Source organism: Cyprinus carpio, chromosome B7 (assembly GCF_018340385.1).
Source record: "Cyprinus carpio isolate SPL01 chromosome B7, ASM1834038v1, whole genome shotgun sequence".
Classification (NCBI taxonomy): Eukaryota; Metazoa; Chordata; class Actinopteri; order Cypriniformes; family Cyprinidae; genus Cyprinus; species Cyprinus carpio.
In genome coordinates this window covers 38755577-39038032 of record NC_056603.1, presented here as the reverse complement: position 1 = coordinate 39038032, position 282456 = coordinate 38755577, and the positions used below count along the sequence as shown (strand labels likewise).

The following is a 282456-nucleotide window of genomic DNA, read 5'->3' as shown; positions in this document are numbered from 1 at the left end:
TACTACTACTACTAATAATAATAATAATAAATCTACACAATAATCTAAACAGTTCAAGTACAAGTAAATGTCACTGAAAAATATACAATTTTCTAACCTATTATTGGCAGGTAAGAAGTAATGGTTATTATGTCTAATTACTTTTATTTAATGTTGGATAGGCTATATGAGTAATTATCATTTTATTATCATTTTATACTGTTGCACATAACGTTTGTTTTACAGCAGCACAAACAAGCACTTACACGTGTTAACCACTGGAGGGCGTTAAAACATAACAATGGCATTTTGGTGCCTCTATGGGGCCACCGTAAAGGCTGTGAGGCCACTGGGGATTCAGTTTGTAGTAATTTAGTTGGGAAAGGCAAGGAAAACTATATTTTTAAATACGGCCATTGTGTAAGTAAATAATTATTGGTTTTGAGTTTGTCCTGAGATGGTGGCTGTTATACAAGTTATGGCTGTGCAAACAGTGAAAGCCACAGAGACCTCAGCAGGAACAAAGCTTCTCAACAAGTGTTCATTAAATTGACTTTCAGTCGGATTAGTGTCACAGGGTGACTGTACAGTATGACACATACAAAGATGTGTTCAGGATTACTGAGGAAACTCAGCGTTGACAGCAAAGACAGCGTAACACATCTAATTAATTTACACTTTTAAATCTAAATGAAGGTATAATGATAGCATAAGAAAATGACCTGATCCCACCATTCTATAGGCTACTTTAGATTATAAATATTATAGTAGGATAATTGGAAGATGTTAATATTGCAGAGGGTTTTTGTTCACCTTCATGACCAACGCTTGTGTGACATTTCAAATGTGTTTAGGGGGCAGACTGAACCATTAGGATGGCTCCTCTTGGGATTTCTGTTTTCCCAGTGGACATTCAGTATATAAGGCTGTTGCCTAGGGGTCAGCTGCATAAAATGCTAGTCTTACAAGTTTCAGCTACATTTAAAAATGTAAATTGGTATATTATTTTGAATACTTAAAGACTTATTAATTCTTTGCTAGTTGGCCAGACTAGATTTTAAGACATAGTTTTAACATTGTAAAGCCTGACATATGAAATAGCTTTGACTGCAAAATCAGCTTTCTTTCTTTCTTTCTTTCTTTCTTTCTTTCTTTATGCAGATGCTGGTATTTTGTAAGGTGAATCAATTAGAAGAGAGTCGATTTCTCACTATTAACCCACTATTAATTACTGCTTTGCCTCTGTGAACTCCTAATTACTGCTTATTTATAGTTAGCAAGGTAGTTGTTAGGTTTAGGCAGGCACGTGCACAGGTAGGGCTCAACCTGTGCAGAGCACATGCCCTTTTGGCCCTTACACTCCGAAGTGCCCTTTTTTTGGTGGTGTTTTTTTTTTTTAAATCAATGCTATTGGTCACCCTTTACGTCTGTCTCTCTGTTTTACGAATATTTAGCAAATGAAAGTTCTTAAAACGAGCTTGTGTAAATCTTATTCGATCCTCAAGCTGTCAGTAAGCTGATAACTCCGCCCCCCTCTATATTCATTGAATCAACTGAAGTTCCACAGCAGCCGCACAGTAGACAACAGCTGAGCTGAACAAAGTTTTGTGAAGGGTAAATAAATATCTTGTTGTTTGAATAAGTACTACTTAACACTATGTCTATAAAGGCTTATATTTTATTTATTTGATGTCTGACTGACTCACTGACTGAGACATGTGGGACGTCGCCTGAGAGAGAGGGCCATAATTTGCCATCTAGTCATAGCCAATACATAGCCAACACTTAAATAGCCTGTGCATACAGTAGCATTTCATCTTTTATAAAATGCGATTTTGGCCAAATGCATTTTACCACAGGAAAAACTGAGCTATATAGCTCTATATAGCTACAAAAACTAGTTTGTAACCTGTAGATGAAAATGTAATGTGAGGCGCCGTGGCCGTTTTAATAATGAAAAAAAAAAAAAATTCACATTTGCACACATTCGCTGGTCAAAAACTATATATTGATAAGTAATACAACAACATATAATTTGTTTTTACCATTGGAAAATCATAACAGGTGCGCCCCCGCGCTGTTTCGTACTGGAACTTACACAAAGCGACGAGTGATCCTCGTCACCTAGATAACATATAAGAAATTTCTTCTTTGATTTATGATTGCTGATACACTTAATTTATTAACATTTAGGCTAATCATGTTATGGTATACTCTCCGCTCGTCCTCACATGTATAAAATGTAGTAAAACATGGTTTTACTACAGTAATGTAGTAGTAACTAAAAAATTTTTACAGAAGATCACTGTGAAATCTTTATATTTTATCATGCAGAATGTAATTCATGATTCATTCCAAGGCTTCATTTATTTGATCCAAAAATACAGCAAAAAACAGTAATATTGTGTAATATTTTTACAATTTTAAATAACTGTTTTCTATTTTGAATATATTTTTAATGTAATTTATTTTTGTGATCAAAGCTGAATTTTCAGCATCATTACTCCAGTTCAGTACTCTTCAGTGTCACGTGATCCTTCAGAAATGCTTTTCACTGCAACTGTACTTTTCACACTATTTTTATTTATTTTTTCATTGCTGGCATATTTTAGGGAAAGTGTAGTGAATAAGAAATCTTCAAGAGACCAACATCCCTGGTCCACCACAGTATCAAATTTTTGCCAGGTAGGCGGATACATGTTGGATATGTTATAGTAACGGTATGGCTATAGTTTCTTATAATCTGGAATTGAGTTGGACATAATTACTTAAATTATATTTCAAAAAAGTTTGTCAAAAATACTTGACTCATTGCTCACCTTCCCCTCTTCTCAATGTCATTCATAATCATGTTAACCAAATAATACAAATTAGCTTATAAAACCAAACAGAATAGCAAAAAAAAGAGAATATATATAATTTTTTTCTTTGCAAAGTTCATAAAAAAAGTGCATAAAGTTAAATAAAAAAAGATTTTGGTTTCTGTTTGGTTTTATAAGCTAATTTGTATTATTTGGTTAACATGTTTATGTATGAGTCAAGTATTTTTTTTCTATAAATGCAATTTAAAAAAAAAAGGAGTACACAAGAGCAATTCACAAACACAGGACCCTACAAATAATACTGACAAAAAAACTTTTTTTGCACTTACATAAATTTTGATTACTTGGTGGTTGCAGTGCAATGCCCCGTAAAGAGAGAAATAAGAAAAAGAAGGAGCGGGAGCGACAGCAGGCAGCCAAGGGTAGCAGCTCACTTACTTCATGGATCAGGCCAGTTTGTAGCAGGGAAGAAGAAAAGGAAGGAAGTAGTAATTCAGATGTAGAGAGAGAAGCGATAGATGATGTACAAGAATTTGCTGGTGAACAAGATACAGGAGCCTCTGCAGGAGAGTTACCAGAAGGAGATGCAAGAGAAGAAAGCCAGTATGGAACTGCTAGTGTAGATCAAGAGAATGTGATTCATACCGGTGCGGGGGAATTACCTCCAGACGAAACAAGAGAAGAAAGCCAGTATGGAACTGCTGCAAATAAAGAGGATGTAATTGCAAAACTAGTGGCTTTGAATTGCCCTACAGATCCTGCCCACATGCAGACATTTAATATTAATTATAGTGAAAGATATATTCAAATGTGTGAGAAAGTCGGACCTTGCCAGCCTGTTATGACATTCCCAAAAAACACAGATGGACGTTCTTTCCAGAGAAGATGGTACACGGATCGCCCATGGTTGGAGTATTCACCCAAAAGTACTGTTTTAGCTGTCACATTTTTCTAAGAGAAGAAAAATTCAAGAACAAAACAGCCTGGAAGACAGTAGGCATAGATACATGGAGGAGTGCCACTGGAAAAATTAAAGAGCATGCCAGCACAGAGGCCCATATGATGAGTATGGTGAGATGGAACATATACTCCAAAAAAGCTCTACAAGCTGCTTTTGATACATCGGATATTCAGGGGAGAGCAACACGAGAGAGAGAAAGACAAAGGAACAGGGAAATCCTAACACGTTTGATTGATATTACCTTATATCTGGCATGACAGGTGCAAGCTTTTAAAGGAGATGATGAGTCGAACTCAAGTGCAAACCAAGTCAACTTTCTTGAACTTGTGAAAACATTGGCCCTGTATGATAGCGTAATGAAGCTGCATTTGGATGCCATCCATGAAAAACAAGCCTCCATGAAAAGACCCCAAGTGTCCCTTCTCTCAAACAGGAGCCAGAATGACATTATAGCGTCCTTAGGTACCTTCATTAGGAGGGAAATACAGAATGAAATCAAAGATGCTCAAATCTTCTCCATCCTTCTAGATGAGACCACAGATGTCTCAAACAAAGAGCAAGTTTCCTTTGTAGTTTGCTACGTAAGTGACATGGAAATTAAGGAGCGTTTTCTGCAGGTCTGCACTGTTGAGTCCACAACAGGAAAAGAGTTGGAAAAAGTTGTCATATCTCTCCTTCAGGAAAATGGACTTGACTTGAAGAACATCAGGGGCCAAGGATATGATGGGGCTGCAAACATGAGTGGAATGTACAAAGGTCTACAATCCCGGATACGTACACTCAATGAAAAGGCTCTTTATGTTCATTGCCAGGCACACTGCTTGAATCTGGTCCTGGTTGAGAGTGCAAAGTCAAATGTTCACTTTGTGACATTTTTCTCCTTGGTGGAAAAACTATGTTTTCTGCACCGGCTCCACAAAGAGGCATGCAGCATTTTTAAAATGCCAGCAGTCCTTGTATCCTGGTCAGCGTGTTGTTGAGCTGCAGAAGTTGCCTGACACTCGGTGGGCCTGCCGAGAAAGATCCCTGACAGCCCTCAGTAAAGTTCTGAAAGCTTTAATCAAGCTGTTGACAGACATCATTGAGTCAGACCCACCTGACACAGCTGCTGGAGATGCAAAGATGTACCTGAAGGCTATCGACTTTGAATTCCTTGTTTGCTTAGAAATCACCACCCCAGTGTTCCAGGTAACTGGAGTGGCCTCTGATGCTCTGCAACAAAAAGATCTGGATCTCTCCACTGCCTACACAGTAACTGATGGTGTGCTGGACACAGTTAAGAATCTGAGGTCTGAGGAGGAATTTAAAACCATATTCCAGCAAGCCATTGAAAAGGCAGAAGATGCAGGTATCGACATTCCCACAGTACCTCCTGGCCAGGAAAGGAAAAGGAAAGTGCCAGCACGATACCTGCATAGTACCACAGCTGCTCAAGACAGCCATACTTTCCAAACTGTTGAGGAGTTCTACCGGGCCAAGGTGTTCTTCACTTTCCTGGATACAATCACAGAGGAACTCAGAAGAAGATTTAAAGTAGATGGGACGATGCCAACAGGGAAAATACTGCAGTCATTCCACAGCCTTGACAGTTCATGACAACTGGGTGGGCACACCAAACCCAGAGGCTGTCCAAGCCATACACACACTGTGTGACTTTTATGGTGTTGAGGAGAAGCAGCAACTGAAGACAGAGCTGAAGGTTTACCATACCACCTTCAAGTCAAGTGGCATGAAGAGTATGCTTTCCACTCTAAAAGAAACCAGTGGCCAGCACGTTTTCCCTACACTGGTAGAAATGCTTAAAGTATATGCCACCCTACCTGTATCAACTGCAACTGTGGAGAGATCCTTTTCAAAAATGAGGTTAATTAAGAACAAACTCCGAAGCCTCTGCTCAGAGGAGAGACTCTCAGATCTTCTCCTCATAGCCATAGAGAGGGACATCCCAGTGGATCACAGTGAAGTCATAAACATCTTCAAGCACATGGCTCACAGAAGGTTGCTGTTGTAATTAGGTTTAAAGAAGCCCTTAAAACCCTGTTTATCTATATTATCTAATTATCTAATATTATTATTATGGTTGTAATTAATCGTGAATAAATCTAAAGCTTTTGAGACTATTATTTTGTGTTATTGAATTTGTCATGAAGATGTGACCATTTCTTCCTTTTATGCAGGCTTACTAAATAATCTTGATATTAAAAAAAAGGGAGGGGGGTGCCCTTTTTCAGTTTCAGCACATGCCCCTCAAAAGGTCTGTGCACGGCCCTGGGTTTAGGTATGGGGTGGAATTAAGAAATCTAAAATAGGGTCATGCAGAATACGGCATTAATATACTACAAACAGCCAATATGATAGTAATACGCATGCTAATAAACAACTAGTTAATAGTGAAAATCGGTCCCCAAACTAAAGTGTCACGATGCATGTAAACATCAGATATTATCTCCCCATTCTTTGTCTTAGAAAGATGGTACTTCAATGCTTAGTTTTATGCTCAAGCTCTTTTGAAATAATATAAAAGGTATGCTTGACATGAACCACAACCTAGAATGAGACTAAAAGGCCTTTTACTTGCTACAAAAGCATAAACTATCAATCAAGAGACAGAAGGTTGTGAACAACAGGTTTTCAGAATTGTTTTGTTCATGTTCATAATTCTTACAATTTTTTTTTTTTTTTTTTTTTTTTTTTTTTTGGCTTTGTATGGTGTGTAGCAACTGTCCCCTGGCATGATTCACGTAATGAATTACAAGACTCTGGGCATCACATTCTGGTGCTTTGAGATGAATAAAGAAATTTTTAAATAAAGAAACATCTATGCACACTGCTATGCTGACTTCAAATAAATATTTGAATAAAGTGTTACAGACATATATACAGACATACAAAGCCAACAAATTACTTACAGTTTAAGGTTCAGGTTCAGAACAGAGAAAAACAAAACTGACATATTGTACAGCTGCAACCTGTACAAGGCATTTCGCGAAACGCGTCAAGATTACACAAACTAAAATGTTGCACTGCTTTAATTGACAAAGTCACGGCTGAAGGAAAACAATTGAAATGGCTCTCTTGTTTCAGTCACTTTCTGGCCGTTCTGTGTGGTTTTGTTTGCTTGGCATGGCGTGTGATGGGTTGGTGACAGCTCCTTTTCAAGAGACAGAAAAGAAAAGTGATTGGTGAGCAAACATGGCCTTTCTTGCCAGGCATGAAGTCGGTATAAAGAGAGGGAGGACATCCACTCACATAGCTATATGAATGAACACTTTTCCCTGAAAAATGTGTGACATGACAAACACGTGAAGTTCAAATGGATCACACCTATCACATGCGAACAGTAAAATGCAGAGTTACTAAACTGCAGTAAAACAAAGCAATTGTTGGCTAATAAGTCGAGGTTTCTTGTGTAAATGCTTCTCTTGTATGTTAAAGTCAAAGCTCACTGCTGACAGTACTTCGATGCAGACAAACAAACATGCAGGCAAGTGGATGAGAAATGAGCCAGAGGTATGTACTCTAGATGGCAAACATCCCAGCCTTGTTGAATTTAAGCTTTTCTCAGAGAAAACCCTCTTGATATGACTCATAGAGTGTTTCACCTCTTCTGTGAGTGAAACTGCATGGCTGAGCAAATAAGTCCAAGAAGCTATAAATGTCAGAATCCAGCATGAACATTTCCAAACAATTTGAATGATAAAGTTTGATTGAGATTTTTCATCAAGATTAATATAGCTAAAAGTGGTCACAATTTATTTTAAATTCCTTTATTTTAACAAACCATTAACTACGACTTTTGCCTCAATCAACTCCTAATTTGGTGCTTATTAATCGTTCGCAAGATAGTTGTTAAGTTTAGGTACTGGGTAGGATTAGAGGTGTACAATATGGTCTAAAGAATATGTACTTTATAAGTGCTAATAAACAGCAAATATGTTAATAATAGGCAGGCTAATAAGCAACTAGTTAATAGTGAGCATTAGTCCCTAACATACTGTACAAGTGTTACCCTGTATGTTAAATACAGAAGGTTTGCATTCATTTAATTTTTATTTTATTTTATTTTATTTTATTCTGCTAGGACATCTGTGTAATATAGTATATACAGTATACTATAAACAACTGACACCAGAAGTTTAATTTTTATTGCAAAAATGACACTGAAAAAGTGACAAAAGTTTAGAGAAAATCTCTAGCATTTATGTATGTATGTATTTATTTATTTATTTATTTAATGCAATGATGTTCAGGCAATTTAAATGTGAGATTAGTGTATAAACATCTATTTGTTTGTGTGTTCCTGCCAAAGCATATAAATATTTTTAATAAAACTTAAATGTCATTGAAATAAAGAAGAAAGAAAATAAACATTAGTATGTTACCAACAAGGCTCAATAAAGCTTTAATATGAAGACATTTTAATACTGTGGTACTTTCCGGTAAACATATTCTGCGAGATCTGACATCAATTCCTGACTAAATTCCTGAAGATACACCGCATTCAATTATCTTCTATTGCAAAAAAAAAAAAAAAAAAAAAAAAAAAATCTGTATTATAATATTTTCACTGGATGTAATATTTCCCTGTTTTTTGACTACTTTGTCATCTCCCCACAGGCATCTGTTTAACAAAAGCAAGCTGCACATCCTGTATTGCAAAAGTATGTGAAGATGAAAGTTTGTTACTGCTGTATGTAACTGACATATAATAGATAAAGATCTCATGACATCTTATTTTCAAACACACTTCAGAAGAAACACAATCCTTACAAATTGGGATATAATAGGAATTACTGAAACCAATATAATTTCTGCTGAGGAGGAAGAAGAGTATCACATTCTGTGACCTTGTTAGGAGATACATGCATAAAGTGTTTCTACCGGCACATTTTAAACAAAGCAGATAGAATAAAGAAACTAGCTGAGAACTAGCTTTGAGAAACCAGCTCTGAGAAAAAGAAACAATAAAGCAAAACTGGGTGTAACACACACACACACACACACACACACATACATTTGGTGCTGTGGTTTGTCATTTAGCTATTTTATACCTCTTCTATACCAACTTTCCCATGCACGTAAGGCAATTTGTACTCCAGATGAAGCTGTTGTGTTCTCCATGCAATTTCTTTAGCCATTCTCGTCCGTGAATCAGTGAGATCAGCTGGAATCTCGAGGGCCCTCTCTGAGGAATTCCCCATTGGTTTCTTTAATGAGTGCGTCTCTAGGCAGTAATGAGAGAGGCACATACATACCATCTGAGAAGGTTACCAAGTAATTATTTCCTTACCACCAGCCCTGTGGAAAAAAATAAAACAGTATATGTAATCTGAGTTCAGTGCTGTGAGTTTAATTGAGTGGCTGTGTTAAGTTAACTCTGATACTACATGTCTATTACAGCTGAATTAACACTGCCAAGCCTGCTGAGTACTACAATAGGTTTTTGAGCATGGTATTGTTTAAAAAAAAAAATCTCAAAGTTAATAAAACAAAGATGACTGGAGTATGTTTTACAAGAAAAAAATTTATCACATTTAATTCAGTGTGTTACTTGCCATTTCTTTGTAATTATTATTTTTTTTAAATGTATACTAGCAATTTCCGAGTGAAAATTGTTTTAAAGTAAATAATACAACATTTTGTTTATGTGCAATGCAGTGCCATCAGTTTTACCCTTTAATACCAGCCAGGTAATTTCCCATTGGGCACAGCACAATTTTAAGATGATATATAAGTTTGAGTGTCTGTGAGTTTAAAACTAAATTAAAATCTTATTTTCTTGGCTTTTTAAACCATGTTTGTTAAATTATTTGTTGATTTTAATTATGTTATTCTTTCTCCTGGTTTTTATTTTATTTGTACAGCACTATGGTCAACAGCTGTTGTGTATATTGGTGCTTGATAAAAACATGAGTAGCAGTGTGATATGGCTGTATATCAGCATGACTGTGATTCAGCCGTAAATATTCACAGCGTGCTGATATACAGAAATATATCACAGCTATGAGGGTGATATTGCTTTTATACAACAGTTCTACGGCACGAGTGTGTAAATAAACATGAGACGACAACAGAGTGTTGAGTCATATATTATGAGAGAGATGGACTGAGCAAGTGTGATTACCTGCATCTGATAAAGCATTCATTTTTAGATCAATCTTATATTCACAATAAAACATTAGTTTGAATGTCCGCTGTGGAAACCCATATCTTTGTCGTACTATACTTTCATTTGGCTGCATCTTACCACTTTTTTTTTTTTTTTTTTTTTGTCTTGTCTTGTCTTACAAGGTGTTCTTTAAAGTATAAATAACTTCCTTGTTTACTACCATGTTTCAGTCTCTTTCAACATAAAATCTTTACTGCAAAAACACTCTCTTGTCCCCATCTAATGTAACTATATAACAATGTAACTAAAATCACTTTTACCAACACACACACACCGTTTCTCAATACGAAATACTGTTATTAAACACTACTGTTATTTATATAAAATATTGTTTACTGAATAATATTTGATAACAACAGCCATTATAAAAGTTGCTAGGCAATTCAGTCAAAAGTACAAAGGCAGCGCTCAGATATACAGCAGTAAAGTTACATAAAATATAACATGATGAGATTTTGCTCTCAGCCAAAACTATTTGCTCTGGAAAAAAGATATTATAGAGATTGCTTAGATGTAAAGTGTAAATGGAAAATTCACACACAGACAAAAAAAACATCTAGAAGTGAATGGAATATAGAGCCTTGAGACATTTTGGTCCTGGAAGGCCAACATCCTGCAGAGTTTAGCTCCATTTTGTCCCAATATACCTATCTGAAAGATTCTAGTAATCCTGAAGACATTGATTACCTTCATGAATGTTTATTTGGGGTTGGAGCTAAACTCTGGGGGACAGTGGCCTTCCAGGAACAGAACTGGACACCTCTGCCCTAAAAGAGACACGGTAATGGAAAAATAAATAAATGAATAAATAGATAGATAGATATATATATAGATAGATAGATAGATAGATAGATAGATAGATAGATAGATAGATAGATAGATAGATAGATACACTGCAGTGTAACATTTAAGCATTTTAAAGCTTTTAACATTTACTACATACTGCAGAACATAAAACTGCACTTTTCACTGTTGTAATACTGCAACAGTGAAGCTTCTGTAGCATGAACGGGTCTCTGATATAAAAAATGCATTTTTGCTTGTAGTTAGTGACTCATATTTAATGCAATTTTGTTCTCCTTGCTTGTCAAGTAACATCAGTCCATTCCTGACCATATAATAGCCTTTGCTAATTTGTGGAATGTGTCACTTTTCTGTGTCGTCTTGCTAAACTGCTGCTGTGTCACTAATACAGCTGGGCACAGAAGAGAGCTGCTTTTCATTAACACCATACCAAACCACCAGAGTCCTACAGGGGGCCAATCAGCAATGGCAATGGGCTGATCTGCTCAAGCACACTTCACCCGAATCAGTGACTGTTACGGGGCCCTTAGAGCTGGAGGCAGGAGGCTTTCCGGATGCTTTGTTTCTAAGAGCAGAAAGATCAGAGGCCCATTATGGAGACACAGTAAAGTGTCTTCAGGAATTACGCTGGGCTCCACCTCATTAGATGTTGCTGTATGAGAGTAATGACAGGTGTACTGGGTCTGTGGGGCCCTGCTGTGGACTTTGACCCCATTCACAGTGTGGGACAGCAGAGTCTCGACCATGGTAGATTTCCACCTTTGTAAAATGACAATTTGTGGATGGGACAGGGCCATGGAAAGAAAAGTTACTACAAGGCACTAAAATTCAACTAAAAAAAAAGAGCAAACGACAAATTTGACATTAAACAGCTTCTATGGTAACATAGAAGTTTACAATTGATTAAAGTGCATCAGACAGGGGCTGGTCAAATTGTAGCACTATAAGAAAAACACTCAAAAGTTTGGGATCGCTTTACTTAAAGCCTTTATATATAATGCATTATAAAAGTAGTTTTAATGCATTAATTATGTCTTGTAATGAATCTTATAATGCATTGTATGATCTCATGGATACAACAGACATATCTAATATTACAACTCGCACCTGCTAAACCTGATGAGGGCAAATTTTGAGTAAACCAAAGTTTAATACTTAGGGTTAAGGATTTGTTCAAATCTTTAACCCAATGTATGAATAATAATTCTTGCCTGAACAAGCAGTAATAATTACTGTAATGCAGTCCAAAGTTCCTGAGTAGTATTATCATATCCTTTGTGTCAGATTGGTGATTTATTACCCTGATTTATGGCCTGAGTTATGGAGGGTCCAGCCAGCATTGATTGACAGGTTGTGATATGTCCAATGTGTACATGGTCAGATTTATGTGTTGATTTATCGCTATATGGCCTGTCTGTCACAGTGGTTGCCATGTCACTGGGTGCTGTCACCCTTGATTGACATGACAGAGGTGTGTGTAAAATCAAAAGATCAAAACAGATCTCAGATTTGACTTGTGTTGCATTTATTACTGGATATATGATGGTTGTATCTGTAACCAGAGCTGTGGGGGTTTCTGTGGACTTCCTTCCTGAGCTGTTACTCACTTCCAGTCAGGAGGAGGTGTTTGGGTTCTTCCTGGAATAAAATGGCTGAGCAAAAGTCAGTGTATTTACACCTTGACAGGATCAATGTTTGTTTGATCTATATGGTATATGGTATGTTGGTATATGGTATGCTAATACCAGTGTGGCTACCGACTGGTCTACATCTAGCCCTAAGCAAGGAGGGTTGTCTGGGCCTCTGGCTTCCGTGTTTGTGTTTTAGGTCAACCACCTTTGGTGGATTGGTTCCTAGACACCAGAACCCAAAGCTTCTCCCCTGTCTGTTTTCCTCCTGTGATGAAGTCTGTGTCCGATATAATGTTTTAGTATGTTTGTTAACAGGAATGTGGTTTGTTTGGGGTTGGAGGATATTCAGACACGTGACCATCTCAAACCTCTAAACGGTTCAGTTCTGCTTGATCTATAGGCTCAATATTGATAGCTAAGCCATCACTGTTTTGATTGTTTGCAACAATACTGGAATGCTCTGGCAATACGAATGTACAACATATTTTCCATGTCAATAAAGCACCAGAAAAACTGAAACATAGAATTAAAGAGCTCACCAAGAACATTACCCATCACACTTTTTATATGCTTCTGAAAAGGTGTTATGTTTGAGCATGTTCTTTCTACCTCATCTGTATGTGTGTATGCTAACACCTCTGTAGGATCAGTACAACCTAATCTGTAGGTTGAATAGATAAACTTATGAGGAGTCTTAAGTTAAAAATGATTCAACATCCTTGCTCACCGACTCTATCCACCAAATCCACCTCACCTAACTATTTACTCCTAACTGTGAAGGTGTCTAACAGACAGTGGGTAATAGTATCTTCTACGTGCTTGTGTTAATGGCTTTACAACATCCACCTCATATTATGCACACAGAATCATGCTTTAGTTCAGTTCATTTTATTTATAAAGCACAATAAAACAACAATTGTTGACCATGGTGCTGAACAATATTGTTAAAAGAAATCAAAGTACATAACATGATATGACAAGACAAAACAAATTTTAAATAAACCGTGGTTTAAACAACGAATCAACACTTCAGCTAATTCTTTGGGCTCTCTCTCTCTCTCTCTCACACACACACACACACACACACACACACACACATTGGGTTTCTATGTTTTATGGGACATCCCATAGACGTAATGGTTTTTTATACTGTATAAATTGTATTTTCAATCACCAAACACCAACCTTACACATAAACCTACCCCTAACAGAAAACTTTGTTCATTTTAAGATTTTCAAAAATACTTAATTCTGTATGATTTATAAGCTTGTTTCTTCACGGGGGCAAAAAAAAAAAAATCCACAAGGACAAGGATTTTGGATATTGCCATCATTGTCCATATAACGTAGGATATACCTGAACCACACACACAGACACACACACACACATCTGAGTATACTGAATTTAAAGTATGACCAAAATCATATTTGTTGTTTTTACTTTTTTTTTGTTATTTAAGAAATGTTTTCATTTTAATCTAATTGCTTAAACTCAGTAAAATAATTACACCTATAATTTTAAACATATTTAAAAGGTTAAACACGTTGTGTGTCACTAAAGCAAGGCACACTGTCTATTGTCTTTTTTTTTTTTTTTAAATAACCTGATGACCAGCATTGTTTCTTTAGATCATTTATGCACCCAAGTGCTTTTCTCACACGAGTAGAAAACTCTTTGGATGTGTTTGTGAAACAAATAATTTTTACTTCAGAAAACTTTTTAAATGTATGATTGAACTTTTCTCATTCGACAGAACTACTTTTTTCAAATTATTTACCTGGCCTATAACACTTGGTGTAAATGTTCTTACCTAGAAAGAGAAAACACTATTTTGTAGGCATCATTGTTATTTTTAAATTATTTCGCTAAAAGATTAAACACACTATAATCTGTGATTTTCAGAATGAAAGAAATGTACAAGCTAAGTATGTTTCAACTGTTATCATCATTTCCTTTTGACCCTGATAAACTGGTAATGAATTTTCTATGCAAGTGACACGATATACAGTTATGTGTGTAAATAGCTGTGCTAAAACATTTATGACTATTTTTGTATGCCAACAGATTGTGTCAAGGATGTGTCACATCTAAGGATCACAATGTTTTGTAAATGACAATTTTCTTGCACCACTAGTTTTAGCCATATCAAGATTTTGGATGGCCGTTCACAATTTGTTTGTTGGACTTTGTAAGTTTTTAGGTGAAGACATCTCTTTGTGAGCTGTCATCATAATAAGAATAATAAAAATTCCACAAAGTCCACAAAGCGCGATCACATGAAGCAGCAACACAAAAATGAAGCCTAGCTGTTTTACCCTTAACTACTATTACAACTGAAACAAATCAAATGGTTCCACTGAAAGCTGCACACCTCGTTTAAGTTTGAGCATGTTAAAGTTTTCCACACTCTTGTGTAGATTCATTTTATCCATAACCTTTCGTGTATTCAAGCGACCAAATCACTAAGAAAGAGAGCATAGCAAGAAAACAAATGTCTAAAATGCATATAGAATTCAGAATACAATTGTTATTTTATTTTATTTTTTTAAAATGTGGATTTGTGAATGATATTTTTATTACTCCACTAAATTTAGTCATCTTGTTCAGATAGCGGATGGCACAATTCACATTTTGTTTGTTTGGCTGTTTTTGTTTTAAGACTTCTCTGTAAGTTCATGCTAATCCTTGCATGGGATAGAGAGCATGATGAGCACACACCTATTCATTTAAGAAAAATGATTAAACATTTGACTGAACTTTTTTATTATTTTGACAAACCTCCATTACAAATTATTTCCCCTGATGTGTTTATCCACAGAATCTTTTCCAATACAATGACATTAAACATTAAAGAATGTTATCAGTTCCTATCATCATCATCTTCGTTGACTCAAATAAAACAACATCTCTGGTGTACGTAAGCATCTACAATGTGTGCATGTGCTAAACATCTTTGTTTCTCCACTTCTCCCATATATTTAGATGTAATGCAAACACATTTAAGGACTATGGTGTTCCACACTTTTGTTAAGGTTATAGAAAACAAAAATCAAACAATCTTTACATAGGAATTATCTTTGCACAAAACAAAACTGACTAAAAATCATTGAATTACAAAATGCAGAAGTGTGTGTGGGATTTGGCAAAAGAGTGTTTTAGCTATAATGAGCACATGAGACAGAAATCCTTTCTTATGTTCTATTGTGAATGTGTAAATTGTAAACACTATTTTTCCACCAGAGATAATCTGTTTACATTTTGTTTTTGCATAGTTTTCAGGTGTTGAGTTTTTTCTGATTGTGCTCAAACATGCAGTTCATGTTCATAGTAATTTATTGAAACAACTACAGCATAAAAAATAATTTATCACTACATCTAGTGCTCTTGTTCATATAGCTGATGACGATGTTCACATTTTATTTGTCGTACTCGTTTGTTTCAACATTTCCGCTTGACATTAAAGAGCAGACCTATGTGTACTCCCCTTCGGTCATAAGCATAAGCATCTACCTAAGTGTGCTAAGATTTTTCTGTTTGTCCACTTTTGGCAGATTTGCTAGAGGGACTATGTCACCTTGTTGTAATGTGATTACGTTTAAGATCCATAAGTTTGCACTACACACCCTTGAATAGGTTATAGACATACTCTTTTATACAGGAAATATGGTTGCACAACAGAAAGATGTGTCAGAATAACACATACCTAATAGTGAAATCCTCTCTTCTAAACTATTGTGAACACTTTTAATGTTGGTTTTTGATGTCTGCTCCACCAACACACAGACACATGTTTTAGGTATTCATCAGACCAAAAGGTTTGATCCGGGAAACACACACGACTGCAACGGCGTGTTGTCATGACGGTCTTCATAATTGATCTACTTTTATAAAAACAATATAGTGTGAAGTTACTGTCTTCAACAGCACGGACTCCCAACTGAAAACATTGTAGTATATATTTATTTTTTTCACTACTAATATCTAAACATTTATCTGGGCTTAAAATATTAGTTGTTACGTGTTTACAAAGTTGTCATGTCTGACGTTTATATTTTTTAAGAACATTTGATATAGTTTATCGTTTTTAATTTTATAACATATATTTCACCAAACCTTAAGGCCTGAAAAATAGGTTTAGCATCAGTCCAAATTTCAGCTGTGAGGCGAGGCGAGAATTCATTACTGAGATAATCTACAGAATGTGAAACTAGCTCACAGTTACATTAGAGTTTTTGAATTCTAGTTTATGTTGAATAGTGTTTGTTACTGTTCCACATGTTTAACACCGCATTACTCCATTGTGAAGACACGTACGGTATATATCACACAATTTTTTTTCACACTGTAGTAGGCCTGAAGGTTAACTCTGAATCATTGTTATCTATCCTTCCAATATACAATTATAAATATCATAACTAAAAACATTGTGTTTTATCTTTCCATGATTTGTTTCATGTTGTTCTGAACCACTGTTTCATTTTTACCATACAGTTCGTATTGTATTGTCATGTGTGATTGGAAAAAGTTTTGTATGTGAGTGTCTGTTTTTTTGTTTGTTTGTTTGTTTGCAAACAGTACTGGTGTAATGTTAGCGAGCTCTTTGTGTTCTCGGCTTCGCTTTGTTCATATACATCATTATTCCTTGAATTTGCTCGATTAAATTAAGTATTTAACACAATTTTGGGTAATGTGTGTATGAATATAGAATGCAGCACAAGGATCTTTGAAAATATTTTATCCTGAAAAATATCCCATGTGCAACTCGGAATCGAGACTGCTTCTTTTAAAATAATAATATAACACATTTTTTTCATGAGCTCAGACCCATCGTTTCATAAACCACAAAAGATTAAAAAGTGATTCAACATTTTATTTCAACAATAAATTTTTGAATATTCATTCATACATTGAAGTAGTGAAGAAAATGGTCAAATTGGCATTACAAACAAACAGTAGTAATGACATTACAGGTGGTCTAGCCAGAAAAGAAAATCTCTACAGGCCGGCATGTTTTGTTCTAATATGTAGTTGACATAAGTTTGAACAATCTCACATGTCATGGAACCATAATTTTTTGAAACGAGCAATGTACATAAATCTGTTACACATGTACATAGACAGAGAACCTCGTTAATGTCCATCTCATCGTCCACATTCAGACATCACACTCCAGAATTTTTCATAGTAGTTACAGAGGGACTGATTCTTTATTGGTAATAAACATACTAGTTCAAATCAGGCCATGGGTTATTTTTCAGGCTTCTTAACAATGTCCATTTCGATCTTAAGATTTTTTACACACTTGGTATCCACGGTTACAATCATGATTTGGATTGCCTACGCTGTATGACTCGATGACCGTATGCATCAGTTATTTGAACATTTGTCCTCGGTAATGCGGTTTTAAACATAGTGTCTATGTAGTTCTATCTCTAACATGACATGCTTTCCCGGGGAGCGTCGCACTTCAGCTGATCATCCGTATAGCGGCGCCAGAACTCCAGTTGCACTCCATCAGCTTTAGTGCAGCATCAGACATCCTTTTCCTAGAATTTGAGTTCAGAGAGGATAAACTTCTGTCACCTAAACCGATATAGAATGTTGTCATCATTTCCTAGAATCTGGACTGACTGTATTAATCCACGACGGTCCAGGCCTTGTGCAATTTCAGTTTCAATTTCTAGTTTATGGTTCAGATCCTTCAAAGCCTTATTAACTGAAAAATTAGAGAGTGCATCAGGCTCAGTAGACCATGCTGTCAAACCCTTGTTCACAGATCAAGGAACGCCTGTGTTAACTACAGAGTTTATGAGGTCAGCCGCTCATAGGGGATGTAGACTAGCCATAGTCACGAGGAAGTAGTGGCAGATCTTCTGTACATTCGAACAAAAAACAAAAAAAATGGGTGGTCTTGTTTCTACGTTTCAGATGTTGCTTGGTTGGTTGCTGAGATGGGGGTGCTGCACTCAGTATGGAGGAGGGTGAAGGGGGCCTAATAAGGGATGTGTTTTTGACAACTTAGTTCACCAAAGGAATTCTGTTTTTTTTGTTTTTTTTGTTTCACGGATTGGAAGGATATTTTGATTAAAGATTACAAAGTTAAGACGCTTGTCATTTTTTTCAAAGTAATGGTAATTTTTATTGACAGCTTTGGAAAACTTAATCCAATAGCCATTTATTAAACATTCAGGCAAGGAACACATTAGAGATGGGTGAGTAAACGCTGAAAAAGAAACATTACAATATTATTGTTCAGGTGTTATACACTGAATACACTATTATCAGGCACAGATCCTTCGGTTTTTAAAATACATTTAAATTGACTGAAATGGCTTGTTATCATTGAAAAAAATAATGTGTTAAACATGGGTATGTCACATTGCTCGAAATATAGACTCGTTTTGCAGCATTCAAAAGGGTTGACCTCAGGAAGAGGCCAGTCACGATCATACTCATCAGAGGTCAAAAGTTTGTTTCAAAGTCCTCCTGCGGTTTATTTACCAGCATTAGATAATTCTGGTCATGAAGCGTTTTGTTCCAACAGGATGCTATGGATAAGTAGTCTGGTGGCTTGCTCGCATGGTACCGGCATACCAGGCGTTGTACCAATCCCCATTGGAAAAATGTACAAATGTGTTCATCCATATTAAAGTTTATCTCCAAAATTTGATTGTAGAAGTATGCCCCAGTATACGGCGGTCAAAAGCAGGTAGGTTGCATTCAGATGTTATATTCTTTCGTAAGATTCCAAAATGTAGAGTTTCACAATCTGCAACTCTTTGGTCAAACACAAATCTCCCCACACGATTCATAAGACACAGTGAAATCTTGTTCTCACACCTACTTCATCTTCACTGAGAACCTTTCTTAGGCTTCTTCCCTTGATTTTTCCTTGGGCAGAAAGTCAGGCTCCTCTCTTATTTCAACAGAACTTCTTGGCGGTGTTACACACATCATTCTTCTAGATGTTTCAGGACTGTTTGGAGCAGCGGCAGCCATTGTAGGCAAAAAGGAGAAGGATGCAGAATGTCTTCTGTGGTTAACTATATGCCCGTAAACCTTATTTAAATATCACACTGGATGATGGTAGGGTAGGACTCCCCGCAGGTGATGAAACGACACAAGGATGTGGACCCACCTCAGTAGTCATAAAACATTATTGTATGCTTGGCACCATTCAGTGAGAACTATTTTCTCTTAAACAACTTACGTTTTTCTTGCAAAAAGGCAATAAGCAAAATTATCTTGCTAGTAAATCTAAAGTACACTGTAAAAGTACACAGTATTTTTGTTACACCCTAAGTTTCGTTGGACGACCATCTAATATAATTTTGTTATTTAAATAATGTACAAAATGTAGCGAGAAACCTCACATTACATTCTCCTTTCTGTAGAATTTAATGTGCGTTAATTATTATTATTATTTTAAAAGAAAGCAGTTCTCGATTCCGAGGGATACATGGCTATTTCAGGATAAAAATATTTTCAAAGATCCTTGTGCTGCATTCTATATTCATACACACATTACCCAAAATTGTGTTAAATACCTTAATTTAATCGAGCAATATTAAATTCAAGGAATATGATGTATATTATGAACAAACGCGGAAGCGGAGAACACAACGAGCTCGCTTAACATTACACAAGTACTGTTTGCAAATAAACAAACAAACAACAAAAAAAAACAGACACTCCCATAACAAAACTTTTTCCAAAGCACAGCATGACAATTACAATACGAACTCGTATGGTAAAAAATGAGAACAGTGGTTCAGAACAACATGAACAAATCATGGAACGATAAAACACAATGATTTTCATACTGCTTTACAACTATAAGGCATCAAAGCCTAATTTATGTTTGAGCTGGTTTCAGAGTTACCTTCAGGCCTTACTACCAGTTGAAAAAATTTGATGTATTATACCGTACGTGGCTTCCAAAAGGGGTAATGACGGTGTTGTTAAAACATGTGGAACGAGTCAACAAACACTAGTCAACAACATAAACTAGAATTCAAAAAAATCTATAATGAAACTGTGACGCTAGTTTCACATTCTGTAGATTATTCTCCACGTAATGAAGTCTCGCCTCGCCTCATCAGCTGAATGATTGGGACTGAAGGCTAAACTATGTTTTCAGGCCTTAAGGTGGTCGTGAACTGTATTGTTATAAAAATTAAAACCGTAGTAAACTATATCGAAAAGTTCTTAAAAATAATAAACGTCAAGACATGGCAAATTTGTAAACACGTAAAAACTAATATTTTAAGCCAGATAAAGGTTTAGCATATTTAGTGAAAAAAAATAAATTAATACTACACTGTTTCAGTTGTGGGACCGTTGCTGTTGAAGACAGTAACTTCACAACTTATATGTGTTTTTATAACAACGTAGATCAATTATGAAGACCTTCCATGACAAACCGCCGTTTGCAGTCGTGTGGGTTTCCCGGATCAAACCTTTTGGTCTGATTGAACTACCTAAAACATCGTGTTGTTCTGTGTGTTGGTGGAGCAAGACATCAAAAACAACATTTTAAAAGTTAGTTCACATAGTTTAGATTTAGAAAGAGAGGATTTAACCATTAAGGTTCTGTGTTATTCTGACCACATATTTCTGTGGTGCCAACATATTGTCCTGTATAATAAAAAGCGTATGTCTATAACCTATGCAAGTGGTGTTTGTTCGTGCAACATTATGGATCCTACACGGTAATCACATTACAACAAGGTGACATAGTACCTCTAGCAAATCTGCCAAAAGTGGACAACAGAAAAATATTAGCACCACTTAGGTAAGCTGCTTATGCTATGACACGAAATGGGGAGGACACATATGTTGTGTTTGCTGCCTCTTAATGTCAAGCGGAGGAAATGTTTGAAACAAACGAGAGTTACGACAAATAAACACTGTGAACCATCGTCATCAGCTATACTGAACGAGGAGGCAATAGATGTAGTGAGATGAATGAAATTTTTTTTATGCTGTAGTTGTCATGTAAATTATCATGAACATGAACTGCATGTTGAGCACTAATCAGAAAAAAAACTCAAACACCTGAAAAATAGGCAAACAACACAAAATTAAACAGAATCTCTGGTGAAAAATAGTGTTACATTTACACCATTCACAATGGAACATAGAAAGGTTCTGTCTCATGTGCCCTCACTTATAGCTTAAACATCTTTTGCCAACTCCCCCAAACACTTCTGGCCTTTTGTTAATTCAAGATTAGTTCGTCATGTTTTGTTTGTGTCAAAAGATAATTTCTAGGTGTAAAGCTGTTTGATTTCTTGTGTTCTATAACCTTAAACCAAAAGTGTGGCATTCCCATAGTCCTTAAATGTGTTTGCATCATACTAAAATATATGGGAGAAGTGGAAAGAAGAAGTGAAACAAAGATGTTTAGCACCATGCAACACACTGTAGTGCTACGTACACCAGAGATGTTGTTTTATTTGAGTCAACGGAAAAGATGATGATGATAGGAACTGATAACATCGTAATGTTTAATGTTATTGTATTGGAAAAGATTCTGTGGATAAACACATCCAGGGGACCTAATTGGTTAATGGAGTTTGTCAAATAATAAAAAAAGTTCAGTCAAATGTGTAATCATTTTTCTTAAATGAAATAGGTGTTGTGCTCTCATGCCTCTATCCATGCAGGATAGCATGAATTACAGAGAGTCTTCTAAAACAAAAAAAACAGTGTGGAATGTGATTCTTACCGTAATCCCTTACAAAGTGTGACCATTCCCTCTACGCAAATCTGCCAAAAGTGGCACCAGAAAATCTTATGCACACTAGGTAGATGCTTATGCTTATGACCGAAGGGGAGTACACATAGGTCTGCTCTTTAAATTTCAAGCGGAAAGTTGTTGAAACAAACCGAGTACGACAAATAAAATGTGAACATCGTCAATCCGTCTATATGAACGAGAGCACTACGATGTAGTGATAAATTATTTTTTATGCTGTAGTTGTTCATAAATTACTATGAACATGAACTGCATGTTTGAGCCAATCAGAAAAAACCTCAACACCTTGAAACTATGCAAAAACAAAATGTAAACAGATTTATCTGGTGGAAAATAGTGTTTACAATTTACACATTCACAATAGAACATAAAGAAAGGATTTCTGTCTCATGTGCTCATTATAGCTAAAACACTCTTTTGCCAAACCCACACACACTTCTGCATTTTGTAATTCAAATGATTTTTAGTCAGTTTTGTTTTGTGCAAAAGATAATTCCTATGTAAAGATTGTTTGATTTTTGTTTTCTATAACCTTAACAAAAGTGTGGAACACCCATAGTCTTAATTGTGTTTGCATTACATCTAAAATATATGGGAGAAGTGGAGAAACAAAGATGTTTTAGCACATGCCACAGTGTAGATGCTTACGTACACAGAGATGTTGTTTTATTTGAGTCAACGAAGATGATTGATGATAGGAACTGATAACATCTTACGTTTAAGGTCATTGTATTGGAAAAGATTCTGTGGATAAAACACATCAGGGGAAATAATTTGTAATGGAGGTTTGTCAAAATAATAAAAAAAGTTCAGTCAAATGTTTAATCATTTTTTCTTAAATGAATAGGTGTGTGCTCATCATGCTCTCTATCCTATGCAAGCATTAGCATGAACTTACAGAGAAGTCTTAAAACAAAAACAGCCAAACAAACAAAATGTGAATTGTGCCATCCGCTAACGAACAAGATGACTAAATTTAGTGGAGTAATAAAAAATATCATTCACCAAATCCACATTTTAAAAAAATAAAATAAAATAACAATTGTATTCTGAATTCTATATGCATTTTAGACATTTTGTTTTCTTGCTATGCTCTCTTTCTTAGTGATTGGTCGCTTGAATACACGAAAGGTTATGGATAAAATGAATCTACACAAGAGTGTGGAAAACTTTAACATGCTCAACCTTAAACGAGGTGTGCAGCTTTCAGTGGAACCATTTGATTTGTTTCAGTTGTAAATAGTTTTAAGGGTAAAACAGCTAGGCTTCATTTTTGTGTTGCTGCTGCATGTGATCGCGCTTTGTGGACTTTGTGGAATTTTTATTATTCTTATTATGATGACAGCTCACAAAGAGATGTCTTAACTAAAAACTTACAAAGTCCAACAAACAAATTGTGAACGGCCATCCAAAATCTTGATATGGCTAAAACTAGTGGTGCAAGAAAATTGTCATTTACAAAACATTGTGATTCTTAGATGTGACACATCCTTGACACAATCTGTTGGCATACAAAAATAGTCATAAATGTTTTAGCACAACTATTTGCACACATAGTATGAGAACTGTATATCGTGTCACTTGCATAGAAAATCCATTACCAGTTTTATCAGGGTCAAAAGGAAATGATGATAACAGTTGAAACATCCTTAGCTTGTACATCTTCTTTCATTCTGAAAATCACAGATTCTAGTGTGTTTAATCTTTTAGCGAATAATTTAAAAATAACATGATGCCTACAAAATAGTGTTTTCTGTTCTAGGTAAGAACATTTACACCAAGTGTTATAGGCCAGGTAAATAATTTGAAAAAAGTAGTTCTGTCGAATGAGAAAAGTTCAGTCATACATTTAAAAAGTTTTCTGAAGTAAAAATTATTTGTTTCACAAACACACATCCAAAGAGTTTCTACTCGTGTGAGAAAAAGCACTTGGGTGCATAAATGATCTAAAGAAACAATGCTGGTCATCAGGTTATTTAAAAAAAAAAAAAAAAGACAATAGACAGTGTGCCTTGCTTTAGTGACACACAATGTGTTTAACCTTTTAAATATGTTTAAAATTATAGGTGTAATTATTTTACTGAGTTTAAGCAATTAGATTAAAATGAAAAACATTTCTTAAATAACAAAAAAAAAAGTAAAAAACAACAAATATGATTTTGGTCATACTTTAAATTCAGTATACTCAGATGTGTGTGTGTGTGTGTCTGTGTGTGTGGTTCAGGTATATCCTACGTTATATGGACAATGATGGCAATATCCAAAATCCTTGTCCTTGTGGATTTTTTTTTTTTTTTGTCCCCGTGAAGAAACAAGCTTATAAATCATACAGAATTAAGTATTTTTGAAAATCTTAAAATGAACAAAGTTTTCTGTTAGGGGTAGGTTTTATGTGTAAGGTTGGTGTTTGGTGATTGAAAATACAATTTATACAGTATAAAAAACCATTACGTCTATGGGATGTCCCCATAAAGAAACCCAACGTGTGTGTGTGTGTGTGTGTGTGAGAGAGAGAGAGAGAGAGCCCAAGAGAGCCCAAAGAATTAGCTAAAGTGTTGATTCGTTGTTTAAAACCACGGTTTATTTAAAATTTGTTTTTGTCTTGTCATATCATGTTATGTACTTTGATTTCTTTTAACAATATTGTTCAGCACCATGGTCAACAATTGTTGTTTTATTGTGCTTTATAATAAAATGAACTGAACTAAAGCATGATTCTGTGTGCATAATATGAGGTGGATGTTGTAAAAGCCATTAACACAAGCACGTAGAAGATACTATTACCCACTGTCAGTTAGACACCTTCACAGTTAGGAGTAAAATAGTTAGGTGAGGTGGATTTGGTGGATAGAGTCGGTGAGCAATGATGTTGAATCATTTTTTAACTTAAGACTCCTCATAAGTTTATCTATTCAACCTACAGATTAGGTTGTACTGATCCTACAGAGGTGTTAGCATACACACATACAGATGAGGTAGAAAGAACATGCTCAAACATAACACCTTTTCAGAAGCATATAAAAAATGTGATGGGTAATGTTCTTGGTGAGCTCTTTAATTCTATGTTTCAGTTTTCTGGTGCTTTATTGACATGGAAAATATGTTGTACATTCGTATTGCCAGAGCATTCCAGTATTGTTGCAAACAATCAAAACAGTGATGGCTTAGCTATCAATATTGAGCCTATAGATCAAGCAGAACTGAACCATTTAGAGGTTTGAGATGGTCACGTGTCTGAATATCCTCCAACCCCAAACAAACCACATTCCCGTTAACAAACATACTAAAACATTATATCGGACACAGACTTCATCACAGGAGGAAAACAGACAGGGGAGAAGCTTTGGGTTCTGGTGTCTAGGAACCAATCCACCAAAGGTGTTGACCTAAAACACAAACACGGAAGCCAGAGGCCCAGACAACCTCCTTGCTTAGGGCTAGATGTAGACCAGTCGGTAGCCACACTGGTATTAGCATACCATACCAACATACCATATACCATATAGATCAAACAAACATTGATCCTGTCAAGGTGTAAAATACACTGACTTTTGCTCAGCCATTTTATTCCAGGAAGAACCCAAACACCTCCTCCTGACTGGAAGTGAGTAACAGCTCAGGAAGGAAGTCCACAGAAACCCCCACAGCTCTGGTTACAGATACAACCATCATATATCCAGTAATAAATGCAACACAAGTCAAATCTGAGATCTGTTTTGATCTTTTGATTTTACACACACCTCTGTCATGTCAATCAAGGGTGACAGCACCCAGTGACATGGCAACCACTGTGACAGACAGGCCATATAGCGATAAATCAACACATAAATCTGACCATGTACACATTGGACATATCACAACCTGTCAATCAATGCTGGCTGGACCCTCCATAACTCAGGCCATAAATCAGGGTAATAAATCACCAATCTGACACAAAGGATATGATAATACTACTTTCCTGTGCTATTGTTACTAACATTGTCCTATCTTGGGGATTATGCATTCAGTGTTTATTGGCTTAACAGACTCTTACCTGAGGCTAATGAGGGAACTCGGTATTAAAATGCATTATCCATGAACTTTGCAGGTTGTCAAAGAGAAAAATGATGCCTGAACATACTGTCCCCTCTTTAAGTCAGTGCCCAACTTTGAGTTTACCTTGTATTACTTCAGTTCCAACATTTCATCCTGTCATCCTCAGCTCGCCTCTATCTCAAGAAAGCCAATAGTCTTGCAAGTCACAACATGGACAGGCCCCAGTCAAAACAAACAATGCTCATTGTGAGAAATGACTGGTTTCATACCTGTATTAAGGAGCAGTATTCAGTCCCAAGGTGAGATTTCAGAGCCACAATTTGTTTTAACATTAACCATCCAGGTAATCGAAATCATCGCAGACCCAATACATTTTATATTGGTTTTATCGAAAATCATGGTTTCCTTTTTGTTCAATGTGTCAAAGCAAATAACAATTCCCATATTGTGTTCATTTATAGTAAGTGAACTAAATTAAACATTTAGTAACAAAATGTTTTAGTTCAATTTTGTGAATCTCGTTTTATATTGTAGCTAATTTTGCTTTTGTTTATGGTGAAATTAAGTTGTAAACAGTCTAAATATATATCTTTATCTATATATCTATAGTCAATATATAGAGAATTCGGGTAAATTTGGACATATTTTGCCATTGAGATCACTGGGGAACAAAAAGGCCCAATTAACCCCTATATATTTTGATCTAAATTACATAAAATTAGCTTGTGATTACAGAAAATATATTGATTACATATAATATTTTTGTCATTGGGAAAATAAGTATTTTTGATTATTATTTAAAAAAACAATTAGTGTATTGATACATAAAGTGCTCTGGTTTCATAGATAGTAGACAGTATGTGATAACAGAGACACACATAGGGCACAGAAAGGCATATGATTTTTGCTGAACAATTATTTTTATACAATATCCTCTAGATTTCAGGCAGTCTGGATATTTTATTTGCTTTGTTTTATTTATTTATTTTTTATAATTAAGATGATAATATATTCAGACCTTTAAAAAAAAAAAAAAAAAAGAGTCTTGATCCAGTGCAAAACCTATGCATATTTCTCAGCAATCTGATTCAGTTCCATTCTGTTACATATGATGAGACAGAGAAGAAAAGGTCACTGTGGATACTGGCAACGGGTTGATTTCTTCTGTTCTGAAAGGCAAACATGAGTTTAAACCCTGACATTGAATAAAGATCTCAACCTTTATTTTGCCAAACTTGTGCTGATTTGGAATAATCCTCTCGATGACCCTCGGTGACCCAGTTCTCAGTGTCAGCAAATCATGCGTTGACATGGGAACAGAGAGGAATGCCAGGTATGAACACGTTTCGGAAGTTGCTCGGTGTGGGTGTTTTGTCTGTGTCCACAGATGTGTGGCTGAAGGAGTGCTGGAGACGTTGACCTCAGAGGAAACAGATTAAGCCTAACCTTACTCGATAAAAGATATAAAACAAAGGAATGCATGCAGGAAGGATGTAAGAGTATGCAAAAAATGTTTACAAGCATAAAAGCGCCTTTTCACTGCTACTTTCAGTTTTTAAAATGATTTGTCATGATTGTTTAACATATAATATTTCCAAAGCATTTAAATAAATAAATAAATAAATAAATAAATAAATAAAAAAGCAATACACTGAAAAACAACCTGTAAAAATGGTGCACAATGTATTGTATTAGTATGAAGGAATGATCTGTTTTTAATTTTCACCGGTGTTTTACCTGTATTTGGAATTTTGCACTTCATTGCAGTGTTTTTATGGTTAACAGAAATGTTTGTAAAATTGCTGGATGATGTCCTAGCAAAAAAATAAATAAAAAATCAGTACTTTTTTTGTTTTGTTTTACAGTTTAATTGATTTTTTTTTTTTTTTTTTTTTTTTTTTTTTAACATGGGGTTGCACAGCCTGAGCTATGAAGTATATTTATATAACTATATTACTTATACATGTGTAAGAGTGTAAAACCAGATCCAAGTCTGTGGAATGAAATTGCATCAGAAGAATTGCTTCAAAAACAGTTTAAAAATGTAATTAAATCACAAATAGCACTAAGGCTGTGCCATAAACATCATGATCCAAACTGCTGTCATTCTCCTTCAAAAAGTGCAGGTACTCAAATAAATGTCATAATTCATAATTTATAGTTGATTTTAAGAACACAACAGTGAATTTAACTAGCTTACTTCATGGGAACTTGCCATCGGCTGTCATCTGCCTTAAAAGCACTTTGAGTGTTATTGTGCCTCACTACTCCTTGTTTGCTTTGACACATGACGCCAGTAGGAGAAAGGTTAAATGGGGAAACCATTCACGACTGAAAAAGACCGAAAAGGAAACATGTATACATTTCCAACGGTTTATCAACAACTGCATAATCCACCACCTCAAGGGTTTTACTGTCATTTTTCGTCATTTTGTTGGGTAACAAATACACGTGGAATAGTTCTGTTTAAACTTTTCCTGCCCGGTGTGGTGCAGTCACATTGTTTGCCAAAAGAATTTGTTCTACAAAAATGGTGAAATTTAATACAAACCTTTTGTGACAGGAAACAAACTTACCGTCCTGAACTGATAAAGCACAGGACTGCAGCAATTGTTTGGATGTGAGATACTATGGGATAGGCCTCAGGGACTATCCATTCACTTTTATGGAGGCACAGATAATTCAAGGAGTTCCAGCAACACCCAGACATTCTCATGTTGTTCTTTTACAACTGACACCGAAATCATGAGTGGAGCGCACGATAAGAAACAGGCTATAGGCAGAGATGATTGCTCCTATACGCTCATGAGTAAAAGCTCATCTTCTTTCAGACGGTGGGTGTGGCAGTGATTCTAATCTGTCCTTGTGAGCATGTCTAACACTATCTCATCTTCAAATTGTTTTAAGGGTTATCTTGTACTCGGCATTATCTCATCGAAGATAAGATAGATGCACAGATGTTTACATTAATATACTACAAATACATTTCACTAGAAATACATTTTGTGTTTAGTTGTAAATATCACTGCTTTGTTGTGTGGTTGTGTAAAAGCATCCTATCCTTTGCACTGTGGAGATATCTTTAGCAATAAATCACCAATCACCATTCACTGTTCTGTTTAGCTATGGAAGTGTAGTATTATATCTATAGATATAGTAATGTTATATCAATAGACCTACAGAAGAATATTCATTCATTCTGTTTTTAATTTCATGGTGAATGGTTTATTAACAACCATTATTGATTGCTGGTTTTGTTTAATTTAATATTTTACTTAAAACTAGATAATTACTTTTTTTATTATTATTATTTTATTATTATTTATTTATTTTGATTCTTTAGAAATATTTGTCTACATAAAAATCTAAAGATGCTATTAATACTTTATATTAAATTATATATTATTAATCATATATAATATTTACTATTTTATATACTATTTTATGTATTATTCATTTAATTTCATATAATTTAATTTCATTTCATTTTTTTATTTTATTAAATGTCCTCAAAAATCCTTGACAAAACCTCTCTGTTCATTTTTGTCTGGCTGTGAATCACTGTTTTGCTTTTGATCAGTGTGCTACGCATCAGGTACAGGTATGTTTCCATTACTTTAACAAAATAATTTAACTAACATTTCCATAATTTTAACAATATTTTTTATAACGTTCAACAAGCTAATTAAAAAAAAAAATTAAAAAATAAGTTGAAAAGTGAAGTTGTAAATAAAATAAAATAAAATAAAATAAAATATTCATCTCCTCTGTCTTGCTTAAGCTCATTTTATCTAACATTTTATCTACAGCAATTAAATAATAATTTCAGCTAATTACAGATTACATTTAATAAAGCTTTTATTACAATTTTGAATTAGTTTTTATTTTTATATTTTCCATTTTATTTATTTATTTATTATTTTTAAAGATTTAGTAATTTTGTTGTGTGTTTTTGTCATTTTAGTAGTTTTTGTTGAAAAAATTCAGTTCATGTTTATTTGATTTAAAGCTTTAATTTTAGTTTTAGATTTAGTATTAAATAAATATTACCCTGGAAATGATGCACAATAAAAAATATCCTGCTCACTTGAATTTATTTATTTATTTATTTATTTATTTATTTATTTATTTATTTATTTATTTATTTATTTTAGTTTGTTTTCTTTAAACATTACATTACATGAAACATTACATATAATAACATTACATTACATTACATTACATTACATTGACATCTTCACTGATGCTGTTATCTACTTTAATTAAATTACATTAATAAACAACTTATAATGGCACAATTGTTGGTTATTATGCACTGGACAGTTAAAATGGATGAACAATATAAATGGATCATTGTTAATAATAAATAAATATTGTACAATAAATATTGTTAGAGTTTTTGGTTGTTTGTTTATTTAAAATTTAGTTTGAATAATCATAGACTTTAAAATGCTATAAATATTTATTCAGTAGATTTTCTATTTCTAAGATTTAAAGGATAAAGCAACCAAAAAAATAGACATTAAAGGCATTTGCATAGTCGCAGAAATAAAAATAGAAATCTATTTTTAATACAAATCAATTCCTGCTTCTGATTTGAACAAATACCTATACAAACTATCATTTAAGTGTCCAATACACAAATGTACATACTCTGCACTGACATCATGCACATTTGCTCTAGACAAAAGGAATTTCACACTGGCTACGTCATGTAACACAATTAGTCTCAAAATACTTCACATTGTGTGCATGGTCTTCAGCTTTGTTCTTGGCTCGCTCTCAAGTGAAGTATAAATGGTTCTTTGTGGTCGTCATTTAGGGGTGATGCCAAAATGTAAAGAGTGAACTTAGTTTTACCTTCCTGACGACATGCCTGACCTCGAGACCATCTCCAACCTTTGACATCTGACCGTCCCATGGGGCACTAATGATGACTAAATCATGTGCTAAAAAGCACACCTGGTGACTATATGCTTCATAAAAGACCAGTTAAGCATTTAAATGTAAAAAAATGCAAAAAAAGGGATCAATTTGTATCACTCATTTGTGACTCTGGAGCACAAAACCAGACCAAAAAGTAGCACGGGTATATTTGCAGCAAGAGCCAACAACTGTATAGATCAAAATTAAAGATTTTTTTTTTTTATGGCAAAAAATCATTAGGATATTAAGACCATGTTCTGAAGATATTTTGTAAATTTCCTACCATGAATATATCAAAACTTAATTTTTTATTAGCAATATGCAATGCTAAGGACTTCATTTGGACAACTTTAAAGGTGATTTACTCAATATATATATATATATATATATATATATATATATATATATATAATATATATATTTTTTTTTTTTTTTTTTTTTTTTTTTTTTTGCAACCTCAGGTTCCAGATTTTCAAATACTGTAGTTGTATCTCAGCCAAATGATGTATAAATTTTAATTTAAAAAAATGTACCCTTCTGACTGGTTTTGTGGTCCAAGGTCACGTTTGGTTTTTCAGATCTTTGGTTACCACTTTCTAAATATATAGAAAATATATTTCTAAATATATTTGTAGACTGCAAGATAAAATTAACAATGCACTTGACAACAATATAATTGTAAATTTCATCATAATTGCATGTAGCCCTTGTTAATTTTATCTTGCAGTCTACAAATATATTTAGAAATATATTTTCTATATATTTATAAAGTGGTAACTGAAGATCTGAAAAACCAAATGTGACTATAATAAGGTTCTCATTTAATTCCAACCATATAAAATCAGAAGGAAAGCCCGCTCAATGAGGAATTCCCACGCTTGACTTAACCCACCACGTCCTCAGAGTAACAAAAGAGCTAAATCATGTCGTACTGCTTCCCACAGATGGGCTGCCTTCTCTGTTGACAAAGGCATGCAAAATAGTATTTACAGATGGCAGAGCGGGATCTGGTTTTCCAGCATAAAGGCCTTTTGACAGCCGTTTTAGGTCCATGAGAAAACATCTGAGCTGAAGTGTGTGGCGCTTGTACTGCGCTCCACATCCCTCTCTCCCTCCAGGACCACATTGCTGGAGTCTTTCACAGCAGTCTGTGGATTTAGGAAGCAGATGCTCGCAGAGACGCCACTGCTGTGAGGTCACATAGAGGATGGGACATGCATGTTATGTTCAGTCCCCTGCCGCTCATATTCTCTGAAAGGACAGTCCAATGAGTGTATGAGGCATTTGTTTGCACTGTCAGACTTCTGGAGGCCCTGTGGTAAATATGCACTAAACTCTCACATCTCTGAGACTAGGGTACGCTGTGCATCTGATCTTGTGGGATTGACCCTTGCCCTTTTGCATGCATTTGTTTTGTTTCCCAAACTGTAGCTTGATCTGAGAATGTTTGCAATCTTACTCAATATGTCGATAAGGTCTAAGGTCATGTAAAAGCTTTAAACTGTGTTCTTTTATTAAAGGACATAAACAATTAAGATTTTATTATGTCCTTGTTACATACTGTATATATGCTCTTACTGTAGTAAATTATGCATAATTACATGCAACTAACCCTAATCCTAACCTTGTGGTACATGTTGGAAAAATATTGCACTGTGCTAAAAATGTATAGTAACACTGTAATAAAGACATCATATAATAAAATGTATTCCTGTTTTGCTCTCCATGTAAACACCTTTAATGTTGTTCTGCACTCTCAAAAAAACATTGTTCTGCAACACTTTTGCACTTTTGTACCTTATTTTCCTCATAGGGTGATTATTAATACCTTACAGACACATGTATGCTAAAATGTATAAAAAATGTTATGTATAAAAATGTATGTTAAATCTATTTTTGTTCAGCTTTATAATGAACCAATGATTATAAGTGATTTTTCTATAGTTTTGAGAGCTTTTTGTTTGTTTGTTTTTTTTAACATGTAAACACTCAACATTGGAGTCAACACAGAGTCCCTACACAGAGAGTGTTTGGCATAATTTTCAGATAAAAAATACAATTCCACATCATTGCACAACTTCTCAGTTGTTCTCCATCTGTGGTCTGATGTTATAAAGCTATTCCCTTCAGGAGAGTTAAGTTTGGGTCACTGGATGGGCGTCAGTCGAATTATAGTTTAGCATTTTTAGTTTAAAATTTGTTTTATGTGTTGTAATAATGTCATATGAAGCTGCAGTCTTCAGTGAATAATTGGAGATGTTTGGTCTGTTCCTCACATAAACTGGCTTTAGAAGTACTTATGGTGCGTGTGTGTGTACCTGGTATTCCCTGCATTATGGGGACCAAATGTCCCTACAATGATAGTAATACAAGTCATTTTATTTTATTTTATTTTATTTTATTTATTTATTTATTTTAAATTTTTTTTTTTTGGTTCCCATGAGGAAAACAACTGATAAATCATGCAGAAAGTTTTTTTTTTTTTTTGGAAAATGTAAAAATGCAGAAAGTTTTGTGTGGGTAGATTTAAAACAAATCTGCCTTTTGGTTTTGAACAACAGTTCATTAATGACTGATTTTAAAATTTTGTGTGAACTGGTATTTTCATGAATTTAAACATAAACAAAAAAATATGCATAAAATATTCCAGATGCTTATGGCCAAAGGCAGTTGCTATCCAACATATGTCTCCATGAGTGTTCATAGCTTGTTTAGTTTCTTTTTTTGATTTAAAAAAAAAGAAAAAGAAAAAAAAGATCCACGCTGAGATTTTGATATAGACAGCGGAATATCCAGCTTGGAAAATGTCACTCATCTGGCTCCTCTGTGTCAGCTATTACTGAAGCACAGTAGGACCCCGCAGACAGTGACACCACACAGGAAGAGCTCCAAAACATCCACTGAGAACAGAGGAAGTGGAGAAGAAAGAACAGATGCTGTGAGGGCTTCAACCATGGTGCCAAAAGCACTCAGTCATAAGAAATCACAGATGATTTTAACTGCGATATCGAGGGTATGTGAAACAGTCACGGGTTGATCATGAGGAAGATTTATTTCTGTACAAAGAACCCTTTTGAATGGTGCATTGAGCTTCATGACATGGTTTTGGATGACATATGTGAGATTCCAGATGTTAAAAATCTGAGAATAATAACTTTACTGTAATGTAAAACACTTCTTGTCAACAACTAAAATGAGCTGGTTGTCAACTGGCAATCTGTCACCATGAGAACAGCCCCATAATACTATGCAACTTTAAGAATGTCAAGCAAACATACATAGAGAGGTGAAAAATCTACATCTAGACAATCTACATCAGCACTGTGTTAACTGGGCTTTTTCAGCTTTCAAGGGGATATCTGGCAAAATAGGGTCAATGTGGAATCATACTATTAAAACCCTACAGTCTCAGTAAAACCCACTGGAATGTGTACATGAAAGAAAAGGGCTATACGGAGCATAAGATCATGCTCATTTCAATCCAAAGTTATGAGTTAAACTTGTGAAAAACATTGGGATGTCGCAATAAACATTGTCAGGTTTTCATGCTATGCTTTTAGGAGAACAATATGAAATTGACGTAACATACAGTCAAGTATGGTGAGCCATACTCAGAATTCGTGCTCTGCATTTAACCCATCCAAAGTGCACACACACAGCAGTGAACACACCCACATACACTGTGTACGCACACCAGGAGCAGTGGGCAGCCATTTATTCTGTGGTGCCCGGGGAGCAGTTGGGGGTTCGGTGCCTTGCTCAAGAGCATCTCAGTCGTGGAATTGCCGGCCCGAGACTCAAACCCACAACCTTAGGGTTACGAGTCAAACTCTCTAACCATTAGGCCACGACTTCCCCCGACTTTGATTTATTTAACATCTTAAATCAATAAATAATAATACAAAACAAAAAAAAAGTTACTGCATCTGGGAAAGCCTGTGAATCGTTTTATTAAAAACACACTGATGAAGTGCAGTAACAAACGCTGTCATGTTATCTTGTGTTCAGAGGCAGATGTCTCATATTTGGAAATGTTATCGTATGAGACAGTTCTGGGAAGTAATTATACCAAATCATTTTGGATCACAGAAGCTCAGACATTCTATAAATTAAATAGAAATCTGTTTTTTTTCTTTTTTTTTTTTTTTTTTATTAAACAAATATCAGGCTCAGTTGTTTATACATGGATGTTAAAATTTCATGCACATCTTGGTGTTTCTTTTCAACGTTTTTATGCACATAATTTTTATATCACATAATCTGCATAAAAATAAGTGGATGGTAGCAAAGTTTCCTTACCAAGGTCACGTGAGTTTTTTGATGTGCTCCAGGGATTTATTCAGTAAATGTGTTTTCGTAAGAGTTTATTTCTTATAAAATTCAAAATAATAAAAATCTGCCTTGAATAAGCGCTACATTTTTATGCACATTTTACTGTATGTGCATCTTGGCATTTCCATCCATCTTTTTTTTTTCCATTATTGCAAAATGTGCATAAAAATATGTGGATGCTAACTATAAGCCATTGTTACATATCAAAACAAAATACATCTTACATTAGTCATTACTAGATGATAACTGCTTGGATCATAATTAACGTAATATGTGTAACCGATTTTCAGAGAAGCCTTTATTTTATATCTGTTGCGTTAATACTGTGAGGAATAAATCTGTTCTCCACCTTGAGTTTTACAAGGTAACACCCATTAAGTGCAAACAAAGGCTGGAGCATTAAGAATGTCAACCAACAGCCCCAAACTCATTTTTCTAGTTTCTGATATCAAATTGCAGCTATAAATCACTCAAAAGTAAATAAAAGAGAAAACTTCAGCCTTGCACAATTCATCAGTGCACTGAGGTTGCTTAAGTTGACAGTTGGAAAGCTTATGGATCTTACAGTGCACCTGTAGACATGCGCAAATCAGAGCTAAGAGTCATGTAAGAAAAGAGCAAAAAAAAAAAAACTTAGTATTTTTGTCCGGTTTTCTAGTACAAATACATATTTAAAGAAAAATACATATTTACTTGTGAAGTAAAATAACTGAAGGCAAAAGGATAAAAAAAAAATAGCTGTATTTTCTGTATTGCTGTCTTCGAGTTTTGTTTGAGTTTAAGAGCGGACTTACATGATAACACACACATAAATGCTGCTGCAGTCTCTAATTCTGACAGGATCATCTGATAGTGTTCCCCTGATCAAAGGCCTGTGCTCTTATCACACAGCAGTCAGACTTCAGCTAAAGGCTGGATATAGTGAGAAGGATCTTTCAGAGAGACAGCAATAGATTGGCTGTAGGGCATGTCTTGCGCTCTCTTTGAAATTCTAAAGAGCAATGTGGTTTTGGTCCAGTGCTCTTAGGCATGACATGCATGACTCCTGCAGATTTTTTTTTTACTATATATTATTTTAAAGGGCCCCAAAATCAGCTGTTATTTACAGTGTGACAAATCATTAATCATCTGGTACATTTTCTTTGTAAAGTAGTAAAGCAGAAGTTTGGATTAATTTTGGTCAGTCAGTTTGTTTGAACAGTAAGTTCAAAAATAATTCACTGATTCATTTGATTCACTGCATAAAAATGTAGTTTTTTTGCCACATAGCTTGTTTACTGCTCTGATTGTGAAAAGAAATGATATCCTTTAATATTTAATTGATTTTAGTACATTTTAGTATGTTTAAATTATATTGGATAGTACAATTAAAATTTGGAGTCAGTGTCACATGTTCCTTGTTTTGTGTCCTGTGGTGAACTTTAATGCCGAAACTCTTTTATTAACTCTTTGATTGTTCTCACCTGTGTCTTGTTTCCCTGTTTGGATTGTGTGTATTTAAGCCTGTGTGTGTTCAGCATTCTTTGTTTGGTCTTATTACATGGTTGTTTTGTTGGACTTACTATATGAAAGTCAGTAAGATTATTATTATTTTTTTAAGTAATACTTTTATTTATATTGATCAAAAGTGACAAAAAAACTATAGTATGTATAGTTTTGTTGACATTTATATGCTAGTATACAGATTTATTTACTCATTTAAAACTAATTTAAAGTCTTTCTCTCACACACACACACACACACAAGTCTGATTTTCATATGCAATTTGTTTCTTCCGACTAATGCTTAAAGGGAGGCTAAATAAAAATGCAAATTAACTCCATGACAGTAGATAGTGCTAACAGAAAATCAGAATTGTAGCATAATCCTGGCACACAAATCATCTTTCCAAATTGCCTTTCCAAAATCTGCTTTTTACGGAGAAGACAGTTAAAACAGTTTTTTTTTTTTTATGTTTATTATTATTATATATTTTTTTTAATTAAATAACATCAAACAAATGAGTAAAGCGACAAGAAAGCCAGTTCCAGATTCTTTCTCTGCTGTTCACTATTGCTTAGCAAAATGCTCTTGTTTGTGAACACCACCAAGTCATAATTTGCATAACATCAGTGGCTCTGGGCATGTGACCAAAAGCACGAATTCTATTTGTTGGCCTACTTTATTCACAGTGCTGTGTAAAACACCTAAAAAAAAAGTTTGGACAGACTTTGACACCACAGCTCCACCTTACGATCACTATACCACACAGAAAGTAGTGATCGTAAGAAAACTTTCATCACACTATTTCATGGGGTCTTTCACACTCTGCAGTGGCTCCAGAGCACATCCATGATCAGTGCAGGTCTGCGGGGAGAATTTCTTTATTCAGTCTAGGTTGCTGTGATCATTACCTAACCCTGCAGAGTGTGTTCACTGAGCAAACTAACCTGTTAACTAGGCAAGTAAGTGCAGTTCATGAGTGTTTCATGAACGTACAGCCCTACGGGTGCTGGCAGTCAGCCACAGCCTTTCAAACATTCAGAAGTCTTTACCTGCACTTGAGTGCTCTTAGAGAAAATATTTCTGACAGCAGTAAGGTCTGGATATTGACATTCTTAACAAAGGATACAGAAATTTGAAATTTTACACTTATTTTACACTTATCTGATCACACTTTATTTTTCAAACAATTTTTTACAGCACTTTTTGATTTAGGTTAATGTCATTTATAAATACACTACTGTTCACGGCTAATTCTTGCTAACTCTTTATTGCGTTTGCAGACCTTAACAAATGAATGTCAAGGCCCAGTCTTATCTTTGTTCCTGATCCTTTTTGGTTTATTACAGAGGGCAAGGTCAATTCCAGCATTGGCTAAAGTGTTGGGGAGTAAAAGTGTCAATGTTTCTAACTTAACTACATTTTTCTGCAGTGTGACAGTATCTTATCTGTAACAAGATACTTTTCTAAGTAGGGGTGCAGCGTGACAAATCGCTAAAAGACTCTCATTTTCTTTCATGTCACATTGAGTTGCACACACAGCTTTACTGCTGAACACGATGACGCAATGATCAAATGCAATATATTAACTGCCCTCTTTCTTTCATATATGTATGGTTTTGATAAATCTGATTCACTTTAGTTGGTTGCTGCATTTGGACTGTTGTTTAAATGAACCAGTTTGAAAACAATTCAACCAATATCCACCCGCATCCGAAGCTGGTTATGCTCCAGTGATGTAGGTATGTTCCTGGTTACTTTTGCCCCTTCATGGACAAAGATGGATTGCAGGGAGTCACTTGCTGGTGGTAAAGAATTGGTGACGATATGTTTTTCTTTAAGGGTGGAGGCCAGGCTCTTAAGGACTTTAGTTAGTGTTGGAAGGATGACATTTCTTGATGTAGCTGTTGTACCTGTTGTTTGCATGATACCACCTACCAAGGCTTTTCACAGGCTGCTCAGATACTGATTTCATATGAACAACTCAAAATAACAAATCACTCCCACACAAAAACCAATTGACAATAGAGGTGCTGCGTGATTTGAAAGGTTTTATCTTCATTCAGGCTGAGCTGATATTCTCCTCTAGTTTTCTGAGAAGTCTTCTAGTACATGGCACAGTGGTGGTCAGAGTAGTAATGTCCATATAGGCTCTGAGGGGAGTTAAGCCGCTGTCCATCTTGAGACAGCATTTCTCAAGTCAAGTCAAAATTGATTTCTATAACACATTTAAAAGCAACAGATTCGTGCCAAAGTGCAGTACAACAAAACACAGTACATAAAAAGCATATAAGGAAACACGCATCATATGAGAAAATAAACAAATCAAAATAGAATCAGAGCAAACTTAAACTGGCATTAATCAAAAGCCAGAGGAAACGAATAAGATTTGAGAACAGACTTAAAACTGGCTAGTGAAGGAGCAATCATTTTTCTGCTTAAAATATTTTGTGCTATATACATACTGCTCTGACTGTGATCATTATTATTAGAATGATTTCTGAAGGATCATGTGACACTGAAGACTGGAGTAATGATGCTGGAAAGCTTTGCCATCACAGGAATACAGTGCTTTGGTTAGAAATAATAGACTTTTCTTTCAAAAACGTTCAATAAAATCTTACTGATCCCCAAAATATGAACGGTAGTGTATATATCTGCCCCATTACTGCCCATTTTGAATGAGTAGTTTGACTGTATTTTACTTACTTTAAATCACTGGCATGTAGCTCAGGAAGATACAGTTTCAAAGTGCTGTAGTTTTCCAAACACTGTCTCTCTGCATGACACAGAACTCAACCCCTGTGGCACAACTGTCACAGAGGAATTTCACACGCATCAAACGTCCATAACTCTCTCTCTCTCTCTCTCTCTCTCTCTCTCTCTGTGTGTGTGTGTGTGTGTGTGTGTGTGTCCTTGTAAATTAATGTACAAACTTCATGGCAAATCTACTGTCAGTTTCAAATTACTGTGTATGGTCTGAATGTTCATGCAAAATATTTTCTTTTTTTTTTTTTTGAAATGTTTGTAATCCCTAAGCATTTAATGTTATATTTTTGTTCAACACTTTGAATTAAATCTTAAAGTCTGCACTTGAATCATATCTTGATTGTTTTATTTCAAATCCACTGTAGTGGTGTATAAAGACGAAAGCACAAAAACTCAGTCAGTGTGCGAATACTTCCGGATCTGACTGTATTTCTTCTTTCTATCCTGCACTGTGTGAATCTGTTATTTTATCATATTTTATCATTCATACACTTTCATGACATATACACAGTTTAACGTTAAAGTACATTTTAAATCTTTCTTTTAATATTCCTTTGTAAAGAAGGCACCTGTAAAGTACTTGATTATAACTTTATTTGTGTTGTGTTATTCACTATTACATTTAAAAATATTATATCTTATAATATAGAGCACAATAAAAAGGTCCTGGATCTACAAAAAAAAACATGCTAAAGTTCAGCTGATTGAAATTGATATAAATTTAAAATGTTACATTTTTATTTCTTTGCAATTAACATATTAATGTATATAAAAAAAGTTTTTGAAAACATTGCATTCAGTAAGTTAACACTTATAGTCCAAGACCAAGAACCTTAAAAATGGCATTATAACCTTTCCAACATCTTTTTTTCTGCAGTTATGGCGTTTCCTTTAATTGTGACATTATCTAGAAGTTTTGAATTGAGCAGCTGGATATAAAGCTTCCATATACAGTATGCCCGGTTTAAACTCAACTGAACATCCCCTTTTTTGTGAACATTTTACAATTTGTGAACAGAACAGTAATGGGATTTTCCCAACCTCTTCTCAATAGTCTCTTAATTTGTTTTTAAACCAATTTCATTTACTAGCCAAACCAGGCACCCAGAGCTAAATGACAGTCTGTTGAGTCCACAGCCTTTTCTGAGACACAAGAGGCCAGTATTGTCTCTAGGGCACCACATACTTCAGTTGCAGCTATTAGACTTCACTTTTCAGTATTAGGCATTGGTCCATGACCTACCTGACACTATCCTTTGTTATAGCATCTCTATTCATCCTCCCAGTTTGAGTGGGATTAGCTCTAATGAAGGTCCTCTGCCATTGGCCACAGGTCAAAGCAGCAGCCTGTTGTCCTACAGCCTCCAGACACCTTAAAAACAGTATAAGGTCTCTTTGTCATGTTTACTTTTCATTATAGTTATAATTAATGATAAGATACTTCAAAGGATGATTACTTGAAATGAGATTCCAGGGTAGGCCTATATTAAGTATATATAGATATTCAATGAGCTAATTCAACAAACTCAGAGAAAAAAAAAGAAACAAAAAAAAGTGCAACAGCATTTAAGATTTTGAAAGGTAACACTTTACAAAAAAAAGAAGCTTTACAAAAAAAGGTCTCATTACAGTTAATACATTAATGAACATAGTGAACAATATATTTTTACTGCATTTTCAACCTTAGTTAATAAAAAAGTTCATGTTAGTTCACTGTGCATTAACTAATGTCAACAGATACAACTTTTGATTTTAATATTTTGATTTTAACATATATTAATAAAGAATAATACAGTAAATGCTGTATAAGTATTGTTCGTGTTAACAAATATAGTAAACTAGTTTTAACAAATGAAACTTTACCTTATAGTGTTACCCAATAAAATGATCATAATTTATTAATCCACATTTTACTAAACATTTTCCTACCCTTTTTATGAGTTTCTTCTTAAAAACACAAACATTTTGAAGAATTCTGAAGCTTTTTTCTTAAGAAGTAACAATGGATTTAAGGCATAAAATCTAAAGATATATATCTGAAAGCTGTAAAACCATGAATTCATGAATTTATGAACTACATCAACCAATGAAAGAATGTTCAAAAAATGCCGCCCTACATTATATAGGGCAGATACATTTTTGGCTTTAAAAGACTCTGGTTGTTTTTTTTTTATTTTTTTATTTTTTTTGCTTGTAAAGCTTGAAATGTTCACTACTTGTCCATTGAAACTGCAAGGAAAACATTAACAAGTGCAATCTTCACAATTTCTTCTTTTGCATTTCACAAAAGAAAAAAGTCATACCATTTTGGACCGAGATTGACTAAATGCAGACAGAATTCTTTTAGGGTAAATAAATACTAAACTCATTAGGTTAGTTTTAAATTAAGGTTGTTTAAGATCTAACATCTTAAAAGAATTGCTGCATCACTGTAGACAAAACAGCAAAAACTGTGGGGAAAAACAGTGAAATGTTATTGTTCCTCCCCTTGCCAGAATAAACCTCTTCATATGCTATCTAGTTTTATATTTATCTTAAGGGCAGCATATCTTGAATCAGGCTGGGTCTGAGTAGGAGGCATGTTCGTTTTGTTCCTGAATGGCTCTCCATGCCCTCCAGATACAAACACACAGACACTACTGAGGCTGACTCACTGTGTGCTTTGAGCCAATCTGATAAGAATGCTTTCTTTGGAGGTTTTCTTCACTGTGGGTCCCACATACTCCTAACACATTGTGTCAAGCCTCAGTGTGATTATTATCATTTCAGAGATGTGATGCACAGACGGTGTGTGTGTGTGTGTGTGTGTGTGTGTGTATGGGTGTGTGCTTAACAATTAAGTGACTGTGTAAGTGAGAGAGTCTATTCAATAACAGAGCAGTCGTGAATTATCTACAGGGAAAACAGAGATAGTCTAGACAGATAAAGATGAATTCATACCACAAATCATAACACAAACTTTGTTATACACAAATAATGTATTATATGATGTATTACTGTACACAAATGTCTTAATTTCAACACCATTTAGCATTACTTTGAAAGTGAACTACTTGCAGTATACTTTCATGACTGCTTCTTAACACACTTAATTACACTTTTAAAAGTGCACTTTTGTTCTGATACTCTTTTGTCGTGCTTTAAAGAAGTTTACTTATTTGAATGTGTTAACTAACGTATTAAAGCACACGTAAATACTTAATTTTACTTATTGGGCCCTATTTTAATGATCTAAGCGCACGGCGCAGGTGCACTCAGGGTGTGTCTGAATCCACTTTTGCTAGTTTAACGACAGAAAAACGGTCTGCGCGGCCGGCGCTTGGTATAAACAGGTTGTCCCTATTCTCTTAATGAGTAATGGGTGTTTTTTGGGGCGTAACATGCAATAAACCAATCAGAGTCTCTTCTCCCATCCCCTTTAAAAGCCAGTTGCGCTCGCGCCATGGCGGGTTCGCTATTTACATGGCAGAATGTAATTTTTCATTCTTAAAAATGTTTGTGTGCTGCTGCATGTCCCTGTGTGTGTAATAAGCAAAGTGTATGCACGTTGTTCACCCGCATTTTACTAACACGCTGTTTAAATAGCAAAGAAAAAATATTGCGCCAGACTTTAGACGAGGTTTGAGCTGGTCTATGGCGCAGTCTATTTTCAGCTCCTCAAAATAGCAATGCGCCAGCAATGCGCCTGAACACACCACTTTTTTAGACCAGCACGCCCATGGGTGCACAAATGGGTGCGAATGCATTTGCTAATTAAACAACATGGCGCAGGACAGAAAAATGAGAACTGCATCAGGTTGAAACTAGTAAAAACACTTGTGCCAGGCCTTGCGCCGCATTGCACCTGATGTATGATAAAATAAAATAAAATAAAAAAAAATAAATAAAATAAAATAAAATAAAATAAAATAAAATAAAATAAAAAAATAAAATAAAATGTATTTATTTATTTTAATTTAGCCTTTTTCTCATAATCATGAGTTTATATCTCACAATTTGGACATCTTTCTGGCATTTCTGAGTTTATCTCACAATGTGGACCTTTCTCTCAAAGTTATAAAGTCAGTTATAACATTTATTATTTAAGTTTGTATACAGTATGAAGAAGAAAATGACAGAGTTCTATGTTTATGTATTATAATTTATATCTCAAAAGTCAGAATTGTGAGAAAAAGAGTCAAACTTACATTGCTTATTTTTTATGGTGGAAACACGCTTCCATAGTTTTGTCTCTCTCCATTTTTTTTTCTTTTTTTTTTTTTCTTGCCAACATTTAAAAGCATATCCCATGGAAGCAGAACAATGTCTGAGCACTGATGCTATCTGAGTAACAGAAGGATGCGGCTCTAGGCAGATGAAAGGCAGTATTGTGCGTGTTGTCCACAGGTCTGCTGCAGTGAAAAGCAGCTCTCAGAGGTTGAGAAAGTGAGCAGGCACTCGAGGCAGCCAAAGCCACCATGATTCCAGCACTGCAAGCACTGCCTTTCAACACTCAAGTTTCTCATGGAGGTAAAGTTGGAAAAAAAAAGTGGAAGAAAATTCAAAACATCAAGACCATTATGTCAAGTGCAGAAATCTATGAGAGCTGTAGATGACCTGTATTATGTTGATAAAACATCTAAGAAAACTGTGTGGACTGTGTAATAGATCTCGTATATGCATACATCATTCTCAAAATATATCAAAACAATCTCATTTCCTTGAACTTGTGCTTTGAGCTTTTTGCATGCAAATGCAAACATAGAGGCAGCTTTGTGCATCCCTCCCGTGAGAGCATGTCCAAAAGGACTTGACAACTCTCTAAGAGAATTCAGCCATCTAAAGCACTGAATAGAGTTTATTGAATGTCCAGCTTGACTCTGTGGACATCTGCTAAAGGATGAGGCGTGGACGACAGACAACGTCTCCCCTTACACATGTCAGACATTAACACTTGACCCTCAATCTGCTACACATGGATCTGGTTTCACTCACTGTGGTGTTTGTGTGTGCAACACAACCTGCTGTGAGCGTACAGAGGAATACAGGCCTCAGATAACTACTACCTGAGCAGATTAACTTACCCTCCGTTCACCGTGACACCGGATAGCGTTCACACATACAAAGTATGTGGCTGCATGCAGTTTGCATGAAAATTCTGCAATTGGTGTTTGAGCAATGCAAGGAGTGCAATATATGTGCCAACATTAATTACATCTTTAAAGTAGTTCTGCTCTAGAAATAGTTAAAAAAAAAAATCTAAAATTGAGTTCTAGTTTAATCAAAGGTCCGCTTGTACAACAGGTGAAATAAAAGGTTCAAATCATTAAGAAGTTTCTTTTTTTAATCTTTTGAAATGCATTTAATTCAAATAAGGTCCTTTATTCCTTCAGTCTGACCTTTAACATCTGATTAGTGCATTTAAAGTCAGCATAAAGTAAAAAGTCACTCTGTTTGTTTTCCAAAAATATGCTATAGATTTTATTGTGAATGTTTCAACCTTGCATATGTTTGATTTCACTCACAGCCTTATTCTCATTTATGGCTAATTAAATAATGTCAGTTACAGCTGAAAAATGGGGCAGAACCAAAAATGCTGGATATATCCAAACCTGCAACACGTAAGCACTGACACTCGTAAGCTTAGCTTAGCCAGTTATACTACGGGGACATAAAGGTATTACATACATAAAAGTTTTAAAGATAACACAGAGTAAATACATATAGAAATAAATGGCCTTGTACAACTTAAAGGGGTCATATAATGTGATTTCAAGTTTTCCTTTCTCTTTGGAGCATTACAAGTTGTTTGTGAAAAGATAAGATCCCTAAAGTTGCAAAGAATAAAGTCTCAAACCAAAAGAGATATTCTTTATAAAAGTTACGATTTGTCCACGCCCTCCTAAAACACCTCATTTAAACACACCCCCACATGTCTACGTCACTGTATGGGAAGATTTGCATAACACTGCCCAAATGTTTATGCAAAGAAAGAAGGCTTAAAAAAAATAACATAACCAGAAATTTTGCTGCCACCCCCACCATACAATGTACAGCATAACAATATGGTAAGTTGCGTAACATTTCCGTCACACGCTTGAGGTATTTGGCAAATCATGATGCACTGGATAGCTAGCCAATCAGAGCACACCTCGCTTTTCAGAACGATGACCTTTGTAAAAATCGACGCGTTTCAGAAAGGCAGGGCATAGAGGAGAAACAATAATGTACAGTATGTGGAAAATAATGTGTTTTTTTACCATAAACCATATAAACACATTTCATTACACCAAATACACAAAATAATGTTATTTTTAAGCAATGTCATATGACCCTTTTAACACATCCGCACATACACAACATTTTCGCACCATTATATGTGGAGTTCAGAAATAAGACACTGTTTTGTTACTGTTCCTGTTCTGATATGATAGTAAAGATTATTTTGTGCTTCTCTACTGTATATAATCAAAAGGGGCTTGTACAGTATGTAATGGTAAGGACCAGGATCAAACTGTATTTCATGGATATGAAAATGTGTATGCATTTGGTCTTGGCAACTGCTGCAGCGCAAGTATGGACTTTTTATTGCCAATAGATACACAGATGTGTTGCTGAATGTACATACATAAATCCCATAGCATATCTAGACAAGTGGTGCTGGGGAGGTGGAGGGTCTCAGAGGAAGTCTGAACAATGAACAAGGCTATTTAAATGTTGAGAAAGCAATATTTAGGCTCATTTTAATATATCCTGTTGTCAGAAATCCTGATTCTTAAAAAATAAATTTATCACTAGAGACACTGACAAATTTAGTAATATTAAAACTTCTCTGTGGATGGCTTTTATACTGAGTTAAACCAAGTCGATATAATTAGCATTGTAGGATACATTTTAATTTTGCCTAATATGACTGGAAACTACATTTTGAGACATTTGAGCATATGGACAACAGTCTTTTGATCCACTTTAATTTTTGTGCCTTAGCCTGACTGAATAAGACAATAAGTGATGGCACACTAGTGAAATACAAGCTCATCATCTGCTGCGAATATGGCATCTGAATTTAACAAACTTTTCCACTTCAAATCCCTATGAACTCCCTGACCTGATTCCATACAAAAAGTTTCTGCTTAATCCCAGCTATCATCTTTTCAGATCCAGTATGGCTATATTTATTAGTTTTATGCTCTGGTTGCCATTAGAAACATCAGTCAAGAAAGAGATTCCCTCTGTGTGTGGGTGTTGGAAGAGAGATATGACCACTTTAGCTCACAGGTTTGAAATTGAATCCCGTGTTTTAAAAGGAGAATCCATTTAGCCATCATATTTCTGACTGCTATTTCTCTGAAGCACTGCCAGAATTCCCATTCCTAGTCACTGCTGTATGTCGTATCCACAGAAGTACCCTTCAAGGTGACATACATGGGCATTCCATCCAAACAACCTGAAGGAAGTTATAAATGATTTACACAGTGTTATGAAAACCCACGGAACTCTGTACTGCTGTAAGATGAACTAATTCAGAAACACTAAGAGCTCATATAGCAAATGGTTCAAATGAAGTGATATATCAACAAGAACATGGATAATAGTCATTTTGCATGACTAAGTACTTTCCGGAAAAGAGATAAAGTTGGCAACCTGCTATTTATTCACACTAATTTGAAAATATCCTTTTGCATAATTGGAATATTATCTAAAGTAAAAAAAAAAAAAAAAAAAAAAAAAAAACTACTACTACTATTTATTATTATTATTATTATTATTAAATTGAAATGGGAATCATCATACTGTACATACATGTATATGTGATTGCTTATATAATTGGACATTTTACTCAAAACCTATGGGTCTTGTTATTGAGATTTAGTCCTTGTGACAACTTTCCCATGTAACCACAAACTCTGCTCCTTAAACCAAAAGCTGAAATTATATGTCCCTAGAGATCTAAACATAAGACATAAAACCCACAGCTTTACACATGACATGTGCTGTAATTATGCAGAGACAGGTACACATTAAATAAACATGATTCTCGGTTTACTACCGTTGTACTCTGTGACAGAGATAAGTACTGCTATAATTTCACTCAGGTTTTCCAAAACAGGAAACAAACAAGTTAATGAATGATGCATAACATTGCATTTGCAACGGTAAACATTTAGTTTGTGGTCTGATCCCAAACCTGGAACCCAACATGAACATCTGCAGTAGAAAATGCAGAAACAATCTAAGTGCGTTTGTGAGGGTGAAGACCACTAACTTTGTTAGAGACCCATCCCTTAGGAAGTAAACAGATGCTTAATAGGAACTAAGAAATACTTATGTTAGCGTTTAGTTCAATGAAGCATGACTGACATGCTTGGTTGTACAGCCTTTGTTCTAAATCAATTTAAGGTGGCTCAGTGGCTTTCAGCTGGGGGGTGACCAAATTAGCTGCCTGAGACACATTAGCAGTACACAGCATGCTTGTCAATTTCTTTTCAGCATAGGCCATGTTTGAGATGTCATTAAAATATGTGAAAGAAGAATCAAGTTAGAAAATGCAGCATTAATTATTAAACTAGTTTTTGTTACATTTTCTGAAATTAACTTTGAATGGTGCTCGTCTGTGCAAAATTCACCACTATGCTGCTAAGTTGGATGGTTGCTAAGATATTTACAAAAGGCTATGCAGCTGCTTGGGTGTTCTTGGTATTAGCCAGGGTGTTGCTAGGGTGTTTAAGGGGTGTTACTTGCTGGTTCAAATCAAATAATGATACAGTGGCCCCTGACTATGGCTCAGGTTGTACTTAGAAAAGAATAGCATTCATAGATAGATACTTCCTAACACAAAATTTGTTCTAAGACATGTTTAGCTAACATTCCAATTAAATTATGAAAATGTTATTTCTGATTGTCCTCTGAGATTACCTGCACAGATAATCTCAACTCATTTTTATTTTTTATTTTTTTTTGAGAATTTTAAATGAACTAAGATGTGATTCTAAAAAATGACATTCTGTTAATGTTACTGGACATGGGAAAATGTTGAGAGAACCTTCCCAAAACAGCAAAAGTTCTGAGAATGTTCCCATGATTATGCACACGATATGATCTATCATCATGTTTAGAGCAGGATTGGTTATGACAAGTGCACGCCAAGGTTTAATACTAAGTGTAAGGAGTGTTGCGGGATGAAAAATTACTTTGGGTGTGGCGTCAGACCTGGGAGAGGTTTTTAAACATATTAAACATAAAACAATCATAAACTGTCCAAATAAAAGTGATCATGGAGATGAAGGTGTATAGAAGAACAGGGTATCTGATGCCTTTGCCATTACAGGAAATAATGAAGGCAAGGAGTGTCAAAGGGATTTAGGCCAAGTAAAAGGGGCAAGGTCCTGGCAGCTGCAAAAGCTTCAGTCCGTGGTCCGTGGGGTGGTGTCTTCTTTGTACTGGTTGTGCTTCTCTGGGACTGTCAATTCCAGCCCAAAGGTGGCAATGCATGCTGCACAGGACCATAGGTTCGGCAACTTGTGGACTGCCTCCTCCTGGATCTATGAGGACATTAGCATTCATGAATGGGGGAAAGAGGCACATTCTGCATTTACCAGCAGGGTGAGGAGTTCTAACTCCCGCACCGGGCCAGAACAGGGACAGAGAACCATGGTTTTAGTTGACAGCCTCAACAAAACCACAGGATAATTGAAAATATAAGAACATCGCTTCCCCCCATTGTGGTCGGGAGGCCATTTCCATTGATTTTCAATCCAAGTTCATGTTTTTACAAATATCCACGTGCAAACATCCTACGAACTTTCACTAAATTAGCTGGTGCCCAACTACACTGCCCGCATTCTCCACCACTGTGGTGGGCTGAGCAATGATGGACACAGTGTGTGTGGCATCTGGTCTCAGAGAGTTGCAAACGTAGGTTCGGGAGTAGCCTAACCATTAAGTTCTGTCATTCATCATTACGAGGCTATATAAACATCAGTCATTGCGCTGTCATATCCACAATTCTTCTGGCATCCCTCCATCTCCTCATCTATTTCTGTTATTCTCCCTCTATGTAGTACTGCAATGTGGGTGCTAAACTGGGAGCCGAGCCTCAGGTTTAAGCCTCCATTGTGCACAGCAAGCCAAGTACATTTGCCATTAACCATCAGGACTGGATGGGCAGGCGAACTAGTAAAATGTCCAAATAAGGTAAAATAAGTGTTCATGGGAATAAAAGTGTCCAAATAAACATGGTACCTCTGGTGTCCTAGATGTGACAGGAAATCATGAAGGCAGGGAGACACAAGGCACATGCTCCCCTCTTCAGACCAGGGTGCGAGGGGTGGCGGCTTCTTTGTACTGGAACTGCTGCGTTTGAGAGGCACCCTGATGGTGATGACATGTGCTTCCTGCACTGGGCTACAGATCCAGTGACTTAGCAGCATGGGGCAATCCTTCCTTGCTCCCCTCTTGGACCTACGAAGACACCACCATGCATGCATAAGGGGAAAGAGATCAGTCTCTCAAGGAGAGGCATGCTCAGGATTTAACAGCGATTGTGACAAGGTTTTATTCACTTCAGGTGTGCCTCATAACACCCCTCCTCTCTCACACATGCTACCATTGGGAACCTGGCAAAGGGGGCAATCTAAGGAACAGGGTGGCCCTGATAATAGGGGTTGGTGTCACAGGAGTTGTTCTATCCCTAAGTACACAATGAGAAATATAGCAACAGTGATGCTTGCCTTAGCAAACACCACTAATAAGGGTGCTGTGGGCAAGAGTAAAATTTAATGAGATGATAAAGCACAGCCACATAAATTAATCTCAAGAATATGATTGTTGATAAATAAGAAATGTCTCATTTCACTTCTGCTTCATCATGAGGTTCTTATTTCTTGACAAGACAGAACTTGTCGTTTAGCTCAGCATCAGTGGAGATACTGGATATACTGCACAATGGGAGTGGAAGCTAATTTGCAAACAGTCTTATCTCTGCCTCATTGACCAGGAAAATAAAGGTCTGCCATTTTCATTTGAGCAGCATACCATCTCAACATTCATAATCCTCCATTATGATTTGTTTATCTAATGTGCTTAGAGATCTCACCGAATGGAACCAGGTATGCAGCAGGCTCACATTTAGTGTGTTTGTGTGTGTATGTGTGTGTGTTTGTAACCCACTCTGTGTACCACAGCTGGCTCCCACTCTCCTCTTCCGCTCCACTTCCTCCCCTTCATCCATACAATACGGCCCACCTCAAATACCCTCCCCGTACACACACACTCCGACACAAGGCACAATGAATGACAGCTTGACCTGCCGTCTCCTCTGCATGCTTCCCTTGAAGCACCTTTACAGCCTGACCCATGAAATTTCATTTGAATGCTGCTCTCCCCCTCACTGCTCACCATTAATAACAATCCATCAATTCAGTATTGCCTGCATATCAATGTTTCCCAAACTGCTATTCACCACCACTGCTGACATCCAAAGAAATAATTTTACTTATGTTTTTCAGTTGTGAGGATTGAATGTGATGAGATAAAAAAGAGCTGAAGTCTAAACTGAATGTGATGATAAGGAAAGAAATTATCTTTGCTGGCACAGACAGCATGACCACTATGTCTGATTTTCAAACTAATGACTCTTTACAAGCCTTTATGTTCTTTAAATGAAACTCATGAGTCAACAGACTGAATCAGTCTAGCAAATTCTTCACTGAATAAATCATTGAATCTCTCTGACTGGTTGCTGAATTAGCACCTGACTCATTTGAACGTGAACTGAAAGTGTTGTCATTTCAGTTATGTCTGCCTCAGAATAAATTAAGATGTGTTTTGTCTGGTTGTTCATATAAGATTGTGCAGTTGTAAGAAACAGAAATTAAAGAGAGCACTTTTAGTGATTTTTCTTTCCTACGGGTATTTAGCACTAGCTTGTAAATATGCAAATGATGATGTTCAGGCTCACACACTTGCACCACCAAAAAGGTTATATTCCCTTCCACTTCATTACACTCAAGACTCACAGAACCTGTGTGGGCATCTTTAAATCTGGCACCCCTTACTTGTGTCAGCTGAAAGCAAGAGTACTAAAAAGTGAAAAGAGCACAAGTGTTTATGCATTTGCAAAAAAAAAAAAAAAAAAAAAAAAATTTAACACCTAGTATCCATCAAATTATTTGTAAAGTGGAACGTAACAACAATGGACACACACAAAAACAGACTTTTCAAAAAACTATTTCTTATATAAAGATGTGTTTCATATAATCTGACTGAATATTAATTTGGTGGGGAAAACACTAAGCTGTCGGTAAGGGCTGTAACCTTAAAAAAGATACTATGATGTGTACCATTAGGTATTATAGGTACAAATATGTACCTTTAAAATACTAAAATGCAGCATTTAGAGGTGAATGAGGTACAACAATGTACCTTTTGAAAAAATATTGTCCAAATGACAGCTTTTATGCATAGTGTTTGTAACTTAGTTTCTGAGAGTGCATGTACTGTAAGTATTGCTCAATGTGTCAAACTTTGTAGTGACAGATATTCAGCTGGCACAAACACTATATGCAATTATGTCAACTGTAATCAAGTAATTAAAGTGTACTGTGAAATTAGAACGTACTGTATACAGTACATGGGAAACTGAAATTGAACATTTACACCATTGTCCAGGCAAAAAGATACAGTATAGTTAAAGGGATAATTCACTGAAAAATGAAAATTCTGTCATCATTTACTCATGTCATTCCAAACCTGTATGATTTTTCTTTCTTCATTCTCATTAAAAAATACATATAATATTTTGAGAATTACCTAAGCTTTTGTCCATAAACTAGAAGCCAAAACTCTCTGGTTACCAGCATTCTTCAAAAAACTTTTGCATTCTGCATAAGAAAGAAAGCCATACAATTTTGGAAATACATGAGGATAGAATTATCACTTTTGGGTGAACTAGCCCTACACATTTTATTAAAACCATTACTGTCTCTCATATGACACTATATTATTATTCACAAAATAGCCACAAAAACTTGTTTGTAAATTTTCTTTGGTTATGTCACCAAGCAGTTTTATTACAACCTAATCGTATTGCATAATGGTGAAGCACAAAGACCTGCAGCATCACAGAGTGAATCAATGTGCCCTCAGGCTTATGTTTCAGGGAGAAAACCACAGGCACTTGAAGCTGTGGGAACACACAACTGGTCGAACGGTGTGTGCTCAAGTGTATGTTGGCGCACAGGTGTTTGTACACAACTCATGACACGTCTCTACCCTCACGCACCATGGGATGGATCAACAATATGTTTCGCAATTTGCCTCAGCAAATACAAAGGTATCTAGCCAGATGAGGCCTGTGTGCCAGTTCCTCTATGACATAAGTGCTTGATGGTTTTATCTTTAACTGCACTCCTCCCTGCTGCAGTTTAACAGCACTTGTCTTTAGAACGCTCACACCAATGATTCCCTCACAGACATTAATGAGGAATTAACAGCCTGTACCATCTTCTGTCTGGGCCATACATGTTACAAATACCTGTTTGGTTGAGTTTGATTGGTTGTGATGGATGGATGCATCTAATTCAACATTTATGAGTATTTTTGTGAAACCCTTTCCAGAAACCCTGGTGAAAAAAAAGAAGAAAAAAAAGTACACTGTAGCATGCTTTTAAAAAGAAGACATATGGCATAAGTGCAAAATGAATGTAGTTTTTAGACACTTAAATGCATTTTATTAACAAATAAAAGAACATTTATTATAGTTTGAATTTATAGTAAATGCAGTTTTTTCATCTTTATATATTGACATTATTGATTTAAAATGTACTAAAGTCATTTAGTTGACTCTGACCCTGCCAAAACTGAACCCTGGGGTCTTGCCTGTTTCTGGGGTCTTTTGTGTCCTGGAATGCCTGAGATGTGAGCATGTGAGAGGAGGTTATCTGGGTGCATTATGTAAATGTCCTGCTTACATAATGGCTGGCGCTCTGTGAAAACCTGTGTAAAATATGTAGCTCACCTCTCCAATTGTGCTCTGCCTGCTTCTCCTCTGGGACGGAGGATTGCGTAATGCTTTATGCCACCAGCAACTCGCCTCCCCAGTTCACACAACACAATTATTTAACAACACACGTTTCTTTACCTTGTAGTCAAGATACAATTGTAATTATACAAGCAGTGAAACATCTGTGTTCTGCAACATTTCTCTATTAAACATCAGGAAAAAAGACTTACATTTACATGATGTGTCAGGGTGCAGAAGTAATTGTTTTATAATGCCTAATACTCCTATTAAAATCCCCCCCTAAGCTCATAAACACAGATTTTACATTTTTCGCTAAACACAGACAACTAATGAGAATTATTTTCACTCTACAACTCTGCTGGAAAAGTTGTGATTTATCGTGGAATGTTGCCATTTGTGTTGTATGAATTTATATTGTTAACACTGTGGTGAATCTCACAAATCAATAATAATAACAACAAAAAGTAGGACCATTGTTATTATTATGACAATTAAAGGGATACTCCACCCCAAAATGAAAATTTTGTCATTAATCACTTACCCCCAAGTCGTTCCAAACCCGTAAAAGCTTCATTCGTCTTCAGAACACAATTTAAGATATTTTGGATGAAAACCTGGAGGCCTGTGACTGTCCCATAGACTGGCAAATAAATAACAGTGTCACGGCAGTCTATGGGACAGTCACAGGCCTCCAGGTGTTTCATCCAAAATATCTTAAATATTTTGGCAGTACAGACGAACAAAGCTTTTACGGGTTTGGAACGACATGGGGGTAAGTGATTAATAACAAAATTTTCATTTTGGGGTGGAGTATCCCTTTAAGCCCATTTCTCTCAGCATTAGAGTAAAACAATGATTATAAAAATCTCTATTATGATTATTTAAATCAGCATATAATAAAAACTCCATTAAAACAGCATTATACTATATATTGTATTATAGTTTTGTTCATGAATTTCTTAATGTTTTGTGAGATCATGTGTTTCAAAATCAATAAATGAAGCATTCTTTAGTATTTCAGTTTATAAGACAACATTGTGCTATGATAGATTCTCATATTACACAAATTTTACATTTGTACATTTCTAAATACATGGATTCTCTATTAAAAAAAAAAAAAATTAAAATCAAATTAGTTTTTCCACATACATAACTATACTGCACCTTTCTTGAGCTCAAGCAATACCATAATGCAACTTAAAGCTGAAGTGTGCTTCTTTTATGTTAAAACGCTTTCTCTCAAGGAAGTATATACAGAAATGAATATTCCTAATCATCTCAAAACAACTATTGTTTGGCTTGCCACCATTTCCCCAGAAGTGCATAATTTAGTATCAATTCTGCCATCAGATCTGCAAGCAGATTTGAGTCGTAAAAACCATGTGACAAACCACTCTGGAGCTCCATGAAAATATCACAACAGTGCAGATTCACAGCAGACAGGGAGAGTTTATTTCATGTTTATTTCATGCTTTTGCACTGCCAAAACATCTATTAAAATATCATTAAATATTTGCAACACTGAAATCTGTGTGAAAACTTTATACATTATTTTAAAAATTCTGTTTGGGTGATGCACAGAAATCACACACTTCAGCTTTAAATAGCTAATCGTAATGCATAAACCATACTGTAATTTAAAATTGATCTGCAAAGCACAGCCTTCATAATGTTGGATTTGATGCCTCGTGTAGAAAAAAATCCAACAACCTAGATTTTGATCCTGAATGTTTTTCTCAAAATAACAGTGCTGTGATCACAGATATGTATGAAGTTAACACTGATTATTGGAAGCTTATTTCTGCCACGGAACAAAAATATAAAAAAGACGACTGTGACTTTTTATCTCACAATTCTTACTATCTTCTCACAATTGCAAGTTTGCATCTCTGCAATTTTGACATCAGAGTTCACATCAAGAACTCTGACTTTTTTTCTCAGAATTGAGTTTACATCAAGAAATTCAGATTTTTTATATAATAATTTTGAATTTTAATCTCACCAATGAGACTTTTTCTCTGAATTTTCATCTTTCATCATTTTCTCTGAGTTTTCATCTCACAATTAATGACATTTTCTCGAAATTCTGAGTTTACATCAAGAAAATTTGACTTTTGACTCTTCTAAGAATTCTTAGAACTTAGTTTTTTGTTTTCAGTTTCCATACTTTGCCATTTTTATTCTTTTTATTAAATGGCAGAAAAAAACTACCATATACCTACCTGAAAAAAAGACTAAGAATGCTTGGTAAGTGCATAGTTATGTTCTTAATGTGATTTGATCATGTAATTTAATTTTGATTTGCATGAAAGTTCCTTTTTTTTTTACTTTCCAAGCACTCCTGTTTGCCTCCTCTTTATGCTTGTTTACTGTATGCAAATGTAAAATGTGTTAAATTAAGACATACATTGTTCATTTGAACTATCCAGCAAGGGATAATATGAAAGTAGGTTGTGTGTTTTACACTAAAGATTCGCAGATGGGTGTGATATCTGAGTCTTGACTATGCATTGAGCTGAGTCCTGTATCTGAGTCGTCATCATTCACGTCACATGTTTTTAAGCCCTCTTGCCTGCTCCACCCACACACTGTCCCCCTGGAGCGGCATCAATCTGTCTGTTTCTATTGTGTTTTCCTCTTTCAGCTCCTCCTCAAAATCCAAAGAGTTGACTTTCTCCATTAAATCCCTCAGTTCTTTCTCTTTCGCTCCCCATATCTCCTGGGTCAAGTCCAAATCATTCCTTATGGCCTCCAAATCGGTGTTCAGCCGCAGACCGATGTACAAACTGGTGTCAAGTTGGGTTCTGATCCTCTCTTCTTCCAGAAGCAACTCGTTGTCAGAAGACACATCCACCGCTGAAGGTCCATCATCTTTTTCTCGAGTTGTGACTCTGAGAGATGTCTCGCCAGAAGTGGTTTCAGACTCTTTATTCGCGAGTTCCTCGTGTCTTCTTTTCATCCACCTCTGGTTGAGTTCCTCTTGAATCTCAGTTGTAATGCTCTCCATGAGGGCCTCGTGTTTAGACAGCTCTTCCTGCAGTTTGATGACCTCCTCGCATCTCTGAGCATATTCCTCAAACTGGGCGAGAGCTGCTTCTGGGCTCGTTTTGTCCCCCTCATTGACTTTATCAGGGTTGTTGTCCACTAAATACGTATCCTGGACGTAGTTGATCCCATGCATCTTCATTCTATCAAAATGAACTTTGGCCTCATACCTTTCTATTTCCCTGTCGAGCTCTTTAATCCTGTGAATCTGCTGGCGGATGGTGTGATCTTGAGAAACGACCAGGTGCACAAGGGTCTCCATCCTCTCCATGGATGAGGCATCTTTAGGTGCAGCCTGCGCCCGTTTCTTGTTGATTTTATCCAACTTTCTGAACGCTTTCCTGACTATCCGTCTCTGTTTCTCCTGTGACAGAGCCATGGTCACTCTGGCGGTCCCCTTGTAGACACACGGGCTCTCTTTGCTGAGAACGACGCGCGCCTCTGCGCTCCGCGGCCCGTTGCTGGGTAAAGACGCCTCGTTTTTCACCAACACGAACCGGACGTTTTCTTGTTCCTCTCCCCACGCGCTCCACAGTCGCAGTATCTTGGTTTTGTTCGGTAAAATCCGTTCAAATCCTCTCCATTTCTCCACGATGCAGTAGGACTGAGGAGAGCCCGAGAGGGACACGCGCTGCTCCAGGTTCTGCTCCTCCAGTAACACCCGGATCACATCCGCGCAGCTCGTGCGCTTCGACAAGCCCGACACGAGCTTCTCCTCGCGACAAACCCACACTGAAATTTTATTCTCCTCTGCCTCCATCTCTCAGACTAATTCCAGCAAGTCTGTAAAAGTTTCCTGGTGCAGGGAATTATTCAGGTGACGTGACAAATATGATTTTAAAAAAAAAAGAAAGAAAAGAAATAGGAAAAAGAAAAGAAATAGTCTAAATGTTATGGGTTAATCCTCAGTAATAAGGATAAATCAGATTCGGCCCGTATGAGAATAGAAGAGTTCGTCATATCCCAGTGTTGGCAGGTTTGGCGTGTGTGCCTCGGTCTCTGTGAGTGAGTGAATGAGCGCAGACGGGACAGCGCTGCTGCTGCGAGCGTGCTACACTGATCACGTGACCTACAACACTCTCCATAGATCACAACTTGGAGGATACCTGTTGTGTGCACTTCTATTTAGAAATAATTATTGATTCTTATTTCCAAATAAAATCTATTTAAAGTGTTTGGTATAAACAAACCAAACCAAACCAAAAAAAAAATTAAAAAAAAAAAAAGAAATAAAAAATTCTAATGTTGTTTTGTTTGTCTGCTAAATATATATAAATATATATAATCATCATAAACAAGACCAAGGACCTGATACGTTGTTTTGGTTGTCTACCCCAAAAAAAATGACAATGATAATTAAAGTCACTGAATTCATGACAGATAATCATATTCATTTATTACATACATAATATTGTATTTTTTGGGTTTAATTTAGTGCTGTCAACCGATTAATCGCAATTAATCGCATCCTATAAAAGTTTCTGTTTACACAATATATGTGTGTGTACCGTGTATATTTATTATGTATATATAAAGACACACACATACAGTATATATTTACATAATATAATACATGTATTTACATGTTTATATTTATAATCATATAATTGATATTATATATAAATATATTTAATATATAAATATAACATATTTTTCTGAAATAAATACAAGCATGTGTGTTTATTTATATATACATAATAAATATACACAGTACACACACATATATTGTGTAAACAAAAACTTTTATTTTGGATGTGATTAATTGCGATTAATCATTTGACAGCACTAGTTTGATTTCAATTGTATTTATTTATTTATTTATTTATTTATTATATTTTTTTAAAAATAAAGGAACAAACAAATGTCATGATAAGCTTTTTACACAAACTTTCTTATGACATGTTTTTATTTGTGTGTTTATTTACAATGCTTCAAACAAACAAACAAACAAGGTATACAGTTAAATCATTAATGACAAATCCTCTTCCTCTGGTTGAGCATATATATATATATATATGGCTGGCGCTCTGTGAAAACCTGTGTAAAATATGTAGCTCACCTCTCCAATTGTGCTCTGCCTGCTTCTCCTCTGGGACGGAGGATTGCGTAATGCTTTATGCCACCAGCAACTCGCCTCCCCAGTTCACACAACACAATTATTTAACAACACACGTTTCTTTACCTTGTAGTCAAGATACAATTGTAATTATACAAGCAGTGAAACATCTGTGTTCTGCAACATTTCTCTATTAAACATCAGGAAAAAAGACTTACATTTACATGATGTGTCAGGTGCAGAAGTAATTGTTTTATAATGCCTAATACTCCTATTAAAATCCCCCCCTAAGCTCATAAACACAGATTTTACATTTTTCGCTAAACACAGACAACTAATGAGAATTATTTTCACTCTACAACTCTGCTGGAAAAGTTGTGATTTATCGTGGAATGTTGCCATTTGTGTTGTATGAATTTATATTGTTAACACTGTGGTGAATCTCACAAATCAATAATAATAACAACAAAAAGTAGGACCATTGTTATTATTATGAAAATTAAAGGGATACTCCACCCCAAAATGAAAATTTAGTCATTAATCACTTACCCCCATGTCGTTCCAAACACGTAAAAGCATCATTCGTCTTCAGAACACAATTTAAGATATTTTGGATGAAAACCTGGAGGCCTGTAACTGTCCCATAGACTGGCAAATAAATAACAGTGTCACGGCAGTCTATGGGACAGTCACAGGCCTCCAGGTTTTCATCCAAAATATCTTAAATATTTTGGCAGTACAGACGAACAAAGCTTTTACGGGTTTGGAACGACATGGGGGTAAGTGATTAATGACAAAATTTTCATTTTGGGGTGGAGTATCCCTTTAAGCCCATTTCTCTCAGCATTAGAGTAAAACAATGATTATAAAAATCTCTATTATGATTATTTAAATCAGCATATAATAAAAACTCCATTAAAACAGCATTATACTATATATTGTATTATAGTTTTGTTCATGAATTTCTTAATGTTTTGTGAGATCATGTGTTTCAAAATCAATAAATGAAGCATTCTTTTAGTATTTCAGTTTATAAGACAACATTGTGCTATGATAGATTCTCATATTACACAAATTTTACATTTGTACATTTCTAAATACATGGATTCTCTATTTAAAAAAAAAAAAAAATTAAAATCAAATTAGTTTTTCCACATACATAACTATACTGCACCTTTCTTGAGCTCAAGCAATACCATAATGCAACTTAAAGCTGAAGTGTGCTTCTTTTATGTTAAAACGCTTTCTCTCAAGGAAGTATATACAGAAATGAATATTCCTAATCATCTCAAAACAACTATTGTTTTTGGCTTGCCACCATTTCCCCAGAAGTGCATAATTTAGTATCAATTCTGCCATCAGATCTGCAAGCAGATTTGAGTCGTAAAAACCATGTGACAAACCACTCTGGAGCTCCATGAAAATATCACAACAGTGCAGATTCACAGCAGACAGGGAGATTTTATTTCATGTTTATTTCATGCTTTTGCACTGCCAAAACATCTATTAAAATATCATTAAATATTTGCAACACTGAAATCTGTGTGAAAACTTTTACATTATTTTAAAAATTCTGTTTGGGTGATGCACAGAAATCACACACTTCAGCTTTAAATAGCTAATCGTAATGCATAAACCATACTGTAATGTAAAATTGATCTGCAAAGCACAGCCTTCATAATGTTGGATTTGATGCCTCGTGTAGAAAAAATCCAACAACCTAGATTTTGATCCTGAATGTTTTTCTCAAAATAACAGTGCTGTGATCACAGATATGTATGAAGTTAACACTGATTATTGGAAGCTTATTTCTGCCACGGAACAAAAATATAAAAAAGACGACTGTGACTTTTTATCTCACAATTCTTACTATCTTCTCACAATTGCAAGTTTGCATCTCTGCAATTTTGACATCAGAGTTCACATCAAGAACTCTGACTTTTTTTCTCAGAATTGAGTTTACATCAAGAAATTCAGATTTTTTATATATAATTTTGAATTTTAATCTCACCAATGAGACTTTTTCTCTGAATTTTCATCTTTCATCATTTTCTCTGAGTTTTCATCTCACAATTAATGACATTTTCTCGAAATTCTGAGTTTACATCAAGAAAATTTGACTTTTGACTCTTCTAAGAATTCTTAGAACTTAGTTTTTGTGTTTTCAGTTTCCATACTTTGCCATTTTTATTCTTTTTATTAAATGGCAGAAAAAAAACTACCATATACCTACCTGAAAAAAAGACTAAGAATGCTTGGTAAGTGCATAGTTATGTTCTTAATGTGATTTGATCATGTAATTTAATTTGATTTGCATGAAAGTTCCTTTTTTTTTTTACTTTCCAAGCACTCCTGTTTGCCTCCTCTTTATGCTTGTTTACTGTATGCAAATGTAAAATGTGTTAAATTAAGACATACATTGTTCATTTGAACTATCCAGCAAGGGATAATATGAAAGTAGGTTGTGTGTTTTTACACTAAAGATTCGCAGATGGGTGTGATATCTGAGTCTTGACTATGCATTGAGCTGAGTCCTGTATCTGAGTCGTCATCATTCACGTCACATGTTTTTGAAAGCCCTCTTGCCTGCTCCACCCACACACTGTCCCCCTGGAGCGGCATCAATCTGTCTGTTTCTATTGTGTTTTCCTCTTTCAGCTCCTCCTCAAAATCCAAAGAGTTGACTTTCTCCATTAAATCCCTCAGTTCTTTCTCTTTCGCTCCCCATATCTCCTGGGTCAAGTCCAAATCATTCCTTATGGCCTCCAAATCGGTGTTCAGCCGCAGACCGATGTACAAACTGGTGTCAATTTTGGTTCTGATCCTCTCTTTCTTCCAGAAGCAACTCGTTGTCAGAAGACACATCCACCGCTGAAGGTCCATCATCTTTTTCTCGAGTTGTGACTCTGAGAGATGTCTCGCCAGAAGTGGTTTCAGACTCTTTATTCGCGAGTTCCTCGTGTCTTCTTTTCATCCACCTCTGGTTGAGTTCCTCTTGAATCTCAGTTGTAATGCTCTCCATGAGGGCCTCGTGTTTAGACAGCTCTTCCTGCAGTTTGATGACCTCCTCGCATCTCTGAGCATATTCCTCAAACTGGGCGAGAGCTGCTTCTGGGCTCGTTTTGTCCCCCTCATTGACTTTATCAGGGTTGTTGTCCACTAAATACGTATCCTGGACGTAGTTGATCCCATGCATCTTCATTCTATCAAAATGAACTTTGGCCTCATACCTTTCTATTTCCCTGTCGAGCTCTTTAATCCTGTGAATCTGCTGGCGGATGGTGTGATCTTGAGAAACGACCAGGTGCACAAGGGTCTCCATCCTCTCCATGGATGAGGCATCTTTAGGTGCAGCCTGCGCCCGTTTCTTGTTGATTTTATCCAACTTTCTGAACGCTTTCCTGACTATCCGTCTCTGTTTCTCCTGTGACAGAGCCATGGTCACTCTGGCGGTCCCCTTGTAGACACACGGGCTCTCTTTGCTGAGAACGACGCGCGCCTCTGCGCTCCGCGGCCCGTTGCTGGGTAAAGACGCCTCGTTTTTCACCAACACGAACCGGACGTTTTCTTGTTCCTCTCCCCACGCGCTCCACAGTCGCAGTATCTTGGTTTTGTTCGGTAAAATCCGTTCAAATCCTCTCCATTTCTCCACGATGCAGTAGGACTGAGGAGAGCCCGAGAGGGACACGCGCTGCTCCAGGTTCTGCTCCTCCAGTAACACCCGGATCACATCCGCGCAGCTCGTGCGCTTCGACAAGCCCGACACGAGCTTCTCCTCGCGACAAACCCACACTGAAATTTTATTCTCCTCTGCCTCCATCTCTCAGACTAATTCCAGCAAGTCTGTAAAAGTTTCCTGGTGCAGGGAATTATTCAGGTGACGTGACAAATATGATTTTAAAAAAAAAAGAAAGAAAGAAAGAAAAGAAATAGTCTAAATGTTATGGGTTAATCCTCAGTAATAAGGATAAATCAGATTCGGCCCGTATGAGAATAGAAGAGTTCGTCATATCCCAGTGTTGGCAGGTTTGGCGTGTGTGCCTCGGTCTCTGTGAGTGAGTGAATGAGCGCAGACGGGACAGCGCTGCTGCTGCGAGCGTGCTACACTGATCACGTGACCTACAACACTCTCCATAGATCACAACTTGGAGGATACCTGTTGTGTGCACTTCTATTTAGAAATAATTATTGATTCTTATTTCCAAATAAAATCTATTTAAAGTGTTTGGTATAAACAAACCAAACCAAACCAAAAAATGAAAAAAAAAAAAAAAAAAAAAAATAAAAAAATTCTAATGTTGTTTTGTTTGTCTGCTAAATATATATAAATATATATATATATATATAATCATCATAAACAAGACCAAGGACCTGATACGTTGTTTTGGTTGTCTACCCCAAAAAAAAATGACAATGATAATTAAAGTCACTGAATTCATGACAGATAATCATATTCATTTATTACATACATAATATTGTCTTTTTTGGGTTTAATTTAGTGCTGTCAACCGATTAATCGCAATTAATCGCATCCTATAAAAGTTTTTGTTTACACAATATATGTGTGTGTACCGTGTATATTTATTATGTATATATAAAGACACACACATACAGTATATATTTACATAATATAATACATGTATTAACATGTTTATATTTATAATCATATAATTGATATTATATATAAATATATTTAATATATAAATATAACATATTTTTCTGAAATAAATACAAGCATGTGTGTTTATTTATATATACATAATAAATATACACAGTACACACACATATATTGTGTAAACAAAAACTTTTATTTTGGATGTGATTAATTGCGATTAATCATTTGACAGCACTAGTTTGATTTCAATTGTATTTATTTATTTATTTATTATATTTTTTAAAAAATAAAGGAACAAACAAATGCCATGATAAGCTTTTTACACAAACTTTCTTATGACATGTTTTTATTTGTGTGTTTATTTACAATGCTTCAAACAAACAAACAAACAAGGTATACAGTTAAATCATTAATGACAAATCCTCTTCCTCTGGTTGAGCATATATATATATATATATATATATATATATATATATATATATATATATTTATAATATAATACACAGGAAAACAAATTAATGAATAAAATATAAATAATTAGTTAAATAAAAATACATTTACATATTTTTATATTAATGTTGCAATGACCAATATTGTCTTGCACTAAATTATGTTTTATTAACAAGGTTCGGGAGGAGCACGTCAGATACTTAGCCTAATTAGCACAGGTGGAGCTCACTTAAGATAATCAACACTAGGGAATAAATACAGCTGACTTACCCCTATCCATCTATGGTTTATCAGCATCCCCCCTCCACCCCATCTCCTCCACTTAGAGTTCATTTTACACTTTTATTTTGGGGGGGGGGGGTACTCTAGGAGCCCTTCCCCGGACAGCACGCCAAATATGCATTATAATACTTAGCTAATTATATGTAAGTGTGAACTCGTGAAACCCTGTGGATGCAGCATTGCACAAAAGAAAAGCTTCTAAGGCTACTTATGATACTGTAGAGATGTGTTATGTACAATTCAGTTCAATTCAATTCAAGTTTATTTGTATATCGCTTTTTACGATACAAATCATTGCAAAGCAACTTTACAGAAAATTAAGTTTCTACAATATTTAGTAGAAGCTTATCAGTGGTGACTGTCAATTTATGTGCATACGGCAGAAATGTTCGGAAAAAATCAATAAAAGATGTAAACAAACAGACGATTAACACTATTAACAGCAATTATGCAATCAAACTTATAGCAAAATGTGGTAGTTCTGTATGTTGTCTCTGGGTTAGCATCATCTGAGGTCCTCTGAGGGGTTGGCAGTCAGACATGTACAGTCAGACATCATTTATTTATTTTGTCAGCAAAAGTAGAAAACAGGATGCTTACAGAGACAAAATCAGCAGTACAGTACTTTGCTGGTCATGTGATATCAAGCCCCTATAGGGAACCCCTATAATAAATCATCTTTTATCAAGCGACTGATATGACTATAGAATCATCTCACATGAGTGGATATGATTTAAAGCATGTTTTTCAAAAGCACTATTCACCTTTAACCTGAGTGCATCTTTAACCTGGTGTTTCAATAGAAAGTAGCCTCTCCCAGCCCACAGTAAAATGAACAGAGTCCACTGCTTAACACACCTTGTGATGGACACAGTATGACTGAAGGTATTTTAATAATAGCGTTTTTGTGTTGTTTTAGTTTTGAAAGCCAAAATTAGGTAGATTTATTTCTTAAAGCTTAGGGTAGTTTAAAGGTGCTTCATTAGGAGTATTGCATGTTATTAAGAAACCGTGCATCACAAATCAAACACTTATGCTTATCTGCACTAATTATTAATCTAGAGTTTATAACTCTAAGTAAGAAATTCTAATTGTGTGGTCAAAACAGATCCAATTTAGGTTAAAACACCATAATCCTTGAAATTAATAAAACTGCATTATCAGTGTAAAAGCATGGTTTCAATCAGTCACTAAATCAAAGGGATGTGAATTATATTTTTCATATATTCTGTTTTGCTTTTTAACTTCATGGTACGCCACTTTCTGAGATTAATCCTGCAGTGACCCCTGCTGTTCACCTTCATTAATGGACCGTTCACAAATAATAGCGGAACATTCCCGCCCCCTAGTGTTCAGTGCTATTACTGTACGAGAGGCTCGACATTGCCAATAAACTATAAATATTAAAGGATCAGTCCGCCTAAAAATGAAAGATTTGCTGATATTTGTATTCACCCTCAGATTGTGAGTTTGATTATTTTGTTTCATCATTTGAACAGATTTGGAGAAATTCTTGCTTGTCAGAATGAGAGTTCAAAATCTAACAATATATTTATTTAGAATAGTTTTGGTGCTTCTAAACTGTGCTTAATATGTGCATATTTCTCTTCTGGTTTGGATAAGAGAATTTTTTCACTGAAGAAAGCAATATTGTTGATATAGGATGTATATTTAGCCGTAAGCAACAGTTCGAAATTTAAAAATGCCTTAAGGATGAATTTGTTTTTTACAAACATGCAGCTTTTCACTTTACAAGACATTAATTGATGGACTGGAGTGGTGTGGATTACTTGTGGATTATTGTGATGTTTTTATCAGCTGTTTGAACACTCATTCTTACGGCACCCATTCACTGCAGAGGACCCACTGGTGAGCCAGTGATGTAAAACATGTTGTTAATGTACGTTTTTCCAAATCTGTCCTAATGAAGAAACACACTCATTTACCTCTTTAATGGCCTGAGGGTGAATACAAGACATTTGAACTGTAATTTTAAACTTGTGACGAAATCATGCATTAAAATGGTACAGTACATAAAGTATTGCATACGTACAGTTCAGAACACACTATTAAACAGCTGTACTAGAGTAAATGGTAATTGTGTGGATAAAGCATTTACTTCCAATAAGCATGCACTAAAATGTGTGCCATAAATGCTTATAAATAAAACAAAAAATACATATTTTAATTAAACTTTGTCTTCAAAGTCTGTTCCTAAAAGTGTCAACAGATGGCGCTGCAGACTTTTTTTTTCAACAATGCAAGCCTTTGGTTACTAAAACTGTTTGGTGACCATCATTCTGGTGCTCTCAAGAAGTCAGTCGGTCATACAGGTTTGGAATAAGTGAACTATCCTTTTCAATGAAACATGAAGAAAACATCACATGACCAGACAAGCTGTTTTAATTACTTATTTTATTCAATATTGTATACATACAAAGTATCTAGAAAGCTACAAAATATCTACCACTTTATCAAGAAGGCATCAAAATGTTACGGAGCAAAGACAAGACCATATGCGATAAAGAACACACACATAATAAGTTTTTTTCTTTTCTCTCTCAGCCTTGCTCCAATGCTTTTTTCCATCATCAGGGATATTAAAAGATATCACACCTTTGTACCAAGAAAAGCCAGAATATATAATTTTATACAAAGCACCTTTTTACAAAAAAAATCTCTGCACACAAACCCAATATCTTTTTTATGATACTATCTGAACTAGAGAAAAGTTCACTTTAAAGCCAATATCTTAAACGGTAATGAACATAGGAGGTACCAGTACCTACACATAGACGAAACACAAACATAGATTTAAAAAAACAAAAAAAAGCTAAACTGCTGACATACTGTAGTCCGGATTCCGCTCAAATCCTTGCTTAGTGTCCGTTACTAGCAAAATAATGTCCGTTTAACATTAATCATATTAAAGGCATTAGTTCTCAGATCCCTAGAGAAGTAAAGGGGACTGTTAAGGAGGAACCGATGTCGCAGATGCACCAGCAGTAACAGTATCACCACCCGAACGCGCTCCGAATATACTGACATCGCAACAAAACCATCCATGTAGAATAATACAGGAAGATCTCCATATGAAACGAGAACAAGAACGAAGGGCGAAGGTACGGCAAACACCAAACAATCAACATCGTCTGCCGTTTTGATATCGCGCGTACTTAACTCCACAGTTTACTTGAAGCGCTACAACACACACAGCTGGAAATCTAACTTAGTCTCTCACGCTTTGAGGGTTCGATCCACTTAAATGAACAGCATGAATAAATTATGCGGTGAAGATGATATGGTTTGGTGAAGCCAAAGGTCTGAGGAGCAACACACCTTGACGTCACTTGATATAGAGTTTCTAGATTCAAAATAAGACATTGAAATGGCTTGAAAAAAGGAAAAGCAAACAGCATTCAGCAATCAGTCTCCACAGTGCTGTGAGGTTTGCTGCTGTTACAATTCGATTATGTACTAGAAAAGTAGCTAAAGCTCTATGTCAAATAAATCTCTCACAGAATGGAACCGAAGTTCATAGTTAGAAAAAGAAAAAAGACAGTTTGCCACATCCACTAAATCAAATGCTGATATAAGTTTGTTATTAATAATAATTACATAACTTTATTTCAGAACATATCCACTCACTAGCCCATGTTGATTTTTCTATAAAATTCTTATGAAGGCAATGTGGTGAATATTTGACCTACATCCACTTTTTTTTTTTTTTTTTTTTTTTTTTTTGGTTTTTGATCATTTTAAGAACGCAAGAAAACAGTCTTTTCTAAGCTGGAAAAATCGGAACCAAAGGCACTTTCATGCTACAGTGCAGGAAATAAAGAGGTGCTTAATGCGCCTCCTTCAACTTTTTGGTCTTTTCGGATAAGAAAGGCAAGATCTGTATGTCTAAATATGTCTTCCGTCTCTGAGAGTGAAAGGTCAACCGAATGGCCAGTGCTCTTTTATAAAGATGGCATGTAGGATCTTAAGGTGCGGTCACATTTGCAAAACTGCGGCAAAATTTAGTGGTCAAAAAGTCTATTGTTCTTTATCAACAGCGTAGCGATGTGTAAAGCACAGCTCACACAGAAGTCACTTTCAAACCAAGCATCTCTCAGCTGGTCAGTGCTGCAAACTCACTTGACACAACTTAAAAATGAGCTAAATTTCTGCCTTAACACGAAACTCCCAATCACACAAATTCCTATCGGAATGACTGATTTCATCTGCACTGATTTCTCCACCTTGTAACAGTAAATGTGACCGCACCTTTAGCGTTAGGCTACTTTTTCCTAAAAAACGACTGCTCTCATCCACGTTCGCTTCATACACTAAGGCACTGTGCTGTATATTGTTACACTTTGGCAGGTTTGTACTGTACAATTCCTACAACGTGACAATAACAAGCAAGTCTTCCAGCTTAGGAAAGAGGTCACAGCTTTAGTGGCATCTTTTGGAGTTCACATAACCATTATTAAGGCTTGCAGTCGTAGAAATCGATTAGGCCACAGAGACATGTGCTGTGTGGGGATGTCAAAGGCAGCGAGGAACTCTGGGACAGATTCTTACAGAAGAAGGAGTGCTCCGTGACGTATGGGTGTACAGCACGTTCAGGGATGGGCTTCGTGAAAAGTGTGGCTTTCCCAGTGGTAAACACGCTCTAAGGCTTGTCCGACAAGTGGATCCAAGTGCTCGGGTCTGCTTCTTGTTTCTAGAGTTAGGAGGCGTTTAGCTGTACAGTCAACAGTAAGGGGTCGATTCTCTGCGTTTTCTTATTGCAGGTGATGACACATGACAACAGACACAGGTTGGTATAAACATCTCGTTGTATCACAGTGCAGTAATTCCTCAACGAAAAAGAAAAAAGTAGTGTGTACAAAGTAATTATTTTCAAGGGCTGGGCTTCAGAATTCCCTGAATTCTCGGAATGTTCGGAATGCAGGAACGTTTTGTTTTCCGATGGCCACAATAATCTTTTTTTTTTTTTAAACACCTACAGTAGCTTTCTTTATAATAAATCAATGTTACAGAATGAAATTACTCAAATACTTTTTCTTTGGGAAAAATACCTACGTATGTGAGAATGTATATACATCTGTACACCTACATCCTACACCAACACACATTTGTGACCCTGGACCACAAAACCATTCATAAGGGTCAGTTTTTAAAAAAAAATGAGATTCCTACATCATCTGAAAGCTGAATAAATAAGCTTTCCACTGATGTATGGTTTGTTAGGATAGGACAGGAGAGAAGATACAGCTATTTGAAAATCTGGAATCTGAAGGTGCAAAAAAAAAATATTGGGAAAATTGCCTTTAAAATTGTCCAAATGTATTTCTTAGCACTGCATATTACTAATCAAAAATTAAGTTTTGACATATATACAGGAGGAAATTTACAAAATATCTTCATGGAACATGATCTTTACATAATATACTAATGGTTTTTGTCATAAAAGAAAAATCAATAATTTTGACCCATACAATGTATTGTTGGCTATTGCTACAAATAAACCTGTGCTACTTATGACTGGTTTTGTGCTCAAGGGTCACATTTATGGCTGCACCCATACGCTTTCAGATGTGTACGCTTTTGAGATAAAAAAATCGAAATGAGGTCGTTTTCAGATTCATTCTATCTCAACCTAACCTTTAAGTTGAATGATACTGTCACTTTATATGTATAGTCTATGAATGAATGTTAATTTGGGATTCTTTAACATTCATTCCTGTATTAAAACATAATACAACTGTACCACGATTCACAGCTGCAGTTAAACGTCAAACACATTAATAAAGAAAAAAAAATTATATATATATATATATATATATATATATATATATATATATATATATATATGTATATATATAATTATAAGCATCACCCAAATGTGACGGAAAATCATCTTGAGTGAGTGTTGAGCTAGAGGCACTGCCACTGTACTGAGGTCCAGAGTCTTTGTGAAAGAGCTGCTTCATTCCTTCACTAGTCTGTAGATGTGATGCTGGGCTCCGTGCTCGCTGTTTGACACTTCGAACACACAGGCCATGCACAGCAGGGTCTCCTGTGTGTCTCTGTTTGTTACCACCTGAAACACACACACACACAGAGAGAGAGAGAGAGAAGGAGATCATATCCAGGATCCAGGTCATATTTTCACTAAATGTTTAGAAAAATTAAGCCTACCATCCCTCAGTTACTATATAATGCAAAAAACATCATTCATAATGATACACACTACAGCTCAAAAGATTTATTTCTTTTTGTATTTATTTATAAAGTTACAAAATGTATTTTGTAACATTAGTTATATATATTTTTTATGATATATAATTAAATAGTTATTTTAGATGTCACAGTATTACTGTACTTAACTGTAAAAAAAAAAAGAAGAAAAAAAAACTACAGACACCAAACTCTTAAATGGTAATGTACCCATACTGTCATTACCAAGGCTGACCTAAAAAAAAACATTACAATAAATGTATTCATAATTTATTTTAAAAAACACGCGCACACACAGTGCACAGAGAACAGTGATTCTGTTTCTTTCATAAATAAAAATAAATAAATAAAATGTATAATAATTATATATATATATATATATATATATATATATATATATATAACAATCTTATGAAAATCACCTGAAATACAATAAATAAATAAATACATACATAAATCAATAAATAAAATCCTTTAGCACTCTAAAATTAATATTAAAAATCTTCACATAATGAAACTTTGATGTGGGGAAATGTGCTTAACTGTCTTGAAAATTATGGGACAACGCAAACAATATTTCTGATTGATTCTAAAAAGGAAAATAAAGGGTAGATTTTAATGGGCATTCAGATTTGTTCTTTTGATTTTTGAGTTTTGGACAAGTTTTTGTGAGATCTACCTGTGCACTGATTCGATTTGTAAATGGATTTCATGCAAGAAGGTTTTTAACTTTTTGACCATACATCACTTTGAACTTTGAATGGGCGCATAATGATTTCAGGTGAAGTAAGTCTTTTGCATTTAGGTTGTTTTTATGTTTTTTGTTTTCCAATTTTTCAAAATTACAAATTTTTTTTTTTTTTTATATATTTTGGTTCAGTTGTGGCTTTTTTAGGCAAGTCTGGGTTGAATTAAGACAAACCAACATTTAAAAAGCAGTTTCACTGATAGGATCATTTTTCACATATTGGTTTAAACTTTTTTTTAAATCCAGTATTAAACATTTAGTGCTGCATGAGATCGGATCACCTGAAATGAATCTTAATACCAATTCCACCACCCTTCAATAACATATACCGTACACAAGCATTCGCTATAAACACACACACATCCTCCCTCAATCTACAATAACAACTAAAACCTCCACGGCAGGTGAGAGTCGCAACCCAGGAGAGCAGGTTCACAGATGCACAGCACCAGGATGTGAGGGATTTGAAGGAAGAGAGCAGGGAAAGTGCATTAGTAAGACCCTCACTACAGGAGAGAATAGGGCTCTAATCCTTGTGTGTATGAAGGTTAGAGAAAGGGGTTCCTCCCCCTTTGCAGGAGATTATCAGGCTTTGCACAGCACCACAGGAATGCCAGGAATGCTGGGTCGTCTCTGCTCAGAGGCCACAGGCTCCGCCCTGCACCGAAAGCTCTCACTGATTGGTTTAATCATCACTGACTCACCAATAAGATGGTGAAGTTCTCCAGGACGCTGTTCATCATGTATTTCTCAGGCAGGTGTTTGAGTTTGTGGATGAAGTTGATCATGTATTCACACATTGGAGATCGACTTATCCGGTAAACAAAGCGTCCGTTCTCAAAGCGAGCGTACTCCGTCTGAGACGACAGAAGAGAGAGAGAGATGTGAGAACGCACAACAGAAAGCATCATTACTTATACACTACCAGAAAATGTGAAATTAACTTTGTTTTTAATGTTTTTAAAAGAAATCTTTAATCTTCACCAATGCTTCTTTCATTTGAAACTGTTACAGCACAATTATGAAATATGATTACAATTTTAAATAACTGTTTTCGATTTGAATATATTTTAAAATGTAATTTATTCCCCTGATAACAAAGCTGAATTTTCAGCATCATTACGCCAGTCTTCAGTGTCACATGATCCTTCAGAAATCATTCTAATATGCTGATTTGCTGCTTAATTATTAATAATGGTATATTCTTACTTTTGAAAACAGCTTTTTAAAATTTCAGACTAACAACTAAGAACTCCATTAAGTGTCCTGAGTAATAAAAGAGCAATTACATTTTCCTCTGGGAAACTCATATTAGAGGAAGAACATTTATTGCTCCATTTAGACAATACAACTGTACTTAAAAACGAATGCTTGAAATTTACCTCCACTTTCTCCACGACCTGTTTGCCAAACGAGCAAACCTTTGTGGAGCAGGTGATGGTCATGTTCTCCGGGCTCTCGTACTGACTGCTCACTCCATAGAAAGCCCCAGTTTCGTCCTGAATGTTGCAGTTCAAGTCAGCCTATGAAGCAATGAGACAGTAGCTTTAATTCTCAATTTAATAAGCTACACGGTCAAATACTTCTATAACAGAGAAATCTACACAAGCAAAAACGGATAGATCTATCAACATATTACATCAATACAAAACTGCCATCTAGTGGAGACTGTAAGCACAGCTAAAATAACCTATGTGGAGGATTTTGAAGACTTATACTTCAGTTTGTTCCTCACATAGACACGAAACTTGCTTTTATAGTGCTTTTTTGTCATACATCCACATTATGAAAAGACCACTATGGACTTTCTGAAGTATATTGGTGTTACATGAAAGAAAAAAGTCAGTTATGGAAGACCACGAGGGTGAGTAAATGTTCATTTATGGAAACTATTCCTTTTAGCTAAAACTAAGCTGCCAACCATGGCTATTTCTACATTTTAGTCTATTCGGGTATTGAAGAAAAAGGCTGTGTCTAAGGTTAGAAAGAACAGATTAAATAACTTTGAGTAAAAAGGCACTCAAAAAAAAAAACTCTGAAAAAGAGTGGAAAAAAGAACAGCTCGCTCTCCGCTCTTTCAGTAAGCTAACACGATTTTCATTACCGAGAGAGCTCAAATATTCATTTCTGGCATACTCTCTTTTCATTAAGACAAGCCTGTTACATTTTCACATCATATTCAAGAGAGGCATTATTGTGCAGATCCAGAGTTTCATTTGAAATTCAGATCCCTGTGTCACTTCAAACGGAATTCGAGCAGCCTCGCTCCAACCACGACGAGGCCCACTTTGTTGGTTGCCGCTAGTTAGCTTTTCACAAAATGCATGCAATGTTTGAATAGCTATTAGAGGAGCATCCAGGTCATCCAATTGTTTCGCGATATTAAACGGAATAAGTGCAAGCTTTGATCATGGACACTTCAGCTATGCTGTGCCAAATATAGCGGTTTGGACGCGTAAACAGAGACGTCTGTCTATAAAACTAAAGTAGCCCAGTGTCTTTAGGGAAATGCACAATTATTTATGCATGTAATCACTCAGTGGATAAACATTTGTGTTAAATAGGCAGTTGTATGGGTGGTAAACATGAACTGTGGTAATTTCGCTCTCATTAGTGTAGAAACCTGGGCACAGGCTGGGCATGCGTTACACATCACACTGCATATGTGTTTATTTTTAAGCCTAAATAAAAAAAAATACTATGTTCTTCTTGGACTAATTGTGTGTTTCGATGTCTTCTTTTGGGGATAATTGTCCCGCGCATGTTGTGAATCGCTAAACAGATGCTCATTCTTTGCAGAGATTCACTCACCCAGAACTTTATGAGAAAGAATGAATTCTGAGGACCCTTGCCAAACAATTCCTTCAGCCCTCCTTTCTTCTCAGGAAATTTGTCGTAAATCTGACGAATGTCCACTGACTCGAGCAAGGCATCATTGTAAGAGTAATTTGTCTGACCGATGTGCACGAAAAGATGCTTGTTATACTGCACAGAAAAAAAGAGAGAAAACAAGTTAGAAACAGGAAAACTTGTCAAAATGACTGAAAGTTCTTGACTGTTTAGTTTTTAACTAGTACTATCCATCTATTCACAACTGTTAATTAATACATTTCATGATCATGAGTAATAGTGCTAATTATTCACTATTAACCACATATATCAGTATTATATTTGGTGAGAAAATTCACATTCGTACATTTTATTATTTTGGCAGACAAACAAATGACTGAATAAACATGAAAAAAGGTTAATGATCATTTATTTTAGAAATAAATTAATAATAATAATAAATAATATTGCTTAATGCTAATGTATGCATGCTATTGTTCATTGTTACTTCATGCTTGTTCATAATATAAAAAATAATGTTACGCCCCCTGACATTTTAAAAATGTATTAGCATATGTAGAAATGAACATGTCATAAAGTGTTCATTGGTAGTTCATGATATTTAAGTTAAAAAATTTAATTTTATTGTAAAAAGTGTAAAAATTCAATTTTTTAAGGTATAATTTGGAGATATTCACAAATGTACCACAGCATATAAAAGAACACATATTAGCAATGGTACTTTAATATAGTAGAGAAACAATACTTTTTATCTAATCATGATGACATCTGAATTATGTTACAAATTAAAAAAAATGAAATAAAAACAGGACACTGTATTTTGACAGTCCTCAAAGTCAACATAAAATGTTATTCACAACTCATTCTCACTGTATCACGGTTAGTGTTGCAAAAAGGTGGAAAATTTCCAGTAAATTTTGGAAATATTCCAGAAATTTTGGAAACTTTCCAGGACTTTTCGAAATATTCCAGGGATTTTTGGGAAGTTTCAAGAAATTTACCAGAATTTTCCCACCCCTTTGCAACCCTAATTACAGTATAATCATATTTCTTAAGTAAAACGTTTATCTGAGATATTCCAAGAGCCAAAAATGTAGGGCGGGTATTTTTCCCCATTGGAAAGAGATTGAATTGTGAGAAGTACATGTTGCATACTAGAATGCATACTAGAATGTGCATTTTCAGTCAGTCGTGTAGGACCTCTATCTAAAAACACTCCCCTTTGAGAGGCTTTTTGACTAGTAGGCTAAAGGTCAATGATGAATCATGTGCAATAAGACCAGGAATGTGTATAAAGAATTAAACTAGCTCCATTTTAATTTCATTTAGACTTATAGTGACATAAAGAAGTGACTCACGGAATCTGGATCTCTCTGGTGCTCCAGAAAAGCGGAGAACTCCACCAGTCTGAGTTTAGATGTGCCGACAGATCGGCCCTGCCAGGCGGGCACTGTGGGTGCCGGTGCTGTCGGGGGTTCATAACCTACACACACTGAATATTAGCCCTTCTAAACAAACAGAATGCTACATCTGAATGTGAATTGATCAACAAAAAAAACATGGCAAGTCGTGACCGACATACTTGAGATTGTAGTTGTGACTGCTGGCTGGATGGGGTACGCTTGCTGAGCAAATGGCTTGATGCTAAAACATAGACAAAGGAGAATTAAGAACAGGAAAACAAGCAGCCTGAAGTTTAGTGGCACTACATACTGAAGAGATTAAGAGGCTTCCACAGCAAAGAAGAAACAAAGCTGTACAAAGTATTTAAACTTGGATTCAACCCATCCCTGTTTCTGGAAAGGATTCCTCTATCTCTGATCCCTCTGAGGAAAAGAGAATAAGCTGGAAGGGTCGGGCAAAATACAGATATCAAGAAGAGGAGAACGACAATAAAGCAGACAAAACAGAGACAGGTGGAAAAAGAAGGAAATACCAGTGCTTGCAAGGCAGCAAAAGAACCAGATTAAAGTTTTGGGCTATGCATTTAGTTCTGTGAAAATGAAATGCTGAATCAGAGCATAGTCGTGACACTCAGTAAAAAAACTGAATTAGAAATATGATACCCCACTAGCTTTACCTCCTCCTGCTCTCACATTCTCTTCATTTAATTGGATATTGCAACTTTCTTGCTAAAGGACTGTGTCCACGCCTGACAACTGGCTGACTAAATTTCAAATAAGCTAACTAATTTACAAGTGTGCATACTAGACAGCATTGGCAGAAATTATAAATTGGCCATAATCTAGGGCTTTTTGCTGCACACTAGTTGTTGTAGAATTAAAGAATTTGTCTTGTAGTGTATACTTGTCTTAAGATGTAAGATGTAGAAGGATGTGCAGAAGAAAGTGAAGATGGTGGTGAAGAAGGTGCAGAAAATGCAAAATGAGGTGCAGAATAAGGTGAGGAAGATACAGACTGTGGTGAATAAGAAGAAGGTGCAGAAGAAGGGGAAAGTGAAGAAGAAGGTGGTGAAGATAGAGTTGCATAAGAAAGGGAGGAAGCTAAGGACTGTGGTGAAAAAGGAAGTGCAGAAAGTGGTAGAGAAGAACAAGAAGCAGGAGGTGCAGAACAAGGTGAAGATGGTGGTGAAGAAGAACGTGAAGAAGAAGGTGGTGGAAAAGAGGGTGAATACAATGATGAAGGTGCAGAAGAAGAGGAAGAAGAATGTCTGATGTGCCTTGCAAGCACTGTAGCAAGAGGACAAGCTTTAGTGGGCCAATGGGAGCAGAACTTCTAGTAGAGATACTCACTCTTGTGAGGATCCAGGCTGGCCCGTGGATATCATGCCCTGCCAAAACTAGAGAATTAGATAAATAAATAGACAACAAAACTCAGCCTATCCACAGGCACACACACGTCTGTGCACTCTTGATACATCAGTTATCACATGTTCATTGAAAAATGAGGTGGACTATGTGCCATGCAGTCTAGTTATCTTGAGTGTGGCATTAGTGGGCTTATCTGATGAAGGCAGGTGATGTGGGCACGGCTCTGAGGGTGTGTAATGGGATTGGAGCTGACACAGGAGGCACGGTGGCCAGCCGTGTGGCTGAAGTAAGTGTACTGATAGGTGGTTGCCAGAGGGAGGTCTTACCCCAGCTGCTCCGGGGAAGGCAGGACGCGGGATGCCCGGAAGACCCAGCTTGTTGTGGATGGCAGTGGCAGAGACGATCTGGGCCGAAGACATGGAGGCCATACTCTGAAGAGCTTTGTCCTTCACGCTCTGATCTTCAATAACATTTCCAAAAGAAATTAAGATCCAGAAAGGGTACAGACATAGTGAGCTAGGAGTTAAACGGTTTCTTTTAACAACACGGTTCAGGATACACGTTTGTACCACAGTTTTATCTCAATGCCAGAAGTTTGACACCACTAGTGTAAATGCTTCTTGAACTGTTCTCTAATTTATAACAAAAGTGCATTTACTTGACCAAAAATACAGCAAAATGAATAATAAAATCATTAGAATTATTTAGAGTTTTTTGGCAGCCATTACTCCAGTTTCCAGAGTCACATGATCCTTCAGGAATCATTTTAATATGCTGATTGGCTGCTCAAAAATTACAATTAATGCTGAAAACAGATTTTATGCTTAATATTTTTGTGGAAATGGTGATACACTATACTTAAATAAATAAATAAGCAATGAAGCAAGCAGGCAAACCAATCAATAAATAAAACTTTTATTCAGCAAGGACACATTAATTTGATCTCAAGTGATAGTAAATACTTTTACAGTGATATATTGGATTTCTGTTTTCAATAAACGCTTTTCATGAACCTTTTATTCGTATAAGAGTCCTGAAAAAAAGTATCACAGTTTTCCCAAAAATATTAAGCAGCAAAAATGGTTTTAAAAATGTATAATAATAAGAACCATTATCTGTTTTTTTTTATTATTATCGAACCATTACCAACTGAGACTCAATAACAACTTACAGTAATTGAGCAGAAAATCAGCATGTTAGAATTACTTCTAAATAATAAAACGACATTGAAGACTGGAGTAATGACTGGTGAAAATTCAGCCTTGCCATCACAGGGAAAAATTACATTTTAACATATTAAAATATAAATAAATGCATTTTAAACAATATTCCAAAACTCTGAATGGTAGTGAAAGTGCAAATTATCTCATCAGCTACAAAAAAAAGAACATTTATGGACATCAATACAATAATTTACAGTGTGATAACAGACGTTAACTCCACAATAGGCTATCCTGCAATAATGACCCTGATTTAGAGGATTAAATTAATAATCATCACAAACAAAAAATCTTATATTACTGAACTGAAACTGACTACAGAACCGTGATACAGACCGAACCGTGAGACATTCGAAACCGTCGCCCCCCCTGCAGTGAATACAGAACACAGTACAATAAAGCAGCCCACACCCTCACACACAAAGATCCACAGAAAGAAAGCATGTTAAAAGATTCTTCAGAGCTATAATGCCGCTGAGCATTAAAGACGAAAAGTCTGAAAGGAGTGAAAGCCTCAAGCACGGAGCACGGGAGATGATAATGATTAATATCAAGCGCAGAGCAGAAAGAGAACTAAATCCAATGAGATGTGACATTGATGTTATATATTATCCAGCCCCTACATGTCTAATAAAATGCATTGTGTCTGTCAGGAACAAGAGTTAAGTAATACTAACTTTCCTTTTCTGCAGTGTGTAATGTTCTCATTCTAAAAGCTCCTATCAAGGTCATCAAACCGAGCCGAAACAGTACAGATGAACATGTCAAAGAAAAGGGCCTGAAAGACATGATTTCTCCTTTACACAACCTCCTTGTTATTTTCACAAGAAGGCTAAAGACGATTTCTCAATATAGAGTTTTAATACCACAAGGAATGTCTGTGTATAGATGGATTTCTAAAACTGGTAATTTAATTAATCGACCTAAAGTGTGTAAGCCTGAAACGCTACAAAGGCAAACATTCCCCATGCAGACTGTATAGCGTGCACGACCATAACAGGATGGAAGTCCTGCCTCTAAACACGTGAAACAGCCAGTGAATGGAGCACAACTTCATTGAAAAGACAGTGAAAAGCGGGCTAAACATGCTGGGAGCAGCGGCTCACGTATGGCTTAGAGAGAGGCAGAGAGGCCCAGAGCTCAAGCAGGTGTTTAGCAGCTGCTATACTGCGACGGCGACACATCGATGCACGGTCAAGAGCATTGAGAACTCGTACTTACCATGCTTGTCACCTAAACGCAAACAAAGAAGGTTGTATTGTCAATGTTCAATTTGCACTTTTTGGCAAGTTTAATTCAAACAATCTACATGAATGCTGAGAGGTTTGTGGCCACACATTTATACATCAAGTCCACACATTTATACATCTGATTTACAGTTTTATTCCTGCTGAAAAGACCAGAATATGTTGTGTCTTGGATGCTGGTGTCAGAACCAGGCTAACTTTTAACTAGTTGTGGTCACACAAAAAGACCAGAAAGACCATGCTGGAAAATCCTCACCAGCTTACACAGTGTTCACACCAGCTACGTGTGACAAGTCCCGACACGCCAAAACTAGACTGCATCTATTAAAATCAATGGCGCCATCTACAGTGCAAGCACCTGAAGTGGTGTGACGCAATTCAGTCGACAGATGTCGCATTTCTAATTTTATAAAATAGTCGGTTTATGTTCCAATTCCATCTAAAATTAAATTATTTTATTTACAGATATCATGAATTGACGGCTATTAAACATCACTTAAATATTTAAATAAAAACTTTTGGGTTTTCGGCTTGTGACCACTTTTATACGCATTTGTAACATTATGAATAAATATGATTCATTGTCTCCATACGCAAATTTTTTACACTTATTTACTGATTTTCTTTCATTTGAATAGGTAAAAAAACTAATAAATTAGTTTTATTTTAATTTTAAACAAAAGTATCAAGCTGGGGTGTGTCTCTCGAACGCATCAGAAGCCAACTATGGTCGCATCTTTTATCATTACTAATGGAGGTTCCAACAAACATTTGCAAAAGGACATGCTAACATGCAGTACATTCTGTACATTTTACTAAATTTTAATTATATATACACATTTCAATTTACCGTATTTTTCGGACTATAAGTCGCACCTGAGTATAAGTCGCATCAGTCCAAAAATACGTCATGACGAGGAAAAAAACATATATAAGTCGCACCAGACTATAAGTCGCATTTATTTAGAACCAAGAAAACAAGAGAAAACATTACCGTCTACAGCCACGAGAGGGCGCTCTATGCTGCTCAGTGCTCCTGTAGTCTACCACTGAAAACAACTACAACTGCACTGTTGACAAGCCTCTCCCAGCAGCGCGTTGTTCAAGAACCCATCTGTGGACTCGTTCCTCCAGCTCTGGCCATCTTGCTTTCAGCCCGCGGTTAGCTTTTTTTGTTTTCTTCATTTGAGTTAGAGTAACCTCTGTTTTACGCCAGTCCCTCACAAGTTTCTCACTCACTCCAAACTTTCTTTCTGCTGCTCGATTACCGTTTTCGGCTGCATATTTTACTATCTGCAGTTTGTAATCTACAGAATAGGATTTTCTTTTTGGGGGCATTTTATTTGCATTCACTCTTTCTCAGTTGTCTTTAAGTTAATATTTCAGTTAACAGTTTTCAGTTGTTTTCAGTGGTAGACTACAGGAGCACTGAGCAGCATAGAGCGCCCTCTCGCGGCTGGAGACGGTAATGTTTTTCTATTGGTTCATTTCTCTCGGTTCATTTCTCTCAGTTCATTTCTCTCAGTTCATGTCAAATAAATTGATAAATAAGTCGCACCTGACTATAAGTCGCAGGACCAGCCAAACTATGAAAAAAAGTGCGACTTATAGTCCGGAAAATACGGTATATATTTTTTGCACATCAACAATCAGCACTGTTTATGTGCATAAATTAATATGGGAACCCCAGGGTATGATCACCCTGCAATGAATCAAACATCAAATAAAGCAAAGCTACAGGGATTAATATTGAAGCATCTTTAGATGACATGTTCGTTACAGAAGCATCTTGGAGAGATGACATTGTGGAGAATGCTGATGACATAATGAACCACATGTATACAGGAATAAAGGATACTCAATTTACATACTGCATGTTAACATTATTTAAAAAAATGAATTGCTTTCTTTTTTATACCAATGAATTTCGAATCGAATACAGTTTCAGGAAACGATCATGACTAGCTAGTTAAAGGCAGGGTAGGTGATTTGGTTCAAAAATATTTTGTTATGCTAGTTAAAAGTCTTTTCACATCCCAATAGCAATTACTAAGTTAAGTGGTCTGTGTAAGGCGTAAATCCATAAAATGTTCGGCCCATCATGTCCCGCGAGAGCGAGCGAGAATGAAAGGTGTTATTATTGTAATATTATGCACTCTGTACTGTAATGTTTACTCAGTGGTGAATGAGATGAGATATGATGTTGCTTTCAACCCTCCACCAACGCCGTCTCTCATCGTGTCACTGGTCAGCCTCTGGTCTGCCTCATGTGTTTTGGAGGAGGCGTGGCTTTGGAGAGTGATTATGCAGGGAGGATGGGATCTTATGCATGCAAAGATAGCTTGCTATTGCTAGCCTCACCGAAATCACCTACCCTACCTTTATTTTCCTCAACAATGCATCGTAGTATGGTAGTTAATCAGTGTGTTTTGCCATCGTACAGGAAATGTGTCTCTGATTGGTCCATGGTTTGGTCATGTGTTACTACCAGCTGGTGAACAGGGTGCTGACCAGTGCAGAACTAGTCCTAACCAGCATAAGCTAGAATTGAAATATTGGTCCATGCTGGTTTTTTCAGCAGTGATATAACACAAAGACTGAAATGTTGAGTTAGATAACACCACTTTCATGGACTTCCTGATATTACTATTTTTGAATATGACCGAATTGTGAATTCAGTAATTTTTCATTTTATAAATATGCTTTTAGTCATATCCTCCCCATGATATGCTAAGCACTCTGAAGTCACACCGCACATGCTAATAGTAAAACCAAGATTAAGGGCTCAGTGTGAGCGCTGGTCAAGCAGATGAACTGCAGAAAGCATCTTTAGGGAAGATTTATAGCTGATAATATGGCAGTTTGAGATCACTGTGGCTAGGGTTTCATTACAGACCAGCTCAAAGAGTGGCACCATAATGACAGTCATTTCAGTCAACATGTCTCAGATAAGAGCACACTGGGCAGGTTTACTATAATGCTACGCTGCAAATGGCAGGAGGGAGCTCAAATTCTTCCCCGCTCCTGATTTCTAATTTGCTTTAGATGAGAGTAGACAGAGACCCATACAAAAGCTGGCTGTTTTTACTCAGGCAGCCGCCAGTGTCCCTGAAAAACCAGCCATTCATGGCGGAAATGCACACAGACGCTCCACTAGGCACACAGACACACTCACACACACACACTTACAAGCACGCACACAAATGGAGGAGTCATTAATCTATCGGAGTAAACTGGGAACTGTGGAAAAGTGTGCTGGTCAAAAGGAGTTAGTCATCACCTCACATAAAGAAAGAGAAAGAAACAGAGAAGTCAGACCAACCTCAAGGTCCTTTCAGTACACACAGACATTAGGAAACGACCCTCGCAGATGTATCTTAAATGACAGGTCAATTTATTATCAGATTATCCCTTCCACAAAAGGCCCCTTTTTTGTAAGCCACAGCCTTTGTGGATGAGATGCATTTGATGTAAGGTGATTATATGCAGCACACTTTGCTGTTTATATGACTGAATCACACGGGGGGGGGGGGGACTGGACATAGTGGGAGAGAATTGGGGGGGGGGGGGGATTTCAGTAGTTTCATTAATGCGGCATGAGGAAAGCATTTGACGGCCAGTGGGTTATAGAAAAAAAGCCAAGAGAAAGAGCCAGGAGAGAGGGGATGCCACAAAAAGCATCTTGAGCGACGGCCCTAATGGGCCTCTTTGGTCCAGACTTCTTGTGCAGAGCGTTTGGGAAGAACAGGTGACCTCATTAAACTCCAGAAGAGATAAAGGCAAAGCAGCGCTGGTTTTACTCTAGACTGTGCTCTTCCTGCAGTCATGTGGCTGCTTGTGTTGTTTAAGCAGTGACCAGAATCCCGCTGAACTCTGACCTCTAGCTCTCAGCCACTCTCACCAGCTGAAGCATACTGCCAGCACGAGACAACACTCCACACACAACACACACATGCAAACACGACACACACGACACACACATGCAAACACAACACACAGAAAGACATTCATGTGACCAGCAAAGTGCATTGTGCTTCTGAGGCTTTGTTTCGTCATATAATGGTTTCAAATGTTTATATCACACATCTTTAAAGGACTTTTTTTCATGGTCTCATGATGCATTTGCAGAGGCAACTAGAAGCGATTTGAAGGCTGATTTACCCGAAAGGGGTGTAAACATTGTGTCTGTCACTATCAAAACATTCTTCTATTTTTAAAGCATCTTGACACAGCAAGTCTGACTCAACCAGCAGTGTTAGTTTGAGTGAGGGATATTTTCTTGCCCAACCAATGGACCAATAATTAATATTTTTACAGTTATTTTATTGCATGCATCTCTAAGTCAGATCAATTAATTTGGTGAAGATAACAACATAGAAATCACACTTTATCTTTCATATTAAACTTTTACTGTAATTAGAATCAAATTAGAAATTATAGTTAACTAAAATGAAAACTAAAATGAAAACTATAAAAATATATTGCTGTTACTTGAAATAAAATAAAATATCTATTTAAAAAAAAAAAAAAAACTTTATTTCAGCTAGCTGCCAAGAGATCATTTTAATTTAGTTTAACTTCATGTACTAAAATACATCAAATTTAAATAAGAAATTAACAAAGATATGTAGAGAGAGACTTATAACAAAAACTACTAAATAAACAACAAAATAACAATAACAAAAATTACTTAAATTTTAACAAAAATTAAAATGGAAATGTAAAAGACAAAATTAAAAATAATTCAAAATATTCATAAAAACTGGTATAGTATCTCAATAATACTAAAATTCCACTATTTCTATTTAGTCCACATACATTCTGATATGTGCCTACTGCCTATATCAGAATGTGTGTGGATTTAATCCATTAATTCATTAATTAACTTATTGTATATTTTTGTATCCCACAAAGATGGAACCTACAGATTTAGTTTGTGAACTTCTAAAAATGCCACCCCCAAAATTACAGGGATAGAAAACTGGGATTTATAAAACCTCCATTCCAAATCGCCAGTGAGCAGCAAAATTGTGCTGCATTATGGAACAAACTTAATAGTTGCCTTTGCTCTCCAGAGCTATTGAATTTCACATCCATATTAATTTCCAAAGCATATGCTGCTTTTCAGGTTTGCGGCATGTGCCGACAGTTCCTACACTCATGCTATATTTAACCAGGAGCCGCCGTGGGACCTACAGCGATAGACTCAGAGCACACGCACTTAGTGGTCAATGAGAGGCAGAGGCCAAAGCGGCCAGGAAAACAGACGTCCACTGACAAGAGTGAAAGGAGGATGCACATCGGGGATGGGGTAGAGGTGCTGAATTATGTATGCTAAACAGGTTGTCGCATGCAAGGGATCTAGGTTACAGGAATTAGAGCAACAAGGCATTCACAGGAAACAGGAAGTGAGACGCATGGCAACCACAAGCCCAAAAGCAGAAAAGCGCATACCTTTAGCTTGGAATGAAATTCGCGAGATTTCCTTCTGGCAAGAACCTGAATGTGACTAGACACCTGCGGGGTAGGGGAGGGGAGGAAAACAAAGGAACAGCCTGTAACCATGGCGATGAAAAGCCCCCCCTGCAACTGGGCAGAGCCAGACGTACCTTGATGGCAGCTTGGATTTCTCGAACTTTCTTTCTTGCTAAGACCTGTATGTGACTAGACACTCGTTTTTCAAAACGAAACAAGAAAAGCAAAAAGAAAAAGCAATAAAGAGTTACAGACATGTTACACAAGCAAAACATTCGGGGAGGGCCTCCCTAAAAAGGAAAGCGTGGCCAAGCCGACAGCCGCCCAGCGCACCGGCCCGCTCAACTCCTCACTTAAGTGAGCTGATTAAGGAGAATGCAGGCTTCTTAAGCACATTAAGAGAGCGCAGATGTGATCTTCTGTGTGCTGAATGAGAATGGCCAAGTCTAGTATTCTTCGGGGAGGAGAGCCAGAGCGGCCGCGCAGGCCCCGGGGCCCTTTAACCGCCGCTCTGCATATTCCTCCAGGTCGGAGTTGTGTTTGTGAATTATGTGCTAATGGCGCATTAATAGTGATGTGAGGTGGGAGGTTGTGTGATGTTGTAACGAGGTTCTACTCCGAGGGGTTACGTGGAGAGCGTCTCCCGTCTTAATCAGGCCAATCACGCACAAGTGGCTGTTGAGCAGGCCTCGCGCTCGACGCCGTGTGTTAATCAGGTCTCAACTCTCCAGCCTGGCAAAGTCACATTTACACATATCTCAGCAGCACAAGTGGTCCTTTGACCTTTCCAAATTAATTACAACAATCAGTTCAATGGTTCAGGCTTAGCCAAATGACATTACAATGGGATTGTTGTGATGTTTCAGCGTCTGGGTCGATTTCTGGACTTTTCGCTTTGCTGGGAGTTTGAGAGGTGTCGATCTTTTATATTAGTGTCCATGTAGGTTTATGTCGGTTAGGAAATCGTTTTACGTAAAGGCATGATCTTGGTTAAATACAATTTGAGCTCTGTGGCATGCTGCATTACAAAAGCTAATCATTAAAAATCAGGCCTCACTTTGTATATCAAATTTCATAAAGTGTTTACAGCACTTTGTACTTTTGAATTGGAAGTTCAAAGAGAGAAAAGTTTCTGCACTTACATGAATTAGTTATAGCAAATATTTATGTTCATTTCTACTGTCCTGTACAATGGTCATTATTCAAAAATATTTGACACTTTACAATAAGTCAACTTTAACATTAACTAACAATGAGCAATACATTTGTTACAGTGTTTATTAATCTTTGTTAACATTATTTAATAACAATGCAGCTGTTCATTCTTAATTCATGTTACCTCGGGTCCATTAAAATATCAACAGATACAATTTTTGATTTTAATAATGTATTAGTAAATAATGAAATTATAATTAATATTAAAGAGAAAGTTCACCCAAAAATGAAAATGTTGTCATGTTGTTCCAAACCTGTATGAGTTTCTTTCTTATGTTGAACATAAAATAAGATTTCTTTCCCTACTATGGAAGTCAATGGGGACCAACAACAGTTTGGATGAGTAAATGATGACAAAAAAAAATATTTTTTGGGTGAACTATTCCTTTAAGTACTTTTTAATGGTTATTTCATGTTAGCTCAGGTCCATTTAAAATATCAACAGATACAATTTTAATAATGTATTAGTAAATTAAATTATTAATATTGAGTACTTTTTCATTGTTAGTTCATGTAATTAATATTAACAAATGAAACTGTATTGTACAGTGTAACCAATATTCGATTGCTGAATGCCGTAATCATAATCAATTATGTTAGACAGTATCAAAATCTTATTCTAACACATAAAGTTTAATTATGTTATTTAACATGCTTAAAATAGCGTGATCATTTAGACTTTAAGTGATTTACTCTAAACCCCTTTCTTGTTTGCTTGAGGGATCAGAGAGTGGCCTGAATACTACATAACCTGGAATATTCATATAATTTGAAACAAAATGATGTCTAGTATTGTTTCCTGTCTGCTGTAGTAAATCTATCTGATAAGAGCTTTGAGACGGAGCTGTCTGAGCACAGCCCACTGCAGTGTTACAGCTGCACCGGCACATACAGGTCACCATAACAAATTACATTACAGTCAAGTGGAAAAAAACAGAATCATGGATTTAAACAGACATTTCGCTTCTGAACAGGTCATCTGTGTAATTGAATTGTTTTTAATAGTAAGCCTTTTAAAATAGCGATGCTTTGTGTTTGCTAATGTGTGAGTGAGTGTCTTGGCCATAACTGTTCATCGGCGTGTTCTCATACAGCTGAATGAAACATCTGCCGGCTGAGCCCAGCGTTCAGGGTCCGTCTCTCCTACAATCGCATTAGCGTTTTTGCACCCAGCCTGAACATGCTGCAAAGCTCCATGCTCCTGCAGTGTGTGCTATGTATGTGTGTGTGTGTGTGTGTGTGTGTGTGTGTGTGTGTGTGTGTGTGTGTGTGTGTGTGTGTGTGTGTGTCTGTGTGTGTATCTGTGTGTGTGTGTGCACTGCACCAACCTATGTGTGTATGAGCAGGGGTGGGCAATATACCAGTAAACAATAAACTGCTAAAATTTGTCAAGAGAATTGGTATTACAATCACCTTAACCACTGCACAGTAAAAGATGGAAGATGAAGGTTGTCTCAAATGCTCCATTTGCTAAAATAATGCTTGTTTCACACCGCAAGCCAAAGCAGTACATATTTTTCATAGCGTGCTGAACTTTTATCTATTTCCAACACAGGTTTTTCCATTTAGGTGCTCTATTTTAGAACAAAATACTGGAGCAAACTATTCTTTCATTGTTTGAAAAACACATCAGTCAGGCTTTACAGGGCACACATACTTTCTATTCAGTAAATCTGGCTGAATACAGACATTTTTAGCAGTTTATGATCACAATTTGGGTTCAAGTTGTCAATTTATAATATTTTTTATAATATATAATTATATATTAACTACCATACTTACAGAATTAACATATTAATTTTTATATAATATTATTAGTATATATATATAATTATATATATATATATATATATATATATATATATATATATATATATATATATATATATATTGATATATAATACTTATAAGCTTATATGTACTTACCAACAAGGGAATGAGCCTAATTTTTAAAAAACTGCTTTGAAATTGAAAAAAAGTGATTATGAGGAGATAATGGGTTTTAAAAACTGCAATTTTGATCACTGAAAATAAATAAATAAATATAAAAAAATATATATATATATATATATATATACAATATATATATATATATATTATATATATATCAAAATCTAAATCTTCAACATTCAGTAATTTTAATCATTACTCTTCAAATCTCTTTTCTGTAAAAAAAAAATATATATACATTAAGTACAGAACATCATAAAAAATTATTTTAAGAACACTGTAATAGACATTTTACTTTCTATCGCCCACCCCTAACTGTGAGTATCTTTTTATTTCTGCTGTTCATTATGTGAGCTGTATGTTTTTAATCCTGCAAAAGCACAGATAGCAGGTGCATTCAACAGTACTGGCCTTCCTGTTTAGTGGCATGCATGCGAGAGCACAGATTCTCTTACCTGTTTCCGTGTCCTTGTCTTCCCGGTTCTGAGTTTAATGTATCTGGCAATCAGCTCATTCCGACCTACGGAAAGACAATAGATGAGATGTGTTAATGTAAGAACTTTGGAAATGTAATACTTTAAATTGAATTAACCTAATCAAAGCAGGAATGCACAGCCTTGAGTTCATATGCATGAGCCAAAATTTCTATAGCCTCAATTGTTCCCACCATGTAAGCAACATGTAGCAATCTTAACCCCAGCGAATGAACAAACACGCCTAATTTAAATGAAAACTTGGCCGTGCGTGCTATTACCATGAAAATAGCCCAACAACTCTACGGCCTTTCAATTTAATCTAATTTAATCCCAATTTCTTCAAAGCCTCGCGCTATGAAAAGAAACAGATCCAGTCTTTCATATGGTTACAGCACGTAATGGCAGAGGAAACATATTCATTTAACACACTACTGTTCTCACTAAATAATAATTAAAGCATGGTTTTGTAGTGATCTCCCATTAATGGCAGCTCTACACATTCTTGCGCCCTCGGCACTGCTATAATTACTGATGCTAGGCACAATGACCCCTGCTTAGCCTTTTCATATGTTAATAACATACCGCCACCCCAAAACTATTACGCAAATTATAGGTAAGGAGCCACTCTAATTATGTGTCCAGCTGTAGCCAACGGTTGCCATAGAGCCCCTTTTTTTATCCAGGGCTGTGTAATAAAACTAGCTTTTTAAACAGGCAACTGCAGAATTGATGTAGCTACAATTTACCACGTGTCCACCAATTTTACTTTGGAACAACAATGAACTGTATTTACTTCAAAATATAATTAGCATGCTATGCATAAAATAAATAGAATATTGAATAGAAACACTAGAAACACATGTTGCTTTAGGTACATATACATACATTTGAAAAATACTGAGAGATTGATTATGTTGGTCAAAGGAGTATTATTGTATTAGAAACACCCACACAGCAGCATTATAGGAAATTAAGGAAATTAAATACATTGTATTGTCTTAAAAATGTTGTATTTGTCAAATGTTTGGAAACATTACGATTGTTAAACATTTTTAATATAGTCCCTTCTGCTCACCAAGGGTGCATTTCTGTGCTCAAAATACAGTAAAAACACTTATATTGTGAAATAGCATTAAAATTCAAAATAAATCTTTTTTTATTGCAATATATTGTGATTTATTCCTGTGATGTAGTTTCATTTTCAGCATCACTAATCTAGTCTTACGTCTCACATGATCCTTCAGAAATCATTCTAATATTCTGACTTGCTGCTCAAGAAACATTTATTATTATTATTATCAATGATGACAACAGTTGTGCTGCTTCATATTTATGCAGAAACCATGATATGCTAACATTCAAATGTTTGAAGTGTGTGTGGCAAATATCCATCATTTGATTAAAAGTGACAGTAAAAACATTTATAATGTTACACAATGTTCAATTTCAAACATATTATGTTCTTTTGAACTTTCTATTTCTCAAAGAATCCTGAAAAATGTTTCCAAAATATTAAGCAGCAAAAATGTTGTTCTATTTCACAATATTACTCTTTTTGGTGTATTTTGGAAAAAATAAAAGCAAGCTTTGTGAGCATAGGAGACCTTATTAAAAACGTTTAAAAATCAAACATTTTCCAAACCTTTGGAAAGTATTGTATATTTAAAATAAATAAATAAAAACCTCTCTTAATCAATGTGGAAACGTGTCATCACAGTCTGTAGAAAGTGTCCATAAAGAAATGACCTGAACTTTTAAACAGACATATAAACACCAGTGCTCAACATGCAACTAACTACCAAGCCATGGGTCTAATAAATCACACATTTAAAGTAAAGGTAGACCTGGCGATAAAAGAAAAAAAAAGCAGCAGATGTGTTCTGGCTGTGGAGTGGGGTGACTGGCCGTGGCGGTGGCTGGGCTGAGGTCTGTTGTTTGTGAAATGGGCACACACTGAGATAGCAAAGCCACATCATCCACCTGCTGTGCGCTGGGCTCACTGTGTTCAGGTGGGATGGGTAATCTCCTGAGCTTCTGCTATTAGGCACACCTGTCGTGTGAAAGGGAATCTCTTTCTCACTCACGTCCTCTCTGTTACGTACCAGTCATTTTCCTTTCTCTCAGTAAAATCCGCATGGGTTTTAAAACAAATGGGAATCATAAAGAATGAATTGCACCTGCTGTTATCAGTTTTACTTTGCACGTGCTATCTATGTTTTAAAACTCAATTCACTAAACAAATTATGCAAATGAGGTAAAGATGCAAACACGCCCACAAAATCAGTGCTAAACACAATTTGTATGCCACTATTCCCAATATTTCAGGGTCAGTGCTAGATTGTAGAAGACGTAGCAGACCAAAACACTCTGCCATACTTTACTGAGACTCTACAGCATGACCACACATGAATCATCTGGATATGACTGATTACAATTACTTGATCAAATTCTGCTGCCTTGATCAACAGAAAAATTTACTTTAATCTTTTTGAAATCAAATTCTATTTTTTAGCATGAAGATTTAGCTGACAAATTTACCAGAGATGTGAATATTGTGTAAATAAAGTATATGACCCACTACTTTTGGCAAGATTCTGAGGTGCAAACCCAATAGACACTTTAGTATCCCATCAGGACATGATGCTGCTAGGTCAAATGACAATGACCTATGATGGATGTAGTACTGAGATGTCTATATGAAACAGTACAAACTCCCTCTTCGAAGACCATGTCCTAACAAGTGTTTAGTGCTCCCCATCACAGCCTGAGGCTAATGGGCGGGCGATTCCAACATGCGTGCTTGATGCATGTGTGGGCTGAATGGAGGGGCAGCTCTCTTTCTTCATGTAGGCCATTCTGTTAAGGCTATAACAACGGTGGAAGATCATGTGACCTCCGGGACAAATAAATAGCATCTGGGGATTTTCAGTTCCAGCCCACCTCCCCAGCATGCCAACACTGTAATCTCTCCCAGATGAAGCCAGGGCCTCGCCACTTTCAATAATTCACACACTGTGTACACATAACATGACAATAAGGGCATTCATGCAGACGCCTGATTCCTAGATCAAAGCTCACAAACGGCCAGCTGTAAGCATGCTTACTGCTGAATAATTCATTCTTTTCACCGCCTTGAAAAAAACCCTGCTCAGTGGGACTTGGCCAGCACGCTTTCTTTCCTGTGTTTGCCGTGCAAAACAACGCTGGCAGAGAGAAACTGAGTCAAAAAAGAGGGTAAGGACACACTGGAGGTCCTGAAACCCTAGGAAACAAGCTGCCCCCCAATGACAATAAAAAAGAGAAAATACTTTTTAAAGTAATATGTGTTCCAGTTTTTATTCTAAAAGAGTGTGAACAGGTGCCATGTATGAAGCTGGACTGTAAAGCCGTAATTCTGTATCAACACATAAAAATCCACATACAGATGTTAAAATAAAGTATTAATAATTCTGGTTACTGAAACTCATATGCAGTAGGGCTGCACAAATTTGCCCAAAAATCAAATTGTGATTGTTTTGTCATATATTGCATTAATGAGTCAAGTCAATAAGACTATTTATGAATAATAATAAAAATAATAAAGTAAAAAAGGGAATCTGGCATATTTCGCTTTGTGTGAACAGGTTCATAGGAATCTCGTTTGTGTTGGATATTCATGGTGAACATATTCATTCTGCAATATGGTATACATGAGGAAGACGGCAGAGCAGTGGGTGGGAATCGGGGAGGATGTGAACTCTTGCAAGAGTTCTCCAGTTGTCAATCAAAACAGCAGGGAAAGGATTAGGTATTTATGGCCTGACTAAAAAGCAGAATACCAGGGCAAAGAAGAAATCTGTCCTCTCAAGTAGGAAAAGGCTTCCCTTAATTTCAAAGACACCAGAGTCCATATCAATAGCTCCTAAAACAGCAGAAGCCACTCAGTGGGGCCTGCCGGCACCCCCTTTCTAGGATTGTCCCCCAGCTGACTCTTCATTCAATTAGGAATGCATCTCCGCCCTTTGCACCAACTCTCTCAGAGGAAAGAGGAGTGGACTCCCTCCCTGCTCCCTACTGAGAGCTGTCAGCACTCCCACCTCAATTTAGACACTAACTCATCCTCCCCTGCTCAGACTTCACAGATATGCACCGACAGACTCTGGCCATTGAAAGCTTTCCTGAATAGGGTGTGCCTTTGATAATTTTGCAGTCTGGAGCCAAAGTGTGACTGTATCTGGACATTGGCTAAGCTGGAGAACAATTAACAGCACCGGAACAAGAGTTCACCCTCTCGTTACATCTGTCCATCCCTTGGTTTCTGCATCCCCTCCTTGAATTGAGGAGGTTTACAAAGCTGCTGCATTGGCCCCTATTCCCCCCACGACCCCCTGCTGTGGCCCACTTTACCACACATTCATTCTCACCTCACAATGCTGCATCACACTTCTTTAATTTGGATGAGGATTCATTACCTCAACTGGGCTGCTCTCAAACGGCTCGGCACAGCAAGCATTTTCTCTGTGTTTTACGGCTGTTTCTCAAAGTTGCCAAAACACCCAAGCAGGATTGGACTTTCAAATTACTAATCACCATTAATGTGTCAAGACTCAATATCTTTTCTCAGCTCACAATGACACCTTTCAACTTGAAATTTTCATAAATTATAATGTTGTTATGAAAAAGAAAACTATATCAAATATGCTTTGTACATTGTCTGCTTTGTGCAATTACCTCTTGCTTTAGAGAATCAATGCTGGCACTTGATATAAAGCTCTGCTCAACAAATTAGTTAGTCCAAGCTGATCTAGTTGATCAAGCTGATCGGTCCAGCTGGTTAGGACCATGTTAGAACACCAAAATTCAGTTACCATGTCCAAAAAAATCAGCTTGACCATCTTAAGCAGGTAAAAGCCCATTTATAGTCATTAGCTGGTTGATCATCTAGACTAGAATTGGTAGAACATCTTGGTTAAGCTGGTTAGAGCAGGTAGACCACCTTGGAACAACAAAAACCAGATGCTATGTTCAGCAGCTCCCATCTCCTCCTCTTCGCTGTTTAACTGGGATGAATCCATCATCATCAGCCTTTACATTAGCAACCTCTGAACCCTACAGAAGGCTCAAGCTGGTCAAGATTATTGATTAACTGGATTATCATTTGGTAGAACAGTTTTCAACAGGGTAGACCACCCTGGTCAAGCTGGTTAAGGCTGGTAGACCACCTTGGAAGAGCAATAAATCAGCTATGTTACAAAAACCAGCTTGACCACCTTATACCAATATGACCCGGTTTCTTTAACAGGTTAAAGCAACACACAGCAGCTCCTTTCTTCTCCTCGTCAATTTAAATGGGATGAAACCATTAATAGCAGTCCTTGCATTATCATCCTCTCAACCCTACAACAGATTCAGTCTGGTGGACCTGTTTCTGATATACTGAAAATCTTGATCAAGCTGGTTAGAGCTGGTAGAACACCAAACACCTTACCTTTTTTTAAGCAACATGTGGCAGTGTCCTTCTCCTTACAGCTCTAACCAGAATAAAACCATCATCTCCAGTCCTTCCATTTTTTTAAGCAACATGTGGCAGTGTCCTTCTCCTTACAGCTCTAACCAGAATAAAACCATCATCTCCAGTCCTTCCATTAGCATCCTCTCAGTCCTACAGCAATTTCAATGGCAATTTCAGCAATTTCAAGATGGTTAATTTAATGGACTCCCATTTGGTGGACCTGTTTTCAACCTGGTAGATCATCTTGATCAAGCTGGTTAGAGCTGGTAAAACACTTCAGAGCTGCAACTAACCAGCATTTCAAGTCCCAAAAATTAGCATGACCACCTTGCATGAGCAACATACAGCAGTGTTCTGATCTTTACAGGTCTATATAGTGTGCATAATCACCAGTCCTTCCATTAGCACCCTCCCAGTCCTGGACTATTATTTGGCGGACCTGTTTTCGACCTGGTAGATCATCTTGATCAAGCTGGTTAGAGTTTGTATAGAACACCTTAGAGCAGCAACTAACCAGCATTTCAAGTCCCAAAAATTACCACCTTAAGCTGGCATGAGCTGTTCTTTTCTAGCAACACTTGGCAGCATCCTCCTTCTTACAGGTCTAACTGGGACGAAACCATCAACACCAGCCCTTCCATTAGCATCCTCTCAGCTTCTCACAGATAGCACTCCACAGGAGCCAAAGAGCCTCTACAGCAGAAGTGTGTTATATCATTTAAAAAGACAGCATAAAATTGCCATTGATTCCACACCGAGGGGGTGAAGCAAATAAAGCCCCATCATCCTTCCTGCCAGCATGTCATAGCAAAGATGATTTAATCAAAGCAAAATCCTGCAGCTCGGCTCAGACCCCATGCCATAAACATTGTCCTCATTTATAGTTATGGGTTATAGTCATTTATGGCTTGGGTTATGTTCTTTGATTGGTAAAAACACATCACATTTTTTCTTGGAGCTTTTTAAAGGACTCATTTCCTGTTGTACCACATTTGTTTAACGCAGGCCTGACCGCACTCACATCTGGTCGGTTGGACAACTATGATGTCAGTGGATGCTGGATCGAGGCCATAGAGCCAGTAAGCAGTGAGAGATTTCTCACATAAAGGCTCACTTCGATGGCTTCACCCCGTCCAAATCTAGCATTCATCTTCAATAGGCCACAAATTGAATCTGTCGGTTGTCACAGAAGAAAGGAACTAAAATATGAAGTTTGATCATTCTTAACATTCATTCCTTTGAGATTTCGAACTTGTATTCTTGTTCGTCGTCTGTACAAATGACTTTCATGAGGCACTTCTTTTAATCAATTGGTCAAAAAAGTGCAAACCGACTGAGCAATGTTATTAAATCTATTGCTAGTTAAAATAACCAAAGATAAACTGTTAATGTTAAATGTTATGAATTGCGCATTAGCATATATAATATTTTGGGGAGTACAGTTTAAGAAAGATTGCTCGTAATTTGATGGGGGTATAATTACTGAGTAGTACTACTTCTACAGTCACTATATGGACAATCTATCACAAAAGCATGAATTCTTTGGGTTTGATATTCTCCCAGTGAGACCTGTGGAGACAGCAGCCCTTCTCCCGTGTGCAGTACAAGACACAATGTCCCTGCTTCCCTGTCACGAGTGATAGATGACTCGAGGGTCTTCGGCTTCCATTAGCATCACAATAGACTAAACCAACAATATGGAGGCATTCACTCCAAGGGTCCCTGGCTCAGTTGGGCTGGGGGAAGGGCAAGAGCGGGGCAAAGGGAGGCAGGCAGGAAGCCTTTTACTCCCAAGAACAACGGCTTTAGAGGAACACTGCTTGCTAGGAGGGGAACCCACATAGATAGGAGACAAAGAACGAGGTTTGTGCCTTGGAAGTTGAGCAGGTGACACAGAACTAGATTCAAGTGCACAAAATGAGGCACAAAAAGGTTCATGCAAAGGTTTCTCTGGCAAAACATGAAAAGACTTTCAGGATTGTGACTAACTTCAGCAACTAATTTTCAAGTACATTCACAACTAAAAATAATTGAGCATGCAAACTACAAAATCTTCTCATAACTATTCTGCTTCAAGTGAAATCAGTGTCACCATATATTTGAACCTGAACGTGCATCAGCACAAAAGAAAAATTTGACAAGAGAAAGTGCATAACCTAGCTACTGAAATCTACTTAGAAAGACTGTTTATAAACATCTGACTCATACAAACCAGCTGCCTATTTCAGGGGCTTATGTTTCCTCATTACAGGGCCCCTCGCTTTAGAAAGAAGATAAACATTTCTTTACTGGCATTAGTGTTTCATGAAGAACTTTTAACATCAATTGCACAAAAAGTCCTTTGTAAGTTCTTAAGATTATTAAAATGTTCTTCACACTAACAAAATGTTTCTAAGTACTTTTCACTGAATGGCAACCGAAAAAGTGGTTTATCTCAGCACTTTTATGTTGACCAAATTTGTCACACACTTAGCAGTATCCTGGCCTTTTTAGGGTCAAAACACTGGCCTCTCACCCACCCTTTGACTTGAACAAGCTTAGAGTTCAAGACCATGCATTTTGCCCCGTGACCTAATGAGTGTGTGAGCACGTGTCTGGGGTTAGGCCATTCGGACGGGTCCTCTGTGCCATCTGCCACCTGCTGAGAAGACCTCACTCCCACACACACACACACACACACAATCACATACATTTATGCATCACCCACTTACCACACTCAGAAAGCTCCTTCATGGGAGAATGGAACAAGAAACAAGCTTTTCAAACCACATGTCATGTCCATCTATTAGTGATGTTTGCCAAGACTATTACTATTAAACAGATATGAACAAACCACTAACCCAAATGATTAAAATTAGGCTACAGCCTGACAGACAATAAAACAAGTAAAAAATGTTCTAGACTTAGACTGAAGGTGGGACTAAAGTCAGAACCACCTAGCAACCACAGTGAACACCCCAGCAAGTGAGCCACTGAAGACCCAAGTATGCTTCATTTTCTGCGTTCAGCTCTGTCTTGAGCAAAACTGAGTGCACAAGGCTTTCAATGCATGAGCATGGATGGATGCGTTTGGCGTGTGTGCATCTAAAGAACCTCTTTTTAAATGCTCAGATCACTTGCACTTGCTCTGGTGTCCACGTGGACACAGAAATAAAGCTATACACAAATGGCATGTGTGGAAATTAGCAGACTGTGCTGCTGTTGAAAATTACATAATGTGGACTATCCACAAACCATAGCAGAAAGTGAAGAAGTGAAGTATATTTTTGTCTATACACTGTCAGAAAACGGCACAAAAGCTGTCACTAGGGCAGTATTCTTTTAAAATGTACTGATATGTGCCATTAAGGAACTAATATGCAACCTTTAAGGGTAATTGAGGCACAAAGGTTTATCTTTTGAACAGCATTTTTTTTTCCTGAGAGTGTAGCAAAGCTGATAATGTAAGTAATAGTAACTGTGAAACTAACATAAAAAGCTATAGTGAGATTCATCAAAACCTTTAAACTGTTCATACAAGGAACTTCAGTGTGAAGCTTTTACAGCTGCTGACACCACATGTTTATTAATACATATGATAGTGTTTTTTCCTCTTTTGGACACCATTCTCATCAACACAAAGGTGCCTGCTAGTCACGTTCAAGCAAAAAATTAGGCTGATTTTAGGGGTATCAGGTAAATGGAAGTACTTGTCCTAATATGCGTCCTGTGCACATTTTTCAGACCTCAAAAACAAGACTGAACAACACATTTAACTAATGTTATATAAAACTATTTATACACTAAATAAATAAATAAATAAATAAAATAAACATACTAAGAAATCCTTTGAATGCACTAGATTATACAGTTTTGGAGAAGCATTTAAACCCATCTTTTAAGGAAGCATTCATTTTGTCAATAATGCACAACATCTCTCACCAGGACACAGGTACACTGATGGTCGTCTTTAATCTTTAATCAAATCTAGTCTTCACAGGCTTTCATTTATTCCAATCCACACTTGAGCCAAGGATTTCTGGCTTTGTCTCACAGCCTTCATATCTATACGCCTATACTTCACGAGCCATTTCTCAATGCACATAAAAATCGTTAAAAGCATTTAACCTTAATGTACAAAAAGCAGCTTCTGTTTGAGCCAATTACTTATTAGAAGCTCATGGGTGACGGCGAATGAGAATAGATTAGTGCACTGTAACACACGGCCGTATTCAATAGCCACTCTTGTTTTTGTGGTCTGCAAAGGATGAAAAACAAGTCTGCAGGCCTGAAAACTTCTTTATGTTCCTAATTCAGCTATTACGTCTTACTGAAAATTCTCCTACTCCATCACTGTCATGCAGTGCTCTGCTGGTCTGAAGTGAGTGGGATTCCTGTATGTAACCAGGATCTAAAAGCAGACGTTGGTAATAGACCATCACTTCCATCCAAAGTACTGCCAGAGACTGGAGCACACCTGAGAAAATCTATAGCTAGGACAATTTATCAAGGGCCAAAGTAACATTGTTCTACTTTTTAAAAAAAGTCTCTGTGAGTAGATCTTTTGACCAGTATGGCCAATTTTTGTTGTCAGTAACACTTTATTTTAGAGGTCAATTCTTACAATTGACTAGCTGCTTATTGGCATGAATTTTACAAGAATAATGGTTATTCTGCATGACAATATTCTACATCTCTCACTAACATTACTAACTATTAATAAGGAGCAAATTAGGAGTTTATTGACTTAAAAGTCATAGTTAATAGTTAGTTAATAGTGAGAATTGGTTTCCATACTAAAGGGTGACCAAGATGTCTATAACCTGGCCAAATAACAAGTTAACATTTTGCCTTCAATATTGTCAAAAGAACAAATATCTGTTCTATTTTTTTTTTAACAGAGCAAAAAATTTTATATGGCCACCCCATCATTTATCTGCTTTTTTCAATTGATCGTTATTGTTATGTGCATTAGTGCATAAAATTAGTTCAGGTTTATCAATGTTAACATTAATTTATGTTAATTAGAAATGTGCAGTAAATTCTGTTTCAGACCACACACAAAAATCTCCTGTAATGTCTAATTCAGATACATTGGCTATAACTCTTTAAGCTTTCATTCTCTGTTTTTCAAGGACTATCGTAAACAGCATCCCAGAGGTCCCTCCTCTATTAATATGAACACACTTTTTTGCAGATTTCAGAATGAATATTTATCCATCCTTCATCCTGTATATTACAAATATGCCTAAATAACCTTTTAGCATACAATTTATGATTTCATTTAATTCATGAAATAATATAGATTTATAAAATTGACAATTTATCAGTTTATTTTATAACTTATCAGTTTCAGCAAGACAATATCATTGCATCAGCAGTTGTAAAAAAAAAATAATAATTAAATTAATTACAAAAAAAAAACATTGATAGCCCACTAGTTATCTATATGTCCAACATCCTAAATTTACTATCAAAAAGATCTCACTAAAATTGAGTAATCTAATCCAACAACCAAGTTATTACAAAGAACCAACGATTCATTTACAAAACTGAACATCACTAGGTCAAAGGCCACCAGAAATCGGTCAGTATGACTTAAGAATACACTTTGGTAATGCAGTATTTAACACTGAGTAATAGACGATCAGTCTTACCACAAGTACATCGACATGACAACCAATCAATTAATTCCTCATAATACTGTCTTTAAAAATATTAATGCCACTTTAAAAATCAATTGAAAGTGTATGAACACAAAATGGGTTCGATAGATAACTACTGATGACCTGTGGTCGGGGCTTTAGGTCAGGAAGGATTAACGGTGGGCATCCATTGTGGGAACAGACAAGCCACCGGCAGAAAGCTGTGGGTCGCAACCTCGAAGCTTCACCGAGACAGAGAGGATTACGCTAGACGACCCCTCGTAAATCCTCACGACGAGGCGGCAGGTGAGGAGGAAGAGGAGGCCTGGGCATCTTTCCTCTATCTAGTCTTCTGTGTTTCCCAGCAGGCAGACAAAACGCCCTCCCTCCCAGGGTCTGCTCGTGCTCCCATAGGACCAATTATTACAGAAAGTCCTCCACTGAATCACTCTATCAATTAAGAGGTGGTGAGTACATCATCACATATATTACTGCTGAGGCAGGCCTGGCTGTGGGGGTTAGGAGAGAGAGAGCGGTGGAAACGGATGGATGGACAGCGGACTGAAATGTTAGAGTCGGTCGCCATCATCAGGGCTCCCCAGAGGTGCGGGACAACTCCACCTCCAGCCCTGCGGATGTGTGAACACACTGTCGGCTGGCACCTCCCAGCAAGCGCACGTTCAGAGCAAGAAAGAGGGTTAAATCAATATTTTCAATCTCTCAGGATCAATCCCACATCTGAACATGAAGAGAAACCTGTTAGCAGTCACCAATATGTGTAAATGAAAAGCCAAACTTCATGACCTTGATAGTTCTCGTCTTTAAGTTCCCAGCTCCATCTCCTGCAATGCAGCTCTCTAACAAGCCCAAACTCAGCTGAAATGTTTCAAGCTTCGAATGAACTAGGCTCCTGTGTCACACCACCTTCCAGAAACTTCCATCAGAATATAAAGACACTGAATAAAGTTTATGACCAAAAGAGTTAGCAAAGCACCTTAATATTTTATATTTGCTTTTTATATAATAATACATGTATATTTCATGATTTTATTTTTAAAATGATTTATTTATTTATTTATTATTTTATTTTGTACTATAACATTTATAAGCAAGAAAATACAATGTAAGATGTGGCTAAATCTAGATTTAATTGGTTTTGATTGAGATAAAACATTATGTTATTTTCCCCACCCATGCAGTCTTCAGAACAGTCACTTCAGGGCAGAGTTATCACATTATGAAGAAAAAATGACAACTGATGCACACAACACCGGAGACATTTGATAAGACATTAAATAAGGATCATTTCATGTTGCATAACCGGAAATGAGAAATGTTTACATCACATCATGACAGGCTTGGCTCGGAATAGAATCCTACCAAACGACTCTTACTATGTCTGCACTATAAATGATACAAACTGTGAATCACAGCATTTCCTACATTTTCCAAAATGTGCCATACGCAATATAACACACTGCATGCATGCCATAATGCAAACCGCTCTTTCTTGACTAGACACTTTCAATATTATAAATAAATCTGAAATAATCACAATTTTAATTTTTCTTTAACAGTGTTTTTCTTGACCCTTTATTAGATCAGAATGCTAAAAGTTAGGTCTTTAACCACCAAATTTGACCACAACTTATCCCTTTACATTTCTGAGAAAATAACTAGATACCAGTTAAGGAATTTAATCAGTCAATGTATTAAGAACATGTGATAAAAGTATTATATTTTACTGTTTAACAGCATTTATCACTGCGTAAGTTTCAAATACTATTTTTAAAAAACAGAAAGAAGTATTCAGTATAAGCAGCACAGTAGTTTGCCATTACCACAATATGTTAACCAATGAACGCTGCTGCTTCTTTAAATGGAGCAGAATGTCCTGCTTCACTCATATAACAGCAGCCAGTTGGAGAGATGAAATACGAGACCAACCTCAGCACTGACTGATTCTGCTGGATCCGCTCTTTAGCAGTGAAGAAGACAGCTCACATAATCACCACAAATCTCTGCAGTCACGTCCAAAAAATGCAGTCAATTCTGTTGAGCCGGCACATTCATTCTTTACAGGACACTTTAAATATCTTAATTATTGGTATGATGTTAAACTTAAAATTTATGTGAAAAAGAAATGTAAACTGACCTGAATTGAAAACAAAAAGTAGACCAATGGATTTAAGTGAATTTTTGAAAATCCAGACTTCCATTCTTCTTATTCTGATATCCTTGAGAATCACAAAGTCATTTTCTTTCATACTAAAGATGATATTGTTAAAATTGACCACAACATTTTACATGCCCTCATGGTCTCTGAACTTCAAAACAAGTTCTTTGTGCAATTGGAGAAGCTGTCAATAGTATCATGTCACATTGTGGCTAACAAATAGCAAACATGAAATGCCTTGGGGGTTTGCTTTCAGACTTGGCCAGCCAAGCATGGGATAGACTAGACAACCCAAAGCACTCTGGGTCACACTTCTTTCCACCTGGCAGGCCTGGAGAATGTCTGACCAGTGGGGACATGCAGCATGGGACCCCAGGGTCATTTAAACAAGTCAGAAGGTCAACACTGGGGCACACCCTGGCCGAAAACACTAGAGATAAACGAAGGAATCTGAAACCTCCATTGAAAAACAGCCTGTGTCAATACAAACAAAATTAAATTGGTTCTCTGACTGGTCCATATGTTTACAACGTCTAGGTCCTAAAGAACGCAAAATTCCTTTTCATTCATTGTTGGCACAAAACATCAGGTGCTGACAAGCCCTAACAAGGCCATCAAGACTAAGCTTTGTTAAGTGTGACATGACCAGGAGGCGTAAAATAAAGTCCACATCCATCACTCTGAAAACATGGCTAAATAGCTTGTGGTCTGACAGATTTTGCTGCAGCTTTTGTGTTTTCGGGATCAAACAGATGCATATTTTTTATCAATGCACTGCAAAGCCCCTCTCTCTTATTTTGCAGTCAGACGGGCTACAGTAATATGAATTTTAGGGCACACAATCAATGACAATTCAATATGCTTTGTTAGAAACCACTCCAAATATTTCAGCAAAATGAAAAAAAAAAAATACAAGGCACAGAGAAAGAGGCACAGCTAGTTTGCTGGTTTGTATTATCCATACAGAAAATCAATGCAGCTGTTCCCCTCAGGACCACATTATTTAGGGCGCAGCGTTCAGCTGATTTTTACGCAAAATAAGACAGCGGTGAAAAAAGACTAATCATCATTATGCTGCAAGAAAAAGGCAGCAAGCGGTTTCATACTCTGTTTACTACATGAGAACAACCCTAGTGGTATTTCTGACTCATTTTTCTGGAGTAAAACGTAATCGTTTTGTAATCGGAAATGTGTTTCTTGCAGGTGTAAAATCACTGTAGCGTGTCAAAGCTACAATTGCGCACAAACAAAAGCGAGGGATTATATTGGAGGTGTGTGTTAGACTAAAGTTCTACAGACTCCATTCTGAGCGAATGCAGGAAGCAGGGGCCTGAGCGGATCCCAGAATTCCTCATTATCCTCACAGCGGGTAGCTAGGGTGCGCCAGCGGTGCGAGCGAGAAGCGGGCCGCCGCTGAGGCAGGTCTGGGAACAGCGCTCTGGCAGCCCCACAGGGGAGGCCAGGCTCGCTCATTAGGCCTAAATGATCCACGCCAGCCCTGCAAACCAAGTGCCACTTAGTGCCCGTCGGAGACGCCAGTCCGGCCCTGATGAGATTGCTGAGCACACTGCATATCTGTAATAACACGGCGAACAAAAACGGCCTCACAATGGCTGACGGTAACTCCGGCAAATGGGTCCAGCCAACGTCTGGGCGATAACATGGCAGCGCACTCCCTGCAAATGTCTTTCATCCTTTGGTCGGGGTTGAAATGACACAATATGATAAATGTTTGCCACCTTTAAAGCAAACAGATGCGCTGTGGGAACCGCTCTGGTGGCAAAAACCTGATATCAGCAAGTGCGACTGCCGCTAAAAGCAGCTCGTTGCTCCTGAGACAGATGGTCGTTTCACACGTAATAATTACAGCAGCCTCATGTATTCTCACGCTCCTGTCACATTGTGATATTTACACTGCTTTATGGTAATAATCTGACTGATTACACTAATAAAATGTCACGAAAACTTTCCCAACATGCATGTCTGAAATGCTATGTTGTCGTCTTTTCAAGCAAAAATATCCAAACATCCTTAAAGCAATAAGATAAATTTACTCGACATCTAAATTATGTGTGATATTAAGACTTGAGCATGTACCTTAAATTCATTTTTTTTATCCACCTTAGAAAACCAAGCAATACTACTGTTTTAGAAAATGATTTATTGCATGAAAGACAGTTGGACTGACCCGAATCTTTAAGAAAACCTTTAAAGGGATAGTACAACATTTACTCACACTCATGCTGTTCCATGACACAAAGGCTGACATTTTAAAGAATTGTTTTAACCAAAAACTAACATTTCTCATAATATCTTCTTTTATGACCCACAAAAGAAAGGTTTTAGCATATTTTTTCAATGCCATTTTTTCTCAAAAAATCTGTTGGAAACAAAGATGAAGTTTTGGAAAACGAAACTCAGAGTTTCTACATATTACACATTACAGTCAGCATCGTGCTGTGGCGCATTATTTCTAACAATTTGACTTAAGGCTCTGCTGCGTGCACAATAACACCCATTAAATGCAATTTCTGGGAACTGAATGTCCCATTGTGCGTTTCTTGCCATATTTCACATCTGGTCATGTGTTCATTTATATACTCCGGAGGGTATGTAATCACGCAGGGCATGCTGAATGGAGGCTCGCAAAGCAGGTGAATTATGTAAGTGCCGCGTCTTCGCTTCTTTCTGCTGAAGGGGACCGCCACTTTCTTCCAGCCCTTTTCATGCTCCTCTCATCACAAAGCAGCTGTTGTGATGTTTTTCACCGCGGTCACAATTAACCTCTGAGGCTGGGCAGGGAGCCAGCCCAGGCACAACTCAGGGCGCTAGAGAGCCCATCAGGTAAACAGTATGATAAGCTTTGCTGCAAAAATTAGACATTGTTTTGAAGTGAGAGGCAGTTGCTATAGTGACTGTTGCTAATTAACTGCATTCAGCCAGGGGAACAAAGGGCTTAAGGGTACTCAGGACGGCGTCTCTCGCAGAGAGCTATGCACAGTGAATATGTGCGATCCCGCGGGTCTCTCTGCACCAAAATACCTGCGCCTCTGCTTCTCTCCTCCTTGTCCAAGCCAGGAGACGCACGGCGGTCGTTTTATCAAAGGCTAAAGGCTGCTGGACACCAATTAGAGAACTGTGTGAATCTCGATGCCATCGGGTTCGAAGCTGCCCTAAAACAAAAATAATCATCCAATCCCCAGCCAATCAGGGTGCTTCATCAGCATGGAGGACCTCTCGAAGGAGATCTCATCAGCTCCTGTGGCATTCTGGAGAGTGGCCTGCCAGCCAGTGCATTTCATTAAAGCGACGGTACACAATGGAGAAGTAACACAGAAACGCAAGTCACAATGTTGTAAGGTCACTGTTCTGAATTGCTTTAAGAAAATGGTGACCTGACAGGGTAAAGAAAGGTTTACTAGATGATCATTAGATTTTAAAAAAGATTTGCAGAAAAGACTAAAAGATCAATGGGTGGTCACTACTGAAAAACGATACATTTTCAAGATTTGGTCAAACGACTAATTTACCAATAAGGAAACCTAGATTAACAGTGATAAATGTACACATGCAACTCCCTGAGAATGCTTAACTGTGATAACTTTCAACATTTAAATCTGCTTGCTACTATTGTACTGCTATAAAAATATCAAACATTTTGAGAAAATATCAAACTATTAAGAGAAGAAAAATCTACTCAGTATTGCTAATCACTAGTCTAGTTTTCAGATAACTAGATCATTGAATATTATGCGTTTTACATGGGATAGTGGTGCTTTCACCACACTGTAAAATGACACCATGTCTACACCGGACGTGACAGTTGTCGTGTCACGCAACAGCTAAAGACTCTCCACACTGGATGTGACTGTTAAAACTAATTAGAACTTTGTGTCAGTACATTATAAATAGAACGAGACAGCAGTTTACTGTCGGGGATTTGTCGTGTCATGTCACGTTGCGTTGCGCCGTATCCAGTGTAAGACAGCTTCACAGATTATAATGGGTTCTATGGTATTTTGTCGCACCGCTCGCATTCAGTGTAGACACTGTGTGATTGTAATTTTAGCTGTAAAATACTGTAAAAATGCTACAGGAAAAATCTTAATTGCTTAATGGCAGGTTTCTTGTATTCTAATTCTTTGTATTACCTAATATAGGGGAAAAACACTATAAGAGCTAACCAAATAAGTAATGTAATTTTTACAGTAAAATACAGTTAAATGTAACCTTTTTGAAAGTTCAAAGAACAAAAAATCTTATAATTTACTTTAAACTGACTTCCTTCCTTCTACAGGCTGTTTTGTAAATATGTTTTACTGTATGTTTACAGAGCTATTCTGGCAACCACAGCAGTACAGTTTTTTCCCAACATATTTTTTTTTTTACTGTGCAGTCTTCTTAACAAACTTAAGTAGCAAGGCTTCCTTGGGCCAATTAACTAACATAACTAACTAATAACCAGCTCTAACATAAACCAGCCTGGATTGGCTTTAGGTTAAAAATTTGGGTAAGATTTTTAAAATACAATTTACCAAAAGTCACACTATAAAAGAAAAATCTGGTAAAAACAGTAAACTTTTAACAACTACTACTTCACACATTGCAAAACATAAAATAAATAGATTTTTAAAAGTGTAATATAAATTTGTACATACATTCCACAACACATTAGAGTGTCAACACTTTGAGGGATGTTCAAGACCGTAAATGAAAAAGGCACAAAACATCAAGAGAAACTTCATCAAAATTCAATGCATGTCAGACTGACAAGCAACATGATGTAAGGATTAAGTTCTAGCTTAACAAAGGAGTGTTGGTAGAAAGGTCAGAAAATGATGTTAGTTTAATGCAATTAAGCATGAATGTAAAATAAGTGTAAATTATTTATAAGTTTTATTATGTATTTGCAGAATGACAACAAATTAATTTCAGCTGATCAAATTCCTTGATTCCAAGGGTAAAGCCTGTTATGCCTATTTTGTATAAAGGCCACAATAAACATGCACAACAACCCAAGAGTCAAAATAACCCTGTATAGAAAAACCCATTAACCACATTCAGTTCACCAAAAATGCCAATCAAGTCTGTTTCTCTAATTTGTTCCGGAACCCCACTGACAGACGCACCCTCTTGTTTTGACAGTTGTAACGGCCCTTGTTAAGGGTTGACTGAGTGTGCGGGTCACAGTTCACGGTGTGATGGCTTTGGCACTAGGACCCAGTGACAGCTGCAGAGCTGAAAGACGAGACTATACAACGTCTCTGCGCTCAAAGAGAGGGCAACTGCAATCTGCTGCCCTCAGTGTCCCGCCAAACTTTGTAAAAGCCCAAACACTGCCCTTCAGAGCTCTACTCTAGATACAATGCTCACATAAATTAGAAAAAAGTTTATAATGACAAAACATACATGTACCATATGTGACCCTGGACCACAAAACCAGTCTTAAGTGTCATTATTTGGTCGAGTACTTGGTCGAAATATAACTATTCTGGAATCTGGAATCTGAGGGTGCAAAAAATATTTAATATTGAGAAAATCGCCTCCGTTAGTTGTCCTAACAAAGTTCTTAGCAATGCATATTAATAATCAAAAATTATGTTTTGATATATTTACGGTAGGAAATTTAAAAAATATCTTCATGGAACATGATCTTTACTTTATATCCTAATGATTTTTGGCATAAAAGAAAAATCTATAATTTTGACCCATACAATGTATTTAAGACTACTTCTACAAAAATACCCCAGCGACTTAAGACTGGTTTTGTGGTCCAGGGTCACATATTTTCTGGAATATAGTCATGTTTTTTTCATCATCTGAAAAGAGCTGTGACATAATCCAAAGCAATGTATCTAATGCAAGTATTTAAACGCCAAGCACACACAACATGCACAAAACGCACATTTGGATTCATGCCGAAACACACAACAGAAGTTTAAGTTTTCCTTTAAATAAATTTTTTAGGTTTGTCATTTATAATGAATGTCAATATAATTTATGTTGGTTTTATACTTAAATTTTTCATTCCTGCTCTGTTCTAAATACACTGTAAAATGTTTACTATTTAGCAATTTCAACTTTTTTTTGAATTTATATGAAATTCAACGTGAATTTTTATGTCAGTTTAATGTAATTTCAGTTGAAATGACTTGTATAACCAAGTTGATTATACTCAAAAATTTAATCCAGCAACTGAACTTATTTAAGTTGAAATAAGGATTGTTTTTTTGTTTTTTTTACAGTGTACAGTTAAATTTAAAGGACTGTTGTGGAGTGAGCGATACTAAAATACATGTGTATATGTTATATAGATACCGATATATCGGCCGCTATTCTTTGTGCATATTATAGTACAGTACCAGTCAAAAGTTTTGACACTTTCCCATTCATGTGTCCAAACATTTGACTGGTACTATATATAGAATACAATATATACATAAACAGAATATATATATATAATATATATATATATATATATATATATATATATATATATATATAAACATAGTACTGATTTTGCAATGATCACTCAAATGTGGTGATCAAACACTTATAATGACGTGACAAAGATATGTAATGGAGGCAGGGCATTTAACAATTTAACAATAAACTTTATTATCCAAAATGAGTCTGACATCAGTGTACTGAACAGTAAAGTTGAAGCACTTTAAGTGCATTTTAATGCCCTTTGAATGTAACATGTATGCTCCCTTAGAACTGGAATTATGGAGGAATTTCATGTGAAGTCCACTTCGCAGGGCACTTACGGTCGAATAAGACAACGCTTGAATGCTGCTGCCTGAACAAGAGATCTCTTTACTGAAGTGAAAGTATTGATTGGTGTCACTATCTCGCGAACGCGTCGGCGGATCTCCACCAAATTCGGGGGATTTAACCTTTAAAGCTTTCATCCACATCGCCAGTAGCAAACAATGGAGTGCGCTCTACTGGACAAAGTAAGTAGTTACACCATTTCAAGCATTTTATCTGCATTATATGTTGTGTAAAAAACAATAAAAAATCATATCGGTGGCATATTCGGCATATTCGCCGAGACCAATATATCGGCGACAGTCGGGCTCTAGTTTATAGTGTCTGTGAACATTTCGTTTTATTTATTTTTGAATTAAACAATATTATGTGGTAGGGGTGGGCGATATGACCAAAATCTTATATCACGATATGAGAAATTTTATATCACGATAATGATATATATATCTTGATATAGGTTGTTTTTTTTTTTTATTCAGGTTTTTTATGATATTAAGATCTTTGATACCATAGAATTTTCATAATCCTTGTCACCAATGTCGATATCATACTAATACAAGAAAATAATAAAAAAAATAAAAATAACTCAAGATCACCAGAGATAAATAGACAGTCAGTGATGAAATAAGAACAAGATACTACTTACAAGCAATAGGACAACTACAATAAATAAGAAATACATTGTGTAAATGAGTTAGTCTTCACTGTGTAAGTTATATCCATCTATATATCCATATATATATATATATATATACGCATAATTATTAGCATTATCATTATTTATTTATTTAGTTATTTACTCCTTATTCTAGTTAAAAAGTGATTTAGTCAAGAGCAGTGAGAGATTTTCTCTTACTGTTGTTTAATTAACATGAATGGCACACAGGACGAATATTGGACAGCTTCCTCTTTAAGACCAAAGTCCAGATCCAATATACTGTTACATTATGCGCTTTCTCTCGCAACTGTTTACATTCCTTTAAGACCTAAATGACTGTGTTTATGAGAATACTTGCAAAGCCGGGCATTTGGATGCATATAAGTGTTTATGCAATCGTTCAAAGCCAATAAAGCGGCAAAAATGCTCACAAGCTCTATTAGCAGCTGATGTGCGGCTTATGCACTCCTCTCACACATATAGCTCTGTTGTTTGTGTTTCAACGGCCAAAAATCAGTTGTTCTAAACTGCAGTGCTTAAAAACGTGTGCAAACATTAAGTTTTTCGTGACCACGCGCATGCTGTTATTCACGCGTCTGCCTGCATCCCCATGTAATGCATGTAAGACTGCCGTCATTCAAATTATGAAAAAGTATTGCTGTAAACAATGTATTTTGCGGCACCATGAAATAAACGATAATATGATAATATGAAACGATAGACTTTAAATTTCGTCCATCCAATATATATCGTCATATCGCCCAGCCCTATTATGTGGCACACCGATGCAACTTATCTGTGTTTTTTCTTCTCTCAACAATGCAATTTTAACCCAGTGTGACATAGGCAGGATTTATTCTGGTTTCAAATAAATTTGTGTTCCAAAGATGAACGAAGGTCTCAAGGGTTTGGAATGATATAAGGGTGAGTAATTAATGACAGAATTTGCATTTTTGAGTGAACTATCCCTTTAAACATCATTTGTATTACTTTTCTAGGACATGGTGTAGGATGAAGGGAAGGCCTCTAATTCAGACTGTCTCTCTGGCTTAAGCAGAATTTTACATACCTTTTCTAGAGCCAGTTCCTGTCTGCAGGAACCATTTGCTATTTTATGCTGAATTAGGACATCCGGCTACAGTCTTTCTCTCTATCCTCACCCTGATTGCCAAATACAGCCTCCTATTTGCACTGTTACTTGTCTTTTCTTCAAATAACTTACTTTTCTGTAACAGATTATGAGCACAACCAAAAATCTCCCAAACAAACAATCATGGGGACTTCATTTCAGGAATAACGGAATCAATATGCTTTTATAGCAACAAGTCTAAACTTTGCTGGCAGCGATTTGTTTACATATCTGATTTGTCTACAGTACGCGATCATCTGCTTGTAATACGCATTACATGTGTAACAATGTGGCCCGTGACTGTGCTGCTTTCTTGCTGTCTCTGCCTGTGGTCTGGAGGACTGTGAAACATTATTCCTAAGGCTAAGATGGACATCGCTGTTGAGTAAACATGCAACCGGACACCCTGAACAGCTGCCAAAGCTGACCTCTGGTCAATCTCTGCACTCTCAGACAGGTCAGCAACCTCAGCGCTGCACACCAGCTCTCTACTGGTTACACTGTCAGGAGATTTTGTCAGTACAATTTCCTGTTTGATCTATATTGGCTCACATATTACCTCTTCTGTACAAATGATATACAGCAAATGGTAATAGAAATTTCAGGACGGTTTGTGCTACTGTAAAAAAATTATGTTCATGAATGCAAAAACTCTTAATCCGTATATTTTTTTTCAACTAAAAATATATACATTTAAAACAATATTAATTTATGTGAGAGGCACAATGACTCCTTTTTAAAGAAGTATCTGGAAAATTATATGTTTGAAGTTCCATTAACAGTTTCAAGCATAAACCTTGAAAAACGCTAAAAGCAGTGACAAATCTGCTAATGCAACAACAACAACAAAAATTTATATAAGATTTTAATTATTTAAATGGTAAAAAACGTAAATACTGTTTTATACTCCTAAAAATATTAAGCAGCAAAAACATTTTTAATTAATAAGAAGATAAATACTTCTTGAGAATTAAATCAGCATATTAGAATGATTTCTGAAGGGTAATACAGATTTGATATCATCACAGAAATAAATTATAATATAATATAATATAATATAATATAATATAATATAAATATAATATAATATAATATATATAATATAATATAATATAATATAATATAATATAATATAAAAACAGAAACCAGGCATTTTAAATATTCACAATATTTCACAATTACTGTTTTTACAGTTAGGGCCTTTGAGAGCAAAAGAATACATTGAAAATCTTAAAAGATTCCAAACTTTTAAATTTTTATGCAAACTATTTGTTGTAAACTGGTTACAGTTGCAGTTTCTGCATGAAATTATTAAGAAAACCAAGAAATAAACCCTCTTGATAACAGTCTGAGCACTGCTGAATCTTGCACTTGGACTTGATCATTTAAAACTGGTCAGCCAAACCTATTTTTATGCTTTAGTCCTAAACAGAGGGAGTGAATGAGAGCGAGTTTGAGGGTGTTTTGGTGGCAGTGTGGCCCGAAACACTTTTTTTAATGGCAGCTGAGAGTCTTTGCTGTTACTCCTAAACTTTACATTTCATTTGGCCGGAGGGGTCACATGACAGCTGCAAACGAATGCCCTGAGGGCCTTCTGCTTTCACTTGACACTGACAAGCTGTGAGGGACTCCAACACCGCGGAAAGAAAATATTCCCTCTTTCCATGACATCACCCAGCCAGGAATGGAGGAAAGGGGGAGGACGGCAGGAGCAGCAGAGGAGGAGGAGGGGGTGGCACAGCTGGTGACAGCCGCAGTACCATCTGCTCCTGACTAATAGTTCATGCTGCTTTACTTACACTCCCACTACCCTGCTGCAGAGGCCCGCCAAGACTTCAGAGATTCGTGATTGACAATGGCTCTCATCTTCTCCACCACTTCACTCTCATGTGATTCCTCAGAGCCCTCCGTTTCACTTCTCACCTCCAGTGATCAGCTCTGGGACGATCCAACAGCCCTGAACACTCAGGCTACATCGTAGGGGATTTGTGTTGTTACTTTGTCATGTGACATTGACGACAGGTCTTTTAAGCAGATGCAAAGTGGCAGGTAACCAGCAACAAGTAATATCTCTGTCCACAGTAAAAATGAAATATTACAACATACTTATCACAAGTGTTCACAATCCATTTTACTTTAATAATATGAAACTGGAAAAATCTAGGATCTAATTTTTTCCACCTGCAATGGATTGGTTCTTAAAAAGTGGTCAGGTGGATGAAGGAGTGAAAAATAATAGGGCTTGGTGAGGTATTACTACAATTTGATAAAAGATTACAAAGGAAGCAATGCATGCACCAATAATAATAAAAATTCCAATACTGACAATAATTATTTTATGTGTTAAAATGTGATACTATTAAATAAAATATCTAAACACTAATAGTATAAAGTCTCTTTTATTCTAACAATATACCAGTCATAAGTTCTGCAAGATACAGGCAGATTTTTTGAAAAATAAAAAATAAAAATTTCTCATAAAAATTACATTTGCATTTTAAAATGAGATTTTAAACAATTCGGGTTTGCTGTGCTTGTTTGTAGGGAACAATACCTCCAAAACTATAACAATATAACAAAATAACATAAATAATAATAATATTTTTTATTATTATTATTTATTACTTTCACTGCAAAATAAAAAATAAAAATATAATAATAATAATAATTTTACATTACAATAAAATTATAATACTAATACTTATATTTATATATTTATATAGTATTAGTATTATAATTTTATTGTAATGTAAAATTATTATTATTATATTGTTATTTTTTATTTAAAAAAAAAAAATATATATATATATATATATATGTATATATATATATATATATATATATATATATATATATATTTTTTTTTTTTTTTTTTTTTTTTTTTTTTTTTTTTTTTTTTTAATGACCTGAATTGTGGCCAACAAGGCCAGGAACATGTATTACGAAACTGGGTCAATATTGATTTCCTGTTGATTTACCCACAGCCATTGAGCAAGATTTTGGACCAACTAGATGTCACTGTGTCTGGGGGCCTGCCCAGTGCAACAAAAATTGGAAACCAAGTGATCCTAAGTGACCAGTTGTCATGATCAATGGTTGTGCTTAGGATAAAACCTCAGATGAGCATTAAAGAGATTTAGCACTTTTATTATTTGCCATATTATAATTCATCAACTGAGCTAAACCAAAATCAACACCATTCATTTTTCTCACTTCTGTTGAATGCGTTTCCAAAGAAACAGATAAACTGATTTTGGCTGTATCGTGTTTGGAAGAGCCACTGAGTTCTTACCATACATCTTGCCCTCATCCGAGAGGATAATTTTGCGGCGTCCACAGGGTGGGTAGATGGCCAGTGCCTCCTGGAAGCTCTGCTCTATGTCAGGACTCCACACCCCCTCAGCATCATTATCAATGGGCTTGTCTGCCGAGTCGCTCATCCTCTCAATATCCTCGGCAGAGCTTTCACTGCCACTCCAGCTGCTGGGATCAATGGTGGCGGTTGGGACCTCCAAGCCGAAGCCTGGAGCAGACTAGGGTGAATCCTGGAAGTGACAATAAACAAAGACAGAGTTGTGGTTACACTCTCCAGAACAGATGTCTGTCACTGAGATATCAGGTGATGCAGTTGTTCAGTTCATGCCACTGGTTGAACCAAAACATTTCCAACCATTCATAAAAATACAGCTAAGTTTTAAAAAGGTTGCCCTCTTTGGTGAATTCAGTGAATGGCTTTTTCATAGTTGTCTCTGCACATTAAACTGGCATTAGAGAAAGTATTTTAACATTGTAAAAATTACACACTGCATAGCACTGTTAAATTGAATTTGCTCATTTCGTTAAAATGACTGTCAAAGGTGGGAATACTGACATGAATGTAGTGCTCCCTAAATTACTTTCATTTTTTTCATATGGAGAATTATGACTGTATGAATTTTGAAGACATGCTTGTAAGATTATTGTAACTGAAATCCAATTGCCTGAGGAAATTAAGTTTCTGACTAGAAGGTTTAACCTTCAAACATTTCCTAAAACCACCTGGCATCTCCATAAAATTGCATAGAAACCATAAAACTCCTCTGACGAAAGGAGAACAATATCAACCCCAGCTGCCTGGTCTCGAGTTGCCCTTGCTTGTCAACATCCAGGGCAATACTGTTATCATATTCCAATGAAATTAAATAATGAACTAACATCTATTCTGTAATGTGAATAACCAGAGAAACATACAATAGTGAACTCTAATTAAAAATAAATATAATCTCAGAGGACGTTGAAAAACCAATGGGCTTCCAAATACGTATCTTTAATCTAAGTGTCCCTTTCTCAAGGGCACATTTGTGATGTGTGCACTTTTTAAAAGATCATTTACACAGTTTGCCACCATTTTACTACATTTACATTTATTCATTTAGCAGACACTTTTATCCAAAGTGACCTGACAAAAGCTTCATCTGACATTTTCAAACTGAAGCAAGATATTCAAGAAAAAAAAAAACTTAGGGTGACATTTGATGTTATGGTAGTTGGAGTTCAAAATGTTAAAGGGATTTGTGATGCGAGCTGAAAAGGAAAGGCATATGGTTCTTGATAAAACATTTGTGTTTGTTTTTTTTGGCAATAACGTGAACCATTAAGCAGGGTTATTATTATAGTTATTGTACACTGAAACCATTAGAAAATTACTTGAAATAAAATAAACATGAACAGAAATACAATAAAAACTCATTTTTATTTACTTAAAATAATTTTTCAACTAGCTGCCAAAGGAATATTTCTCATTTTAAATCTAAAATAACTAAAATAACAATCGTAAAAAAAATAAATAAATAAATAAATAAATAAATAAATTATATAGACATATTTACAAAAGAAAAGAAAAAAATATAATAATAAAAATATATTAAAGATACTAAATATCCTGCTTTTTTGTTTGTTTGTTTTTATATCATGTTGACTTTAGAAGGCTCGAACCAACTTTCTGGTTACCTGCTCTTGAGTTTTGGCAACTACTCCAAATCACCCCATAAACTGGGGTCATAAACCATAAGAATGCAATTTCCTCCTGAATTTTTTTTATTCTCTACCCAGCTTCACATGAACCGCCATGGATGTCCAACACACAACACCTCAGAGGACTTTCATTCTTAGAGACTTTCCCCGTTACTCCGTGTGCCACTCCACCCCACCCCTTCCCCCACCCTCCCGACAGCTTCCTCTCTCCGTGCCTGCTTCCATTCAGCCAGCACAAGCTGTTGTGATGTGGGACTAGCAGCATATGTTTCTTCTAGAATGTCAGTTCACGAGGGGGGAAGGGAGCAGGCTGTTGGAAAAAAGGGGGGAAAACGCTCTGGGAGAGTAGAGGGAGCTTTTACTGAATTCCGTGTTTGTGTGCTGAACGCTGACATTGCAGAACAGACTCACAGACTGATGAGAGAGGAAAAAAAGCCTCCCCTTTCTGACCACTAAATGGTTTGGGCCTTCATGCTCTCCCCTCCTCCAACCTAACTGAATAATGAACTACACTGGTAATCACTTCCAGCGCTGCTACAAACATAATGTGGTTGTTCGGTGCAGTACCTCATCTTGGAACCGCTTTCTCCCTCCACTGTCAGATATACAAACTGTTTAAAGATGGCCAGTTTGAGGGGAATGCTCAGGAGCTCAGCGTAGATAAACATGTTTACGTCGGCTATCCTGGCAGTGCTGGCTCCCATTTGCTAACAGAAAGTCTTCTTGAAAAATGGCTGCCATTGGTCCCTCGGCCACACATGGCCTACTTGAGAGAGGGAGCTAAGGCCAATGTCTCAACACGTCTGTTTCGCCTGATGGAGTTTGACTTCCCTATAGAAAAATACCAGCGACAAGAAGGTGCGGTTTCAAAGTGACATGACCTATCCAACTTCTACCTGTTGAAGTTGAATGGGAAGTTAAGCGTTAGCTAGACCAGCCTGAAAATAGTTCTGTGTGCGTGATTTGAGCTAATTTTTGATAAAACTGTTGTCGAATTTTATTCCCGATTTGAATTATCAAGGAGATATATTTGCATGACTGAAAATACATGCCTTGGGACATTGACTTTCATATGTCATTTTCCAATTTTTATGCTATCCGTCGTTTAGTATGCAAGATAAAATTTCTTAATATATTTATTGAAGTGAGTTCTTACTCTGTAAAAAAATATAATAATCAAGTTGTAGAGATGGAATGACTACCAGTTTGATGATAAATCATGATAAAATTCCCCAACATTAGTATTACCGTTTCTTATTTTAATTTTCCTTAAAACATTTTGATTACCGCAATTTGAACAATGCAGTATAAGTAAATACTAGCCAGCATAAAGCAAAGTTTAATCAACAATAACATGTTTCCATCCACCATTTTTATGCACATTTTGAATGATCGCATAAAAAAAACACTGGATGGAAACATCAATATGCGGATAAATTCAAAAATTTCGCATAAAAAATGTATGCGCACAACTGAGTAGGATAAACTTTTTATCCCATAAGAAAAATATGTGCATAAACTACGATGGAAACACATTTACCAAATAAATTCCACCATGCACATTGAGACGGAATAACTTGGCTAACCAGCAGACCAATTTCGTTCACAGCATCTATATGTTGTTTTGGCCATTCTGAAATGCCTGAGGGAAATCTGTTATCAAAGTAGTTCTGTATAATTACTGTCTTACATGACTGCGTTCCCAAAAAGAAGGCATCTACCTCTAAAAGCAATGACCGCATTTATTGTGTTACGTCTGCTCTCTCTGAAGTGCAAGTAATTTATTACATATGAAAATTATTATATTCAGTGGCTTTTCCTAGTTTTCTTAGAGACATTTAGTGCCAGTTTATCAGGAAGCGACGATTTTGTGTTTTTTTGACTCGTTGGATGGAAACAGTGCTTTATTGACAAATGTTTTGTGCGATATTCCAGTTTTGTGCATAAGTTAAATTTGCATCTTTGGATGGAAACATAGCTAGTCTCACGTACGCACAGCACACAGAGTAGTTTCATTCTGAGTGAAAACATGGCGGAAAGCTGTGAGGTCTTAATTACCGCTAAGGTAATTATACACATGAATATATGAATTCATTCATTATATGAATGTACCTCTTCGGAAAAGATTTAATGGCATTTTGGTTTCATCTTCACTCCATGTAATAGTAATTACTAAAAGTAGTGTTCTTAATTGCAGTTCTGTTTTGTCCATGGAGATTACGGGAAACAGCTGTAATTCTGCTGTTCCATAAGTGCCACCTAGTGTCAGAGAGTGGATTTACAGAGAGTTATATTTAGATTAAGCCTGTGTGCAGTTTTTGTCTGGCCAAAAATATTTTATAGTCCATGTGACATCAGTGGTTCAACCTTGCAAGAATACTTTTTTCGTGCACAAAGAAAATAAAAATAATGCATTTATTCAACAATTTCTTCTTGCAGATTCATGCAGGTGAACCACTGATGTCACATTGATGACTACTTTAACGATGTTCTTCCTATGGTTTTACTATGTTTCTTAAACGTGGTAGTTTATGGAGGGTCAGAAAGCTCTCGAATTTCATCCAAAAAAATCTTCATTTGTGTTCTGAAGATGAACAAAGGTCTTACGGGTTTGGAATGACATGAGGGTGAGTAATTAATGAGAGAATTTTTATTTTTGGGTGAACTATCCCTTTGGTTCATAATTGTAGAAACTGCCATGGCAGCTTCAGCCTTCCTCTTCAATTTTTACACGTATGACCCAAGGAGTTATGTATGACATGTAAAGAATTGTACAAGACTGATTGCAAGATTCAATTTTATGACACGGCAGTATGTCTCACTTCTGTATTACAAACCGTGTATTACTACATGTATGCCAGGTATACCTGAATAAAAGCACATACTGCACTTTTACTAAACACTAAGTAAGCAAACTGGGATTTGTGGAAACATGAGCACCTGTAACAATGCCACAAAGTCAAATACTGCAGTCAAGCATCACATATTCATTAGCGAGCAACATTACAGTACCTTGGTGAACTGTGGCAAATTGTTCTGCATTATATGCATTTTACATGACATTGGGGTGTAAAATCAAGATCATTTCAAAAACAGACAGTCAAGATTTGGAGTAAAGCATTTTTTATAATATTACAAACCCTACTGACAAAGCACAGTCATTTGTCTATTCTAAATGACATATCACATTTAGCAAATGGCCATATTTTCAAAGATTAATTTTAAGCCTTCGTAGTAAAATGTGATAACAATTAAAGCTTCATTTGCACAAGATGAATGCCAAGCTTAAACTGCAAGAGATGGCTGCTCAGAATAATACTAGACCATGGCAATTTCTAACCACTCACTGCTCTGAGTTTTATCATCAGACCAAATGGATCTACTCTGAATTTACATTTCCACTTACATTAATTGGAGGTTATTCTGCCTTTGATGGTAATGGAAAGTGTAGTAGCTGGTTCTAGATAGGCAGGCGCTCTTTAGTGAAGAGAAACAGTCGACCTGATGCAGCGGATCCCTGCCACTGGACTGGGTCATATGATTGGGTAAATGTTAGAGACGAGGCCATGGGTTGTAGGCCGGTTACTTCTAAATGTAACATTTGCATTTACAAGTAAAAACAAGCAATGTTTGCTGTTGCAGATCAAATTTGAAATAAACATGCATTTACAGAAACGAGTGTTAAAGAACAAAATCAATAGCCTAAAAACAGCCTAATCACACTACATGGCTGAAGTCCCTCGATGATCATTTAGCCTTCGATACATCAACGTAACTGATTCACCTCTGCCACTATTTCATGCAACATCTCTCATGGGAGGCCCAGATCAATGCTGTCTAAAAGATAATGATAATTTCCGCCTAGTTCGAGAGCGCAGCATTATTGGATTACTTCAACATACACAATAAATGAGAGTATGATTAAAGCAGGATTTTATCTTTTAGCCTTTTCCCCTGCAATTGATAATGAAGCAGTCATTCAACAGATAGGACCAAGAAAATCCTTTGCAAGTCTTACAGTGATGTAAAAGGGGGGTAAAAATTGCTTGCTATTTTGCAAAAGTGAACAACATAGGAAGACGACTCTATCAGGTCACTGTCTTATTGTGAGCGCTCTCAGAAAAATTTCACAGCAAACTGTCAGTTCTTACATGTCTTGTCTAAATAGAGACAAACAGTAGTTAAATGTTTGCTGGGGCCAATTCTTTACTTCTAGGAGGGAGCATATTAAATTTACACCTGAGAGAAACAGACATAAGAAGAAAAGAATTAAGAGTAACACTTTAATATTATTTAAACTAATGTTGTCACAATACTAAAATCTGAGATGTTGACACCAATATCAAGTGAAATTTCACGATAGACAACAAAGCAAAAATGAATATGCTATTAAAGATGCTCCTTCATTTAAAAAAAAAAGTAAAAAAAATCAATTAAATGAAAACAATGTCATGTAGCCTTCAAGTATTTCACTTACATTTTTGGCATCGTTTTCACTTCATGGCACGCACGATTATTTGATATACTACTTTAATACAGACTTAATGCTGTTGGAATTTGTAATTAAAATTAGTTGCACAGCTTCTTTTTTTTCTGTTTTTATTAGCATTAAGGATGTACCAGTACTGAACCTGGAAATATTGCTGATGAGGATTATTTGAATGCTTTGGCCAATAAACATTAAATATTGCAATATTTTAACCCTGTACTATTTATAAAACAAATTTTAAACTAAAATGATTTTCTCTACAAGCGAATTGAAATATATTAAAATGAATAAATATTTCTTTTAAAATGTATATGATGTATAAATACCTCAGCAAGATGGCATTTTGACCATGAAGTTCATTTAATTCCCACATGCAGCCATCACGGCGAGACCTACATATAAATATGTGACTGGTACAGTCACATTTTTAATATAGACTAGGAACTTTCACTTTCAAATACAAAAATTTTGGTCTTACCTAATGAAACATCTTGAAGTATGTAATAAACTACCACAAAGACCACAGAAAGGCAGAATAAGTAAGATTTCCTTAGGTGCAGCAGCTCACAGGCACACACAGCCAAAAAGCCTTGACAAATGCATTTTGGCAAGAGTGAAAAAGGATGTAGCTGGAAGCATCTCCATTTTGACTCATTAAAAATTACACTATAATGGAGAAACAAGTGCTGCTCTGTGCTCAAACAATGTGAGCACCTGCATGGAGCGCACACTTACACAATAACTACAGAAAAAAGAAAAGAAAAAAAAAACACATTTTCGCTTATTTTCCTTTTGAATATCTTATACCAAATTCTGTTTCCAGTTCAAAAATTAATTCTCAGAACAAATTATATAATATACATATTAAAATATTCTGAATAAAATTTAAACATTATCTTATAAAAATGTATAGTCTTTCATCTGAATGTCTTCTTTTTATATTCATCTTGCTCAAGTATGTAAAACCATTGTGAATAAACAACAGATATAAAAAAATATCTTTTGAATATTATTACTTTACCGGGAAATAGAATATCGTATTGCCTTGAACTGTATCAGGCCTGGCCTGGCTAGGTTTATGGATATGATAACACTGCTTCTTATAATCATCATATCGCTTGATTTAAGGAAGCAACCCAATAAATGTTATTTTATTCCTTTGTTTAAAATTTGCATGAGATGAATAATCATGATTGTGATCATACAAGCCCACAGTATCGTACAGAATGGACTGTTATTTTTATTTTCCTATATGGCGGCTGCCAATCAAGCTGTAATTCCCTGTATTAGCCCAAGGCACCACACCAAACACCGTTAACCTTCTGCACACATTAGAGACGTCCACACTTATTCACTTCTATACCTTTTTATGCATGCATATGTGTGTGCATACATGCAAGCTTTTGTGTTTGTGTGCTCAAGTGTGTCAGCACATTTGTGTTGCATTATACATGATAATACACCAGCAGATCTGAGCCAGGATGTGCCTGAACATGCCTTCCTCACAACTCGATGCCATTATATAGTCTCTCCCACAACAACTCCACAGCTCTGGATACGGAAGAGAGGAAATGTATGAGAGGTGACACGGAGAGCTCTGAACATGTCTGTGGGGGTGTTTCATCATTGTCATTAAAGTGAACACATGCCTGCATTGTCCGATTATTCTGATTATTTAAAACCAGGCAAAGTGAGTCACGTGTGGGAGAACAAGTTATTAGTCAAGCACTGTATAAATATTCACAGTAACTACTGTGAATACACAGATTTGATGCTTTTCTGCTGTGATATAATGAATAAATTACATTATTGGCATAATTCTTATGCTAATTCATATATTGGTTCTCAAATGAGGTTTATAAATGTGCTCTTTAAGAGGTTACTCTTTTGTGGTGGAAATTTGCATTTCAATAGCATATTTGTGTTCGTACATGTCTTGCTGCAGTGGTGTACGCGCATCACGGTTTATGTGCTACAGCCATTTGAATCATTTCACAATGTCTAATACTGAAAACACCAATTTGTATGTTCATTAACTTATGTATGGTCATTATTATATCAAACTATTCTGAATAATTATAATATACAAGCAATTGTGTAAAGGATTTTAAGTAGAGCCACGTGGATCTGGGTACTTTTTTCTATTTTCTGTGGATGAAATGTAATTATGGTAAAATGCACTGAATGAGGGTGAGAGGACTACACTATCATTGGTAGAAAAAAAGCATTATATGTTCATATAAACTATTTATCAACATGCAAGGGCATTGGACGTGTGCATTTTGTAAAATGGCCAGCTTTTGAATTCTATGGAAATCTGCAGAGCTTTTTATGTTAATTCTGTGGATACTGATTCCAAGAAAACCTAAACATAAGGGAGTTTTTTCTTGTGGAATGCTTTCTGGGAATTCCAAGCCACTAATCACTATAAAGCTGCTTTGGAATAATACATATACTGAGAAGTGCTATACAAATATGTTAAATTAAATTTAATAGACAGGAATTTAATGAATTTATAGTCTTAAATTCTGCAAATTCTTTTTTTTTTTCTCCAAAAGGTTTAATTTAATTTCAGCATTAGTAAATATTATTACTTTTTTGCTCTTTAAGACATATGGGAATTCATTCCCATATGTCATTCAAAGACATGTTTGAAGCAGTATTGTAATATTTTTATTGTTAACTTAATCTTTTCTTTTTTTTTTCTTAAATTGAAAAAGCTGAAATAAACTATAAATATTGCATGGAAAAATTACACATAAAAATACTCCAATTAAAAGTACAAATGTTGAAGTTTAGTAAAATTACTAAAACCAAAATTTAAATAATAATAAATTAAAACCAAATATATATATATATAATGCTGAAAACAAAAAAAATTGAAACAAAACATGAAAAAAAGTTAATTCATTTTTTAATAAATACTAGAACATGAATAATACTAAAATAACTCTGGTGTGAACTCAAATTGGATTTTATTTTCAGATGTTTTAGGAAACAAACTTTTAAAGAAAACGTTTAAACTTGCTGACGTATCATAAGATCTACTAAATTAAAATAAATAGCATAGCTCAAATAATATGGTCTTGAAACAATCCAAGGAGAAATATATCATTTTAAAATCTGACTTTCGACTGCTGATTAAAAAGTGAAAACATGCATTTGTTACAAACAGTAAATTTCAACAATAAACCCAGCACCAGACCAATTATACATGGCTTCTAATTAGAAGTGATTAGTCAAATAGTCATTCGGGCAATCCACGGATAAGTCGACTTTTAAGCTATGTAGTTTTGCACATCACTTTGAGCTTGAACTTGAACTAGGCAAAATCAACAGCGCCGAACATTCATAGGTGCGAGATAAGTGGCTCTCCACTAACTTTAGAGTGGTCAGCTTCTTACATCTCTGGCTCTGGTCACACGTCTGTCAAAGCCAAAGTCTAGTGAGCCACAGCCTGTTAGAACACTAATTATCACAGCTTCTAAGAGGCAGGAATGTCACCTGTGGAAACAGTTGCAGCCTTAACAAATAATTGCATGTTCCTATCTGCCCGTCTCCAGCACCATGGAAATGGTCTTATTAGCGAGATAAAGGAGGAAGCAGGCAACAAGTGAATGCCATGGTGAGAGCGGCCCGTGGCTGTGACATGGCATGATGGGAGATGACACTTATCGACAGATTACATAAACCACTCAGGTTCTAGCTAAGCAGGAATTTGGCTCCCTAAATGAAGAGAACCAATTTCAGCCATCACACAGGGCCGAGGTAATGAAATAGAAGATGAGAGGTCTGAAATGTAATTTTCCGTGCGGACTCCTTTTGTGCTGCTATCTCTGAAGGTGCAATAATGGTTTGGCGAACGACTTTCACTGACCCCATAATGACCCACCGTAGTTAAGGTCCCTGAATGAAGAACTATAATTACCATATAATTACTAAATACCTCATATTGTGCATTATTTGCTGCGGGGAATTATTTCAGTAATGTCTGAAGTATTTCAAAGTACGCTTGTTTGGAACAAGCTGCATCAAGTTATGCATATTCATAGCAGCGAGACATAACTGAGATTCCACGGGCCACATCCGTCCTCCTAACAAATTCATTATCGCTGGAATGTTTAAAACGACTTTAGTACAACGCATGAACCTTGAGAGGCAATTTTACTAATTTTTAAGTCGAAATTGAAAGAGACCATTCAAATTTCATTAACATTGTTTGCATAATAACATATTTTCATAGAAACCAAAGTCTACAATGACTGAAACGAAATCGAAATGCTTCATCAAAATGCCTTGTCAGCCAATTATCAGTTTCCTCGTCACATATAACTTTCTAGGTCTTGCGATATCCCTTTCTTTAAATATTGAAACTTTTCTTATTTGATTTCAAAATGTTTTAGAATTAAATAGGTGTGTAAACATCATTAGGAATGCTTTTCAAGTTTTTTCCCCAAGTCTATGAACACTCAAATAATCTCTGTTTGCACGGAAAGAGAAAATCAATTGATCTGTTTTGTACTGGATCTTTCTGCTGGTTTCATGAATAAATCTAAAGTCCCAGAGCGTTGATCAATCAATGATTGAGTCTCTCACGACCAATCTCCTAAAGCAGACAGCAAAGGTCCAGTGGAGTGGACGGCCACCGGCGCTCTCCTGCTGGCAAGACCCAAGCGTTTATTTCATGCCTCTTTAAACTGACAGGGTTAGATGCGGTGAAACCGTCTGATAGCATCCAACTCAAACCTGAGGCCCGAAGCTTACCGCCCGATGCTGCAACCCCGGGCCGCTTTGGGATCAATTTCTGTTGGCCGGAGTGCTGGATTGATTTACAGGGCCTGTCAAAACAACTTTCTCCACCTGCCTCCAATGCGCCACAATCATGTGCAATGTTTGGCCCATCACACCCATGGCACACGGAAGGGCAGAGGCATTAGTCCCATTTCCTGCCTGAAGCTCAAAGTAATATTTTGCACAAACATGAAAATTTTGTCATCATTTACTCACCCTCATGTCATTCCAAACCCACATGATTTTCGTTCTTCCGTTGTTTTGAAGAATGTTCATTCATGCGCTTTTCCATACAATGAAGGTGAATGGTGACCAAATGAATGACTAAAAAAAGTAATACAGTCTATACTGCTCATGCACTGGCTTTGTGTGAGGAAAATTAAGGCTATAATCTTATTTGTGTGACATGAATATGCACATGTCACGAGAAAAATGCAATTTGAATTGAGATCAATGTAATAATCAAAAATAATGTAAATTTGATTGCATGGAAATAACCTGCATGAAAATTCCGCTCTTTGTGTTCCAAAATAGAAAACAATCAAGATTGGAATCAAATGAATGTATTTCTTTAAATAACAATAAAGAATTCAATTATACTTCAATATCGTTGACCTTATCCATGCTTCTTTAGGATGCATTAGTTGACCTTATTAAAAAAGCATGTCTATCACAATACGCATCAAATTCCACTGTCCCAACTTACGCAGATGTTAAACAAGTGTGGAAATAGTGCATATAAAACAAGTACTAAATGCTGTGAGTAAATCCTAAGATTTCCAAGCCAGGACCGAGGACACGGGCCGAGCGACATGCGGTGAGGCATGAGGAATGAAATGGCAGTGATGAGCAGAGAGGCCATCTGCATTTCACAAGTCCCAGCATGTCAAAGACAGCGTCTGTTTGGAGTGCACCTCCATCTGTCATAAATCACTTCTTCCCACCACAGCACTAATGGCGGAAAGGTCACATGGAATCTTCTGACACGCTGTTTGTTTGTCATCCATCGGCAAAGGGATGCGCCTGTGTTTATTGGTGCCTCATGAGCAGCGGCGACCAGATGAGACCCATCCACCGGGCTCTGCGCTAACATGCTAGTAAAACCACCCAGCTGGTCAGGCTGAGCAATGCTATTTAAAAATATTATTTTGAAAGGGTATCAGTTCAAAACGTTCAAATTTAGAATAGTTTCCTTAAAGGGACAGTTCACACAAACATTTTGTCATTTACTCACCCTCATGTTGTTACAAACCTGCAGAAATTTCTTCTGTTGAGCACAAAACAAGATATTTTGCAGAAAGAAAAAAAATTTAAAAAGTGTTTATTCAAGCTAAAAAAATATATTTGTAGGTTAATAATTAGGTTGGAGACAGACCAACAAAAATAATTTTATGGGACCAGTCAAATAGAAAATAGATCCTTGAGGAAACATTTGCCACTTTTTCCAGTGTACTTAGACCTATACTCGACTGTTTTTAGTTTAAAGTTTAAACTATAAACCATATAGTTGGAGTGTGTAGCTTGTTCACAAGTGGTGAGCCACTAACTGTACTGCAAAAACCGATTCAGTCTGCCATTGTTCAGAAAACAGTGAGTCCTGCCCCACACTCAGATCATAGGCAGAGCCAGAAGTAGACATGTTGAGGTGCTCAAACAAACAGAGTAATGTTTAGAAAGCACCAAAGGTTCTTAACCGTAAGGTGTTTGTGTTACACAAAAAAAAAAAAAAAAAGAATTTTCCATGGAGTATCCTTTTAACATTAACAATGATTCACTTCACCTTTAAATCAATGGATGAATAACATAGTAAATGTCTGCAGCCACTGCAACCCTGTATATTATAAAAATAAAAAAAACAAGCCAAACCCCTGGAACTTAGTATTTGCATAAGGCATTGGAGAGGTTAAGCAGTGTTTACAAAGCTGAAGGCCGCACTGTAGCAAGATTTCAAACTCATTGAACATGCCCACTTTGCATACTAATGTCCAGAGGTAGCTTAAAGTCTGTATCTTCCCTCTGTAAATCCAGGCCAGCTCCAGGGCAGAGGGAATCTGCCCGGGCCCCGCCGCTCATGATAACAATACAGCAGCAATTAATGAAAGGCCTGCTAGGGATTTATTACGATGGAGGAGACCAGAATACGGTGCCAGAGATCCTGGACGCTCGACATTTGAATACAAGCCACAAATTATAAACACTTTCAGTAAATGAAGTGACTGAGTGTCTTTGTTCCACAGGCGTACATCTTCCTATTGCTAGCAAGGAAAAGGGCGCTCTAACCACTAGCGTGGCCAGCTCTGGGAAAGGAAGTTATTGAAGCCTGGATTTCCTGCTTTCAGCTGTGGCCAAGAACTTTGGAGGTTTATGGCGGTTTCAGGAACTGACTCATCTAATGATTCATGGATCAGAGATTGCTTTTCACATGTGTCTGGTCATGGAAAAACTTGCTAGAATAAGAACATACAACAGTACAACAGTATGCCATAGATGGCTGAAGGGAAGGATATTATTAAATATAAAGCACAAGTTCTTCAGAATAACTGTTTTTTTAAGAAGTTCAGACGCCATTTGTATCAACATTAATTTCTTCCTCTGAACTGACTCAGCCCTCCATCTGGTTTGAGTTACGAGGCTATAACTTTGAAGTGTTGGAACTGGTCTTGCTCGTCTTTTCAGGTTTAACAACAAGCAAAAATGCTCTTGAATTCACAGAAAATCTCTTCGATCAGGAATGTTTACTTGGAGAACACTCCAAAATCAGGCGACAATTAAACTTTAAACTAAAGTGGTCTCTGTGTTTTAAATAGTGTGCATGTAAAAAAAGCTCCAAAGCATATTAGCGCATCATAATCACTACCGCAGCTGATAAGCCAAGTCAGAATTTCTAACATTTTTAAAAAATATTACCAGTGGGGGGCCAAAAGATGAACAGCACTTGCAGAAATGGTCGTCGGGACCAAAGTGCGCTCCGAAGCTGGCAGTCATTTTATGGCAGTTGTCCTGAAGCACATTTACTTACATGACGTCAGCGGCTAAGAGCCAGCTTTTCATTTTGGTGGCAATTTACCTCAGCTTCTTTAAGGGCTTGTTGTTACAACTAAACAGCAGACCACACTCAGTTATTCCCTTGGAGAATCAATTTACCGTGCGTCGTGATCAGGCTCCAGGCTACCGGTTTCTGTTTGTAACACAAGATTAAACGACCACAAAATTTTTAAAAGAAGTGAATGAACATTTGATTTAGCCTACGTTAGATTAGTAAACATTAAATAAACATCACTCAATTTAAAATCAGAGGTAAAATCTGATATATGAAAAATGCAATGTATCATAATGAATGCTTCCTATATTCTTCCTCCTGATTCAAATCCAACCTGAAATTTTCAATGTAACGTGAAAACTGCACCTTGTCCTAGATGATACACATTTGAAAGAAATATAAGGATTTTAAAAAAGTAAGGATTTGTCTGTATATACTACACTTAAAAATGTGACAAGAAACAATTTTCACTCAGAAACTGCTAGTAAATTTTACAATTACTTACAAAAAAAAAGTGCAAGTGACACGTTGTAGTAAAATGTAACATTTTGTAGTAGAAAAGTTTTATAAACATTACATTTTAAATTAATTTAAAAATTAAAGTTATTTATAGTTTTAAACTACTGTTTACTTAAATTATTTTCATTCTTAAACAACTTATTTTGAGAACTTGAGAAATGTGTATTAATCATTTCTAAAAATGTTGGTATACCATTGTTATTAATTTATTTAACATTATTTAAAATGTGTTTATAAGCATTCATTTTTGTGCAGTATCAAATTATTAAGAAACAATAAATATTAGCATTATCAGTACAACTTACTCAAGCTGTGGTATTTGGTATATTTGGTTTTGTGGGTTCTTTTACTTTAAATCAGTTCATGTGAATTAATACAAACAATTCCAGCAAAAAAAAAAAAAAAAAACATTACAAAACAGAGTGGCAGCACTTTTCATCCCCTAAATTCATTACTTAATTTAAACATTAATTGCGTGAACAGTGAACAATACATGATGAGCGTTGATTGGTTTTAAAATGTCATTGTAGCAGCTGCGATTTTGATGCTGCATGCAGAAGAGTCCATCTTTGGTAAGTATGATGTCAATATCCAACTTTCGTCCATTATGACACATTTCTTTTTTTTTCTCCATCCAACGTATGCATTTCATTTTCTTCAAAACATCGCATTGTGTTACAAACAAAAACAGAGGCTCCATCCAAAGATCATAAATACATCTGTTGAGTTCATCAATCAGGAAAGAGTGACTAATACTTGGGTTTGTACAAAACGGCATCTGATCGGTTCAGCTCTTTATTTATAACAGCTGTTTCCATTACACGAAGAATGCTCTTGTGAGAAGAGACATGAATATTGCAGCAAAATATAACCATCCTTGTATAATACGAAATACAGTATTCCTTCTTAACCTTCGCCTGCTATTATGTCAATCATTAAAAGTAGGACCTTCAAAGCACCTCATATTTTCCATGGCTTTGATTTTTTTTACCCCTCCCGGCGATAATCTTGATTCCTTTTCGACCACAGACAGATTCTAATAGGAAATGATGCCTATGAAGAGTAAAACACACAGGACGTGGCTGTTTGTGTTGGTTTGTCTCCCAGCAGAGTTTAGTAGTTCACATTACCCCTGACCACAGAGCACAGCAAAGTGAGTTAGCTGCTTCTAGAAGTGGCAAAGGCACTTTTGTGCGGTTCATTCATATCTGTTGTAGCCTTGTTGAGGTAAACCCTATTTCATAGTGTATCGCCATTATAAACCTATTTGCTCCACGCTGCCCACCGAGTGAACATAAATCACATGCAGTCAATAAAAACATCAACATGTGAGAGAACATACGCCTAGCGATGCCGAACGCATTTCTGAATACCTATTGCTTGTTTTTAATGTGCCAGGTGTTAAAGCAAGAAAACCGCTCATTAGGACATTATTCAAAACAACTCTTTAAATGATTCACTAGAATGATGAAATGTTTCAGGCAGGGGGTACAAAAGCAGAGCGACGGCAGGTAGACTATTTTGGAAACCATACAGCAGATTGTGATTTAACAATTTATTGTAAAAATACCGAACTTGCATATGCTACATATTCCAACTCCATATGATTTCCATCAGTCACTCATACACAAATTTGTTAGCAAACATCCCACACAGGAACATAAAAAATACAAACCGAGGAAATGCTATTCAGCCGAGAATATTCTCCGATTTAAAGGGATACTCCACCCCAAAATGAAAATTTTGTTCCAAACCCGTAAAAGCTTAGTTCGTCTTCGGAACACAATTTAAGATTTTTTGGATGAAAACCAGGAGGCCTGTGACTGTCCCATTGACTGCCAAGTAAATAACAGTGTCAAGGTCCATAAAAGGTATGAAAGTCATCGACAGAATGCTCCATCTGCCATCACACATGCAATCTGGGTTATATGAAGCGACGGGAACACTTTTTGTAAGCAAAGAAAACAATTTTTCAACAATTCCTTTGTCAACAGTCTCCTCTGAGTCTCTTCATATCACTGTATGCTGCGTATGCTCTTTTGTATCATCTGCGCCACAAGGATGCTGTTTCTACGTGTATTTAGCTTTGATTTGAAATAAAACAGTGCATCCTTGTGGCGCAGACTGTTATTTACTTGGCAGTCTATGGGACAGTCACAGGCATCCCGGTTTTCATCCAAAATATCTTAAATTATGTTCCGAAGACGAACGGAGCTCTTACGGGTTTGGAACGACATGGGGGTAAGTGATTAATGACAAAATTTTTATTTTGGGGTGGAGTATCCCTTTAAGTTCGACTTTTTGATCTTTCATCCTTTCAAAAGAAACTTCTTACAAACACTTCAGTGGCAGTCAACAGAAAGTTGGCGACTCAAATATGAAGTGATTTAAAATGTCATTGATAAGCTAAGGAAACAGATATCTTATCTGACGCATACATGGGCCATATGGTGCCACGGCCGCTGCCGCCTGTTGCTGGTATAACAATAGCCCGGCATGAACACGGTATTACCTTGGATTCCCTAAGCAGTAAACGCAAGAGCGTACGTTCATATTTGCATTTTCTTTTCCCCTTACAGGTGCAGAAAGGGTCTAAACCAGATGTCTGCTTGAGCACAACACTGTGTGCCTTCTACAATTCAACAGCCTCACACACACTCCTCCCCGGCTCAGCAACAGGAAAAACAATAGGTTCTCTCTGTGCGCTCCCGTTCCCCCACAATCCTCCATTCCCAGAGGTAACCCAATCCACTATGTCTGAGCAAAGCACCTATTCTCTTCTCATTTCACAACTGAAAGACTGCTTTCTTCCTGAGCCACGCCGGAGAGCACCACTGAAACAGAAAGTATTGAAATGAATGTTTTTTCCCTCCTGATTCAAATTCATTATTTATGGTCAGTGACATGCGATTTTCCTTAACAGGGATTGTAGCTCTATTATAGTAAAAGGGCAATGCGGTACTTTTGGAAGCTGAACGCAGCTTCAAACTGCCTCATTTGAAAAGGAGGCAGTAGGAAAATCAGCTTCAAAAGTTTTCTCGGTTGTGTTCAGGGCAATAAATAACTAGCCTATTTAAAATTCCATTATATGTAATACATACTCAAAGCACATTCTATATCTACACAAATAATGAAAGTTGCAGTATGTGAAATGAAGAATGCCTTGGTATATCTATCAATGCTGTGCAAAATTATTTGAGCCACATTTAAAGTTCATAGAGAATCTATTTCTCATTCATAAATAATAATAATATATTAATAACACAGTAACGGCAGATAACGTAACAAAATCGCTCAGACTTAGCTATACCTCCAAACAGCACACTAAACTAAAAGTAAACTATTTAATCATTGCATCAAAAAATATTTATTCTCCGATTGCATGGTTTCTTTTTTATATGCCATCGGATGTAGCTAATGAGTACTTTAAGGTTCCTCTGTTTTCGAACCATCTGATCAAGAGTCAGATGTTTGACTTCAAGTGATGGGTTCAATGCGAGACCATGTTTCATTCTCTCACTTGAAAATGTCAAGCAAGCGTATATTCAACAGGTCTATGTGTGAGCACAAAGCACTTACTGCTATGCCTATTTTACACAACAAGCAGATTTGCTTCTCATCACTGTGATACTGTAGATTCTGACAGAATCAGTCAATCTGTTTACTGCAGTACATGATAATGGCCCAGTTAGAGGACACAAACAACACATTGTGTCACTCGGACCCTTCTTTATAAAAGGGCCAATGTGAAATATAAGACAATAATTAACTGCAAGAAAAGAGGTCTTTTCCCCAAAACACAAAATAGAGGAACTTGTTTCCCGTTGAGAATTAAAGTCCAGAACAGGGCAAGGGCAGCAGTGTTAAAGCTTTTGTATTAGAAAGACAAGCAATACATAATAAGACAGCTACTGTTCTTACAGTACAATGTAAAACGTGAAAAAGTGCAAAACAGCTATTTCTGCCTGCTCTGTATCAGTTTGTTTCCATCCATTCACAATCATATTTGTCATGTCTACAAAGTATGCTGTGAACTCAATTTTCATTAAAGATGACATTTAAATTGGTTCAAAAAAGTAAATGGATTGCAGACTTTGGCATTAATGATTTACTTAGTGCTATAAAATGTGCTTAACTGTTTTTAGTTTCCACAAAAAATAAGTTTCTACCACAGCTGAAACTGAAATAAATACTCAGGGCTCTAATTTAAAGAAGCTTTCTGGTGACTAATACTAAGTTACAGTTTTATTACATCAGTATAACAGTTAGGTTGTATATTGGATGAATCTTAATTAGCTTGATTATACAGAATTCATAAGCTTACAGTGAAACTCACAGCTCGTTTTATTTTGGGGGTTTTGCAGCTGGAGGTGTGAATGAGGAACAGAGGCATGTGTGATTTCATAATGAATTAATTCACAAAGGGACAGTGAAACGGTTAAAAACACTGTGGAATAGTAATCTTCACGCCATTAGCTAAAAGCCTGGATAGTTGGTGGAGTTGGTAAAGCCTAGTTCTGATGAAGTGCTAAGCTAAGCTACGCCGTCCCGCTGTTATTCTGTCGTTACGTTCATAGTTCCGTTCCTTGTGATGAAACGGCGTTTCTAAATAAGTGGTTTTAAAGCACACACGGTAACTGCCAAACTGTGTTTTTAACCTGTGTTGTCGTTTATAAAGTCCAAATACAACGCAAAGAGGCACGACGTTACTCCAGAGGAAACAGGGCGGGCAAATCCCAACAAAGGAAATGACAGAGGAATAGCAGCCAGATTCTCCCATGTAATCTTTCTGAAACAAGCTGATACATTAAAACAATGTCAACAGCTGCTACAAATGTATCTAGCAGCCTTGGACAAATAAAAGGGATACTTTTACAGTTGCACAACAACAGTGAAGTAAAGTTTCTCCAGAGTAACCAAGCCTGGGAAGTTCAGTGCGGAGTACGTTTTTAAAATAAAAGACACAAATATATTAACGCTCACGGATGTTATCAATTTTCCGTGTCGTTCTGTGTGTGTTACAGCAAATAACGAAGAGACCAATGTGATATAACTCCGTAGAGATGCCAAGAGTTTACGTAAGTCGGTTAAATAAAGAGGAGAAAAGTCAAATGCGTACTTACGGGTGAGATGTGAACCGAAGCTGGTGAATAAACGCCAAAGATACGCGAGCAACAAGTCTCCTCGCGCTATATTTGTGCTCCGCTCCGAAATGTGCGGCGTAGCCAACTATGGAGGAGAAAACAGCAACATTTGGATCCGTCATCTTGTCCAAAATTCTTTTCATGCAACAATCAACGTCCAGAAAAATGTTCCCACCAAAACGACGCGCATTGTTTCTGGGTGTAAATGTACAGGACTTACTGCAGAGCACGAGCGCGCGAGGTCAGCTTCTTTAGCAAAAAAATGTGAAAAATGTCAAAGATTTTCGTGCTATGTCAGACTGAGTCAGTGGACAAAGTGAAAGCACCCTGTTGCTGCTGCAGCGTCGAACTAAATCCCATTGAAAAAAGATACTTTCTGAGCCCGACCCCTCTTGATACATGCCTATCAATAGTCATAATCGCGCAAAACATTTTGCATTTGCTCGTCTGCTTTAACTTAATCCATAAAATCGTTTGCTCTTAAGCCGTCAAGGGCTAATTACCTTAAAACTTACCTTAACGTCCGCTTTATTTATATCAAAATTTAAGTTCGGCCCCTTTGTTTTGTTCTAGTGTGGGTTTGTATAGTTTGTTGCAAACTGTGTAAAGTTATTCTTGTGTTTTGGGGCCGGCCGGGAATGTGAACGGGAATCTCCGCCGCACCGATAGAGATGCGAAGAATGCTCGGAATGAGAGCAGGAATGAAATGAACGCGAGCCGCGTCGAGTTTGCAGCAGGGCGGAGCCAGAGGGTGGCGTCATCCCGCAGCTTCTCCCACATCCATGGGGATGACCTCACAGGACACGTCCAAGCCGTCCTCCAATGGGAGACAGCGCTGCCTTGTTTATACTTTCTTCTAACTCACTTGTTTGCAACCTATTGATTCGGATGGATGTAATAATGATTCGCTGTCTTTACTGTGCATGCCTTTATTTAGGTTAAATGAATATAAGAAAATAGTTCATCATGTTAAAATAATTAAAAATGTACAATTGTTGTAAAAATAGCCTAGCCTATATAACATTTATCACAGTGCTTTTATTAGACGTGGCACCATTCCCCAATTGGAGAGGCAGAATTTTCTATGCTTGTGGACACTGGTGCCATCTACTTACACAGCATGTTTGGAAAACCACAGACAAAAGATTAGATTAAGATATGTAAACACCTGTACATTATCAGCATAAAATCACAAACTGTAATTAAGTGTGGCATGCAAATTGCCAAAATAGTAGCTAAATTTATGAAAACTAAGAACTCACTATGCACACCGCAGATCGATCTTAATATCCTGAACTTACTTTTAGACGCAGAGAGTAGTCCAGATATATTTCCCACTTTTCTTAACACCAGCTATATGATGAATGCAAAAATATACATTACCGGTCAAAGGTTTGGAAGAATTACATGTTCTAATATATTTAAAAATAAATAAATAAATGCTTACCAAGGCTGCATTTATTTACAACATTATTATACATATAAATATAAGCATATTTAAATATATGATGTTATCATTTATTTTTGTGATAGCAAAGCTGAATTTTCAGTAGTCATTCTTCAGTGTCTAATGATGCTCAATTTGGTGAAATTGTTTTTGGTGCTGAATTATTAATAATGTTTCTTCTTATTATCATCATCGATGTTAAAAAATGCTTTTGCTGCTTAATATTTAGGGGGAAACTGTGATACTTTTTTCCCCAGAATTCTCTGATGAACAGAAAGCTCAAAAGAAGGGCATTTATTTGAAATAGAACTCTTTTGTATCCTTATAAATGTCTTTACTCTCAACTTTGATCAATTTAAAGCATGCTTTCTAAATGAAAGTATACATTTCTAATTCTTATTCTTTTAAATTTTATGTACCCCAGATTTTGAATGGTAGTGTATTGGAGCTTCCACTAAAATCTTTATAGCGCTATTGTTGTCAACATTGATAATACATTGAAATTTGTGTTGAGCACCAAATCAGCATATTAGAATGATTTCAGAAAGACTGAAGTTAAAAATAGATTTTGAAATGACATTTTAAAATATATCAAAATAGATAATAGCTACTTTAACAAAATAAAACATAAAAAAAAATATTTTGACCTGTAGTGCATTTTTTGGGATTGGGGGACGAAAATAATAATAATTGCCCTTCACAATGAATATGGATTTACTGTTTACACTGTTCATGTGATTCACAGCTTTTAAGTGTCACTGTGGATGTTGTCAGCAATGCATTAGATCCTCTCTGAGATTCGCAGCCTTTTCTTTGATCACGCCAAAGTCAACACCATAACGTACATAAAATAGCCTCCTTGAAGCCCCTAAAGTTTAATTACTAGTGAATAATGACTTTTGCTTAAGTGCAACGCTTCCCTTTCCCCGCTGTATCTGCAATATCAGCACCACGTCTGCTTTCCAAGGCTGTCTTATCTTATCTGCTGCTTCTCATCCTCGCGAATGGTGTCTGTTCTTTCAATACCAAACTATTAAGCATCAAAAGGGAAAGCTTATCTATGCAAATCCAGCTAGCCCTGGAGGAGCCAGCCTTTTCCTTCGGCGCGGCGCAGAGCTCCAGCACCTGAGTGCAGTCACAGCAGTGATTCATTCACCGTCATGGGTCATCTGCCAGAAGGGTTTCACAAGCTCCTTGTTAAACATTAGCTCCGTGTATCCAGGAAGCCTCAGCGAAGGATCCCGGCATAATAGAGGACTGTAAATGGCTTCATAGCCTTACATCAGAGCCTGTTTTCATTGCCTTATCTAAGAGCTGAGCTGCCCTAACAGATTGGATTGGTGGAAAGCAGCCATATGAAAATCCCTTCATGTCTGTGAACCCAGGTGGAAATGTCATTCGTGAAAAACAATGCCAAAGCAAATGGCTACCGTTAAACACAGAAGGCGTACTGTAGGTCTTTGAGGCGCCATGCTCAACTAGCAATATTAAAGGCCGCGTTTGGCTCTTTGAGGAACAAGTACATCAGTCAATAATGCATTTACAGATTTTTGCAAACACAAAATCCAAGTAAATCAATGCCGCTGTTGGCTAAAGTAGCTTTAAATCGTCTCGCCGTAGTGCAGAACGTGGACCTGCGGATGTCACAGACAATTTCAGAATCACACACGGCCTGTAAACCTATGGATGAGATTACATTTCTCACGATGGCACGGTCGAGGTGCACACAGATAAAATGATAAAGTGCCTCATTTAAGAAACCAATAAGCACTCCAGCTTCATGCAGCATTCTGCACTCTGATTCAATCAATTTCATACAAGGTACAATTGAGCAATATTCTCGCAATCCCTACCAATGCCCGAGGCTGATCATTCAACTGCAGTTTGATGTATTACAAACAATATGAGAACTTACGCAATTTGGAGGAGCCTTGGCCTAGTTAAGAAACTACGTTATGCATGTGATGACTTACTATAACACTGAGTTTGTAAACGCACACCTGGCATTTGATATAAAAAGACACGATTATACAGTGGCTTAACATAAGAATATTATTAGATAAACAGTTATCTAATACTGCCTTCTAATATTTAGGTAGTGGATCACACCGACAGAGACCCTGTGGAGCTGTGGACAAATAAGAGGTTGGATGATGTTTACCATAAAACACACTCTCAGGTGTCTACCTCCATGTGTCACATACACTTAACACACACACACACACGCAGGCCTCTCCATATGCTCAAACAGCCAGTGCACACAAACAGAGCTCACCTGAATTAACACTGGGTGTGGCTAGAGAACAAAGCGCCTGATGCACAGCGGAAACCTGAGAGTGCCTGTGTCAGAGAGGAGCTGCTGGTAAAGCAGGAGTAAATAACATGCTAAACTCAGGACATTCGATGCAGATTCTGCTTTCCATAAAAATTGATGTAGCTGTTCAAATACAGCAGTTAAAACGCTTCTCTGTTTAAACATGGATGCATTTCGGAAGAAGTACCTAAATTAGATTTTTATGCTTTCTGAAGTAAACATGAACTGTGCTTTCCTGTACAAAACTCTGCACCATAATTCTAGAGTGTTTTTTAGCATGCTATGCTATGTTATGCAGTTTCTACAGGGTGTTTGGGAAAGTTTCTTAGTCTCTGCACTGAAATAAATCACATTAAAAAACTACAAACTCTAATTACTCTAATTTGTTACAGCCAATGTTTTAGTTCTTTTATATTTATGTTTTGATTAAAGCTTTAAATTTTTATTTAATATTAATAAAAACTTTTCCAAAAGAAAAAAAAAACATTGATACAAAGTAAAAAAGGTTAACATAGTGCACCTTTCTTAAGGCATGATATATATTTTCTTCAGACATACACTAAAATGTTACTCAACATAAGTCAGTATAACAATTTGGGGGATTTTTACAACTTGATTTCACCATAAGTAAAAGCTAAAATGTGAAAGTAGAATTTTCACTTAAAGGTTTTGTTAATCAATGTTTCATTTAGTTTACTTACTACTACACAAAAAAAGACAATCTTGGAAGACTTTTATGTTTATTATGGTGTCCTTTGAAATATATTTTCAGTTATTTACAAAAACAAAACAGATAGAGAAAAAATGAATAAAACCACATTTTTAAAAATGCACTTTGAATAAATGACATTGTCATCTAATTTTTTGTCAGTGTAGGTTGAGTTTACATGCACATTAATAATTTCAGTCTATAATTAGTTTTTAAAATGTAATGCAAGTGCTCAAGAATGACTAAAATCCCACCAGTCCAGTTTTTGTTGGGTGCTGATATTTGTGAACTTGCTTTGTAACTCTTCCCTTTGGCTTTATATATTTACTTGAAGTACATGCAATAACTGAGATTCGAAGTTTATATTGCACATATTCATGGTTTTCCTATATCAGTTAATGGTCACAACATGGAATTAAAACAACAAATAATTTTCTAATTAATTATAACCTTTCCTCAGTAATCTGCACGGTTTGAGGTGTCATTCACAACAACAGGAAACACAAACGATGCGGGAAGAATTACCTGCCAAAAGTGGAAAGGAAAATTCTGTCATCATTTACAAACCCACATCATTCCGAACCTGCTTCTCAGAGTGAGAATGCTTTGTTCTCCACAGAAGAATGAAAATCATACGGGTTTGGAACAACACGAGGGTGACTAAACAAATGAATTCCAATTTTTAGACAAACCATAACTATACAGTTAAGGGGTTTGTTCATATAATAAAGCAATCTTATTTACAAAGATACTCTTTAGTTAATTAGACATAATGTTCAGTTGCAGGGGCTTAAAAGGACATTAACAAACACGTGAAACAAGCTGTAGCTCCTTTGCTTGATTGAGCGTCTTTTCCATGTCCATTATCAGCAGTGTAATCTGATGTGGGCAGATAAAGCCCCAAAGGCCTCGTTTGTGTGTGTGTGTGCGCACTTTGAACACTGGAGCGTGTCAGCCTTTTTGCTCCAGGGGGCTAGAGGTGGAGCAAGGTGGTATGGCTCTGGTTTGGTTTACTCCGCTGTTGCCCTGTGACCTCACATAATCAGGGGCCCCTGCGAGGCCAGGTGCAGAGCAGACCCAGCCACAGAGCTCTACTCTGCCTATTCAGAGCCTCTCTATACCAAGAGATAAGGGTATAGAGCCAGAACCATTCACTGATAACAACACAGAGCTTCATTTCAATCAAAGCATGGAGCGACGGGGGGAAAGAGGTCCTGGTTAAATCAAAGCCACCACATAGGGCTTTTTCATCAGATTTTGCTATGTGTCTTTAATGGTAATGACTTTGAAATTAAGCACCTTCAATTAAATGAAAACACAGCAGCAACTTAAAGAAGATGCCAGCGTGGAAAATTTGTTTTAAACTGCGTCCAGCTGGGAACGAATTGCACGCTGAATTAAAATGCGTTTTGATAGCATGCCTGCGTGGACAAAAGAGCTTCAGTATTACGCTGGACGCGTTCCAGGTGTGGTTCAAATTTGAGATTGAATACTGTATATATGGAGTCGCCACCTTGTGGTCAAAGCTGGGGCCTCACAGGTCACACTATAGGCCCTACTCAAAAACATTTTTTAAAAGCATACATGTTTATCACTATTTTGTAGAATAAGAAACTAAAAATAAAAAGGCAGAAGAAGCGAAAGTATGTGAAATCACTGGGGGAATGTGTTTGGCACTGGTCAACAAATAAAAGAATTAATCAGAGGGATAGGAAGCTGTGTACACATGCTGTTACTTAAACAAAGAATTCATTACTGAGAAATGTTGATTAAATGCCTGATATTGTTGATGTTGCTTTTCATCGGATTCCTCTGTTGAACGCCAGGGTAATAATTGACATGCAAAATTGCTGTGGAAATAATGTTATCAAAATTTAATTAAAATCATTTTGATGACAAACAAAAGAAGCAAATGTCTTGATGCCTGACAGCTTATTTAAATAGTGCGGTATAGGAATTCAGTGTTACATAGAATAATAGAACCTATTCATTAAAAAAAAGTCACTTTAAAAGAAACCAGATTTTTATATGTATGCTGTGTTTCCATGTTTTATGGGGACATTCCATAGGAGTAATGTTTTTATACTGTACAAACTGTATTTAATATCACCCTAAACCAACCTTAACCTACCCCTCACAGGAAACTTTCTGCATTTTTATATTCTTACATTCCTTCAATTTAGTGATTTTTATACTGTACAAACTGTATTTTATATCCTCTTACCCTAAACCTACCGCTCAAACAAAACAAGAGACATTTTTACACTTTCAAAAAATGTAATACTGTATGACTTATAAGCTTGTTCCTCATGAGGGCTATAACAATGCCCCCACAAGAACAAAATTTACTGATATTACTATCCTTGTAACATAGGGAATACCAGGTACACACACACATACACACACATTCATGTGTGCAAGGTTTTATAATGTCATTTAATGACACACAATTTTAAAAACTTACATGACATTAATTTACAATTGAAATAAATATATTTGAATATACTTATTTTTACATTATTAATTATTGTCTTTTCATTAACTCATAACCCCCAGTTTGGAAACAAAACTAGCAAATACCTGACAGCTTGTTTAAATTTTAGGGTATGGGAGTTCAGTGTTACATAGAATTATATATCTTTTTCATAAACAAACAATCACTCTAAAAGAAACCAGAATTTTTCTAAACTAAATGTGAGCAAGTCATCCTCAGTATTGTGCACTTGCTCTGAAACAGAGATTCCATAGTTTTCATTTTAATTTTTTTACACACACATATCATTCTATTATAATATAAAACCTGTTTCCTTTAGAGTGATTATTTGTTTATGAATAGGTTATATCATTCCATGTAACACTGAATTCCCTACTGTAAAATTGAAAAAAAAAAAGCTGTCAGGCATCAAGATATTTGCTTCTTTTGTTTGTCATCAAAATTATTTTAATTAATTTTGATAACATTATTTCCACAGCAATTTTGCATGTCAATTATTACCCTGGCGTTCAACAGAGGAATCCGATGAAAAGCAACATCAACAAAATCAGGCATTTAATCAACATTTGAATTCTTTGCATGAAGCTTCCTGTCCCTCTGATTAATTCTTTTATTTGTTGACCAGTGGTAAACACATTCCCTCAGTGATTTCACATACTTTCATTCCTTCTGCCGTTTTATGTTTATTATTCTCTAAAAAAGTGAATTACTTTCTTTTTATTTTAAAATAATTCATTTTAATTTACCATTTTTAGAACTGATGAATTATTAGCTTTTCATAAACCTGTAAACCCAGGTTTGAAAAAAAAAACTTAACATCACCTCACATAAATTTTACGGTATGGGAAAGTATTGTTGTATCTATTCACAAGCAACCCCTCTAGAGCTTTACATTTTCTAATGTAAATGTGGGTAGTCCTCATGCAAAACTCGCCGCCTCAATATTCGGATGCTCTGGATGGTTGCCATAGCCTTGCAATGTGGTTGCTAGGATGCACTGGTTGGTTGCTAGGGTGCGTGGTTTTTAATGTTGCTTACTGGTCCAAGTAAAAACTCCTCATCAGCCAGCGCTTGAGTCCTCAACAAGTCACTTTTTGTGGTATAATACATGTCGATAATAGAGCATTTAGTAATGCATATGCACTGTGACAGCAGAATAAGAAATCCATCTATATGTTCTGTAAGGTTTTGAATTGTCACTGTTTTACAGTAACACCACTCGCTGCCGTGTTCTGGCTGAGAACCAGGAAGAGCACTAGTCTCCAGGCAACAGCTGAGGTTTTTGATGTCCAAATGTTTGTGGACTAAATGTCTCTTTAATTCAATTCTGTAATGCAGTGTTTGAAGATATGGATCAATGGCTACTGCCTTTGATGGTCCTCCTGGTACTCAGAGGCATGTCATTGTGACAATCCCACACTGGCGGGGACGCAACAAATAAAGCTATGATCATATTCTGCTGCTGATGTTGCTCTAAGAGAGAAAGGAGGGGGGTTTAATAGCCAATCCTTGCCAGAAAAGGATTAGCCACACATGCTATACGACAGACCAGCACGCTGAAAGGGGCACATCATATTGTTCTTTTGTGTCCTCCCTATTTCTAAAAGCATGCTATTAGGTTAATGTAAGAGGAGCACAGTGAAATGTGGAAGAGAGAGGTTTCTAATGACAGTCCATTCATCATTGTCACTTTACATTTATTTAAACATTGTCGCAAGTCTCTATTAAGGCATGAATTTGGTGAGAAATGATTTAATTAAGCAACTTATTTCCATTTTATACTAGCAAGAACCCTTAATGCTGAGGCTCAACAAGACTTTTCATAAACAAACAGGACCTGTCAAAGCTATCTTAAAATTGGAAATAGCTTCTGGCATAACTTATCCATTAAATATGATTAGAACCAGATGTGAGGGCTGATTAGATCAGTGACACAGGGCTACAAAAATGGCACAAAGTGGGTTTTAGCAACTATATTAACCACAGCAGGAGCAAAATGATCAAAATGTTTCTTTACCAGTATTTCATTTACATGTTTTTAAACCAACATATTTTACATGTTTAAGCAAAAATGTTAAAGAGGTTGTGCTATCTTGTCATATATGTGACCCTGGACCACAATACCAGTCTTAAGTCGCTTGGGGTATATTTGTAGCAATAACCAAAAATACACTGTATGGGTCAAAATTATTGATTTTTATTTTATGCCAAAAATCATTAGGATATTATGTAAAGATCATGTTCCATGAAGATATTTTGTAAATGTCCTACTGTAAATATATTAAAACTTAATTTTTGATTAGTAATATGCATTGCTAAGAACTTGGACAACTTTAAATGCGATTTTCTCAATATTTGGATTTTTTTGCACCCTCAGTTTCCAGATTATTAAATAGTTGCATCTCGACCAAATACTATACTATCATAACAAACCATACATGAATGGAAAGCTTATTTATTCAGCTTTCAGATGATGTATAAATCTCAATTTAGAAAAATTTACCCTTATGACTGGTTTTGTGGTCCAGGGTCACATATAGCCATGACTATATTTACAAACAGTTATTTCATAATAAAACCAAAATCACAAAAATATTTTATCAAAGTGGTCATATGATGATAAATAATTTTTCTTTTATGTTTTTAGATAAAATGTCAAAAAAGCTTTATGTGTTATGAACATATGCTGTAGCTTTAAACTGCTTCCCCAATTCAAAACAAGCTGTAAAACTGTGTAAAATATACATAAAGCAAATATATAGCATGAAATATATATATATAAGAATGAGGTGAATAATTTTGTTTTCAACATTTGTAATGTTTATAATTCGAATTGCGAATGAATCAAGTTCATACAAAAAAAAATGCTATTTATCTAAACCTTAGTCTCAACCCCACTCTCCAGTCATCTGTTGCAAAGCCTAAATCTGATTTGTTGACTTCTATAGACCATTTCAATGCAGTGATGTCATTGACCCATGAACATCAAACTATGCCTTCAAGACAGGAGGCAAATCAGTCGTGACTATCATTAACATGGCTGTCATAACACGTTTTCATCAAAATGTGAAGTTTCTGAGAACGGCAAAGAACACTTCAGAGGTGCAAGTACAGCAAACACTAAATTTAAAAAACCTAAAAACTTTAAGCCATTTTAGAGTTAAGGCCCATTCGCACCAAGGAGGGTAACAGTAATGATAACAGTAATTCCCACTTTAAAGAGCTTTTTTTTTTTTGCAGCCAGGTGTGTATCTTTTGATATGTTTAGGTTTAGCATTTGTAGTCAATTGTTGTTTTCACTTTTATTTTTTTTTTATGTTTATTGCCCTTATGTGAGGTAATTTCTTCATTGCAATCAATTGACTACACCAGGATCACATGACTTCACCGTCACCACTAACTCTTTCATTCTTTTTCTAGTACATCATGCCTACAGAGCTTCTTCAGACAAAGGTCTTGCTACACTAGGCTACTTAAACCTTAACATCATGATTTTAGCATAGCTAAATGCTGTATTAACCAATCAGCATACATTTCATTTAAAAAAAAAAAAGGGTTTAAAAACACTAGCCCATTGCAATTTCTGTCTTAACAACACAAGCCCCTTGCTAATATAATTTAACATGAAAAAAGCTTCAAAAGCACTCTCTGGTGGGAATAAATGCCAGAGGCCTTCTAATAATCCTCTAAAGACACTGCTTAGATGCTGGAATCAATTACTCATAATGACCAGGATCTTTAGTACAAATCAATAGAAGCTCAGATCAGATGCTTGGCCACCAAGAGTCAAGCATTTAGCAGCTATTTCAGTGGCTCCTCGCCTCACCCTTTTGTATTTGTGAGTAAACAGCGGTTCTGGCTCGGTGAAGCTGAAACGAGCTTGTGGTCTTGTTTTATATTATGAAGGTAGGGATCAGAAGGAAACTCAGGGGAAGGTAATTGCAGCGGGCTGCTAATGGTGGGGACACCACTATTCAGGACACCTTCGTGCAGGACGCTCGATTGCACAGGTGTGCTTCTCTGTTATTTCTGCTCTCAAAGGCACTTCTCTGACGAAGACACACTTGCCACTTAATCCCCTACATCTAGTGATAATGGGGCGGCAGAAAATGCGTCAGAACAAAGGTTTATCGAAAAGCAATTGTTGCAGACTCTCCTAAACACATGCTTTGTATTTAACACCGGCACTTAACACCAGCCAAAGTATATGATAGGAGTACAAAAACACTTAATATGCCGGACAGGCTGCAATGCAGGTCTGCAATTGAGAAGCTTCAAGGGAGAAAAAAAAAGACTAACAGACAAACAACCTACAATTTTTAGGACTGCTCAGATACTTCTGTGCTTCTCAGTGTGATATTTGCTGTGGAATTACTAAAGAAAACAGCTTTCTATACTGGACTACATTGTGTCACAAAAAAGTAGTAACTTTAAACAGCTACCAACTCTTAAAGTAAATTTAGTTTTGGCAAAAATAGTTACTAATACAGATTTTGTGCATGTTAAAATCTGCTGTGCTGATCTCGGTTTGAAAATGACTACTGAGTGAGCCAGGATTTACATAAGCTACGCTATTGAGAATGGACCTTTTTTCCTGCAAAATTTCTCAGAAATATCGCTATAGAAATATGGTGACCTTTAGACTGAATGCTTATAGTTGAATATTCACCAAAACCTTGAAATGAGTGAAATGTGTCTAAATAAACAGAATAAGCTTCAAACATGCATTTATGAAACATGAGCAAATTCAGCTAAATGAATTTGTGTAACCCATAAAACCATTCTTGTATAATCATAGAATTCCATTTGATATGTAGGAATGTATTGATGAATGATAGTCACAGAAATTTGTTCAACTTGTGATTTATGAATGATCCCCAATGCCACAATCACCTTGTCAATTGAGGCTATATTTATAACTTATATGCTTATTATATACAACTTTTAGAAATTTGTATATTTAAACACTGATTACGGACACTGTAACCGGTGACTGACAAGTTGTTTTGCTTTGTGTGATATTCCTTTTCTTGGGATGGTTTTCCATTTATGGTAGACAGGAAATAGTGGAGATTTTACTGGGAGTTCATGCTGGCCTAAACCTCTACAGGAAAAAAACTATTTCAGCAACCTTCAAATTAAAACATTTAAGAAAATCTATTTTAATTGACATGTACATGTTACTTCTTAATACAAAAACCATCTTCTGCATCGATAGAATATCCACTTTAAGAATCGATAAGACAGCATTACATTTTTTATTAGATGAACATTTCTGCTATCATCAAAATATATAAATGTATGCATTTGGTAGATGAATCCAAAGTGACTTACATTGCATTTGGGCATACAATTTATCAGTTCATGCATTTGATGTGACTCAAACCCATGAGCTTGGCATTGCTTGTTCATTGATAAAGCTGTTCTAAGATATACAGTAGTGAACACCATTGTAGCAAAAATAGCAAAGAGTGACCAAAGCGATTTGGAAAAGTGTACATTAACACTCATATCGCAAAACACTGATATCACAATATATTCCACATATTTTTCTATTTTCCATAACCATATTCATCATAAAATAATCATTTTTTTAAATCATCTTGCAGAATTAATAAATATACATACTCAATTATATATATATATAACATACCATATATATATATATATATATATATATATATATATATATATATATATATATAGCAAGATAATACTGATAAAAATGTGATGTCTTTGTATTGAGCATTTTGGTAGTTTGATTAAATCAAAACATTTCTGTCTGGTAGAGCTTCTCTGTCACTCCACATTCCTGTACTTGGTGAAGAGGTTGTAGAGCACCCTCAGTGTGGACTTGAGGTCACAGTTGACAATGTCTGAGGAGATATACAGATATGTAATGAGGTGACTCTACAGACAGTTCACTTCAATATGAAACATTATCTTCCCTCTCTCAACATACCTGGCATCTCATACAACTGCTTATGTCAAGTGCTGCTTCTAAAACACATTAACAACTAGATATCCATTTTCTTTGAAGAAAAATGTGCACTGTCACCCTATTGGAGCAAATGTTTCAGTATTCAAATAGCTGACATTAAATACTTTTAAAAAGTGTCCTGCAATGTGACAAGGGGACCAATTCTCATTATGAACTCCTAATTACTGCTTATTACTTAGTTAGTAAGGCTGTGGTTAAGTTTAGGTATGGGATAGGATTACAGGATGTAAAATATGATCATGCAGAATAAGGCATTCATTAATATGTGCTTTATAAGTACTAATAAACAGTCAATATGCTACTAATACGCATGCTAATAAGCAACTAGTTAATAGTTAGAATTGTTGCCCTGAATCTAAAACTATTTAAACTGCACTGTTTTGCAACCAGTTTTTCTTTATTTTAGACATTAACAGCATAATTAACAGTGAAAATTGTATGGTACCAGTGTATTTTGCATTAAACCTCATTTAGTGAGAACCGCCCACGAGGATTATTCTCAGTTAGATAAAATGCGCCAAATTATCCAGATGTTGTTTAAGGCTTGTGATTACACAGAGAAACTCTGCTGCAACAAATGAAATGCAATTATAAATGCAGCATGCATTCGGGACATTTGCCAAGCCTTATGGGTAAAGCAACTACAGCACATTCACATTCATTTACGTTCAACAGCAACAGGACAGAAGGCAATGAAGAGATCAATTACACTGATACACTACTGCAATCAGGCAACATGCCATGTTCCTTAGAAATCAAGCAGTGTGAAACCTACTACACAAAACACAAGCACACTTGATCTCCAGTCGTAGTAGAGCAAGAACGTTTACCTTCTGGCCTGGGCTTTGGCTTCTCCATATTGCCATCTTGCATCAGCTCAAAGGAAAATGAAACATTGTGCACCTAATGCATACAATGCAAAACAATTAGAGAAATTAACAACAATTTTAATACAAATAGTGGTGCTAAAATGTCATTTATATAATGTATAATATATCAGTCCATGAACCCACCAGGAGTCTGTGAAGGTTCATGGACAGATAAATAAAACATTGGAGCTTCTTTAAAAAATATTTACATTAATGATTAATTAAAGTAAGTATAAAAGAAAAAAAAATAAGCATATTAGTGGTCTTAATGTGACCAATTAATCCACCTTAAAAACCTTTTCTGATTTCTGTCCTCCAAAAAGTCCATTTCACCAAAGTTTTCAAGTTTCAGAAAGTTCAATTAAAGACATTGTAAAAGTAATCCTTATAAATTGAGTCTTCCGAAGAGACATGACTGCTTTGCGTGATAAACTATTATTCACATATAAACATCAATTATCAATATGCATACATAGCGAACATAAAATATGGAAAATTAAAGAGCAAATGTGCTTGAGGTTGGTTTGTGCTTGAGGATGTCACACAAGCAAGTCTGAACATACATCTGACAAGTTTCAATAAAAATATCTTTCAAATTTGTGTTTGGAAGGCTAATGAAAGTCGTATGGGCTTGGAATGACATGAGGGTGAGTATGATGACACATCCAATTAATAATCGATTAATATGGTTCTAGACTTTTTTTCCTGTTAAAGGTTAATGTTTAAATTATTAACCACACTTTCACAATAATTTACAGTACCTTATGATCAAAATTTTCAGGGATGAGGAAGAAGTTATAGAGGGGCACAAAGTATCCTTCAAGGAGTCCCATCAGTAAGACCAGGTACACACCATCAGCAAACTACAGGAGATCACAAACACTGACAGCTCAGCTTTTGGACATCTCTCACTACTGATATTCAGCTCAACTCGAGTAATGGTCATGTTACCTGAGTTTCCAGCTCTGACACCTCCAAGTTCAATTTGTTTAAGTGCTTGTTCACAAATGTAATAAGAGTCTGATAAAAAAGACCAAGAGATCAGAGTCAAAGCGTCAAAGCTCTCCGTTTGTAAAACCTCTTAAGAAATAGAGTGAAATGTGCACTTGCCTTTTTCACCACATTCAGTTTATCTGGCGCATGGTCAAAAAGGGTATCAAAGGCATCTCGCTCTGTGAAATAAAACATGATTTCTCATATGCAAGGCAGCACTAGAGAAGGTACACCAAGTCCAATTTAATTTTTTATCACTTTACAAAGCATGTTAAGATGTGCAGTGGTTGCAAAACAGATTTGACCATTAAAGCTACATGTGTATTAACTAAAAACATGATCTACTAAGTTTGACAACCGTCTGTATAATTTGTGTCTCAGTATTGATAATATATCCATTGGTTTATTTGAACAATATTTCTGATCCAGAACCATTATTTTACAAAATAATCTTTTTTTAAATTTTGCTGCTCTGCACTACATATTTTTCCTGTCCACATTTATTTTGACATATTTGTTTCATATAATTAAATAACTCTATATTTTTATTTTTACTTAAATATTTAATTTATATATTAAATAATGATATGATTATATTATATTGCTATTATTAAAATATGATTATTATATAATATAATTATTATATGATACTATATTAAATGATTTTGCTATTGTAAAATTGCTCATGCAGACAGACAGATGGATAGATAGATCTGTCTAAATATCTAATGTATTGGCATTATTGGAGCTTAATTGTGAAAATGTTTTTCGGGCTACTGTAACTGAATTTAAGATGTGCAAATTATATATAATACATACCATATATTCCAGACAATGCCCTATGGGGAAGGAAAGGAGCATTATTATTTTAATATCAATTTGGGAAACAAAAGAGTTCAACAATCTATTTATGTCTGAATGAAAGGGTTTTACAAACAGTCTAAATGGCAAAACAATAACCAAATTCAGAGGGACATATCAAGAGCGCCAGGATGAAAGGCAAACAAAAAGATTAGGGGGGCAGGGAATGCTCCGGTCCCAAGAGCAGCCGATCAAACAGAACTGGGTTGCAGGATATTGGCCTAGTGGACGTCTGCCCAGCAGCGGCTCGTCTCCACACAGTCAGTTCTGCCCCGGCAGAGGCATGTCTCAGCAGCTGCTGCCCGAGTCCACATCAGCAGCCAAGGAGCTGCTCTCGGCCTTATCTCCCAAGCTGATTTGAGCCCGCTGGACCGCTGTTAATCAGCAGCAGAAGTGGAGAGCTGGAAGAGCAACAGCTCCGGTGCTCAACCTCTAGAACCACTGCAAAGCTGCTCAGAAGCAGGAGGATCCAGCTCACAACAGACACACACACACCCTGTACACCACTGCTGCATGACTGGCATGTCACTGCATGTTCCAGCCACTGGATCCCTGGTTACTTCATACTTCAACACATAGAAAAAACACACAGTATACTATAATATTAAACAAAACGATATCTGCTTTATACTACCGTACTCCTTCAAGCTTATTGTTCAGAATCATACATTTCCTTCAAAAGGATCTGTTTTTGTTTTGCAAAAAGTATTAGCATCATAAATATATTTATGAAATATACTGACATTAGTGCATTCCCTTGTGAAAAAGAATGTTAACTTTAACATACTTTTAAAAAGAGGAAATAATATATTATTATCATTATTATTATTAAGGAAATAATATACTTTAAAAGAATATTCTTAAGTGCAATCCTAATTGCATGTTATTTACATTTATATTAAATGCAATTAGTTGACCCTTAGGGTATTTAAAAATGAAGACAATTAAACATTTGTAATGATAAATTGAATTTATAATTTAGTACATACATATATATTACTATGTTAACTTTACATCTAATATCAAATAAGACACTACAGCTCAAATGATGATTTTACTAGTACTTTACATGTGCTTTAATATGTTAATCAACACATCCCAATAATTGTACTTCTTTCAAGTGCAACAAAAGATTAAAACATAATGATTCAAAATGAACTTTAAAGTAAAACATTTGATTTGACATTATTACAAAGCGCACTTTTTAAAAGTGCACGTATGGGTGTTAAGAAACATAATCATGAAAGTGTGCACTCTTTAAGTACTGTACATTTAAGTGACCTTTTCATTAATATCCTACTATCTGCAAATACCTGTTTTTTTTGTTGTTTTTTTTAAATATATACTTTTAAGGTTTGAAATACACTATAAGGGTTCTGCAGCATGAACTAACATTTTTTTTTAACAGAATTTATTAATCTTGGTTAATAACCAAATGTAATGTTTATTTAGAATTTACATTGTTGGTCATTGTTAGCTCCTAATAGTGCATCAACTAATGCTGTCTATTGTGTTAATGTATGCAATCATATTGTAGATGTCTATTCTTTTCTTTGCAATACTGTAATCAATAAAAACACATACCCTATGTTGCCTGTAATTTCCTCCTGAATCTGCCGAGACTGAAGTATTCCCTCACGTTTCTGTTGGGATAGAGAAACATTTTTCTAAATAATGTGAAGAGGGCAAGAAACAGTTTATAATCTTCTATAATCTTATGTTTATAATCTAATATCAGAAAATTAGCATGATAACATTTCTGCATTTGTTACTATTATACACAATCAAAATTATATTGGTGTAAATGTAAAATTGTTCTTACATTAATTGCCACATTAAAAACAAATTACATTAGAATGGATTTATGACCATTTACACAGAAATTAATTCTGCTCAAGTTTCACAATTAAAGCACACTGTGACAAAACCGTTGAATGAAACAATATTGTAACTGAGAAGCATAAGGCAAATGAATAAGCTATAAATTATGAACAGAAAATAAAAGCACCTGAACCACTACAACTTGAATGGACACATGGTCTGGCAGTCTGATAGGGGCCCGGAAATGCTGAGAAAGAGCCACCAGCAGGTGAAGAATGGCCACAATGTTCTTAGCATGAACAGCTGAGAAATACACAAAGGAATAAACAGCAGGAGCAAAAGCTGAAATGCCTTCTGAATGTATAGAAATGTTACATATTCTACATTCATTGAAAAGAAAGGTCAGCAATGAAACATGCTAAATATTACTTCCATCAGTGATTTTCAACTGGTGGATTGCAACCCAGTTATTATTGGCAGCAGGGAAAAGTATTTATAAAAGACTAAATACAGTGTTTAAAATATATCACGCGAATGAAAAAAGAGGCCAAAGCTACATACAGTCAACATTCCATTTAATGTTCCTGGAGGAAACTTTGAGAGTGTCATTGATCTTTTCCAGAACCGTCTGCAGCTTCTGTTTCTGACCGATCTCACACTGAGTCACCTCCGTCACATTCAGCTTCTCTCCCTCCAGGTTCTCTGGGAATACAAACACAATTTAAAATAGCCCACTGAGTCTTACTGTAACAACAGTATAGGCTCTTTTCCAGAACAGATTCCTCACCAAAGAGTTTCTGAAGAACCTGCCCATCATAGAGGTCCTCAGCTAGATCCTTAACAATGATTCTCTCTCCCACCAACACATCATTGACCCAGTCAATGAGCACCTGTCATTAAAGACCAGAGGAGTGGAGATGCTTGGGATCTTTGAAAAATTACTAACTGAAAATGCATGAACAAAACAATTGTACTCCAAAACTACACTTATGAGTTACAATGATGAGTTACAGCATTGCTTTCTTTTGTTACTCTATTATTAGATAGTAAAATCTCAACATTCAAATATTGTTTCATGTTATTCCAAGTATTATATATATATACACAATTATAAATATACATACTGCACTGAAAAAGTTTAGTCGAGGATTTACTCTCACTTAGAAAGTAATAAGTAAATATTAATAACACAAATAAGTTAATATTATAATACATTAAAACTGTTCTTATGAATATTCATAAGATGATATAACATATTTTAAGTTTTTTTAAGCATTATGCATTCATATAATCATATATACATAATGCCTTAAGAATACCCTTATAATGCATTATAAATATGGGCTTCATAGAAAGTGTTACCAAACATTTGAGTTACTTTTACATATATTTTATATTTTGGTTGACAGTGATCTTTTCAGTCAGTATTGTATATTTAACCTTAGATCAGGATTTAAACGTGGGTCCCTTTGCATGATAGATGACAACAGTAATGCTAGACTAACTTGTATTATACTTCAGAGTCGGAAATTGAAGCTCTCTAAGTGAACCTCTCTGAAGAAGATCGAAGAAGGTGTTGTATTACAGTCATGTTGGAGCTGATTTACCTTCAGTAGCTCTTGGAGTTTGGGATCATTCCTTGAGTTGGGGTCAACCATGGTACGGACTTCATTCTCATCTTTGGAGAGAGAAATGGGAAATACAGCAGTTTTTAATATGACAGAGTCATGCTATCATCATATATCATCATAATCATCAGTTGAGACATTTTACCAAGCATGGTGTCTTCAGGGTCCAGCTCAAAGGGACTAGGGCTAAGGGGCAAGTTAATTGCATTCATTCCCTCCTCCTGGAGCTCAGACACTATAAAAAGAAGAAATGCATCACTATATCAGTACTACTCATAGATAGATAGATAGATAGATAGATAGATAGATAGATAGATAGATGGATAGATAGATGGATAGATAGATGGATAGATCTTGTGATGTCTTTTTTAAGCTGTGCCTCTCATCGCTGGAGGTCAGTTATTCAGTATTGGCTTCAGTGGGGAGAAGGCTACTCAAAGCGTCTCATTTAATGCTATGCATTCATCCCTGAACACGTTCAGCTTAACAAAAGAACTACAACTCAGACCTTCAATCAATAACTTGTGCAATATTCATCAAAATAGAGAATGTTCAGAAACCATTTTGCACTATAAAATAACCCCATATAATCAGCTGTGCAATGCAATTAATAATGTGTTTATATCACAGTGAGTTATCGGCCTGCGCCATCTAGAGTTTCATGACAGAACTTTGTATTTGTAATTGCATTTCTAATAATGAATAAATAACTTAGTATATTTCCTTTAAACTTATGTCAAATAACAACCTACTGTACATTAAATTACATTTGCTTTAGTATGTTAGTCAACACAAAAATAAGTGTATCAAAATATCAAAATAAGTGCACTTTTTTAAAGCATGACAAAAGATTATTAAAACACAATGCTGCTTTAAAGTAAAACTGTTCATTTTACATTAAAAGTGATTACACACTTTTTTTTAAATTGTACTGTATGTATGCTAAGAAACATTTGAAAATGTATTCTCTTTAAGTACACTTAAGTGACCGTGTGTTCAATAAATATATTTGCTGCAAGTACTATCTTTAAAAATACATTTTCGAGATTTAAAGAACACTATAAGTGCACATTCAATACAATTAAGTGCGCTTCTTTTTCTCAAGGGATTGTGATTCACTTTATTGACATGAATATGCTGTCAGTGGGAAATGTGTCATTAGTTGGCTTTCTGCTGCTATAGTGGACATTGGACATGCAACTCTTAACCCTGTTAACAGATTAGTGATAGTTAATGCTTATAGATCAAGCCTCTAAATCTTGCTGTTTCATTGAATCTCTCGTTTAATTGACCCTGTGTGTTATCCTGTGAATCAGTACATGTGGCGTCTCAACCAGCCCTCATGCAGGTGATCTTCTAAACACCCTCTCTGTCTCCATCTGCCCAGTGGCCCCATCAATACTGGCCAATCACTAAAGCAATGCTGCAGCACATCCCTGTGAGAGGCAGTCCAGAAGCAGAATCAGTACAGATCCCTAGAGATATCGACATCCTGTTTTTAATCAGCACTGAATCCTGCCGTAGCTGCTTCTAACATGCTTTAAACACGGTCAGTTGAGGGCAAAGGAAGCAACTTCCCGGCTTCTGAATAAACTTGCAGGTTTGGAACACATGCGTGGCAGCTGATTTACAGCTTTTAAATGATTTTTTAACATTTTTCATTTCTCTTGGGATGCCATTTTGTATTTCCTGTTTGGAATTAGGTTCTTACTATCTTCTTTTAGTCAGTGAATGTCTAAACCCACAAATAAACACAGCAGCAAACTAAATATGTCTCTTGTCACATGGGACCAAAAAAACAAAGGCAAACAATTTCATCACTTCTGCACTAGCCTCTATGAGTGGCAAAGGATCAGCAGTGACAATCAGAATAAAGAATAAGACCGGATGTCACCCCACTCAGAAACGGGTTTTAAGAATGAAATATGCAGTTCAAAAAGTTATGTTTAGATTGCCACTTTAAAAAAAGAAAAATCCTAACCCTCATGTTGTGTCCCGATTATGTTGACCCAGACATGATATTATTTTTCCCGAAAATGGTAAATGTTATTATATTGGACTAAAACTTACTGGCTTTGCTTACACAGTGTGTAAGAAAAAAAAATTCCAAGTGAACATCGCCACAGATTATCCACATATATATATATATATATATATATATATATATATATATATATATATGGATAATCTGTGGCGATGTTCACTTGGACACTTTTTTTTTTTTGAGCAGTCATTTCCAGCTCCTGCTTATTGAAATAAAACAAATTGACAAGAAGTCTGAATCTTATTTGAGATTAACAAGCAAAGTTAAACATTTTAAATTAGGTGAAAGATTTTTAGCACAGCGCAGGGTTAAATCTTTAAATATGTGAACGTCATTACTGATAAAGAAAAACTGAATGCACTGAATCTCTGAAATATCATTATAGCCAAAAGAAATTATTCTGAATCAAGTTAATTGGTGTTGCTATGATGACATGTTTCTCACAGTATACATAGGGTAGAGAATAGAAAATACAGGAAATAATATTTTCTTATTATTTACCCAACCTTTCACAATGAGTATTTGACAGCCACTTCTCTTCCTTATATGGTCACAGGAGAGAAGTGCAGCCTTTTGTAAACACTCACATAGTTGAGTCTACTGTAGCCTATATCAACAACAGTGCAACTGTACTTACACTTTACATTGTTATAAAAAATACAAAAGAAAGAAATATTTTTTTCAGTACATCTTACAGTAATTACTATACAGTATGTTACATTTTTATTTTTATGTGTCTACGTATTTAATGAAACTGCATTTCTGTATCACGTAGCCTACTACACTGTAAAAATAAAATGAGACACAAACATACAGTAGGCTACAAGTGTTCAGAACTATATAGTAGCCTAATCTGACAGACAGATGACTAAACTTCAACGATCTTAAAAGAGCAGAGAGATTTGATTGACATGCATAGAATCAAATATAAAACAGCCTAGTATCAGCGGGAGATCGGCTATCTATGGATTTAAGCTGAATTCACACCTTCTTTTGCCTTTTTCCTTCTTGCTAAAGTTCCTCCAAGTTTTCCGAGAAAAGTCCATCTTTTTTCCTGGAGGAAGGCGACTTCGGAGTGGGAGATTTTGGAGAGGACGGTGATTTCTGCGGCGAAGAAGCCATTTGATGAGCAACACAATAAATGCGCCTCTTATCTAGACGTGCAGAGCGAATAACTGATTTAAAGTTGTGGAGACTTCTTGAATTCCACCAAACGGAAGTGGAATTCCAAACATTCGTTTAATGACTCTTGCTTCCCTTCTGCACGAGCGTTTCCCAGGCTAGTCCCGCCCTGCCTGACAGACTGAACGCTACTTTCGCTTTATTGTCTTTTCTAATCAGAGTCTGTTTTTCTTTATAATCTCATATCTCCATTATATGGCGTAATATAGGCCTACTGTAAATTTGAAATTTAAGTCATACATTATGTCAAACTTATGTCATAGCAGTTAGTTTTCTTTGATCACAAGCTCACAATATCAAATGGGAACGTGGAGAAGACGTTGCACACTAAATTATATATATATATATATATATATATATATATATATATATATATATATATATATATATATATATATATATATGTATATTAAGAGTTTATCAGTACCGTTCTCTAATCAATAAAATGCCTTTAACTACAAGAACTGACACTGTTTTGCGGGAAATGACATCATTTTGGTGGGAAAACGTAAATATTAGCAGTGAATTCCATGCATTCCATGTGATGTTGATGTTTTTAGTTTGTTTGTACCACTTTAAAAGCACTCCATCCCGTTTAATAAAATTACAATAAATTAATACGACTATATTAACAATTTAAAAGATGGTTAAAAAAGTTAAAAATTAATTTTTAAGTTGACAGCCACATGTAAATTGTCAATTCTTCACTGAGCGATGATAAGCTTAATTTCCCTCCTCCTGCTAATTTGCTCATGGAGTGTAATAATAAAAATTAAAGTCTCTCCAGATCATATTTCTAAACGTTTTATATACTTTTAGATATTTTATAGATATTTTTATAGATGTTTTATACTTATTTTATTGTTTCTTTCTGTGACATTTGTCGATAGCAGGAAAAAATAGCAATGACTATGCAAGTCTATGCATTGAAAAAACAAGATACATGTACCAGAAGAACATTAGTGACTATACAGGAACTATACATCTTAGGTTTTTCATTTAGGTTGACTTAGGTTGTCTTTATTTCTTTAACTTGATCACTACTATTGCAAATATTACTCTTCTATACGAGTACCAGGGTAACCAAGACAGCAAGTTGAAATGAAACACAAAAAAATAAAAAAATAAAAAGAAAGAAAGAAAATTCAGGACCTTCAGCAAGATTGTTTAGAAAGATGCAAAAAGCTGTTTTCAGCAACTGTCCATGACCAGTGCTGCTAATAATTAATTTACACTGATTAACCACCAGGCATGTTTATTTATTTACCATCTTACTGAAGTGCTATACTTGTTGCTGTTACTTTGTCTTATGGCATTTGTTTCTTTATAACCGTGGTTATAACTCCTTTAAGGAAGCAATCTTTACGCTTTTTACTCATCATTTAGCCATGACTTGCTACTTATGCCTCTAAAACTCATTTAGTACAATGAGAAGCTTGGCCTGACAAAGACCCCATTCAGTTCGTAAGCCTTTTCTCCTTCCCTCTGATACAATTATCTCCACAAAGCCATGTAAACAAGCAGCACAATGAACACAGCCTTGCCCTGGGCTGTCGTAAGAGCAGATTTTCCATGCAGTCATGCTCTAAAATCTTATGCACGGTCCTTTTGGAGACTGGGAGGAGCCCATGTATAACTTTTTCACTGCAAAACAAGACCACTGCTCTGCCTTGACACACAGCCCTTAGCCTTTCTTCCTAGCTTTTATCACAGAGCCATGAATCTGAGTAGATAAAGTCTGATATGAATGCACAATAAAAGAATTTGTAGAGTTTGTGTTATGTTTCCCAAGGATTTCTGGGATGAGTAAATATAGTGTTCTTATTCAGTCTTTCAGTGCTAAAATAAACTGTGGTGCTGTTTTAAGGACTAGCAGAGGATAAAAAAGCGTTTCATATCAAATGGTGATTGTGCGTTTTTTTTTCTGATGTTTTTCAAGTCATTATGTCCGCCTCATCGTTCGATGCAATTTGCACTTAATTTTATTTCTGAATGTTAATAGTTGTATTGTGTCGGTATATACAGACTATTCAAATAAAAACATGAAATCTCCCAGGTTCAATCTTTAGCTGTAATGTACTATACAAGAGAGGACAAAAGCAAGGAAACAACCAGGACTATTGACCTCTGGAACAGCTTCTAGTTTACGAGCCCCCCCTCACTATTTTCAATTCGCCGAATGACAGCGTGGGGTCAGTCTGTGAGCTCTTGACACCTTCACTGTGAGGTCAATACTTCTCTCTTCCACATGCCATTTTCTGCCACAGGGAAGAGCCTGAAAGAAGCCGTATGAACACTTCCATATCATACATACTCCATATGTTATGAGTCACACTTCTCTCTGAGGATGTGATGAAGATATTGTTGTACAAACAGACTCGTGGAAGATGCCATAACTATACATATGGAATCCACACCTGGACAAACACAACACAGATGTCAGGATGTTGTTTATAACCCGTCGTTCTCATTTAACATTAATTCCATCCAAGCAGGTTTTAATGCTGCTTTATCCTCCAACTGGAGTTGTGAAATCCAGAAATAAGCTGAGAGATGATACAGAAAACAAATGACTGACTGACTATAGGTACCTGGATTGTTTAGCTCTTTAATTTATTTTATTTGTAGCTACACTGCTTATGGTTTTTAAACCAAAATGCAAGAATGTTTTTTGATGAACATTAAAAATCAGTTGACATAAACAAAAATCTGAAATGCACATACATAGAGCCCATCAGATATGATAGACATACGTTTAAATGAGTTTGCTTGATGTGGGACGACCAATGAGAGCTTCTACAAGAACAACTGAGGGTTGTTATTGTGCGTCAAGTAATATAGCTGAGCTTCCATTTACCATATTTGATGTGCTTTATACTGGAAACATATTCTAAAATAGTAACATCTTATTAACTGGTTTTATTCAAGTCTGAGAACAATGTAAGTTGACCAATGTGTACATAAAAGCCTAAATTATATTTGTTCCTCATGTAAAACACTTGTGTCTCTTCAGAACATTTGGATTAAATTGCTCGCAATTCATATGGATTTATTTCATTTGTTCTGAAGATGAACAAAGTCTGAAATGAAGTCTCATGGGCCATCATGAAATGCCATTAAAGAGTTTTTAGGTGAACTTAACATTACTTCACAAAGAAATAGTATATTTATACTTATATATTAATAGTATATTATTATTTTTTATGTAAAACAAAATAGCAGGCCTACATATTTATATTTAAATAGTATATTTATAATATTAATAATAATTGATTTAAATTGATATTTAATAAAATATTTTGTTTATTAACCATATTTATAGCTTTTTAATGAATCAACTTTAAACTAGATTAATAAATTTTGTAAAAAAATAAAATGTTAATTTTTATTTCATGATACTTAGTGTCTTTATGAATAAATGCATGTTAATAAAATGAACCTTATTTTAAGAGGTTACTATTTCTATACAGTTTTCACCTGACAGATAATAAAATAAGTGGGGAAAATCCTATAGAATTACCCTAGAAACCACAAAACAACACCCTAGCAACCACTCTGAATCACATATGCAAGTGTTGATATTTCATCAAATATTTTAGCGTATTATATTTATGAATATCCTTACCAGCTTTTCATCAAAACCTTTCAGGAGAATTATCGTTTATCGTTCGATAAGACGAAGCGCACCTTAAAGAACGAGGTTAGCCCATTGAAAAGTCCTGTCTTTGAGAGTGCTGTAGGATATGATTGGTATCTTTGAAACACTATATTTTTGTTCCTCCGAGGCCTTTGTAGATGTGTTTGATCTGTTATTTTCTCCCTCCACTTCAGTGGGACCCTGCAGAGGCGCGCAGTCAGAGCAGCACACCAGAGAGAGGAGGGTTAGCTCTCTCGCCGCCCCCCTCTCATCTGCCCTCACTCACATCCTGGCCTATGGCTTCCGGCTGCCGCAGAGCTTCTCACAGCACCCCTGCTGAGGTCACTCTGGCCCAGGTCAGGAACAGAAAAATATGCCCCTCCTTTACCTTCTGACACTACAGCCTCTCTCTCTTTCTCTTTGGGTCTGTGCCATCTATGCCTGCTGTGGAAAAGCACTACACGGAAATATCCGCTGGGCCTCAAGGTCAACTCTGGACTTCCCAGACAAAGTCCCTGAATGCTGCGCTCTAGCTGAGCTAACAGTGGGTTCCTGTGCAGAGTACGAACAGAGTGTTCAGATCAGATCAGATATCTGACAGCCTAAAGAAAGAATTCATCCAAAGGTAACAATATGGATGAAAAATAGGTCATTTCAAACCCATATGACTTGAGATATATTAAGCAGAAGGTTCATGCATTGAAGATGAAAGGAATTCGATGCTGTTGAGCTCCAAAAATGCAGAAATGTAGCATAAATATAGTCTGTTAGACTCATGCACCATATTCAAAGTCTCCTGAAGCCATATGTCAGCTTTTTGTAAAAATAAAATAAAAATAATAATAATATAATAAACTCAAATCTCATTTGTGTTCATGTTGAAAATACATAATAAAAAATACAAAATAAGATGTAAATGAGATTTGAAAGCCATGCAACAGCAAGATTTTCAGTGAATAACAACCTGATTTTCGTTACTTGAAATAAAATTTTATATTTTAATATGAAGTGTATTAAATATAATATAAATTAAATCTTATTAAATCTTATTTAATTTGATTTAAAAAATGAACTAAAAATTAATAAATAAATAAAAAATCTATGTAGACATTAAGAAACTAAAAAATAACAAAAATACACAACAACAACAAAAAAAAATCTATAAAAAAAAAAATAAGTGCAAAAACCGATTAAAAATTTTAATAAAAGCAGCAATTAATATCTCGATACTAAAACAACACTGGTCTATTTCTCAAGCTGTCTTAAGATTTCAATAATCTTATAGGTCTATTTTATATTAATAACTTTATATTAATAATCAATCAATCAATCAATCATTAAAATGTGTCTTTTTGTGTTTCACTGAAAAAGGAAAATCATGCATGTTTGGAATTAAACAAGGATGAGAAAATATTTTTCATATTTTGCTTTAAATGGGTGATCTGGATGTGAAGGACAGCCGTGTGGTCTCTGCTTGGAAACACACACACGCACAAATACACACATCCTGTAGTCAGAAAAGTTCACAGAGCCTGTATAATTGTAATTTGTTGACCTTTTTTCTCTCCAGTCTCCAGGCATGTAATGCTGTACGACTCAAACACCGTTTATCCAAAACAGAAGAGATCATCTGCCCAACATTACTGGGCTAAATGCTTTTCAACTGGATATTTATTTTCAGGTATTGCGTAAGCAAAGAGTGTTCTGTTTAAAATGGTTTTGTAACGTATGCCCCTATATCACATAATTGAATTGACTAGCACATGTTGGTGGAAAGTCATGAAACTAATACGCAACGGCCGTATGCAATCTGCTGTGGAGAGCCGACCCCGGGCAAGATTACACAAGAAATGGAGGCATCAAAATGAAAAGAAAGAAAGAATGAATTAGAGGACTAGAAAACAAAGCAGCAGAAAAGGGGAATGGTAAGAAAATAAGAATGCTGAACCAAAACAATCGTTTTAGTTTTGACATTTTGACATGTCTATATTCATATGTTGACAAGGAACATCAGAAGTGAGATGTTCATGAACAACCTTAACCTTTTCATTCTCTGGATGGCATAAAGAGATAACCTTCTGCTTTTGAACGTCTGCTTCTTCTTTGTCTTATCTGCTCAGAGGAGATAGTAGTCCAGAAAGGGCTGTAGATATGCTTCAGCTGCCATAGACTTTCAATTTTTTGACTTTTATTTGTTTTGTCAGTTTTCTGAAGGGATATCGTCACAGCTACGGTGAGAAAAATGCACAAATAGTATTTAATAAATCCCCACAAGGATAAATCCAGAACAGAAGAGGGAGAAGATCAACTTTGTAGACCAGACAACAAATAAAACAAAACTCAACTAATATAGTGGCACAAATGAGGATGATTAACCAAACACACCTGAACCTAAATGACACAATCAAACAGGAGGGAAAACTGGGTCACAGAATACATGAGGAATAAAAACAAAAGTCTAAAGGGGTGTGACAGGTATAAGAACACGTAGTCTAATATTTATTTTGTGCTATGGATAAATGCTTCACGGACAGAGATTTAAAATTGACACAAATTTATTTGAAAAACGTAAAGTACTCAGGCTAGTCTTGTGCATTGTATCCTCTTTCTCCCTTTTTTTTTTTTTTTGTAATAGCTTAGCCCTACAGATTGTTATTTTTGTTTAATAATGCAGGAACCAGTCTCAAAAGAGCTTTAATGGCATTTACTGCAGATTTCAAGCTGAACAGCAGCAAAAACAAATAATACAGGCAAATACGCAAAGACCTAAAATACAATATTAAACCACATTTTGTAGTTTATGGTGGTCAATATCGCCCTCTGGTGGACATAAACTATTCCTAGACTAACATAACTACTGATTAATGTTTATAAAGGCTTATTTTAAAAATATATTATGTTTTGTAATGATACAAACTACAAGATTCGCAAAAGAAAATAAAGATGTAAGTTAACACATATCTGTATAACTATATATATATATATATATTTTTTTTTTTTTTTTGTCCCAAATGATACACATATTGACAGTATATTTGCAAAATATACTTTTTGGCTGATTCCTCTATATTTTGAAATATACTGTAATATAAAGTTTATATAATATTAATATTTATATTATTATTTTTTTTTGCCTCATGGAAAAGCCTTTGCAGAAAGCAATATGCACATTTTGCAGTGATAACCCTTTAACTGCCTGCTCGACCAAATGGTTGAGCACATTTTGAGTTACTGTATTTTATTGAGAGGAGTACCTTACCTAACTCAAGCTGATTGAGCCATCTCTACCATCTGGTTGAGGTATGTTATGCCAAAAAAAAAAAAAAAAAAAATATCCACTAGATGTCAGAGTGTCAATCAACAGCACTTGCACAATACTTCTTCTAACATGGATGTCAGAAACAAAGAAATCACTCCTGCCATGTGAGCCGTTCCTGGTGAAATTTTGCAAGGTAAGCATATTTTTTTGACATATTACACAAAATTATGTTACTGTCAGACACAGACGAGGACACAGAGGATTCAGTGCAATAGTGTTTAATGATATTCAGAGGTTTCAGACACAGGTGAATCTTGACACGTAGACAAACAGTGGTAACACAACTTTCCTTTGAGGTGATGGTGATACAGATGGTGACTCCGACAAAGACGATGGGAACAGGTAGGCAGAGGAGGATGAAGAGGGTTCAACAGGTCAACAGTTGGGAGATCGGTGCAAGACCAGACAATGAGTGATGGTGACTGAGGGCTTTATGTGTGGCACTGGTGATGATGCACAGGTGTTCAGAATTCTGGTGATTGGGAACGAGTGGGTGTGGCGTAAGTGTCCGATTCAGGGAGTGTAGATGGTGGGGCTGTGACAGTACCCCCTTCCCCACGGCGCGGCTCCTGACGGCTGGGATCTTGAGCGACGACGGGGTCTACCACGGCCACGGGGAGCGGGGCGGTCTGGATGGTCTCGGTGAAAGTCGGTGAGAAGGCTGGGGTCCAGGATGACGTTACGATTAACCCAGCAACGCTCCTCCGGGCCGTAGTTCTCCCAGTCTACAAGGTACTCCAGTTGAGGACCCCGTCGTCGAGAGTCGAGGATAGCTCTCACCCGGAAGATGCTGTTGTCTTCTTCGATGGCGGGAGGAGGAGGTACGGCATCATCACCAGGCTCTGTGGATGGAGGAGACAAAGGTTCAGTGAATGGTTTGAGGAGTGAAACATGGAAGGAAGGTGAGATACGGTACTGTGCAGGCAGCTGGAGTCTATAGGTCACTTCGTTCAGTTGCCGTTCAATCTTGAATGGTCCGATGTATCGGGGACTCAGCTTACGGCAGGGCAGCCGGAGGCGGATGTCCCTCGTCGAGAGCCAGACCAGCTGTCCAGGTTGGTATTGTGGCGTAGGTCTTCGACGAGCGTCCGCTTGCTCCTTATGCCTCCGGACTGCCCGCTGGAGATGCACGTGAGCCGAGTCCCAGACCCTCTCGCTCTGTCGGAACCAGTGATCTACCGCTGGGACCTCCGAGGGCTCACCCGACCATGGAAGAGTGGAGGCTGGTATCCGAGGACACATTGGAAGGGGGTGAGCCCGGTGGTAGACTGCTGGAGGGAGTTCTGTGCATATTCTGCCCAGGGTAGGTACTGGCTCCAACACTCCTGATTACGGTGGCAGTAGACCCTCAGGAACCTCCCGATCTCTTGTATCTTTCCCTCAGTCTGGCCGTTGGTCTGTGGATGGTATCCTGAAGAGAGGCTGACGGATACCCCTAGGAGGCGGAAGAAAGCTGACCAGACTCTGGAGATGAATTGGGGACCCCTGTCGGAGATTATGTCCTCTGGAATGCCAAAGTGACGGAACACATTGTGGAATAGTGCCTCTGCCGCTTCAAACGCTGTGGGAAGTCCTTTGAGAGGTATGAGTTTGCATGATTTCGAAAAACTGTCGACTACTACCAGCACACAAGTATTGCCTTGAGAAAGGGGGAGGTCAGTCATGAAATCCACACCTATATGGGTCCAGGGACGTTCAGGAATGGGCAGAGGCACCAGTTTACCTTCCGGGAGTCTCCTAGGGGTGTTCGCTATGGCGCAGACTGAGCATCCTTTGAGGTAACGGGAGGTATCCTGACTCATCGAGGGCCACCAGTAACGTTGTTGCAGGAGCGAGAGGGTCCGCCTCCTGCCTGGATGTCCAGATCCCGGAGAGGTATGAGCTAAGTCCAGAAGGGTAATCCGATGTTGAGGAGGGACGAAGAGTTTCCCTTCTGGACCTCCCGGCAGAGCAGGGTGTTGAAGGTTTTCTTGTTCAATCAGACGATTAAGATCCCATTGAATGGGACTTTAAAGTCAAATCTCGTGAAGAATAAGGCCCATCTAGCTTGGCGATGATTCAGTCTCTTAGCTTCACGGAGGTATTCCAGGTTCCGGTGGTCAGTGATTACCTCGAAAGGGACCTTGGCTCCCTCCAGCCAATGACGCCACTCTTCCAGAGCCAGCTTGATAGCCAGTAGTTCACGGTTACCTATGTCGTAGTTCTGCTCCGCCGGGGATAGCTTCTTCGAGAAGAAGGCACATGGATGGAGTCGTGGAGGATCCCCCTGCCGCTGGGAAAGTACTATGAACTGTTGGTTGGGATCAGGATGAGCTAGGATCGGAGCGGTCTTGAAGGCTTGTTTGAGATGGTGGAAAGCTTCAGTGGCCATGGGGTTACAGGACAGAGACTTGGGCCGGTTCCGGAGGAGTGAGGTTAGAGGTGAGCTGAGTAAACTGTAGTTCTTGATGAATCTCCTATAAAAGTTGGCAAAGCCTAGGAAGTGTTGAAGTTCTTTAATGGAGCCAGGTTGGGGCCAGTGTGTGATGGCTTCCACCTTCCCCTGGTCCATCTTCACGCCACGTGGGCCGATGATGTATCCCAGGAACTGGACTGAGGGCGTGTGGAACTCACATTTTTCTAACTTGAGATACAGATGGTGTTCCCGGAGTTTTCGGAGTACAAATATGACATGTTGGATGTGTTCTTCCTGGGATGTGGAGTAAATGAGGATATCATCGATGTAGACAATTACGAACTGGTTAAGGTATTCTCTGAAGATTTCGTTCATGTAGTTCTGAAAGACGGAAGGACTGTTGGATAACCCATACGGCATGACCCTGTATTCATAGTGCCCGGAAGGAGTGATGAAAGCTGTCCTTCCACTCGTCGTCCCCCTTCCGGATGCGGATTAGATTGTAGGCGCTCCTCAAGTCCAGTTTGGTGAAGATCTTTGCTCCGCGTAGTTGTTCTAAGGCAGCTGGGACCAGGGGAAGGAGGATAACTGAATTTGACGGTTTGAGAGTTGAGATGGCGATAATCTATACACGGCCTCAAGCCTCCGTCCTTCTTGGCCACGAAGAAAAAAAGCTGGAAGCGGCAGGGGAAGTAGATGGTCGGATGAATCCTTGAGCGAGAGCTTCCTGTACGTACTCCTCCATGGCCTTCTGCTCCGGGATGGACAGAGGATAGACTCGTCCCTTGGGAAGGGTTGCTCCAGGCAGGAGGTCGATAGCGCAGTCCCATGGCCGATGAGGTGGAAGATTCGTTGCCAACCGCTTTGCTGAACACATCCTGGAACGCCCCGATATTCTGGAGGGATGGTATGTTCCACCTTAGTTTCGGGGCTTTCACTGATGTGGACTGGACCGGTAGGGATGACTTCTTGATGGATGGAATGACCTTGGGAACTTTAACTGGTGGAGTGATGCAGGTAGAATGACAGGATTTTCCCCATTTCAGGATCTCACCTGTGGGCCAATGGATGTGTGGTTGATGTTGGTTAAGCCATGGGCGTCCCAGGATGATATCTGCGGTTGATTCCTCCAGCACCATGAACGTGATGTCTTCCTCATGCAGGGAACCCACGCGGAGGATGACTGTGGGGGAGAAATAGCGGACATGACCTCGGCCCAGCGGCTTTCCCTTGTATGGTAGTTATTCTGAGTTCGACGGGGCTTCGATGACGCTTGACACTTAGACGATTTAATGTTTGCTGGTTGATGAAGTTCCCCGCTGAGCCGGAGTCGATGAGGGCTTGTACTGAAATAGAAGAGTGGAGATGTCTTAGAGTAACCCAGGTTTGAATCAATTGAGCAGTTCGAGGTGGTAGATGGATGGTACTCACCGCTGGGCGTGGAGGTCGTACGGGACATGATGGTAATAGGTGTCCCTCTCCCCCACAGTAGAGACACAGCCCGGTGTTAATCCTCCGCTGACGTTCTGATGTAGATAGGTGGTGTGAATCTACTTGCATGGGTTCAGGTGCTGGAGGAGCGACAGATGGTAGAGCGGGCGGAGGACGTACAGCGGGAGTGAGTTGTTGACATGCAGTGAGTCTCTGGGCGACTCTGATGGATTTCTGGATTAGACAGAAGATGATGCTCCCTCAACAAGCACATCCTCTACTAAGCTTCCATGTTAGAAAAGAAGAAAAGGCAAACACACTCTAAAAACAGTTCCCCCAGCTTTGCAGCATATCACCAGAAACAAGGGGGATTCTCCTGTTCAGGAAGCACTCGTGATGTTGCACCATTTAACATGTAAGAGATGTTGCTGAAATGTTTTAAAATCCCTAGTGTGTTATATTGTTTGAAGGATTTTTTCTAATGTTGGCTTACACTACACAGCATTGTTGGTTTACAAAGAAATGTTCATTTATCAAAAAAAAAAAAAAAAAAAAAAAAAAATCCTGTTGCACTACCACACTTGACGATGTGTTTCTTGAATCATAAAAACCTAAAATGTCATTATATTACTATCATTTAGTTTTTAGTTTTTTAGTTTTTGAATGCAGAAAGAATGTAATGCCTTTGGTTTTGTTACTTTTAGTTATTTCGGTTATTTATTTTTGTTTATTGCTGAAAAACAAGAAAATGTATAATTTCCAGTGTTAAAATGAAAACCTGAAATATTTTATTGCATACTTTAATAAATAAAGAAGATTCAATATACAAAACTATTTTATTTTGATTGTTTTTAAATAAATTAGTATTATAGTTCATATTTTCTGATCTTCCTAGTATGTGTATGAATTCCAGTATTTTTACCATTAAGTGACATATCAACCATTTGCTAGAGGCCGATATTTAAAAAATCATGGGATGTGTTGAAAAAAAATACATTGGTTTTGGGAACTTAGCGACATGAGACAAGAAATGCAAACAAAAAATTTTTCAAATGCTTTTTTCTTGGTGGGGCAGCTAAAGGGATAATCTATACACAAATGTGTACTGAAAATAAAATAATATACTGCTGTATATTGCAGCTATTTAGAGGTATTGTGAATTCTGAGCAGATCATGGTGTTCTGTCAAACACTGGACAAACATGATGAACACCACTAAACAAGTTAAAATGATCTTCACAGAAACAAGTAAGAAGAGCTCAGCTTCTTCCTATGTCTGAACAGAAATGTACCTAAATAAGAATTTAGGCCTTCATTTCATATGTTATATGTAAACGAGATATAGCTGATCGGAGTATCAGATGTCTTGTTCCTCACAAATACAAACAAACAAATCACCGAATCATGACACACGTGTGATGTAAGCTTAGATGTAGATTGAGGAGTTGATGCTGAAGAGGATGGGATGTCCCAGCTCTGGAGTAGAGCAGCAATGTCTGAGGCCCCAAGCTCCAATCACATCAACTTGGAAAATTAAGCACAAAGTACTCTGAGGATGCCTGGGTCGCCTGGAAGGATTTTACGTTCAGAGCTCTTCCAATGGACACAGTCAGTCAATTCAGTGCTTGAGTGTATAAGCATTGTATTCTGACCGAAGAGCATCTACTCATTCCTATTTAGATTAGATAGAAGAGGGAAAATAATAGTGGGAAAAGAGAGCAAACAACACAATAACATCATCTTCTTATCAGGTCAGCATTACATCAGCAGCAGAAGGCAACCTGTAAAGAAAATGAGATTGTTAGTTATAAAGCAACATTTTATGTCATTTTAGCTTATCATGAGATTTCTCTTGGCGGTGAGTATATTTGGAGTTTGTGGAGCAAGCTCCATCGAGTCAAGCTGAGGTTGGGGTTGTCAACAACACTGGATGATGCCCATCATATTGTAAAGAAAAATTTCTGCTTTCTCAGTTAAAACTTTGTCCCTCACTTGTGCTGGATTCTGCATGTGTCAGATCTTTTTTGATCTGAGTACTGTGGGCAGAGTAATTGAGAGAATTTATTAAATATATTAGATATTGGATATTTCTCTCAGTAACAATTCTACAATATCTTCAGTGGCGGTAGTTCTGAAAGGAGAAGGTTCTTCCCAATTTAAGAAACAACACACCATTACCTGCACATTTTTATACTCGTAAGGTAACAATATGAAATCTTGTTGAATATGTGCAAACGGTCCCCTCAGACATCACTATGTTGTATATTAATTTTAAATTTGACTTTTACAAATTTTGGTTTCATTTGCATTTATTATTATTATTATTATTATTATTATTATTATTAAAAAGATTGTGTCTAAAGATTGTGAGTAAAAAAATAAAGTATTTAGCAGGCCATGATTCAAGCTGCAGAATTATAAATGTCTAGCTCCATACTTTTTTAAGATGCACCTACAAGTCCAAGAGAGACAGTTGATGTTTTCTGGCTTCTCTGAGCTCAAAAGTCACAGGGTGATGTTGACAGTTTTCAAGAGCAGATAGGTTTGTTTGGACACCCTTGATAGAAGATCATGCGTTATCTACATGTGTCTCTTGCACTTAAAATCGATAAAAGGAAGACAAGTAGAAATTTTAGATGCAGATAGATTAATAGAAATTAAAGCATGTTTTAGTTAGTTTACCATAAATGCTTGTCAGTACATTCGACAGCACACTATTTCACCATATTTAACAATATTTAAAAAAATGACAGAACTGTGAAATTACATAGTGCCAAAATTCAACTTACATGAGACAAAAAGCACTCTTCATTTCAACTAATTGCATTTTATATAAATTTAAACTAAAATATGTGTTAATTCAATTGTAAATAACATACAGTGAAGTGCCTGTAAATCTGGTAGTTTTGTATGTTGGTTCAGGGTTGGCACCATCTGAGGTCCTCTGAGGGGTTGTGTTCGGTCATCTCAGATCTTTTAAGGGTTGGATCCAGACTGAAGCTTGTGTAAGTCCTAGTTACCTTGGGATGCCCATCCCATGACAGAAACAGAGAAAAAAAATAGAGAAAAATTAGCATAACTGCTGTTCAGACGGTGCAAAAAAAAAAAAAAAAAAAAAAAAAAAAGATGTATTCAATCTAAGTAAAATTGCTGAGTTTGGAAATATAATGAGAAAGATCAAATAAAAATTTAAAAGAAAAACACTGGGTACACAATTATTATTATTATTATTATTATTATTATTATTATTATTATTAATAATAATATTAACATTAAAACATGTCATGCCACATGTTAAACAAAAGTTAGAAATAGAAAAACAAAAGTAAAGTAAAACTATGATGTGCAACAGAATAGACCTACACTCCCGGAATAATAATTTACAAATGTTGGATTTGAAACAGTTTTTTTTTTTTTTTTTCGTATCCGTAACAGTTTAGTGGTAAATTTCGTGTCTGTTTTTAAGTCACCTATATGAATGTCTTGAGCAGTTACACTTACAGTACATCTAGCCAATGTTCTAAAGTTAGCCAAGTCAAAAGAGCTCTCACCAAAGCAATTGAGAAGAAATTGTTATATTACATAAAAGGCACTAGAGACACAGCTGGCAGCCTTAAAAGTTTAAAATATGTTGTACCAGGAAACCTCTGAGGCCATTAAAGCAATCGCACAATATCATCAGGGGAGTAAAACGTCAGATCAGACCAACTGAGAAAAAAACCTTAATTTACTGCCAAAGCCTTGTGAGATGACCTGATGAAAGGAGGATAAACATTTCAATGCAGAGTATAGAGAACAACACTAGACAAGCATTGCATGAAATTCATTTGGATAAACCTGTGAAGTTCTGGAAGAATGTTTTATGGAGTAATGAAACCAAACTGTTTGGATCCATGTATCATGGTTGAATAATTTTGTACATGAATGTGTAGAGCCAATGTTTTTTTTTGTTTTTTTTTGTTTTTTTTTTTGTCTTTACTTGTCATAAACTTTACATTCTAAGGAATCTGAACTGTGTTTTAAGAAACTTTCTATAATAGTTTACTGATGCCTTTGTTGAGTTGTTTTCATAGAGTTTCGTTCTTGGCAGCAAAATGTCTTGAAGGTCAAGGGGGCTGAATAATTTTGATAGCAATTGTGAATGCCATGCCACTCATGTAAAGAAAAAAAAAAACAAAAAAAAAACAAAACAAATATATATAATATATATATATATATATATATATATATATATATCTATATATCTATATATGTATATATGTATATATATATATATATATATATATACGTATATATATATATATAATATATATATATATATATATATATAGTAAGAGCAATTGTTCTGCTCTGATTAAACCACGTGGGGGCGTTAATGTGCCATATTTAATCTCTCCCGTTCATGGCTCATGAGGCTTCTGTATGAATGTTTTGATCCATTTTTTTATTCATTCATGTGTTTATGACAACAGGAAATATCGTTCCTTCCCTTGCAAATCAGTCAAATATAACCCATGAAAAATACCCTGATCCATCATCCCAAATCTCTAAACAGAAAAATCTAATTAAAATGTGGTTTTAATTAAACTGAACTTACAATATGCAAGCCACCTTTCCTTGTGCATCTTAAATGAAACTTGCATTTGCTTCAGCAGGATAAGAATCAGTGATATTTCAGCAGTTAGTGACTAACAAGCTTCAGGGATGTGAAGTGTAGGGTTATTTGGATACATTACATTCAAAACAGATACGAATGTATTTTGGTTCTGCCTTTTAAGAACAAACACACTCATGTAAAATATGAAGCATACTGGTGTTTTTTGTGATAGTATCCACACTGAAGCACAACACTGTAACTATGGAGTGAGATGATAATGCACTGATGAAGACCACACAGTGCTGAAGGCTTTTGGAAAGCAGGAATGCTGTCACACATGAAAGTGATGCAGTCTGTAGGCCTTGACCTCAAACCCAAAGCCCCCCATCTGTCTAATGTCCAGCCAGAAAGAAGGTCTCGTCCAGGGTCAATCTGAACACTTATCAGCACTTACAGGTCTTGAAAGCTTTTTTCCCTCATCCACTTGAGTCTGTTCATGGAAAGAATTTTGGAGTTCACTCTGGAGTTGGATTTAGGGATGCATTGTTTTACCACTAAGAAAGTGATCTGTGAATATATTTTAAAAAGCATGTGAATTTAATTATGATCATATAGAAATATGAATGCATGACCAGTGACCCCACAGGTAAAACTATTGTCTTCTTGAAAGCATCCAAAACACACTTTTAAGTTCATTTATGTTTATACCCATATCAATCAACCGCTAATATGAATATTTCTTATTTAAAAGTGTTTAAGGATATCATATGCATGTACTGTATGTAACAGACAATGACTAGATGTGCATGTAAAAATCGGTAAAAATGACAAGGCTTTGATCTTTCTTTTATTGCAAGAGTATGGCTTAACATAAATAAGGCAACAACAAATGTTTCAAATGGAAAATACACAGCAAAAAACTTCAAACAGTTTTACAACATGTCCGATAAAAGGTGCTACTTTAACTAAAGGCCTAATGATCTGCTTTCATAGAGGCACTTGGGCGCCTGTGTGTAGGTTTCTGAAATGTAAGCCACCTCTGAAACAGAAAGAAATGAAGAAAAGACAGAGGCTGCATGAGCAAGTAATTAACAAGCCTTGAAGAAAGACAGAGAAGAGAAACATGTCAGACGTGACGTGCAGATAAAGAATCAGAGGCAGGTGGTTAGTGTCATGCAGCTTGCGTTTCCACAGCTGTGAAACAGGTCAAAGACGCGATGCAAGAACCAAATGCAATGAGTGACCTTGCACACGATCACCTTTGGATCAGCGTTGCTCACAGCAAGTCAGGAGCAGACGCAGTGGAGAGGTCGAAAAGGACTACAAGTGAATAAAAAAGGAGAAACATACATGAGAAGTGAATCAAAGGCAGCTTGTAAACAGTGTTTCGAAACTAGCTGCTAATGCACAAAAAAGGATTTAACAGATTTAATTATCCGTGCTTTATTTTCATGCATGTCATTTGATGATCTATCTGCAATCACCATTCATACTAATTAGCACAACACAAACCAACAATCGCCTTCCAGTGTCAACAAAAAGTATGTTTCATATTATTAATACTTCTCAGTAAGTTCTGACTGGACAAAAATGTGCACTTTAATTGCACTTAAATGCGCTACTGTAAAATCTAAGTACAGTATTACCCTGCCCTCAGACAGCACATCATAGGTAGCAAATGATATCAAAAGAAGCCGCAGTAATAGTCCAGTGAATCAAATGAGAGGACGTTTACAAGACTGCCAAAGTAGTGTTTCTGTTGCGATTTGTAAGTGTGAAAGTCTTTTAGTGTGTGTAATGTGACACAAAACTGATGTATGATTGAGACCACGAGTAAACAGATTAAATGAATGTGCATTTGGAACTGTTCATGAGAACTCTACAACAAAGTATAATGCTTACATATTTGGTCTTTTGTTAAAGAGGGATGCATGACATATCTATATTCATATTAGCCAGCAAATGTGACTTTTATGTTATCTGAATCGTTCTAACATAAACTTATATGTTATATGTTGATATGAGTGATAAATGATAGCCAAATGATCATACGACCCCGAATTTAAAAACAAAAATAATGAAATAAAATAAAAGGTTATTGTTCATAGTACATCAATTTGTTAAAAGGATTTAAAAAAAAATGTTTTCTGTCATTGTCATCACCTATTGGCTTCAAATGTTCACACACATGTAAGAACATAGTCTTTATAGCTTAAAGTTAAACTTTAAGATGAACTCAATGGACAGCATCTGTTCACACAGGAAATAACTGGAAAAAACAGCTAAAATCACACGTAATGCACTTTCAATGGAAGTATACAGGACAAGACAAGGATTAAATGTTAAAATACAAAATGCTCACACTGTTTTGAAAGTCCAGCCACAAGACAGCACATTGTGTTAATATAGACTAGCAACTAGTGTGTCACACCACTAAAAAATGTTGCAGCTCAGATAACACACTTTTGTTTTGATAAATTACTACAGACGCTTTGATAGAAATTTAAGATGCACATTTCCACTTGAAACCCTCTGGAATGCCTTGTCCCACAGACTTCCATTGTAATTCTTGTTTGTTTTAACAGTATGAAGGATAAGATGCTGTTATTTTCGGTGATAGTCGACAACATTTTCACAGATGCTGTCAATAGATTAGCATGCGTTGAACCTGGAAAACATTCCTTTTAACAGCCGTGCTGTATGTTTTTCATAAGATACGTAAACATGTGAGAAGTTCATGACGAGACGTGTTTGCAGATTGATCGGTCAGGTTTTGTAAAATTGCAGTCTCAATAAAGAACGTTCATTAATAACTAAAAGCAGAACGGCACTCTTAATCGTGCATATGAAGGCAGCTCACTCATTAAAGTGCTTAAAGTTCACTCCGTGTTTGACACTTTTTTCTCTTTACGCAAACCTTTGTAATTGAGAAAGGCTTTGGTAATTTGTGCGCAATCCAAACCAGGCCATTTCATTTCTACTCTGTGAAAAAGTAGGACATTTCAGATCATTCTGTTCATATTAACCCTTTTAAAGGGTCTTGGCGATGTTTCTCTCACATTAAGACCCAGTGGCCCATGTGCTCTTCCAGCCAGTGCTGCAGAGGCTGTAGATTGAGCGGCTCAGCTTATGCGTACATTTGGACGAGCTGTTCATGGAGAACGGCGAGCAGAGGCAGACTCACACTGAGCAGTTCGTACAGGAAGGCGTAATCCTCGGCATTATCCTGCATGTGGACTCCTGTGGCCCACGCTTTACCATGCAGCCAGTTAAACACACGGCGAGGCACAGCACACACGTGCAGTGGCCAGCGCAGGCTTCTCTTCAGTGAGGACAGGATACCTGGAGACTCGTCCTGGAGACGATGCTCATGTCCCTCTGGACTCCAGCTGGAGCCATCGTGGGATTCGTCATTACATGTCTGAAGAATCAATGTTAAGATGGGTGTGCTGTAAGACAATTCTTAAAAAAAAAGAGATGAAGCATAAATTAGTTTTTACCGTGTGTAGAATTGGTGTCCTCCCATTCTTGACTAAGGGTTTCCGTTGAGCAAAGTGGAGTTTGCAGTACAACTTTCCTACAGGAGCAAAAGAACCCATTAGTATAAAGGTGTGGTCACATTTACTGTTCCTCTGTGAAATACTGTGGGCGAACTCAAGTCATTTCAATAGGAATCCAAGCATTCTGGAGTTTGGATAGAGGATGGAAAAGTTCTCCATGCAGATTATATCTGGGATCTTAACCAACAGAAAGCTGCTTGGTTTGAAAGTGACTTTAGTGTGAGCTGCGTTTATTAAATTGACACCTCATCGTGACTTCGGACATTTAGAAACAATGGCTGCATCTTTCAAACTGTAATCTTATGTGTATATGATTATATTTGCTGTGTAATGAAAATTAAAAACTTAAACTACTGTTAGTCTTGGTATGATTCTCCTTGTGATCGCTTGGGTCACTATCACAAAAAGCTGACCTCTTTTTCCAATGTAAGAAATTGCCTGGAACTTAAAAGGGCTATGAGAATACTTTTTACTTTTGTGCAAAAATATCTTGATTTGTATTCTGAAGATGAAGGTCTTATGGATTTGGAACAACATGAGGGTGAGTAATTAGAGACAGAATTTTCATATTTGGTGAACTATCCCTTTAATGGGATACAGTAGTTTACACAAAAATTTAAAAGATTTTCAATGAAAAACTGCTTATGTTGGTCTGTTTGTCAAACAAAGTTATCATATGGGTTTAGAACACTTACTTATAGTCTGAGGGAGTACTTTTATGTAGTCATATGTGTACCTGTAGTACAGAGCCCCGCACATGACATGCAAGAAAAAATAAATAAATCGTGCTCACGATTTACTAATTCATTCCCTCGATGTACTAAAACGTGCACACGATTACTATTTCGTTCCCTCGATTTACTGAATCGTTCCCTCAATTTACTAAATCGTGCAGACAATTTATAAATCGAGGGAACAAAATAGTAAATCGTGCACGTGTGCCATGTGTGGGGCTCCGTACTGTAGGACTACTTTTATAGTGATTTATTTTTAATTTTTAGAGCTTGACAGCTCCAGTCCCTATAGAAAAAAGGCAGAAAATTAAATTGCACTGGTTTTGAGCAATATGAGGGTGAGTAAATGACTTAACACTCATTTTAGGGTGAACTATTAAATGAGAAACAGTGAGAATGCATTACAGGCATTACTTTCACAGTACCTTCCTCTGAATCAAAGGAATGGCCTCCCTGGCGCAGCGGAGCTCTGCAGGTATGACAGCGGAAACACTCCCTGTGGAAGTGGAATCCCTCCGCGCTGAGCCTCTCCACTACAAACACCCGTTTCTTACACGCATGACACAGATCTCCCAGACTCTGAGGAAATTCTCTTTTTAAGGAAGGCTGAAAAAAAAAAAAAAAAAAAACGGGTCAAGACTGTTGATTAAGCATGCTGAAACCTACTGCAATATCTGTATGACCTACTGCAATTGGCAAAATTATGCAGTATATATTCAAACAGTACTGTATCCCACAATGCAGTGTGCTTGATTTGACTGTTATAAATGAGTCCGAGGTAATTTCAGAAGTACGGTACATTTCAGAAGTAAACACAGAAGTACTTTCAGTTTTTATACAAAACTGAATTAAAAATGCTAAATTTGTAATTCATATTAATTTTTGAGATAATATGGATGACACATAATGACTTAAATAAACATGCAAAATGCAGCTTATTTGAAATGGTATTGCATTTTTCATAGTTCCTCACCATTCTTTGAAAGCATTACTGAACAGTATATAAACCTCTATGAGAAATTTCATATTTAATTTTCTCAATTTACATGAGCAACCATGGTAACATTTTTTTTGAGCTTGATAGTTCCAGTCCCCATACGTTTTTGATTAAAAAAAGAAGAAGAAGTCGAAGAAGAAGAAGAAGAAGAAGAAGAAGAAGAAGAAGAAGAAGCTTGGACATTTTGCTGTCTTTCAGGGAAGTAACATAGTCATACAGATTTGTAACAACATTAAGGTCAGTAAATGATGAACAAACTGTACATGTTAACATGAAATGCACTAAACTACACAGGATGAGTTCATAAAATTCCTAGATTAATTCATATTTGTTTTCAGATTAAAAACAATTGACCAGCTGATCTGTGGCTTACCGGAGTGTCAGAGCTGCTTGCCTGGGGCCTATGATCATTTTCATAGAGGGTAACCAGAGAGTCAGCTCTTGTACCCGCTATCAGAGACACTTTGCCTACTGTGCGCTACCAGCCAATGGGAGAGCAGGGACAGAAAGTGGAGAAAAGAGAATGAAACAGAAGGATAAAGCATACAAGACAGAGCATGAGAGGACATGCTGGGGAAAAGAATTCAGAAAACCTTTCTGTCAGACAGCGAGTTTGATTGATTCGGTAGATTCTTTTGAACCAGACTGCATTGCTCTATTACATAACTCACTGAGCTGCATAAATAAGCATCACAGGAAAATGGTGTAAGACAGGCAAGATGTATCAAACACCCCTCCTTGTTTAAGGGAAAATTTAAGGTACTGTAGCACTGCACTCATCCTTAACCAAGATAGCAATTCTGAAAAGCATTACACATGTATACAGTACTTTATTAATATATTGTAAAGTATTGTTTAAAAATTCATTTTAATATTTTATAGCACAATAAATATTTGATATGTATTTTAATGCTTGTTTTTTCATGTTGTTAGCTTAGCAACATGCTAACATCAGACTACTGAAATGAGTATGTTGTGTTTTCTGTGCAGAGTGATATGTGCTGACTTAGAAGGCAGGTGTTCACGTAACTCAGGCTCATTAGAAATATATAACTCTGGATACATTTCTACAAAACCTAAAATAAGTAGCTTCAGATATACGTTTTGCTAAACTGTTCATGGGACACATCCGCCAGAGGCACTATAACACTTATTTCCTCCATTGCAAATGCAGGTTTATTAAACAGCAGTCTTGAAAAACAAAAAACACATTTTCTGAAGCAACCATGCTGCTTTAGCCTCCTTCTGTGAGGTTTTAAGTTCTTTTGTTGAGTGTCGTGACTCATGTTCGACAGGACTCTTACCTGAGCTCTCTGCATGGTAAATGCAATGCTGTACTAGGTGAGCTACCGAGCAAGTTTACTACATCAGAAAATACATATATATGGAGCTGCCTATGTGCTGCTTAAGCCAAATGTTTTAATTAATAAATCATGCAATGTGGCAAAAGTATTCCAAAGTTATAAAAGTTATAAAATATTGTGTTAATCAATAATCTGCCCTTGTAATCATAATTTGCATAAAAAAGAACACAGGTTTTAGAATAGAGCTCACAACGAGGGTTGTCAGTCATTCTAGAGATACTTCTAAAGGCATCAAGTAAAACTTAAAAAAAAACTTATGTAATGATCCAGTCACTTTGAACTGTTCAGTGGGTGGAGCTAGAGTTTCAGGTTAGGCATCTGGCAATGGAAGAGAGGACTTTTGAAAAGCTCTTTCTTTCTGTGGTCAGCTGGAATGTAAGGATGCTTACAGCCAAGTGTGTGTGTGTGTGTGAGAGAGAGAGAGAGAGAGAGAGAGAGAGAGAGAGAGACTGGCATGTTCTCATTAGAAAACCAACCATGTGAAGAGAGACAGTCCATCAAAGAAAGCTGCCGCCCTGATCGGTGCTCTCAAGTCCTGCCTACAACATGCCAACAATATCACAGAAGACTCATTCCAGGCAGACTGCACATCATGCGAGTCCTGGGAGATTGTGGATAAGAGTCATTCCACAGATATGGTCATATACCTGTTTGGGAGCATATGAGTCTCCATTTGACTGAGGAACATCTGTTTGTTTTCTTACAGTAAAGGATGTTGTGCTACTGCTGGTGGCACACTGAAAACGTAGATTTGAGAGTTTATTGCAGCAAATGTTATGTTCATCTTTGGTTAAGTTAAATGAAATGCTTGCCCAAAAATGAAAATGTATTATCTCCATATTCCTCCAAACCTGTATGACTTCTTTTTCCATGGAACTCAAAAGAAGAAATTCCCAAGCAATTTCTTTCCAAGAAAGCATTCTTGTTTTATTTGGTCTTTCAAGCTCCAAAAAAAAAAGATAATATTAAAAAAATCCCAAAATACCATGTCTATATGACTTGTACCATACACTGTAAATATATATATATATATATCATATATATATATATATATATATATATATATATATATATATATATATATATGAATAAAACAGATTAATGGAGTATGTTTTCCAAGAAAATTTCAAAATTCAAAATTTTGTTTATTCAGTATATTACTTGCTGTTTCTTTACTAGAAAGTGTTTTAAGGTAATTCTTACACCAATTATTTTTTGGTGTATTTCAAGTGTTTTGAAGCTGATACAGTAGCTTTGTCTGACTTACAGACCAAATCAGAAGTCACCGAAACTCTCAAATCTTTGAAACTCTCAAATCTCATTTGCACATCCACATATTCAAACTAGTCCTGGAGCATTCAATTATGAGACAAGTGAGATATTTCTTCAGTGGAAGAAAGAGCGGTACACAGGTTTGGAACAACATGAAGGTGATTAAAAAACAAAAGCAGTTTCATTAGTGGGTGCATATTTCACTTTCAATCAATGAATCAAACAATTATCTTGCCCAACACTCACCATTTCTGAGTTACACTTTGCTTCTTCTTGAATGTTTATGCAATGAAGTATTTCTGGCTTTAATTTACTGCTTTAAAAGAGACATGAGCAGAGTGATACTGATACTGTATGTTAACAAGAAATGACTCTGAACGGCATTAAAACTAAGGCCATATACAGGACGAGTGTTAAAGTTAAAACCACAGCTATACCGTAATGAGGAAGCAGAGCAGAATGTAAAGGAAAGATGGAGTGGAGCAGTGCATTCTGGGATGGGGTGAAATGTTATGGAGTTAGATTGATGAGGATGGATGGTGGAAGAACTGGTCTGTTCAGAGCAGAGATGGAGAGACAGATAAGACAACAGGGAAATAAAGATTTTGATTATATGTTACATAGAATAACATAAATTGCTATTTAAATCTGAAGATTGCTCAAATGCTCTAATATTATTAAAGTATCGGCAAGTAATTTTTGCTCACTGGTCTTGGACTTTACACTGACACTTTTCAGTGTGAATTCAGCATCACACAAAGGTTTTCAGTCACTGATTGAGGCACTCTAAGAAAATACCCTATATCCACAGACACATTTGATAGTTATAATAATTCATTTTTTTAGAATGCTCTATGTGTGGAACAACTTTTTTACACCACCAGTTAAGTATCTTAAACTGCCTATTTTTCAAAAGTAATTATTTCATTAGGTGTTTAACACTTTACAGTGGAAAAATATATTTTTGCATACCTTGACATAAAAGAAACACTGTCTATATGGCATGCAAACATGTTGGTTTCACTTTCCAAATATGTTTAGTCACAGAAAATGCAAAACAGCAAGCTTAGATGGTGCCATGATACCTTATCAGGTACGTTAAAGTTTCTGTTTTCGTCTGACTGGGGGATCTGGGTTTCGCTCTGATGCCTAAAATGAGATGTTCTGTGACTGCTTAACTGTAACCACAAATTAAATCCCATTCAATATGTCATAAAGCCGCACTCTGAACATAGAGTAATGATAACTATAACCTACAATTATTTAGAAGATTGACTAAGCCGGTGACCTCCAGCATGCCAGATGTCAAAACACTTAAGCTAAATCCCTTTCCACTGTAATTATATTTCCTAACTTAGCTGAGCGACGAGGGAACACTCACCAGATGGGAAGAACTCACTGTTTCTCCTTGTATCTCCTTTATAAAGTGCTTTGCATGTAATGGTTTGGTTTTAGACACTTAACCAAATGGATGCCAGTGGAAGAGGAGAAAAATAAGAATTAGATTTAGCAGACTTTGACAGAGTGTAACATTTGCACGTGCCCTTACCTGCTGCAACAGCAGAGAGGGACAGGATGAAATGAGTGGAGGAGGACAGGAAGCAGCAGTGCATTGTGGGAGAGGGCATGAAGGGGTGGTCAATGGGATGGAATGAGGGAAATGGAGAGATGAAGAGTGAGGCTGCACAGACATGAAGAGAGAGAATTGGAGCAAGTTGGATTAGTAGCAAAATGGATGGGTTGAAGGAAACCTTCAAAATGATGATCAGATTCTTTTATCTGAGCTTTCAAAATGCTGGATTTCTTTATCATAAATAAAAGAAATAAAAAAGTTCATGGCTTATAACACTTTAACAAAGACTTTAAAATCCTTATTGGAAAATGAATGGTAGAAATACTTCTGAAACAATGCTGCTGAAAAAGTGGACAGGCACTAATGAAATCTATATCATATGTGTAAACGTCTCAGAAAAAAAAGCACCTTTGAGCTTTTCACTGATTCTCTCTTCTCTTCACAAAGCTGCATGTCTTGCAGCCCAGTCTGAGGTATATCCGTTTATTAGGAGCGGAGGAAAGAGCATGAGGAGGACATGAATTGATGATGATTCATTAAAGGCTGTTAAATGGGCAAGCAGTGTTAGGAGTGTTAAGTGGTATTAGAGATGGAAAGAAGTGTATGTGTAAGTAATGGCAGGCACTTTCAGACGACAGGAGACAAGATTAGGAGAGGACAAGGGAGGACGCACTGTAGGGAGCAGCAATGCATTCTGGGATTGGGTGTGGTGGGGTTAATGTGGAGATGGATTGGAAAGTCAGACTGCAGAGGAGTCAGTCTGTCCAGAACAGAGATAGCATGAACATTCAGAACTGAGAAAATTGGATTGCAGAACACTCATTACTCAAAGGAAAATGTATTGCTCCAATGTTGCTCTTTTAAATCTCAGGAGGCCTGAGTTCTTTGGATTTTGTAGTTGTGTTTAACTCACAGTGAAGAACTTTATCTCTGATGTTTCTCCAAAAATTCCATGGTAAAAATAAACACAAAAATAGACATAAATGAAGTGAAATTAACATGGATAGCTGCAGAAAATGTGGTCTTAGCATATTTGATATATTGAATTTTAATTGCAGACTTTGCTTTAAGTAAAGTTTGAGATGTTGAGATCTCTTCTGAAACTTTCTGTCCCGCCATTGAAAGTCCATTCCATTAAATATGGTAAATGGATTCTCAACAGCACTTCCTTAAAACATGAGAACAAATCACGATGGTTCTTGAGGAAGCTCAAACATTCATCACAAAGTGATTGTGTCTTTTCAGAAAACTTGGATTAAACTATGGATGAATTATGGATTATGTTTATAATTACTTTATACATTTTTAAGCATCAAAGTTTAGGTTGCATGGTATTTCAATGGAGGGACAGAAATCTCTCAGGTTTCATACAAAATATAGTACTGTATGTTCATTTGTGTTTCAAAGATGAACAAAAGTCTCACAAGTCTTATGGAACTACATGAGGGAAACTGATGACAGTAATTGATTGAACTATCTCTTTAATTCTTGCTCTTTTTGCTCTTTATTTGCTCTTATTTCTGCCTGACAAAGCTGATATATGAAAGAGACCTCATTTGTGTTTTTTCTTTCCTATGGGTACATAAAAAGATATACTGCTTTGTGCAAAATCAGGAAACCTGCAACATTAATTATGTTATTTATGTAACTTAAGTTCCTTGTGGAAAATGTTAAAATTATACATTCAGATTTAGCAGTTGTTTCAAGGCTCTAGAGGACTGTTCAACATATGTTACTCACTCTTTGGAATGTTTTCAAAAGCTAAATATACTCAACTGGTTCATAGAAATTACAAGGAGGAGTGTCTGGCCCGCACTTTAATGACGGATGACAAAACCCAGAACATGCGTGTTACAGTATGAAGCCGGAGAGAGCAATTCACTGAGAGAAGAACTAGCATCAGTTTTTGCAGATAGATGATTTTTTGTTATCTAATGAACTTGTGTATTTTTTTCACCCACTGCATTTTCTTACAGAAGCACATGCTAGGAAATATAATAAATGCACAGAGAATGAGAATGTTTGAATCATCTGTGGACACCTGGACTGATGGTTTCTCCTTATGCGTGCAGTAAAAAAGCAAAGAAACTGCTTTTCCAGTCTGAGAGATCGATTTAAACGCTTACAGGACCCCTGAGCAGTCCAGACCCATTAATAAGACTAAGAGAGCCATATGAATTTCACCGACCCTCTTAGAGTTGAGAGAAAACTTTATTCCAACCATTTCTTCAAAGAACAACCAAATACCTCCTAATATGTTATGATGTCCACTGGCATTCATTGACTTTCTTAACTCTTTTCAAGTAAAACAGGTAATTTGAATGTACCGAGCACTGCAGTATGTCCTCAGCTGACCCACATCTGTTCTGCTAGACAGATTATTAACCAATTATGGTTGAGCGAGGGTTCAGGGAATTAATTACTCAGTATGCGATGATATCTGCAAAGACTGCAGGTGCATGAAATGATGCTCAGTCACTCAGTGATCACAGGCCAAAACCGCAGGGCATGCAACAGCAGCTGAGTGAGGAAAGCCGACACACGCAGTAACATAGTCACCTGATGTGGAGAGCAGGCCTCGCCAGAGAACATAGCGCTCAAATGCACAGCCTTCTCCTTTATGCTTTTTTTATGAAACTCCCTGGCCTTTTGAGTCTGGGCTTTCCTCTGAGTGAAGCCGGTAGAAAGGAAACAGCAAGAAAAAAGTGGAAGAGAATAAAGACTGAGCCTGTGGTGAACAGGAAAATCTGTGGTTAGATCCCTGTCCACTGATGTGTTTGACATTTATTACTTGTCAATACAATTGTGATTAATGTCATGCTTTTTAATGCTGCTAACTTGATTATTTTGACATTTTAAATTGGTTGAAATTGCCTCTAAACATACATATTCTCAAACAATTAAGTAACTTTATTTTTCATAATTTTTGCTAAAGATCTCATCTGGAATTTTTTTTAAAGAAATATTCTATTAAAAAGACTTTAGAACATATGAAAAGCTATTCATAGCTCAGTCTTTAGAAAGAAAAAAGAACTGAATGAAATAGTTTTAATGTCAAAATTGGTAGATGCATTAAATAGGACATTCTATGAAATGGGTGAGTTTTCCACTTTGAAAAGAGGAATTAAATGCCTTTCTGTCATAGCTTGTAGACATTCTGTCTAGAAAATAACGTATTTAAGTAATAATAAATAGCACTGCACCATTTCAGGCAAAGTAAAAACTCAATATAGGTTGGGATGTTACTATTCCTTTAGAAAAGTTAATAGTTACAGTGCTGACTGTTTTTACTATTCATATATTATTACTGACATTAAAGGGGTCATATGATGCTGCTAAAAAAACATTATTTTGTGTATTTGGTGTAATGAAATGTGTTTATGCGGTTTAAGGTTAAAAAAACACATTATTTTCCACATACTGTACATTATTGTTTCTCCTCTATGCCCCGCTTCTGAAACGCGTCGATTTTCACAAGGCTTATCTCTCTGAAAAGCGAGGTGTGCTGTGATTGGCCAGCTATCCAGCGCAATGTGATTGGCCGAATACCTCAAGCGTGAGACGGAAATGTTACGCCTCTTAACATATTGTGAAGCCTTTTCCTGCCGGAGCGACGAGACAAAAACATAAAGCCCATTATAAACGTGATATAAACGTGATTTCTAGTCGTGTTTTCTTTTGGAAGGCAAAAACAAAGTAGTTTCGCTTTCTCAATGGATCAACGTCACACACCGCGGCCTTGAGTGAGCAGAGTCCGGAGGCCTAGAGTGAGCCGCGGTTGGCTTGAATACGGTGCGGCAGGCGGATTCTACGAAGGAGCGTACCTTGGTCTTGCAGCAACCACATGTGATGACCCCGGGCTGGACACCGCTTCGTCCACGGTGAAAGACGATTCAGCAATCCACAGAAGCGGATATCATCCTCTTTTGGAAGGCCAAACAAAGTAGTTTCGCTTTCACAGTGAAACCACTATACGACTTCTATACGACATGGCAGCGGCGGCAACAACAATACTACAACGAGAATAAAAGGTATGCCTGAACATCTGTGCAGCATTATGCAAATCTTCCCACATACTGACGTAGAGGCGTGTTAGAACGAGCCGTTTCAGGAGGGCGTGGACGAGTGTTAACTTTTATGAAGAATATCTCTTTGGATTTGAGACTTTAGTTTTTGCAATTTCACAGATCTTCTTTATTCATCAAGAGCTTGTAACACTCCAAAGAGAAAGGAAAATTTTAAATCGCATCATATGACCCCTTTAAAAACAGAATTTAATGATCCTGTTTTTAATAACCAATTCTTGACCAAAAAACTCATGGTAACTGGAATGATATTTTAAGATCTGTCTCCTGACAAACAAAATGTATTGATAAAAAGGGGCATTTACTACTTTAAGGTACAATAATGTAATTGTGAAGAGTATGTTACTTTAATAAGATATTCTTATGATGATAATAGTGTTGACACTAATCCTGGGAAAAATACTTCAAGTATTTTAAATATTTGTTTACTAAATATTGGCAGAAATAATAAAGACAAAATACTATGTTTAATGTCCATGTTAATGAATGACAAATGAGGAGCCCTACTTATAATACACATACAAGACCAGAAGGAAGATGGTGGTGGTTCACCTGGCTTATCTCCTCTTCCACCCTCTGGAGGCGCTGGAGCATTGCTCTCATGGCCATCACTGCTGAGTGGCAGGTGGCTGTATTTCCTGAGTCTGAGTCAGCTGTGTTCTCAGCCTCTGATTGTGTGTGAGTGTGGGTGTAAGTCGGCTGAAGTGGTTTCCTCCGTGGATTCAGAGGACTGGAATGAAGCGAGGGGAAGAGAAGAGCCGAGGGCTCCTCAGAGTGTTGTACACAGGCAATGGATGGAAACTGTGAACACACAGTACATGTGGGCAGCGCTGGATATGAGCTGTCATACTGATAATACCCAATCTTGGGGAAAATTTGTAGTGAATCTACAGAGAGTATGCTAAATTGCTAATTTCACTGTTAAAAATAAATGTTCCAAAAAGGAGGTTTTGCAGGAATGCCATAGAAGAACAATTTTTGGCTCCCTTTCAGTCGGTCAGTCTCTACGTCTCGTTGGTGACTGATGAATTGTGAATCTCGCCAGAGAGACCAATCCACTTCGAGTGTAACTAAACGAGCCAATGGACACTGGCACTCACAATCACAACCGCATCCCGCACCCCAAACCAAAAGCACAAGAATAAGAAGCAGAACTTCAATCAGCAATCATTCATCTTATCACTTTGAAGCCGAGTGGTGGTGGATTACGGTGACGGCTTCACCAAAGGAAGTTCCTCAACCCTCAACCCCCCCAAAGACAGAGTGTATCCTTCGGTACATAGCGTCTTTTTAAAAAATCCTTATATACCCTCTTTCATGGTTGTTACCTGAGTGTATCAGTCGATAGCATCCTCCCCCTGACACGGCCCAGATGGTGATCTCTTTGCATCAGAGGGTTGAATAAAAGACTCCGCTTCTCTCCCTCTGCCTCTGGGGATGAAGACTCGGCTGAGTTGCCCCCTTCGGGGAGGATGCTGAAGGTGCAGAGTGGCAGTTGCCCGAGTCCAGACCTTTGCATCAGAGGGTGAGCTTTCTCTTGTCGGGTTCGTGTGGAATCCTACACCGCGTCCCGGTCCTTTGACGCTGGATCACAGGTCCCCCTCCAGTGCCATCCCTCCCAATCCTACACCGCGTCCCGGTCCTTTGAGGCTGGATGAGTGGTTCGTCGGTGGGGGTTGCGCTGGTTCTCAGGGCCCCCTCCAGTGCCATTCTTCCCAGAAGTGAATGAGGAGCTCACAAGATCATGGAAGGCACCTTTTACTGCCAGAAACAAATAGTGCAGCTCCTCTTCCCTCATCACCCTCGATGGCAGGGCCACTTTGGGGTACATGGGCATTCCCTCAGTGGAACACTTGGTGGCCATGAAACAGTGTCCTACGGCTGCTACCACTCTGCGGGTTGATCCATGTCTCCCCTTGTGGGCCTGTAAGTAATTGTCAGGTCTAACTGGCAGTGCTAGCTGGCAAAGCCCTGAGGAACCTGCACAAGGGTGGTCATGACCTGGCGGTTCTACATGCACTACGTACTGCGCCAGACCTCGCGCTCCGAGCGACGAAAGTAATCGCACAGTCTTTGGGTCGTGTGATGCCCACCTTGGTGGTCCAGGAGCGCCATCTCTGGCTGTGTCTGGCCGATATGAAAGAGCATGATAAGGTGTAATTTCCGAATGCTCCCATATCACAGATCGGCCTTTTCGGTGACACGGTCGAGCCCAGGCCGTCCAGGCCCCAGCCAAACATGGTGCCAAGCGCAAGTGCAAGAGGCCCTGAGATGGGTGACCTGGAGATGGAGGGGACTGTTCATCAGGAGATGGTGACCGCTCCACTTCCTCCTTTGGAGGAGGGCCTTGTGGAGAATCTTTTGTTTCATTTTGTTTGTGTTCTGCGGCTGGCCCAGCAGCCAGCGGTACCCAAAACTTCTGAAAAAGAGCAGTTTCCTCAATCTCTGGGTCCCAAGAGGAGGAGAGTGGACTGGTGGACTGTGCATCACAGGATCACTTCCCTCCTCCTTTTTGCCAGCGGGCTCTCACCTCAAACGGGTAGTGGCACTGAGAGGGTGGAGAGTCGGCTTGTGGCATCCATAAAGCCTATTTCTCCAGAGAGTTCCCTAACCAGGCAAACCTGTTGAGTCCTCCAGCACTCTGGTGGCTGGACGTGGCGGAGTGTCTGGCGCCAGGCCTTTCATCCAATGAATTCCTGAAATCTGGTGTGAGGCTAGTGCCCATATGAGTGGCCCTGTAGGGATCTCATATGTGTATTTCCACAGTACAGTTACTGGGGCCGTATTTCCCCTGGCAGACTACACTCTGCCATCTCTAGATGATGCAGCCTGAGCCATCTCAGAGATTTCAATGTGCAATAGGACCCTTTTAGGTAACTTTACATGAGTAAATGTCATTCAACCCCCTCTGGGAGGAGGTGACTCCAAGTAGGAAGGGCACGCTTTCCCAGTGTTATCCAAGTCCTACTGTTTGGGTTGCTCGAGGAACAGCAGTAGTCGACCTTCACTGCGTAGAGCCCGCAGTATCGTTTACCTTAAAGGAAGGTTCAGGAGGCCTGCACAGGGATTCCCAATTCGTCTGTCACCAACGTGAAGTCGAGACTGACCGACTGAAAGGGAACGTCTTGGTTACATGTGTAACCCTCTTTCCCTGAAGTAGGGAACGGAGAAATCATGTCCTGTCGCCACAGTTGCTGTTCCACTGCTGAGCTGCCAGGTCATTGGCTCGGATCCTCAGCAAAAACATGAATGAATACGGTGCACCTGCTGCCTCTTATACCCGCGCTGCGGGGTGTGGCAGCCAGATGTGAATTCCTCATGCCAATGTCCACTGGCTCATCCACTGGTCACCAATGTGATGTCCCCATTCCCTCCTTCTGGGAACGATTGTTACACATGTAACCGAGATGTTCCCTAAAGAACCTTTTAAAGAACAGTTCTTAGAAAACAGTCTAAAGAGTTTAGAATTTTAAAAGATGAATATTATCAAAAATACTTTATTTAGATTATGTGACAGCTAAAACCAGGTGATAAAAGGTACTTTTTATAAGTATTGTTTGTGGGTGTACACTGACTTTGGACTTTCTACCTGTTTTTTAGGGGGTGGGGGTGGTGGGACTTTCTTCTTGATAATGTTAAAGAGAGGGCTATCGGTCATATCGAGCGATGGAGGTCTTGGAGGCCTCTCATCATTAGAGTCAGCCTGAAATCATTATACCAGGAACAGTTTCAGAGAAAAGGAAGCCAGGGTCAGAGGGACAGAGGGAAGAAAAGAGAAAGAAGAGATTAACTAAGCACAGAAATACTCAGAAAGCCAAAATGTAAAATAAATGTTATCCCTTTAATTTTGCCATTATTTTTCTTAGAATTTGAAACCAATATGCCTTAAACCATTAAGATCCATATCTGATGTCAAACCTTGTACAACACATCATGATGTATCATATTTCAGTGTTTGTGAAAGATACTTTAGAGTACCAGCAGAGATTTTCTGTGAATGACAATAAAAAATTCAGTCCGTTACAAAATTCTATTGTATGGTTTCAGACAGTTTTGCGCACAAAACATATAGAGTGCTTTTACAGTGTATTTTGGAGCTCTACAGCCTTCACCTTTATTATACGGAAAAGAGCAGCAAGAACATTAGGCAAAATAGCTCTTTTTGTGTTCCACTGAAGAAAAAACGGAAGTGTAATGATATAAGACAGAGTAAACAATGACAGGATATTCACTGTCAGATTAATTTATGAAAATGTAATGTAAATCTTCAGCTGATGCCGTGAGTTCAGATAAAATAGTATTTACCTGTCTGCGAATAGAGCAGCTTGCTGTGCTGTCTTCAAATTTTGCTAGAAGCTGAGTGGCCATAAACTTGACCTTGTTTTCTTTCAATTCCCGCCCCTCATTGAATGCAGAAGAACTCTGATTGATGGATTTGATTGGCTGGAAGAGAAGTGGACCAATCAGAGAGCAGTTCTAGTTTCACATGCTTTTACTCGTATGTTAATATAAACTATAATACTGACCTCTTCTAAGTAACTAATTTTCCGTCTTCTCTTGTATATGGCATCATTATCTTCAGTCTTTTTGTCATTCTAAGGAACAATAAGTTATATTTTTCTGTAGAAGGTGATGTCAAAACTTCAACAAAATAAGAAAGTTCACCAAACAGAAACTGTAAAAGTGCTTGTAATAAATCAAATCCATTGTATACTACCTTGGGTATGCGTTTACGAGGCTGAAGCAAACTCAATGACTTGTAAACAGGTCTGGAAGAACCTGATGGACATTTTTCATTATTTGCATCACCATCTCGCTTTGAATCTACAATAAACCACATGACAAACATTTGCATGGTATTTGAGAATAAACAACTACAACAAATATGCTTTGTAAACAAACACACATCACTTTACAACATAAAAGCCTCAAATTGCAGCTTGATTGTTCTAGAACAATGCCTCCGCAGGGGCACAATCGTGGTTCGGGGGTGGGGGTGGTGGGTATGGATTTGCTTCTGCTGTATTAAAGTCTATGAGGCCAGACAATATATAATGTGGAGTATTTATGCCCTCCTCCAATGTGGTGATGTGCAGATCTGCAGGGCGGTAACCTGGTTTCAGACAGACATGCATTCCTGGCATGACTCCGTGACAGAAGGAATTGTGTAACACAAATGTTCGAGTGCAAAAGGCCAGATAAAATGCTTCTCTTTAGGGGTTTTCCATAAATGCATTTTGTGTTTCCTTAATGGACACACCTTATGCAAAGTAGGTGGAAGACACACTCAAAACAGGTAACAGGTTTTGGACAGTGTAAAAGGTTCATTTTTGAAAACCGTTAATGGGCTAAATGTAACAATGTAATGTATATTACAGCTGAAAATGTCTGTGATAATGTCCATGAATTATGAGACTTTGTCTATGTTTGATGTGAAATATAAGTGAATATTGAATACCAAATTGAACTGATCATGTACAGTACACTATCGTTCAAAGTCTGGAGTCAGTAAGATCTTTTGTTTTAAATTCATTCTTTTATTCAGTAATTTCATCCATTAAACTGATGAGGGAAATTGAAAGTGACAGTAAAGACATTTATAATAGTGCTGTCCAATCGATTAATCGTGATTAACCGCATCAAAAATTAAAGTTTGTGTTTACATAATATATGTGTGTGTACTGTGTATATATATGTATATATAAATACACACACATACAGGTATATATGTAAACAAACTTTTATTTTGAATGCGCTTAATCACGATTAATCGATTTAACAGCATTAATTTATGTCACAAAAGATCTCTTATTTCAATGATTTGCTGTTCTTTTTAACTTTCAATTCCCCAAAAGGCAAGGAGAAATGTTCAAATACTAGTATGCTAGATATTTATGCATATTTAATTAAGCAAGTTTTGTCCATCTTGGAAGTAAAAAAATAATTATTTTTAAATTCAATATTTTTGCAATATTTGTTTATATTTTATTAAATCTCAGGAGACCTTATTGTATATATGTATATTTTTAATTAATACTTTTATTCAGCAAGGATGCCATTAATTGATGCATTCAATTCAAATGTGACAGTAAATGCACTTATAATGTTACAAAATTGGTACATACTTTTCTTTTAAACTTTTTTATTAATCAAAGTGTCCTGAAAAAAATGTATGAACAATTATTGAATTATAATAATTGTTCAAAATATTGCAGTTTTATAAAATGTTTATGTTTATAAAACTTTACACCTTACAGACCCACTTTTAAACAGTAGTGTACTTGATTCTGCATAAAAGTATTCGGCACAAGTATTAAACTAGTTTACCATTCCAAACACAGCCAGTGATCCTAATATGGTTGTAAAGAAAGAGTTAATGATCTACCTGAGGGAGGTAGAGGCGTTCCCCGGAAGAGCTCGTAGAACTTGGAGAGGTAGTTGCCCATGCTGGTCTTGTCCGGCTCCTGACCTGCCGCCAGCTCCTTCCCTGTGATGAAAGGCTTAATGCCAAACTCCTTCTCCGCCACATCAAATGCCAGCTGAAGGTTTTTGGCACAGTCTTGCTCATTGAGAGAGTCATAATCACTACAGGAAACAATGTGATAAGAGCAGAGATCATGGGACCTGAATTAAACAAGCTGCCCTCTTGACATTTATGCAAAGAAAGGACAATGTGCAGCTGTGAAACTTCTCTGCTTTCTTTAAGCTACTTTTGACCATCTTAAATGACAGACTTGAAAAATGGCCCTTGATAAAGTGTGTGAAATGTTGCACATGGTTATGCTGTTCAAACGCTTTCTCAGCCAAGAACGCTGAAGTTTAAAAGTCATGCTGTTTAGATGAATAAGTATCATGTAGCAGGATATCTGTTTTTGAAGGAAAAAAGTTGTAACAAGGGAACGCAATCTCTCAAGGGGTCAAAGTGCTTTCCACATGGCTTGCTTATGTTTAGGATCACACAGTAACTAACTGTGCAAAGGCAAAAGCTAATAAACATACAGAAGAGTTGACTGGTATGGTTGCCAAAACAGAATGTGTTTTGTGGGTATGTCAGGAAGCAGACCAAATATTTATTAAATGTGCTTACAACTTAATTCGATTGCTAATGTTTCACTCATCAGATGAACATTATCAAAGTGTCATGTAAACTACTGTTTTATTAGGGACAGCCTGATTCATCCTTTAGAATTGACAATATTATCATATATTACAAATTAAATTTTTTGACACCATGATGTTTTAGTGTTTTTCCTGGATATGATATCAAGGTAATAATACCATGGTTTTTATACATGCACATTGTTTTTATATTTGTTTATTTTTTTGGGATATAGTACCTAGAGATGTAACGGTATGAACATTTCTTATCATGATTATAGTGAGCTAAATTATCACGGTTATCAATATTATCCATACCATGTTAATGTTTTTTTGATATATGATATGATATTAAATTTAAAAATTAAATTAAAAAATTAAATTTATGCATTTAGCAGACACTTTTATCCAAAGCGACTTACAGTGCATTCAGGCTATCAATTTTTACCTATCATGTGTTCCCGGGGAATCGAACCCACAACCTTGCACTTGGTAAGGCAATGCTCTACCACTTGAGCTACAGGAGCACTGATATGATATGATATGATATGATATGAAACTATGAAAAAAACATGTTTTTAAGATATGTACAATGTTTATTTGGACACGCCACCTTGGTATTACCATGTGATTTATATATGTATTTTTTCTGGATATAGTACTGATGTAATACCATGGTTGTTGAGAAATTGCCTTGGTAATTTTTCACAGATGGTAATACCAATGCCATGTTTTTAAAGACATAGTACCATGTTTCTGGATATCATACCAGAGCAATACCATGTTTTTTTCAGACTTGATGCCATGTTTTTTTTTTTTTTTTTTTTTTAAGAAATATATTTATTTTAACAAGGTACCAAGTCTAAATAAACATAATTTTGCCCTTGTATGATTTCCATAAAACATGGTACCATGTCTTTAAAAACATGGCATTAGTATTACCATCTGTGAAAAAGGTACTGTAATGTTAAAACCAAGTTGTTGTTGTTTTTTTCACATGGTAGTAATTCCTTGTTTTTTATCACTTTGTACAATTATGATAATACTGTACCAATGCCATGTTTTTTAAAAAAGGGTTTGTGGGCATGGCACCATGTTTTTTTTTTGTTGTTTTGTTTTTTTTAGATATCACCAACATATGGTACTGGAAAATGGTAATACTATGTTTGTTTGTTTGTTTTTATCTTATTTTATTTTTTATTTTTTGCACATGGTAGCAGGTAGAATAGTAATACTATGCTTTATACTTTGTGCCATGGTAATACCAATACAATGCATTTTTTGGACATGGCACTGTTGTAATACCATGTTTACACCTAATTCTGGACAATCTAGAAAACATGTACTAAAGACACTGTTGTTTAGCACGTTTTTTTTTTTTTTTTGCACAAGGTACCATGGCAATATTTAAACATACACCATGGTAATACCACAGTATTCTATTAATTACCCTGGGGTACCACGTTAACAGCATGGTACTGTATATGAATAATGGTTATCATACAGCTACATTGTATCATAGTACTATGTAAGTGTCAGTCATATAATACTTAGACACAATACTTTAAGTGATTCTACTGATCATGATATTAGTTACAGATATTAAATGAAAATGTATAAAAGGGAAAGACAGTGTTCTGATGATGTTTCCTGCAGAAGAGAGATGCTGTAAAGAATCTTACATGAGCTGTGGTCTGAAACGATGTATGAGAGCACAGAGAGCCAGGCCACTGCTCCAGCAGGAAGTGAGGTCAGTCACATTCACACCCCTGCAGCCCTCTGTCTGCTTCTGACACCACGTCAGTAACCGACTCGGCCTGATCTCAGACTCTGTTAAACACACACACACAAGCAGAGGAAAATGTTATTTAAAAACTGATCAACCCAAAAACTCTGAGAACCTGAGACTTTCGCTTTTTTGAAAATATATACAAAGGTTGATCTGGACTGAAAGTCAAGGTGACGTTTTCTCTTTGTCAGGTGTCTGAACTTGCCTCATCAATCTCGCAGCAGCATAATGCTCCTCTTACATAACACACTCTGTATTATTTGTTTCAGAGTAGTGTGTGAACTTAACAGCTAACAACTGTTTTCAGATGCAGTAAAGCCATATGTCAACAAGCTCAAAAGAACAGCAATAGCGGAAAGGATTTATTGTTATTGATTCAGGAAACAGCAGCATGACCAGAACCTAAAGATATGTGGTATTTCTGTCTTTGCTGCTTTTTCTGTTTCCTGTTAAGAGGCTAATTTAGCCAAGGATAGAGGAAGTTAAGCAGAAAAGTTCATGTACAGCACATTTCTAACTGATGTACACTACTGGTCAAAAGTTTGGAATAATTAAGATTTTTTATATATATATTTTTGAAAGATGTATCTTATGCTCAACATAATGCATTTATTTGACAAAAAATACAATAAAAACAGTAATATTGCAATATGTTTTTTCAATTTAAAATAATTGTTTGCTATTTGAATATGTTTTAAAATGTAATTTATTCCTGTGATGGCAAAGCTGAATTTCCAGCATCATTACTCCATCTTCAGTGTCACATGATTGTTCAGAAATCACTCTAATATGCTGATGAAACATTTCTAACTATTATCAAGCATTATCAGTTTTTGTATGTTCTATTTGTTTTAGAATTTTTGAATCAAATAATTCTAAAAAAAAAAAAGTATCATGAGTTCCACAAAAATATAGTAGCAATAATAATAGAGCGCCAAATCAGCATATCAGAATGCTTAAAAATCTGAAGATTTTTTAAGACATTTTATTATTTAAAATAGAAAAGTTATTTTAAATAGTTTCACAGTATCACTATTTTTACTGTATTTTCAGTTAAATAAATGAAGACTTTTAAGCATACGAGACATTTAAAAATAATATTTTTTTAACAGTAGTGTGTATTTTAGTATCTATGTATTTAATAGAAAGTTTCAATGTCAAAGACATTAAAAAAGACATTACATTAAAAGGATAGTTCACCAAAAAATATCAATTCAGTCATTGTTTACTTATTCGCATGTCCTTCAATACCTGTATGACCTTTTTTTTTCTTCTCTGGAACACAAATAAAGATACTTAGAGAAATGTTCATGCTGCTGTTTTCAATGAACAAAAGCCGACAGTGGCAGGGGCCTGAGAAGACTTTGAATATAGTGTACAATTCTTAAAAGTTGTTTTTACAGCCCACTGTCATTACTTTTTATTGTATGAAAACAAGCAGCATGAACATACTTTACTTAGGCTAGTAATCTTCTCACTTTGGCTCTGCTGGTAATAAAAAATCTCACTCTGGGTCGAATTCCCTCAGCAGAGATAAATTCCACCTCTCCCTGAACCTGCCACATCGTGGGAGGAGTGCGCTCGCTCTGCTGTTTTGAGAACGTTTCTAAAACAGGAGCTGCCTGTTATCTGCAGAAGGTAGGAATGCTGTAAACACTCGTCTTAACTCGCGTTACTTGCCTGTTGCCTATGATTATCATATGCAAATCTCAGCTCTCATATACAGTGGTGGCAACTCTTGAGGAACACTTGTATGGTGCACTCAAGTAAAAGAGCAGAGGATAATTATATATATGTGTTAGACTGATTAGAAGTTCCTTCTAACCTCGCCTGGCCAAGTTGACAGGGCGGCGTATGGTGGCGGCCCGTTCCAGAGAGCACGGCTTCATCTCTCCACAGATATAGTTGCTGCGGACCTACAAAGGAGAAAAATAAATAGTAATGGTAATGATAGCTTCAATGACAGTGACTATAAAAAAATTCCTATTTACATCTCTAAATACTGATTGGATGAGCCATGTTTAAAGCCTTGTTACTTGGCAACTATAAGTAGTCTACAGTTAGGCTTATTTAATTATTTGTAGTTTTTACATACAGTAAGTATGTTTTTAAATTGCAATAATATTGCACGATATTATTGTTATACATGATATTACTTTTTTGATCAAATAAATGCAGCCTTGCTGAACATAAGAGACTTTCTTTAAAAATAAACATTAAGAAAAATGTCGTTAATAATACACAGCAGTGTATTAGTTTATTTATCCTCATAGTCGTAGGTGCTTTATAAAAGCAATAGCTCACTTGAGGTTGTGAACTGCAGTGATTTTACCATGTGATTTTTTTAATGACAATATACTCTGCACAGATAGTAATGTCATCTCACCTGGTGTGGCCTGACACAGTTTGAATTAAGGTTGGGATAGCGTGTTCCCGGATCTATGGTGTACAAATCAAAGTTTTTGGCGATGTTTTCAGGTGTTGTTTGAGGTAACAAGCGGTACAGACTCTCCCTAGAAGAATAAAAACAAAACAATTACATAAACAAGCTATTAATAGTGTTTTAAGTGCATATTAACACTTTCAACATCTTTGAAATCTGAATATGTATATATATATATATATATATATATATATATATATATATATATATATATATATATATATATATATATATATATATATATGTATACATTGATTACTGATTTATTTATTCATTCATTCATCATTTCAGTATGACCAAATAGTCATGTATTATAGATGAAAACATGGTGGTGTATTCATATGGAGCTGTGTGACTGTGTGTGCATTTATTGTTTGCACATGTTAAATTTGACCTTCACTGACCTCTCTGCCAGCACCTCGAGTGGATTTCTACCCTGCGCCCAGCTTTTTGCCATCCAAGCCGTGTCAAAGGCTGCCAGGAAGCCGCGGGCACAGCCGGTCCCCATAGGCCAGAAGGGCTACAGTAAGACAGACAACCACAAAAACATCATCAGAATCAAACGTAATAATCATAAATATAAATAAACACAAGAATGATTATTTAAGTATAACTGCACAGTAATGTATCCTCCTCACCTCTAGAAGACTGTCCCCCACTAGTGCCACCAGCACACTGTGACCAAACCTCTCCCGGACAAGAGCGGCACTTTCTGAGGCGTACATGCACGTGAAATCGAACATGGCCACATCAGGCTGACCGCAGTGGTTCATGGCGTAGTCCAGCGTGGGCAGCTGGTAGTGGGTGGCGTAGTCGGCTGCCTCTCGTGCGTATGCCAGCAAAGCCTCTTGATTCACGTTTTCACTGTTCAGCAGTGCCTCAGTGTCGATATAATCCTAGTAAATACAAAAAAAAAAGTTATCATACCAAATATTGTAGTCTGATATTCAATCAGACACACAATTGTTCATTAGATTTAACAAATCAATTATTCATTAAATTAACAAACAATCACAGACCCCTCACCCAACACCAGACTTGGTGCCTATATATCTGTGAATGATCTCCAGGCCCGGACACCTCAGCCAGATCAGATAAACTTTACGACCTAAAAGTATGTAGAGAGAATCTTCCTCCCTACTCAATTCTCTCTAGAACAGACAAATACTGCTATAGGAAATGACTTCTTTCATTTATTCATAGACAAATATTTCTCTTTCCTATCATACATATCCCCAGGTCTTTGTGTATGATTACTACCTCCTTGTATACTGTATGCTCTTGTGTATTGTATACTGTTTTATGCATGCTTATGATAGATCACACTTATGATGTCTCTCTTAGCCTTTTCTTCACTTTCCACCTGGGAAGAAACTCCCAATCGCCATCGAGTCAGAACATCTTTGGAGTTCATGACTGCATCCGGACACTCTTCAATGACCAAGGCAATGCAAGTATCATACATTTAACTAAATGAAACAGAGGTTTAGTATAGACCATTTTAAAACGGCGCTGATGGTTTCACTCAAAGGTTAACTGACTCTGTGTGAGTTTTTGGTCCTGCTTGTGAATAAAGTCCCTTTACGATTCTGATCCATCTACATGCTACAATGCATTAATACTGTAGGAAAGATACTTTTTGTGGCCACGAAAATATCCTTTCTTAGAGATGATATGAATTTACACTGAATGTTTGCTGGACAAACAGATTAGTCGATGAAAATATTAATTCTGCTACAGTTCCTACTGGCTGCTGATATAATTAATTGTAATTATTTATATATATTTCCCTTTTGAGCTAATTTGCTACAATATACAGTAAGACTGCTAGCAAGTCAAAACTAATGTCAACTGATAGATTATGCGCTGTGATAGCTGGTTCTTTGGTCAACATGAAACATCATATACAATGCATTTTACTTCCAAAATATGACATTTTTGAATGAAACCGATACTTTGAAAAAACATAAGGTGGGACTTGATGACAGGGATTAAACTGTAAAAAGTTCTTATTCAGTACAAGAATGGAGACAGATCATCAAGGCTAAAACACTTTTTAACCAAAGGAAAAAACAAAACTTTTTTAGTTTAAGGGTGAAGATGGTCAATTTTTTCATGGATATATTTTCCAAATAAATTGAAAAGTATGCATTCAAGTCTTATTAAAAGGATATTATTAGTTTATAAACTTTTATTATTATTTAGAAAAATTAAACATTGAAACAATTTTGTTAAAAATATTATAAATGTTTAAAATAAAGTCATGTAGTGTGACAAACATGAAGGAACATGTAGAAAACAAAAATACAGTTATGAGTGTGTATCAAGGTCAGTAAGTTTTAAAATATCAGATAATTTTAGCATGTAAAATTAATAATTCATGTTCAGGCTGTAAAATGCCTAATTAAATTTGATGAATTTAATCGTAAAATCATGGTACAATCACCAAAAACGTATCAATGTTTTAAAATTATTTCATATTTTAATATTGTAAATATTAAGATATGTACACTCACATGTTTACAAGATCTAAGTCAAATATTTTATAACTTGACAAGTACACCGCATTTTGGAGTCCTTAAATCTAAACTTTTGTAGAACATAGTAGTGTAGTTCTTCAAAACCACACACACACACACAGATATATATATATATATATATATATATATATATATATAAAAAAATAATATATATATACCTTGAACACTATTATTTACCATTCACCCTTAAAAATGACCTCACTAAATGCTAGTAAAAACAACACCAAAAACACAAACAAAAAAAATATTCTCTGAAAATAAGTCTTAATATCTTATGCAACTTTGTTCCTCAAGTAAATTTATCTTGTTGTTAGGGTGCTTAAATATTTTCAATGAAAATGAAATCAATATTTGATATATATATATTAATATGTATAGATATGTACATATATACATACTGGGGGTGGCACTAGTGGTGCAGAAATGACCTTGACCAGAAAAATCCAGAGCTTTGCAAAACAGACACTAAATTAAATATCTGCCTTCAGACAGTGTAAAAAAATGGCTTGAGTAAAGACTGGATGACTTTCCAAAGCTGGCCGCAATCCAAAATAGGTGAAGACTGTCAGCCGCACACTCAGTTCTAGCACTCGACTCACTGCGTGAACCAGATCAGCACAGACATTCCCAACAACCCTAATGTGCGTCAACGACGAGGCCCAAGGACTGAGAGTACTAGAGAACGTTTGTGACTGTCTCTGTCCCCCTAATAAATACAGTATGTGCTCCTTAGGAGTGTTTATAAGCTTCTGGACTCTTGTTGTGTTTTTAGGCATCTGGTACCTCGATCTTTCAGGAAGCTAAGAAAAATAGTTCACACGACACTTGCCACAGAGTAAAGCAAACCAACTCACATGAATGATGACACCTTTGTCCAGCAGGCTCTGCTTCTTAGCTGTCATGACAAAGTAATGTGTGTTGTCTTTGTAGTAGACAATGTTCTCTAGATCAATTCCTACGAAAGAAACACAATTGCGGTATTACTTAAATCTGTCAGAGATATTCATCTGTGACATCTTCATGCCTGTAATATGACAAAATGAATCTCATGAGGTCAGAGTGAGTTTAATACAGGATTTTAAAGGAATTCAGTTTCAAAGGAGTACGAGTCACGGCAGGTATACAAAGCATACGTAAGTGTTTGAAGGGAGGAAGCCCATAATCCCCGGAGGATAACATTTACGTGACAAAACAGAGCAAGAGGACGATAAATGAAATATGGCCGCTCCTAACAGCAGATAACACTGACACCCTTATGGAAAACATTGCGGGAAATGCCGGGAAGAGGTGAAAGTACATAGCTGAGAGGGTTGGGAGATATTTCTTTATTATCCAGGGAGCTGCATGGTTAGTTTAGACTAATGTGGTGTATTTTTAGTGGCTAATGTGGCACATATTGCTCACCAGTTTCCTGTCTGAGATCCTGAAAGAATTTCTGGTTGAAGATGAAGGCAACTCCGCTTATCTCCTCGACCTTTGCCTCAGCGGTGGTGTTTCTGTTGATAAAGTTTGCTGTTATGGCGATGGCCAGTTTGCCACGAAATTCCTTCCTCCTGAACCCTGAGAAAGAGAGAAAGTGACGGAGGTAAACTAATGCAGCACAAACATGCCACTCTACCAGTATTACAAGCCCATTATTTTTGGTTCACAGATGCTCAGTTAAACCAGCGGCAAAGTCCACAGTGAATACTGCCTATCTGAAGATACTGAATATAATTATATATTATATTTAAAAAAAGAAGATATTTAAGACCATTAATATTCAGTAATATTATCAATTTAACTGTACTGACACTATTGAATGAGAACATTTGAACTGAATTAAGCTGGATAATAACACAAACTTTACAACATCGACACTTACTAAACTAAACTGAAACAACACTGAGCTAAATTGAGCTGAATTATGACACTGTTGTCTAATATAGAGCTGCGTTAAAGCTGAAATCAATTTTTTTTTCAAAATTTATGAATTTTACAACATTGACACTGTTATTTTTCCTGTTGAAGCTGCTTTGAAACAACCTGTATAGTATAGACTTGATGTGACCAGTATTATTAATTTGAACTAAAACTAAATAAAAAAACATTACTTGAAATAAAATAAGTATTAACTGAAATGAAATAAAATAAAATATTAAAAAACGTAAACTTATTTTATTTTAGGTAGTTACCAAAACAATATTTCTAATTTTAATTTAGTTTAACTTGAATTACTGAAACTAAATAAACTCAAACTTGAAACCTTAAAACATAAAAATAAAATCAAATTCAAAATATTAACAAAGTATATCAATGACAAAAATATTACACTTGATTTTACCTGAAGATAGTCGATGATTAATGAACAGTTATGGGTTGATATTTCACAGTGATAGGCCTACCGAGGCCTCCTCCACACAACTGCAATATGTTTGAAAATATTTTCTATTCATTTTGGCCTCTTTCCACACATTAGCAGCATTTTGCATTTGGTCATTGAAAACATCTTGAGGTTACGTATGTAACCATGGTTCCCCGAAGGAAACGAGACGCTGCGTCGAACGCTTTTGGAATGCCCTCGGCGAGGCCACGTTTTCAAGCATGTGTGAAATCAGTCCACTAGAGAAGCGAGACGTCATGAGCGGGGTGACATGAGCAACCAGGAAGAATAAAGGTGCATCCAGTAAGAGCACATGTTAGCTTCTGCGGAAGCGAGTGCCTGCAGGGACGCAGGGAGTATGGCAGGGAGACGCAGCAACTCGTTCCCTTTGGGGAACCATGGTTACATACGTAACCTAGAGACGTTCCCCTTCAGGAACTCGAGCTGCGTCGAATTTTGGAATGAGAATACCCACTGGACCATACGAGCAAATTCCTGTCTGGTGTGTATCTGGCAAGCACATCAAGACAAGAGTACTTGGGGCCATGGGGTAGATGTAAGGTCCAGGCTGTAGAAATGGATGAATGTGTGCGGAGAGGACAAAGCACAAACATCTTGAAGGACCACGCCCACTGATAAGGCCTTGGAGGCCGCCATACCCCAAGTTGAGTGCGCTCTGACCCCTATAGGTGACAGGAGGCCAGAGGACTCATAGGCCAGTGTGATGCTCTCAACCACCCACCGACTCAGGGTTTGCTTGGTCGCTGGAACCCCTTTCTTAGGTGGACCAAAGCACACAAATACCCTATCTGCCTTATGCCCCTGGGCAGCTCTGTGAATGTAAGCGTGCAGTGCTCACACTGGACAGAGCAGATTGAGTCTTTCCTGACCTGCTTCCTGGAAGGGAGGAGGACAAAAGGCTTGCAGTACAATAGGAGCCGGCGAGGAAGTGGGCACTTTAGGGACATACCCAGGTCTTGGGTAAAGAAATGCCCTAGCCATGCTTGGGGCCAACTCCAGGCATGATACAGAGGGTGCCTGAAGGTCCCCTATCCTCTTCAGTGAGGATATAGTGAGTAAGAATATCGTCTTAAGCATGAGGAGCTTGTCATAGATATCTTCAATGAGTTCGAAGGGAGCTTTGCACAGAGCCTCCAGAACCACTGCCAGGTCCCATGAGGGCACCTTGGTGCACTGTACTGGCCTCAGCCTCTGGGCTGCCCATGGATGCTCCGTTCCCAAACAAATCGTGTGTATCCCAACCCAAGAGATAGGAGAGGAGGAACACATGACTTGAAACACTGTCCGCTCGCCACATTAGATTTACTTTCACACTTAGGCATTATCTCGCTTTCTTAAAGAGAAATACTAACTGACTGAAGTGCTTATGCAACACACACACATACACAGACATGCTCGCTGAAGAGCAGAAGCTAACATGTGCCCATGCCGGATGCGCCTTTATGCTTCCTGTTACATGTACCTCACGTCACCGCTTTGTGACATCTAATTTCTCTATTGGAGTGATTTCACACATGCTTCACTCGCCGGGGGCATTCCTAAAGCATTCGACGCAGCTCGAGTTCCTGAAGGATTTTTTGAAATTGCATTTTAAATGGAGGACTTTCAAAACTTTATTTTTTGTAATGCATGTGGACAGGTTAAGTGGAGATGCTGGAATTTTTTAACATCACAAACACAACTTGCAGGTGATGTCAGAATTTTCATTTCTTGGTGAACTATCCCTTAAAATCACTGAATATGAATATACTGAGTCTGTGGAGTAAATCTCTCCAGTTGCAAATGTCTATAATATTCATCTGTAGTTTTTAAAGCCCTTGTGCATTTTGTAAGGATCTAGAGATCTCCTAAGACACTGCTGATGTGCACAACAAATAAAAAGGCAGAAACTGCCTTTTCAGAATATCTGCACTCAAACAGAGATCAACAAAATGTTCTCTCTTTTTTTTGATATTCTGATTGACTCAAAAGAGATTTTTATTGCATCATGCTTGATAAAGATTTGTTAGAGGCCTAGAAAAAAATAAAAAATAGTGCCTTTATGCATTAGCCAGATAAGTTCATCCCAGCCTGGCAAATTTTACAAAAACAGCACAAGCTGTTCATTTTTAATGGCTGTTGAGTGGGTTGATTTGGGTCGTGGAGAATTGGCTCTGCTTTCTCATCCTGCAAAATAATGTATGAGGCTCTACAGAGCTTCTCTACGAACAGACACAGATTTGATTAAGAGCAAGAACTGTTCCATTACTGCCATACTGTTAACTCACTAAGACATAAGTTCTCCTCTTCGTCATCTGCGTTAATCGGTCCAAATTCAGCTGCTTTCGTCTGACCACTGCTCTGCCTCAGATTGGGATAAATTTAACTTTCCCTAGATGTCCTGAACTAGCTCACTTAATGTCCAAAACAAGCCGGGTTTCTTTTTCCCTGAAGTTACTCATAATTGGGCAATGAGCTAACCCCACAAATGGCCTTTTTTGGAAAAAGCATCTGATTAGGGATAAGCGAAAAGATGACGAACCTGGAAAACAGAGTCCAACGGACACACATCATCAACTGAAAAGTGTTCAGAAACCCTGAGAGCTCCTCATGAGCACATGTTGACTCGCTGATCTCATATGTAACCAGTGGGCGGCTGGTGACATCATGCAGTATCGCTTTACACAGCAGAACTTGATTTTATGGCTTAATAACCTTCTTGGATGAAACAATGCATTCTAGGGACTTTGGCCAAGAGCATGGGCCAAATTTTAATAGTTGGTAAGGTTGTTTTAATGATAGAAAGAGTGTAACAAAGAGAGGTTCTGGATTACATCTGAAGACGTTTTATTAGTGTTGTTTAAAGGAATAGTTCACCCAAAAATTAAAATTTGCTTGAAATGTACCATTCAAGATGCAGTTGAGTTTGTTCCTTTTCGGAACAGATTTGGAAGTTCGGATCACTTCTTTACCAATGGATGTTCTTCAGTGAATGGGTGCCGTCAGAGTGAGAGTTCAAACAGCACATCACAATAATCCACAAGTAATCCAAACAACTCCAGTAATTGTCATTAACTTCATTAATGTCTTCCAAAGTGAAAAGCACTTTATCAGCTCTATCAGCTTTATCAGCAGTTCGGACTCTTATTCTGACGGCATCCATTCACTGCAGACGATCCATTGATGAGCAAGTGATATAATGTTCAATTTCCCCAAATCTGTTCAGATGAAGAAACAAACTCATCTACATCTTGGATGGACTGAGGGTGAGTAGATTTTCGGTTAATTTAAATATTTTGGGTTAACTATTTCTACATTTGCCATTTTGCTCAAATTTATACAGTAGTTTGTGCCCCAGATGTGAATTATACCTCAAATTGTGTGGCTTGTTGAGAAGTATACTATTACATTATTTGAAAGACCATATGACATGCTATTTTCATGTACATGCTATCATATTTTAGGCAGGTGCAATTTTAGCAACTGCTAGAACAGTTTGTAATCATAGAGCAAAGATTATTATAGCCTCTTAGTTACTGTGCAAACAGAGGGTTGCATGTGTGTTTATTTTAGTCCACATAATTCAGCATGGCAGATTTTACATTTTATTCCTCATGAGCAGTGATTGCATCATCTTCACCTATTTGAGCTCATACCTTCTAAAGAGTTTCGTCTCCCATCAGCTCCCACCACCACATCAAAGTCGAAGTCAGCCACAGGGTGGTCCGCAGGCCGGATCTCTGCCCTCCAACCCGGCCCTGCAGAAACAAACGCAATCCTTCAGCTGCAAAAGTGACAAATCACAGTTGAGATCTTTTTAATATCTCCTAGAGAACAATGAGATTTTCATATGTTTCTACTGAGAAAATGACACTAGTACTCTTGAGATTCAGAGAAGATATCAACAGTGTTTTATATATGAACACAAACCTTTCTCATATAACTTTCCAAATACTTAATTATCTGAGTTGCTTCCACTTTAATTTCATAACTCTGTACTCTTACTGCATGCCAAGCATTGTCTCATTGATTAGGAGAAATAAAAATAGACCTATTTCAGATTATTCTACTAAGAAAACAATCTACATATGTTTACCCTTATCTTGATCTTAATAGTGACTCAAACTCTAAAAATGTAATTATCTGAGCTGTTATCCAAATTCATTTTATAGCTCTATATTTTTACAGCATGCCAACAATTGACTCTGCTGTTTCTATTTTTATTTCTCCTAAGGAATTTCAGAAGTATCTGAGAGTTGATACATAACTGGGAACTCATTAAATCTCCCAAGCAATATCTGAGCAATAATTTTTCCTCCAGGTAGGACAGGAGCTGGGTGGAGCGATAGGACAATAAATACAAATATCAAAATATTTCAAGACACTTCACCCAGGTTCACTTCTGACAAACTGTTCTTGCTGTAAGAGAACTGCATGTTGTTTTAAATGGAAATAATCTGTTGAATGAAAACATTTGTTTTTCAGCTACACATTTCAACAAGACTAGGTAATGTTACTCAACACTCATGTATGCATTATGCAATCGTGCCAAGAACACTATGCATTCCAGAAACATATAGTCACAGCAAGTCATTCAGTTATTATTAATAACAGCCAACCATCAATGTCAAACGTTTAGGGTACAGCTTAAAAGCAAAATAAACAAAAACTGTTTAACACAAGTTGAGATCCAACTGAACTACATCCAGGATCATGAGTCTCGCTCAAGGCCATAGTACAGGGTCACAGCAAGCACACATTCTTAATTTAGAAAGCACTTTTGTTTTATCTGCCTGCTGTCATTCCTGTTGAAGGGAGAAAGATAGATTGCTAATGGTCTAGAAGTCTAGGGGAGAAGCTTACGCAATGTTGTTCTTCCATAGATGACCAATGTGGCCACATATGGAAACACAATCCTTGGACCTTTGAGTTGTGTTTCTAATTACCAAGATCAACTAATCAGTTTCTTCATTTCTCTGATCTTTAAAAATCTTTTGAAACAAGATAGCAGAGCGTTGTGTAACGGGTGAACGCTATGCATGCAGTGTAGTCATAAAATGACATTTGGATGCGGGAGGGGAGAGTGACGTGGATCTGAACACTTTTCCATTGGCATTAAAGTTGCATTAACAACTCTGCAGGTGTTGTTTGGTTGTCATGGAAACAGCTATTATAGTGAGGCAGGAAGCACTCTATCCCTTCATCTTCCTGGTAATGACAGACCTGCCCAGAAAACCTTAAACAGCTCCAAAGAAAACGTTGTAATACAGAGACCGCAAAATCAAAAGAACCCAGATTCATCAAGATGAGTACAGCTTAACATTTCAATACTCAAGCTTATGTGGTGTCTAATACAGCTATGGGATATTAAGTGAATAAAATCAAAGTAGCGGGATATATGGGCATTCTGGTTATAAACAGGCTTAGAAAGCGTACTCAATAGTATTTATAATACCAGTGAAAAGACTGGACACACTTGACTGATTGTATTGAATACATGTTTCTTAATTAACAAATACATTTTAAATAAAATCTATTATGCTTAAATGCCTAAGTATTTAGTTTTAATGAAATCCTGAGTCCTTTATTTGACCCTCTAACTCTAGCACTCTCTATTCTAATTCTATTCTTTAAAAAAGAAAAAAAAAACCTTGTCCCTTTTAGACTTGAACTCTATTCATTTACTAACTGCTTGTTTTGGTTCATTCTGCTTTCTAAAAACTGGTCAGAAAGCATTAAATCACAAATTATTTTACTGTTATTTTACTCTCATTATTTATTTATTTTTAAATTATTAAATTATTTTCAATTCTGTTCTGATGAATATAATACACTTATTTATAATATTCGTATTTTTATACAAACATAACTTTTACAAAGAAGGGCCCCTAACAAATGGATCATAAAGGATTAAAACCCATTATCTGAACAAAGGGCAGCTACTTTGAAGAAGCAAATATATAAAATAGCATTTTGTGATGGCTACATATCCTCATATTACCATCTGTGTTGTTATCTTCTTTTCAGTAGCCAAAAACAGCAAAGCATGGCACTAGCAACACGAAGGTCATGGGTTCAGTTCCCAGGGAAAGCAAGAACTGATAAAAATGTGAAATGTGTACTTTGAATGCAATGTAAGTCACGTTTGAATAAAAGTGTCAGCCAAATTTAAATGTAAATGTTTACTATTCTAGAAGTAGCAATAATAAACACTGAGTAGGTGTGTCCAAACTTTTGACTGACATCTAGTCTGCATCTGGGGCCGTCAGTCTCACCCTCATTCTCCTGGTCCTCTGGAGGCTCCACCAGCTTCACGAACTCCACATTTACGTGAAACTCCACACCCAGAAGCAGAGCGATCTTCAGGAGCATGAGCTGGAGCTGCCGAATGCCTGCCAAACCCAGCCAGAGCAAGAACCATTAGCCTCAGAGTCACGCTAACACTGCCTCACTTATAAAAACACCAACCAGTAGAACTAACAGATGTGGGAACAGAAATATCGTCATTAGAGTGTCAGGATAGTATTTTCACTTAGTACTTCATCTTTTGGATAGTTCATCCAAAAATGGAAATTCTATCATTGTCTCTTTTCCATACAATGAAAATGGATAGGGACTGGGACTGTCAAGCTCCTAAAAGGACATTAAAACAACATAAAAGTAGGTAATATGACTAATGGGATAAATTCTGAATCCTGTTAAGTGAAATGATAGCTTTGTGTGACGAACAAACTGAAGTGTAAGTCTTGACAGTGACTGGTGGCCATCTATATTTTCTGTATGGAAAGAGGGAAAGAGCAGCCTTTTCTTCTGTATTCAACAGAAAATAAATTACAGTTATTAAATTAAATTGAGGTTGACAGAGTTACTTTATTTTATTAATGTATTGTTATAGTTGTTATTAATATTTTGATTTAGCTCTTATTTTTATATTTATCGTTTTCATTTTCATTTTTTTAATTTATAGCAATTATTTCTAGTAAAAATTTAATGCTTTGTTTTTTATTTATTCATGGTTTAATTTATTTAGTTATTTTAGTTATTTATTATTTTTTTATTTATTATTATTTCGTTTATTTCTCAGTCCAGTTAGTAATGTTAGTGCTGTAAATTTAAATTAGTTGACAACTCAAAATTATTTTTATAACATCTTTATTTCAATTAACAAATATGCTTTTAGTTTTAGTTAATTATGATAACTATAGTGAGTGAATGAGTTTTCTCAAATGACTTGAGTAGACTCAACTTATTAGGGTTTACAGTGTAGATTTTTGGGTGATATATCGCTGTAGATAAACACAACAAAGGTAAAATATACTGCATATATAGAAAAAAGAAGGGCAATCAAAAGAATCAGAAGAGGAACTAAAACATGACCACTGCTTTAAACAAGGAAGTTATGATAGGTTGCTTATAATATGATTAACACAGAGAATGAGGAGTTGCTTCAGAACTCACTGATGTGGTCTATTGCTCCAGCACAGAACTTTCCATAAAACTTCTTGGCTCCTAAGGCCCTGAGGTCATGAATGGTGTAGGGCCAGAGATGTAGGACGTTGTTCCTTGAGAATGTATCTCTCTTCTCTATTACCACCACTTTGGCTCCGAGGAAAGCTAACTCGATGGCAGTCCGCAAGCCGCAGGGGCCCCCTCCAATAATCAAGCACTGAAAGTTACAATCAGAAATTCAGAGAATCAGCAGGGTAAGAATTTAACCAAGGTCACTATTTTCATTTAAAAAACAGAAAGTACAGAACAAATGGGTGACTTTTGTTTTCATTGCTTTTTCAATTTTCACAAATACATATAAAAGAAGGCAATACAGATGTCTAAGACATTGCTTCCTCTCTAGTGCATTTTCTAATACTTTGTGTATTTTTCTTTATTGAAATTCAATGAGCCTATTTTACTCTGTGGTGAGCAAACAGTTCTTGCCATTCTTTCAGGAAGTATCTTAGAAAGCAGAAAATCTTAGCAGACAAGCGCAAAGAAAAGTAAGAACTATTGCAAATGTTTATCCAAGCACCACACAACAATCAGTGCCAATAACTGGAGGCGCATGTGTGATTTCATCAGCATTAACTCATATTTACAGTCCTATCATATCAAAGGTGTGATTCATGCATCAGGCTAGTATGAATGCATGAAGTCAAGACGTCAGGTTCCGGGACGTGTCTGAGAATGCCTGCTGTGGGTATGACTTCATCCTCTCTGGTTTAGTGATGAGAGATCACTTTTTATGTGGAGCGATGATCTTTACACAAATCTATTCTTGAGTCACAGAAAAGAGCCACGTATTGGACTCACATCATGCAAAGCTTTAGCTCATTTTCAGCCCAGATGGTGCAATGTGACTTTTTTTCTACTTGATCTATTCATTTCCTACCCCTCCTATGGTTTCCCACACACATAGCCAACTTCAGGATGGTTAATTGACCTCAAAACAAGGAAGCAGTAGTGAGGGCAGCTAGCGCTTCCTGTCACAGTGGGCATACAGCAAAAACTCTTAGCCTGTGCTGTGATCAATATTGTGACACGCTTGGGTTTCAGCCCCTCCTGATCCTGGATCTTATCATGTTTATGTAGACCTCAATGCCTGTATGGATAGTTGTCCCTGGCACTGTGTCAGTTGTGGCTATTTACAGATCTCAGCCTGCTAGAAGCACAGATAATTTCATTAAAATGCCTTTAGCTTTCATTAAAAAAAAATAAGACAGAGACTTAGACATTCTATGCTTAGTGTGTGTTTCAACCCTGTTACTTACAAATATGTGTGTGTGTGTGTGTGTGTGTGTGTGTGTGTGTGTGTGTGTGTGTGTGTGTGTGTGTGTGTGTGTGTGTGTGTGTGTGTGTGTGTGTGTGTGTGAATAACAGGGTTGAAATAGGAATGTGTGTGTACTGTTGAGCAACAGGGTTAATAGTATCAAAAGAAGTCAACAAAATGTTTATTTTAATGTAATAGGGTTGAATGTATCAATAGGCCTCCATGTCTGTATTTTTGAATAACAGGGTTGAATGTTTCAACAGGAATGTGTGTGTGTGTGTGTGTGTGTGTGTGTGTGTGTGTGTGTGTGTGTGTGTGTGTGTGTAACAGAGTATTAGTATAAATTGTGTATTTTAGTAACAAGATTGCAGGTATCAACTAAAACATGATTGTGTATTTGTGAATAACAGGGTTGAAAGTATTAATATTGACTCTATGTCTATTTTGAGTAACAGAGTTGAAAATCACCAGCAATTGTGTATTTTAAGTAACAAGATTAAACATATCAGTATGAAGGTTTTTGTGAATTTATGAGTATAACAGAGTTGAAAGAATCAATAGAAATTGTGTCTTTGAAGTAACACGATTGCAGATATTAACAAAAGTGTGTTTGTGTATTTGTGAGTAAAAGGGTTGAAAGAATCAATATAAATTGTGTATTTGAAGTAACAAGATTGCCGGTATTAACAGGAGTGTGTTTGTGAGTAACAGTGCTGAAAGTATCAATAGCAGTGCATAGCAGTAGTGGAGAAAGTATTGCAGTTGGAGGAATGCGTACAGAGAAAACAAGCAAGTATTAAATGCCTGAGGGGAGATCTGTTATTCATCAGTGCTGCAGGTATGAGGCTGGCAGACGCAGGTGGCCACTGCACTGTCTGGACAGGTCTGTCTCTGCACTGCTGCTTTTGATTACGCTGGATGGACCAGTTACTACCAGCACAGACTGACAGGCCAGGTGCACAGTTTCTGTTTGACTTTACCTTAACTAAAAGCCACAGAGAATGAACAAAGGCAGCCTGTTCAGAAAAGACAGAGAGCCACGCAACCACTCCAGGGAGAAGATTTACCATCCCCACAGACTAATGAAACGCTCCATCAGTCAGAGCAGATACGAACATAATGATAACTCTTTTGTTTCTGCTCATCCCCACCCTGAAACCGAGCAGAACAGTAGTCCAGAGGTGAAGTTTCCTGTTGAGTCAGCATGAAGCTGTTTCCTGTCCATCAGTGGGTGCTCGAAATCATGCTTTTTTTTGGTTGCCCATAGTAAAGACAAAATAACAAATGATTAAAATACGAATACGTTTTCTATTGAAATCAGGATTTACGTAATGAAATCAAATTGAGAGCAAATGGAATTTTTACTTGAGAAAAAAATTCAGAAGAGTTTCAGAAGAGATCTCAAAAATGTCTCAAATTGTTGTCAGATTTGAAAAAAAAAAAAAAAAAAAAAAAAACTTTGATGGACAGAAAAAACCTCTAAGAAAAGCAAGAAGATTTAAAGTTTCATGTAAAATCGGCACTTTTTATAAAACCATTCCTGAGCGCTGCATCTTGCGTTTTTAGGCATGAAGACGCATTCTGTGTGTGAACGACCCCTTATTGTATCTCAATAATCATCATACATTTATATTAAATTAATTTAATTTATAAATAAATAAATATATTAATTATTTATAAAATTAAAATAAAAATATATTAAATTATATTATTAAATTAATAAATTAATATTTATATTATTTATTTTTTAAATTAAATTAAAATTTTTATTAAATTAATTATATTATTATATTTAAATATTAAAGATTATAACTAATTAAATTAATTATAAATGTGAATATTTAATTTCCTAATCTATAAAAGAACATTAATAAAATTAAAATGTTTTTAGTGTGTCCTCTTTAAAATCCAGCCAATCACTGTACAGGCCAACGTCTGCTGTAAAATCTCATCACACCACTGCCACTTCAGGCTGGTTCAGCCTCTTTTATCTCATGGAAAAGTCTGCAGGACAGGAACTGGGAGCATAATGCCAGATGAGACTTCCTGGTGAAAGCCACGGTATGTGTTGAACCAACAGTCACTTTACACAAAGCCCAGTGGAACAGAGACCACCTCACTGCAGGACCAATAACTTAAACCCAGACACACATACTTATCCTGCTTCTAGCACACAATGTGATCACAGTTTGCTTCAGTAGTTTGCTCAATTAGACATCACACCACTAGAAAAAGCTGCTCGATGGACTGAAGCAGACCACCAGGAGAGCAGCCCAGATACAAAAGCATTAAGGCCTGTATGAGAGTAAAAAAAGGCAGACGAATCGGCTGATACCTCTAGTGTAATGGAACAAAGGTCCTGGTAATGAGTGTTAGCATATAATGCCACTGTATGATTTGTTTATTGCCCAAGTAGTCATGAGTCACAAAGTCACAGCTGTAAGCAAATGTCTAGCAGACTGCACACATGCTCAAACATACACAAAGAGAAGAACTTGTCTTTCCCAATGTGGAAAACAGTGCCTCTTCGCATGAGCTCACAGAGTCTGGGTCAGGAGCTCACACTGCTCAGACTGAGGAACGGCTCCAAGTATTTACCACAAAATCCGGTGGTGAAACCACTACACCACCCCTGAAAAACAGCCCAAAAATTTATGAGAAGAATTTAAAAGACACTTTTTGTGTCAACTTTATTTAACTGCTGCTCTATGTGGAAATCCATTTAAGAGTCATTCTGTGAAACAGATCAAACATTAATAAAATGCATTGTGCCATACCAAACTAACATTAAAAAAACACTATATATACTATATATTTGGAAATTCCCTTTGGGGGCAGTTTTTTTTTAAGAAATTAATGCCTTTATTGAATAACTATGGAACTGATCAAATATGATAGTAATGACTTTTACATTCTTGAAAATTACTTCTATTTCAAATAAATGCTCATCAAAAGAATCTGCGAGTTTCCTGAAAGTTTTAACAAAAACTTTTAAGCAACACAACTTTTTTTTAACTTTAATAATAAGAAGAAATGTTTCTTGCACACCACATCATCAAACTTAGGATGATTTCTAAAGGATCATGTGACACTGAAGGCGGGAGTAATGATGCTGAAAATTCAGCTTTGTTATCACAGGAATATTTTTTTTTTTTAATATATTAAAACAGAATGATTTTGTTTCAAATTTTAATAATAATTTATAATGTTACTATTTTTACTAGTGCTGTCAAACGATTAATCGTGATTAATCGTGATTAATCACATCCAAAATAAAAGTTTTTGTTTACATAATATATATGTGTGTGTACTGTGTATATTTATTATGTATATATAAATACACACACATTAAAAATATGTTATGTTTAAAATATATATAATATAAATTATATTAATATAAATATATACATATATATATATATATATATATATATATATATATATATATATATATATAATGTAAATATTTTCAAAATATACATATACTGTATGTGTGTGTATTTATATATACATAATAAATATACACAGTACAAACAAAAACATTAATTAAAACAAAACTAATATTTTGGATGCGATTAATTGTTTGACAGCACTAGTTTTTACTATATTTTTGATCAAATAAATGCAGACCACAAGAGAACAACATAAATCCATCAATACATCAAAAATTAAAAAAGAAATAATATTAATCAATATGTTATAAAAAAAAGACAGTGATAAAAAAAGAACAGCTAAAATTGTGTATAACCAGAATCAGCTATTCCCCAAAAACCTGTATAAAAATACAAAAAAAAAAAAAAAATTAAAAAATTTAAAAAAAAAGATACACATATATTTTATCATATTTTGCTTGCAGTGAATGTCTAAACTTTTAGATTAAGCCTCTGTGTTCTCTGCAATAAAGCCAGTATAAAACAATAAAACAGTTGAGCTGTCCCGCTGGTTGAAAAAGAGAGAATGAGCTCATATCCTGGACAGACTGTGAATCTGACAGACAGTTTGAGGCTGGTGAGCAGTGATATCGTGTCACTCTTCCTAAACCACACCTTTTTTTTTCTTTTTTTTTCTCCAACTCAACTCAAGTCACAATAGGATGAAGGGGGAGATGGTCTGTTATTCATCAGGATGTTAAAACACCTTTGCCTGTTTAATGTGCAGAATCAACTAAGTAAGCCATTTGAAAGTTGGCTTCCAGATGAGAGAAGACACTCTCTGTTGCTTTCAAAACATTGCTTTGTCTGTTTCAGCAATTCAGAAAGTCAGCCTCTGACTCAACCGATGGCGTGAGTTTGAGATGCAACAAGCTGTTGGTCTGATGAATGGTGATGTAAACATAGAAAAAGCTGTGTTTAAGAAACCCTAAAAATACAATCTAGTAAGGGTCCAATGCTTAATATGTGTATTTAAATACTCCTATGAACCATTTTGCAGCATACCTGGCTTGTCTGAACCAGTGCCATTAGGCAACACTGTTCTGGCTTTGATTAAAGTGTGCAGAACAGCCCTTCGTCAGGACTACTGTATATAATTACCATCTTTATTACAAAGAGGTAAATTACACTCTAAAAAGAGCAGCATAATTACGCTCCTTTACATCAGAAACGTTAGTGGGCTGTTTATTGCACATATGAAGTTGAACTTGTTAAATTATGCTCTCTTTGAAACACTTCAAACACTCACTAACAATAAGCTGAGCTTGATCTCGGAGAGAGAGAGAGAGAGAGAGAGAGAGAGGGGAAGTTCTCATAATGAACAAGACAGATACAGGTTTGGAAATGTACATAAGTTTGCACTATCTTTATAATTTTGCGATATATAAGCTTACGTGTCAGGTACATTTTGTGTATGAAACATGAAAAATTATCTGCAACTATGCATAGGGATATTATGACTCAAGTAAAAAGAAAAAAATGTGTGTGACTTATATAGCATGAGCAATAGTAGATGTTTGCTTCACCACACACCACAATTAAACTACAATAAAAGAGTCAGAGAGCACTTGTCTAATGAACAACATGTGTCCATGATGTTATATATATAATGATGTCATAGCATACAAAAATCATAGCCCAAAATCAGGGCAAATCTTAGATGGAATCTATAAACCACCTAAATGTTTGGTTTATAAAGATCTTAACAAAGGTTTTGCCAGCTCATTTAAACGTCATAACATATTCCAGTATTGTTATTGTCTTGGCTTTTTGCAAGCTTACCTTAATGCCCTCGCAGGCTTTGCCTTTCTTGTACTCTTTGTTGCTGGCTCTCTTGTCCAGCTTGCTCCAAAGGGCTTTGGCTTTCCAGCAGGTCACCATGCTCTTCAGGCCGCTGTAGAAGGTGCTGTGCTCCAGAGGGTCAAGCTCCAGGTAACTGCACATAATATTGAAGGCCTGCAGGGTGCTTTTACAGTCAGTGGCCTGAACAAAGTTCTCAAATAGCCGTCCTGACTGGATCTTCTCATCTTCGGCTTCACCCATCGTCTATTTTGCAGGAGTGTAGACACTGTGCTTGTGATATCTTGCTCCACTGAACAGCTACACCCACACTTCAGCCTCCTCACTCATGGTGAAATCTGAAGAAGAAAAAAAAAAAAAAGGAATAAAATATCTATTAATTTGAATATTAAAAAAAAAAAATGTATAAGGCTTGGCCATGATGCTCATTTTTAATTTTTTACTTTCATTATAATTTCTTAGAAAATAATAATAAAAATAAAATAAAATAAATACAGAATTTTTTTCTGCCAAATTAAAGTCATGTGATGCGACCAATATGAAATTATGAAAATGTCATTTGTAATGAAAATGCAAGGTTAGTTCACAGTGAAAAATGTCATATGATACACCAAAAAAGTATGATATACATAAAATATGAATTCATATCTAATTCATTATACAGGTAAAATAAAATATATAAATAAAATATATAAAACTTTGCATATTACTAGTGATTAAGATAAGACTGTATATTACTATTGATTAAAAATTGTATACATTTTTTTTTTTAAAGTAAAAAAAAAAAAACAATCTTTATCTTGCTTTTTACTCATTGATGTCATTGCCAGGAAAAAAACAATATAAAATGCAGTGTTTTTTTTTATTGTTGTTGTTGTTAATCCAACTGCAATTTAGGTTGCCATACTATACTATTGCCTAAGGCAGGAGGCCACACACACTGCAGAAACCCACTCCTTCAAATGTTCGTAATCTGATACATTAAAAAAGTACATCAACAACAACAGAAGATGAAATGTCTTATTTTTTTGACAGGCATGAAAAAAAGCAGAGCCTGTATCAGTTACATCTTAACAACGGTTTGACGTCAGATACATCGGATGATCCATCCACAGACTCTTACTGTTGACTGGAGATAACAGCTGATTTAACTAGACTGCCAGCCATGCGCTTTTGCAGAGAGCATTGAAAAAAAAACAGTTTATCTTGCAGCTTCGCCCTGCTGAACCGTGAACAGGACAGAGGTGTGCTTTTGCAGGCAGTTGGGGACACGTCGCTACCCTGGCAACAAACTCCACTGGTGTGTATTTTTAGTGAACTCCCTTATAAAATTTCAAAGCCCCTCCACTTCCTCAAGATAATAAACACACTTTAAAGACGCCACAAAACATAAGCACAATAAACCTAACACCACATAGAAAAGCACTTTACTGTAATTATACACACTCAGTCTGTGAATATTTCATTAGATACAAAATGTCTAAATGTTCATAATATATATCATGTCCTTTCTGTTTCTATATGAAGGTGCCTTGAAAGAAGACGTGGTAGGTTTGTAATACTAGACTCATTTTACTCCAGAACATATTTTTCTTTGGGACAGGACATCCCCTTGATTTTGTGGTGAGTTAATGTCTAGTGGTATAAAGGGAAAGACAAGCATATTTGTAGATATATTTTTTTTTTTTTTTGCTCTTTTTATATATCTTTTTCTTCCAAAGGAATCATTATTGTATGATTTCCTTCTCGTGTAAAGCACAGGAGATATTTAGCAGAATGTTCAAGCTGCTCTATTCTATACAACAAAAGCAGATGCTAACCAGAGGACAAAACATTATATCTTGATATTTCTGGAATTTTGTCAGTAATGATAATCAAATCTTATAAGATGCAGAATAACACTATAGGCTGTTACCAATCAAATGAAATCAGTATTTTTGCACTACAGAAGTAGCACAAAAACTGTATCTAAATCAGCATTTTAGTTGCACTGCAATTACAACTTCATAAATAATGATATGAGATGAATGTATTTTTTAAGAAAATTATGCTTGTAAATATGAAACAAAAACCACAAGCAGGTGTCTTGATGAGTGAGTCACTGAATCATTCAAACTGTTTGTTCAAACAGCTGATTCGTTTAAGAATGAAGCAAGTGACTTAAAAATGGATCACCGAATCACTGATTCGTTTAAAAAAGCAGATTCCTACAGGAACGAAACCACACTGTGTGTTGCAAAGACACAACAGCTATGTGTCTAAAAATGGTGTCTAAAATGTAACTTACAATATTGTATTTTTGAATAAAATCAATATCCCATTTTGCAATCATGCTTATTTGGGAAAAACAGCATGTGTGCTTGTGTGATATTGCTTAACTATATCGCAAAGGAATATAAAGGACAAAAACTCACCATACTGTATATAGAATTTATGACAATCTAACTGCATTCTGTATCCCACAGTGAAAGCATGCAATCTCAAGACGTGCTTGTTTTGTTTATTGCAAATTGAGTTACATTTGTATCGCAGACAATACATATTGTTCACTCTTACTGCCAAGCTTCATAAAGGACAACACCATGAAAAGTCGTAGGCCTTTGTGTCACAGTTGTACGAGGGAAGAGTTGAGGCTTGGATCTAGTTGAAGAAGTTTAAACGAATAAACAAAGAATGCAGCCCACTTGGGGAAAACCGCAACAGCTTTTCAAACAAATGCAAAGACAACAAATGACAACTCAAGATAAAAAGGCAACATGGAATAACAAAAAACTAAACTAGACACAGGTGAACTCAATCTTTCACTAAAGAAACAAACCAAGTGTTTTAGTAACCAAGGGAACTGAGGAAACAGGAAACAAACACAAAAACCACAGAACCAAATAAACTTCAAAATAAGAGTTTTTAGAAAGAATAACACAAACAAGATGTGACTATATGATAGCTAAGCATGAGTAGTAGGCTAGAATTTAACTCTGTATTCCCAGAAAAATCCTAAGGCACTAAGTTTGACTATGCAAAAGCTTAAACATTAACAAACACGGGCAGCAGTGGATGTATCTCTGCAGTTACCTGAATATTTCAGTGCTTCCATAAAGTCCTTCTCTCCCTCTTGTTCCTTATGTATACATATCATTAATAATGTTATAAACTTGCAGTCAAATATCCACTTCTACTGTGAGACAGACAAATCAGTCTGCATTATAAGGCATGATGGCAGTTGTAGTGAGGCCAGAGCTCAGTGCCGGGTGTGTTTGTAGGACACTGTTTTGCTAGCGGTGGTCTAAGTGAGGGGATGTGTCAGCTCTTGTCATGTGGGTGTTAGATGAACTCCTTCTGGAGACAGACGCGCTAACACTCGCGTACACTGCATTCCAGCAGCCAGAAGCCGAACATAGTTGTACCTCCACAGACACTTTTATTTATATGAGTGTGAGAACAGGCTCTGCAGAGGCACTGCAACGGACACAACTGAAAAATATGAGAAACACCTTCAGTGTACTGGTTTGTGTTTGTATAATGCACCTGATTAAGATATAATGGTTTCACTGCATTAAAAAGTTGTCAAATCATGTGATCTGCATACCGTAAGAGAGCCAAACTGACTTTAAGTTGTGTCACTTCCTTCTGAATATGTGACATTTTTATCGATATGTTCGGAATTAAATAATACTTGCTTAAAGGGATAGTTCACCCAAAAATGAAAATTCTGTCATTAATTACTCACGTATGCATGCTGATATGTTGTTTACATATTAGATCAAAGCGTAAACAATGTAAACAAAGTATCCGCTTACATACGTTGTTTACGTATGTGATATTCTCCAAAATAGCACTTTATGGTGACGTGGAGAAGACAAATTGTTGAATGAAAGTCGTGAAAGTCGTTATTTTTGTTTTGTTTGCGCATAAAAATGTTCTCGTAGCTTCGAAAAATTATGGTTGAACCACTGATGTCACATGGATTATTTTAACGATGTCCTTGCTACGCTTCTGAGCTTTGATCTTGTTAGGATCCTTGCTAAGGGAGGGTCAGAGAGCTTTCGGAATGCATCAAAAATATCTTAATTTATGTTCCAGAGATGAACGGAGGTCTTATTTACAGGTTTGGAACAACATGAGGGTAATTAATGACATCAGTAATTAAAACATCATTTCCATTTTTGGGTGAACTGTAAGGATAATTATATTAGCGTCCACTCCAATGGCTGATAATGTTATGTTACTTTAAATGCTCACACTCTTTAAAGTTTGCTGGATTCTGATTGGCTGTCAATGTTTTTTGTACATCAGCTAAAAAAAAAAAAACATTCTGAAAGTGATTCAAATGTTATCATTCCTCCGTGCCATAATCATTGTAGTTTTTTGTGGACTTTTTTCCAATTTAATAAAATTTTTAAAACTGTTATCGTTATAGTTATCGTCTGCAAAGTTCTTGTACAATTTGTATTCATGTTGTTTTTATGCAGTTTTCACAATAAGCTATCCAGGTTTTCAATGCATTCACAAAATGTGCTTACTATGCACACAGTTCACATACTGCAGAAGTAATAAGAATACTATGTTAGTATGCTAATCCAACATATCCAGAGACTTTCAGTTGTATTATTTTATTACTAAAAAGCTTGTGTTAAAGCATCATAAAAATGCAACCGCTTCGCCACAATAGCAGCTACTGCATCCAAACCCAGAGCAACTATAATATGTGGTCATTGTAGTATGTCTGCTTGCAAGGCTAAATTAAAATGTGTCAATAACTATAACTGTGCGGCTGGCATGTCAGGCTTCACGGATGGAAGAAAATAGCTATTAGATCCATCTGTAGAGGCATTCCTCTTGAGCAGTGAAAGACAGCACACACTGCCCCTCCGTTTGCTCTTTCAGCTGAATCTGCATTATGCAGACTTGCATACCATGACTTCACCATCTGACAGAATGGAAAGGGCCACCGTGGCTAGACGGCACTAACCCACAGAACACCAGTAAAATGTGCACACATGCATGCACACATATCCCTGCATGCACACATGAGAGGGAAAAAACATTACTGGGAATAATTGTGGAAGAGCACTTATTAAAATGCTATCAAGTCTGCCCTTTAATGTGTTGATGGGAATTCCAGTGATGTTAAATATATCCTACAGTAATACCTCTGCCCCAGATGCCGTCTATTTCTACTTATAAATTTCAAGTTGCATTATGAATGAATGTGAAATTTTATTGTAAAAACAATATTGTAACATTTTAAAAATATTAAAAAATTTAAATAAAAGTTTTCTATTATGTCATTTAAAAAAAAATACTTTTGAGTGTGTATTTTTTCATCAGGTTAGATATTGATTATTAATCACTCAAACCACTTTCTCTACTTATCCTTCAGTCTCGCATATCTACTGTACCATATTTGTAGTTTTTAACACATTTATACTTGTGTTTGTAGTTCTAATCAAATCCTCATCCATCGTGCAATGGTTTGTGGGCAATATTAGCTATTAGAATGTGCACAGGTCTGCACTTTGAATTTCCAATGGAAATAGTAAACCATCGGGGTACCTTTCGGATACTCATTTCAACATTATACAATTTGGGACACACTAGTTTTAATTTTGAATACTATTTAGGATAGACAGTATGCACATCGGGATAAAGAAACTGTCTTGTGGAGGGCTAAGTTCCCATCATGCACAGTGACTCAAATGCATAATGAGAAAGACTGAATTACCACTTTTTATTCTTCTACTCAGTACAGTTAACTACTTTGAGCATTAGGGTTTACAGAGATATATTTAAAAGACAATTATGGTTATTAATCATATATGAGACACTGATTAGTTTTCATGTTTGGAGCCAATTTGATGAACTTAAGTCACAGTCCACACCCTTTATTACATTAAAACTTTGTATCTGATTTTATAGCGGAAAGAGTCCAGTAAGACACAGTCTGCCGGCTGGCAAATGACTGCAAGAAAAACAGATCCCAGGCATGAAGCGTGCAGTTTGCTGTTGTTGCTGTAGAGAGCTTCCAGCTATCAGACCAAACAAAAGGAAGCTGATGTCAGTGAGGAAACAGAGGGAAAGCTGGGAGCCGAACGTAACGGACTTAATTGCCACCCTATACAAAGAAAACCAGGAAGGAACCCCCATCTGATAAGCAGACATTACGCCTGTTAGCTGCATTGCAATCTCAGAAAACAATATTTCCCAGCATCCCTCATGGGCTTAACCTTTCCCCACGGTGCAAACACGCATTCAGTGTCTCATACTTGCAGTAAAGACACTGCTTCACTAAAGACTGACAAAACAAAAGAAAGCCGTCTTGGACAGAAGTGCAAACTGTGTGTTATCTAAGTGGCCTCAGTGAACGTCTCATGAGAAAGTCATTAATTCACACAGAAGTGAGAGTGCGAGACAGAGCAGCTGAGGGCCATCTAAGAGGTTGCCTGACCCTTTCCAGAAGGAAATTTATCTTAGGACACTCATACAAGTTTGGCAAAGCACTCCGGAGAATAACCATTTGAAGAGATGATTATACAAATAGCTTTATAAGCCTCATTCCTTCAGTTTGAGAAATAATATGCTAGTGAATATAACTAACAAAAAATTTAACATAACAGTAATGATAATTTTAAGGGGGGAAATACTCAATAACATAACATGAAAGTGAAAAAATGTCAAAAATATTTTTTTGCATTATCATTGAAGTATTATTGAATTATGCAACCCGGGCTCACTTTAAACATAATTAATAATCAATTAATAAAGACTGCTTGTCAATTACTAAAGATTTTTTGTGCAATACTATGTTATGACCTCAATGCATCTCTGTACCATAGTGTTGCCTCACAGTGCTTTTACACTCTTAAAAAATAAAGGTTCCAAAAGGGGGATCTCACAGCAATGCCATGGAGAAACTAGTTTTGGTTCCCCAAAGAACCTTTCAGTGAACAGTTCTTAAAAGAACCATTTTTTTCTTAGAGTGAAGAACATTTTAATAAGCTTAAGAACCTTTTTCCACTGTAAAGAACCTTTTGTGGAATGAAACAGTTCCATGGATGGTAAAGGTTCTTTGTGGAACCAGTGAAAAAGAACCTTACATGGGATTTCATAGCAAGGTTTGCATCACATTTTTAGAGTGACATCACAATGACCTTTGAGATTGTTTGGAGGATATCAAATCATCACACTGCTTGATGCAGCACTGGATTCTGACACCTAATAAATGATCTTTAGTCAGGACAAGCATTGATTCTGTAGACATTAGGATCCTGTAATGGGCTCTGAGGATCAACTTGCATTACAGCAGGGCAGAAATAGTGAGGCAGAAGAATTGACATGTGAGCAGACAGGCTCAGAATAGACAAGTCTCATGTTCCAGGAGAAAAGAAAAACACATGGCCAGGCAGATCAGCTGCTACCTGTAACAGGCCACCTGAAGCCCACTGTGGCCTCCTCACTTGAGACCAGTAGATGCCAGAATCCCTTTGATGTAGTCCCAATCATTTAGATAGAGAGAACTGAAAAATTATATTTCAACAAAATAAGAAAAATTTGGACATGAAAATTCCATTCTGTTCAAAAGTTTTCACCCCCTTGGCTCTTAATGCACTGTATTTCCTTCTGGAGCATCAGTGAATGTTTGAACCTTTTTTAATAGTTGTGTTTCAGTCCCTCAATTGTCCTCAGTGTGAAAAGATGGATCTCAAAATCATACAGTCACTGCTGGAAAGGGTTCAAATATGCAAAAGATGCTTGAAAACTGAAGAATCTGCAGGATCTGGTGGATTTTTCTGAGGAACAGTGATCAGTTTAACTGATCAGAACAAACAAGGGACTCATGAACAACCATCACCAAACAAAAAACAAGTTGTGGATCATCCAGGTAACCACACACAGTATTAAGAACCAATGGTTCCCAAACTTTTGAATGGTGTTATTTTAATAATTTCAGCTATTTTTTTTTTTTGTCTTGTGGACTAATATCTTACTCAGGACTGTACTAAATAAAAAATAACATGCGATTTTGTATAATCTCTCTCTTTTTTTTTTTAATAATTCACATTTTCAAAGATTCTGCAAGGGGTTCCCAAACTTTTGCATGCCACTGTGTATATATGTAGCCTAAACATTGCAATAAAATAAAACAAAATAAGAATTGTCTATTTTGACAAAACTATCAAAAATTATGTTCAATTCGAAGCAAGTTTTGTACATTTAAATTTTGTGGTACTTATCTTAAACTTGAGTATTCTGTTCTGTCGAATCAGTCCAGTCACATTTATTTATATAAAAAAAATGCTTTACAATACAGACTGTTTCAAAGCAGCTTCACATTAAAATAACGATGTTAATGTTCTAAACTCATCAATTATTAAACAAATGTAATTTATGTAAAGTAGCTCTATAAAAGACAATAGTGTCATCATTCGGCTTAGGTCAGTTCACAATTCAATAACTCACTTCAGTGTCGATGTTGTAAAGTTAGTATCATAATCCAGCTCAATTTAGTTGCTCAATTTATTTGAGATTTTGTTCTCAACCAGTGTCAGTGCATTTAAATTGATGATATTACGTAATATGAATTGTCTGAGCAAGCTAAAGGTGATGGTTGCAAGGAACCAAAGGGACCAAGTTCTCCTAAATGAAGCATAATACAAAAAAAAAACATGACAAAGACAGTCTTATCTAGATATACAGTTAGCCAGATATTAGTGTTGATGCTTTTGTGAATCCTTCTTGCTGTTCTATAGAGTCAAAAGCATCTTCACTACAACCATATTGTTTTTCAGCAAAGTAATTGTGAGTTCCTCCAAAGATCATGCTCTCATACGAGCCATTGCAAACATAGGTATCTGGTTATTAATGAGACTTCATTATATTTTTAATTGAGTCTTGCACATATTCATCCATCTGGGTGACCTTTACAAAACTGCAGAACAGGAAGCGTGGACTCATGAAAGGTGTTTTTACAGGGGAAAAGAAAAGGTTCACAGGTCTAATCTAAAACAGGGCTCCAGTCTGACGTCTGTGCTTCATGTCATGTTTTTGATCCAGTTGCCACGGAGACCCTAAATATTGTGTTAAATGTGATGTATTTAAATGCTTTATTGTGCTAGTTGATGATGAGCTCATGGAGAAATGTTGCTTTTATTTTAGGATGATGGCTTATGTAGTGTGTCCGACTGCACAGTTTAGAAACCGTTTACAAACTCCCTGAGCGCCAAACTTGTGTTTAAATCAAGCTTTACTGAAAGCCACTAATTACAAACTGAGACGGCGCTGCCAGTAGATGCACTTTCAATCCAACACTGCAAGACAGAATGTCTTCAATGATTCATGAAACGCTAAGAAAGCTGAATTCATGCCAACAGTTTTAACGTCCGTCAAAAAATGTAAACATTTTCTGCCCTTACAAATCACCACCACAATGTTGTGGGTGGTTGCCAGGGAATTACTCGTGGTTACTAGGGTAACTACAACTTTTTATCTCACAATTCTGACATTTTTTATCAGAATTGCAAGTTTATATCTCATTATTCTAACTTTCAGCCTCGGAATTGTGTTGTAAAGTGTTATAAAGTCAGAATTGCAAGATATTAACTCGCAATTCTGACTTTTTTCTTGCAATTCCGAGGTTATGTTACCATTAAAGTCAGAATTGCAAGAAAAAAAATCAGAATTGGGAGTTTATATCTCACAATTCTGAATTAATTTTTTTTTTTTTTGCAATTGCAAATTTATACCATGCAATTCTGAGAGAAAAAAAAGTCAGAATTGCGGGATATAAACTCGCAATTGCAAGAAAAAATGTCAGAAATTAGTTTTTAGAGTTTAGATTTTTTTTGCAATTGTGAGTTCATATCTTGCAATTCTGAAAGAAGTTAGAAAATCAGAATTCCGAGATATAAACTTGCAATAGAGAGAAAGAGATTACATTTCGCAATTCTGATGTTATTTTTCGCAGTCGCGAGTTTATATCTTGCAATTCTGATTTTAAAACTTCAGATTGCAAATTTATATCACACAATTCTGAGAAAAAAGTCAAAACTTGCATTGTTATATAAAAAGTTTGTTTGTTTGTTTGTTTTTTGTCAGTGGCAGAAACAGACTTCCATACAAATCCAACTGTATGAGTTACTTACACACTAAATAATTATTCATTTTAGGGGTTTGTTCAAATCACTAGTGTTGGATTCGAGTCCACCTTGTCTAGTCCTAGTACTTAACCAATTGAGTTTGTGTGGGAGACACTCATTAATGTATTTTTTATATTAGTTTTATGCTCTTACTCATTTTTTATCTTTCATGTTACACACAACGCAAATTCATCTGTTCTCCAAAATGTCAAGAGTCCATGTCATGTTCCAGTACAAGTCCAACTTCATTCATAACCGCAGTCTGAGTCCGAGTTGGAGTCCCAGTCCCCCAGCTCTACAAATCAGTAACGCTAAGTATGAAGTAACAAAGGTTGCCAACTGCCATTTTTGTGAACACACCAAATAAGGGGACATCGTTGGCCAGAGTTTAAACAGATCAGAGTATAAAAACAAATTTATAAGTATAGCAGATGCCCAACATCCAGATTTACATACAATCTGATCGTTTTCATGTCCTGCCAAAAAGCATTCTTTCCACACTATTTCTGTGCTTACATCAACATGGCAAAGCTCCTCAGTAGAAATTCCTTATTTAACAGTAACACATGGACTAACTTCTGACAAATGAGGGTGTTGGAGTATATAGTGTGCAGGACACACAACTGGCAGACGATACTGTATCTTCAGAGGGATGCTGCACTACTGCACTGTAGCGGCCAACAGAACGGACCGTTATTGAGGGAATGAGGGACTGTTAAAACAGGAATGTACAGGATTTCAATGTGTCTGTTATAAGAGTGTCAACTGATTTCAAACTGAATCATTTCACTTTTATTAACTGCTGATTAAATATGCAAGCCTGCAAAAACATGAAGATGGTACTTGCTTGAATTGCTCTGACGGAATAACTTTTTGTCATTAAAGGGTTACTCTACCGCAAAATGAAAATTTTGTCATTAATCACTTACCCCCATGTCGTTCCAAACCCGTAAAAGCTTTGTTCTTCTTCGGAACACAATTTAAGATATTTTGGATGAAAACCGGGAAGCTTGTGACTGTCCCATAGACTGCCAAGTAAGTAACACTGTCAAGGTCCAGGAAAGTATGAAAGACATCGTCAGAATAGTCCATCTGCCATCAGTGGTTCACCCATAACATTATGAAGTGACGAGAATACTTTTTGTACATGAAGAAAACAAAAATAATGACTTTATTCAACATTTTGGCAAATCTGTGCAGTACGCTGGTGGCGTACTCTCTTCTGTTCTCTTCTGTACGTTCGCCTGCGTACTGCTCAGATTTGCCAAAATGGCACTACACTGATTTGGAGAGACACAGAGGAGAGGAATTGTTGAATAAAGCCATTATTTTTGTTTTCTTCATGTACAAAAAGTATTGCCGTTGCTTCATAACGTTACGGTTGAATCACTGTTGGCAGATGGAGTATTCTGACGATGCTTTTCATACTTTTATGGACCTTGACACTGTTATTTATTTGGCAGTCTATGAGACAGTCACAAGCCTCCCGGTTTTCATCCAAAATATCTTAAATTGTGTTCTGAAGACGAACAAAGCTTTGACGGGTTTGGAACAACATGGGGGTAAGTGATTAATGATAAAATTTTCATTTTGGTGTGCAGTGACACCCTTTAAGAATTGCACTATTGTTATGTTTGAACTTTTGATTATTAGATAGTAAAAAAAAAAAAAATATATATATATATATATATATATATATATATATATATATTATAATTAGGAAGTGTGAATCACGTTCTCATGAGGGAAAAAGATGTTTTCAGTTTTGTAAGACAGGAAGTTATTGCTCATCCACAGAGGAAGATGAAACTGTTTTGCGGCTGCCTTGTTCATCACAAATCTCAGTTAAAGACCAACCTTCACCAGAGTTTAAAACTACATTAAGACTCAAAGTCTGTATTTATAATATATCATAGAGACAGGCATAATATCTTATAATAGAAATTGAGATACATTCTAATGTTTACTACAGTATGTTTACATTTTTTAAAAATAATAATGTGGTACTGCAATTGCAGTTATTTACAAAAAGACATAACTGACACTTTGTATGCATTATAATGTATTATATTTACACGTTTCAAACGCCACTCTTAAAATTAATGGTTCTGCAATGGTTCTGAGATGAACAGATGGGTTACAACATCAATATTTTGCTTGTTTGTCATCTCCAGACGGCAAACTTCAGGTTGAGTGCAAACAATGGGGTGTTTAAAGTCCAAAAGGTGAATGTGCTGAATATCCAAAGGGTGAATTTCCAGTTTCCCAATATTCACTGTCTGGAATATATTTCTAGAATTCTCATTGAGATCCGGACAAAGAAAACTGTGTGAAAATCGAGTAGTGTTAAATATACTAAACTTCACACAAGTTCAAGAGCAGGTTACTGAACAAGCCACTGATTCCTTGAAGAAACATTAAAGGGAGTATTATCTTTCTCACACTGAGAACAACCAATCATTCATCTCTCTACCTCCTCTCTCTCTCTCTCTCTCTCTCTCTCTCTCTCTCTCTTTGAGACAGAGCAGTTGCATTTTCAACAAAAAGTTTAGATGAGTCTTAGAAGGTCCAAAAAGAAAAGCTCAAATGAATAAACATATAAAGGGAAAATAAACATAACGAACATACATACAGCTTATTTAAATTTCATATGTGATACTATTTCTAATGAGTGATGTAACAAGATGCTTTTTTTTTTTTTTTTTTTTTTTTAAACATATTTCATTCAACATACTGGCCCCAAAGAGTTTGGACACTTTTGGACACTTAAGTGATAATTAAACGTGTCTAGTTGTTCAGTGGAGACACAATGGCTTCTGCAAACAAATAATGCTAGGGCTTTTCTCAGACCTTCACTTTTTTTTATTTATGTAATTTATTGAAACAATATTGTTTTACCATTTGATCAAACTTATTTATTTTCCCTGAAAAGTGGGTTATAATGTAGCTATATTAATACATTTCAAGTGTGAAAATACCTTTGGAGTCTCTACTTCATCTCTCTCTTTCTGTGTCCAGTAATTGACGTAGGCTATTATATGCATTTTGAAAGTGTGCAACTGCACCCTTAATAACAATTATTAAATAACAATGCAAAGAATGCCAATTAAAAACAGGTCAGACGTTTGAATAGAAAAGGAGAAGCGAAGTAGCTTCCTCTTCTACTGACCATAAAGATGCCCTAAACTACTTTAATCAAACTTACTCAACTTAATTAGAATAAAAATACGTGTCAGATAAAGATCAAGACAGCTGATCGGCTATAGATCCGTTGTCAGCGCCGGTAGGCTACGCTTCGTCAGATTAAATTATCAATAAATGAACCAGACTTATTGACTCCGACAGCCTATGTTTTGGCGGCACTGATTCAAAATATTTACACTACAATAGGCTACATTCAAAACGTTTTACAACAACGATATACATTAAGTAGCCTATGTTTCTGCAGGTGAAGCTGAACCGAAACAACCTGTCATTAGAACTCAATGGAAAGAAATGATTCTGATCAACAGAGGAAAATACAGTAAGCGATTCAACAATACTCTCCTCACATAATACAGGATCACAAATACTCAAAATAACTATGTGAAATAAGTAAGAGGCACTTACTTTGTCCTTCAGGGTCTGGAGGCGCAGACACAGCAGTGGTGTGACAGTCAGTGAGTCCGTCAGAAGTGGAAGGCAGCAGAAGTGCGCTCGTGTGTTGATCTGTGAGTCAGTGACTGTAGCTGCAGGCGTGTGTGTCAGATCCGCAATCAGTTTACTCTTTCACAAGAGACCAAATATACTGGCTGTCATCCACGGTTCGAGCCAATAAATAACGTCTGAGGACATGCGAAGTTGGGTTTCCTATTGGCTCTGTGCATTTTATAGTGGTGGAGGCAAAAGGCTGTTTTACATAAAATCACTACAGCGCGGTCTAAATTAGCAACCTGATGACATAATCCAAGAATAAGGTATTTCACTCGCCTTATAGACTTCCGGAACAATAACAGGTGATAGTTCATACTTGATAACGCACTAGGCTACATGTAAGGACGCAAAGGTGAACAGTAAAGCACAGAACCACTGATAGCATCTATCATTATCAGTGAGCTTATTTTATTATTATTATTATTATTAGCCTATTATTGTAACTATTTCAACTGTTTAAGATGAACTCTTCCCTGCAGTGATATTAGCTGTTTAGACGCTGAACGCCTTCTAATTAAACTCAAATTTAGACAATAGTGCCACCGCGTGGATTGAACACGCAGTTTGTCCATCAAATATATATAGGCTAGAAATGGTTAACGCAAGGCAACAGATGATTGTTTTTGTAATGGGTGATTAAAATCGCTTCACGATTCAAAAAGTCAGCATTAATTGCGTTCATGAAAGTTCGAAACGAATCACTCTTTTAAGTCGGATCTGAGATTAAATGATTCATTCACTAATTGAACTGAATCGGTTTACCAGTTCTGACTGGCCATAAAATAGATTGCTAGGTTTTCATGTACTTTAAACACATATTTTACATGAAAGAAAACCACATTCTACAGAACTTAACTGAACAGAACTATTACTTTTTAATGCAAAGTAGCCTATAGTGGTGATTCATTCAGTGACTCGAGTCTTCTATATTCTCAGTGAGTCATGAATCAATTGATTCGTTAAAAAGTAGCGCAAACGCCATGCCTCTGTCGACTTTACGTCAATAGCCTTCTCTCTAATGTTTGTTTGGTCAAAAACAGCTAACAACAAAAGACTCTTGTTTAGCATTCCTTGTGTATGAGTATTGTTAACCATTGCAGTTTCGGACATTTTGACTTTTTTTCCATGCACAAAAAAAAAAAAAAAAAAAAAAAAAAAAAAAAAAACAAGCCAATAATAATAGTATTAGTATGATAATGATAATAATGGATTTGTGCATAGCACTTTTTAATAAGGGGAAATGAGAGCGCCTGATTACTTGTTTATCAAAGAAAGAAAAAAACATAAAAAGACATGGTTTTAATAAAAAGAGGCCTACATCTAGGTAAATACAAATAAATAATGGCTAAAATGAATGCAACAAACAGAGGAAAAACTAAATATGAAACGTTGTGAATCAAATAACTGTAATATTGAAATTGTTTGTCACAGTTGATTTGCATATGCCAAATTCGCATAAATTCACTGAATGTTTCCCATAGGCTATGCAGTAGCCTAAATGTGAACAGCTAGAGATGCAGTACAAAGAGGTTTGTGTTAGTGTGGATGCGCATCGTCCCGCCTCGCCTCGTGCAGCTGGAGCTCCTCTGATCACACACACACACACACTGTACAGACACCAGCCGCTCTCTGATCACACACACACAGTGCACAGACACCGACCGCGCTGTCAACATGTTTCTGCTCGGATTCTGCCTGTGCCTGGCCATCGTCCATGGAATTGTCCCCGAGATATCTAAAACAGACATGGACATCATTGCAAACATGGAAACAAATGTAGAAGGACAAACGCCACTGGGCGATATGTTCAAAGATGTGGAGGAACGGATGGAGGACACGCAGCAGAAGCTGGAGGACGCGGTGCATCAGGTTTTTGCTTTAAAATACAGTCCAGTTATATTCTTCACTTATGAATATCTGAGGAGATCTGAGGAATGATTTTAAACATCTCATAACTAAAAGCGTTTGAGTTTTAATAATAGCATCACTGGCTGCAGCACATGCCAAATCTGTGCAGTTTCCCTAAAATGATCCATCACAGCTTAATATGATAGTATGGACATGATATATTAGAAAGCAGAGTGACATTTTCATATAAACTGAGACTGACTTGACTAATATAAAAACTAGACATTTTCATACTGTTTTACCTGTGAATACCATTGTTAGGTGTCATTCTTCAGAGATCTCCCAAATTTGCCATTGTTCATCAACTTTATATATATATATATATATATATATATATATATATATATATATATATATATATATATATATATAAACTGATTGACATGAAGTGAATATAATTATACATATTAAATTGATTACCATTCTATCTTATAGACCTTTTACCTCTTTACACAAAAATATATAGTCAGATAAAATCGGTATGTAGGCCTACTTAATGTGGTAAAATCTAAAGTGGTTTAAAAATATATTATTTAATATTGCTGATTAAACCTTTAGACAGTTCCCACTGTGAAGTTTCACATTATAAAGAATTATAAAGTTGTGCAAATCATAAAATACTTCAGTTATTGCTATGTCCAGAACTAAACTGTTTCATTTTGAGGACAGTCTATAAAATTATTTTTTTAAACCCCACTTACCCAGTTATCAAAAACTGAAAAACTTAAGGAAATCCATTGGTCACATTTCACATCAATGAAAGTGATTTTTAAGGGTCAGTTCATGTAGAAATAGCTTATTTGATAGCTGGGAAATTGTACTTATTGCAGCGTTTTCCTTTTTTTTTCTTCTTCTTCTTTTTTCAGATGGACAATGAGACAGCAAAATCCAGCCTCCACCCACACAATGTCTCTTCAAATCTCCAAAATTACAGCAGTATTGAAATCATAGCTGGGAATCAAACCATTTATACTGCTGAGAGAATCAATAAGGTGGGTAAAGAGCTTTTGTCTGGTTCAGTAAGGCAGTTTAAATACAGTTTTATGACTCTCCAGAATACTTAATTCTGATTGTTCAGATCCTTTGGCATAATGACCAATTAAAGACCCCCTGCGGTGAAAATCAAGTTTGCAAATTCAAAACCTTTGCTGAGCATTTTCTCCTTAAATCTGCAGTATACCAGAGACAGTCTCAAAAATGTGGTTTGAAACAGTCCGTTTCCTACCAACACAAACATGTAACAATCCCGTCAACTCATGGGGCGGGGCTTTACATATCATTAGCTTTCTTAAAACGAGAACACAGGTTGTGTAGCATTAGCAACACATCATTAGCTGTTCAATATCAGTTACAAATGAAATCAATGTCCAACATTATACAGAGTGTTACTTAAAATGCATTACCATTCTGATAGATGGACTTGAAGATGACTCTGTATAATTCATTCTTCCTCTTCTTCTTTAGAACCAGTTTCTGGTTCATACATTATATGAATGAATCCAATATTGCCACTTGCCATTGTGTAGCGTTTATTACTGTAGTTAACTGAGTGAAAATGAAGCAGGTTTGACCTGGTGTGATCGAGTGGAGGCGGGGGGACTTATTTGCATATTCATGTATTAATTTTACTAAATGAGGTAAAGATGTAGAATTATATTCATGCCATTTTAAGGCATGTTTTTTTTTTTCACAAATGGTTCTAAATAGATCAAAGATGAGTTTTAAAGTGCTCCTATTATGGGTAATGAAAGGTTCATATTTTGGTTTTGGGAGTCCCTAACAACAGGTTGACATGCATGCAAGGTCAAAAACACTTTCATTGTCTAATAATATGCATTTATTTTTAGCTTACTTGCTTAAGGACTCCCAAAGATTCATTTTTCCAAACCACTCCTTTGCATGACTTTAATCAGCTGTGATTGGTCCAATTGTTTTCATTTTAATGTCATCACGCCTGATGAAGCAGCGTTTGTGAGTGCAGTGCTGCTTTGTGTACAGGGTTACCGGGGAAACCACTATTTTACCGCTCCAAAAGCGGCACCTAGTGGCAAAGAATGAATTAGCATTTTCATTCAGACCAACGCCTGATGTCGAAACGGCTTGGGATTCGTTTTAAAAAGGACTTGTTTCAATGATTCCGAGTCGACTCTTTCTTTTGAGAGACAATAACTTTATACACGGTGCACTTTCAGATTTAAAACTTTGCAGGAGGTTTTCATTCACTTAGAGCTGAGTTACACACTGCATGAAAGGTAATTTTTAAAAATCCATAATGGGGGCACTTTGAGGGATAAAATTAGTAACTGCAGGGGATCTTTACCTGTATAATTAATAACTGATATTGTCCTAGGCAACTGGTTTCCTAGACACGATATTTCTTGTGTCATTCTCCAGTTTCTTCTCACATACTAAAAGTATAACTAATTATTTTGAGTACATTTATTCATTAATGTGTTAAGTAATAAGTGGGATAAAGTACAATCTGAATATTTTAAAATCAATGTCCCATCACATTAAATGCATGATAATATAAGTGACTAAATGAATTTTTGTGTGTTTACTCCCAGACAACGGACAATTCAACCGAAGATACAAACAACTTAACAACCATACAACCCAGAGATAAAGAGAACAGCATTGATCACGTAAGATGTCTGTCCGTCCGTCTAGCTTTTTGTCTCTACGTCTAATTGTGTCTGAAAAACCTGCTATTTATCTGCCACAATCTTCTCAAAGACGTCAGGAGGAATAGTGTTTGGGAAGAGGAATACTCTTCCTCAGCTTTAATTTCCCGTCTGACTGAACTAAGGCTGTCAGCTGTGTATTGACCGGCTCTTTTAGATGGCAGGGTTCTGGATCTGAGGTGACAGTTCAGCTGACAAGGCAAGATAACGGCAGATAATCGACAGATCTCGTCTACGTCTCGTCTTTACGGATGCATTTGACATTTTAAATCCTCTTAATTCCAGTCGTCCAGGAAGATCAGACAAATAAGTCAAAAGCACAAGCCAGTTTGTAGTTTATTGAGCAGTTTATTGAACCTTTAGATAACATTTAAACAATATTCTCAAAAAAGTTTGCATGTTTTTTGTTAGGTTTCATATTTTATATTTTAAGGCTCATATAGTATAATATAGGAGAATATGGAGCTCATACTAGAAAAGGAAAAAACACATTTTTATTTAGAGGACTAAAAAATATGCATTTTGGTGCAGTTACTCTTATATTTACTTTATGAAAATCATTTAACCAATCAGTTAGATGGTTCTCCAGCAAAAGTTTCGTGTTGATCATTTAGAGGCATTAGAAATTTGCATATCAAAAGATTTTACGATATTGCATATTGAATGACACAGTAGGCTATATAGGGTTAAAATATCTTATGTACTCATCTGAGTGATCTAAAAAAAAATGACCAATTTATAAATCATATAAACTGAATCAGAAGTGTGAATTATTTTCATGACCCCAAAAAGCACTGCTTTCCATTCTGTATTAATGTATTTCCTGTTAAAACAGGAAGTTCCAGAGGCTCATCCTCCCATTTTAAAATCGCTAATAGACATAAAATCACATGAATGAAGATTTGCTAGTCAGTTGCAGGTGGTATAAGAGGGAGGGACATTTGTTCTAGACAGCATTTGATTGGACAACAGTCAGTGTAGTGCAGGATGAGTCATGAGTATTTCAGATGATGTTTTTCCATTTTAAATATTTATATTTGCAAAAATAAACATTTAGGAGTGTAGTAGCCTATAGACAACCAAACAGATATTCACTGTTAGTCTGATTTATAATAATATAACTGCAGTGATTGTATTTAATGTTTAAATCACTCGTTTGATTCTTCTGAAGGTAATGGAAGGAAAGACTTTTTCTCTGTTTAATATTTATGAACAAGGATGAAAAAATGAAAATGGAGCATTAAGGGATAAAAAGCTTTTTGTCCAACACTTCAGCATCAGCCTAAATGTGGGGATGTAGAAAAATACTGCACCTATCATATGACCACCTCATATCCTGCCAAAATCCTGTGAATGTTGTTTTAACTCTGTGAAGTACAGCTATGCTATTGAATTGTTCCTCACATAGATGTGTGGGTTATGACTCTTATTTTAGTTCACATGTTTAGGTTTTGAATGTTTATTTTTCTGTCTCTCAGGAGTGTATCATTGATGAAGACTGTGAGAAGGGCAGCTACTGTCTCTACGAAACACAGAGCTCAAGGTGTCAGCCCTGCAAACACACCGATGCGGTAAGCACTTTCAAATTTCACAAGTACACTTGACCTCTGCTATTATCCAGTAAGAGATCATCAAGTTTGCTTATTACATGTTTGGTGTTCAGCCTAGTCCGTAGTTAGTTTCATTTGCTCATTTTTTCTGCTTTTTCTGGGTCTCTGCACAAATATAATACGCAGTAATGTGGCTTTCAAATAACATGATGCAACCGAGTCTGCATTGTGACTGCATTGCAGTACAAGTGCACCTGGAATCTGATATGCCCAAGCGTTTCTCCTTTGGGTTTCACATCAAAGTGCGCAGATTGCTAAATATGAGCAGCTTCTCCGGCCCAAGATAGGACATATTGAGTTCATCTCGCGGCGCAGGAAGTAGGGTAGCCAACTAAGCAGAATACAGATGTGCATTAATCTTGCAGGATATTGTTGAAGCAGACCCAAACAAAAAAAAAAAACAAACCATATTAGATACCCATTAGAAAAAAACAAAAAAACATAAACATATGTATGGAACATTGTGCTAACAGTTTTCGAAGCATTTTCTAAAATTTTCTTTTGGAAGATGATAAAAGGGTGAAAAAATACATTGGAGGCCTGCACTGAGATGAATGACACAAGAATATTAAAGAATGACTCTTATGAACCTAAATAACTTTTATTTACTGGTTCTTTCTGGTGGAGCAATAAACATACAGCATGTCCTGAGGAGTCTGATTCTTGAACAAATGATTTACAAGCCAGTTCTTTTTAGTGAATCAGTAGCGTAAAGCACAACCTGTAAGTTTGATTCCCTAACTAATGATTCTTATAAGCCAATTCTTTTTTTTTTAGTGAATCAGTAGCATAAAGCACAACCTGTAAGTTTGATTCCCTAACTAATGATTCTTATAAGCCAATTCTTTTTTTTTTTAGTGAATCAGTAGCATAAAGCACAACCTGTAGAGTTTGATTTGCTGGAATCGCTAACGAATGATTCTTTAGAGCCAGTTCTTTTTAGTGAATCAATAGCATACAGAACAACCAGTTTGATTCTCACACTAATGACTCTTATCAGTCATTTGTTTTAATGTTTTAATAGCACACATTTGCAATGCAAACAAGTGGAGTCCAATTCCTGACAAAATTACTCATGGGAGACAATACTTTTTAGTGAAACAATACCAGCGGAGGCTGAATCCTAAATGACTCTTATGAACCAGGGCCCGTATTCACAAAACATTTTATATTACCACTAATAATTCTCCTAAATAGCAGTAAACGTTTTAACTAAGAGTTTTCTCTTAAAGCCTATTCACAAAGCTGCTTAGACAAACTTTTACTAAGGAATAGAGAGAAGTCTTAAGCTAAGAGAAAGGGCTATGCTATGGATGATGTCAGCTTGCTTACTATATGCACCCAGTGATTGGCTGATAGTATCTGTCAGAGATTTATTCACAGAAATATTGTAGAGCGCAATATTATGTTGCCATATTCAAATAAAGGTTTAAAATAAAAATGTTAATTGACACATTCAAATAAAGATTTTAAAATGCAGGCTTAGTGAAAGTCGTGACAGTCGTGATATCTTTAGTGTCACTAATTAAACAAGTAGGCTATATATTCAGCTAATTGTCAGCCTTTTATATGTATGCTTCTTATAAAAACAATAAGTCAATATGCATTAGGGCTGCCCTCGACTACAGATTTTTCTGGTCGACTAGTAGTCATTCATTTTAAGCATTAGTCGAATATTAGTTGCACTTTTAATAATAAACCATATAAATCATAATGAGCCTTTAATTGCCTACATAGCCTAATAAGTGCTCAAGCACATGCAAAAAAGGCTTGCCACAGCACACCGGAGAATATAATAATTATGAATGTGTTTGGGAAAAACAGCAAGTACACTGCATTAACGTTTTAATAATTTATTGTTACGCTAGTGCTTTCTGTTTTCGGTTTAAGAGATGAGGTCAGCGACTCGGACTCGTCATCTCTGCAGTATGCACCTGTATGCATGTTTCATATGGATTACATAATCTGTTTATATTTGTCTTCTATTTGAATTGGTTCATTTAAAAGTTTCACTTTCTATAGATATAGTCTGTAATAAGGCAAGCATACACAGAGTTTCGAAGTGACGAAGTTCAAAGAGTCCAAGACGGCAGAAAGCGCATCCTGTTTGCGTTCATTATTTTACAAAACCACAACGTTTTGTTGTTATTCTGAATGCACACGAATAAAAGTAATGAATAAAAGAATAAAAGTCTTTACAGATACAAAAGATGCATTACTCTTATCTGTATGACCAAAAATGACAAAGTATTTTAAGAGAAAATGATTGCACCGGCGCCTCCATCTGTCATGCAGTAGCCCAAGCATGCTACTGTTCAACTTCCACACTCCGCACAAACATGTGACCTGCACAATTTTTTCTAGGCTAACATTAGATTTAGCTGCCATGTAAAGTTGCTACTACATACATATTTCAGATGATAAGCCATATTTAAGGTCGATGAATGTTAAGTGAGCATGGATGTCCTGCCCGATGTACTATCCTATATTACCACTTAGACCAGCCGTTAATGATTTGTCCGTCACAGACTGCATGATTTCGCTACTTAATGTGTTTTTTTTTTCTGCGAATAAGTAGAATAAATAAATAAGCAAACAAACAACAAAAGAAAACAAATATAGACACAAAAAAAGAAATAAAACAAAAAAATAATCATGGCTGATAAGACATACAAACATAAAAGAAAACCAATCTGGACACGAGAACAGCTATAGGCCTATAATAAGGATATAATCAAAAAAATTGGAGTTGGGATAACCTCCAACCAAAGCCGATACTTTTTAAAAGCTCATTATCATCAGATGTTTCTAAAATGTTTCAGTTTTAGTAGATATTCCGAAGGTTTAGATTGCTGGCAACTGATTCACAGCCTCAATTTTGTATATTTTGGATAGTTTTACAGATTTGGTCCTTAGTGATTTAGGAGTCCTCTTCACTACTCCTAATGTTTCACAGACCTTAGGAGCTATGTTTTAGCATTAAAAAAGGGCACCCACTTCCCTTGAAATAAGATATTAGAAGCCTGCATAAAAAGGAAGAAATAAATCTTCATGAAATTCAGTAACACAAAATAATAGGCTCAAAAGCTTTAGATTTATTTCACGATTAATAACAACCATATTATTATTAGATAATTAGATATATATATATAACAGGGTTGGTAAGGGCTTCTTTAAACCTAATTACAACAGGAGTGTATGAGAAGATGTTTATGACTTCACTTGTGATTGGGATGTCCCTCTCACATCAATATATTCTTTTTTTAGCTATTCTGTTTGGTTTTAAGAATTTGTATTTTTGGTTAACATGATTTGAATACATTGAGGAAAGGGGAAGGTGAGCAATGAGTCAAGTATTTTTGACAAAAAATTTTTTTGTGATTATAATTTAAGTGATTATGTCCAAACTCAGTTCCAGATTATAAGAAAACTATAGCATTACCGTTACTATATCCAACATGTAACATCCGCCTACCTGGCAAAAATTTGATACTGTGTGGTGGACCAGGGATGTGGTCTCTTGAAGGTTTCTTATTCACTACACTTTCCCTAAAATAAGCCAGCACAAAAAAAAAAACCAAAATAGTGTGAAAAGTACAGTTGCCAGTGAAAAGCATTTCTGAAGGATCACGTGACACTGAAGGAGTAATGAACTGGAGTAATGATGCTGAAAATTCAGCTTTGATCACAAAAATAAAATACATTTTAAAAATATTCAAATAGAAAAATTGAAATACATGCAGCCTTGGCTTTCAAAAAAGTTAAATAAAAAATCTTCCAACTCTTCTAAATCTTTTTTTTTTTTTTTTTTTTTTATCAAATAAATGAAGCCTTGGAATGAATCATGAATTACATTCTGCATGATTAAAATTATAAAGATTTCACAGTGATCTTCTGTAATTTTTTTTTTTTAGGTTACTACTACATTACTGTAGTAAAAACCATGTTTTACTACATTTATGACATGTGAGGACGAGCAGAGAGTATACTATAACATGATTAGCCTAAATGTTAATAAATTAAGTGTATCAGCAATCATAAATCAAAGAAGAAATTTCTTATATATGTTATCTAGGTGACGAGGATCGCTCGTCGCTTTGTGTAAGTTCCCGTACGAAACAGCGCGGGGGCGCACCTGTTATGATTTTCCGATGGTAAAAACACAAAATATATGTTGTTGTATTACTTATCAACTATAAGTTTTGACCAGCGAAGTGTGTGGACGTGCAAATGTGAATTTTGTTTTTTTTGTCCGTTATTAAAAACGGCGATTGCGCCTCACATTACATTTTCATCTACAGGTTACAAACTAGTTTGTTGTAGCTATATAGACGGATGCGCTCAGTTTTTCCTGTGGGCTAAAAATGCATTGGCCAAAATCGCATTTTATAAAAGATGAAATGCTACTGTATGCACAGGCTATTTAAGTGTTGGCGTATGTATTGGCTATGACTAGATGGCAAATGCTAGCCCTCTCTCTCAGGCGACGTCCCACATGTCTCAGTCAGAGAATCAGTCAGACATCAAATAAATAAAATATGAGCCTTTATAGATAGTGTTTAGTAGTACTTATTCAAACAACAAGATATTTATTGTACCCTTCGCAAAACTTTGTTCAGCTCAGCTGTTGTCTACTGTGCGGCTGCTGTGGAACTTCAGTTGATTCAATGAATATAGAGAGGGGGCGGAGCGGAGTTATCAGCTTACTGACAGCTTGAGGATCGAATAAGATTTACACAAGCTCGTTTTAAGAACTTTCATTTGCTAAATATTGTGTAAAACAGACAGACAGACGTAAAGGGTGACCAATAGCATTGATTAAAAAAAAAAAAAAAAAACACCACCAAAAAAAAGGGCACTTCGGAGTGTAAGGGCAAAAAGGGCATGTGCTCTGCACAGGTTGAGCCCTACCTGTGCACGTGCCTGCTAAGAGCTGTAAATGCAAGACTGTGCTTTTTCAGATATGAATGAATCATTAGGGAATCTGAATCATTACATTCTTAACGATTCTTATTCTTACTCAGAACACTCGAGCAAACCGTGGCACTAACGTTTGCACAGGCTAAGTCTGGTTACGTCTAGTCTTAAATATACTGTTACTTTGATCATTTTTCATGAAGAACGTGTGGTCCGATGAGTAATTAATTCCCACAGTCAGTGTTCTTGAGATGCATTGCTGTATATCAGTGTCCTAAAAGAAAGAATTGTTTGATTCAATATAAGCATGAAATATGTATGCTGAAATATTTTGAGCGGTCTCAACCCATTGTATGTCCTGCATCCCCCCTCAGACATGCACCAAAGATGAGGAATGCTGTGCGGGACAGCTGTGTGTGTGGGGTCAGTGTGCAAACAGCACAAAGGGAGAAGCAGGAACCATCTGTCAGCACCAAAGTGACTGTAAGGAGGCGTTCTGCTGTGCCTTCCATAAAGGTATGATTATCTTGCATTAAATGAGCATGTTACATTGTCTTTTAAACATCTTGATCTCAACCTGCTGAATAGTGCACATGTTGTTAACTACTTGTTTTCAATTTTCAGCCCTGCAGTCCCCAGTGTGCAACTCTAAGCCAATAGAACGCGAGCGCTGCATCATTTCAGCCAATCACCTGATGGAGCTGCTGTCGTGGGATTTGAAGGGGGATGGTCCTCAACAGCACTGCCCATGTGCGGGTGATCTGCAGTGCCAACATCTTGGGTAAGAAGCCATCATCTGGCTGTTTTCACTTAACATGACATAAATATGTACATGTTTAAATATATATTAATATTTATACACTACCAGTCAAAAGCTTTTTTTTTCACCATTTATTTGATTTAAAACACAGAAAAACTGTAATATTGTGAAATATTAGCATCATTACTCCAGTCTTCAGTGGCACATGATCCTTCAGAAATCATTCTGATATGCAGATATTTGCAGGAAACAACCCCATGACAATAAGTTCCTAGCCATACTCTAGTTTTTAGTGATTTAACTTAATTTATGTGCACTATTTTAGAAAGAAATTTTAAATAAAAGTTCTAAAAAGTTTGGGGTCAGTAAGACTGAGCTATTTTTATTTTTTAAGAAATTAATAGTTCTATTCAGCAAGGCAACATTAAACTGCTAAAAAGTGAGAGTAAAGACATTTACAATCTTACATAAGACTCTATTTCAAATAAATGCTGTTCTTCTGAACTTTCTATTCATCATAGAATCCTGAAAAAATTTATCAGTTTCCACAAAAATATTAAGCAGCAAAGTTTTTCAACATTGATAATATAAGAAAAAATTCAATATATACAAACCATTTAATCAAAATTTTGCCTGAAGGATCATGTGACACTGAAGACACTGAAAATTCAGCTTTGCATCACATGAATGAATCACATTTTAATTTTTTTTCATATTACTGTAGTTTTTCCTGTATTTTTCATCAGCCTTGTTGATCATAAAAGGCTCTTTTCCTGAATTCATAAAATAATATATAAAAAATTTAATTAGGGTCACTCTCTTTATCAGACGAGGTGCACTGTGCCTGAAGAGTCAGAACTCCAGCGAGGAGGAGCTCGCTGATACCCTCTACTCTGAGGTTGACTACATCGTCTAGTGAGACAGACAGATGAAGAGAAGCTGCTGAAACAGACATGAACGCTTCATCATCACTCCAAAGCTTTGCAGGAAACGCCTTCATTATAATCAACCAAACAGCAGTGAATGTGCCTGAATCTAAAGACTGTTCACACTGACAGCGATTTGAAAATCAAGCTGCCTGGAAGTTATTCATTTCCAAAGAAAGTTGGTGATTTGAGGGGACATGAGTGATGGTTGGAGGCATCAAATGACATGACAACACTTAATGCAAGAGTCACATGTGAGATACAGTAGCTGAGCGCTTTTTCATAGGATGATGATTTGTTTAATTGGAATTGTGATCAGATTTTCAGCAGTAATATTTGGGCATCCAGCAGATCAAATCATTGTCAGTGTGAACAGCCCTCAAGTGTTGAAGCTCAACTGTGGCTTCTGAGCATTGGAAAGTAGCACTTATTATTTATATACGGTATTAATGCTTTAAGAACACATCAGGCAGAAACATGGAAAGAGGAAAACTCTGCTGAGAGCCAATCCATCTTAGTTTAGTGTAGCAGCCAAAGTGACGCACCCATACAAAAAACCTCTTGTAATTTACCCAGGTAATGAACACAAACTTGCTCCAGAAAATAAAAGGTTAAAAAACATTTGTTTATATCTTTTTTTATATATATATATAATATGAACCAAAGTTTAGAATTTTTAAATTTGTTAAAAGGTGTGGTCACATTTACTGTTGTGTGCCAAATTCTTCACAGATGAAATCCAGTCAATTCAATAGGAATCTGTGCAAATTTTGCCCACAAATGTGACTTCACCTTAAAAGTGTGGGTTTAAAATTTAAAGTCAGTGAACTTTCGCAGACTAAATGCATCCATTTCAATAGGAATTCATCCATGCAATTGTGAATTTTGCACAAGGGCTACGATTTCCCCTTGCAGATTTCACAATGGGTTCAAGTTGGTCATGTGGATCTGCCCATTGCCCTACAGAAAGCCACTTAGTTTTAAAGGGACTTCTTTTTGAGCTTTGCTTTATATATTGCTATACCTGACAACAGACAATGGACATATTTAGCATGAAATGCCGTTAATGTGTCCACACAAACACCACCTGCACATGAGACATTATTGCTATTTATGAATGAACCATTTCTGCAGCTTAAAGGGACAGTTCACCCAAAATTTTAATTATTTACTCCCGCTCAAGTTGTTCTGAAGATGTAACACAAAAGATGATATTCCGAAAAATGGTAGCCATTAACATCGAGAGTATATATCTGATACTACGAAAGTCAATGTCTATCGTCAACTGTTTTGTAAGCAACATTGTTCAAAATATCTTTTTACGTTCAACAGAAGAAAAACTCTTATGTTTGGAACAACTTGAGGAGGAGTAAATGATGAAAACCTTTTTTTTTTTTTATCCCTTTTAAAAGACATTTTAATGTTTTGTAGGATATAGTACGCTAACATTGTTTTAATATAATTTCATAAAATCAAGCAAAATTTGATTCCTTATATAACCCCATAAAATAGCAGATCATATTCTTCTTTAAAATATGAGCTCTTCGTATACGTCAACCTGGAAGCAGGCAGACAGAGAATGATTGTTGCTTTTTATTTCAGTATTGGCATGTCTACTGTGAACAGCTTGTGGCAGCATTAGGATCCCAGGAACCCGCAGCCATTCGGTCGAGCTCCGACATTGGCGCTCCTCCAATGGGGCGTCGGCACCCTTAACTTTCCAGCTACGCGAAAACAGCAGCGAGAAGCATTTCCACGCATGCACACACACACATAAACCTGCCACATCCAAACGCTCTCTGTTCACACACTGCAGAAATAAAAACAAAAAAAATGAAATAGAACACAGGACATAGTCTAAATGGAAAAACAAAAGCTGAATACAGATCAAAAAATTAAAACACATGCCATTAAAAGTCACTCACAAGACCTAACGTCATCATCAGTCTGTAGTGAAATAATTTACAAGAAAAAAAACAACAAACAACAACAAAAAAATGAATCGGGTGAACGAAGCGCAGTACTTGATTCATATCGCTCTACTCTTAAAGCCTTGCAAATTCATATGTACCAGTGTCGCTAGCCCCAGTAGGAAGTGTAGTGAGAGGAGGAGGGCGGAGCTCCTATAAAGTGGGTGGAGCTTCAGCAGTCAGTGGGCGACACCCACACAAAAAAATGAAGCACGAACTGCAAGAATAGAACCTCTTCAGCCAGAAAAGAAGCATTTAATTTCACAACTATGTGTTAAATAAACAAAAGGAGAGATATCCCAATATTCAAGTGAGAGCATCATACCCAAAACTTCAAGTGAAAGTGTCACTACGACTGGAGTCGATCGAAGAGCTCTACGCAATGGAAGATGAGCAGTGCTGTCACCCCTGCGGGCGCTCTGAGGTTGCTGGATACGTTACGCGCTGTGCTCGAGTGCTGAAAAGACCCGGGATGATGGACGTTGAGAACGTGAGAATTTGATACGTTCGATCTCATCTCAGAATCAGAGAGTGAGTGACGGACAAACAGCAAATGCAAAACGACGGGACAAAAATCAATGGAGATGGTGAAACAGATGAAAGAAATGAAGAGGGCGATAAAATCTCTCTCCCAAACTGCCCCTTTCCTCTAACGAGTGCACCCATCTCTGTATTATTAAATTGATTTATCTGAATGATATTGAACTTGAAATAGCTTTTGCACTTCCCTTTAAACTTTACAGTACAATAAACTATGGTGCACAATAGTACTCTGAGCCACGTTATGCGTTCTGGAGCTCAAAGAAGAGAGCGTCAGCCGGACAGCACTGGTGACGTTGATTCAACGTGGGGCCCAAACGCCAGAGTCGCTGGCGAGGCAGCGCTACACTGCAGCGGGCAGGCCAGATAGAAAATAGGGAAGGATAGTTTCGTCCCCCTCTCAGTCCTGTCCAGGGTCTTTGGTGGGCCCTCCGTCTAAGTAAATTTTGAGGGCCTTCTCTTTGCGGGGGGAGTAGCTGACCCGGTGGCCCGTCTTCAGCAGGCGGCTGCTCTCCTTCTTCATCAGTTCATTGCGCTCCTCCTCAGACAGCTCCATGAGCTCCTCAGTGCAGTCCCTGCAGAGATGGGCGCAGAAATGCATGCTTGACTAATTGAACAAGCAACTAATCAATTGCATATTAAGATGACTAGTCGGTTTATCTTATCTTTAATAGCACTGTTAATATTTAAATTAAAGGTAGTTTTATTTAAAGTAACTTACTTATGATAGAATTTTGACTTGTGGATTTATATTAAGGTTAAAATAAATTTGTATATTATTATTCATGACACATAAATTTACATAAATCAATTTTTTTTAATAATCATAAAAAATATATAGCAATAAATCTGTTAACTTTTTATATTATGAAAAATATTTATCATTCAAACAATAATTAAATATTTACCAAACAATATCATATATAACGTCATAATAATTTATATAATATATGAATATAACAAAAATATAACATTGCTATAAAAATTACTTAAAAGATGAGTATTTAACCAGGACTTAAGACAGCTAGATGACACTTTTTGTGGACTTTTACCAAAAAACAAAACAAAAAAACAGGAATCTCTGGATGCAGATAACAAAAAAAAAAAAAAAAAAATGTATTAATTAATAAATAATAATAATAATAATAATAATAATAATAATAATAATAAGTACAACTTTGTTCATTTACATACAATACCAACATTGTAACAATACAAAGCTGGTTGAAATTCGACAGTTGTTCTTGAACAATTAAAACTGCATTATTAAAACAATTCAACGTTAATTCAATAAAATAAAATAATGTAATCTATAACCAACCTAACATAACTAACATACACTAGCCTAATTTTAAAGCGTTTTCACAGGACCAACTAAACCTGCCTTTTGGACAACTCACAAACTGGTTGATTTTGAAAATTTAACAATACAAAGCTGGTAGAACTTGGCAATTATCTTTAACAATTAAAACTACATTGTAAAAACAGGAAAGAGATAATTAAATTAAATTAAATTAAATATATAGTCATTTCATAGGACCAGCTAAACTAGTCTTTGACAACTCACTGACTAGTTTAGTCTAAAAATCGTTTTTTTGCATATAATTTGATTACTTAACGAATTTAAAAACTAATAATCAAGTTTATATGTGAAAGGGAAAGGCTTCACCTGTAGAAGATCACAGCGCCATCATCACAGATGTAGAGTGGCCAGACATTGAGGGTGGAGACTTTAGGATTCCAGTCTAAATCCTGATGGATCTCCAACAACGAAATGTCACAAGGAAAAGTTCCTCGTCCCTGTAGGAGCAACAAGACAGTCAGATCTGAAGCACTACAGGAAGGGCATCTCAAACTCAAGCAAATCTGTAAAATGCTGAAATGCAAAGACTGCTGTACCTTGGCAAACTCCAAGTTCTCAAGAGGAATTCCACTCAATTCACTGAGCTGAGGGAACAAAATATGACATTAACACTCAAATGAAGAGGAAAACAAAGAATTCTAAGAATTTCATACTCCACGTACCTTCTCCTTGAGCTCCTCTACACTGCTGCTCTCCAGCACCACCTCCCGGAAGGCCTCCAGCTTCATCTGGGCTGGGCACCAGCGACGGGTCAGAACCGCCAACTGGGACATGGACTTCATCCGCTCCGGTTCTACAAGCAAGAAAGTCATTAAACGACAAAATATGAGCTGTTGGACTTGAATATTTATGACAACTATGATGGTCTTCACCTTCAAGGACTTCTAGGAACACCTCCCAGTTACTGGAGATGTTGATGTCCTCCTCATAGACGTGATAATCCAGAAACACCGTGCCTGGGTTCTTCCAGGTCTTCTTCCTGAGTCTAAACCTGTGACACACAGAGAGACACGCATCTTGTTAGTATTCCGAGGCATCAATCCTCCTGCGCTGTGAGTCAATGCCTTTAAAAGGTCAGCTGCTGCAGTGAAGCTCTGAGATGCGTCACTGCAGCGTGCAGAAGGTGGATGTGCGTCCAAAACTGCTGCAGCAATTCATGAGTCAGGCCTGCGACAACAACAGCCATCCCAAGAACAAGAAAACATGATTTTTTTTTTTTCATTACATTTCAAATAAAAAACCTTAATTGAACACACAATACATTCAAAATGCAAAAGTATGCAACTTATTCCACTTTGCAGATTTAAAGTTTGCATTCTTTTAATTCAGCTAAGAGGTCACGCCAAGACTTATCAATCCTCTGTTGGTCACACATGATATGGAAATGTCATAGTTCATCAACTTGTACTTTGGAATGCAGAGAAATGCACATAAGTTTGCAATCCCTGCCCCAGCATTCATATGAATATGATTGGAAGTCAGTGTAATGAAGTGTAGTGTGCCCGCCCCTAAACTGCAAAAATGGTTTGTTTCATAGTCTGTGATTTTGCAAAGCCAAAAGGAAACATGTATACATCAATGTCTTTTCAGTAATCACTGTTACTCATTTCACATGCTAAACGCTTAGCCAGTCATTAAAAAAGATGTTTACATAAATAAAAAATCATGAATGTTTCTGGTGCAAAGAAACTTTGAAGCCCTGATATACTTTAAATGAAATTGAAGAATGAGCTGGTGTGGTTTCATTAAAAAAAAAAAAAAAACAAGTCAAAAGTTCATTTCAGGAGACTTTTTATTTTTTTATTATTATTTGGGGGAAAGTTTGCTCCGATTGGTGAACACTCAAAATACCACTTCTTTGATGCAGTTAATTTCTTCTGTTTAGTCAATAAGCTGCTTGTTTTAAAGAAGGGTTTTGGGGGGTTTTTGGAAGGAGAAATCTCAGACACCACTGCAATATCCTCATCTTGGAGGAGTATTTTTACCCCAGATCGAGATTTATAACCATTTCAAATTTTTTTTTTTTTTTAACAAAGTACTACTGGTGCCCAGATCGAGATTTATAACCATTTCAAATAGGCATTTTCCAGACCTCTGCTGGGAAGGAAATTTAGAGACCGGGCTTTAATTGATTACCCCTGATTTGAAGCACTCTACTGTATAAAGTGCCATATAAATAAACATGACGTGACTTGATTGGAGTGCCAAACTGCAGAGCTCTGGTAAACATATCCACATCACTGTGATCAGATGCTTTTAGCTTCTGTTTTCTTATGGCTGTCATTTTTGTTGCAAAGAGCAATGAAGAACTTCACTGCTCACGTCATTTCAGGGCCCTTAGAAGGAAAAATCTCAAATGTTTGATATGGGCTTACCTATCTGTACTGAGGTCCAGTTTGCACTGGTCTTTGAGCTGAGGCAGCAACTCCTCTTTAGACTGTCGAACAGTCATGCCTTTAGCGAACACAGTGTCCAAAAGGAACTTACAGGGCTGTCAAAACAAAACTGTCAGTTTCAGAATACTCATTCCTCTGCAGAATAAACAAAACGCATCCATTTCCAAACTCTTTGTCCCTCACCTCTGGGTCATTGACTAGCAGCTGGTACACCTTCACCCTGTATTCTCCTTTCTTCAGTGCACGGCCCAATCGAATTGTGATCTGTTCAACAGCAGAGTCATTTACGCCTCTTTAGTGGCGCCAAACAGAATAGCAAGAATAACTAAGAAAAGTTGTCCCTGTTTATTACGCTACGACAGGAAAATGTAATGTCAGAATCTCACCTTGTTGTCATCAGAGAAGGAGGACAGCGTCTCATTGAGCCGCACACTCTCAAACTCTTGGTTGTTGGCATAAACCCGGAAGACTTTAAACTGAGTGGAGGGGACGCCAACAAACGGCTCGAGATTCTGTTTGAATGCTGCCAGTGTGATCCTCTTGTCAAGGTGGACAAGTAAACCTGAAACAGTAGCAACATTAACTTGTTTACTAACAGAAAGAGATGGTTATTTGTTTAGTTTAACGATTAGTTTTACTGTTTGAATCTTTTTGGTTTTATCATCTTATATTTTGGTTTTAACATCTGATAAAACAGGGTCAAATCGTCATTAGAATTCCTTAGATTTGAAACCCAAATTGCGTTTTAGGTTACCTGCCAACTGACTAAGTTTACGCAATATAGGAAACTAAAACTGACACACACGCACACACACATTTTTCCCCCCCTGTAATATACAATACAACAACTTTCATCTAATGACTTGAAAGGTTATATTTGGAAAATTGCAGTCAACCTAAAATGTTTAAGGTAATTTAGTTGGGGAGAATCTGCACAGAAAATAAAATACTATCAAAAAATGCAAAATGTCTTTGTACTCTAAACATTTTAATTGCATGCAAACCATCATCACAGGGCTAAAAGATTACATAAATTTAGTACTGGAAGTGTATGCTATTAAATTACAATAATACTATTGTTGTAATTAATATCAATAATTTTATATTATTTTACTGAAAGCGTTAATATTACTGACATTTTAGCCTAAATTTTAACATTAAACCCTCAAGCTTTTATTTTGGCGGTTTGGCAAATAAGGGGGAAATCGTGGCCTAAGGGTTAGAGAGTCTGACTCTTAACCCTAACGGGCCGGCAAAACCATGACTGAGGTGCCCTTGAGCAAGGCACCGAACCCCCAACTGCTCCCCAGGCGCCGCAGCATAAACGGCTGCCCATTGCTCTGGGTGTGTGTTCACTGCTGTGTGTGTGTGCACTTTGGATGGGTTAAATGCAGAGCACGAATTCTGAGTATCATACTTGGCTGTATGTCACATCACGTCACTTAGAAATAAATAAAAGTGCTTTTATATTATGTACATGAAATATCAAAATAAAAACCTTATTGTGGCAGCTTAATGCTATAGACAGATTGTGAAGACTGCGATTTAATAAAACAAATATATGCCATGCTATTTAAGGCTGAAACATGGCATTGTTCATTTAAAATCAAATAAGGTCACAATAATTAATTAGAGAGATATTACATTTCTGTCCTTCTCCAGATCCGTCCTCATGAGAGTATGGCTCTGTTTTGAAGTACAGGTACTGGGCGTCAGCTTTGCTCTTGCCGTTCTCATCGTACTCGCTGTCCGTGCCTGAGTCCTCCTCCGCCGTGTCCCACGTCTCCTTCTTCCCCTCGTGTGCTTTGGAGCGTCGGCTGCTGGTGATGCTGTGCGAGTCGAGGCCGTTAGCCAGCGGGAGCGGACCGCTGTCGGCGTTACACAGCGTGTCGCTGCTGTGGCTGGAGCTCAGGATGTCACTGTCCACCGAGCTGGTGCTGCGGTCGTTATTGACGTCCGAGTCGGAGCGCTCCTCCGAGGGGAACTGGTTCTCCGTGTCTGACGTGGCCCGTGTGCAGTTCTCTGTCTGGGAAGGCTGCGAGGCAGCGTCCGGCTCCTGTGCTGGTGACTCGATAAGCTCAAAGTCGCTGTGTTCTGAGCTCTTCTGACTGTCACTGGTGCTGGAGGACTGCTGCTGATGTTGCTGCTGCTGTTGTTGTAAAGACAGGTTCTTTAGCTTCTCTGTGCTCTCTTCAAGAATGGCTTCCACTGACTTCCTGCTTCCCTTCGCCCCATCAAAAGAGTCCTCAGAGTCAGCGCTAGCTTTGGGGCAACTAGTTCTGTTGGCCAAAGAGCCTGGCGACTGCTCGGGCAAGGAGACAAACAGTCTGATTGTGTTCCCGTGCCGATCCAGGAGCTTCCACAAAACAGAGTCAGTGAAAACGGCCTGATGATCCGCTGAGTCTGAGCTCTCCACGAAAACCTGAGGATAAACAACAGCATCTCATAGAAAACAGCAAAATTAAGACATTTTAAGGGAAAATGCGGCAAAAATATCTCTTTCAAGAAGGATCTTAAACACTTGTGAAACTGAGTTCTCTAGGTTTTGGAACAGAATTGTAAGGCACTGGCATGGTCGGAATGTGAAGGCCATTCCAAAAAGTAGGTCAGCTAAAATATGCGAAAGCAGGACTTACAATAGGACTTATAAAGTATAATTTCAGTATAAAAACTATTTGACTTTTAGTTAACTGAAAGTATACTTCAAAGTACACTTTCATAAAATAATAAGTAAACTTTAAGTATACAGCTAGCAAATAAACATTAAGTTTGATATAATTTATATACAAATCTAGTATTTTAAACCAAACCAAATACAAACAAACCTAACATCAAAAAAAAAATTAACCAACCAATTCCAAACCAAATAACTACTAGTACACTGATTTTTACCTAAAAATAACTTAAATTATACTTTTTTTTGTAATGGATTGTATATATATTCAATAACAGAATGCATCGTAATGGGCTCTGAAAAAAATCTACAAATATTTTATAAATAAAAAAGGAACTATTTTTGGCAAGTATTTTTAGTGTAATGCATTTTGCACTTAGTGTATATAATAAGAGGGATAGTCAAATCTCTTGTATACCTTACTGGAGGAACAATGCATAGTTGTATGCCATGCATGACCATAAACTGTTAATGAAGAACATTTCAAAACCAGTTATGTTCTACTTTGGTCAGGATGCTGCCTGTGTAGACAGTGCGGCAGCTCACTAAGTTTTAGAAAAGAGCCATTAAAGTAAGTGTTATGCAAGTGAACCTTGTTACTCCTGAAGAAACCTTCTGCTTTCAGGGTCTTGTTGGGCACATAAAGAAGCCGAAGGTCATTATAGCAGCGCTCTAAGATGACACGCATCGTCTCCGCACAAAGCCCCGTGGCCTGAGAAGAACACACAACCAGGTGACAAGATGTTAGATGGAAGCCGACATCTGTTTCAACAGTCTTTGGCACTTTCCACAAACAGGGAGCAAAAGAGTTTGAAACTCCCTAAAATATATATTTGGCATGTGTTTATAAAACTAAACTATTGAAAAAAAGATAAAATTAAGATATATAAATGGAAAAATATATACATGAAACATAAACCCCCAACCCCAATAAAATTAAAAAAAAAAAAAAAAAAAAAAAAAAAGTATGAATTATGACACTGCTGTATGGTTATTGTGGGGGGGGGGGGCTTTTTACACTATAATATTTAGTGTTGGATAGTTTATCTAACATATCTAATTGTTCTCTCTAAACAACGCTGGACTTGGGCGCTCATTGGTTTAATAAAAATAATGGGTCACAATTTTTTACCCTATTTATGGAAATTGGCCTTTGTAAGTTAATGGAGCAGTGTATTCACTCAGAAATGAGATTTTGTACCTGTGCAATGAGTTGCTTGAACTCTGTAATAGTCTGGTTGAGATACGCCCTGACACTGACTGGAGCAGCAATTGACTCACTCTTCAGATCCACCACGTGGACCTTCACCATCACCTCTGCAATAAACACACAAACATTGTCAGCAGCTGATGGTGAGGTCATTTTGAAAGGATATCTGGTCAACCATAATGAAAAAATTTAGAAATCAAAGGATTTGCAAAACGATGCATTAATGTCCTTTTTTTTTATTGGGACCTTGATTGAGTATATTGCAAATGTTCTGCCCAGTAGATACCTCCAGGTTTGTAGGGCTGGAACACTTGGTCAGGCCTGCGGATCTCCAGGAGCAGGTCAAACATGTATGAAGACTTGACCCCGCCGAGCAGCAGACCCATAGGCATGTCTTCCTCCCCTTCATATGAACGTTCTAGATATTCGTGAAACTCATCGTATTTCACCAATCGACAGCAGTCCAGTGGAACCACTCCATCAAGATCCATCAGCTGATCACCCAGACAATCACACAGTGCACACAGACAAACACAAGGAAACAACCAGTGATAAATTAAGAGTGACTTAGACAATCTGATGCAGAGGTGAACTATAGACAACTATACACTGGCCTTGCTCACCTTGTATGCCATTTCTGTTGCTTCTCTGAGAGTTTTGTCCTTGTGAACCTCCAGCTTATTCTCCACCATCATCATCTTAATCGGATGCATGCAGAAGAGCTTGATCTAATGGAAGAGGACAGAATAAGGCTCTATTCTAAACACAGGCTCAGTCTACACAGGTCTTTTAAGGCAGAATCTTACACATCAAGTCAACATTTTGGCAGTTTTGGTTCCATCATCCTGAAGTCACTTTTTTCAATAAGGTCTGTGGTTAAAGGTCCACTGAAGTGCTTCGAAACAGGTGTTATTCTATGTGGTGACGTAATTTTAACTGAAACAGGAAGACAGGGCGGGGCCTATCGAGCAGCTCCGCCCCCTTTTTTGTGTTTATATCTGCTCAGGCCAGAGCTCGGTAAAGCTGCATTTGACAGCTAGAGTCTAACAGACTACCCCTAGATTCAATATGAAACTCTTACTAAAACAAAATAGTGGTCATTATCATGCTGAGGCTGTATAGTTTTAAAGTGTTTAATATATGCCGACTAGCGCATATGACGCTGCCACGGTTTGTGTGACAACGCAAAACCAGACGTCATTTGCCCCAATCGAAAGTGTGCGGTTGCCACGGTTTGTGTGCCCCAATCGAAAGCAAACATAAACCTCATATTTCAGCCCCAGTTTTCATCGAAAGTTAATAGGGGTACACTGTCTGCAATCGTTCCCTATCGCGGCTAGACGGTAATCTGTGCACTGCGTGCCATTCACCCTGATACAGGAAAAGCTACTACACTGTGGAACAACGGTGAGTGTGTGTGATCTCAGCCGCAGCTTCAGCGTATATATATAGATAGTGTATGGGGCAGGCACTTCGGATTCTTGAGAGCATTTGATTGGTCAGAAGATTTAATGAGAAGCTGAAGAACTCTTGCAATCTATTCTTACTCAATCTTTCACTGAAAATGTTTTCTTAAAGACTGAAAGAGCTGTCGGAAGCTTAATTGTGGAGATGCTGAAATCATGTGACCATTCGGTAGTTTATTGATAGCCTGCATTTTTTAACAGCTTTTTATTTTAGTTGATTGTATTTAGGCTTCAAAATTCCTAAGTTGTTGTGATCATTTGTGAAGATTATCTTGATGTACATCTGTTTTTTATCAAGGGAAACAGGGTGAGGCTAATCTGTGGACTGCCGGAAAAAATAAAAATAAATCAACACTGCAGATCTCTATTCCTTCAAATGGAAAGTGAAGGCATTAATGTAGTAAAATGTTTTCAATTTGAGACACTATCCATCAAAAATTCATACACCAGATGACAGTGCACTTAGTCTATACTGTAAGAGCACTATGTTTAGCATATAATCATTTGACATCATTTTTTTTAGAAATTGCTCAATCTAAGGGAATAAAAACATAACAGTTTATTAAGTAAGGTCTTTATACACTTCTGAAAACATAGTGATGTATATTATTTTGCATTTCTGTCAATCGATTTTTGTAAATATTACACATTGCACCTTTAAAAGCCGCTCCATCTGAAAGCACGTGATGGAGATTTACTACTAATCACAGAACCGGCTTTAATGACAAGATGCGCATGACAAATCGCATGCGATTTATCGTGCAGCCCTAATATCGCGACTAGCTTAATATTACAGGTTATTAAAGAGATACTCCACCCCAAAATGAACATTTTGTCATTAATCACTTACCCCCATGTCGTTCCAAACCCGTAAAAGCTATGTTCATCTTTGGAACACAATTTAAGATATTTTGGATGAAAACCTGGAGGCTTGTGACTGTCCCATAGACTGCCAAATAAAATACACTGTCAAGGTCCAGAAAAGTATGAAAGACATCGTCAGAATAGTCCATCTGCCATCAGTGGTTCAATCTGAATTTTTTGAATGACGAGAATACTTTTTGTATGCAAAGAAAACAAAAATAACGACTACACACTCTTCTGTGTCAGCCGCGACACAAGGATATGTTTTCTGCATGTATTTATCGTGCAGCGTGGCTGACACAGAAGAGGCGCGTGGCTGCAGCTGTTGAATTGTTGGCGCTAATAAGGCACAGAGTCTTTGAATAAAGTCTTTATTTTTGTTTTCTTCGCACACAATAAGTATTCTTGTAGCTTCATAAAATTCAGATTGAACCACTGATGGCAGATGGACTATTCTGACGATGTCTTTCATACTTTTCTGGACCTTGACACTGTTATTTACTTGGCAGTCAATGGGACAGTCACAAGCCTCCCGGTTTTCATCCAAAATATCTTAAATTGTGTTCCAAAGACGAATGAAGCTTTTACGGGTTTGGAACGACATGGGGGTAAGTGATTAATGACAAAATTTTCATTTTGGGGTGGAGTATCTCTAAACATTTGTAACTTTTTAATGTCATCTTATTCATACATGCATATAAATATGGTTGCAGACACACATTCAAGTTGCTCTCGAGTGTTCACGGACCAGATAAAACCATACAAATATATTCATACATGCATATAAATATGGTTGCAGACACACATTCAAGTTGCTCTCGAGTGTTCACGGACCAGATTTGACCATTCCAATATGGAAGATGGCTTACATATAGTGGCCCATAGAAACAGCTGCTAATAAGGCATCTAGCAATACATGCCTATGATTTTTTCCCCTGCAAACTCTGCCCCACAGTCTAAAGATGTTTTTGGTCAAGATGTGTAAGCGCTGATGAAACATACTATCCTAACCCAATTTTCACTCAGAAATTGTAAGTAAATTTCACAAATAATTACAAAGAAACAGCAATTAACACACTGAATTAAACATGTAATTAGAAAGCAGAATTATAGTAGAAAGACTGTAGAAATAGAAAGTATTATCCTGTAAAACTTTAATATGCTTTATTTACAACTTAGAAAAATATTTTTTACAGTGCTTTGCAAAATCTTTGCCTATATTTACTTCGACCCTCACCACCATCAAATTTTTGTGGCTTAACACATTTAATGTTGCCTTAAATTAAACTCTTCAGAGGTCAAATTCTGTGGCGCACTGCTTGGAACAGTTTTTGCATTAAGAGCGCACCTGTGATTCCTAAAATGCTGTCTAGGTAGGCAGCTCATTAGGGTTTGGAACAGAGCCAAAGTATATTTATGCAGTTTACCTTGCATGTGTTGCGCTCAATCTCTCTTTGCCTCTTCTCCTGTTCTTCAGACTCTTTCTCTCGCTGCATCAGTCTCTTTATGTGCTCTGGGAAGTCCTCCACATCCAGGAATTCTGCAAAACACACACAGAGTCCATTAAATTCCAGAATCTCAGACAGGGAGCGAGATCAGTGGGAATGCTTTTTGATACTGAGAAAATAAATAAATAAATAAATAAATCTGCAACATTCAAACCAGGTAAATTCCATTTCTTACTTGCATTCCTGGAGGGGTCTTTTAGTCTGTACATGAGCATGTATGCATTTGTAGAGCTGTTGGGGCGTAAAATTAGAAGATTTGATAAAATTTATATTATGATATACTTTACATTATACTATGTTTTACAAGGGTTTTCTTTGGCATTTCAGAGATCACAAATGTAGGACTAGGAGGCTTCACACACCTGGCAAAGGCACTGGAGTAATAGCCTCTGCTCCCTGAGGATCCACCATATGTCTTCCGGATGTCATCCTGCGTGATCTGGAATGCACACATGATGGCGAGAACACAAATTACAACCCTGTTTTATAACCCTCCAATCCTGTACAGTTCTCTTTCTTTCTGTACAAACAAAAATAGATATAAATTTATATAAAATTTATATTGTCAAGCTGCAAAAAGGACCAAAATACAAAAAAAATTATACAAAATAAGAATTATAAATAAAATATTAACGTTAGAATTGAGTTAATAACAAATCTGTGAATATGGCGGAATTTGTTTGTGAAAAATGTGTATATCAGGGGTGTAACGGTACACACGTTCATACTGAAATTCTTTGGTACAGGTCTTTCGTTCAGAACACATGTGTACTGAACAAATTGTTTTAACCAGTGCACGAGTGAAACTTTATTGGAAACTTCCAGTTTTATACATTGTTATTTACTAATACGGATTTGGCAACCCTGCATCCAACCAGCTGATTGATAGCGGCTGGCAGTAATGGTCAGAAATTCAGCAGGAGCAGGATCAAGAAAACACTGCAGTTGAACGGTCAGAAATCACAATGAAGGGTCAAGACAATCTGGTAGCCAATTTAGCCTAAATTGAAAAAAACCATCCATTCCAACCAATAAATAAATCCCAGACACACACATTTTTCATTCATAACAAACTTAAATTTAGGGCAAAAAAGAGGACATGTCCGGGAAAAAGAGGACATATGGTCACCCTAATTTCATTTACCTCAGGCAAGACATCAGTGTCCACAGCTTGTTAGTTCGCTAGAGAAATGAAGTGCAGAGAAGAGCATTTCGCAATATATTATATACTCATTATATTTTACTTTTCTTGTTAGTGATGTTTTAATTATGTAATGCGTGCTTAAATAAATCTGGTATGAAAAAGTTGTGACAGCCACTGTGTAAATGAATATATTTCAAAAACAAAAATTGTATAACTTATAAATTAATTTAAAAACTGCATTATGTGCAATTTACATGTTTTAAGTTGAGTGTTGATTATTAAATTTAAAAATAAACAGTAAATAAATTTATGTTTGGCCTCTGTTGTTAACTGTAATTTTAGTAATGTATGAGGGCTCCCTATAGTTTAGAGCATAGGCAGAAGAAAATTGTAATTATAATTTATTATTTAAAGAAAGTGCAATTTGTTTCATAAACCACTGTTTAATAAAAAAAAAAAAAGCAATTTTATGTTTAGTTTTTTCTCCCTGCTGTACTGAAATCATACTGAACCGTGAAGTCAAAACCGAGGTGCATACCGAACCGTCATGTTTGTGTACCGTTACACCCCATATAAGAATAATCCACACAATTATTAGTGAATGAGACCCAGTACTTTTATTTCTGAGTGAACTATTCCTCTAAGACTGATGCTAGCTGGCTGACCTTGCTGACGTGCTGGTCATTGAAGCTGTACCACTGGCTGTCACTGAAGGACTTAATGCAGGCATAGTAGTGCCCACCTGCAGCACTCCCAGAATGCACCATGACCGAGAAGAGTTCAAAGGTCAAGGAGCTCTATAAGGGAGACAAGAAAAAGCATGTTTGTCTTTCATCTTCTAGAGTTCAATACAGTACTTCAGCTTTAGGGTTCAGACAGGACATGAGGTGACCTTTGGTTTGAGCGCCCGCTCTGCGGTGCTGGTGTTATCCAGACAGATGCCCTCGTCCACAGCATCATCCGTGGAGAAATCATTGCTCATCTGGTCACTGTGGCAGCTTCCTTCATTCTCCGCCCCACTGTCAGTGCAGCTCTCTGTCTGAGGTGATTTCTGCACAGTCAAAACACGCAATTAATGCATCAAAATGATGTGTCATGTTCAGAACTACACACTTTCAAAATCCACTAGTGGTAACCTACTGGTTTAAGCAAACACTGAATAATAAGACTTAACACGATCAGAGGTAAAAAATTATATAAATACTGTTCAGTTTCTTTCATAGACCGATCGTTTTGTGTCTTAAGACCTCAATGTATCGTCACGAGCCACAAGTCTGTGTATGTTTTTTCATAAAGCTGTCTCACCTCATCCTCGACATCGATGAAGGGGCTCATGTCCAGCTCCTCTGGGAAGGTCATGCGGTCATTGAGTTTAATGCGGTGCATAGTGGTGTAATCAAAGTCGAAGCGTTTCAGCTGCAGGGTCAGCAGGTATGGGAAATGGAGGAATCTCAGACCCTGGAGACAAAAAAAAAAAAACACCGCATCAGAAACTGAAATGTGGTACAGGACTTCACAATCGTCATCTGTGATCTGAATCACCTTGCGGGCATCACATTTCTTTTTGCAGCGCTCACAGAAGTATTGGTTGGGACCGTCGAGAGTCTCAGGCTGGATGAAAGCTTGCAGGGCTTCTTCCTGTTCGACATAAAATCAGTGGACAGTGAGGACAAACATGTCGATCAAAAGTTCAATGAGGTTGCTACTAAAGAACTATTTAGACAATTGTTTCAGACTGCTGTTTTTTTGCTCCACTGTAATTTGGACATTGCATTTGACATTTAGTACAAGTGATGTCATTGTTAACTAAAACTAAAACTATTAAACATTGTTTTCATTGACTGAAATAAAATCTAAATAGATGAAAAACTGATCAATTTTGTTGCTATATAAAACAACTACAATTTACAATTCCTTTACTATTTAATTCTACATCTGCTAGTCAGCTATACAGCAATGGCTACAAAAAATGATCATAATGACAGCCGGACGCACCACGCTGCCAAAAGCCTGGCTGGCCCCGAAGGGCCTGATGACCAGAGGAATGTCCAAGTACGTGTCAATCCTCCAGCTCTCATAGCCACACTCCAAACAGCGCACATAGTCCTTCAGTTTGCCCTGGTAAAGCTGGTTGATCAGGTCAGCCTGGAAAAACAAAAGACAGTACATCAAAACACTTTGCATACACCACTAATCACAAAACTGTTCACTAAACACCCACACATTCAGAATTAAACTTGGAGTCAGTCCAGTTGCAAACAATTTTCTAATTAACTACATTTTTCCTATTAGAGATGATACTGTTAGCATAAGTTGGGTGAAAAGTTGAGAGTTGAAAAAGTGAAACTGAATTTCATAATGTCTTTGGTATGTGATGTGCATTAATGACAGCAGAGCTTCAGCTGCATGAGTTCTACAACTTTGTGTGAAACCTGATGATCATGTTCTCCAGCATGATTAGAGAATCTTGTGCTTCAACAGAAGCAAGTACATCTAATCAACTATACACGTTTGCATGCAGTTCACATGATCAGAGGCTACGGAGACATTACAACATGAATGCCTGAATAAAGTGAAGACCAAATGATCAACATTATTCATATTGGAAAATGTTAAGCAAGCGCTGCTTTTTTACAGTTTGCATATCTGGAGTCTTAGTTTTGATCAAATACAGAATACTGCCACCTGCTGGAATGGAGTGTTATTTCTTCTTATGCAGGGCAGTTGACTGTTGGCTTTTAGTCTCTGCAGTGTTCAACTTTTTGGCCCAGATGCAGGCGAGGTGAGGCGACCACACAGTCAGCTTTCGTCATTGCTAGTTCTTAGAAATTGCTTTGGCCGGCATGTCAGACCCTGCTATAAACTCAAACCCCAAAAAAGAGGTTGAGACATGTATTCACTTCAATAACTAGTTTACTGACACAAATACAGAGATTTAAAGTCTTACATCACCCAGCTTAGAAGAGAACAATGAGCTGAGTGTAGAAACATGCAAACTTGTGAAGAAAATCTGCAGAATTCAGTGCGTGGCTCCTGACCCAACCCACGCTGAATGAGTGAAACCCACCAGGCCAGACTCGGCTGCTGTTAACACAGCAGAAAAAGCTTGGAACTGTCTTAAATTCTTTTTATTTGACTCAACACTGGGTCTTTTGTCCTTGTCTAGAGATCTCATAGGTTGTGGATTAGCATCATGTGATGAGGGTGCAGGACTTGCATTACATACCTGCTCTGTCTGTTTCCACTTCTGCTCTAGTGCATCAAACATGACTCTGCAAAGCTCCTGGACGTCGTGCTGCTGCCAGGCTGCAAGACAAACAAGGAAAAGAGTTTCACATTATCCAAGGCTCCTCCTGCTATCTGATAACAGCAGCATTAATGTGGGTAAAGTTTCCCAAAGGGACATTAAGTGAAACCTCGTACCCTCACTGCTGTCCCAGCCAAAGCTGCGGGTCACGTCTGTGGTCTCGATGGCGCGCTTCTTACTGGTCTGCAGAAGCACAAACAGCCTCTGGAGCTGGTACGGGATACTGGTGACCGGATCCTCCTCCGACTCCTCAAACTCCCAACTGGTGCAGAAACATTAAAAACACAGTTGTTTTTTTCCATGGTTTTTGCATGGCTGCAGGAACTCTGCTTTATCTTGGTGTGTTGCTTGAATCTAGTTCATATAAACTAGTTATCCCACTAAACTTGACACAGACTACTTACTTGTAGAGTGCATTCCTGAACTCAGGGGTCATGAACAGGGTCTGCAGGAGGCTGTTCAGGTAACAGGTCATTGCTTGGTTGACCAAACCAACATAACCTTGAAAGCAGAGGTTACAAGACAAATAAATCTATGTGGCAAAGTTGGCATTTTCTTCTTGACCAATGCATGTTAAAGGAGGGCTACCTGTGTCTGACTTGTTAAGTATGGAGGAGTACGAGTAACTGGGGCTGCTGTAGTCACTGCTGCAGCCGACAGTACCATCCCGCGGTAAGGGTCCGATGAAGCGATCCTGAGAGCTGTCATCAAGACCACTGCTGTCTGCAGTGCCAGATTCATCCTGTAAGAGAGTTACACATGAATAATGCTAAACATGCCATGCTCACCATCTAGTTTTATACCATGCCAGATTGCTAGATAGATGACAGAACAAAAGAATGACAGAACAATGGATAGAACAACAGATAGAACGATTAGATAGACAAACGATTCACAGAACAAATGAATTATAGAACAAATTAATAAAAATTTTTTTTAAACCCAGTTAAACTGCTGATATGGTGACTTACTGAAGCAATCTGAGGCTGCTCCCCTTCCTTGTCCGTAAGCTGCATGAAATTCCTTTTCCCCGCCTCAAAACCGGACAACACCAGGGACATCTCACTGGCCTGGTCCAGAGGAGCCTTCAGGTGCAGATTTGAGACAGAGGGGGGAAAAAAAGAGAGATAAGCGAGGATGAAGAGTGAGAGGTAGTGAAAAACAATCAGAACAACAAATAACAAGTCAGACAAGATGTTGTCTGGAACACAACACAAAGAGCAAGTCTAAACATGCAGAAATACTACAAAAAAAAAAAAAACTTCAGAGAGAAAATAATCAACCTGATGTACTGCAGATAACCCACATCTCGTCTCAGGATTCAGTTAGTGTGAAAGAAATGGTTGTGCTACCTGAGGGACAACATGTACTAGCAATTTAGCCACAGGTCTGGACGTGCTAATGTTCCGCTGGCGGGGAGAGCAGCGTGGGTAACGGCAGAAACAGGCCCTAATCCACTTACCTACTCTGAGAGATACCTGCAGCTACAGGCTCTGTGCTGGGTCAGCACACAATTAGCTGGAGAATGGAGCAGAGTCCATAACACATCTCCATCTGATCATAGCACTGCAGAGGTGTGGTAAAACATGGCTCTGATGCTGTCTGTGTAACTTCAGGTGTGCATTACGATCGTGTTTAGAATTAATTGAAAACATATTAACATATATATTAATGGCAGGAGCACGCCCCAATTTGCAGTCTGGATGAGTCGACACTAGTTGCAAAAATTCACAGTCAGTCTCCACATTTAAAAGTCATTTAGTGTATTCCATCCTTAAGAAACCAGAACCCAACAAGTTGGGTTTGGTCTTACATTTGACAGTACTGGGAGGGTTAAGTTTCAAATACCCATGCAGACCTCTAGTACACTACACAATATAAACTAGGGCTGTCAAAAACAAAATTCAAATTTCAAATATTTGTCGAATTTAAAATAAAAATCCACAACGTTTATCAATGGCACACAAGATGCGATGGCGATGTTAAGTGTCGTTGCATCTTAATGTTTTTCATTATGGAAAGAGAGAACATCAATGCGGAGATGATGTTGTTTACGTCAAAACTGTAACCAAGCCGTTCACACAAGCCTAACGCATATTTATCGCATTTTCTAATCTAGAGGGACATTTATCACCGTTGCACTTGCGTCTCACACAAGAGAGCTTCATGTTTAGAAAGCCATGTAAACTTAATGCAAGTTCAACTTTTAAAAAGCAGGTCTCGAGACAATGGCGGTTTTCCCCCATCCCACTGCATTATGTATTAAATAAAAACTCTTTGTGATTGGTTTTCGGTACTTTGTATTAAACTATACACACATACATGATGCTTTTTTGTTTACAATTTAGCAAATTAATGAATTATATATGGTTTATAAACATTAATTTAAACATTATCAGGGCTCCAAACAAAAAAAATCAAGTAAGGAGCCATTGGCTCCTATCTTTTCTTGACTTTATCAGCATTTTAATCCATCTTGTAGATGACCTGGGAACTAAGGTTCACTTAAAGTGGGAACTAAATGTCTTTTCCAGCTTGAAATCTACAGTCAGTTGTTCATTAGTGTGTAGCTTGGGCTCCTCCTTCATGAGACATTTCAGTAAGTTGTACTGTAGGATCTCTTATAAAATAGCCTACCTTTTGATGTTAATTCATGTTCACTATGTACTATATTAGTAAAGAGAAAGATTAAATGGGTTCACTTGCCCTCGAACTGAGGCGCTAAAGCGACCGCGCCTGCCCCATTAAGGAGCGCCAAAACTGCATTGTTTGAATTTCGTTATGAATTCGGAATAATTTTAAAGCTGGTACTTTTTATTAAAAAGTGACAAAGCACAGAGCTTTTTGCGATTACTGTTTTAGTGGAAAAAGAGAGTTTCAAACAGTCTTCAAATAATGAAGTTCACGCATTAAAAGAACAGAGACCAAGATCTTGTTTAGAAGAAGCCATATTAGTAATTATTATAAACGAGAATTGTTAACGATATTGCCAATATTCCACACAGCTGACAGCTTTACCTGTTCTAGTTTGTTCAAGTTGTGCACGAAATAGACGCTGTATTTTCTGCACTTTCCCTTCTTACGTCTCCATCATTTCTCTCTCGCTGCACAGCTGAGCTGCGTTTATCATAAAACGTTCATCAGCACCAACTCACGCAGAGATGAGGACTGTTTGAAACTCTCTTTTCCACTAAAACTTTGATGCGCATCGTCTCAGTTTAATACGTGAATATAACAAAATATTTGATCGCAAAACAATTAGGAAAAAAGGCATTACATTCAAATTTTTAAGTTATAACATGTAAATATATACTCAGATAGCAATAACACTCGGGCTGATTCTGGCTGGAATGCGTCTCTGTCGGTTCAGTCGGCGGCATCGGTGTAGTTGAGAAGATAATGGGCCAGAGCCGATCTCGGCCTGAAAGCTGTTGTAAATCAGGAGCGCGGCGGGTCCCACACCTCAGGCAAATTAATATTAAATGTTTTTAGTGTGTATTTTGCAACCTTCCGCCATGCATCAGTTCTTTCAGTTTGTGTGTGTGTGTTTGAATTTGAGATCACAGACGTGGGCTCTAATGTAAACTACAAATTGCTGCTAGATATGAAGCAGACACAACGGATCATCCGCCTGAGAAAACTTTGTTAGCATGTTTTGTTAAATCTTTGCTTGAGGAGGATCTCACCATGTCTTTCGGCCAGGCAGAAAGTGCCGTTCACATATCCAGCGGGTTTGTAGTCGCCAGTGGCGCCTCTCACCTCAGCAAAACACCATCAGTTTAAACAACAAATGCAAACGATTAATCTACTATAAACAAGCCAACAAATAATCGATGATCGATTAATCATGGTCGCAAGAGATGCAATCGATGGCGACTGGTCGGTTTAACCGTTTAGTTGTCGCGTTTCATGCGAGAACCCGCTGTGATTGACGGTGCACTTTTTTCAAAGACAATCGTGTTATGATTTATTGCTACATTGAAATAGAAACAACATAAAATCTTCAGTAAAAAGCATATTTTGCAGGGCTGCACACAGCTGAATTACGTTGTTCTTTCAGGAATATTAGATTGTGGCAATTGTCCATGTTTTAAAAAAACTTTAATTTTTGAAATTGAGATCATGATCTTTAAATCGAACGATTAATTGTGCATAAAATCTTTAATCTTCCCATGTTTAACAGTAAGAGATGTTAAAAGTGCAAAGATCTAAATAAACAAATTGTTTGAAGATTTAGGAAAAGAAACGAGGATATCGTGACTCAAAGCCGCGTAAATAAAGGCTATGGGCTCGAGCGCATCCAACATGGACGATCTAACATTTTCTCGCGAGATCTTTATACCACAAATCAGATCTCGTCACTGGATCCCTATTACATACATTGATGTCACTAAACGGTGACGCCATCGCTCACAAGTTTCTGCATGGATTTGGGACTTTAAATCCGACTTAAATAGTTAAGATAACGGATTTACAAATTATATAATTTTTTTTTGCTTTATTTTACAAGAGCACAAAGAGCATTTTGTGTGTGTGCGCACAAAATGAAAAAAAAAAAAACAAGTAACGCTGAAAGATGACATGTTTTGCTGAGTAATTCTATCTAGCGAACTAAAGTTAGTTTTCTTATCAATTATCAAGGACTTGTTTGCTCATATGGGAGATGACTCCGTCACCATGTCGCCAGTGTTGGCCCCATAGCCAAATACAGGCAGGAAACATTTGGATTTGTGCCGTTCACATATCCAAAGCCTTGTGAGCCACATCCTCGTAATGCACTATATGCCGGAGTTTTTAAAAACAAATAGGCCTACCGTGCACTGTGGACAGAATCCAGCTGGATCTAAATTAATGTGGAGGAGCAACAGTGTTGCTGCAGCAGCGCAGCCACTTAATCATTGACGCGTCTAATTTTATTTTAAATACCATGGAAAAACATTGGTGGTGAGGCGCGTTCAGCGGTCTCCGTGCATAGAAAACAGTCAACAAACTAAAATTACCTCAAAAGTATATTTTATCAAATGATCTTAACACTCTCATTTTATAATCATGCTACTAGCTCCGCTGCACTGAGAAAGCGTTGTGTGTGTGTGTGTGTGTGTGTGTGTGTGTGGGGCTTTGGCACATCCTTGTAAACTGCACAAAATGAGCATATTGCAGCATGAACGTTAATCGATTAATTGACCGTTAAGCTGATCATGGAAATAATCGAAATTTGACATCCCTAGTTTAAACTGAGCTCCAGTGCTGAGAACTTCCATCAGACATGACACAAGCAAAGTGCAACAGTCTTCTTGTGCCATGCAATACCATCAGAGAACCGTCTAATGGTCTGATCGTAATGTTACATCCTGGAAGAAATGGAAAGCTAGGATGCATGTACATACTTCAACACAGAACTCAAATAATCCAAAGCTACTTAGGTTAGATTTCTGCAATCCACCATGAACAAACCAAGGTTAAACAAGACAAAAAACATTACCATGCCTCAAGCAAACCTGACTAATAAATCAATTAAAACCGTAAACATACATATTAATAAACATAGCGACACTCAGTTAAATGTAACTACGAAACTAGCTCTGAAAAGTGAAGTTATGGCTTTAGTGTTCAAAAGAGGCCACAGTAAGCCGTCAAGGCTATAATGTCGACTCCATGACTGGTGGTGGTTGGTTAATTGCGGGTGTTGTTTACAAAGCAAAGCCATGGTCTTTTCATACGCTGTCTGAGCATCTGCTAAAGAACTGATCATGTTACCAAAAGCGCTGACTGAGAATACCAAGAATGATGCAAGCAAAACACTTCTAGGTATATTTCTGATGGGAAAAGCATTGAAAATAACTTGACTAGACTGTTTCAAGGGTCCTTTACTTTAAACCTTTTGTTTTTAATTACTTTTTAAATGTATGTTTTTATAAAAATAAATTAAATAAAACTTCTATTTTTGTCATTTTACCTATTGGTTTTTAAAATTTGATTGTCTTTTATAGCTTGGACATTGGTGACTTATTGACGTTGCATAAAGTGTGCAGTCCAATTGACTACAAAACTTGCTATGTTACGCTCACTTTTACCAAACCAATTTAATACCCAATGGATAAAATCAAGTCTCTTCCTACATTTTTTATTTGTGAATATTCTATATTACTAAGAAAAGTAAAATGTTGATTCCTGTTGACTTTAACCACTTAAAAGACAATTACATTTTTACACTACATACTAGGGATGTAACGATTCACTCAACTCACGATTCGATTAAATTCACAATTTTGATTTCATGATTCGATTCGTGATTTTTTTTTTCTAAACAAAATTATATTTAAGACAAATTATGAATTAAATGTGTCCTTTTATTATTGCTTGGCCAAAATGCTGTACATTTCTTTGTGAAATTGAAATATAACTATAATAATATACTAATATAGAACTTGCATATTATTGCTCTCTTGTTGGTTTTGATTGCTTCTTTTGTCCTCATTAGTACGTCGCTTTGGATAAAAGCAGTTGCTAAATGACAAAATTTAAATAGAATGTAAATGTAAATAACAAAACTAAATAGAAATAAAAAAAAAGCCTCAAATCAAACAAATAACACAAATAAAATAAATATCTTCATATAAACAAAATAAGGCTTTGTCTGTGCTCTTTCCATTTAAAATTAGAGGCAACCACTGCATTTTAATCATGATCTAAACAAAGATGCTGCATACATACATCATGAGCAGTTTTTAATTTAAATTAGATTGTATAATTTCAAAAATTTGAAGCAAGAACAGAATGGATCGACTTCAGTTTTGTGAAACTATACATAAAAACATCTGCATGAAACAGCTGACGAGCTGAATGAGACGCAGATTAACTTTCTGCCAGCAGGTGGTGCTTAAAACGAAGCAGCGCTGCACTTATGAACTTTAATATGCATTATACAGAGGCAAGATAAAAAGAAAAAATACCATCTAAACTCTTCTAAAGACAGTAAGTACCCCTCAGACATGCATTCATATAAACTCCTACCCCCTAACTGAATCGCGATTTGTTTAGCATCTCAACTGATTTGAATAGTCACATATTTGAAACGATTATCAACCGGCTCATGGTTAATCGTTACATCCCTACTATACACTCAAATTCCCAGCTTCCAGGAAAAATATTACTGAGTGAATCTCATTGAGCTTGTCAAAAAACATCATTCTAAAATCAAAGTAATTTTCTTTTTTTTTAAGATTTTATATTTTTAAAATATTTTATTTTGGATAAGACAATCAGATATGTTTTTATTTTATTTTGATTTAGATAATTACATTTTTATTAGATGTTTACACTACATCCTCAAATTCCCATCTGCCTGTAAGTGTCAAGCCCTCAGCTTCTCCTCGAACCAGCTGATTTTTTCCTGATGTCTTCATTTGCGAGTTAGTGTCAAATGAATCACCATGCTATAAACACACGCATGCAACACAAACACAGCTACCTGTGAGAACCTCTTCCGCATCTCATCAAAAATGCTCTGCCTGCAACTCCAAAATATACCCTGATGACAGAACAACAACAACAACAACACACAGTTCAAGAGAAGTCAAACCAGCCCTGAGCATCATGATCTGAGCTGTGCTGATGTCTGATATCTGTTAAAGGTCAATACGCAAGGGAAGAATGGAGATCTAGAGGAGAAAATGTGAAGATGCCATTGTAAAAGACACACAGATGTCAACACAAGTGGGGGCATTATCAGATTACAGGGTATTTTTATCAGGGATAATAACGTTAGGTGCTCACATGAAACAGGTTGGCCTGTGCTCGAGCGGTATTCATTATGACAAGGTGCAAAGGGCAACAAGATCTGTATCTCAGTGAAGACTTTCAACGACGCAGGGATGGACGATACATATCAAAATATCCATGAGATATTCATCTTTTCTTTTTGATATATCATTTTAACCAATATTATAAAACAGCAAAAATATCTGTGATTAGTTTCACCCAAAATATTTACAGAAGACTGAGGTATTTTACATATTTTAAATGTGCATGTATATATATATATATATATATATATATATATATATATATATATATATATAAATCAGGGTTTCCACAAAATTTGACCGATGAAATATTTAGATATTAAAACAATAAAATTATATATATATATAAAAAGAAATACAAAAAATATTGGCAACCATTTATTATGATGAAAAAAATTTAATAGAGATTTCTGGAGGGAGCAGTTTTCAATGTCTATCTCAGGTATCCTTTGAAATGAACTAATTCACTTGTAAATATGTGTACTAATATTTTAAAATACAAATACCTTGAGACTGATGGCCAAAACATTGGTTTAACAAATAAATAAGCCTATTATTCAGTCATATTTAAATTTTATTTAGAGATATTTTAAAGTAGAACATAAACAATTTATATTCACTATAAAAAATGTCAATGTATTTTCCATGATTTTTAAGGTCTATTTTTTAAGGTCAAAATTTTGGGCTACCATCCACTCCCATTATAAAGCATGGATTAGCCTGAACATTATTTAATATAACTCTGATTGTATTTGTCTGAAAGAAGAAAATCATATACATCTAGAATGGCTTGAGGGTAAGTAAATCATAGGGGAGGGAATCTATGGGTATCTCACGATTCGATTTGATTACAATTCAGAGGCCCACGGTTCAATTCGATTACAATTAACGATGCATCACAATGTTGTCATACATCCTGTACATCTATGTTAAATTCTACTACTTTTTAAACAACCACAGAACACAACAGGGGTGGGAATCTTCAGGCACATCACGATTCAATCCGTTTCCGATTCTGGGAATCAGGATCCGATTCCAAAACGATTCTTGAGCTAAATTTTTTCCCCCAATTAATTCTTCTGCTGTGCAAATACATCTTTACAACTTAAACAAAATTGCAGTTAGGTATATGCTTTTTGTTTATAGTTGGAATCTCTGTATGTCAGTACTGCAATCTTAAAAATAGATGTGTGAATCTTCACTGGTTTCACAATTCAATTCAATTATCAACTCAATATCACAATGCGCCACATTCTCAGTTTTCAATATTACTGCACATGGCTACATTTTCATATAAATGTAATATCAAATTTATATTAAAATAACTATTACTTTTTATTATATAAGCACAGCAGGCTATTTTTTACAACAATTACTTATTTAAAATAAGTGTTCTTTAAGTGTCCGAAAGTTTACAGACAATAGTTAAAGATTTTTCTTTTCTTCCTCAGCATTATTGCCGTTTGATTATTAGTGATGAGATCATAGACAGTGGCAGCTTCAACAGGCTGCATTCACACTAATGCACAGATCTATTTCGATATCAGATGTTTTGTCCTGCTCTGAAAACAAAACTGACTGTGTGTACATCAATTTCATATAAAAGTATTCGAAAATGCAAGTGCTTTTAACCGCAGCCGCAATTGAGCTTCAGGACAACAAACAAAAGCGCACGTGAAAGTCTGTCAGTGCGCAAGTTTCGTGCATCTAATAGTACTGCATTCCAAATGGCATAAATGAAAACATATCTAAAGTAAAACAAAGCACAGACTGTTAAAGGGATACTCCACCCCAAAATTAAAATTGTCATTAATCACTTACCCCCATGTCGTTCCAAACACGTAAAAGCTCTGTTCGTCTTTGGAACACAATTTAAGATATTTTGGATGAAAACCTGGAGGCTTGAGACTGTTCCATAGCGTGCACATGTGCCATATGCGGGAAAAATAAACAAGCTCAGAATCGATTCAGAATGGTTGAAGAGAGAATCGAGATGCATCGGAGATGCTCTAAATCAGGGGTGCCCAACCCTGCTCCTGGCGATCGACTGTCCTGCAAAGTTCAGCTCCAACCCTAATCAAAACACACCTGAAGCAACTAATTAAGGTCTTCAGGCTCACTTAAAAATTAAAGGCAGGTGTGTTTGATTAGGGTTGAAGCTAAACAACGCAGGACAGTCGATCGCCAGGAGCAGGGTTGGGCACCCCTGCTCTAAATCATGGGGTAATTTTAATTAATTTTTTGGTGAACTAACCCTTTAATGTGCATGGCATTTCCACGACTGAAAAATAATTTGTAAAAAATATTTCCAGGTTTTCCAATGATGACTGAGGAATATAACTTCCTATACTGCCTATAAAGTCAAAAGGGTTAAAAAAAAAAATATTTCAGTCAGAATCTGTAGCTACATGTATACTGCTACACATTGGGACTAAGCAGCCCAGCGAATCAACACATTTCCAGTGTAGGTTCCCAGGTTGGATGCAGGCCTGAGTTGTAATTAGGCTCATGTTCTGGTCCCGTGGGGGTGTGATAAAACGGTGAGCTTGTGGTGCAATGTGGATGACATCAATAGCTGAAAGTAAACTAAGATTTCTACCTGGCACACAGACGCCAACTAATGGAAAAAGAGCGAGAGACCAACTGAGAGAGAGAGGGGCCAGTGGGGCCTCAGATCCTGCTTAGCATTTCCAGTCCCTTTGAACACTATTAGAGCACCTGAATCAAAGGCCCAAAGCAAGCACCTGATTACTATTCAGGGAAATTCCATGCATTGTTTGTATAGGTCGACTTTAAAGAGAAAGTCAACCAGCCTGCTTTTATTCTACATAGTATGGCAAAACAAAGTGGTGGCAGATAGTAAAGGCAGATGTTCCCCCAATGAAGCCACCTTTGTTTACCTAGTAACACCTGCATTCCTTTTACAGAACATGAGATGTGGGCAGCAAATTATCTCAACAACACTAAAACTACAGAGCTTTTCATTCAATGGGTAACTGCAGCACTTTGTATTCAAGAGTTAGTATTAATATTGACATCAGACTAGTTTTGGAATCATGTACACTAACTTCCATTCTCTTCTGCCAAAGACTATACAAAGACGCTTCACACCTATACTTATGAATGGGAGAAACTACAACACGCAATATGGCGGAATAGTCCCACTTTCTAAATAAAAGAGTCAATCGCTGATTGGTAAAGTCATTACGTCACTGCAGTGGCCGTTAGAAGCTCCAGTTCCCATAGAAACCTGAGGCTAGAACATCCAATGCGCTCGCACATAAAACGTGTTATAACTGTGCGTGGTCTAGCCTGAAAAATACACTTTTTAAACGCTATTTGAGCATTAGAAACAACATTCATGGGGCAGTTCACTTCAGATTTTTTTGCTGATTTGAAATAAGTAATTTAATTGCGAGTTCAGGGAGCAATTTTTGAGATTTTAGGATTCCCCAATTCATTTAGATAGGACTTGGTCTTGTTTGAGCTGCCCGAAGGCATTGCAAATATAGCCGCTGAGTGAACAGACTTTCCTTGAAAGGGACTTTGCTTCTGCTCACCAAGGCTGCATTTATTGGATCAAAATACAGTAAAAACAGTAATATGCTGAAACATTATTACAACTGAAAATAGCTTTATATGTAATTTATGATGCAGAGCTGAATTTTCAGCATCATTACTCCAGTCTTCAGTCTCACATGGTCTTTCAGAAATCATTCTAATATGCTGATTTGCTGCTCAAGAAACATTTCTGATTATCAATGTTGAAAACAGCTTTTGCTGCTTAATATTCTTGTGGAAACCATAATGCATTGTTTTCAAGATTCTTTGATGAACAAAGTCCAAAACAAAGTTATTTTTTAAATATAAATATTTTGTTAGATTATTGAATTACTGTACCTTTTGATTTAATGCAACATTGCTTAATAAAATTAGCCTATTACATTTTCAATAAAAAAACAAAAACAAAAAACTTTAAACAATAGTGTATTTATGATATTTTAAAATTAAAATATGTTAAAGACAAAATACAAAAACTAAAATACAAAGTGTCACAAAACATTGAATCAAATCTATTTTATTTTATAATTATTATTTTACGTTTTCACAGAAAATGTGCTGCTATGCTATAAGTGTTCAGAGTGGTTTTAATAACTTTAAGAATATTATTAAGAGCTTTCTTAAGTAATTTGTTGCAACTAGATGCACACTGGTGCACTTTGCATTGTGTCCAAGAACACATCTTAACCACGGAAGTCTCATTGTAATTCTCGGCTGCCTTGTTAATATGAATGATATTTTACATTTTAAACAGATTACTACATTTACCAACCCTTCACATAAACCAGACCTATGGGATATTTACTGTGAAAAAAAATGCTGGTGAGGCCTTAATATGAAAATGTGCCTCACCCTTGCTGGGCATGAGTCACCCTCAAGCCTTCTGTCAAACGGTTTAATTACTTTTAGCAGGTGGTCCTTTGAAACAGCCAGCAGACCCTACAACCATGCACCATAATAAGAGCTCTGCATAAGCCGATTTGGACTCGAAAGACAGTACACTTCAAAAGCTACTGTGAAACTTTCCTGGCTTTATGTTTTGTCTTCCCGTTCGCTAGAATGCTAAACATTCCTCTTCTATCTAAAGGTAGCAGATGTTCTCTGGGTAAGGCCTTTGTGTGGCAGTGGGACAAAGGCAGAGTTGTAGGAAATTTGGGGATGTGTGCAAAGAGTGAAGCAGGAACATTAAATCTGAAATAACAGCTACAGTGACATCATTAGAAGATGTCCTGACTGAACGCCGCTGACATTGGATGGTCTTGATTACTAAGAGCCTATCCTGAGCAGATTAAAACCAGCCAATTTGATAATGAAGAGAGAGAGAGAGAGCTCAGCATCACTGGCCTGCACTTCGTGGGCCTCAGCAACCACAGCCATAAAATTGGGCTTCATCTGATGTTATTTGTTGAATGGTTTGATGTGATGTGATTTACAGTAGTTGAATTGCACGGACGTCATTCCTGAAGCAACGTGAGGTTAAGTGCTTTGCTCAAGCGTACCATGTAGGCCTGCATGATGTGGGGAAAAAAATCTAATGGGGAATGTCACCTGACAAGCCTAGAAAATGTGTCTCTTTGCATTTGTTTGACGGAGAAAGTGTTAACAGCAGTATGAACTGATGATATATGGACTTTAATGGAAATCTAATCAGCTAACCTAGCTAGTTGGGTTTTTGTTGTTGGTGGTGGTTGTATTTTATTTAATTTTAATATCCTAATGTCTTGAGTAAAAGAGCTCCATATTTAACGAATCACATACAAAAGACCAGAAACAGAAGTGATGTGAACTGTTTTACATAATATGGAGGTTTGCTGCGCATAAACCCCTTTGCAATTTTGTTATTTTAAAAAAATCTGGGTTTGCATGCTTTGTGTAGGGCTGCACAATTTGGCTAAAATTATGCGATTATTTATCAATATGTCTATAAAATTATAATTATTATTACTAAATTAAAAATTTTTATTCTAAATATCTGAAAAATTATATTTGGCACCGACATGTAGCACAACTAATAATTTTATTTTATAATTTACTAATATTAATGGATGTCTTAATTACCTCATTTACAAATGTTACACCATCAAACTTTTACTTTGATAGAAAACCACAGGGAGCCCTTAAAGCTTCTCTTTTGTTGACAAGCGCTTCTCTTTAGTATGTGAAGATGGTCGGCGCATGTTGCTTTCCAAAAATTAAAACACAGCATTTGCGATTTGAAAATCACACTAAGCCTTGTTGCAATTTTAGTTTTATTTGGATTTCTGATGCAGCTCCAGTGTCATGGTTATAGTGGTGTACTGTGATCGCATGAACCTCTGTGATATCAGCACACATCATTCAGCACTGGCACAGGATAAATGCCACAACTAGGTGAAAGAAAAGGCTCAGTGTGCTATGAAAGTAATCTGGTTGCACCAGAGATAAAATATGACTATAAACTTCAGTGCTGACTAATCACTGATTTCCAGCAGGTGTTGTCACAGCCCAGAGGAAGAGCGTGGGAGTGTTGCATCCCGCTATAAAAGACTGAGACAAATTCATGTGGTAATTGGCGTGGAGCCAGTGAAGGTCATGTTAATCCTGCAGACCACTTTATTAGATCAAATAGGATCAAACAGACTCATTCATTTCAGGCTACAGTCAAATTACTTTTTTTATTGTTGTTATGTGTTTGAACAGATTAATCCTGCTCTGAATTTAGTTGGAATCCCTGATGCAATGATTTTAATCACCCACAATAACAACTAAGAAAAATGAGCCAAAAAAATAAATAATAATAACAGTGCTATATATCATATCAGCAAGGATAATAGAATGCTATCAGCTGATTTTTGGAAAATCAGCCAATATAATTTTTTTTCTTCAGCATGGGGCTGTTTGTTTTTCTGTTTGGCCGTTAAGTGTCAGAAGGGAGACTTTTATTCTGACAGCCATTCTCCGTCTTCATTAGTTTGATATTTTTATTGAATAGTTTAGTCTAATAAATTATTGACAGAAATATTAAAAATGGAAAGTAAATGGTATATAAAAAAGTATCATAGTGTTTGACTTTCCATTATTACTGATACCGGAATAATGATTTCTCAAACAGCATCAGCGTTCAGTCAAAGCTTAAATTTCATTTAAGCAATTAATCATAATTCCACAAACATGTTAGATGTTCTGAAGAGTGCATTTGTAGTTGTTTTTAATTTGTTAAAAATTCAGTTGAGTCCTGAAAAGTTCCAAAATAAGGAAGGTAAGGTAAAACGTGATTAAAACGTGATATCATACCAGTCTGTTTTTTTTTTTTTTTGCCATCAAATTGGTCACAAACTAGTTTTTACTTCCAAGTACGAATTTTCTTTAAATTACCTTGAAGTAATATACAAGTACCATGATACTTGTCATTAATTATTTCCAGATATTGCTTTTTTATGCATTCCAAGAAAACAGGCTGTCCTTGCTAATAGTAAGGAATGATTTTACCAATATAACTTTGAAAATTGCATTTACATTTATTCCAAAATGAGTTATTTATTAGTTAGCATGAAGACTGGAAAATAAACATCCTGACTAGGGCTGCACGATATTGGGAAAAGATGACATTACGATATTTTATTTTTCTGCGATATATATTGCGATATGAAATCTAATCTAATGTTTTCTTACAAACAAAAATGGGGCGAGCACACTTACATTCTCATTTTAAATGATTTAAACATCAGAGTATTATTTAAATTAGAGTAAATTATTTGTTTGTTTGTAACTTTAGGATATGGTTTGAATTGTTAACATATTAACTAACATGAACTTACCACGAGCAATACTTTTGTTACTATATTTATTAATCTTAGTTTATGTTAGTTTATAAAAACACAGCTGTTCATTGTTCGGTAATGTTACTTCACAGTGCATTAACTATGTTAACACATACTGCACAACTTTTGATTTCAACAATGAAGGCTGTAGCCTAAATGTTGAAATTAACAATGTTGTAGAAGTGCAGTTTAGTAATAGTAAATGTTAAATAATGTAGTTAAATAGTTTAATAAATAGAATATTATTGTAAAGTGTTACAGATTTTTTTATACACCAATTCAGACGTCTCGTGTGTTCAGTGTTGGAAAGGTCAGGTGTTTAAACCATTCATTAAATTGAATCGGTTCAAAGGAATCATTAGTTCGCGAATCAGACGTGTACGGCACGCGTTGTGTAATTATCTCGGCAGTTTAGGATATCGCACAAGATTTGACAACACAGAAAACATTTCATCACTGGATATTTTTTTTTTTTTCTCGACACCATCGTGTCAATTGATTTTGATTAATATGCGCGAGGGAGAGAGAGCAAGACAGCGCTCGTGTTGTTTGAAGACGGTGAAGGTGAGCGAGCGCGCGCGCCGGGGCTCTCTCTCGCTAGCTCTCTCTCTCTCTCTCTCTCTCTCTCTCTCTCTCTCTCTCTCTCTCTCTCTCATATATGCGCCCTGTTAAACTGACAGGACTTAAAAACACATGCAAATGATAAACTTTCACTCTATGATGGTTAAGCTGTGCAATTAATCCGCGAATCACATTCGTCATAGGCCAGCCTACATCTGGCCCGTACGGTTAATGAATAACGGATCAACTACGACAGCCTATATCGCACATCCAAATATCTGACCAAATCGCAAGTGCAAATCGCGATATCGATGCTTAAATGACACATCGTGCAGCCCTAATCCTGACAGTTACAGGACATTAAAATAATAACTCGATTCCCGTCTGATCTGAATCATGTGCTCAAATAAAGTAATGTGGATTCAATCTGAAACAATGTATCTGTGTTGCCAGGTAAAATTGTTCTGGATCTAAATCTGATTTTACGTGTGTTGACACCGCACGGTCTTTTAGAAACGAAAGTAGAGGGCAGTCCTAAAATACCTGAATTATTAATCTATTCCGAATCATGTCCATGGAAAAAGTGATGTGGATTAAATCGAGCAGTCTAATCTGTGCTGCTAACACAAACTATGGCGCACGCTTTAGCGCCTCACTCCAGCAGGACACTTTTCCAGGCTGTGTGTAAAGTTAACTGCCGGACAGCACACACGACAACACGTTATCCGCCTTATTAATCACATAAACCACCTGACTCGAGTAGTTATTAGCGGTTTCAATCTGTTTGAAGGACTTGTTGACTGATAGTTAGCCGAGCTGCTGCTAGCACACTGCTGCTAGCCGCTGAGCTCAACACTGACACGCACTTCACGTGTCCCTCTGTATTTATCTAAACGCGAGTCGCTGGCTCACGGTGCGATGTACAGAGCTAAAGGTGTGATTCCTGTGTTATTCTGAGGTCGATTATCTCTCACCTCTTTGGGCACAAGCTGGGTTTCTTCGCTGGGCACCATTTCAATCGGATCCTCGAGCCAGCCGCGGTCCGCTGTCAACAGGAGCTCTGCGAGTCACTCTCGGACACCATTCTGAGCGCGTGAGTTAAAACCAGGCGATGTCGAAGAAACTACTTGCGCGATAAATGGCCGTTAATCCAACTTAATCTGTGTTACTTTCTTTCTGCTTGGACTGTAAGCAAAAACAGCAATCAATGGAGGAAAAATGGCCGCCACGCACTTTCGCGAGACTTTACACCGATCCGCGTCACTTCCGACAACACTCTGTCTGTGTACGTTATAAAACAGCTGAACGCGTGGACTGGCAGTTACAGTAGTAAAGTGAAAATATTGTGACGTAATGCGAGACCTTGCACGATAGTCATGAAATATAAAAATTGTCCTGAGATCACACTTCAACATTTTGATTGAAGTCTGCTGTCATAATATAACTGACCTTTGCATTCATGAAAGACAGAATGGTTTTATTGTGTTCACTTCTTTCCCAGATAAAAAAAAAATAATAATAAAATAACAAAGAAAAAATAGTATATAGCCTACATGTATTTAAATAAATAAAAAAATTTAAAAAAAAAAAAATGAAAAAAAAAAATCTTAATTAAATATATATATATATATAATGCATGCCAGTGTGGTTTTAATGTGTTTTCTTCTTTCCCAGCATTTATAATTATATAGTTATTATAAAATAATAACCCTTTAAAAAGTATAAATTATAAAAAGGTTCATATACCTTAGTGTTTTGTATAATTTATTATATTTCTTAATATTCTGGTTTTCTGTTTTCTGTTTTTACTATAGTTTTAGTTGTCATTTTTATTAGTTTTTTAAATGTCTATATATATTTTTATTTATTAGGTTTAATTCATTTTGTAAGTTAAACTTAACAAAAATGTTGGGACAAGATTTTCCTGAAGACAAGTCCTCTAATATTTACTTAAATAAAAGGGGGTGTTTTATTTTATTTTACATTATTTTATTTTATTTTATTTTAATGTTTACTCAAATAAAAGGGGGTGATTTGTTTTATTTTATTTTATTTTATTTTATTTTAATGTTTACTCAAATAAAAGGGGGTGATTTATTTTATTTTAATGTTTACTCAAATAAAAGGTGGTGATTTATTTTATTTTATTTTATTTTATTTTAATGTTTACTCAAATAAAAGGGGGTGATTTTGTATTTTATTCTATTCTTGTATAATCATTCTTTATGGTTTGCATCTTCATTCATAATGTTTGTAGTGTTGGAATGCTGCCTCTTTTGTTTTGTAAATAAATAAATAAACAAACAAATAAATGTTTGATATTTGATATAATGCAATCTATATGCTGTAAATACACAGCTGTGTGTTTAGCTCATCTGAAAAACAACTTTTGTTGTATTTTCTTTTTTTGGTCATCATCTTTTTTTTTTAACAATTGACCTCAACAGATCGATAGTGCAAAATATTCAAAATTGTTAGAATTATCTGATTGCAAAGACAAAATGTTATGTTCAAAATGTTAAAAAATTATACATGATACCATTATCCAATATATATATATATATATATATATATATATATATATTATTGCCTTGAAAAACAAGCACTGTAAACCTGAGCAAGTTTCTGTTTAGTGTTCCTCTACCGTTCGAGTGAATAAAGAGGACACATCATACAGTACATTACCACTGAGTGTTTCATTTTTAATGAGCAGCTTAATGACATGCTGTCATTTAACATGCATCTTGATGTCATCAGCATCATGGGATCAGATATTCACAGATGTATTTCTTCTGACTGCGACAGACCTCATCGTGCCATTTTCCCTGTGCTGCCAGCGAGAGCGCGACGCAGCTCTCTCTCTTCCCTCCGGTGGGCTCTCTCTTGGAGCGATCCCAGTGGAAGAAAGTTACAGGCAGGCTGTTCACGTCCACATACTGGCCTTCCTTCACTATGTCTGTTATGCCGATCCAGAAATCTTTGGATGCGGGTGAGCTGCGTTTGGCATAGTCTGTGAGTTCGTCGTTCTGGTTGATGTCTCGAGGTATGGCCAGGGTCCCTCCCTGCGCGATGCAGTCCTCATTGGCCTCATGGTAGTGCTTGGCCTGCTCGGAAACCAGGTAACACTTCCTGTGGGCTTTGATGCCACGCAGGCAAACTAAAACATATAAAACCGCATTCACTCATGTACACTGGTTTATAGCAGTTTCAAGCATGTCTTGAATATCAAATAATCAGTGACACAAATATTGCTATATGTATTTATGAAGCATTTTTACTGTTACTGTAATAACAGCTTTCTTAAAGGGGATCTATTATGCAAAAATCACTTTTATAAGGTTTTTGAACACAGTTGTGTGGCTGCAGTGAGTGAAAACAATCAGCCTATAATGGTAAAAATCCACCCACTCATTTTTTATAATCCCAATAAATTATAAACAGTCTCTCAGAACAAGCGATTTCAGATTCTCCCTCTTTACTCGTCACTGAAGGAAGTCCCGCCCATTTGTGACAATCTCTGCCAAAGAGGTGTGTTTTCTGATGCACCAACGAACACAGGAGTCTCCATAGACTCCCTCCATCAGAGGACACTGTGGTTACATTTCTTTATCAAAGAAAATGTCCCGGAAAAAAAAAGAAGGTATACCTAAGTGTTAAGAAACATTGTATGAAAGTGTACTCTTTTTACGTACACATAAGTGCCATTATATTCCATTAATATTATGTGCAAGTAGTTGTATAAAAATACTTTTAAGATTTGAAGTATACACTACGATATTAAGCGCACTTCTCTTTCACTGAGATACTTCTGATGTCAACTTTCATTTGTCAGCAATATGCACTGCAGCCACTTATGGTGTGAAACAGGCATAATATTTAGTAACGATCTGCAGCATTAGCATGCTTTTTAAATGAAATCAGTCGTGTATAACTGTTTACCTGTTTGCAGCGCCTGCATCTCTTTCAGGGAATTGACTTCCTGCCACAGCTTGTCGATCTGTTTCCTCATGTCCTCGTCTTCTGTCGCTGTATCTCAACAGAAGAACGACACACCAGAGGTCAGATCAAATATTCAATACATTACAAAAGCTTGATTGAATTGGAGAGTTCTGAAGGATCTGATGCAGCTAAGGAAATACATACAGTCCTGACATAAAAGTTACCTCTGTGTCGAGCTGGAACTGCTTTTTTGGAACGAGAGGGATGGCCATATCCAGACTGGAGGACACTAAAGCAGATCGCTAACAGCAGAAGCCGAGACTGTGCCATGGTCACAGACGAGCTGTGCAAATTACTGAGAGAAAGTGGACAAGTCTTGCAGTTTTCTCCCTTTTTTACTCTCAGGCTATTGGCTGGACACACTCTGTTTTTTTGTACCAAAAAAAAATAAAAAAAACTCCATCACAGCAACAACAACAACCAATCCCCTGTTTCCAGCCACTCATAAATATTTACTTGGGAAGAACATGAAATTCATTTGGGAGTTACCCATTCATAACCCGACAAGAGAATTCATTCACTACCACACCTTATGTGTGGCATGGATTTAAAAAAGTCAAATTAATTCAATCATAATTCAGTTTGTAAATAAATTCCTTGCTTTGGACCAGTTTGTTGACCAGTGATTTATCAGAAGTAGATTTTGAATAATCCACAGAAAAAAAACAAAAACAAAACTGAACTTCAAACATAAAGAAACTTAATCAAAACGAGTAAATTTTATTATATTTACATGGCATTCTTCTTCACGTGTTATGTTTTGCAATGCAGTAAATTTTCATAATTTATTCCATCTGAAACATTTCAAATAAAAAAAAGTAAGTTTTAGTTATAAATGATTTAAATGTATTAATAATTTCATTAATTAAATAGTATAATTTAATTTAGTAATTTATTCCATGCAAAATATTTCAAATATATTTTTTAATTTGTTTTACTTAATCATAAATGTTGATTAGTTCATACTAAAGTATTTTTATCTCATTTGTTTTAAATGTTGATTAGATAAATCACAATTTAATTTAATTTAACTAAAATATTTCAAATAAATTTTGAAATAAAAATTCAAAACAAAATTATTAATTATATTGTTAAAAAAATATTACATTTTATCTAAAACAAGAAATGTTGATAAGATCAATAATATTTTAATTTAATCAAAATTAAAGATTCATATATTTTGAATCATAAAGATCAATTACGCCAAGTATTAAAAAAATTTGTTGCATAACTTGTTCATAAACACCTCTTGAGGATATGAATAGCTGCACATTGATTTTAGTTGGAGTTGGAGACAGAGGGGCTGTTGATCAGGGAAGGAAGTCTAGTTCAGAGCTCAGTGTTCTCAGCTAATTTTAGAGCATGATGCAAAAAAGAGCAAACAGCCCGGAGGGAATATCTTTTACTGCGTGTCTTTGAAACACATGACATGTGCCCTGCAGATCATCTAGACTACTTCTCATTCTCAAAAGAAAAAGATTTGGACAGATACGTTTATACGTTTCATGAGAATATATCATGAATATTAACATTTTCAATGAATTTGCACGCAATTACAAATAATAGGGACTGAAGCTTTCAAGCTGCAGAAAGGACACAAACTTATAAAAATATTAACTTGTTCATTAAAAAGATTAGATTTAAAGGAGATTCAGAAATTTTAAAATTCATGAAGAAATATCAGTGAAAAATTTTGTCAAAATTTTCATACATTTCAGGTAACACTTCACAATAAGGGCCCATTAGTTAACCCATTAAATAATATTAAGCAATACATATGTAACATAATTTATTATTCTTTGTTAATGTTAGTTAATAAAAATGCAACTGTTTATTGTTATTATTAGCTGATGTTCAGCAAATAATATTACAGATACAACATTTGATTTTAATAACGTTAATTTAGAGATTATTAGAGATTATTACGATTATTGTCTTACAGGTATTTTTCATTAATATTTCATGTTCGCTACGTAGTTTATTTAAATAAAATGGAACCATAATGTTAAAAGTTACCAAATTTCCGCCTGTTCCTCACATTAAATAAAAAATAATTTAGAAATATGATACATATTGCTAAATCATGATACATAAATGATACTCACATCATTTTTTTTTTAACATTTGTGAAGCTAACAAGCTTCAATATCAGAAATTCTTCCAAATATTTATTTTGGGGCAGGAAATCTTATAGATATTTGTACATTGGTTGTCAAAAGTATTTTTTCAGAAAAACACTTGCAGATATTTCCATTACTGCAGTGACGGTCAGAAATCCATGGGAAAGGTCAAATACACTTTTATCAGCCATATTTCAGATTTCTGAATAACAAAACCTTGAAAAGGGCACAGACCACAATATATCTAACTGGAAAGAGCAAAGTGATGCTTTGTTAATTTCCTTAGTGGCATTTGTGAGTAACCTCTAGGGTTACTTAAAAGAAAAAAAAACATTTGTGTCTGTCATGTTTCAATCAGTGTTATGAGTTCTGCTGCAAAATATCAGACAGGAGCCGTGTGAAATGTTATGAGGATGATGTGCGGAGCAGCATTTTAATGGCATAAAGACCAAATAACACTCCATAGAAATGCTCTGCACAACATTTTATTCAGGTTTTATGTGTTTGCAATCTACCACAACATAAAAGCACGTTTACAAACTTAAACTATACAGCAACAATATGCTTTTGTGTGTCTTGAGCTGGAATCCACTAACACATCAGAAATAATGCTTTAAGGCAAGTCTTTAAAGAAAACGATTGTAACCCAAAATAAACAGGAAAAATGTGGAAAGATGCTGTCATATATGTGTGCCCTTCATATCATGCACAATAAAGAACCAAGCAAAAAACACTCAAGTTTGGGGCCTAATTAGAGGGTGAATGGGTTCGAGTCATTCCATTCTTTCTTAAAGGATTAGTTCACTCAGAAATTAAAGTTTTCTGAAAATTT

The 282456-nt window shown here is 36.5% G+C and overlaps 6 protein-coding genes and 2 pseudogenes across 40 annotated transcripts; 1 reads left to right on the top strand and 7 right to left on the bottom strand.

Moving 5' to 3' along the window:
- Positions 1-56131: 56131 nt before the first annotated feature.
- Positions 56132-57569, bottom strand: LOC109093778 (ras association domain-containing protein 10-like). The gene has a single exon (XM_042728598.1). It carries the CDS (start codon positions 57476-57478, stop codon positions 56222-56224), a length of 1257 nt encoding a protein of 418 aa, XP_042584532.1. The 5' UTR covers positions 57479-57569; the 3' UTR covers positions 56132-56221.
- Positions 57570-61243: 3674 nt separating this feature from the next.
- Positions 61244-62820, bottom strand: LOC122138036 (annotated as a pseudogene).
- A 7156-nt stretch (positions 62821-69976) lies between these two features.
- Positions 69977-133873, bottom strand: LOC122133990 (transcriptional enhancer factor TEF-1-like). 11 transcript variants are annotated; one of them, XM_042728590.1, is made up of 14 exons: positions 133668-133873; positions 133132-133237; positions 113449-113701; positions 88284-88348; positions 84643-84705; positions 79163-79174; positions 77048-77182; positions 76704-76741; positions 75533-75594; positions 75309-75442; positions 73912-74085; positions 72483-72623; positions 71805-71957; positions 69977-70215 (listed from the first exon to the last, which is right to left on the bottom strand). In XM_042728590.1, exons 3-14 carry the CDS (start codon positions 113594-113596, stop codon positions 70102-70104), a joined length of 1239 nt encoding a protein of 412 aa, XP_042584524.1. In that variant the 5' UTR covers positions 113597-113701; positions 133132-133237; positions 133668-133873; the 3' UTR covers positions 69977-70101. The 11 variants fall into 11 exon arrangements, with proteins under 11 accessions (XP_042584524.1, XP_042584531.1, XP_042584520.1 ...); XM_042728586.1 differs by having other exon boundaries at positions 69978-70215; positions 76704-76750; positions 133668-133871; XM_042728592.1 differs by having other exon boundaries at positions 69978-70215; positions 75309-75433; positions 133668-133871.
- An 11922-nt stretch (positions 133874-145795) lies between these two features.
- LOC122138035 lies at positions 145796-155618 on the bottom strand (annotated as a pseudogene).
- A 16104-nt stretch (positions 155619-171722) lies between these two features.
- On the bottom strand, positions 171723-228738 carry mical2a (microtubule associated monooxygenase, calponin and LIM domain containing 2a). Of its 23 annotated transcripts, XM_042728572.1 has the most exons (32): positions 228448-228737; positions 214688-215043; positions 208169-208376; positions 206986-207102; positions 204367-204468; positions 199753-199908; positions 199203-199303; positions 196447-196704; positions 196213-196328; positions 195752-195878; positions 195191-195281; positions 193259-193406; positions 190864-191063; positions 189196-189302; positions 189005-189073; positions 188784-188921; positions 188068-188181; positions 185031-185279; positions 182953-183060; positions 180802-180876; positions 180370-180501; positions 180202-180279; positions 179906-179998; positions 179258-179373; positions 179067-179136; positions 178196-178285; positions 176558-176662; positions 175613-175793; positions 174394-174470; positions 174236-174314; positions 172153-172213; positions 171723-171932 (listed from the first exon to the last, which is right to left on the bottom strand). In XM_042728572.1, the coding sequence occupies exons 2-31, from the start codon at positions 214946-214948 to the stop codon at positions 172170-172172; spliced, it is 3810 nt and encodes a 1269-aa protein (XP_042584506.1). In that variant the 5' UTR covers positions 214949-215043; positions 228448-228737; the 3' UTR covers positions 171723-171932; positions 172153-172169. The 23 variants fall into 23 exon arrangements, 19 of the variants coding, with proteins under 19 accessions (XP_042584506.1, XP_042584505.1, XP_042584507.1 ...); XM_042728571.1 differs by lacking the exon at positions 172153-172213 and having other exon boundaries at positions 228448-228738; XM_042728573.1 differs by having other exon boundaries at positions 171723-172213.
- Positions 228739-230101: 1363 nt separating this feature from the next.
- Positions 230102-241957, top strand: LOC109057454 (dickkopf-related protein 3-like). Its single transcript, XM_019074693.2, has 7 exons — positions 230102-230400; positions 231306-231431; positions 233007-233084; positions 234602-234694; positions 240025-240166; positions 240275-240431; positions 241239-241957. Exons 1-7 carry the CDS (start codon positions 230206-230208, stop codon positions 241324-241326), a joined length of 879 nt encoding a protein of 292 aa, XP_018930238.1. The 5' UTR covers positions 230102-230205; the 3' UTR covers positions 241327-241957.
- Positions 241958-242916: 959 nt separating this feature from the next.
- LOC109057467 (ubiquitin carboxyl-terminal hydrolase 47-like) lies at positions 242917-276787 on the bottom strand. Of its 2 annotated transcripts, none has more exons than XM_042728565.1 (27): positions 276480-276787; positions 260750-260863; positions 260367-260520; positions 260183-260279; positions 259895-260040; positions 259698-259777; positions 258467-258616; positions 258014-258109; positions 257777-257929; positions 257364-257522; positions 257137-257268; positions 255690-255766; positions 255503-255558; positions 255247-255359; positions 252113-252217; positions 251776-251983; positions 251481-251596; positions 250872-250991; positions 249250-250027; positions 247992-248167; positions 247789-247869; positions 247585-247700; positions 246082-246200; positions 245872-246002; positions 245746-245793; positions 245516-245646; positions 242917-244421 (listed from the first exon to the last, which is right to left on the bottom strand). In XM_042728565.1, exons 1-27 carry the CDS (start codon positions 276516-276518, stop codon positions 244247-244249), a joined length of 3870 nt encoding a protein of 1289 aa, XP_042584499.1. In that variant the 5' UTR covers positions 276519-276787; the 3' UTR covers positions 242917-244246. The 2 variants fall into 2 exon arrangements, with proteins under 2 accessions (XP_042584499.1, XP_042584500.1); XM_042728566.1 differs by lacking the exon at positions 276480-276787 and adding an exon at positions 264455-264469.
- A 1395-nt stretch (positions 276788-278182) lies between these two features.
- LOC109063080 (tetranectin-like protein) lies at positions 278183-279876 on the bottom strand. 2 transcript variants are annotated; one of them, XM_042728563.1, is made up of 3 exons: positions 279669-279876; positions 279445-279537; positions 278183-278662 (listed from the first exon to the last, which is right to left on the bottom strand). In XM_042728563.1, the coding sequence occupies exons 1-3, from the start codon at positions 279772-279774 to the stop codon at positions 278265-278267; spliced, it is 597 nt and encodes a 198-aa protein (XP_042584497.1). In that variant the 5' UTR covers positions 279775-279876; the 3' UTR covers positions 278183-278264. The 2 variants fall into 2 exon arrangements, with proteins under 2 accessions (XP_042584497.1, XP_042584498.1); XM_042728564.1 differs by having other exon boundaries at positions 279445-279531; positions 279669-279871.
- Between the last annotated feature and the right edge of the window lie 2580 nt (positions 279877-282456).

What these genes read in the sequence shown, in the direction of transcription:
- LOC122133990 (XM_042728588.1), bottom strand. Translation starts at nt 113,596, where the DNA reads ATGAGCGACTCGGCAGACAAGCCCATTGATAATGATGCTGAGGGGGTG. An exon ending in ACCAGAGAGATCCAGATTCC is followed by an intron (nt 74,086 to 75,308) that starts GTGAGTCACTTC and finishes TTTTCTGTGCAG; the next exon opens with TATAACAAGCATCTTTTCGT. An exon ending in TCTTTCTCATAAAGTTCTGG is followed by an intron (nt 72,624 to 73,911) that starts GTGAGTGAATCT and finishes ATTGCTTCATAG; the next exon opens with GCTGACTTGAACTGCAACAT.
- LOC109093778 (XM_042728598.1), bottom strand. Translation starts at nt 57,478, where the DNA reads ATGGAGGCAGAGGAGAATAAAATTTCAGTGTGGGTTTGTCGCGAGGAG.
- mical2a (XM_042728567.1), bottom strand. Translation starts at nt 214,948, where the DNA reads ATGGGTGAAGCCGAAGATGAGAAGATCCAGTCAGGACGGCTATTTGAG. An exon ending in TGGGGGACAGTCTTCTAGAG is followed by an intron (nt 196,329 to 196,446) that starts GTGAGGAGGATA and finishes GTCTTACTGTAG; the next exon opens with CCCTTCTGGCCTATGGGGAC. An exon ending in ACTCATATGCTCCCAAACAG is followed by an intron (nt 176,663 to 178,195) that starts GTATATGACCAT and finishes ATTGGCTGGTAG; the next exon opens with CGCACAGTAGGCAAAGTGTC.
- LOC109063080 (XM_042728563.1), bottom strand. Translation starts at nt 279,774, where the DNA reads ATGGCACAGTCTCGGCTTCTGCTGTTAGCGATCTGCTTTAGTGTCCTC. An exon ending in AGTTCCAGCTCGACACAGAG is followed by an intron (nt 279,538 to 279,668) that starts GTAACTTTTATG and finishes TCTTCTGTTGAG; the next exon opens with ATACAGCGACAGAAGACGAG. An exon ending in GATGCAGGCGCTGCAAACAG is followed by an intron (nt 278,663 to 279,444) that starts GTAAACAGTTAT and finishes TATATGTTTTAG; the next exon opens with TTTGCCTGCGTGGCATCAAA.
- LOC109057467 (XM_042728565.1), bottom strand. Translation starts at nt 276,518, where the DNA reads ATGGTGCCCAGCGAAGAAACCCAGCTTGTGCCCAAAGAG. An exon ending in AGTGGAAACAGACAGAGCAG is followed by an intron (nt 258,617 to 259,697) that starts GTATGTAATGCA and finishes TTGTTTTTCCAG; the next exon opens with GCTGACCTGATCAACCAGCT. An exon ending in AGAACTTGGAGTTTGCCAAG is followed by an intron (nt 245,647 to 245,745) that starts GTACAGCAGTCT and finishes TTGCTCCTACAG; the next exon opens with GGACGAGGAACTTTTCCTTG.
- LOC109057454 (XM_019074693.2), top strand. Translation starts at nt 230,206, where the DNA reads ATGTTTCTGCTCGGATTCTGCCTGTGCCTGGCCATCGTCCATGGAATT. An exon ending in CTGCTGTGCCTTCCATAAAG is followed by an intron (nt 240,167 to 240,274) that starts GTATGATTATCT and finishes TTCAATTTTCAG; the next exon opens with CCCTGCAGTCCCCAGTGTGC. An exon ending in CTGCAGTGCCAACATCTTGG is followed by an intron (nt 240,432 to 241,238) that starts GTAAGAAGCCAT and finishes TCTCTTTATCAG; the next exon opens with ACGAGGTGCACTGTGCCTGA.